Source organism: Crotalus tigris, unplaced genomic scaffold, assembly GCF_016545835.1.
Source record: "Crotalus tigris isolate CLP2741 ecotype Arizona unplaced genomic scaffold, ASM1654583v1 scf7180000019200.1136910, whole genome shotgun sequence".
NCBI classification, from domain to species: domain Eukaryota; kingdom Metazoa; phylum Chordata; class Lepidosauria; order Squamata; family Viperidae; genus Crotalus; species Crotalus tigris.
The window spans coordinates 46,390-334,747 of NW_024097429.1; the positions used below are offsets into that span (position 1 = coordinate 46,390).

Genomic DNA, 288,358 nt, shown 5'->3' on the forward strand with positions numbered 1-288,358 from the left:
ATAAACCATAAACAAATCTAAATACGTTAATTAAACAAATTATGAAATAATTAACAATATATAAAAAATACAAGAAGAAAGAAAAGAAAAAACAGAAAAAGAAAAATTAAAAAAAAATAAAAAGAAAAGAAAATATCTAAGAAATATCTTAAACTTTAATTATAAATTATTCAAAAACTAAATAATATTTTTTATATCCAACTTATATTGTATGAAATCTATCCATCTTTTCCATACCAGGAGATACTTCTCCTGCGATTGATCTTTCAAGAAAGCCGAAATCTTTGCCATTTCCACCAGATAAGAAACTTTTAAAAACCACTCTTGCAATGTAGGCAAAGATTCCTTCTTCCAACATTGCCCTACTAACAACCTGGCCGCTGTAATTAAATTTAACATCAATATAATCTCTTTACTGTCACAATCAGAAACAATACCTAACAAAAACAATTGTGGGGTAAATTTTATCCTTCTTCTAAAAATTCTTTGAATATTCCACCATATTTTAATCCAAAAAGCTTTTATATTTTTACATAACCACCAGATATGGTAATAAGTAGCATCCAAACATCCACATCTCCAACATTTAGGCTGCAAGTCAGGATACATACGAGACATTTTTTGTGGATCAAGGTGCCATCTGTAAAACATTTTATAAAAGTTTTCCCTTAAATTTTGGGCTTGTGTAAATTTAACATTCCTCACCCAAATAATCTCCCAGGTATCTAATAAAACCGGTTCCTCAAAATTTTGTGCCCATTTAACCATACATTCTTTAACTAATTCTGCTTCTGAATCCAACTCTACTACACCCCGTAAATTCTCTTAATGTGAGTTCGTCTTTGATCTTTTATTTGTTTTAACAAATTCTCATCTTCTCTAAGCAACCAAATTACGATCTATCTTCCACCTCTCTACTATTTGTCTATACTGAAACCATGAATAAATAATAATTTCTTGTATTAAATCTTCCAGAGATTTTAATTGCCAATTTTTACCATCCCATCTAAGTAATTATGCATAAGAAACACTATCCATCTTGACTCTTCTCCTTATCCCTTCTATTGCATGCCATGGTATAGCCCATAATGGAAACCAAACCCAAAGTAAAGAAGTCCTTATAATATGAGATTTAAAAACCCTGTCAAACTTTTTATTAAAAATTAAATAGGCATGCCATCCGAAAAGCAAATCCCAACCCTCTAAGAGGAGTACTTCTACATTTGTTAAATTAACCCAATCACTAATTAATGTTAAAGCCACAGCATCATAATACAATTTCAGATTCGGTACCTTGAGTCCACCCCTCTCATGAATATCTTGTATAATTTTAAGTTTTACTCTTGGTTTTTTCCCTGCCCAGATAAATTTATTGATACCTTTCTGCCATTCATTTAAATTAACCTCATTCTTTAAAATGGGTATCATTTGAAATAAAAAAAGAAACTTTGGCAAAACATTCATTTTAATCACCGCAATTCTCCCCAAAAAAGATAATTGCAACTTCTCCCAATTTTCCAAATCTCTTTGTATTTTGACCCACAGCCTTTCATAATTATTTTTATACAATTTGGCGTTAGAAACAGATAAAGTAACCCCCAGATATTTTACCTTGTTAACAACCTCAAAATCTGTCAACCTAACCAAGGTCTCCTTATCCGAATTAGTCATATTTTTAGGCAATATTTTAGTCTTATTATTATTAATTTTAAAACCCGAAACCTGTCCATACTGATGTATCAATTGTAATAACTCTATTACAGAATAAGTAGGTTGAGATAAAGTAACAACCAAGTCATCTGCAAAAGCCCTTAATTTATATTCTTTTTTGTTAACTTCTATTCCTTTAATTTGCTGTGATTCTCGAATTTTAATCAACAAAATTTCCAAAGTTAGAATAAACAGCAATGGTGACAATGGACAACCCTGTCTAGTCCCCTTCTCTATTGAAAACACCTCTGACAAACCCCCATTAACTATAAATTGTGCCGTTTGCTCCAATCTGATTCTCAAGGGAGATATGTTATGATTGAAGTGGGTTTGTATGGTAAGAAAGTACTTATAGTGGGATTGTATGCACCAAATCAACAACAGGAACAATTTTATAGATTTTTACATCAAAAATTAACTTTGTTGGATTATAGATCTGTTATATTAATGGGAGACTGGAATGGTGTTTTAGATACACAAAGAGACAAAAAAGGACCTTCTATTTCTTTTAAACAGGCTAAATTACCTAAAGCTTTTTTTGACTTGAAAGAGGATTGGGAGCTGCGAGATTATTGGCATGAACATAACTTGGAGGAGAGAGACTTTACCTTCTTTTCGGACAGACATCAGTCTTTTTCAAGAATTGACTTTTTCTTGATTACAACCAATTTATATTTTAGGGTAAAGAATGTTAAGATTTTCCCTAGGACATTGATGGATCATAGTCCAGTTTGGATGGAACTGGTTGATGAAAAAGAGGAGAGGAGATCTTGGAGGATGAATGATAATTTATTTAGACAAGAAAAGAATGTTCAAAAATTAAAGGAGCAATTAAAGGATTATTTTGCTTTAAATATGTATAAGGGAACTTCAATGTCAATGGTCTGGGATGCAGGTAAAGCTTATATGCGGGGGATTTTGATACAAATGAATAAGGTTCATAGACAGAAGCAGGTGCAGAAACGTAAAGAGTTGGAAGATGAGATTAAATTAAAAGAAAAAGCTCTGATTTTAAATCCCACAGATGAGAAGATTAAGGAATCTATAAAATTGCTTAAATCACAATTTAATATATTGATGGCTGATCAAACTGCAACTAATTTATTGTATATGAAACAAAATACATTTTGTAATGCCAATAAACCAGGGAGATGGTTGGCTTATCAATTGAGAAAGAAGCAGAGACAGAGAACTATAGATAAAATAAATTATAGTGGTAAATTGGTATATCAGAAGGAGTTGATTAAGAAATCTTTTTTAGATTATTACCAAAAATTATATATGAGTACTAAAGTACAGGTTTTAGATATAGATAATTATTTAAAAGATGCTAATTTTTCTAAACTAACAGAAGATCAGAAACAAGAAATTAACGGTCAGATTACTAGTGAGGAAATTGAGACAGTAATTAAAGAATTAAAATTAGGTAAAGCACGGGCACGGATGGATTGACATCTATTTATTATAAAACTTTGGTACAAGAGATGATTCAACCTTTAAGGGAGCTTTTTAATAATATATTACAGGGTTCAGAGATTCCCCCGTCATGGGGTAGAGCTTTTATATCCTTGATTCCAAAAGAAGATCAAGATCTCACTTTACCAAAGAATTATAGACCTATATCTCTTTTAAATGTAGATTATAAGATTTTTTTCAAAAATTTTAGCTAATAGACTCATGAGGGTCCTGCATCATGTAATACATATGGATCAAATGGGTTTTATAACTGGAAGGTATATGAAGAATAATGTTAGACAAATTATTAATTTATTAGAATATTTAGATAAAAACAATCAAATTTCTGCAGGACTGATATTTTTAGATGCTGAAAAAGCTTTTGACCAGCTGAACTGGCAATTTATGTTAAGATTAATTGAGAAAATGAATTTTGGAGAAAAAATTTTACAAGCTCTTTGTGTTATTTATCAAAAGCTTTTTAGTTTTAACAAGCATAGGACTGAATCAAGAATTATGTGATCAGTAATGAAGCTCACACAATGCAGTGCTTTTTTCCCCAGGTACCAAGATCATGCAAAAAGACTTTGGCTATTTTTGTGATTGTAACTTTATTTATTTATTTATTTATTTATTTATTTATTTATTTATGAGACTTATATACTGCTTTATGTGCAAGCACTCTCTAAGCGGTGTACACCAGTAAGCAATGTATATATATATTTACATTGCCGCCAACAATCTGGGTCCTCATTTTACCTACCTTGGAAGGATGGAAGGCTGAGTCAACCTTGAGCCGGTGAGATATGAACCGCTGACCTGCTGAACACAGTCAGCTAAAGTGGCCTGCAGTACTGCACTCTAACTGCTGCGCCACCCTGGCTCTTATTTCACCCATCACATTTATCTATAACAGTGCATATGGAGAGAAGATCAAAACTGCTTATGTGAAGGGGAAAAAATTAGAGAAAGCAGCTGCAGTCAATACCATAGATAACCTTCTTCATGGAAAGGATTACAAATAGGTAGCCATCTTCATAGGGAGGATTACAAATACCAGAACAATTATTAGACTTTCCTTTTGAAATTCAGGAGCCTGAATGTTTTTAAAGCATTCTGGTTGCAAGAGTTTATCTTGTTATTTATATTTGATTATAACCTTTGGAGCTCAGCAAACCTTTCTGATTTATGGTCTTGGGCAGAAAAAAAGGCAATACTTTGTACTCTTGTAACATTTTCATCCTAATTTATTAATAGCATGTATTAGAAACATTAAATTAATCCAATCTTTATGGCATCCCAGTAAAGAGAAGATGTGATTTATCTTGTGAAACAATAATCTGTGGCAAAATCATAACTGAGAAAGATTGTCAAATCTATATAGCTAACTGGACCTTCTTGCATTCTTTTTCGGTGTGGAACTGTCTTATAGCTTTGATTTCTGAATTTTGATTTTTGAGTCATATGGCTCAAGAAAATCACATGGGCTGTTGACATGGTGATAGGGCTCTTCTCAAATCTAAGAGAAGATGATCCGGACGGTACTTCCTTCTTAATCACCTTCTAGAGGTAATTAAGCTGAGTGGTGAACTTTCTGTCAACTGCCGCCAAGAAATATTGAATGAATCAGTCTATGATTATAGACCAGCACAGTCATTGATCTATCTATCCTTCTTTGAGGCAAGATAATAAACCAATCTGCACACGAGGCTTAACCTGGAGTCAAGGTTAGCAGGGACAAGTGAGCAGTCATCAACCACACAAGCAAATGGGTAGATTAGATAGACTAAATCCATGTTTTGGTACAAGAAGGACCAATTCCAAAGAAAGGCAGTAGTCAGATAGTGTGAAATTTTGACTAATCATGTTATGCAAAACTAATAATTTGGCATATTTAATATATAAACATTAAGTAATCATAGTTCAATATGATATGCCACCCTAGTCATAGAAACATGTACCTGTATATAAAATAGATTTCAAAGAACAGTCTGGCTGTGATGTAGCTTTGCCTTCTTTGATGAATTGGTAATAGCACTTTGTTCTCTCATAACCAAGCAAGTAAACTATGTTGAAAAAGAAAACAAGATAGAAGACACTTATATTTTTAATATTTTTAATTCATTGTTATATTTGTAACACCATTCCCACATAGTAGGCATGTCAAACTGCCACAGCATGGGCCAGATGCGTCACGCCGAAACCACGCCCACTCCATTGCCAGCAATGGGGGAAAAGTCCCAATACATTCCGCAACATCATGTGACGTTGCGAGTTTGACATGCCTACCACATAGGTTCCCATTGAATCTACTACCTCTCCTGCTCCTTTCTATGTATGTATATCTATAACTATCTCTATATCTATGGAAGAAAATTTGCAAAATCATCACATCTCAGATTATATTCCTGCTCAAGAATTCAGGTGAAACATTTTTTATGAGATTTCAGGCAAGTGTTCCAAAATCTCATAAGCTGAAATCTCATGAAGTGAGATTTTTTTTGGTTCGGGGAATATCATGCAAAATCATATACTCAGTAAACGAAAACTTTGCCAACCACTGACATACATGAAAGATCTCAGACCATTATTTTAACATGATATCATATTAAGGTAATATGAGTTCCAGATCTGAATTTAAACTTCCCGCTTACAAAAAAAAGCTTATCGTTGTGCTATCCCAGCCAACTTACTTAGAATAGAATAGAGCTGGAAGGGACCTTGGAGGTCTTCTAGTCCAGCCCCCCTGTTCAAGCAGGAGAACCTATACCATCTCAGACAAGTGGCTGTCTTCATGATTTCAGAAGGCAAGCTGTTCCACTAGTTAATTGTCTTCATTGTCAGGAAGTTTCTCCTTAATTCCAGGTTGCTTCTCTCTTTGATCAGTTTCCAACCATTATTTCTTGTTCTGCTCTCTGATGCTTTGGAGAATAATATGACCCCCTCTTCTTTGTGGAAGCCCCTCAAATACTGGAATACTGCTATCATGTCTCCCCTATTTCTTCTTTTCTTTAGACTAGCCAGACATGTCAAACTCGCGACATCACATGACGTCGCACAACGTATCAGGCCGGTTTTGCCACTGCCGGCAATGGGGTGGGCATGACTTCCACATGACATCTCCAGCCCACGGACTGGCAGTTTGACACCCCTGGACTCTTCATATGTTTTAGTCTCCAGGCCTTTGATCAACTTAGTTGCTCTTCTCTGAATTTTTTCCAAACTCTCAACATCTTGTTTGTAATATGGTGACCAAAATTGGTTGCACTATTCCAGCTGTGGTCTTACTAGGGTTTTATAAAGTGGTACTAATACTTTGCGTAATCTTGATTCTATGCCTCTGTTTATACAACCCAGAATTGTATTAGCTTTTTTGGCTGCTGTTGCATACTGCTGGCTTATAATGAAGTGATCGTCCACTAGGACTCCAAGGTCCCTCTCACAGTTACTGTTTTTGAGCCAGTTCTCGCCTAATCTGTACTTTTACCTTTGATTTTTCCTGGTTAAATGTAAAACTTTGCTTTTCTCCACATTAAAACTCATTTTGTTGGATAGGGTCCATTGTTCAAGTTTGTCAAGACCTTTTTGGATCCTGAGTTTGCTTTCTGGGGTGTTAGCTATTCCTGCCAGTTTAGTGTCATCTGCATTTGATAGACTTTTGTAAAAATAAATGAACATTATCGATAGTTCTACAAAAATGATATAATTTCAGAGCTTTTGTTGCCTACTCTCACAAAATTACAGCGAGAAGTCAATAGATTCAGAAGTCCTCCAAATACGTGGCATTCCTTAGATCTTTTAAGTATTGGCAATTATTTCACAGCAAAATGGAACCCAGGAAACTCAGAGTTAAATTAGTCATCCCATTCAGTAAAGAAAAGGAAAGAGAAAAATCACAAATTGTTCCTGAATATTCCACTTCCCACAGCAGAAAAGGCTTAAACACTTCTAATAAATTACTAACTTCAGTTTATTCTATTTGCTCTAATTGAGATAACTAAGCATGTTCTCCGTCTTTGCAGCAGATCAATAAACAAGCAAGTACAGCTATTTGGGACCCAACTAGATGTGATGTAGAAGACCTGTGATTATATCTCAATGTATTTTTCCCCTTTGCTTAAAAGCAGCAATGAGAAGGGAGGTTTAGATCAATGCAAGGGAATATTACCTTTTCGCCTTGTATTGTTTACCTCTTTTAAATTGTCTTCTCTGTACAACCCTTCCACATCCCCCCACCTTTATTAGCAGCAGAAGGATATCAAGACATATGCAGTCTGCTTATCTTGCAATACAAACAGCTGTGGGGAAAATTAGAGTAATGTAGTGGTGAACCCTTATTTTGATCTCCTTCAGGAGCTGTAAAAATGAAGGAACAACTAGGCTAGTTTTCAACAGGAGAAAAACAGATGAAAAGTGAATGCAAATCTTACCAGCATCTACATTGCTCTGCTCTGCTAATGTTTCAAAACTCAAAATTCCATTTGGACTAATATATGCAGTTTTAAGCTAGAGAAGATCCTTGTGAAAGCCAATGGCATATCTCTTGTGCTTGATCCTAGCAAGGCTTGCTTAGTTTTACCAAATGCAGTCCATAAACCAAACCTCTGGGTTATGCACACCACATTTTAGAACTTAATGCATTTGTGAATCTAGATAATGACCTTTAGTAAAACACATCATGTGTTTAGCACAAACTGCACTCAAAGAATTGGTTAGCTTCCCAGTTGTGTCTCCCTGTTTCCCATAAGGGGGGACATTTAAAACAGCTTTTTCTGTCTGGCTTCTTCTCCAAATATAGCCAAGGTAATCTACACTTAACAATTAGCTACATTCTCCCCATTAATATCCTCCCTTTTGGCCTTAGTTTTCAGTAGTTTTGCCCAGGTTTTTCTCACCTCGGTGACCCACTGGAGTACATGTCTTTGACAAAAGAGTCAGTTGCTGCGGTTTCTATTTTTAGCAGCTGGCAATTAATTTTAGTTCTTTGAGTTTTGCTTTAAGTGCATCACATCAGACATAATGTAATCATTACCCTCCCTAAATGGTGAATGATGAACCAGCATATTGGTTTGTTAAATTAGGGGATTGTTGAAAGTGTATGTGTGGGTGTGTGTTTAAAATAACTAAAATAGACTTCTTTTTATGATTGCATAGGGAGTTTATCATGTGCTGGCCAGCTGTATTAGTCTAAATAATAACGTTAATTGTCTCTAAAGTCATTAGATTTTTGCCTAGGAAGCTATTATGTTTAAAGTATAACATTTTGAAATATTTCCAACTATCAATGTAGTTTGCTCCAGCATTCCTGAAATGCCATTTCTTGAACATTTCCTGAAATTTCAGCTGGGTGCTGCCAACAACCCAAATCATCTGTCTGGATATGAATGAGTTACTGTATATTAAGCCAGTCTTGGAGAATGCAATAAGGCTGTCCTTCTTCTATCTATAAGCTATACTAGATAAGACTCCTGTGTCCAAAATAAATTATGTACCTATGTTACTATCAGAAATAAAGAAAATTCAGCATCAGAACCAGGGATTATATTAGTAGCAGGCATAAAGGTTACAGGGAAATCAAATGGAAACAATATTCATGTGATATCGATAGATGTATGAAATATGATATGATATATGGTTAGACAGACAGACAGATTGATAGATATTGATGATTTATGTAGATTAGTGTTTCTCAAATTCAGCAACTTTAAGATGCGTGGACTTCAACTCCCAGAATTCCCCAGCAGCAAGTTTTAGAAACACCGCAAAAGATCAACAAGGATATCTGATATAGTTATAGCAAGAATGAAATTATTTCTTCTCTCAGATATACACACACGAAATTTCAGTGTGTGCATTATCTGGGGTTACATATTTGATACAGACAAAGAAGAGCAGAAGCCATCATGCATTACTCCTAACATTAACTATCTAGCCTTTTAACTATCCTCATTAAATGTTTTCAAAAACAATGAGATTGCATAGCCATTGATGGGTATAGACTTAGAATTACAGCTCTTTACTCTCTTTACAAAGATTAGGAGGGTGTTCTAGCTGAGAGAAGTATGTGTAGTCAACTGTAGTGAGGTCCAACCCATTGGCCTTTAGGCAGAATGGCAACATTAGGTTAGGTAGTTGCTTCATTATGGCACCAATTCACCAAAATCTTTTGAAGGTGCCTTTAAGCCACTACTCTGTTGGTCCACCAATATTAATTGATTGTATTTCTTCATCATAATGAGACAGTCACAAAGCATAAACAGGCAGGAGATCTTTTATCTCCCATTGCTAAATCACCATGCAAATGTTTACCTGCTGATAACTTATTTCTATATGATTATTAAAAGCTCAGGAATCCTACTGTGCTAAGGAAAAAAAATAGCAATTCTGAAAATACAATAAAGGGTTTCATTGTTCTCTGTGTATGTGAAATGTCAACTTTTTTTTCCAATAATTTCCTGCAGACAGTGGGTGGCCATGTAAGAGATGACAGAGAAGGCCTGATTTTATACTTTTGTATGATATGCTATGATGTCAGAATTCTAACATTATGCTCCCAAAAGCTGGGAAATATAGTGAAGAAGAATTTGACAAAAGATTAAGGGAAATGTCTTAATCATAAGAACTGTTTAATAATATATATAAGTAATCCTTGGTTAACTAATGTCCTTTTTAAGTTACAATGTCATTGAAAAAATTAATCTTATGACCACTTCTTGAACTTACAACCACTGCAGCATCCTGCAGTCATCATGTCTCACTTAATGACCACGGCTGATTTTCTTAATATCACAGTGGAACTGATGTCATTAATCTGTTGCATGTAATGTGATATCTCCCTTAACAACTGCATTGCATAGTGATTATAATGCATGCACCACCAGCCTCCTCTCCAGATGCTAGTTTGGAGGATGAGGAGGAGGAAGAGGAAGAAGAGGTGGTCCCTGGCCCCTCTGGGGAAGATAGGGCAGTAAGTCCAGGGATTCTTGAAGATACAGACTAGGGAGCAGAGGGCCCCAGCTCAACGGAGCAACTGCAGAACAACTGGACAGGCAACCTGGAGGCCACAGGTGCAGAACGAGAGTAGCTGCCAGTAGTCAGCAAGAATAAGGAGGCAGAGTCAGCCCTTCTCCTGACTAAGGGTGCACAGAGCTGAGAGGCAATAGGAACAACGTTGGTCAGCCAGGTTGCTCATGAGGTGGCAACCTCACCCATCATGAGGGGCTGTGCTTGCATTAACTCTTTAAGCCTCCCAAAAAGAAGGAGGTCACTGGAACAAAATGTCTGGTTGCCTTGCTTCATGTTCCTGTTTCCTGTGTTTCTTGCCTTTGGACTCGTATTTAGACCTGGGATTGATACATGGACCTTGTGCCTTGCCTCATGGATTACTTCTAGCCTTGGATCTTGCTTTGCTGTATGTGGTCATTCTAGCTGCTACCTAAATTTGGTAATTTAACCTGCTCTTCTTGTCAGGTTAGAATCTCTGGTGGAACTAAAAAAGGGTATGAGTTTCTGCCTATTCTAAAACTGCTGGGGACTGAATAATTGGGCATGGGTAGCTCAATAAAGTCCTTTAACCCACTGCAGTGTGTGCATGTGTGAGCGGGACAGCATAGTCTAAGTCACTAGTCCCAATTGTGGTTGTTAAGTGAGGACTATCTGTAATAGAGTATCAAAAAATGTTGGATTTGTTGGAAATATTTAAGCAATGGCTATTCATCAAAACCTAAGAGCCAACTATCCAGTCATTCATTTAGAATAGATGACTTCTGAGATATAGTCGTAAAAGTTACCATTAGGTGGAACTTCTATCTTGCTTCTCAGTTCTGCAGATTTGTCTCTTCTGTCCTAATGACAAGTGCAGTAGCGCATTTCCTCCATTCCCTTATTATTTCAGTAATTCCAAATGGCAGCTCCATGCATAGTGGCTGCTTTCCATTTTATTTTCCTCACCATAAAATGCATATGTTGCTATAGAAAGATATAGATGCCACCCAGTTCCCATCTCTACCATTTTCCTATGGATCATGAATGATAGGGTGGTCAAATCAAAGGGAGTGTGGACCAAAGAAAGAATAGAAGCCATGGGGAACTCTGAGCATTTGGAATTTGGAAACAAAGAGATGCTGCTACACCATTTTCATTTTAAAACCTCAGAAAATATAAATGAAAAGTTTGTAATTAAAACCTATCTTCATACAGTCCTGATTTTTTAAAATCATTTCTATATTTGAAAAATGAACCCAAAATATTATGCCCTTCTCCTCCAACATTTATCCATTTATATTTAGATGCTGCCTAACTCCAGATCATTCTGAGTGGCTTTTATTTTTTATTTTTTTAAAAAAGAAAAATTTAAAATGAAACAGATCACAAGGATCTTGAATATATGGCAAACTCTGCATAACCATAAAATAAAGATTTCAGAAAACAGCCAAGGTTTCTATGATTTTCTGAATGTCATCAGATGAGAATCATACATCTGGTGAATGCTATTCCTGTCAAGTCCTCTACTGGACAAAACAACCCCATCCATTTAAACCCCTGACTACAAAAAACTTGACAGAAGTCCCCTTCTGTTAAACTTAGAAAAACAAGACCATTTAGCCAGAATTAGTTGAGCATTAGTCTAAGTTTAGGAGCATTTTTGAAAAGTCACAATGTCATTTACTGTTAGAAGGCAGAGAACTAACATAACACAGAAAAATGCTGGTTCTTAAAGAGGAAGGCAAAAATAGACAAGGTACCTTAGAGGGGAAAAGGCTGTGAGGAGAAAAAATTGATAGCATCCCAGAAGAAGATTAACAATCTGTAGACTTTAAAGAAGCTATAGAGCAAGTCTATGGAGTACTATTACAGAAAATATAAAACTTTGAGGACAGGGAGTTTCATCATTTTGGAGTCATAGGGGCTTTGTGTTCTTTTTTTGAACTACCAGCCCAGCTTAATTAACAGGACAGCCTAGTTACTGCGTGTCTCTCTCTCTCTCTCTCTCTCTCTCTCTCTCTCTCTCTGTGTGTGTGTGTGTGTATGTGTGTGTGTGTGTACAAATAAGTATTCCCAGATTTGACTACATGACTAGAAGAATAAAGTCTTTAAGAGTGCTGAAACAAGAAAGTAAAATAAGGTTTATTGCTAGGCACTCAGGCATCGTGATGAGGCTGAACCAGTATGTGTGTATATATATATATACACGATCCAGGCTGAATGAAAGAAACGAACTAGAACGAGAGTTGCAATGTGATGACTGGAGTAACACGAATGAAATAAACATCAAAAAAGGGGAAGATGAGAGAGTAGGGACCATAGAAAGCAACAAAGACATAGAGTATGATCATGGAAACATGAGAAGGACGACAGAAAGAAAGGGGGAGGGGAAAACAGCAAGCCCGAAGCTCAGTAGGGTGAGAGTGAACAACTGGATACATAAGTAGGAAACGAATGGACAAAAAGGGGGGGGGAATGAACACGCTGGTTTTGAGAGCCTGTGGCAGGCTAATAGATAACAGCGTACACACAAAGGGAGAGGGTGGAGGAAGGGAAGTGAACAACGGAGTAGCAGCCTCGAAAAACACCAAGAAAACAGCCAATGTGCACCTCTCAGAAATCAAACAATTAGGATCATTGAATGGACCGACGACGAGGTCCAGAAGTCATGCACAAAAACTGGCCAGTGCTATAAAAGAGACTCCCATCAACCTGTTTTAAACCCTGATGATGTCGGTAGTGCTGACCGATGCAAGCTTGGCATTTGATTAAACATTTTTAGTTTAAATTTTATCCTGGTGTTCGTTTTTATTTGTTTTTATTATATATATATATCCAAATTTCTTTTTCTGACAAAGAATTAAAGAATTAAATTGGGAGACTAAGATGGCCATTTCAAGCTCATTCTGCTCTCTTCAGTTAGCCACACCCTTTATGGGATTCGAACCTGGGCAGTTTACATACTAGGCAGTGATTTAACCACCAAGCCACAGGCTCTCCTCCCTCTTTGCCAGCTGAGTCAAGGGAGTATATGCAGGAAGTTTTTCAGACAGATGTCTAATTGATTACACCTTGACATTTTTAACTGCTATACTGCAGTTTTTTACAATCTCTTTTGCCTTGCAGCCCCCCAACTAGGGGCGTTAAGCAGGCTCAAGTCGCAACTGCGAAACATTACAAACTTGGGGGTGTGGCTGTGATCCCAGAGAGGGTTGTAATACCAACAGAGGAGAATTGGATGGGGTGGACAATAAAAAGGGGAATGGGATGAGAGTTAATATTATGGGAGGAAAGAAGGATAAAGGGGTCTTGGAGGAGATGAGTATCAGCAATAGGGTGGTGGAAAGAGTGATCCGGAAGAATGACAGAAGGAAATGCAAGGAGAGTAACGAAGAAACACCTGGAACACAAACTGAACCGTTGACGCGGTCCAGGAGCCGGGTGCAGATGTCAGCCAAACCCATTTAAGTCATCATTGTTTACTGGCTTCTTAGCCCTGATGATGTTTGGAGTTCCCAAACGAAAGCTCGGCAGCTTTTAGTAAAGTATATTTTTATATACTTTTATATACTATCTATATTCTCCTGGTGGTCGCATTTTTATTTGTACTGTGTGTGTGTGTGTGTGTGTGTGTGTGTAGGTCTTTGGTTATTCGGGTTTTCTCCCACGTCAAATTGGAAGTGTCTTGGCAATGTTTTGACAAAGTTTTCGTGGCTAGGACTCATCGAAACGTCGCCAAGACACTTCCAATTTGATGCGGGAGAAAACCCGAATAACCAAAGACCTACATACAAACACCCGCAAAAACCTCCGAAAACAAATATATATATGCAGGTCTTGGTGTATTCGGGTTTTTTCCCATGTAAGATTAAGAGTATCTTAGTGGCATTTCGACGAGTCCTAGCCACGAAAACTGACACCAGACCCAGAACAACACAGTACGCCACCACCATTCACCCTCACCAGACCCAAACCCAAGCCCAAACCCATCCCTCAGACAAAATGCAACCACTATCCAGAAGCCAAACCACGATGACATCACCAGCTGCTGCACTTCCATCTGACCCCCACACAATGCAAATGGACACATGCCATGAACACAGAGCTAGACCGCAAACTCAGAGCTCAACCAAAGCCCGGTATGTTACTTCATAGCCTTCAGCCCTGGACATCACATCACAGACTCAGGAGGCTACAACGCTAAAGCTCAGGATGTTACAACACAGCCAACCACCCAGGATGGTGCAACACAGAACTCAGGATATCACTACATTAGATCTCGGGATGTCATCACACAACCCATTACCCAGGTCGTTACAACACAAAAGACTAATGGGCACATAGCCAGCACCTCAACTACTCAGGATGTTACGAAACAGCCATACAATCCACAAACAATAACTCCAACACAGCCAACCAATCCACCTACAGCAACTAAACCAGCACTCCACACACACCCACCAATATATATAGAGAGACAGCAGCTCTGATCACACTTTGCTCACACAAGCACGAAGCCGAAGACCCCAGCCTGAAGATGACGAGTGGGACCTCATCAAAACGTCACCAAGATACTCTCAATCTTACACGGGAAAAGACCCGAATACACCAAGACCTGCATACCTATACCTTTGAAAATCTACGAAAACAAATATATATTTATATATATACTGTGTGTGTGTGTGTGTGTGTTTGTGTGTGTATGCCTGAGAAGGGGAGGTACAATCAGAATATCGGAAGGATTTTATACAGTCAAGGACATGGAGTAAGAGGAATAGGCTTGGGCAGGTGAAGGAAGAAGATCTGTGAGCTGCTTACAGAGATGCTTTGCTTTGAAAAGCTATGTGGCAGGTTTAGCAACACCTGTTTGGCACTTAACAGTGGCATAGGGTATACAACAAACCATACTGATATGTACATAGAGCAATTCTGTATTTGTACCCCAAGATCTCCACAAGTCATGGCATGTATCAGTTTATGTCACTATGCACACTTTGTCATTGCCCTCACCCATGGATATTATGGCATTCACAACAGTGTTACATCAGGACAGGGAAGAAGGGACAAAAAAGACTTATCTCTGGAAAGCAAAGCAATGAAGTTTCTAAAACTGAGAATTGGGACTTTGGGTTTTTTAAAAAATCTGAAATAACAGTGTCATAAGAAGTCATGCATTGCATTTATAAAATCCCAGAATTGAGACAACAGGTTTCAGAATGGAAGAATCACTTAATCTATGGACGATTAATTACAATTTCAAACGAGTAAGTGTACACAATGTTGAAGACTGTTGCTTCTAGAATATTTAATTGTGTGAGAGTGTGTTGATTTCTTTTCTTTAGCAATTAAGGCTTCTTGAAGAGAGTCTGCAGCAATGCTTGCAATTATTCAACCAAGTTTCTCAAATAAGGATTCTGAAACCAGTGTAAAGCCAGAGGTTGATTTTTACGTATAATTTGACTTCTCTACAGTATTTGTAAGGAGATTTTTAGAACAACATAAGGAAAGGTGAACAAACATAAAACCACACTTCTGAACAAGTAACATTGAGAATAAATATAGCACCACTAAGGTTTCTGCTTATGCTTCCCTTGCCAATTTTACTTTATTGGATCATTCTCCCAGATTTTTGGGCAGGAGGCCTGAGTCTCAGGCTGTTAGGAAGCTGGTCCTAACAGTCCTTGCTTGATTTCAGGACCTAAAACAAACATAGAAATGTTAGCTAATTCTCTCAGTCTGAATCTCTCTCCTTGGAAAAAATGTACCTTCGAGTTGTAAAATAGCTACCAACCAGTCTGCAAGTCATTAAATCCTCGACAGTTAACATTTCTTAGAACTTTTTTATTTATTCACATAATTTTTAGTTGATTGAATGATTCAGTCTATAATCCCAAATCCAATTACAGTACATCTAATATATCCACAATATAGGATTGTACCATGCATCTGCATTAATAAAATGAAATTTCAAAGGAAAAAAATTAAAAATACACATTAAATTGGTAAATGCATCCTACGATTATTAAAGAATAATTCTGAACAAAATAGATACAGTATGTAAATGCCTTTTTTAAAGTGGCTTCTCTACATTTTCTTTACAAAATTAATCAGAACACATTTTCTTAAAGTTTTAATTCAGTCTAATAGATATGGTTCTTACTAATATTGAATGAAATTGCTGTATATTTATTTTATATTATATATTTTAATATAAAATAAATATACAGCAATTTCATTCAATATTAGTAAGAACCATATCTATTAGACTAATTAAAACTTTAAATATATACTGTAATTAGAAATCATGTTGCAGATCCTTTAATACTTAGTGCTCACTGTTTTCAAATTAGTTTCCCAGTAGTTATTCCTGTTTATTTCTAATTAATAATCTCCTATCATGAAAACCAATGTCAGAGAACTCTTGTGAAAGATTGGCTCTTAAATTAGCCTTGTGGGCCACATTCTGCCTGAACAAAAATTTCCCCAACTGTTACTTCCATTTGCTTTTTGTGCTTCATTTATTTTATGTCCTAAATAAACATGTTTGGAACTTCTGATGTTTCTTAAATGTGACAGAAACTTAAAAAAACCTTTCTTGTAAACTTTTTCTAATGACGCTATAGCATACTGGGGATTATATAGGATTTAAAAAAAAAAACCCTGATGTTACAAAAGTGCAAAAAAAAAACCCCTGCAATAAGTCTACCTCAAGGACAGAAGCCTAATATACAGTAATTGATAATAAAAGATGCTGTAATTGTACACTGTTATTTTATTCAAAAGTACTCCCTGCTGATGAAATGTTATTTAGCAATTCAAAAAAAAAAAAACATGGCCAACATCTCAGTCTAGTGATAAGCTGAGCAGCAGGGATTGGATGAGGCATTAGCCTCCTGTAGGTAAGCTGTTAGATTTTGTTTTAAATTAATAAGTGCCATCCATAAATAAACAACTTATAGCCCGTTAGAGACATGTCAAGCTTTAGAATGCAGATGTGGTTGCCATGGTGATTATTTCTATTCTCTAGGAAATATAGGTTAAAAAGATTCTCGTGTGGGTGGTTTCAAGGAATTCCTTAGACAAGGTAATTTTGTTTTATGATGACTGGCTAGGCCAAATGTCAGAACGTAAATCCAAAATCTTACTGTATTGCTTTCACTGTATAAATCCAATCTCTAATATTTTTATCAAATGAAGAAAACTCCCTTCCATTTTATGTCAAAACAAAAACTGACTCTAAAACTGACTCAGTCATGTCATTCTCATTAATATTGATTACTGGTTGCTAAAAAAAAGTAAAAATATTTCAAGAAACTTTTAAAGCAGTTTGGCATACAATTTGGTATAAAATTAAATTAGTTCTGGCTACCATACTTTTGTTTCTATTGTGGCTCCAAATCTCAATGTAGAAGAGTTCATGGGTTTAAGATATGAAAAAGAAGAGGGTATGGGAAAAGACAACCCAATATCTATACATGCCTGGCTATTCTGCAGGTCATCATGAGGTGAGCAGGAGGATCTACAGGAAGGCTGTAAGCTCATTCTGACAAGGATGGGCTTTGATCATATTGAGACTTATAAATACAGTATATGCAATAAGTTACAATCTTAGGCAGAGCTTAATACTTGATATTCAAAGGTCTTCCAAAATATCATAGAGATATTGGGAAAGGAGATCTCCAGATACCTTACTATGTCTCAAATTGTGATGGAATGTTTCTATGAAGTGGCAGTGATATGACAGACTAAAGTAATGCATCACGTTCCCAGAAAGGAGGAAACTCATTCTAAGGAGGGAGTGAGACAAGACACAGCACAGTCTGGAATTGGATTGCGTGAAGAGGAAGAAAATTAGGATAGATTGGGAGATTCTCCTAAAATCTCCCAGTTATATCCATTAGGTTAGAGTAGGATAGCTTTAGTCTGGCAAGATTCTGTCTATATGGTGTGAGCAACCAAAGAACTGAACTTGCTGGGTGTTTTATGTCATTCTTGGGATAGACCAGATATAAACACTCATCTGTGACTTGAGACAAGTATGATAAAAGTTGAGTCAAGAGTGTGTCTAGCTTCTATAAAACTTTAGTTAAAGCTTAATTTCTATCCTTAAAACCTAGCACCATTAATTCTTCAGAATAATTTTCAATCTATAAGGATCAAGGCTATTGTCAATGAAGATTAAAACATCAAGGCCAAAGGCGTCTAAAAGTTGTATCATGGCAACTAGACCAATCTTTGTTAATCTGACACATTTCAATGCTCATCCAAGCACCTTCATCAATCAGAGCAAAATTAGTTAGGCAAGGAGTCAAAGAATTGTAATTTTGCTCTGACTGATGACGCTGCTTGGATGAGCAACAAAATGTCTCAGATTAACAAAGATTGGTCCAATTGCCTTGATTCAACCTTTAGATCAAGGCTGTTGAATCTAATCTTTTAAATCTAGGCTACTTTCCCTCTTCAGTTCTTAAGATGGAATATGATCAGACAAAGCAAGCTCTGAAGCAAAGAATAAAGAATGCAGAGTGGACAGCATATCAAGGGAAGGCTCTAGCCTTCCTGTCACCTGTGCACAACATATATATTATCACTGCTACCAGCTACCATACATAACTAGAAACACCCAGGCATCTGAAAGTTTTCTCTTTTTTCTGATTCCATGCTCTCCCTGCAGTATTCAATGGTAAATATAGAAGGTAACTTTTTGCCCATATAATTTTGGAGGTGGAAACTATAGAACACGTTCTTCACCATTGCTTCTTTGGAGGAAACATCTGCACCAGATCCATACCTCTGATTAGTACAGTAGTGGCCAAAATTGTGGAAACCTTTTGGGAAAAGTGTATTTTTGAGGTTTGATGGTTAATAACACCACTTTTTTTGGAGTAGTACCATAAAATTATACATCAATGGAAAGATAATTTAATCAAGAATGTAATGTAACAAAGTTTGTTCAATTATCTGTACTGTATTCTATGAAAAGTTATAGCCAAATAACCAGAAAAAGGAAGCATAACTTGCTTAGGTTGATATCAGGTAACTTTCCTTCATCTGATTGTAGCCAATGAACACGAGTGTTTAGAGAGCCAATCAGGTGTCATCTTATTTTGATAATGAGCCAATCAAATCACAGTAGGATTCAGTTATTGATGTCATGTATTGAAGCTGAGAGGAGGACATTTGTCAGTGTGTTATGTGATTACTATCGAGTTGGTTGGGATTTTTTGTGCTCTTTCATTTAGTGAGCTTGTAAAACGTAATAAAATTAAAGTAATGGTGCAAAGTGTTGACTGGTTGCCCAGAACGCAATGTAAAATAGTATTATTAAGTGAACAAGTTATAAAGAAATTAGAAGAAAAATTGGTGGAAACTTAACCAAAGGTGGCATTTCTACTGTACACTTTTCCCAAAAGGTTTCCACAATTTTGGCCACTACTATAGATACCTGGTTGCCCAGATTCAGCCTATTCCCACATACTATTCATAGATGAATTACTTTTCATTATAGTACATGTTAGCTAGATTTTGTGCAGCAGCACAGAAGATCTGTCAGACATTGATAGGCCAATATTTCATAATGCATTCTATGTAACTATAATTTATTTACATTTTAGATATTATCATTGCATATTTAATACAATTTATTCTTTACAGAATACATCCTGGACCTTACTTGTAGATGTTAGCAAGGTTGTTTTATAATTGTATTTTAACTTTGCCTTAAACTTTATTTTGTTATTTTATTGTCATCTACTCTTAGATTACAGTTTTCATGTTTCTTAGCTAAAATGGCAAGGGATTATCTGTCATTTTTTTTCAGTCATGGTGAGAGAATTCCAAAAACCACAGAAAAGGGAACTTGAGCCGTGGTGGCACAGTGGTTAACATGCAGTACTGCAGGCTAATTCTGCTGACTGCTGGCTGACTGCAATTCAGCAGTTTGATCTTCACCAGCTCAAGGCTGACTCAGCCTTCCATCCTTCTGAGGTCAGTAAAATGAGGACCCAGATTATTGGGGGCAATAGGATGACTCTATAAACCACTTAGAGAGGGCTGTAAAGCACTGTGAAGTGGTATAGAAGTCTAAGTGCTATTGCTATTGAGGTTGTTTGCAGTCCTTGGGCTGCAAGTTGTCCAACATCTGCATTAAAAATTCTGCACACTTGGAAACATGTGTTCCACTTATTTCCATGCTCCCACAATATTTTTCCAGGTTAAATGTCTACAGAGTAGTTTTAAAGGACCCTAAGAAACATGTATCCTATAGTATATTTCACCTCAAATAATACCATATTTTCACCTCAAATAATAATACCATGTACCAATAATAAGAAACATGTATCCTATAGTATATTTCACCTCAAATAATAATACCATAAAGTATATGCATTTAATTGCCACTGGCTTTTTTTTTCTTTCAATCTTGTTTTCTATCTTGCATACAGAATCTTTTCTCTTAAAACTTTGGAATGAATGTACACATCATGGTGATGTGTACATTCACTGGTGATATTTTGGATTTCTTGTTATCTACCTGTATTCCAGGCTATCATGCAGAATGAGAGATTGTATACAAATCCACACATAAAAGAGGTTTTTCAATAGCTACTGGTTAGCTGAGCAAGTATATTTTTGCTAATGTTTTTCTAGATTTTCAGGAATATTTGGCTTTTTTTGTAGAACATCTCTCCTAGTAGCAATATCCTACCACAGGTAGACTGTATAAATATACTATGGAAGGTGGGGATAAACCATATTACATCTGCATTTCATGTATTTCAAGAACGAGCAAACTTATGTAAAGTTATATATGCATTTTTGCTATCATTGTCCTTTTGGATGGAAGAAAATAGCTAATGTAATTGATTGTGTGTATTATATTAATACTAATACAGAAAGTAAAATCCTCTGAAGCTTCATGTTATGTTTCTTTGAAATATTATGGATTGGTCCCTTTTGTTGTTGATAGGTGGAGATTTTGTGAGATCATTTTGTTGGGGTTTTTTTTAGTTTGTTTTAAGATTTAGCATTTTTTTCTTAAAATAAAGTTTATTATTCTGACATCCCAGTCCTAGGAATGTTTACTCAAAAATAAATCTTTCTTTTCCTGGTGATGATTATTGCTACATAAGGATGCATAAGTGGCCTACATTTCTCATATACCACAATATGAAACATACATATACTTGAGTATAAACCCATTTATGCAATTTAAAAATGCACATACATTCCACTGCCTTTGAACCCATGCCACAGATTTTTAATTTTTATAAAAGCTGTAATGCAAAAGTTATGCCACATCAAATAGTTTGAAGCATAGAGTATAGAAATAGTGAGAGGAAGAAATCATGAATAATTCAAAAGAAACTCAGGGTTTGTCTTGCAAGGCTAATGAATGAGAAAGAGAAGGCTTTAGGACAGATCGGCTTATATTCTTTTAACGCTGTGGAAAGATCACCATCCATCTGGAGGGTTAAGGCAAGTTCAGGCAATGTAATGAACCAGCTCATCATTCCAAGAAAAGATTGCATTGAAATCTATTGGCACAAGGTTGGGTTCAGTGGGAGTCTGACAGCTGCCTAGTCTGCAGGTTTGATGCCAAGTGAATGGGAGTCTATTTTTGAACTCAACTTCCGTATCCTAAAGGAATGGTTATCAAAAGGAATGAGACGATGAACAATACTCTAAGCAGCCCTACGGAGAACAGGACTCTATTTATTCTACTGAAATGACTGGAATTCTTTACAAAATGGCTTGAAAGAGAAGGACTTTTTTATATAGAAGATGAATGTGAGTATTGCTAAGTGTGGGAGAGGGAAAGGGGAGAGAGGAGAGAGAATGGTGTTTTCACATCATTCTGGGCTATAATAATGGTTTTCTTTAAATTTCCCCTGAAACTGACAATAGCCATAGAAGTAAATTGTTTAAACTGTGCATGGACTACTTGAGCCCTTTAGAAAGGAATTTTGCTTGGCTTTGGTTTTTTTTTTAATGTATCTTGTGTATACATTAGCTCTGGGTTAGAAGGAAATTTAAGAAATTGCAACAAATAATGCCCCATTTTGATGAACTGTTGCAGTCCCTAATTGTATCAGTAGCAGTATCTAATCTACAAGAAAGCAACTTTATTTTGAGAATTTTACACCTCTAAAGTGGTCATTAAAAGAAACATACCCTAGTTAGCTTTTTCAGCTGCTTTAAAGATAGGATAATAAATAGCAAATCTTTGATTTGGTATAATTCATAATCAGTTTCGCAGGCTTTGCAATTTCAACTGGTAGGAAAGCAGAATCCTCTGGGTCTGCTTGCTTACAAGAGCAGTTAATAATTACACAGTAAAATTGTGTTAGAATGGGAAATTTAAAAATTAAGCACAGTTTAAGCAAACAGAATATCTGCAAGATGCATCTGGGGGTAAATCCTAAATGACTCTTTAAATGAGATACTCTCTGCCAGATTGATCTCTTCTATTACTCATACTGTTTTTAAGTACTGGGTATGCACAATATCTTAAAGTCTAAATTTTCCATTCTAGATGGACTCATTTGTGATACTGCATTTTTGGCTAGAAAATAAAACTGTGTAATGTAACTCAGCTAAATTTATATTAAAATGCAAAATCAAAACCTTAATGTTCACTTCCTGCTACTTCTGCACCCTACTGTAGCTGCTAGTTAGATATATAATTGATTTATACTTAACTTGCTTTTAAAAATTAGGTTCACAGTTCATGATAGGAAATGCTCTTTTAGATCTAGTATGTGTTCACATAAATCATTGCCTATTTGGATTATTTGTCCTTTGAAATCCATTAGAGACAGCATTAGCTTTTAGTTCATTCTGTCATTAAATTCAATTTCCATAGGATCTGATGATTAAAGGATAAATCTTGATTTCTTCCCTGTCTCACAAAAGATCTCTTATTTTGTAATCTGTGAATATAAAAATAAATGCCACTAAAAATATCCTCTGCGTTTGTTGTCTGACTACTATTTATAACACACTGGGGTATGGTTGCATATGACAAAGTGAATTCATGGTCTGCAGCCCTCTAAAATTCACAGTAACACAATCTTACTATTCGATATTTTTTCTCAGTACTACAAATAGGAGAGTGATAGGAGAATGAAAGTTTACTTACAACCAGTTAATTTATGGTAAAGTTGAGCCAAGAAGAGTTTCTAATGTCTTAATTTACACTGTTAATTATTGTGCTATTTATTATTCCATTTATGAGTAGTAAAACCAGTACTTATTCAAACAAAGCAAGGTCTATGTGAATGAGCAATAGTATTTTCTATTTTTCCATGAAAAATGATAGCAAGCTTATGTGTATATCTATGTAAGTCATAGGGTTTTATCTATGTTATATATTAAGCAGAGTTATGGCTGAATTAGAATAATAAAATTGGAAAAAAACATTTAGGTCAGGTCCAATACTTTGTTCATTGAAAACCTTCATATTAAAGCATTCCTAAGAGACAGTTAATTAGCTTTGAACATATCCAATGAAAGGAGGACAGTCCACTGAATTGTTCTTACTCTGTAGAGATTTTGTCATAACATTTAATTGAAATTTGCTTTCCTGTAACTTAACCTATTATTCTATGTTCCCCACTTAAAACAATAGATATAGGTCTTGACATCCCTTCTGAATATTTGAATAGCACCATCATATCCCCCATTTTCTTTTCCTATGGTTAAAAATGTCTGGTTTCTTATTCTATATAACACTTAATTCTCATTGTCTTTTGAACTTGTTTCAATTTCTCTGAATCAATTTCTTAAAGTTAATACCCAGAACAATACTGAGGAGGCTAATCGTACTATATAAAATATACTTTCTATTATATGGAAATTCTACTTCTGCTGATGAAGATAAAAATCATATTTGCCTTTGTTGCATCCTCACATCGATGATCCACAATACTTTTGGAAACAATTGCCATTCTAAGACCTTTTCACAAGTACCATTATCATGCGAGCTATATCCCAACCAATCTCTATGGTTTTTGTTTTTATTTCCTGAATGTGCATATACACTATAACTTTATATTAAATCTTTTCCATCCAATGCAATTTTTATTTATTCATTGGGTGGATAGAGAGAGGATACATATTGTTTTAGAGCTATAGATTCTGGCTGAAAAAATTAATAATTGTTCTCTATCTGGAAGCACAATTCTGTGGATTAGAATAACTGCAAGCATATGATTGGTTTAATATATTATATGAAGCTATTATGTGGCATGCCTGATTTTGGTCTAAGATGTTTATGAAGCCAATGTGTTTTTTATGGAGGAGAATAATGTGCACACCAAAAATAAACTGGATCCACAAAACAATTTCAGATGCAAAACACATACTCTCAACTCTGCAACAAACCTGAATGAAGCCATTTTGGCTTGTTTTCGGTTTTGCCACTAGACTGGAAGGAAGGTGGTGGCATTTTTGTGCTAGCCTAAAAAATTCTCTGTCCTGTGGAAACCAAGGTCATTTCTGTTCATTAGATTGAGGGGCTGAGCCTAATGTTAGAAAGCCCACCAAATTATTCTATTGGGGAACGTAGTTGATTGCATAGTACTGGGGTGGGAAGTTTAACTTTGTAATACTATAACTTTTTGGAGGGAACTTTAGTCTTGGTTTCACTTTTGACTGTGCTGATACTTTGTAGCCAATAAATGTGTTCTTAAAGAAAAACTCAAGCCTCAGAGTTCTGCTTTAGTCTATCAGAACCATGACACATACACTATTTAAATTGACTTCTTATTCAATCTGTGGTAGGGAAAGAGCACATGCATTGAATCAATGTAATTTACAGACACTTGATATTGATTGAATTACAATGTTCCCAGTTTTGTCTGCACATTATAGATTTTAAGCAACTAAAATTTAAACACAAATCTGTATCAAAGCCTTGACATTTAATTCAAAAAACACACTGATAATGCTGCATTATCTTGATGCATACCATACTTAGGTGCCATACTTAGGGCAGCTGTGTGGACAAATGCCAACCATTTTGACCTGCCTCTGGTGATAATCCACAAATTTTCCAACATTCCAGTCTACTAAGGGATCCTATTAGCCATCCACTGTATATGTTTTATGTTTCTCAATCTTGCCAATCATTGTTGTTTTTTCTATCTGGCGTATGCTAAGTTTTTGCTTGCTCATCATCTTTTCAGGCAAGCAATCACCACCAGGCCTCTTGATTGTTTTTACTTGCAGTATTTTGGTACTCTCAGTCCTCTATCTTTGCTCCCACTCTTTCTCATTCTGTCAGCTTTCACAGCAATAGCACCAGAGGATACTACCTAACTAGAAACAATTGTTTTTGCAGTAGTTGATATGATATATGGATTGTAGTTGCTTTATTTTATTGTATGTTTTATAATGTTTATGAGATGTAAGCTGCCAAGAATCTTTGGATAAGACAACATTCAAACAGGTATATAAATGAATGATTTTTATTCTTCCTTGATTATTCTTGTTTAGCCCTGAGAACTTCACTTCTTAAAGACATCTCTTTTTTATTTTCCTGTTACTTTCCTCTATTCGTTGACATTCTTGACCAAGATACTGTATATTGCCTTGTCTTTTCTTGTCGGATATTGAACATCCTTCTTGTTGCTCAAGGCTTTTATTCTCTATCCCACATAAGTTGTGACAGTTTGTTCTGAAAGTGAGTTACATTTTTCCTTTTAGAAATGCTGATATTTTTTTTTTTTTTGCTTCAGTTTTCAGCTTTCAGTTATGTGACTTTTTTCTTCCTTTAGGATTCTTTTTTGAGTAAGTTAAAACATACTGATTTTATTGTGAACATATGTCCTTCAAGTCAAATCTTGTTGGCACACCCACTCTCTTTAATATTCTAAGTTATGTATTTGACAACAGAAATTCATAGTCTTTTCCACAATCTATAACTGGAAATGTCTAGGTTAATTGGATTGTATTTCGTCATCTTCTGTTTTTTATTTTTTTAGAATAGTTGAACTTAATTTCCATTCAGTAATGTACAAGTATAAAATTATATTTAGGGTACTTGAAGCAGATGTTTTAAAATATTACCAAAGTAATTATTTTCACAAACTCTGTAAAGCTATTTCTTGCCTTATTGCATTTAAACAATTGAAATCTTTCTATAATTCCATGATTCTCAGTTTTTCCATTCCAGTTTTTTGTAATCCAATCAAACATTAGCTTTATTATTTTCTTCTTCTCTGGCATGGCATTTAGCACTACTTGCAGTTTTCCAGAAAGTTCTTCAATGTCTTCCACCACTGAATCTGTACTAAGGGTATTCATAACTCCACTGTTTACTGGATAGTCATTGATCTGAATAGACCTTACCTGCTTGAGTATCACTACCAGCCTATTCCCTTATATGATCTCAAGTCTTGAACTGTAAATTTTGTAATCAAGAAGAATATCTGTAGCTTAGAATTGAAATGAGGGTCCTTGATGTTCTCTGAGCTTCATTGCTTTCTTGCAGATGTTTCATTACCCAAACTAGATAACCTCATCAGTGCTAGTCTAATGTGATTTAAATGAACCCATTCTAGTCCACTACTGTTATTTCTATCCTAAGTCTTCATAAACTTTTGATGATTTCAAGTTTTGTTTGTTCTATATTTGTTCATATTCCACCACCCAATTATATGTGTCCATATAAAATGTGAAATAATGTTTTCAGTACTGGTATTATTAGTGAGGGCTCTGAATTCCTTACAGTTTTGGTCTAAACAAAATATCACTTCCAGGTATATTAATGTCATTTTGACATTCTTCTTCAGTAACAAAAATAGTATCTTCCAATCTCAGGACTTATCATTTGATGTGCAAAAAGAGTTAAATGTTTGAGTCATGTCACTTTTTTTTACAAGAGTACAGAAATAATGTCCTAATGCTTTCTTGTAGATTTGATTGTGGAGTTCTTTCTCTTTAGTAGGTTGGCCCACTTGTGCCTGCAAAGCCCCACTTGCCACTACCTCTTTGCTTTACTCTTTCCTTTTGCCCTTATCAAGATGGCACTATGAGTTGCTCTCACTCCCAGGGGTATTGTTCTCAGGATCAGTGAAATTACTAAACCTCCCCACCAAGTGAGTGGCAACCCCCTGGGAAGCTATAGAACAGGGCATCTCCATAAGCTTGGGAACTGTCTTTTTAATTGTGATAATAAAGAGGCAGCATAATAGAGTTGCCAAAGGACAACAGAAGGGAAGATGAAATCACCCATTCATCTTCTTGCCCAATTGTAGTCTCATTGGCCCATACATAATGCCAAAAGAACATTTTGTGCCATGATAAAACCTAGTGGGAAAGTGAGGGATGAAAATCTGATATTACAATGGGAAGTAACTTATGCAGAATCTGTACTCTAGGAGAACATAATCAAAAGGAGGCAAGAGACAAGCATACACTGAAATTTGCATAGCAGTTTCAGAAAAGATGCGTATTGCAATAATTGCTTAGTCCTACTAACAGCAGATTATTAAGTATGATAATTTAATATAGCTTTTATCTTCAGAACACTACAGACTTGGGTAAGAGATTTTGTAGCAAGCAACAAGGGAGGGCTTTTTCTTTAACACTACTATGGAGCTTCCCAAAAGCATCTGTTTGGTCACTGTTAGGAACAGAGCATTAAGGTTGTTAAAGTCTGTGATTCACAATTTGTATTAAGCTATTGTTTGTTGATCATTATTTATGGAATAAAGCATAACTGGCTGGATTTATACAATATGCTTAGCCATAAACCATAGTTGGTAAGTCACAACAACTACATTTGCCCAGTACATTAAGCCAACACATTTTTTATGTCTTAGAAGGTTGTGTAAGCTAGAGCCATAAGTCATAAATGCAATCTCTTACCCTAAAATTATTAGAGTGACAGGACTTTCTCACTGTTTTTTCTCTAGTGTGATTGTACCAGAATCTATTCCTTTCCATGAACTGGAAGGGAAGATCTAAGCAAAAAGCCTACTGGGATCCTGCAAGAAGTTGATGTGAGGCTATTAGAGTCCCTATTTTGCCTCCAGCATGTTGAGAGTGGCAGATCCAAGTAAAAGGAGGAGGGTTAATTAGCTGATAGCTCCTTCATGCAAGTCTAATCATTGGAATGTCAGCTGAAGTCTAAAGCCGACTAATAGCTTGAAAGAGAGAAACCTCCCTCGCCTTCAGGGATAAAGGAGACTTCTCCACCCAGTTAATTACATAATTTCAATTGAATGAACTACAATTGGCTGAGTTTACAAAAGACGCTCTACTGTAAACCACAGTTTACAATCAGTAACAGTTGGGGTTACACATAATGCCAAGACAAAATCAAACAAACAATGTTCCTTAGTATGTTAAAGGAAGCAGGTTTCAATTTGATTAAGTATTTTTGTTTTACAGCAAAAAAAAAAGGTGAGAATAACTTACCGCATCTGTTCAGCCTGTTTATGAGTGTTAAAAAGTGAACACAAGGGCTCAGATTCAAGCTTTACTCCTAGTATCTCCACTCATTCAGTCCTTAATTTTCTAGATTCTGATCAAGCTCATTGGAAGAGTATGGGAGGTTGAATCAGGTTTTCTGATCATATCAAGATCTTTCTTTGAGTTCAAATTTGGGTTTTGTAAAGGCTCCCCATAATAATGTACAATGGCTGTGATGTGTGTTTTTATGTCTGAAATGGTATAGATTGTCCTGCTTGAGCAGAGGGCTGGACTACTATTCTATTCTATTCTATTCTATTCTATTCTATTCTATTCTATTTTAGATTTTCTTCAAACTATTAAAGAAATCTCCAATTGCTTCTTATAAAAAAAAAATCTACAAATTTTCTATATCCTTTTGCAACCATTCTCCAGATAAGTTGGACTATAAATCCTAGAATTCCTAACCAGTATTGGCATTACTGATTTATGCTTTTTTAAAAAAAATAAAGCTAGGACTCCTGCTTTTCTTTTCACTGTGCATTCAGGGTCAGTGATACAATAAGGACATTATTAAATGAGCAAGGAATGAAAAGGAAACAGATATTTAAAGTAGCCTATCATTTTCAATTGGTATCTGTCCCTGACAATATAATTCTAGGGAAATCAAAGTAGCCAAGCCCTGTGTGGAATATCAAGTGCACTTGATTAGTTACATGGATGTGAAATATATACATACAGTTTGCAGTTTGAGACCTCCTTCTCTCCAATCTTGAACAAAATTCCCTTAGTCTGAAATGCCTGTAATCTGATTTGAAAGATAATCTATATTTCATCATTTGCACAGTTCATATTTGCCTGGATTCTTTTGTAAAGAGAGATCTGCCAATTACTGAAGGGACAATACCAGAAAATTAATGCATCCCATGCAAGCTAATTGGTAGAATTAATTCTCCAGAATTAATTCTCAAGCTTGTAGCACTAGCTGATTAGATGGCTTAAACTACCCTTCCTGGTCAAAGATGCTCTCTTTGCAGCAAAGTGATCATGCAGCTTACTAGGATAAGGCTGGTCCTTTCTGTGTCACTTCAGAAATTCAAATAAGGAAAGTTTACTTTGGACAATATATATTGATATATAGGAAAGCTGGATTCATCTCACCAAACTAAAATATGGTTTAACTGAGCACATATATGTTGAACCATTTGTTATAGTTTATAAATGATGTTGATTGGAGTTGTTGATTATGCAAAACCAAACAAATTACTTGATCCATGTAGCTTAGTACTCTTTATCTGAAATAATTGTAGTGGGAAAGTAATTGCAATGGGAAAGAACTTAGACAGGATCTTTCCCATTAACTGTAGGCCAGTGGCACTCCAGGAAAATGTCTAAGATGGCAATTATAGTCACACAATTGAAGCCCCATCTTTTGTACATACATGCAACATCAACACACATACAAAAGAGTCAGTGCTTTAATTGTGCTGCCCAACCACTGTGACTTTTTTTAATTTGTAAAAGTTTTATTAATTTTTTAAAAATACGGTCTTTAATGCTTAGTAAACAACATGTTATCTGGGTTCAGATATTTAACATTAACTTCTTCAATATAAATCTGTTCAATGCTATACAATCCAGTATTTTTTCCTTGATCTTCCTTTCTTCTCCATATTTTTTGCATTTTCCCTTTATTACACCATTACAGTTTTAGGTACTGTTAATATATTTAGTGCTAAATATAAGCATCTTCATTATATTTTATTATATCATACAAATAATAATATTAATTCATAAATCAATAATATCAATTCATTAATCAATATCATGGTTTTTGTGTTCTTGTTAAAGTTTGATTTCCCATCAGTATTTGAAATGTCTTTATCAGTTACGATTTTCTCAAGCTAGCTGAAAAGTTTTATTCAGATCAATCCTCTTATCTTCATATTTCCCATATCACAAAGAAGAAAAAAATGCTACCTTAATTCTAACTAATATCTTGCATTATAAAGGTCTAATTATATCTAAGGGTCTTCGGTTCTTTTAATCTTATTCAAAGAAATATTTAAACATATAATGTCCCCTCTAAAAGGTCAAATCTTCTGTTTTTTAAATCTGACTCTCGCTTTCTTTCTTTGCCAAGTCTCTTTCCAAACCAGGGCAATTAGATCACCCAAGAATTTTCTTTTTATTTTTGTAAAAATTGCTTGGCATGAGGAAGACAATGTAGGTGGGGGGGATTCCACCCATTTATATTCCTTAAACAATTTCCAGTTCCTTTCTCCCTCCATTGTTCTTTTCAATCCCTGTCTCCTACGTTGTGACATTTTCCTTAACAGCTCTATATTCCCTTTTTTTAAATGTTTTTCCTTGGCATCAGATATATTTTGCAGACCTGAGGAGTAAAGGGTCTTTTGCCTTTTCATTGTTATAGCTAAGTCTTGCAGTATTTTGTTTGTATATAGTCATTTGTGTTTCCCTTCTTTTGTCTCTTCCATCTCTAGATCCATTTCCTCTATTTTGACTTCTGATTTCTGAATTGTTTGTTCATATTTTGTAGTTGTTATCTGGGAGCTTTCTAGTTGTAGATTTAATTTGGGGATTTGCTTGTTTATATTATCTAAATTGTTTTTAGTTTCATTATGATTTCTTTTTATGTCCTCTTTGCATTCAACAATTGTTTGGTAAATTAGTTGTAGCATAAATATATTTCTTTCTGAAAGGTGTTTGTTTTTTCTTGAGGCACCATTCCTGGAGATTAGTTTTCTGATCTTTAAATGTATTCTTTATAATCTAATAGATTCCAAAATATAGGTTCAGTTCTGAAAGCAATATTTTATAGTAATATATTGTCTCAAGTATCCCAAAAATTGTCAATCAGGCAAGATTGTAATTCACAATGTTTGAAATGTTCAAAATGTTCAACCTCTCTGAAAACAGTTCAAAAGTCTTTCCCAGCCTGGCATAATCCAAGGTCAAATTTTTCTTTCTCTCCCACTAGCTCTTAAAGTTGAAAATCCAAGCTCAGTAGGTATTTATAATCCAAGAAGTTCAGGATGATAAGTATGCCAAAATATTTTCTTTATTGCCAGTTGTTTTCCCAAGGTAGGAATCACCAAGCAAAGCAAATTATGGTGCTATACACAAATCCACCACTAGATGTCATAAAACTTAAAACACTCTTAAAACAAAGGATTGATTTCTTATATTTCATCTCCATGTAGTTTTTCAAAGAGAAAATCTTAACAGTTATCTCAGTTTTCAAATTTATCGAAACTGTAGCTTTATGTTACTTCGACTTCAATATTGTATGTTTCTGTCCCCCATAAAATTAAAACACCACTTCCATTTACATTTGAAGGTTTTTAGCTTCTTGGGAGCCTTTCCCAGGAAATTCAGTTGTAAAATAGTAAAGAAAGGATCAATAGTAAAGAAAGGATTAAAGGGAATCAAGCTATTTTCCAAAGCACCTGAAGGCAGGACAAGAAGCAACAGGTGGAAACTAATCAAGGAGAGAAGCAACCTAGAACTAAGGAGAAACTTCCTGACAGTGAAAACAATTAATCAGTGGAACAGCCTGCCTCCAGAAGCAGTAAATGCTCCAACACTGGAAGTTTTTAAGAAGAGACTGGACAGCCATTTGTCCGAAATGGTGTAGGGTTTCCTGCCTGAGCAGGGGGTTGAACTAGATGATCTCCAAGGTCCCTTCCAAGTTTACTACTACTATTACTACTACTACTACTACTACTACTATTATTATTATTATATTCTCACCCAGTTCCAAACATGCTGTTTATGATGTCTTTAGTAGTGCTTTTTTCCCCCCTTCAGTTGTCAGCAGCTAATTGCTGGCAAAAGGAATTTAGCCAGTCTTTCCCCAGCCAGTTTGGAGGGCTTTCCTTGAATTAAATGGAAAGACTGCCATCTCTCCATGATCAACAGGCACCCCTCCACTTCATCACCTCTTGGGGGTGATTTTAGGCCCTTTTCAGGGCCCCAGCAGGGCGAAATCGAGCGTCCCGTTCTGCCACAATGGTCCTGTTCCGCCACAATGCAAACCGGAAGTCCCTCACCACTGTGACTTTTTTGATGCCTCTTAGACATTGCTCTGTAAATTGCTCTTTTTAAACTGTTAACTGTAAGAAATTGAGCCCATAGGCCCTTTGGGGCTCTGCCATATACAGTAAATATAAATGCCATATTCTAACCATCTGTTTGCTGTATTCCTTTAGCTTTTACAGAGAGCAGGTCCCAGAGATGTTCAGGTCATATGTATGCTAGAGAAAAAGACTACATAACTTGTAGATCTAGACCTCTAATATTCAGATCTAGTCAAGGGCAAAATGGATCTCAAATAAGCAAATCAGGATTCTCACTACAATCAAAGTTACTTTATTTTGACCATATTAACATCTGAACTAACGTTGAGAATTTGGGAAACTTATACAAGAGAAGAAGCAGCTTTAATGTAGTTTGTATTCCACAATAATCTCAGATAATGATAAAGCAACATTATGAGGTGTCCTTCATACTCTTGCAGAAACAACCTCTTGATGTGCTTGAACTAACATGCAAACATTTTCTGTGCCTTTGAGGCTGCTGGCAATTATTTTCATTCACACTGTGTGCATGCTACTAATTATTTGTGTGGAACACAGGGCTGGTACATGTTTCAGGAATAATAATAGCCTTATATAGTTATAACTGTCGTTCAGTCATCTGGACTTTCAGTGTGGGTGTACGTGCATGTTTTAACTCTTATAGAGTTCACACATCATACAAAGGTACAATTTAACTATGGTTTTTTAAAGTATGGTTAATTAACTGAATCACATGCGGCTCAGCTGACATAACACAATAGGCCTTCAGTAAACGATCTAGTTGAAACAAGCACCCAAATAAACACAATCAGAGGAGAAGCTATGTTAACTTGAAGTCCGTTCCAATACACCTAAATATACTATGTTTATACGAATTGTTAATCTAGCACTAGGTTAGCACATTGGTGTTGTCTTCTTTGTTTCTAAGCACTAACATCATTACTGCATTCTCTATCACTCTATTGAAAAATACTCAAGGAGGGGGTAGGCAGGTTTTCCAACTTGCTGGACACTAGCAATCTGTAAATCTAAAAAATCTTATATCCTGTGTCAAGTCAATAGCCTGCTGACATGCTGATAGTTCTTCAGGTCCAGCTGTCAGTTATGTTTTAAGATACCCTGCAGAACTTAAACTTCATTCTGCTTTCAAGATATAAATACAGCCAGCTTGTCTCAGCAAAGTGGTTTTCTTTGCCGTCCAGCAAAACAGAAACAGAGAAAATGAAATTTTATCACCCAACTCTGCTGTTTGTATTATTTAGGTCAGTGTATATTATGAAAAAAGGTATGAAGCTGATATAATTATCAGCTTTTATCACTCTTTTTTATATTAACATCTTCACCCTAACTTGTGACCAGACATTTTAATTATCTAATTAAATGTTGATTTATTGTGCATTTTTGTAGAAATTTATCCAAACTCGATCCCTGATTGCGGAGTTCTTCTAATGCAGACAAAACAGTTGCTCTTAACAGATTGTTAGCCCATTAAGTCCAATCAGGCAGTCTAGAGGACAATGTAAACACCAGATAATAAATTAGTTGGTAATAAATATCCCAAATGATCAATTTATGTGCAGGTTGCATTTGCTTGTCAGTTAAGTGTTATTTCTTCTATTGAATATTATTAGTACAGTTTTCTTGGAGCAATAGAAACAAGTTTTTGTGTTGTCTTAACCAGTGCTACTCAACTTCAGCAACTCAGTCACCCAAGAGATTTGACTTTAGTGCTTCTCTGGTAACTGTGTTCTGAGTACATTGTTGTATTCTCAGACATTTTTTCAGTGTCTTGCTTTTGATTCTATTTTTCTAAAAGATGAGGACTTACATCTGTTTCATAAGCCAAAGTCATGGATATTTAAATTTAATTTCCCTTCTATGGAAACAAACCTTTGTCTGTGCATTCTTGCAAAATCATTTGGTGCTTTATGGCTTATATCTATTTTAGACTCTATTTCTTTTCATGTTCAAAAAATCGCATACATTTGCAAAAGAGAATCCAAAGGTAGAGTGTGCTGTAGTGGTTAAAATCAGAAAAATCCACAAGATCCAGTTCTTTTGCCAAAACGATGAAAACAGTTTTGCCTCATGACTCCAACATTTTTGTACACGTGTGCAAAGTCACAATGCATATTTGAAAGAGATAACACTTGTTATGTGACAATGCAATACAATTTTTGCTGTGCTCCATTGTGACTCCTCTCCCTGTGCAGAATCCTCATTAACCCAGATTGGAGGAACCTTCAGCCAGTCTACCTTCAACCATGAAAACTCCCTGGGTGACTTTTGACCAGTTATTCTATCTCAGTCCAACTTATTCAACAGAGCTTTTCATTGTTGCAATAAAAGGAACAGTAAACCTTACATGAGCTGCCTTCAGCTGCTCAAGGCAAAATGAGATATATGTATATCTAACAAACAAATACTATTTAATGTCAGCTAGTTATGATCAGATACTCACCATCTTCCACTATGCACCTTCTTCCAACTGTTAGGCCACTATGCTTCCTTTAAAAAAAGATCATATATAAATTGTAACTAAAATAAACAGAATATTAAAATAATTTGGAATTGTAAGCATACTCTATGAAACTTAGCTTGGTTAACTTTAGAAAAAGTGCTGATATGAATATATGCTATTTCCTGTCTTTCAGAGGCCTAACAATTCTGTTGACTTTGGTGGCCAGCCAGTAAGCAATAGATTCTGCATTGCCCAAAAAATTTTATTGGGCATAAATAATAGCATTACAGAGGAAATTAGGAAACTACATCTATTCAGTTTATGAGGAACTCTTGCACTTTTTTTTCAAAGGATAAGGAAGGGCTGCAAACACATTTTATCAGGAACTTGGTCACAACTCAGATAGCTGATTGTCTGCCCAAAATATGCCAACATTGTTATTAGTATGCCATTGTTTAACTTTTCTTTTCTGCAGGTGTTGGACTAAGGAGTACATGTTCCTCTTTTTATCTTAATTGTTCTAAAAGGTAATGCAGAAAGAAGGCTCATAGCTGAATATAATTATACAATAGTAATATGCAGTTGATAAAGCTGGTATCATGGTTCTGATAGATGAGACCAATTAAAGCAGAACTCTGAGGCTTGTGTTTTCTTCTAAGAACATGTTTATTGGTTACAAAATATCAGCACAGTCAAAAGTGAAACCAAGACTAAAGTTCCCTCCAAAAGCAACAGTATTACAAAGTCAAAATTTCCACCCCATAACCTAGGCAATCAACTGCGCTTCCCAATAGAATAGTTTGATGGGCTTTCTGACATTAGGGTCACCCACCTTCCAGTCAAGGGAACAGAAATGAACTTGGTTCCCATGGGACAGAGAATTGTTGAGGCTAGTATAAAATGTCTCATTCCTCCCCCCCCCCACCCCAATCTTGTGTGGCAACCAAAAATGATCAAGATTTTGCAGGTTCATTGCAGGTTTGACAGCTGGCTTAGTAGCTCTTTCCAAGCAGACGCATGAAAGAATTTATTACACCTCCTTATCATCCCTTCTGCAAGGATGCTACATAGGAAAGACACATGTAAAACAAAACTTTCCATCCCCTGAACTTCACTTTTTCCTTTCTGCCCCTTTAATGCCAGTTTGGTTTAATGCTTAAGGTTGCTGAACTAGAAACCAGAAAAGTGTGAGTTCTACTCCTTCGTTAGGTATGAAAGCCAGCTGGGAGACTTTGTGTCAGTCACTCTTAGTGCACAATGTAATGAGTTACATCATCCTTAGCCAATATAATCAATAGCCATCCTAGTTGGAGATAAAGTGAATTATAATCAAACATTTCTAGGGGGGACTCAATTACAGAACATTGAACAAAATTAGGTTAAAATACATGACAAAATTCATCCACTTTGTGTTCAAAAGTGGAATTGGATCCTATTTAGTAAATATTATATTATATTAAGTCATAATTATAGCAGTTCTATGTGTGGATGTTTGCTTTATACACCAATCCTGTTTCAAATGCAGTTGCATAGAAATCTCACACTATTTTTTGCATAGATGCAGTGTACACAATAGTGCATTTCCATCTACCAAATGAAAGAAGAGAAGCAACACTTCCACATAAGTGGAGGTGGTTGATAGATTAACAACAGATCCCACCTCTCCCCCCATCCTGCTCCCGTTCTCCCCATCTTTTAACTAGTTTGCAATATTTGGCTTTTTGTAGTATTTTATTTATTTCTTTTAGCTCTATACAGTCTTTATCTTTTATAATTGTAATCTGCTCAGACTTACCCTGAAGTAAGATGGGTGGCCAATAAATCATACAAATAAATATTTTTTCTAGATGGGAATTTGCAGTTATATTTATTGTATATATTAAATTTAGGGGTTGGCAAACTTGTTTGGTAAACAGTCGTATCCTGCCTTTCCTCCATGTCTGCACCTGGCAAACCTGCAGGCCAAAGTATGCTTCAATTATTGAATGGTGCTGACCTTCTAGCAAGGCCAGTGATTGTCCATGTCCGTTGTCCAATCTGGTCTCCCCCAACACTTGGTCCCACCTCTTATCCAAAGAATTCAATTAAGGCTCAAGGCTGGTGATCTGCCACCCTTCCACTTACTCATTCTTAACTCATTGTCCATACAAAGAGAGGTGATGGGTCAGGTTTGACTCACAAACCATAATTTACTGACCCTTGGCTATTAATGTAAAGTTAAAGTAATATTTGTTTGTTTGTTTTGCCACTCATCTAGCTGTCCAAAAGAACTCTGGATATATTTAATCATTGAGTGTTTATTTTTGAAGATATACTCCAGCTGATTAATAAGAAAGTGTTTTCTTACTAAAGATGCAAATGTGCCAATCACCCAGGCTGACTGCATTTTCTAAAATATGTAATTGGTCTACATTTGCAATTCAGGAATTCTGGGGGGAAAATTGAGCTTCAGCCTTGAAACATCTGTGCAAAGTAAACAGATACCCCAATCAAAATGTGGATTAAATTTTTACTGATCCTAATATAATTGAAGTGCTACACATTGAGTGCAGATTATGAAGGCATTTGAATGTACAGAATTGTTTTATTTAATATGCTTCAAGCCATAAATGTCTGCAAGAAATATATTCTGTACTTTCTGTTGAGAACTTCAGTAATATATCTAAGATATTTCACATGCCTTTTCTGTTTTCTAATTAAAATTTATTTTCTTTGTCTTTGTGATTTCTGTAGGACAAATTCCAAAAGAAATGCACAATGGTTTTAGTTGGGCTTCCATTTTTTTGAGCAGAGATAAACAAATAGTCTACTTGTGGACTTAGCAGATGTTTTGTTAGAAATTAGACATTATACTTTGTAGATCTTCTTAGAGACTGGAAGCAGTGCTCGTTCCCAATTTGCGTCCCAAACCAAACAGTTTCTACTGGTTAGTTTGGGGGCTTAGCTTATCACCTGAAGACAATATGCATGTTTATGTCTGCTGTTGATAACTAAAGAATGTCGATACAAATATACTTTTTGCAAATACTTGTTACATTCTCTGTTTGGGCAAATGCAAAAATAGAATGAGCTCTATATTCAGATAGCACATTAAATTCTAGTTTAACAATAACTCTTTGCCAGCTGCATTGTATGTGGGAGGGGAGGGGACGAAGCAGAAGTAGTTGCCTTCTTAATGATATACAAATACAGTCAAGTAATCAACGTTTCTGATTATGTCAGGTTTCATTTAAACATGGTTTAATGAATAAACCATAATCAGCTGTGTGCACATTCTTGTTCATTTAGTTGATCAGTATATTTTAACATTTATTTGCTCAAAAGTGAGATTTGTAAACAATATATTTTCTTTGAAATTTCAAGACCTGTCTTAGCTTTAAGTTCACATGCTCTTGGGAATCTTTATTGAAAGATAAAGTTTCCCAACAAAATATTTTAAAAGGATGAATCAAATACATATAATTTTCAATGGAATAACATTTTGTCATACAATATAGCATATATATAGGCCACATAGCATTCAAGAAAAGTTTGTCACTAGAGAATCACAATGAATTGGACAGAAACCATCCTAAATTTCTTTGCCTGACATCTGATAAAGCTGGCTAACTGAAACCAGCACTAGGAAGAGTCATAAAATCTAGGCTGTCAAAGGCGTTGATCGTCTGCGTTTTTATTTTAACTGGCCTCTAGTTAGTAAAAGAAAAGTGTGAAAAGAATTACTGAAAACAATGCTGAGTGATACTGTTGTAAACCAACATGAGTTGCAACATACCGTAGTATATAAATTTAAATTCTGATGATACCTAATGTATATTAAAATGTACTTACATGTTATCTCAAAAATGTAGATACCAGTTTAAAAAAATGAAATAATAATATAATGTTAACTGTCAAAGGTAACATGATTTGTTAAGGAATAATTCAGTTAGTAAAATGTACAAAGGAAAATTTAAGCAAAAGTCATTCCAGGACAATTCATTCCTCTTTGCTAGTGCAAGCAAAATAAATATAGAAATATGTTAATCTTCTAATTAGAAGAATGTTATGCAATACCAGTCTACTTTTGAATGTTTTTGTACAATTAGCGTACTTTAATCCACAACTGGTTTGTGCTTCAGTAAAAATGATTTGTATCCAAAAATGATTTAAATATAAATCTTATAAATCTAAGACAGGTTTTACATATTATGCTTGTTAATAGTTTGGATGTTTTGTTTTGTTTCTGAAGACATTCCCTTGCAGCCTCTTGGCTGCAGAAATCTTGCATGTGGTGTCTATGATGCAGACAAACATTTGGCAAATAAGAAATATCAGAAAGAAAGTCTGCTAAAGAACAACTTATAACATTTTAAAGCAAAAAATAAAGATTCCATAAGGATAACATATGTCAGAATCTTTATAGTGTTAACATCCATTTCCCTATTTGCACTTTTATTCTAGCTGATTTATAGTGTAATTATTTATGTGTAAACCAATAACTTTTAAATATCTTTCTTTATTTTTGTATCTTTGTAAGCAATTTCTTTGCTTTTGTGCATTTACCACTTTACAGTTGACTATGCAAAGGCAGACAGTGATTTACAGAAGTGTAATTACTGGAAACCACTTTGAAATGTTTTGAATAAGAAATTATATGTGCATGTTCTTTAAACAAAATAATGCTTTGAATTATGCACTTATTTATCTACAAAAATATTAATCCTTCAAAACAGTCATTTAAAAATGTGAAAATGCCAATAACATTGATGCATCCTTAGTAGCTACCTTGGTAACCTGCCAAAGCCCTGAAACAGAGGGAAAGAGAAGATAAAATTTATGATGGAGTGGATCACAGCACATTAGGGGAAACAAGAAATAAAAGGCAAAATATAGCAAGTCGTATCTCTATATAGTTGGTTGATACTCATAAGTTTCAAACATATAGGCCACAAGCTTCATGGCCGGAGTTTACTGAATGTTGATATATTGTTAACTTCAGTCTGAAGGGGAGCAGCCAAAAAAGCCAATGCAATCCTAGGTTGCATTAACAGAGGGATAGAATCAATATTGTATGAAGTACTAATACTACTTTACAAAGCCTTGGTAGGACTACACTTAGAATACTGCATCCAATTTTGGTTACCTCAATACAAAAAAGATATTGAGACTTTGGAAACAGTTCAGACACGAGCAATAAAAATGATAAGGTAAGATAAAATAAGATAAGGTAAGACAAGGCAAGACAAGATAGATAAGGCAAGGCAAGATAAACTTTATTGTCATTTTTTTACTGTGGGCACAACGACAAACATCAAAAATGAAATTTAGTTGCCCGCTCTCAAAGTGAACACACACATAACACACACCTAAACATACTATATACAACAAATGTATAGACCCACACCCATACATATACATAACAAATAAATATTAACATTGTCCATCTTGAATATATAACGGAAGGAGGAAGCTTGAGAGTTCACAAGTTTAATGCTGTATGGAATGAAACTATGCCTGAATCTGGATGTTCTACTTTGGATACCACGAAGCCTCCTCCCACAAGGTAACAAGGAAAACAGGTCGTGAAGAGGATGTGTAGTGTCCCAGATAATCTTACGGACCCTGCTCAAGCAACGGACCCTGTGCTATATCCTGGATGGAAGGGAGAGAACTGCCAATAATCTTTTTGGCCATCCTCACCACTCTCTGCACAGCCTTCCTGTCTGAAGCAGTGATGCTTCCGAACTAGACTGTGATGCTATATGACAGGTTGCTCTCGATCGTTCCCCCTGTAGAAAGTGGTAAGGTTAGAACAAGGAAGATTTGCTTTTCTCATGCGACGCAGAAAATGCAAACGCTGTTGTGCCTGCTTCACCAGTGTCTCACTGTTGAGCGACCAAGCTAGCCTACTTGCTAAAACACATGAACAACAATTGCAGGAACTGGATATGTCTAGTCTAGTGAAAAGAAGGACCAAGGGTGACATGATAGCAGTCTTCCAATACTTGAAGGTTTGCCACAAAAAAGAGTGGGCTAACTTATTTACCAAAGCACCTGTAAGCAGGACAAGAAATAAGGATGAAAGCTAACCAAGGAGAGAAGCAACCTAGAACTAAGGAGAAAATTCCTAACAGTGAGAACAATTAACCAATGGAACAAATTGCCTTCAGAAGCTGTGGGTGTCCCATCACTTTTAAGGAGAGACTAGACAGCCATTTATCAAAATAGTATAGATCTCCTGCGAGAGCAGGGAATTGGACTAGATGATCTTCCAACTCTATTACTGTTACAGTATAATGTTTGAAGGAACTGCACCAGGACAAGACATGTGGCCAAATCAGGTACAATCATACACTGTATGAATTAATTAAAATGTCAGAGTATTGACTGCATGCTTTCACAATGAAATGTTGTTCTAATAGGCTAATGGGTGGAGGGATTATTTGGGAATGCCCATTGAACTGAAGAGGAGGTCATCTTAGGAATTTACATAATTTGTGGGATGACATCAAACAAATGATGCAATATTCATTATCCAAAAGGTAGAAGAGGGAAGTAAGAAAACAGGTATACCGGAGGGAAGAAATAGGTGAGAAAGTGGAAATTGTAAGCATATTGAAAGAGAATTATCATGTGTTCCTAAAATTTACCACATTATAGGTAGAAAGAACCAAATGTTGTGCTTAGTGTTCTAGTTTTCAAAGGAGCTGACTTCTAAAAGCTAAAAGAAAAATAGGAAGAATTCCATGAATGGAAATCCTGAAAAGAGAAACAGTTCAGGGTGGTTGGGAAATTCTAAAAAATTGAGATAATTAAGCTCCAAACATACCAAAGAAAAATTAAAATGGGATATAGTTGATGAAACTATCATGGTTGCATAAAGAGCTGTCTGATAAACTGATAAAAAGGATAAGCTTAAAAAAATGGAAAGAGGAACATATAACAAGAGCAAATAAAAATGTATTGAGAAATACTGTAGTCTGAATTTGTAAGAAAGATCAAGAAGGCTAAATCTTAGAATAAGCTGAAACTTGCAATGAACACCAAAAATAACAAAATGTGCTGCCGCTACTTCAAGATAATCCCAGGAAATAGGATTATTTTATAGGATTATTTTATAGCCTTTTTTATACTTTTCTCATTTTCTGAGCTTAAAACAGATTTTTGTTTCAGTAACTGCTACTATATACTGTAAATTTTCCAAGTTCACCTCTGTGGCTCTCTAAACCACCTCTCCTGTTAGATCAGCAGTTCTCAACCTGTGGGTCGCGACCCCGTTTGGGGTCGAACTACCATTTCATGGGGATCGCCAAACAACGCAGTCCGCCATTTTTTTCCCCTTTTCCTAGCTGTGCTACTCCCTTTTATTCTATTAGCTTGAATAGAGTCTAATTCTATTGGCTTTCAAAAGCCAATAGGAATTGTCCAGGCTGTCTCTGCCCTGCTGAGCCCGCCAAAAGCCCCAGTCTGCAAACGGTGCTGCAAGTTGTCTGCAGCGAAGGCAAGCTGTCTGGAAGCTTCCACCCCTCCCTGCTAAGCAACTAATAAAAATGTAAGTAAAAGAGGGCCAGGGGTGGGAGGTGGGAGGCCGGCGGATGCAGGGAGGGTTGATGGCACGCGTGGGGCCCGGCGGGTGCCTTACCTCCCTTGGGCTGGGCCAGCTGGTGGCCCAGCCGGTGGTCGCCAGCTGGTGGCCCCCGGCTGGCGCAGGGGGTGGCACCACCCATGCGCGGTGCTCCTGGGCAGGGAAAGTCCTTGACTTACGACCGGTTGGGTAGTCCTCGACTTATGACCAGTTGGGGTCGCGGCATTAAAAAGGTTGAGAACCACTGTGTTAGATTATATCTGTCCTTCTGGACACAAAGAAAACATCCAGAGGCATAAGAACAAATTACAGATTTCATCTATTAGGAAGCCCACTTTGCATTTCTCCAAGATCACTACAGATATAGAAGAAGTAAGCACTTCCTCCCTCTCTTTCCATTGTTGTCTGGGATAACTCCCCCTACGCTCATCAGGCAGGTTTCCCAATCTATGCAACCAGAGGTGAATGGAACTAGGGAGTCCCACCTCTTATCTGGCTGCACATTCTGGAGACTTTGTCATGCTGAGCTTCGTGGAGTCCTCTTTTTTCCTGGGATTCCCAGTCACCTTGTAGTGGCAGTATTCACATGGATAGGCTTTTCGGGGCACTTTAGATTAAACTGGCATACAAAGAGTAGATGTCTATTGTGGTTTCCCATAATCCCTCTGATTCCAAATAGCTCTTTCAGTATATCAAATATTCTTACCATTTCTGTTTGCATTTAGAGTTCAGAATAGCTTAAATATAACACTCTGTAATGGAATGTATGGATGACCTTGGGAAAAGAGAGTAAGACATGCTTGCTGCCTAGGAAACAGACAAGAGAGGGAGGAGCCCCCAGTGGCTTAACAGTCAGAGAAAGAAACTTAGGAAGGATCCACTCCAATGAATCAAGCAGTTTCAAGCAGGAAATTTGTACTTGCAAGACTCTGTTAATGTTGCTTTGCAATAAAGTAGAATTAGTTCATGTAATCCTGTTTCCTACCAGGCTTACTTGTGAGAGCTGATATACTCTTCTTCCCTATTTAAGAGAATGGGAAGAGGTGTAACCAGTGCTTTTTTTGTAAAAAAAAAAAAAAAAAGGTGCCGGAACTCACACATGTCATACAACCCTTGCCTTGCCTACCCTACAAGGTTCCATCCAAAAAAGGTACTGGAACTCCATTCTGGGCGTTCTATGATAATAATAAAAAAAAGCCCTGGGTGTAACTATTTTAAAAAGTAAGCTGTGAGGGGTGAAAACTTCTGCAAAAGTAGTAATTGATGGAAAATGTGTCATGGGGTAACACTTCTTCCTTTAAAAAAAAGAACATATAAATGGTTATTGTGAATAAGCTGCCCATCATCTGAAGTGAAAGATGAAGAATCAGTTCGTGGATTACCCTGGAGATCATCCTTTCCCCTTCTTCCCTACCTAGAGAATGAATCTGATTGTAACATCTAAGGCAGGGGTGTTAAACTTGCAACATCACATGACACGTAGTGACATATCGCGATTTTTTTCCATTGCCAGCAATGGGATGGGCACAGTTTCGGCATGACGCATCTGGCCTGTGGGCCGGCCGTTTGACACCCCTGATCTAAGGCATCACTTTGCACTACAAATTGGAAGCTGGGATCTGGGTGTCTGAGTAGTGTCTGTGAGGAGAAAAAAGGCTTTGCTTAAATAAGACATATAAATTTAGATCATTACTTTAGGAGTTGAGATGACAGTCTTCTACAATCTGCAAAAATAGGGATGGATTTTCTTATATAAATTAGCAAAACCTAAAAAATGTTGTATATCCTTCATATTTTAGAGGACTATATAAAAGTATAGCCAGCCATCAACACCCCAATCAACATCTAAAAAGCCACAACAGGCACCATATTTACACTGCACACAGAGTAGCACACACTCTGCTAGAGAGAAGTTCCCTGAAGATGTGCTCCAGCACAAGTCCGAAAGCTCAGAAGACAAAACCTCTGGTTCTGGTGACCAACTCAAATTGGATCCTGCAATATAAAAGTATGGATTATATTTTTCCAGAATCCATGTTTACAACTTCACTAGAGATCAAAGCAGACACAAATTACATGGGAACAAGAGCAAAATCATAAAAATGGCTCTTTAGTTGGTTAGAGAAGAGGACAAGATGGTGAAGGACAATAGGGAAGGGACTGAACTGCTTAAATCCTAGTTTGCATCTGTCCTTCAGTAAAAATAAATCTGATCCAACCTGCCAGAAACTGCACCAAGAGAAATTCAGGTCAAAATGTGGAAGGAAGTGAATTAAATGAATTCAGGTTGCTTGGTATTCCAGATGCTATTGGTGCTACTATTGGATCTGATGGCTATAATCTCATCACTGAGCCTTGTAGTACCCTACAAAGCAGAGACCAAGAGCTGGATCTCTTCCGCCATCAAAAGAGACTGGAATTGATGTCAGAGGAAAGAGAAAAATCAGCAGAAAACAGTGCTACCAATCCCTAAATCCACAACCCAGTCCAGGACACCATGATCAATGGTACTGAAACCCTTTGAGACAGTGGGATTCAGCTGATTCGCACCACTTCAGTAGTACTGGTAGCTAATTTTTTGTTGCCTGGGCCCAGAACGGACTTCCAGAAGCAGCATCCACACAGAGAACCGGTTGTTCACATATTTGAATCCCACCACTTTTGAGAGTAAAAGAAGAATAAGGATAGATTCTTGGAATACTAGAGTTCATCTAGAAGTGTAAAGATTTTTCACTAAAGTTTGGATGACCTAGGGATTCCTGCTCTGTGTCAGGGGTTGGACTAGGAGACTTTCCAAGTTTCTTCAATCTCTTGATTCTATGATTCCATGACTGAATAAAAAAAACACCATTTTATGTCATTTGCAGAACAAACCATTACAAAATTGGAAGAAATGACATTGTTTTCAAAATGTTTTAATTACGTGAATGACATAAACTGATACACATATTCTTATGGAAATGAGGCAGTCATTATTCAAATGATGCAAACTGCAGCCAAAATGTGATCCACTGCATGCAAAATTGATTGCATGCAGTTCCCATAGAATCAGACTTTCTCTTATAAAACATCTTATTTTTAGAACATGTGCTTCCATACAGCCTCCTCCCCAGTGCATTAAAGTGGCTAATTAGATACATTTTCACTGTTTTAGTTTTCACTGACTCTAAAGGTATTTTAAGCTGAACTTAAGTAAGCATGCATTAATGTTTAACACTGTTTCCATGTCCAACAAAAAGCGATGTGGAGGAGGAATACTACCACAATGTGACAATGTATGCTTTCCTTAATAATAAGAATGCTGTGATTTCTTACTGGGTAAGTCACTTCAGTTATTGACACGTGCACATTAACAAACTCTTTCAAGCAGAAAAGGGCATTCAAAAGTGTATTCTGAGAGATAGTTCAGAAAATCTTAATGCATCTGATATTTTTCATAAAAGCAATTAAAAATAACTTAGTATGACATCAGAAACGCTAAATGAGATTATGAAAAACTGAAAGAAATTTCTTGGTTTAATAACATAATTACATTTGATACCTATTACATCCTCTTTTCAATGCATCACATTGCAAAATATTTTTCTAGACACTGTCTAAACAAGCTGCACTTTGCTCCTGCCCTCATTTTCTTTCTTCTTGATAGCCTAGATCATTGACACCAGATCTCTGTCAAAAACATAGTCAACAAGATAGTGTTAAATCAGGAAAGGAACATTATCATTTAATCATGCTGCTTATTAAGGCACCTTGAATCAATCACTGCATCTCAGATTAACATATCTAATTTTGATATGAGGACAAAATAAAAAAGAACCATATACACTATCTTTGGCTTCTTAGAGAAAAATATATAGGAATATAGCCAACATCGTTGTCATGACAATCCTTTATATCGCATAAGATAGTTCTTACAACAGAACTCCCAAAACACTTGAAACTTGGCTCTGCTAAGAGTTTAATTAAGGAAAATGTTGTCCTGAATGGAGCAAAATCCTTTTTTTCAGCTTCAGGGTTTTAAAAAAAGACCTACATATAGGATTATTTCAACATAAACAAATAGAAGTAGAAAGTTTAAGCTCCCTTAAGTACTCCAGATCAGTCCTTGTGCTCCTATATTATCATAAAAAAATAATACTGGAATCATTTGCACCCTACAGCTGCAGGTATAATGTGCCTTGTGATTTTATCCTGTGGCCAAAGTGAGAGGAAGCTTTTTATACTTTTCTTGAAAAATAATTGCAAGTCAGAAACCTTTCCAGAACTGCTGAAAATCACACAAAGATCTCCCAGTACATCTTAATTAACTTTCTGCTTGTCTTTGGTAAAAGATACAGTATGTTCATGAAAATATCAAGAACTTTCATGCATTTGGAAAAGTTATTAACTTGTTTCCACATTGGCTTAATGAGATGAAAGCAGGATATGAAAGCAATTTACTTCTTCTACTGTTTCATTGAGATGGCAATCATCAAGAAATATCTTTAAGAATCATGCAAATGACTTGTCAAAATAAAATTTATTACCACACAAACATCATTTCAAACACCATCTATTCTGAACTGTTTAGCTCATCAAAATTATGTGCACAAAGGTAAACATCTCAATGAAATATAAGGGGTTTATTGAAGGACAAATTGGATGGAAGTGCTATCAACAGGTAGTTTCTAGACTCAGATAAAGAGAGATCCAGCTGCTCTGGACAGAATTCCATTCCCCCTAAAATAACATATGTGTAGTCTATAATAATACCTGGATTCTCTTATTAAGGGAAGCAAAGTGGCTCTTTTAGGAATATCTAAAATGACTCTTTTTTGGATCATAATAGGTTGTCCACAGATATCATATTTATGTCTAGAACATTGGATTTGAAGAGAATTTTGCATTTCAGCTTGTGCAGAATGCTATTGCCCAGATACTGACATAGATGCAAAGCTAAAGTCATATTCATTTCTATCTGCTTTGACTGTCTATTCAATTCTATTATTTATGTCAACTTGCACAGTCTAAATGTCTTGAGCCTAGGCTCTTCATTTTATGTTTCCCCTTCAGTGTCATCCAGCCCATCCTTTAAGAATTTTGAAGGGTTTATTCATGGCATTCCAACAGACAAGGGGCAGAACATGTGGTTTGTTCATGATTGACTTGAAATTGTAGGGTTTAAATAGTACGGCCTTTAGTGTTTGTATTTTGCATTTTATTTTTTCAACAAAAATATTACTATTTTGTGAATAGTCAAAATATACATACCTTCAAAAATTGCACTAATATAAAACACTGAATATTTGGAAAATTTGCATCTAACAGAAACATTAGAATGCGTACTTATAAAAGGACTGATAGTAGGAAAAGAGGTACAGGTATATAAGTATATGTTAGGGAATGTTAAGTACGACAACAAATGCAGATTGTGTTGTTGATTTCAAAAAGTCACTGAATTAACAGGGGAAATCAATACTGAACGCATGACATATTGATATAATCCATGTTCAGCATGATTTGCATATTCGTAAGTAGAATATTGCCTCTCAATATAGCTGTTAGCTACTATTATTCATAAGAGTTGCCAATAGATACTTATTGATGTGATACATATATATATATATATATATATATATATATATATATATATATATAATCGTAGATTTTCACGGGTATAGGTATGCAGGTCTTGGTATATTCGGGTCTTTTCCCGTGTAAGATTGAGAGTATCTTGGTGATGTTTCGATGAGGTCCCACTCATCATCTTCAAGCTGGGGTCTTCGGTTTCGTGCTTGTGCGAGCAAAGTGTGATCAGAGCTGCCATCTCTCCTTATATATTGGTGAGGGGGTGTGGAGTGTTGGCTTAATTGCCGTAGGTGGATTGGTTGGCTGTGTAGGAGCTATTGTTACAAAACAGCCAAACAATCCACAAACAATAGCTCCTACACAGCCAACCTATTCACCTACAGCAACTAAGCCAGCATTCCACTCCCCCCCACCAATATATAGAGACGGCAGCTCCGATCACACTTTGCTCGCACAAGCATGAAATCAAAGACCCCAGCCTGAAGATGATGAGTGGGACCTCGTCGAAACATCGCCAAGATACTCTCAATCTTACACAGGAAAAGACTCGAATACACCAAGACCTATATATAGTGTAATAAATAATACACCAAGATATATATATATATATAGTGTGTGTATGTGTATGTATGTATGTATGTATGTATGTATGTATGTGTATATATATATATATATATATATATATATATATACACATACAATATTTTGATGTAGTAAAAATATGCATAACAAAAGCAAAGATAGAAAATAAGAAAAATACAGATAGTCTTCAACTTATGATCATAATTGCACTTTATTTTATGATCTTCTTTGCAAAGGTCATTAAGCAAATGCCATGGGTGTTAAACAAATGCCATGGGCGTTCTGCGTATGCCACAGATGATAAGCCTACGCTATGAGTGTTAAAATAAATCCTTTATACTCAGTGGGAATTATTTTCCAGAAACAGAAAGTAAATGACAAATTGGCAAAAAAGAAAAAAAAAAACCACTAAAAATTGCAGTAACAGGACATCAGATGGGCAGCTCGGTCTGCCCAGGAATAACACTGATCCTTGTAATTAAATGCTCTTCTCTGCCTACCCACAAAGTTATGGGACTGGATGAAGAGAATATGAAAGAGATAAAATTGCTTTGTTATTTCTCATCTCCATCCTTAGGGGAAAAAATTGTAGTTATCTTACCTACCTTTTTAATTTTATTTTATTTTATGGGAAAAACGAATGGCAATCTTTAATATTTCACCACAATTTCAGTTCCACTGAAAGGAGCACCTTTTCAACTTCCTTTTGCATAGAAAAAAACAAGGACTCTTTTTGTATTCCTGACAATAATGCCTTTTTTTGTTGTTGTTGCAAAACTCATTACTAATATTTTGAAATACGCTAGCAAACAAAAGAGCTGAAGAACTCCCAAAATTTCTATCAAATCTCAGATCCTTTCTCCAGAAAGATAATCCATTCTGAATAAAAAGGCAACAACAAAAAATACACCTGTTTATTTAGGTTAGATAAAGGAAGGAAAATGCTCTGGGCTCTCATTTCCAGAGCAAAATTCAGATGAGTCAGACCAAACTATCACCGCACAGTAGCAAGACGCCAACTGAACTATTTTCTAAGTTGCAGATCCAGCTTGGAGACAAGACAGGCAGGCAAAGCACAGCCTTAGAATAAATACATACTAGGCTGCCAACTCATTATTTAAATGTACACCAAACGGAAAAAAAATGCAAGCAAAATACCCACCAAAAATAGAATGGGAACTGTTATAGCTTTCAGGCAAATATGATAACATGAGATGAGACTAGCATCAAATGGGCTTTCTATACAGTATTTAAAAATACATTTTTCCATCAGAAATAGCATGCATTTTAATCCAACCTATTATAAATATATACTTTGTAATTATGCATTTCAGTCTCTGACATATTGTGATTATTTTTAAATGTTATCACTTCTGTAGTTTTTGTTTTGCGTTTTTCTTAAACAGTTTGGAAGCAGACCAGAGTCATCTCTGCTTTGACACTAAATAAATGCTTGGAAGAAATCTCACTTTCCCTATTTCAGGAGTTCCTTTAGCTTTCAATTGCTTGTCCACCTGCTTCTGTTCAGCAACACAAAAAAAGTGAATTGTGGAGACCTTTTAAACTGGAGATTTGTTTTAAGCAAAGCAAACTTGTATCTCAATATTTTTCTTTTCTTTTTTCCCTAAAAGTTGCTGTTAGATGAGGAAATGTTGTTTGTGCAGAGATTCAAGAAACTTGGGTTCAAGGCTACAATATCTGAACCTCTTTTCCATCTACAACATCTCAGGACAATAGGACAATTTCCACAGATTTTAATTAAGTAGGTTTCTTGCAAAGAAGAAAGGCGGATTAGAATTAGAATCATGGAAAGTGTTGATCTGTGCCTCGGCCCTCATTTATCTATAGCAGTGGTTCTCAACCTTTTTAATGCCGTGACACCCCCCCAACCGGTTGTAAGTTGAGGACTACTCAACCGGTCGTAAGTCGAGGACTACTCAACTGGTGCAGCACCGTTTGCAGAATGGGACTTTGGGCGGGCTCAGCAGGGCAGAGACAGCCTGGACAATTCCTATTGGCTTTTGAAAGTCAATAGAATTAGTCTCTATTCAAGAGAGTCTATTCTATTGGCTTTCAAAAGCCAATAGAATAAAAGGGAGTAGCACACTAAGGAAAAGGGGGAAAAAATGGCGGACTGCGTTGTTTGGCGACCCCCGTGAAATGGCCGTTCGACCCCAAATGGGGTCCCGACCCACAGGTTGAGAACCAGTGATCTATAGGTATGTTAAGAAATGGGCTAGTTTTTTGCAATGGTTAAGGCACCAGGCTAGAAACTAGTCCTGCTTCAGGCACAAAGCCAGATAGGTGACCTTAGGCTAGTCACTTTCTACCAGCCCTAGGGAAGGACACAGTGGCAAACCATTTCTGAAAAATCTTGCCGAGAAAACTGTAGAGACTTGTCCAAGCAGTTTCTGAGAATCTAATACAATTGAATAGAAAAAAAAAACCTTTAATGAAGACCTCCCTTTTGCCTTTGATCTTTTTTCTTAAGGAGTCTTGATAACAGGAAGGATGCTAATTGCTTTTTTGATTGCCTTAAAAGTATCTATTTCTTCTTCTGCAATATTTTGTAAATATCAATTTTTAATTCCCAGTGTCACAGAATTCCATAAAGCCACAGATTTTCTATTCCTGATACCTACCTATACTAAATCTCTTTACTCAGATAAAAGAATAATTGTTATGGCCTCCAAAAATTTGGGAACCTATTAGCTTATCTGGATGGCAAGCTTTCTAAATCGTGATTGAAGTTGCCTTTGTCCCTACTAGCATCCTTTTATTATAATCAGCAAAAGCAAAAAAATGTCATTTGTTAGTCATATACCATCATCAAGTCAACTGGTTCTTTACCCTTAGCACTTCAGTGAATCTGCAAGAGGCATGAGCTACCACTCAGTGTTAAAAGGAAAGGTTAATTCTAATTGGTTCTTGTTCCATATTTCAACCTTTCCCAGCAAACTTCAGAAGTATTTTACTTCAACTCCTTTACTGTGCAGCCAATGCATAGTCTTTGAGTAGGCTGCCCTATGCTAATTTTTACCACAATAATAATAGGTTCACAAAAAAACCCAAAAAGTAGCCTTTTAGATTTCAACCACGTCCTTTAAAATTTGAACACATTGATCAGAGCTGTTCACCTTGCCAATTGATTAACTTGAGGGTTAACAATGCTTTGGAAGTAAGTCTTAAATTTAAATCAGGTTTCATTTGTAGCAGCTAACAGTGCAATCTTATTCTCTTGTTGGCATGATCCAGCAATGAAGTACTCCTAAACACATTCTTCAGGTTAGAAAAGAGCACAAAAGAGAATAGAAAAACCTGTTTCTGAGTCTTTCTTGAAAAAAATATAATCTAAATTTCCTATCAGTTCAGTGTAGGAAATCTTAAATTTTTCATCTCTTAATTCACACTTGTGACACTTCTGCAGGCTTTCCAAAAATGCTTCCAAGGAGGCATGAAGTTGGATCTAATGTGTTCTTCTTCAGAACTCAGAGCCCTGTTTCCAGCTTTGGAGAAAGAAGGTGAACAGCATTATGAATTCTGAGATCTTGTCTCAAGAACTACAGGATTGTGAACTAAAGTTTGCAATTGCATGTACAGTATTCAGCCATAAATATATTAACCAACCATTATCATATCCATTGTCTTAGTCTCCATTCAGTATTGAACCATTTGTTAAGTAATTTGTTCCACAGTAATTTTTATCACATTATTATTATTATATTGGTCTTATAGCATTGCACAACAATCAACTGCAAATTCACAGAGAATGTTCCTTAATTCTTGTCTATTCAATTCATCTTATGCTTTCTTAAATCAACAAATGTACAAATAAAAGTATGGAAAAATTTTAAAAACTTTTTTGTTTGGTAAAAATAAGTTTCCTATTGTATTTAAATAATTTTCAAATTATCCTCAAGAACACTCTTGTCACTTTCTGTCCTCCAATATTCAGAAAACTCAAAAAAAACCACCTTACTTCAGTAATGTAACAGTGAATTAAGCTGCCTTAGAGGTAGTCCTCAACTTAACAGCAGAAATTGAGACTAGAATTTCTGTCACTAAATGATGTTTATTGTTTTGGAACTTTTGATAAGTAAAGAATAAACTGTGTGACATAAAGAAAGAGTCAGGATATTTACAGATTACAAAGCACAATGGATGGTAAGGAGATATAATATACTAAAAGTGGTTTTGTAAAATGATTTTATTGCTTAAAAATGTGTAATATTAAAATACAAGTTGTTAATGAAAGTAGAAATGTACAGTATATATTAAGTATAACAAATAATTAATTTAATTAATTAATTAAAGAATTTTGCTGGAGCCAAGGCACAAGGCAACACTCACAAAATAGAAGAGCCTGTTACAAACACTGATTACATTCAGGACATCTGAAAGTGATACAAACATCTACTGGAGGACAAAGAACATTTATCTGAGACAATTTGATGGGCTAATAGGAATGACATTCATCAACATAGTAGGCAGATGCAATTGTCTCTCCTTCACAAAAGAGGCAAGCTTCCAGAAATAAATGTAGAAAAACTGGAGAAAATAAACAACAATCTTTATGCTCTAATTTGCCTATATACAGTACAAGGTATATCATTTAAAAGTAGGCTACTTGCTGGTATTCTTTGGTTGCAGCTGTAACACTACTTATACTATTGATCTACTGTTAATATTAACCTACTGTTAACTTTAATAATAATATTAATCAGAGCTTTCAGTGCTGCCCTGAGCCATGAGATGGGCAGCATATAAATTTAATAAATGATTAATCATAGCTCTTATACTCTTGTTCTTCAAACTGCTTGTTCAAACTAGACTGTGAGGAGAGAGGTCTGACAAGCAAATGCATAGTACATAAGAAGGAAGAGCCTCTGATAAGTATCTATAAGAAGGAGCATGAATTTAAATCATCACTGAAAAAGAGGTCAGCTCTTAATTGCTAGACATACTCTATGCTTCAGGAAATATTGATTTCCTACATAACCCTATCCAGAAGTCTCACTGGGTTCAAAATGTACCAGCCCTTCAAGTTAGATTGGACTAGGAATACAATGACATTTAGGTCAATACTACTTTTATTGTAAAGCTATAGTAACAGAATCTTGCAAGTCTGAATGCATTTCCCCACTTCTTCTTTCTATCACAAGAACAGCAAAGGGTCTTCTCTGTGATATTTTCTCAGGTCCCTTCCCCAACTCAGACCTATTTTATTCAACCATTATCTTGGTAACAGCTCTTTCCTCTTCCTATCAGGAAAAAATGTCTTTAATTGATGCAGAACAATCATAGATTAAAAAGAAAATATGTAATCTTCATATTTTTCATCTTAAATATTTTTAAATGCCTACAAAATGGAAGCAATAATAAACAATTTACATTTATTCCCTTTGTTAGATAAGCCACCATACAGAAGCATATCAAGAAATTTTTGCAGTTATCTTTGCACCAACCTATATTTGAATGTGAATGAAGCAACCTTGAGAGAATTAAGAGGCACGAGTCTCTCATACATTACTGCTGATGTTTTTCTGACAATCAAGCAATACTGAGCTATGGAAAAATTCATACCCCGCTACCAATAGTGAAGAAGAAATTATTCCTTTTTAGTCAAAGATCTTCTGTGATTCTGTTCAAGCTACTACTTAGAAAGACACCTAGGCTTTCCGGAAAAAAGAAACATGATTATTTTACCTTCCAGATATCCTTGCTTTACATTTTTCTACTATAATATCCCACAGGGTATTAACTGCATGAGCATGCAAGGAGAACATACACTGACAGAATGACAGTCAGATGCATATGCATTCATATAACAATCAGAAGCTGGAGATGTAGAAGATTTCTGCATCCATAGAAGTCAAAACAGTTGTCAGGCTCTGAACATTCAGGATAAATAAAGCAGACCCTGCAGAAAAGAAAACAAAATAAAGAAGCCCTAAATTATAGAGAGGCAACAATTGTGCGCTATAGGAGGTCAAAGGATATAGTGGCCAGTAAGTCTCTGTTACAACATGCTGAAACAAATCTATACAGGTAGTTCTCCCTTATCAATGGTAATTGGAACCAGGAACTCTATTGCTAAGTGACATGGTCATAAGGCATGATGTAACATGACTGCTGACTTACAATAGCAGTTCACAGCATCCCCTACTAACATGATCACTATGTGCAACCCTCTGCAGGCTTCCCCACTGACTTTGTTGTCAGAAGTTAGCAGTAAAGATTGCAAATGATGATCACATGACTGTAGGATGCTCCAACATTATAATTGCAAGCTGGTTGCCAAGCAACTGAATCATGATCCCATGACTTCAGGAATGCCGCAATGGCTGCCAACTACAAGGATCCATCATAGGAACTTCTTGTTCAAGGTCCTGAAGTGGACGAATGTACAGCTTGGATTTACTGGCTCATTAAGAATACGATTTGCAGCAGCATGGAACAACTTCCAAGATTTCTAAATTCCACTGACATTCTATTGCTATTAAAACACATGGGAGCAAAAGAACAGCTTCAACAATATCATCATAGAATTTGAAAATCTCAGAATATCTTGGGGGGGCATCTATACATTATATTCATCCATCCTTCCAGCCCTTGAGGTAGGAATAGAAAAGGAAATAATGCTGACAATGCAAATTGTGTTGTTGGGACAGCTTCTGAGATTATGTTTAAGATTATACAGATAATAGAGTGCTGACACAAGAGGGCCAAATTTTACAAGAACTAGTAAAAATGTTTTATTCTATTTTTAGACTTACATGGTTACTCCTCTCACATATGTATCTCTGGGTAGCTAAGAAATTTAAAAATAATAAAAGCATACCAAAAATATGCTTCTACCAGCATACCAACTAGAAAAAAAATACAAATTACTTGCTTGATTTTCAAAGCTTTAAATTAAATTTTGGTTGAGGCAGAAACAAAAAAAAAACCCCACTGAATTAAAAGTAAGAGACTTCTGCAGTGTTGGAAGTGTTGCTAAAATAAAATTTCTTAAAGCAATCTTTGGAAAATCAGAAAGTACACTGATTCATATAATTGACTGTCTACATATTAATGTTTTGATATTGGAAAGAAGCTAAGTTTGACATCTTAGTACTGAAATGCAAATATGACTTAATAGGTGTAATAGAAGCCTGATGGAATGACTATTATAATTGCAATGTAAGTCACCATGGATTTGCCAAGAACAAATCTTGCCAGATGATTCTTATCTCATTTTTATAGGATAATTTCCGTAATAGAGTATGAAAATGCTATAGACATTATATATCTTAATTAAAGCAATGTTTTTGATGAAATACTCGATTACATGCTGATTAGCTACTTAATTGAGGGCTGAATAGCATGACATTTAAATAGGTACATTTCTGGCTTGAAATGTTTGCTCAAAAAGTGTTCATAAATGATTCCTTATAACACTAGAGAAGGATAACAAGTGAGTTACCACAGGAATCAATCCTGAGTTCTCTGTGCTTTAACATTTTTATTAATTACTTGGATGAAAAGATAAGAGAAATGTTTATCAGATTTTTAGTTGATACAAAAAAGGATAAGGCAGCTAATATTCTAGAAGACATAAATAAAAGTCAAACTAAACTTGATAGACTAGAAAATGGGCTGAAGGTAACAGAATGAAATTTAATAGAGACAATAACAAGGATCTTCACTCAGGAAACAAAAAACGCATTGGAAAAAATAGTTGACAACTGCAAAGGAAGTGAAATGCTATTTTAGGTTGAATCAACAGAAGGATAATTTCCAAATCTTAGACATAATCATTTTACTTTATTCTGAATTGATTAGACTCCTCTTGAATACCACCATACTTTAAGAAGGATTCACTGCAGCTGAATAGATTTTTTAAAAATGGCAATGAAGAAGGAATTGGGAGACTAAAAACTATGGCGATAAGAGTTTGAGGAGCTGCATATATTTAACATAGATGGGGAATACGATAACACATTTCAAATGCTACAGTAGAGGAAACAGAAGAATAGATTCAAAGTACAAGAAGACAGATTTTGATTGCTAGAAAAACCTCTTAATAATAAGTGCAATTCAATGGCGGGACTAATTACCCCCAAAAGTGATACTCTCTTTTTCTATGGATGAGTTCAAGCAAAGACAAGGCAGCCATTTGTCTTGGATTTCTACACTGAGCAGGAAAATATATTTTTGTTTCCTTTTGAGTCAAGTGCTGATTTCCAGAACTGTCTGGACAAGTTCCCACAGTTTTCCTGACAAGGCTTTTTGGAAGTGGCTTGCCATTGCTTATATCCTAGGGCCAAGAGAGAATGACTGGCCCAAGGTCATCCATCTAGCCCGAGAACTCAGAGTCTCCTGATTTTTGCCTGATGCCTTAACCACTACACTTCTGGGGGGAATGGATACAATGATCAGATGGCCCCTTCCAATTTAATTACTTTACAATTCTTTAATATATCATTCCACTGATATTTCATGCAAATCTACAAAAATTGCTGTCAACCCCTTTATTTCATTCCATTAAATATTGTTCTTTTTTAGATTGATCTATAATTATTTCATAATTACATTCATTTGATGTTATTTTCCAAAGTATGTTTTTTCATTATTATGAAATTATTATGAAAAATTATTCTGTGAAGGAGATGGTTAATGTTTAATAAATAAATAAATATGTCCTAGCCTTTCCTCTGCAAAATTCAAGGCTGTACAAATCCGGGTCTCTGCTTTATTCATATGATTATTTTGTCTGGTAAAGTGATGTGAGATAATGTGACCATAAGTCAGTCAAATGAGATCTTCAGCTGAGATTGAACCTACATCACCATGGCCTGAGTCCAACACATTTTGATAACTATGCCATATTGACTGTCAAGGCAATTGGCAAAGAAATGTAAACTTTTCTACCCAGGCATTCGTTTTACTCATTTATCTTCAGCAAAGTTGTCTTAAGTGTTTCAGATCGCTTCACTTATGATCGTCTCTAGCAAAATTAGCAGAGACCTATTCACCCTTTCCTTTCACTGTACCAACCAATAATCTGAATATTTTTTCTAAAGACTTCATTTTTTGTTATTATAGCATAAATACATGTCATAAACTGAAAGAATACTGCTGTCAACATTATATATTGCTTCATTGAGTCTAAGATCTTAACTGTTCAAAAAAAATGAAAGTTCTCTGGACAAATGTCAAAAGCTTGGGTTCTTCAGAATATTGATCTTGATAGAAGAAACATATGTGGTAGATGAAGAAAATGTCATTAAATATGAAGAGATCTAATCATTTTCACCTTAACAGAAGTAAACAGTTTTGATTAGAGCCAATTTATTTTTAAAACTTATAAGAATTTATATTTATATTTTAATGATATAACAACAGTGATCTAAGGCACAAAAAATCCCCAACTCTCCACTATAGTTTGATGCAGTAGCTGTTGTTCTAATGCTCTGGCCGCTTCTTTATTGTGGAAAATCTGGTTTGCTGAAAACTCTAAATTCAAAACATGTGGAAAACCACAAGCAAGTCAAATGCTCAAAATAATAGCAGCAATATATTTATTACTTTAATTCAGTTTAATACTAGGCATGGTACAAGGGATTTCAAAGTGAGATTTTGCCCATCTTTAGTAACACTTAAAAAGTGCATTTTTTGAATTGACATTTTTAAGTGTTACTAAAGATGGGCAAAATCTCACTTTGAAATCCATATTATGCAATTTTAATGTCATACATTACTCAAAAATTAAGAAAATGAATAGATTTCCTGTAGCTATTATTAGGAAAGTGAAAATAATATTGAAATGTCTCATATAGTTCCATTATTTCTTAAACTAGTTATATGTTGAAAATAACAAGGGATGTTTATTTGAAAAGCCAACTATTCCCTAGTTACCTATGGGAGATAAAAGTGTGATGCTTTCAAATGTACTTTCAGGTAGTTCTCAGCTTAGGGCCATCCATTTAACGACCATTTGAAATGATGCAGCGTTGAAGAAAGTGACTTACCATAGGTCCTCGCATTTATAACCGTTGCAACATCCCCACAGCCATGTGATCAAAAGCTTGGCACTTGGCAACAGGCATGTATTTAGAACAGTTGCAGAATCCCATGGTCATGTGATCGCCATGGTTGGATGCCCCCTGGAAAGTTTCAATGGGCAAGCTGGATTCATTTAATGGCTGTGTATTTCACTTAATGACCATGCTAAAAAAAAGTTACAAAATTGGTCATGGCTCACTTAATTACAGCAATGCTTATCGATAGAAGTTTGGTCCCAACTGTGGTCGTAAGGCAAGCAAATAATAAAGCAAAGAAATCTTTAAACTACAGAGTAAAAATTGCAGTCAAATTGCTTCGCACAGCACGTGCATATCTGCTGAAGACTATCAATTGCTTTATGTTATAAAGATTCAGAAGATTGTGCAATTAATGTTATAGTGTTCCAGAAATGATTTTTAGTATAGTATCATGAAACCATTTGGTTTTATAGTGCCATAAAAGAACCATTACAAACTCAGAACCCCTTTATTCCTTTTTAAAATCATCATCCTTGGATATTAAAACTGAGGCAAAGAGAAACAGGAATGCTTAAAAAGTGCCTCACAAGTTTCTTTCCTGTCTCTCAGTAATCAAGGCCATGTTTGGCTAAGTCAGACACTGGGATGTGAGTGCTACTGCATTTAAACCCTTGATCAATCAGAATAGAGCTGGAAGGACCTTACAGGTCTTTTAGTTCAACTTTCTACTCAAGCAGGAGACCCCATACCATTTCAGACAGATGGCTGTCCAAACTTTTCTTTAAAACCTCCAGTGATGAAGCACCTACAACTGCTGAAGGCAAGCCATTCCACTGGTTAATTGTTCTCACTATTAGGACGTTTCTCCTTAATTCCAGGTTGCATCTGTCTTTGATTATTTTTCATCCATTGTTTCTTGTCTTGCCTTCTGGTGCTTTGGAAAATAAGTTGACCCCTCTTCATAAATAAGTACAGGAGATCTCTGAATCAGAGGCACCAAACTGAGAAAGCAGTGGATCCATTCAAATATTATAAGATAAGAAGCAAACCACCATCAGATGATGGTTATGATTTATAAAGAACTTCATGGCACAGGACTAGGTTATTTGAGAGATGCTCAGCTCTTTCCACCACTGTTGGGGCACCTATCCTGTAGAACAGCATACCCCTGAGATTAGAATGGCAATGTTCTTGACAGCCTTTCATGCAGACTAAAAACTTGATTTTTCTTTTAGTGAACTGTCTCTAGGGGTTATTGGATTGTGATTGGCATCAGACATGCTATGTTTTTATTTCCATGGCTTTGAAAGATTTTTAAATTGTCTGAAAACAATGTTAGCTGCTCGGAGGTGCATCTGCAAGTGGGGTGACCAAATAATTGAATAAATAAAGACTGATGAATAAAATTTGTTTTTAAATCTAGCCCAATTTTCAAAAGCCAACTAATGTTTAAAATAGCTACAACGATATCAGTGAATTTCATCAGCTCATTCTTAATGTCAATGAATTTCATCAGCTCCTCTAGCCCAATTAATTAAATCTAATTAATTTGCTTACTGTAATTAAAGTAACCACTCTGCTTGGCACTGAGTTCAGAAAAACAGAGTGGCTATCCAATGTCTTTTTACAGTCCATCTTTTTATTTATTCATAATAAACTTTATATTTCCAAGATAAATACAGACAACACATTTAAACCTGATAAATACTGTCTGTTAGAGCACATGGCTTTATTTTTGCAAATGTGACACTGAAAGTGTTTTTGCTGAAACTGAAAGTTGATTAAATATACATTATGGAAAGCCTTTCTTTGTAAAAATGTTTTTCCAAGACTGCAAATTTGTACTATAGAGCAAGCTTCAGTGAACCAAGAAAAAGAAAGTAGATTGGCTTTTTAACTGAGATATTTATAGGCTACTAGTAATTAGTTGCAATTTTAAAAATTGGATAAATCACAAAGTTAGTATAAACTTATAATTATGTGGAAGTACCTATATTTACACCCTCTAGTGCAGCTGTATGCATTATCCACAGAGTTAAAAATTCCTCCCAAGTCTACACATTAAAAGAATAGGAAGCCTAATGATATTTCACAGGAAGCCCATATAAAAACATTAAAATTAATGTGCTTTGGACTATATTTTAAAGCAGGTGAAATCAGGGTGAGAATATCAGAATTAACTTCCTTTTGTTTTTTCATGAAGGTTTTTCAAGAATCATTACCAGCTAATATACGCCCATTACACAGTACACTTAAAGTATTTAAATCACTTATGTCAATTTGGTTTTCTAAATGAGTCACCTGTTGCCACCCTCCTTTTTTCATCCTCCAGAGTGATTGTAAGGAAAATGGCAAGCTTTGCTTCCTCCCCCTCACCCCCAGTAACTGCAGTTAATGATTAAACATGACCCAAATGTCTATTGACCATCGCTCGCCAAATATGTTTTTTCTTGTTGCATGTGGTCCAACTGAAGATGCTTCCAATGTCATGCAGTGGTTCTTTGAGCAAGGATCTTTTTCCTATGGAATGTTCTGGCTTTGAAGATCCATCAAACATTCTCATATGAATGGTGGTAGAGGTGGTGTTTATACCATTATAACTTTTCACTGTGAGAAATAATAATGATTTCTACTATCTCCTTCGGATTATTTAAACAGCTACAAGAGTTCATAAGAGGAGTTCTCTTGTCATCTCAAAGTTGTCAAGAATCTTTGGAGAGGGACTTTGCCAGGAAAAATAAATATATATACTGAGTCATTCCTATGGTCAAAGAGCTCCAAATGACCAATAAGATAAGGCTAGAGGAAACAGATTTCCTGTACATCATGTTCCATTCTACATGCTTAATCATGTTATTAATCATGCATCCTTATTTTACAGCCAACATGAAGCCTGTTTTGAGTCAGTGTAGGCATAATGACCCATAAGCTGAAATGTGAGCAAAAGCTTCCATTCAGGAGCATATCAGAGTAGGGAGAAACATACTTATGGACTTGTGGCTTCTTCCTACAACAATAAACTAGTTTAGCATACTATCTAAATTCCTGCAGGCAAGATGAGCTAATAATATTAATTCCATATTGAATATTTACAAAAACAAATTAAAAAAAAACCGGTGTGAAAGACAGTGTTTCAGATCTTTCAAAGGAAAAGGTAGCTGAGATGTCTTTTCACCTTCTCCTCATAGAAATCGCCGAGATCATTCATTGCATATGACTAAATGAAACATGGTGAATTTCACAGATTCAAGGGGATCAGCAAACTGCTTTTGAGAAATTTGCAAGTAGAAGGAGTGATAGAGCAGATGTGCCCAAGGAATATGGTACCAGCTCCTGATCTTGAGTAGTAAAATTTTGAAGTTATTTCATTCAAGAGCTCAAGGGGGCATGCAGAGCAATCCTTCCCATTGTTCCCCAACAACAGTGCTATGAGGTAAGTTGGGCCAAGGGTGACTGTCCCAAAATCCTTCAGTGAAGTTCTATGGCTGCAGGTGGACAATGCCTGGGTTTCCCTAGTTCCAACCCACAACCTAACTACTACATAACATTGGCTTTCAATATATTACTCAGAGGTCACCTATCATCTTTGTTATCACTGGAACTTACCTTTAGAAAGATCTAGGTTTGTAGCCATAAACATATCTAACCATGATTACCTCTTCTTGTAGTCACAGTAATTTCTCTTGTCCTTCAATGTTCACACAGAGATCAATGTATTCGGGTTCAGTTGTATAGTTTCAGAATGTTAGAAGTGTTTCTGCTTGGTGGGAACAGCTGAGTTATGCAGCTATTTTGCAATCAACAAAGATGTCATTGGTGCAACTTCACCTAATTTATAAGAAGCCTGAATCTGTTGACCTTCTTGCAGAGGTCATTCTTTCCTCAGGTGTTTTTTTGGGGGGAGGGGGCAAATTAGAGTTTCCTAATGAAAAGTTTCAGATGTATAGCTTTTTTTTTTTTTGCTATTATTATTTCAGAGGAAGTTGGATTGTTTTTCAACTGTGACTTGTTTGCAGAATTCATTTTACTTCTATGAGTGTTGATTTATCTATAGATTTTTGCATAGTGCATAGTTTGACATTTTTAAAAACAGTGGCAGGATGCCTAAAGCTCTGGATATACTAAAAATTTATATAAATCAAAATAATCTTTATTAGCTTTTGTTAATTATCTTAACAATGAAAAATGAATACCTCCAAAAGAGGGCTTGTGTATCCTACTAAGATTTTTTTAATATTAAAGGTTACTGATTATTTGAACCAGTATAGATTATAGCCTTGTAATCACATAGTTCTCACCTTGCAACCCTTTGTTCAGTGACTAGTCAAAATTACAATGGCACTAAAAAAGTGGCCTAAAACTGGTTCTCACACTTACAGCCATCCAAGTATCCCCATCGTCCCATGATCAACAGCTGCCACATCCCAGGGACATGTGATCTCCATTTGCGACCTTCCCAGCCAGTTTACAACAAACAAAGTCAATGGTGGGAAGCCCAATTTGCTTAACAACCCCATGAATCACTTAACCACTGCAATGATTCCCTTAGTAATCATTACAATAAAAATAATAAAATGGGATGTAATTCATCTAACAATCACCTTGCTTAGTAATGGAAATTCTGGTCGCAGTTGTGGTTGTAAGTTGAGGACTACCAGTCCTTAAAGTATAGACTACCATACTTTAGAAGCAAGTATGGAACACATTGCCACTTACTTCTGAGTAAACAGGCACAAGATTGTGCTATACATTTATCTGAGAAGCTATGCATCTTTTGAGCCGTTGAACTCAGCATGTAACACAAAGATGAGAAAATTCTGATTACAAGAAAATGTAAACAGTCTCTCCAACTCCAACATGAGTTTAAGATTGGAGAAAGCAGTAGGTAGTTTCTAACCTCATCGTCCTATAATCAGGTAATTAGCTAATTTATGGTTCAGTGTGGCACACAAACATAATCATAGTGCTTAGGAGTCCTTGTTCAACCATGACAAGGTTCTTCATATTTTGAAATTGATGGAAAGGTCAGCTATCCACTTTGTATTTAGCATTCAGTCTATCTTCCCTATCCTAATGGATTGAATTAGATGCGTCAACCAGTATTGGCCATGCTGCTGGGAAATTCTGGGTGGTGCAGACCAACAAATTGGAAGGCAGGTGGACTGAATTAGGTATAACCAAATTCAAGGTGTCAAAATATGACTCACATATGGACTTAAGCAGAATTAGTTAAGCAGAATTAGTGGAGTAAAGCAGATATAATGGTAGAAATCAGAAGGAATTCTGCAACACTATAGAATAACAAAGTAACAGAGCTGGAAGAGAATAAGTTACAATGAAGTCAAATGATCTGACTTAGGCTATTAGTAATGTCTCAGATGATATCCGGTCTCCTGCTTGGAGTAGGAGGATGGAGATCTTCTAGTCCAATCCCCTACTCAAGCAGGAAACCTTATAGTATTTCAGATAGTACCACTAGCCTAATCATTTGACTTCATTGTAACTTATTCTTTTCATAAGTAGGGAAGTTGTTGTTAAAATTTGGTAGCCACCCAACTCCAAGGACTTTGGGCAGCTCACAGATAAATACATTACATACACACAAGTTTGACATTAAAAAAATAAAAGATAGCAAAGACCCTTCCCCCCCCCCAAAAAAAGCTAGACAGGGCTGAAGAAGAAACAAATCCACATCACCCAAAGGTTTTCACTCACCTTTGCCAAAAGCCTGACCAAGGAGCCAGGTCTTCTAATCTTACACTGAGTGCCAAGAAGTTAGTTTAAATTTACAGTATCATGGATTTCCATACACAGCTAGCCTCTCCTGTATACAGCTGAAATGCTTTAAATACTAATTTTGACCATACTTGTGACAATCAGGGACAAATTGCTCTTCTGAGTTCAAAACAAAGACCATCTGTCACTTTATGGAAGGGACTCAAAGATTGTCACTTATTTTCTTCTGAATATGGAACAAGGAAAAGAGAAACATCACTGCTTTAATTAAAGCCCCTTTTTGGAGTTGCTCTCCAAAAGCTGAAAAGTTCCCATTGCTCTTTCAGTCTTCCTGTGTTTGAAAGGAAGGTGCAAATAAATGCACAACAGGATTTCCTTGTTATCACGCTCTACACCTAGCTCTTCTTTAACCATGACAATCCCAAAGTAATAAAAACTACCCTGCCTCAGATTGACAGCTGCTCAATGGCCAGGAGAAGAAAGCACTCTGCATACGTTCAGAGGTCGCCTTTCTTTAACTCCAAAGTTTTCAAGGACTTTATAAAAAAAGACATTCGGCCAGGGGAAAGGAGCTAATCAAAGCAGGGATTTTTCTGCTGGAATACTCAGGTAGATATTTAACTTTTCATTTTTCAATTTTCAATCCAGGTGTTCAAACAAAGCAGTTGAAATATAACCCAAAGATTTGCTCAGGGATTTTCGCCACAGACACTGCTCTTTCCTGGACTATTGATTTTCATAGCAGTAAAAACCACAGGGAAAAGGACATTGACCTATGATACAAAGAGAAGAAGGGGGGCTTAAATCATTATTTCATCCGGCAGACTATGAAAAGAGTGTGAGGAAGAAATTGTCTGCCCCCCCCCCCCGACACAAAATCCAACTGGTTGCTGTGTCTACACTTGCCAGCGCGGAGACAAGGGTGGGGCCCAGCGGGCGACAATGCGCGGCCTTCTGGAATTTGCAGGGAGGGAGGAGAGCAATTAAACCGACCCGCCATCCCGACGCCCCTCCCTCGCTTCCCTGCCTCTGGGTTAAGCGTGCAGTTTCTCTGGCAGGCCTCTCTCCGGCGATACCGCAGGGGGCGATGTTTTCTCGTTGACTCCCCCCCCCTTTTTACGCCGTTTACGTGGGGACGGCTTTTCCACTCTCCCCCCCCCCCCACCTCCGCCCGCTGCCTTTTCAGTGCTACCGGCGTAGCTTTTTCTTCGCAACTGGGCGCGAAGAAGCCGGGAAGTTTCCGGTGCCGTTGCGGGGCACGGTTGCTGGCGGTGGGGTAGAAACTCTTCGGTGGCGTTTGCCTCGCCGCTGCCGCCGTTTCCTGCCCCGACCACCCCAGATGATATTATCAGAAGCATCTGGGCGGCTGTGCCCGATGAGCGTCTAGGTGGGGCGAGCAAAGCCAACCATCCCTTCTCCTATGGGAGATTTCCCGCCTCCTTCCTGGAAAAGTGACCCCGTGCCTGGGTGGGGGCTTTGCAGGAAACTTTGGGAAGTGACGGGGGCACCCCCCTTTCCTGCCCTTCCCCCCTTCCATTAAGACTCCGGCAGCATCTGGAGCGCCTGGTGCTGACTGTTCCTGGTGGGGCTGGTACTTCTGAGCGGGGGAAGCAGCTGCCGCCGAGCACAAAAAGAAGTCTGTCTTTGCTGTCTCTCCATCCCGCTCCCCCCTCCCTGCCTGTAATGCTCTTGGTCTCGCTCTCGTTTTCCTTCTCCAGGATGGCATGGATCTAGGGAGCGACCCCTGCAGCAGCCGCTCCAGCTCCGAGTCCAGTTCCAGCAAAGTGACTCCTTGCTCGGAATGCAAATCTTCCCCGTCGCCTACCAGCCTGGACTTGGCTGCTTTGGAGGACTCAGAGGAGGAGGAGGAGGAGGAGGAAGAAGAAGAAGGAAGAGAGGGGGAGGAGGTCGACGACGAGGACGACTTCCAGAAGTCCTCCGAGAGGAAAGTGATTGATGTGTGGAAGGAGGATGGGGACTATGCCCGCTGCCATGCCAAAACCACCCCTACCAGGAGGAGTTTAGCCCAAGAGCTGGTGGAGGTGAGGAGTACCTGCCTCACCCTCCCCACTGCCACCATGCCTCCCCCAGCTCCCAGCACTAATCCCCCTCCCCATCCCCTCCAGCCTCACCGTCACCTGCTGGACCTCAGGCACAATGCCAACATGGTGCGGTCCAGCCACCGGACTGGACACAAAGGGGGTGGGGGCTCCAGCAAAGCCCCCTGCCTCCAGAGAGCTCAGCAGGGAGATCCTTTGGAGAACTCCTTGGGAGGGAAAGCCTTGAAAGAGCAGGAGCCTCAGCTGCCCACTATGGACTGGGAAGCCCTGGAGAAACACCTGGCAGGATTGCAGTTCCAAGAACAGGAGCTCCGGAGCCAGAAGAGCAACTACACCTCTGTAAGTTGGTCTCTTTCCTTTTTCCCTTGCTCTTTTTTTTTTTTTTTTTTTTTTTTTGCTCCTTTTTACACATTCAGAGTAACAGAGATGACAAATAAAGTGTTAATGTTCGTGGAATTGTGCTGCTACTTAAGGAAAGCTGAGGGTGAGTCATTTCCCATGCAAGGGAAGGCATTGGATGATTATGTTTTTCCCATAGAAGGTAATTTCCAAAGGGCAGCTGCGATTACTTAGATTAGGATGGCTGGTTGCTTCCTTTTCTCTCTCCAAATATGTCCTGGTATTTGGGCTTGCAAGAAAACCAGACCTTGTGTGCATTAGTATGTTGTGTAGAGTAGAGAATGACTCCCCTGGATTCAGATTTAGAAAGGAAAGAGACCAGTGTTATTCCTTGTCCCTTTTGTTCTGCAAGAGAGAAGGAGTTGGTTGATCGGCCTGCCTTGGCCTTGAGGGGCTTTGATGGGTGACCTTTTCTGTGGGAAGGGAGGACAGGGCTGGGACAGTGGTCCTAAACTACTTCCTGTTTCTTATCAGAAGAACACCTGGCTGCATTCCGAAAAGCCAGACATGTGGGTGGCCTTAAGAGAGGGAGGAGAAGGAGGGGGGAAATGTAAGCAGGAATCTTAGCCAGCTGGTGCATGTCTCATTGTGAATTTGCCCTAGTGGAAGGGTTTGTGCTATCTAATGCATGTTTCCTGTCTTTCCTTTCTAAGGTACAGCAGAACTTGCAGACTTAGGTAGTTTAGAATGTTTATTTTTTTAACATGTGCTTTGTTCTACAAAAATTGCCTTGCTTAATCTGCTAACAGCTCTGCTAACATTGCATCACTTTTGCCTTGGGATGTGAAAATCTAGGGCCTTCAGCTCTTAGAGACTGGGTGTAACACTGGTTGACTTTAGGACATGATAAAGTAACTTCATTTTTCAGCATAATTGGCATTGCTGAGAAGGGCAAAGGAAAGGGGACTTGTCTGGTGTCTTCCCTGATGGATAGAGCCAGTGAAGATCTGTTCCATATCGCTGTCTGTTTAAATTTCCCTTTTTCCCTTTGCATCCAGGACACATTATCTATAAATACAGAATAGAAATGGAAGACATGATCTTCAGTAGATTTAAAGAGAGAAAGCTTTCTTTCAAGGAATGTTCTATTATCTAAAAATTTCTCTGTAAAAACAGATCAGATGCAAAGTCCAATAATAAAGTGCTATTATCCCAGCATTGGTAACTTCAATAATGTTAGATTCAACAGAGATGCTGATGACACTGCATTTTAAATATGCTGTACTTTTGGAGACAATATGTAATTTCAGGAGTATTTTGCCTGTAGATAAGAAATCAAGAGAGATAATCTGTAATGTCCAGCTTTGTATCTTGCTGGGACAGAAAAGTCTGATATTGTTCTCTAAAGCAAACAAAGTCTATTTTAGGCTTCAAAGTCTCTTTGGCGCCTGCTCTATGGACATTTTTTTGTGTGTTTTTTTTCACTTTTGCAAATCTTTCAGACTAGCAGACTAGCAGGTGTCAGGTAATGACTTGTGAGAAGATGTCCAATTCATGTTTCCTAACCCTCTAGTTAAATTAGATCTGCTTTGCCTGTCAACAAGCATTAATGTATTATCATTTGTTGTAAACAATCTGTAAATATATTTTCCAAAATGTGGCACTCTGAAGCTTACACAATGGATTACTAACACTCTTAATAAAATACAATTAAATGTGGTAATTTGACTTGAAGACTATAGTTTTACTTCCAAGTTTAAATGCTTCCCCAAGATTTTCTTTAAAACTTTAGAACTTGCTGATAGTCTTCTCATGTGACTTTAATTGATTGACATAGTACTAATATACTCCTATCTACTTGTCTATACCTTAAATTAGGTGAAACAGTACATCATAGGAGAACACTTTTTGAATCAAGATGTTTCAAATGGGCTAACTTAAAGAATACTACCCAAAATCAGGACCTGTGGGATTGAAATTTCAAAAATCTTCAGACCAGTGATATTGGCAAAGTTGTGGCCTCTGCAGTGTCACTACATTGCCACAATCAACTGCAGACACATGGTTGTCACTTCCAATGGTCTCTGTCAGCTTCCATAAGCAAAGTAAATATGGTAGCCAGCAGGAAGTTGGAATTATCTACAACTCTCATTGCTTTTTTTTTTTTAGTCATAGTCATAGTCATTCCAATTATAAGTTTAAGTAAGAGAAAGTCTCTGAAACAATGACTCAACAAATCATGAATTGTCTAGTTTTCTATTAATGTTTCTTCTTTGAAAACCATTTTTCTTTCTGGGCACTAAGGACCACATGAAAAGTAGAGAATTGGTTCACTTAATGACTGTGGCATTCACTTAAAGACTGTGGTGTTCTATTAATAACTGCAGCATTTGCTGAACGATCACTGCAAAAAAAAATATTATAAAATTGGGTTGGTCATATGATGACCCCTTAACAAACTGCACTACTTTTTTGTCTTTTTACGATCCTATAATCCATTTTTATCAGGATGGAGTCTTGGCAACTGAATCCAGTTGAGCGTTTACTGGCCGGATGCCCTTCCTGAGACCTACACAGAGTTCACAGCAGATATTTTGTCTTTACTCCCTGATAAAAAAATATCTTCACTGTCTAGGATTGAATTTTCAACCTTCCAAGTAGGAGCCGAGTGTCTTCACCTCTAGGCCAGTGCGCCACTCTTAACAATCTGCACCACTTACAACTGTAATTTCAGGCTCAATTAGGCTCATAAATTGGGGACTACCTTTATTTAATCAAATTGAATTTTTGTGTTAATATATTTCCAAATAATGAATGCCAGACATTGAGTCAAGACGAAAAATAGGTAATAGGCTCCCAGATTTTGCTGAATGCCAATTCCCATCACAGCAGACAGTGTTGTCTACTGAGTTTATACAATTAATTGCTAGCCTAACTTCACATGGCCATTGTTCTAAGACAGGAATGGGCAACCTGAGAATATTGCTAAACAATTGGGCCTAATATCCTCATCTTCATTCATTTTTACTTTTCTATCTTGCTGTGAAACTAAGGCTATAATCTGGCAGAGTGTGTAGTGTATACACAACCACTCTGATTTTTAAACTACAATATTTCACTTATGGCCAAAATACATCACTTGAGTTCTTGAATGAAATGTGGTATATAAATCTGATAACATAAGTATCTTAGTGTACTCCTTTCAAGGAGCAGCAGGAAGTTTTCAGTTTATCTAGACTCTATTTCAACTATGATTTTTTTTCTGGAAACTTTGGAGGGTTCATTAGTGATGCCAGTATAAAATAAGCTTTCATAAATATGCTAGAAATAACTCAGTTTAAAACAGATTCTGATGAAACCATTACCAATGCTGCTGACATGTATCTTACAACTATTCTTCAGCTAAATCCTTTATTTATTTATTTATTTATTTATTTATTTATTTATTTATGAGACTTATATACCGCTTTAAGTGCAAGCACTCTCTAAGCTGTGTATACCAGTAAGCAATGTATATATATTTTACATTGCCCCCAACAATCTGGGTCCTCATTTTACCTACCTCGGAAGGATGGAAGGCTGAGTCAACCTTGAGCCGGTGAGATTTGAACCGCTGACCTGCTGAAAACAGTCAGCTAAAGTGGCCTGCAGTACTGCACTCTAACTGCTGCACCACCTCGGCTCTTTATGACAATCCAAATAAGATTTGCTTCTTCCTGTTTATTATCCCAATTTTTTGGTTGCTTGTTAAGCTCCATTATGTTGACTTATTGCTTGATTTTTATATTTCTTATTGGTATACCACCCAATAGCATCAATAAAAGACTAATAAATTACTCAACTGTACTTAAATGATTAGCCTCTATTTCACACTTCATCTGAAATAACTTCATTTATTTAGGTTCTTTAACAATCTTGTCAAAACTAAAGAAACTCAGAACTGACTTGACACATTGTGCTAAGCCACGGGTGTCAAACTTACCACGTCTTGTGACATGTCGTGACATATCACGACTCTTTTTGCATTGCCAGCAATGGGGAAGGCGTGGCTTCGGTATGATGAAACCAGCCTGTGGGATGACAAGTTGACACCCCTGTGCTAAGCAGTGGTATTCAAACTACATTGTTAGATCCCAGAACATAACTAAGCCAAAACTATATAAAACTACCGTACTTACGGCTTAATGTGATGTATAAAGCCAGATAGTGGCTTGTGTGTCATCACAATATGTTTTTATTAGCATTTGTGCCATCATGCATGGGAGCTGAAAGTCGGAAGGTTAGAATGATAGGAAAACTGTTTTCAGACCACTGTGCAGATCAGCATCCAAGGCTGTGAAATGTGATGGAAAAAAGACAATTACTACTTAAAAGTGAGAGATAAAGATGCAAATAACCAAGTGATGCTGTCAAGGCCTTCCCCCAGTATCTGGAACTGGGAATAGAAAAGGCTGAGACCTCTTAAGCCAATCCGGTATGGAGATATTTCATCTTTAATACTAAATGCAGTTGCACTTCACTCTTCAGGATGGTGTATAATTTGGGGGGGGGGTTACAACTCCTACTCAAAGAGCAGTTGGCAGCTGTGGCAGGTCTATGATAACTCGCCACAGCCAACTCACCACAGGACAATTCGCCATGGCCACAAGACAACTCGCCATTGGACAAGAGTTACACTAATATCAAAGAAATATTGGAATAGAATCATTGAAGAAAGGATATCAAAGGAGGGGCAAAATGCTATATGAATGACAAAAATTAAAGTAATGTTTTAACTATTTTAAATAAATCGAATTGTTGAATTTTCCTGCAGTGAGTTGGCCGTGGCAAGTTGGCTATGGCAAGTTGGTTGTGGCAAATTGTCCCATTCCAGCTGTGGCCAGGGAGTCTTTCACACAAATTCAGAGGTGTTCATCGTGTGCCATTTGCCCTCATACTTGGCAAGGAGAACCTTAAAATGGTGATTTATCTTTGGTCATTTGGACTATTGCAATGCACTGTACCGGAGCGCGAACCATAGGTTGGGGACCCCTGATTTACAGTAGTGGCCAAAATTGTGGAAACCTTCTGGGAAAAGTGTATTTTTGAGGTTTGGTGGCTAATAACACCACTTTGTTTTTGGAGTAGTACCATAAAATTATATATATAAATGGAAAGATAATTTAATCTAGAATGTAATGCAACAAAGTTTGTTCAATTATATGTACTGTATTCTATGAAAAGTTATAGCCAAATAACCAGAAAAAGGAAGCACAACTTGCTTAGGTTGATATCAGGTAGCTTTCCTTCATCTGATTGTAGCTAATGAGCATGAGTATTTAGAGAGCCAAGCAGGTGTCATCTTGTTTTGGCAATGAGCCAATCAGATCACAGTAGGATTCAGTTATTGATGTCATGTATTGAAGCTGAGAGGACATTTGTCACTGTGTTATGAGATCACTATCAAGTTGGTTGGGGTTTTTTGTGTTCTTTCATTTAGTGAGCTTGTAAAACATAACAAAATTAAAGTAATGGTGCAAAGAGTTGACTGGTTGCCCAGAAAGCGATGTAAAATAGCATTAATAAGTGAACAAGGCTACAGTTATAAAGAAATTAGAAGAAAAATTGGTGGAAACTTAACCAAAGGTGGAAGTTCTACTGTATACTTTTCCCAAAAGGTTTCCAGAATTTTGGCCACTAGTGTATAAAGCATTTCATGATATAGGATAATCTATATTTATAATTTCTGTCCACACCATATGATCCAGCAGAGAGAGCCATCAATTAAACAGTGAGGGGATGAAGCAGAATCTTATAGTTCTGGCCCCTATCCTGACCTTATTTAAACAAACCTTCAAAACCTGAGTCTGCAGGCCTTAGGCAGACCCCTTGTTTTGCCAGATTTTGTTAATTTGTGTTTTCACATGTTCATTTTTCATTATTTGTATTTTATTCTTTTAAATTGCTTCATATTGTATTCTACCCACAGTCATGAACAAGTCAGGCAGCTTATAAATGTAATAAATAAATAATGAGAGTTTTAAACCCAGGAGCTGACATACACTGTACATATGGTTAGATTCCTAGATTCTAAAATAGCAGATATTCCTTTTTATTATATTTGCAGTTACAACAGCTGACCTATCTCTGCCTTGCCCTTGAATCTTCCACTGGTAAGCTCAAAAGTGTGTGTTTGCATTTATAGAGGGATCCATTGTCATGCTCAAGGGGAGACTCTGACATCACAATAATTTGAATTTTAAGAAATTCATGGTTCAAATCTAAAATGAACCCTCTCTTTCATTGTAATAAAGGTTTTCAGAGTATTGGCCAAGAGGAATTAGAAATAAATGGATATGAATCCATTGAAAGACTTAAAATATCATTCAAAATAATACTTCGATCATTTTAATAGGTGCTGGATTGTAATAGAGTTCTGGGCACTTATATAAGATTCTATATAAGACTTGACCTTTTGCATATCTAGTAATGTTAAATCATAAAAGGAAATACCAACCACAGGCTCAAACAGAAAATCACATCTTCTTCAGTTATGTTTATTATTTTCTTTGGTCTGAAACGTGTGAATTTGATACTTTTTCCAGCTGTGTTGTTTCTGCAGGACGATTCCTGTTACCAGTTAATCTGTTTCTTCTACAACAAATGTAGCATCCAGACTCTAGTCTGGAGGACAAGCTTTTTTTGTTGTTGTTCAGCTGCAGCACATAAATCACCTGGAGGAGGAATTTATGAATGGTAGATCTGTCACTATGGAACACTTGTATTTCTCTCCTGTTTTCATTAGTTGGTCTAGCACGGTAGAGAGTTTTTTGAATGTACTGAATCTGCTAGACCTATAGACACTCAAATTTGTTCCAACTTATTTCCACAAACCTGAATTAACAAATGTTATACTGACATTTGAAAAATTGCTTCATTTAAATTTTACACCTTTAATTTTGATTTTGTTATTTGTATTTGGTTGCTTTATATTTTGGTACCATAATCAGTCACAATAACTGTAATTACTGAGCAGAGGCCTTGTAAACAACTTTTTATAAAAATATTTTTGTAAACAAAATCTATAAATGCTTCAGTTGCATTTCATCTCTAATTAGCATGCAATGTTTGTAGCAATCTGGCTAACTCTCTTTTTAAGCTGAGCTATGGATGCAGTGCACCAAAGTGCCAGTCACTGGATGCATGGATCTTTTTTCTTTGAGGAAAAATTATATTGCCTAGCACATCAGTCTATAATAAATTTTGTTTCATTTGCATATGTGAACTTAATATAAAAGGAGTAATTTAAAAACCTTGGAGGATGGGAAGAGAAAGTGCTTGAATGAGGAGCAGACATAATTATTCATATATTTATGAGTATGGGCCAACCCGTTTGTTCAGGCAGTCCTCAACTTATGATGGCAATAGAGTCTGTTCCTCATGGTTGTAAGTCACGACAGTTATAAAACCATCACCAACATAGTTTTCCAACTCTTTGTTATGATTGTTAAGTGACCCCTGCAGTCATGAAGTGGCCACTATGGTCATTAAGCAAACCAATGGTTCACAGACTGAACCATTTTTCATTTGACTGAAAACTGGAAGTAAATCCCAGGTTTTGGCAAAATGTCATAAAATGCAGTCACATGATCACAGGATGCTACAAAGAGTTGTCAGTGTGGCCCCGTTGCCAAGCATTCAGTCATGTGTCGGAGGGGGACGATCATCAGAAGTTCAAATTTAGGTCATGAATAGCCCCAAGTAGGTCTGTTGTAATTTTGAACAGTTGCTAATTAACTGATTGTAAATCAGGTTCTACCTGTATTTCTAAAGGAAGGAAGAAACAGTGGAACTTGTTAGGGGCAGGGAAATAAGGTAAGCCAGTGGCTCCCTAATTTATATAAAGAGGAAAGATTGGTTCTCAAATCAATCCCAACCCAATCCAACATTATCCATTTTATCCTTTGGATAATATTTATTTCAATGTACTTTATTGGATACATTTGTACTCATTATTTACTTAAAATTTTGCTCAAATTACAAAATGTTACCTTGCTGAAGAATCACATCTGCACCCTCAAGTTAAATATTTCTTAAGTAAAAACATGGCAAGACATGCTTAGATGAACAGAAACAGAAGTGGCTTTCCTGTCAGACTTCCTTAGGAAACAAGTTCTATGTGCAAAGTTTTTTTTTCCTTGAGAAATATCCAGCTTGCTTTTTTTCCTTTATAATAAATGCATTTTTAAATCTGCAAGAGGTTTTTTTTTCAGCCTCTGATACATAGAATTAGTTTGGGAATGACATGATTCACCTCTAATCCAGTGAGGTGCACTAAGGCCTTGTGGCTCTGGTGGCAGTATTTGTCAGGCTCCAAAAATCAACAAGGACATGTTGAGGCAGGGTTTTTTCATTGTTCATCAGCTACAGACAGAAATTTTGACAAACTAAAGCACACTACTTATACCATAAAACATACTCTGGGAACTATTAGGGAGGAACTGTCTTCACCCTCTTTCTCTCACTTAAACTATCAAAACTGATCTGTCTTGCTTCTTTGGAATGCATACCTTCCTTCCTGGAATGCATTCCATTTATAGCTGAATTTCAACTATGCAAGGAAACTGGGCAGAGCTTTGCACTAGAATTGCTGAAAATGTATCTTTTTTGAAGACTTACTTAGTGTCCACCAAATGCTTTCTATTACAGCTCCCATTATCTCAACTCCATATTGACCAAAAGAGGTTATAGTACTGCACCAGGATTGAGTAGACCCAGGTTCCACTTCTCAATCATTCATGTTAAGGCTACACTGAGATCTTCTTTGATTAAGACAACATGCACTTCACAGTCTTTTTACTCAAGTGCAATAGAGATTTTATTTCCTTTTCACTGAAACATTTTATTATATTGTGTTATTCCTGTTTAAAGAGAGATTTGATTTTCTTTTGAATGAGATGCTAGTCAATGAAAGGGCCCCACGGGCTTCCTGCTAATAAGTTTGAATTTTTACAACATTTTTTTCTGGTGATAAATTTATTTCTTCCCTTCGTGTTTTACAGTTATGGCAATAAAAATTATTGTAAGTAGTATTACTGCAATGTTTTAGGTACTTAAATGTGTCATAATCAAAAGCTATAATAACAGAATTGATGCATAGGTATAAATATCTATTTTGTCAAAATAAATTGTGCTGTGTTTTTCTCATGGTAGGAGCAGGTTCTCTGAAGGTGCAGTTAGCAGGACTTAAAAAATAAAAAGCTGAAAAGGATTGATCTGCATCAATTTCTAAAGATTCCAATATGCTGTTTTGTTTTGTTTTTAATTTTAACCAATGCAAATTCATAAAGTTTGGTCCAAAATATTATGCAATGTAACTCATACAGTACTTGATAGAACAGGAATGGCTTTAAATCAACAATGTAAGGATTGGAATGTCTTGCCTTGTGATAACAGACCCAACTTCAGAAACATCTTGGATATTCAGAAATTGTCAGAAAACAGGCATTCATGAAGGCTGAAATGGGTATTTTAAATCCCTGAAGTGTTTCAGAGCAATATGTCTAGACTCAAACAGGGCTGAGGTGAGAAGAAATCCTGGAAACCTTCCAAAAATGTTTGCCAGAAGGCTTGATGCAGAGAGGGAGTGGGAGGAAATTCAGGAAAAGAAAACCTTAAGAGAGCAAAGATTGCGGCATGTCTCTTCATCTGACTTGGAAAATAAAGAAAAGGTGTGATCTGTTGAGAATCTAAGGGGCTCAAGGAGCAAACAGAGTAAAGCTCAGAGGAAAAAGTTGCTGTTATTCTGCTGCCATTTCACTGTGTTACAGACAAAGATCGCATCTAATTTTTTTTTTAGTTGCGGAAATGAAATACCATTCTACAGTGCTTTTGTGCAAGCAGTGACAAGTTTAAATTTAGAGGTGAAAAGGACAAAACTATAGCTGACCACAGCAAAACACCACCCCTCCCCATGATCACATGACTGCATCTTGGGCACTTGGCAACTAGCTTGCCTCTACAGCTGGTTGCAGCATTCCGTAGTCATGTGACACGATTTACAATGTTTTCTGTCAGAAATCGGCCTTTTCTGCTCTTCTCAGCAAAAACACCCATAGTAGTGCATTGACTCACTTAACAATCACAGCATTCACTTTATGACTGCGATTTTGCTTAACAGCAAAAAAGGTTATAAAATTGGGTTGATCCCATGGATGCCTGATGTTATCATCCATCATGACCAACGATGAAAATTCCAGGATCCGTTAGAGTTGTAAGTCGAGAGCTACCTATATTGTGCTTGCTAATGACACTGAGGAAAATATAAATGTCAATCCTAAATCAAAAATCTAATACTGATTGCAGTGTCAGGTTGCAGTGCTAGATTACAATATAGGTAGTCCTCAACTTATGACCTCAACTGAGCCCAACATTTCTGTTGTTCAGCGAGACATTTGTTAAGTGGACTTTGCCCCATTTTACGATCTTCCTTGCCACAGTTGTTAAGTGAATCACTGCAGCTGTTAAGTTAGTAACACAGTTCTTAAGTGAATCTGGCTTCCTCATTGACTTGTGAGAAGCTTGCAAAAGGTAATCACGTGACCTCAGGACACTGCAACCGTCATAAATATGGGTAAGTTGCCAGGTATCTGAATTTTGATCATGTGAACATGGGGATGCTGCAAGGGTTGCAAGTGTGAAAAATAGTCATAAGTCACTTTTTTTAGTGCTTTTTGTAACTTTGAATGCTCACTAAATGGACTGTTGTAAGTTGAGGGCCATCTGTACTACATTTCTATTTTATTCATTTATTAATGAATTAAATACAAAAAGAAAAAGGACATTACAAAAAATTATAAAGGAATAAACAAAAGAAACATACAGGACATTTAAAAAAGAAAAATAAGGCACTATGCTGAGGGCATCCTCAAAACTAGAACCAAACATTGTGCTAAACCATGTCATTTACAGACTAAAATGGATGAATTCCGACAATGTACAAAGGAATTATATTATAAATTAACTTGATTTTTGAACCCGAGTATTTGTCTCTGATAGATGAGTATATTGGAACAAGCTAACTTACCTATTGGCAAGCTTTCATTATGTCCAATTAGCAGAAATTTCACAGTGAGATTTAAAAGCTGTGCTGACTAGAAAATGTTGCATCTGTCACAGGTCAAATTTAATAATAGGCCTATGACTGCCTTTTATGAAATCTTTTAAATAATATGATCCTTGCATCTAGAGGTCCGCTGGCTGATCAAAACTAAATCTGAATGAAACAAACCTCTGTACTGACATCTTAATGAACATTAATGCCATATAAATTTAACTTGAGTCTTTATGAAGGAAAGCTGGCCACTGCTAGAAAAAATCCTAAATGGACGAGAGTTCTGCATTTGGATAAATTCAATCTGATAATTTTAAAAATATGTCCTAGCCCTGGTACTTGGATCTGTACTTGGTTGCTATGATTTTGGCATGGTCAGGAATGTTTTATTAGGAGATAAATTCGTCTGGATGCAGTAATTGTGCCTGCCAAGAAATTCTGCATAACATTGCAAGGTAAAGGCCAAATAAGAGATACTGGGCAACAGTGTAAAAGCAACTTATCCCTTGGCTGAATATCAATGATTTATACATTTTCTCCTCAGCTTAGACATGTGGTATTTAATAAGCAGATATTATAGGAGCTGCTTTGTTTTGCCTGATAACAATGCTGCATAAAACTTATTTGAAATAACAGAGCTGAAGCAAAAGTATAAATGATAAGCAAAAAAGGAAAGCTACAATTGAGCCTGCATTATTCTTAGTTTTGCTCAAAGTGATAACAATTCTCTGAACCTGTTTATTGCTACTGCAAAGATGGGCTATTTATTTTTATTTAAGTGAAGAAGAATTATGTGTTGACTTTTGTTGGGCAAATATACCAAGGGCAGATTTGCTCACTTTACAAAAGTGAAACTTGGCACTGAATTTTAAGGAAGTTGCTCATCTGCTGGTTAGCACTGTAAAGCCTTGTCCTTACTTTTCCTGATGTAACTAAACCATAATATTACAGTTAAATGCAGGGATATAGGGGGGAGGGTGGAAACCTTGGGACACACGAATGGTCATAAGTATGAATCAATTGCCAAGCATCTCAGTTTTGATCATATGATCATGAGGCTGCTACAAAGGTTGTAAGTATGAAAAATGGTTATATGTCACTTTTTTCAGTGCCATTGTAACTTTGAATGGTCCCTAAATGAACTGTTGTAAGTTGAAGACTACAGTGTGTATTACAGTTATATGTTTCATAATCCCATGATATGAGTTGCCATGAAACTGAAGCAATATAGGTATTCTTTGACTTACAACCATAATGGACCTTGCCCATTACAGTTATAGATTGTGATGGTTGTAAAACAAGTCACCCATGTGCTGATCTGATTTTAAGACCTTTTCTGTGACTGTTAAGTTAAGTAAACACCATGGTTGTAAAGTGAATGCCGCAGATGTTAACTGAATCAATTCTTCCCTAAGGGCCAGTCTTCTGAAAATCAGGAGCACATGCCAAATCTTATTAGACTGAACTAATTTTTAATTGGGTAATTAAATTCCCTTGGTAAACTGTGGGAATGCTGTAAACATCAAATATTTTTCGTTCAGTATTATGTAATAAGCTAGCTAAGTGTGGGCTGGATGGCTTGACAATTAAATGGATACATAGCTAGTTCAGAGAGTGTACTTAACAAGTGTTCCTCAGTAATTCTTTATCTAATTGGAGGAAAGTATTTAGTCAGAGTCAACTATTTTAAAATATTTTTTACTAATGACTTGAACAAAGACATGGAAGATTCACAGATAACAAAGATTCACAGATAACAAAGCATTGAGTGGGATCACTAATAAAAACACATTCAAATCAGTCTGGAAAGAAAAAATGATCTGAAAATAATGGAACATAATATTTGTGGAAAAAATGTGCTAAAGTAGCTGATTGTGAATTCACACTGCTGATTCATGTATTTGTCAAAGACAGCAAATGTAATTTTAGAATGCATCGGCAGAAATATAGCTGCTAAACCACAGGAAACAATGGTTAAAACTTTTATTACTGTGTCTCATCTCTAATATTGTCTCCAGTTCTGGGTATATCTGGGTTTTAGATATACCAGAACAAGGTTCAGTGAAGTATAATGAGGTTGAATGTTGTTAATTGCGAAGTCGTGTCCGACCCATCGCGACCCCATGGAGGTTGACTCTGACTAAATACTTTCCTCCAATTAGATAAAGAACATTGAGGTTGAATAGGGCACTAGAAATAAAGACTTGTGAACTGGAGCAAAGTGGGGAATATGATAACAGTCTTCAAATATCTGAAGGGATTTCATACGGAAGTAGGTCAGGAGTTGTTTCTCATCAGCCAGAGTGCAAACAATGATTTAAGGCAGAATCCAGCTGATTGCTCAGTAAAACAATTCAACAGGTAGACTGTCCTTCACTGGATGTGTTTAAATTGAATTGGTAGGGCAGTTTCTTTCATATTTATAGCTCTTACCTCAACCCTAACCTTTTAAAAGAAACTTTATTTCTAACATTTCCTGGGAACAAAATGTAAACTAATAGCATTCAGTGGCAGAAAACTGCTATCATTATTTCTTTTTTACAGCCAAGTTCAGGTTTTAGCTTATATGACACAGAATAGCAAATGTGTCACTGCATGATTTATTATGCTTAGCAGTAGATATAATAAGATCCTTTTTTATGAATAGAAAATACACCCCTTTTATTCTCAACATCGATAATATTTCTTACAAAATCAACATTAACTTTAATAGGTTTCGTTTCAATCTTCTCATCATTTTTCCCTGAAGCACAGTTATCATTTTCACAGAATATCAAGTCTATTGATTATATGTTGAGTGAGTTACAGAGACTTTTCCAGGAGGTAGTGAATATAATTACAGGTAGTCCTCAACTTATAACAGTTCATTTAGTGACAGTTCAAAGCACTGAAAAATATTGACCTACGACCGTTTTTCACACTTACGACCATTGCAGCATCTCCATGGTCACATGATCAACATTCAGACGCTTGGCAACTGACTCATATTTATAACGGTTGCAGTGTCCCAGGGTCATGTGATCACCTTTTATACCTTTCTGACAAACAAAATCAATGGGGAAGCCAGATTCATTTAACAACTGTGCTATTAACAACTGCAGTGATTCACTTAACAACTGTGGCAAGAAAGGTTGTAAAATGGACGAAAACTCATTTAACAAATGTCTCACTTAACAACAGAGATTTTGAGCTCAATTGTGGTCATAAGTCAAGGACATTCTTTCTGGTTACCATATGTTTGTCTATAAAGTGGTAATTGTCCAGATCTAGAGGATAGGCAAGGCTTTATAATATTTAATAAAGTATTTAGAGATGTAAGCCATACGTGGTTCAGTGAGATCTCACAATTTTTCACTTTATGTGGAAAAATATTAGAATAGTCGTGATGGACTGCACCAAAAATCTTTCTAGTTCATCATTCTGCTTATCCACAGTGATCAATCAGCAGTATGGTTTTACTTCATCTTTTAGTCCAAGCTCTTAGCAATTTTTTTGCAGCACCACAATTTAAAGCTTTACTTCTCTGCTTTGTTCAGCTTTCCTGATGACCTAACAGCAGCCATAAGTTACAACTGGAAAAACCATGATCTTGTTACTTTTGTAGTCAATAATACCTAAGAGGAGCTCACCATGGATAAGATGAAGTTTCCAAAACATTTTTATCATGAAGAAAAAATGTGCAGTGATGTACATTTTCCTTGGTCCTTCCTTGTGAAAACAACCCAAGAAAGGGGAGATTTTCTTCAATATCTGATTTCTAATATCTCCATCTTTTCCCTTAAGATATGTTCTTATTTTATTATAATTGAAATTATTAAAAGTATTTCTAAAGAAAAATCCTTTCTGATTTATTTGTAAAAATTCCATTTAAACTTAAGAGCTTTGCAAGGGGACTAATTGAGAGACAGCGCACTGGATTTCCTACAAAAACGGAAAGTTGGAGGAAAATAAAAATGCTTGTTTTGTCAATTGCAATAGCAATAGTACTTAGACTTACATGCCTCCCAATAGTGTGTTACAGCTCTCTATGGGTGGTTTACAATGTCAACATATTGCCCCCAAGAATCTGGGTCATTTTAGTGACTTTGGAAGGATGGAAGGCTGAGTCAATCTTGAGCTGGTCGCAGGATCAAACGGCGGGCAGTTGGCAGAATTAGACTGCAATACTACATTCTAACCACTGCATCACCACATCTCACACTCTATTACCACAGTTGCAATAGAGGAAATTGAAATAAAACTAAAATTATCCTTTATCTGAGCTGATCTTTTCTTTCTTCTAAATAAAACGCCATGAAAATAATTGTTTCTAAGACAAATTCTGGCTCCAGATACGTGCTATTTATTTTTCTTACTTTACTAGATCTTTCTGTCCTCTTGTATTCCTCAGGTATTTCCGAGTGGTAAGATTCAGAAGAAGGGAAGTTGAATACTTTGCCAACTTCCCAACAGTAATACTTATTCCTGAATTATATGTTCCACTTGAGAGCTACTGCTAAATATTTTGACAGTCCCAACATATTGTCTGTAAATTTCATTATTTATTTAACTGAACTTTTAATTCACTTTTTTAACAAACTGAAATGAGCCCTAAAAGTCAAATGACTCCTATTTCCACTCCTACTGCAAATAAAGTTAAGATTTTTGTCCTGAATGACAGCACAAATGAATGTTGCTATTAGTCTAAGAGTACACATATAATTTGATGGTACTTGTTTATAATAAATGCTGGTGTACTTTGACCAGTTTTCACCCAGTTCAAAGGTTGAATGAGGCTGGCAAGGTTTTGGTGTTCTTAAGGTGTGTATTTCTGAAAACTATAGGTTGCATGCCATTTAGATTTTCATGGAATAATTTAGGTAATTTAGGCATTCATCACAGAATTTTGACTCATTTGTAGTATGGCAGCAAGTCAATTGTTTGCATTTCATCTTCGTTGGGTAAGTGACAATTTAATATAGTATATAATGAAACATTATGTATAGACAAATGATAAGATTTGAATTGTATCTACACTAAAAGTCTTAAATATGCTTTGATATAGAGAAATTGTTATGTTTGTTTATGTGATGGAAAGCTGGCTCTGTATTACATTAAACTAAATATAAGTAAGTGAATTTATTCAAGCATGAATTTAAGTGTGATGTAAACTATTTATTCAAATTGTATTCTATTTTTGTACTCTGTATAAGGAATCAAAATTTGTGATACAGCAGAATCAGTATATTTTACAATGTAAGATAATAGAAACACCATCTATTTCTTCAATTTGGATAAATAAGCATTAACTGTATTGCTGAAAGAATTTGCCAACATATTTAGAGCGTAGAGTTTTGAGATGTACCACTCGGCCAGTTATGATTATTAACCTCTACCTGGTACTACTTAAGTACAGCCTAAACATCTGTTGGAATCATAGGCTGCTTTCTAAGCAAACAAATTATTAAAGTCCTCCTATATCTAGATTAATTAAAAATTATAATGAATAGCACTATCACTCCAAAAATTCTTAGATGAAATTGGTTTTCTAAAGCTGTATTTTTATACTGTTTATTATATTATGAATTGCCTAAAGTTGTTCATCAGTTAGTGATACTAGATTAAATATATATCTAAATAATGACAGATTGTCTTAGTCTATGATCTTCATCCATAGAAAGCTGATTAAAGTATAGTTCTACCTAGTCTCCTGAACCTTTCAACATTATTGAATAGGATTAACCAGTAATTTCTTTTCAACTAGCTGAATGGGACTACCAGGATATATCTTCATATGGGTTTACCTATCTAATAGTTTAAAGCTAGAAAACAGCACCTAAGGAACTAGAATTTATTTTACTGGTGGCTTTACAGGTTCCATTTTGTATTTATTCTTTAATAAATTTTGGTATATGTGCATATATTGTTCATCAATATATACAGATCTGAAAGAAAACTTTTTCCATAAGAGGCTTCCTTGCTATGAAACAGCTTAGAGATACATTAAGCGCCTTCCCCATTTGCTTTCTGCAGAATAAGGAGATGATTTTGTTTCAGTAATTACTTGTTTTTAGAATTCCAGTTGTATTTTTATGGAAGTTAGGCTGCCATTTTTATAAGGTTAGTGTCAATTTTATATTTATTTCATTTTTAATTTAATTTAATTTAATCTGCTGAAGATATGGAGCTGGGTGGGTTTAGAGAGCCCTCTGAATAAATATTAAGATCCTCACTTTTCTCTAAGAGCTCAAGATGGCAGCGGATTTCAAGATAATCTTACATGGCAGCGGATTTCAAGATAATCCTTCAAAAATAACCATATAATGTAAGTTGGATACTGGGAAATGATAAGTCCAAGGCCATCCAGCAAGTTTCCAAGAGTAGACTGCTAAGAGTAGACTGGACTTGGATTTCCTCAGCCTGGTTCAACATCTTGATGATCACAATATCTATATATATTTCATATTACTTTGGGAAATAAGTCCAATCCCAGGCCACAGTTTGATAGAAGGAAAATAGAGAAAAGGATGGAAGAAAACAAACTTAAATGGCATGATGAATAAATATATCTATTACTGGAAGTAAACATCACAAGACCGATCATGGAGAATATGGTTTTTCGAGACAGATTTGGGGAGACAAGAAGTAGAACAATATACAGTGCATTACATGAGGCAGTTCTAGATATATTTCTTCCTGCTGTTGATCAGTAACTTCTATATATTTGCAGAAATAAACTGTTTTTCCAAAATGTTACTTCTTAGACATTGATACATTTCATTGCTGATTCATACTGCAATGGTTAAAAGATCTTCTGTATCTTAATACATTTTTAAAGCAAATTAATTCTTGTCTTCCTAATTTTGTCATATTTAGCTTAGTGTCTTGTCCTGTGGTGAGTTGGCCGTGTCAAGTTGGCAAATTGTCTCGGGGCAAATTGTTCCACGTCAAGTTGGCTGCGGCCAGTTGGCTGCAGTGAGTTGTCTCATTCTGTGTTCAGTTGTGGGAGAAATTGAATTAATTATTGAAGGAGAAGTCACCTCTCTATCCACAGTATTAAAACACAAGTTGCTTCTGTTTTGTCTTTTTACTCAAAAGGATTGTCCCCAGTCATTTACAAAAATAAATGAAAAGGAGGTAAAATATTGGCCATTAATGAAACAAAAGTTGTCATCTGATGGCTCTGTAAACTTCACACAATTAACCATCTGCTTTGCACATTAAAAGTCCAAGTGGACAAAGCCTAACATGATTAGGATTTATAGTGTTTTCCACCAGCATCTGCAGTATAAAACTATGGTTTTTATGGTGATACGAAACATTTGGTACAAAGCAAAGTAGTAACTTTTAGTCTTGCGGCAATGTTATAATGTGCACAACACCTGCCATCATACACCCCCCCCCAGCCCTTTAAACAATCATTTGTAAACTAGGGGAAGTTTAATGAAAATGTAGGCTCAGCAAAGCATGAAGCTTTTTCTGTATGTAGCAATCAACACTGAAATGCCAGGCTGCTCTTGTACTGGGAGTAATTGCATATCCAGAGCATATAGGTTAACTGCTACTGACAAAGCTCATAAATAATAAATACAATTTACCAAGCCCCATGTCCAAAGGTGCCTAACACAAGAGTGATAAAATAAATATTACAGGTTGAAAAGTAGCATGGCCCACCTACAGCTACAGAAGGTTTTTTTCCCTTCTAAGGAGTTTCACTATATATCAAGAGTGAATACATAGTTTACATTTTAAATGTATGAATGAACCATTCATACAGCATCACAGTCGGTTTGGATGCATCACTGCTTCAGACAGGAAGGCTGTGCAGAGAGTGGTGAGGATGGCCAAAAAGATTATTGGCAGTTCCCTCCCTTCCATCCAGGACATAGCACAGGGTCCGTTGCTTGAGCAGGGTCCATAAGATTATCTGGGACACTACACATCCTCTTTACGACCTGTTTTCCTTGTTACCTTGTGGGAGGAGGCTTCGTGGTATCCAGAGCAGAACATCCAGATTCAGCCATAGTTTCATTCCATATAGCATTAATCTTGTGAACTCTCAAACTTCTTCTTTCCATTATATATTCAAGATGAACAGTTTTTAATATTTATTTGTTACGTATATTAGGAGTACGGTTCTATACATATGTTGTATATAGTATGTTTAGGTGTGTGTCATGTATGTGTTTCACTTTGAGAGCGGGCAACTACATTTCATTTTTTTATACGTGCCATTGTGGCCACAATAAAAAAATGACAATAAAGGTTATCTTATCCTATCTTATCTTAAACCCTGGCAATATGCTTCTGTTTTCTTTTGCTAGGGTGAGTCTTGGGGGGAAAAATCATTCTATAGGGCAGGGGTCCCCAACACCTGGGTTGTGGCCCACTACTGAACCGTGGCCCATTCAGAACTGGATCGCACAAGCAGTTGGCTGGCACCCATATCTGCAGTTCAATTTGCGTGAGCGGCTGGCTGGTTCCCCTCTCCCTCCTCCTGCCGAGCCAGCAAGCCATAAAGGTTGGGGACCACCGCTGTAGAGTTTTTGGGGGGAGGGGTCAGTTCAGATGGAGGAGAGGTGAATACAATTTTTTTTGTAAACTATTAGCTGGAACATATGTTCAGACCCAAATATCTGAGTGGTTTTGAATTTATTTTTAATATATAGTATTTATTTCTTCATATTGACAGGAGTATAAACTTTTGTTGTCCAGGAACAAAACATTGTAAGACCAACTGCCTACTCTGTGCACAATTATTTCACAAAGTAAAGATTTAAAAATAAAGTGGGCAGACAGTACATTGTCCCGTCCAGTGAATATGTCATTATCTTAATGTCTAATTACAGCAAGGAGGAAGAAAAGGAAGAGACACGCTTTATTAGTGCAGTAAGGCTAACATACTTTAAGCCAAGTCAGTTGCTTAAATCAATGGATTTTTTTTTATTTTCTGGATTGGAGTTATAGTCACAACTGTAGTAAATTGTTCTGATGTTGCATCCCAATGCCTTAATTATCATTGCCAAACTGTCAACAACAATTGCTGTTTTACAAATGTAGGAAAGGCTTATTGTCAAAGAATAGGATAATTAGATGTATCCTGAAAAAATAAAACTATAAAAATACTACATTGGATTTATAAAAATGATTGGGTTGGGTTGACTGTTACAGTTCTCTTCTGAAGCCAACGCAAATTGTTCACCTGAGGGCAAAAAAGATTATCCCACACACTGATCCTACTGTCCCTAAAGACTTTCTAAAGCACGGGTGTCAAACTCGCCACGTCACGTGATGTGTCATGACCTATCGTCACTTTTTTTGCATTGCCGGAGCTGGGGTGGGCACGGCCTCTATATGATGCAACCAGCCCGTGGGCTGGCAGTTTGACACCCCTTTTCTAAAGTATTGACAAAGGCCTTAAAAGTATATGCTTTTTAATAGCAATTGGTCAGCCTAAATATTATCTCCTAACAACAGCATTCCTCATTATACTAGTATTGCATTTCTAGAGAGTTTTTCATGCTGGTTACATGAAAGGGGATGGCCCAGGAAGTTGGAATATTCAACTTGTTGTTCTATTTAAGACTATCTCTTGCTTACTGCTGAACTTATATCTGGGTTGCAAGAAGATTCTTCTAACTTAAAACCAAAAATATTCTTCCATATAGGAAAACAATGTATTGATCTAGCTTTGTTTCTCACCTGCTTGAATTTATCTGTTGGTCAATTCCATTTTGTGAAACAGCATTGATTCTTATCAATCTCCATTTGCTGTCTGAATTGGTAAGACCCATGCACAGCCATATTTATATCTCAGTGAAAGTCACATATCTTGGAATGTTTCTTTGTGCTTTTTTCTGCTAATTTAAGAAATCTATAGAATTGGATGTAGAGAAGAAATGATCAAAATAGATGGTGTGCCATTAATATTAAGCCTGCCATATGGTCATATTTCTCACTTGTTTCATTTCTTCTGATAGCACTTCCTTCACCCATATGTTAACACTACTTGGTTTATGAACCTAAGAATCAAATAATCTTTTTGTATGCTTGCAAAATATATTGACAAATTCGCATCCTTTTGTGCAAATATTAAACAATATATAAGGGTATATTTAGGATTGTTAAAATAGTTAGGAGCCTCTAGTTAAAGGTATTTGAAGACTGCGACTCATTATCAAGAAGTTTTTTCCTCCTACTTCTTTCTTTCATCATCTTTCTGTAACTATACCAGATAAAAAGATCCCTTCCTGAAAACAGTCATATGTATGTATGTATGTATGTATGTATGTATGTATGTATGTTTTCTGAGGTTTTCACAGGTGTTTGTATGTAGGTCTTTGGTTATTCGGGTTTTCTCCCACGTAAAATTGGAAGTGTCTTGGCGACGTTTCGGCGAAGTCCCATTCGTCATCTTCAGGCTGGTGTTTTTGGCTTCGTGCTCCTAGATATATATATTTGGATAATGTGGGAAGTGAATTATGACAATCTTTTAAGCACTATTTTTAAGTGATTATAATGAGAGCATTGCAAGCTTTTATTTTTAAAAAAAATTGTACAAATGTAATATGTATTAATAGACTGCTTTTCTTGTATAATTAGGACATGTACATTCTCAGTTTTAAATATTAAATTATAAACAAAACATTTCCAAGTAGCAATATTTGAAGCAGAGAAGAGGGCAGTTAAATAACTTTCATGGATCATATCACTTTAATATTGTTCTCTGACCATGTAGTTAAATATAGTATATTTTAAGTATATATTATATTCCATAACATTTGGCATTGTAGACATGAAGCTGCTATAGTTAAATGAGCCTATTACAAACTGTTCTTCCTAGAAATTAGAATAGTGTAGAAATTAGCAACATTGTATGTCATTAACCTTATATGTAAACTGTTCTAATAATAGCATTGATTTCTAACTTGTACTGTGGCAAACATTTTACTTCACTGCTATTTTATTCCAATATCAATTTCACAAATATATAAAAATTTCCAATCTCTGGAGATTGTGAATGTAGCACTGGACAAAATCCATAATAAACATGGCCTAGCAAGGATTCAACTCTAACTGCCAAGCCGTTATAAGCCTAGAAAGCCAGCATGTAACTGAAATAACATGTTCTCTTATCTATTTATTTATTGCAAAGGAACAAATATATAAATTGCTTATAATCATTAGTTTACTTTTCCTACTAGAATACACCAGCAAATTCCTGTTCTTGTTTTTTTTTCTGAGGTTACTGTTGCCATATAACGTTTTGGCTCTTCTGCCTATTCATAAATTACAGTCATATTTGCTACATGCATTAAGGCCCTGGTTCTCAAATATTATGGTCTCGCGACCCCTTCATGTTCTTAAAAATGATTGAGGATCTCAAGAACTCTTTGATTTACATGGATTATAGCTATCAATACTTGCTGTATTAGAAATTAAAATGGAGACATTTAATAATAGGATCTCATGGACCCCCAGCAGTCCTCAGACCACAGTTTGGGAACCACTACAATAGGGAGTTAATTGTCAATTATTTCTAAAGGCCAGTAAGAGAATTTGAGTTATTACAAAGAGGAGGGGGAGAAACATAAACCAGTTGCCTAAACATCTTTGTAGAAAGAGAGCTATACTAGTCTATGGTGGCAAAAAAAAAAAACAATCAGAAGGAGTCTGTTGCATCTTTTTAAACTAACAAAATTTATTAAAAGGCATGCCTCTGAGGAAGTGAACTGCAGCTTCCACATACTGGTTTGTATAAAAAAATGTGGTCAGAAAATCAGTATCCTTATTTACACAGTGTATTGTATGAGCCGAGATATTGTATGGTATGACTCTAACCTTTATCTGCCCATTGAGATAAATTGCATCTGCTCTGTAAGCAGCATTCCTTTTAGAGTGTTTGGGGAGTATTTGGAATTGGCAGTTTTTCTTGTATCTTGAACAAGTATCTCTAAGCATTCCCTTAAGGGTAGTTGTATACATCATAAATGCATCTCCTTCAGGACTCACTTCTGACTTCCCTGATAAATACCAATTAGTAATCAGTTTAGAGTTATTTCATTTGTATGTGAATTGCTTGTAGTGCGAATATGTCTCCTCCAAGACTACCTTCTTATTCACAGTCTCTTCCAGTGATGAATGCCTAATTTAAATCAGTAGATAGACACATGCTCATCTCATCTCTCCACAGAAGAAAGAGCAAGACTGAATTTCTGTTGTAAATTTAAAATAATCCAAACATCTAGTCAGTTTGCATGTGATTTTTGCATGTAACTGATACCCATATTGCTGTCAGTAAGATGATGGGTGCTGAAAATCAAACCTTAAATTATTCTGCAACATTCTTATCTGGATAGCTTGTGTACTTATTTTAAAGATCCTTGACTCAGCTGTCAGTGAAAGATATGATTAGCCTTAGCCAAGGGTGTCAAACTGCCAGCCCAAGGGCCGGTTGCATCATGCAGAGGCCACGTCCACCCCAGCTCTGCAATGTGAAAAAATCACGATACGTCACAACACATCAGTTTGACACCCCTGGCCTTAGCTCTTGGGGGAAAAAAACATAATATGTAATTACAAACTTTAAAAAGTGGAGTTTTTCTTGAGACATTTTCAGCTCTTAATATAATAATAGTAGTGGTAATAATAAACTCTGATTGCTTAGTTAAATTGTAATGTCTGAGAGCTACCTAACATTTGTGTGTGCGACTCAAAGAAGACTTCTGCTGGATAATACTAAGAGTCTCTTTAGCATATGGTCCCCAAGCTTGGAAGCCCAACTGATGTTGGATTAAAATGCCCATCAGCCTATTGGTGGTACTGATTGGCAATATGATCAAGAAATAATAAAGCACCTGGGGTCTTCTAAGCAACAATACCCAGCCAGAAACTTGAGGGATCACAGCCAAAGGAGTCCCCAACATCACTTACAAAAACATATTATTCAAAAGAGAGTATAATTCCCCAGACTGAAGTCCCCCAAATCATGTTAGGATTTGTCAATAATCGTAACTCTCCAGACTTTTAACTTTTTACATGTCTTGTCTTGTCCTGGCAGAAAGCTTTCAGACACAGGTTGGCTAGAGTGAAAACATTATTTCAGGCCAGAATAAAACCTGTAATACAACAATCAATTGCCCACAGTACAACAAGGTATTCAGAATCTTATATAGTGATGCTACAATGTTTAAAATCTCTTTCATCTTGCATGTTCTCATGTTTGACTTGTCTTTTGATGAGAGACAGCTGGAATATGTGTCCAGTTCTCTCCAGACTATTAATCAATTTTAGCACCTACAACAACAAGAATACTTACTCCCTCTGGCCTAGCTGATCTGCCATGATTAATGTTTTCTTCACCTTATATCTAGACCAGAAGAGTGTCTGAAAGGATCCAAATAACCCACCACATCTGGGAACATTGCCTCTGGCATCTTACTCAAGAAAATAATTCTGGTTATTTTTACAAAATGGGTTTTGGTACTTAACTTTGTAAGCATTCTTGGCTTGTAGAAGTTGGTGATATCCAGATGTCTGCAATTACAGATCTCACAACCTCTTGTTATGCTAACATTATCTGTGGGAGGTCAGATGTAAGCAATTTTGCCATCTTTTCTACATGTATTGCAATCAGGAAAGGGCAGAGCTAATGGCACAACATTGATGCTTGTTGGGGCTAGCCAAAATTGAAGTTCAATGGATGGTCAACAAACCACCAATGCAGGTACAGTCTGTTCCATTGCACAACCTCAAAAGTGGTTGGGAGAAAAAAAGAATTCTTGTGGGAAGAAAAGTAATCTGTGTAAAATGGGATAAGTGCTGCTTAACTTAGTGAATAACCTTAGTAGCCACAATAGCTTTTATAGATGGAAATCTTTACACAATGTACAAAAGCAGCAACAGAATGCTTGCAGCTCAGAGCAATGCCAGAGCTGAGAGATGAAAAAAGTGTAACTAATCTGGCCATAAAGGAGACTCCATCCAAAGCCTTCACCATTGCTGCATACAAAATGTCTTGTTTCGGCTGTGCTCCTGTCAACCGAGAGTAAAAGTGCTTTTAGTGCGTTATTAAAAATTCAGTTGAAATATGTTTTTATTTAATGAGAATTCTATGTTGAATTTATTAAATTGAGACTTGGAGAGTAACTGGTATGAACACTGTGTAAATGTGAAATCTAAAATAAGACCATTTAGGACTATTGATTTGTTTTGATTATACCATGACTTTTTAGAGTCAAATCATTACATTTCCTGTCATACTGGAGTTTTATTTTGTTAATTTTATATATTCAAAATATAGAGACATCTCTACCCTAAACTTGGTAGAGGCAAACACAAACACACACACACACACACACACACACAGAGAGAGAGAGAGAGAGAGAGAGAGAGAGAGAGAGAGAGAGAGAGAGAGAGATCTATCCTAAGCTTTATAGAGGGAAAATTTAGTACATAAAAAATATTGAATAGGTTCTTTTTCTTGCTCTACTTCCCAAATTCTTGACATTTCCATATCTGTTCTCCCTGGAGTTTGTAATGTGGTAAAAGCAATATCTACTGTTCCCTTTCTCAAATCCTAGGATGTGGAGAACTTTTTCATAAAATGAAGTTGATCAGGCCTTTAATTTCTTAATTGCTTAACATTTTATACACAAACCTAAACATTTTATTTAATGTTATTTCTCCAACATGGGGATGTGATTAGATCACTTCTCTTAGTCAAATAAATTAAAGGTTGGCAATATGATTAAATAGAGGAGATTAGAAAAACAGATGACTGCTGAACTTTAACTACAATTTAGTATAGCTTTTGACTTTAATAGGGCTGTTGGCAGCTACCAAAACGTTAAGATGAAGCTTTTCAGCTGGAAGACAAAGATTTATTTTTGAAGTATACACAACCCTTCTAGGCTTGTAACCTTGCACATACAATCTTTCAGGCTATAATCCTACACATGTGTTTGTCAGAGTAAATTTTACTTATCAACATAGCCATTTAAAAATAGTATGTTATTTAATATTTAGAAGAGCAGTGAACACCTGGTTCTTCACCAGGCCTTTGGTGTGAGAAAGTGAGATCCCTTGCTTCAGCGAACTTGCCATCTTTTATCTTTCTCTTTTGTGTTTTACTGACTTTATTATAATTTCTTAGATTATTGTGAACTCCCCAGAATTTTGAGTCAGGAGGCATACAAGTTTATTAAATTATTATAGTTGGATGCACTCTGGGCCAGATACAGGATTTTACACTGGGTTTGGCATTTTTAGTTTCCTACTGAGTCCTTCCCAAGGACCTGTCATAGATAGATGCTGTTTCGTGGTGCTAAAGGATCTCGAGATGTAAACTGTTCTAACTAAAGTTGCTTTTGCAATTGACTGCTCGTGATTTTGTCAATGTCAATGGTGTTCAAGTGGCATTGTGTGTATTTGTTTTTAAGGCTTGGCCTTATGCAGCCAGAATTAATCCCTCTGTTTCTTTCTTCAACTTTTCTACTCTTAACCATAGCTGATCTTATTATTATCTGTTTTGCCGTGTGTGTGTGTGTGTGTGTGTGTGTGTGTGTGTGTGTGTGTGTGTTGGCCATGTCATACTTTAACCTTACCATGTCTCTTTTCTGTTCTTCATTTGGTCTTTCTTGTAGGCCAGTTGGGTCTCTTTCAGTATTCAGTAAGCCTCCATGATATACTAGGCTCAGTGTAACTTCTTCGCTGTCCTTTACAGTGATATTCTTCCAATACCTTTTTTTCTTCTTCAATGTACTTGCAACATTCCACACCCACCTATATTCCTTGATAAATAGAGTCTGTCAACATTGCTGCGTGGATGAAGTTCATTGCCATTATTTTTCTGGTCTTCCTATCCAGGGCTTTTAGGTCTACTTGAATCCAGTCCACTATTCCAGCTGTATATCTAATTATTGGAATTGCCTAGGTATTAATTGCCTTGATGGTACTTCTACCACCAAGTTTGGACTTTAAATTTAAAATCTTCTTCAATCTCATGATGTATTCATTTCTAACCCTCTTCTTGACATCAGTGTGCTTAATGTTGTCAGCTTGAAGGATGTCCAGGCATTTGTAGTGATCTTTTTTATCCAGACTCTTGATGTTATTTCCATAGAACATCTAGATTCCTTCAGTTTTCACTCTCTTTCCCCTGTTGATGGTGAGAATGGCATATTTGTCAGTCTAACAACTTTGATAACTCCATCTTGGCTGCATGTATGGACAGCGTTGAGCAGTGATTCTGTTTCAGATGGTGGTTTTCCATACAATTTTTAGTCATCCAGATAAAGGAGATGTGGTAGCCTGGCAAGTGTTTTTTATATTTGATAGCCAGGACCTAACTTGTTCAGTATTGTTGACAGAGAAATCAGTGCAATGACTAGCTGTAATAGTAATATTGAATCTCATTGAAAAATTCCTCTTTTGATATTATAGCCTTGTCCAGTGTATCACTATTGGTCAGCAGCTGTGTCTTCCACTCTACCACTGATCTTTACACAAATCTTCTGATGTTTCTGCTGACTTCTGTTATTTCTAGGCATTTAATTATTCAATCATGTGGCAAGGAGTCGAATGCCTTCTTGTAATACTATTATTCTTATGTAAGGATGCATCAGTATCTGGTTTATGTAAGAGATTTTCTTTGGGGAATCTAGTAGTTTAAAATCTGCTTTTTTCTTTCCTGCTGTTTAAGCACTGTTTTCTAACACTGTGTCACAGGGACCTCTAGTGATTAAAACTGCATTACATCCTTTGATCTTATAGGTCAGTGTTTCCCAAACTTGACAATTTTAAGGCATGTGGACTTCAACTCCCAGAATTCCACAGCCAGCGTTGCTGGCTGTGGAATTCTGGGAGTTGAAGTCCACATGCCTTAAAATTGTCAAGTTTGGGAAACACTGTTATAGGTGATACTGATGTGTTTGGCTTCACTCTGGCAGACTCCAGAGTGAGCCTGTCTTATGAATATGATCGCAAAAGCGATTTCACGCTACATAATTATGCCATATTGTGAAGATGTTCTTTTAGATTTCATAATTTGCATACATTCTCTAATCTAATTTATTTTCATTATTTTTCCATTCAGTGACTGAAAAACTGTCTTTATTGGACAATATCAGTGTTTCTCTATAGCTAAAGTTTTGGGAAAATATAGAATAGTTAAACTGGGAAAAGGAATTGTGTTGCAAGTTAGTTGGTGCATAAATATTTAACCTGCTTATGCTGCACCCAAAAAAAGAAAAAAAAGTTATTCTCTAGGAGTTTATCGCTTTTCTTTCCTTCTGTACTTTGTACATTTAATACGTATAAGGAAAATTGAATAGGGAATGGGTGGGATTCCATCTTAATTTATTTCTGAATCATGACTAAGTGAACTTTTTGCAGCTGGGAATATGTGATCACAAGCCAGTAGACAGTATGATGGGAATACAGAGATAATCCTTAATTGAACTGGTTGCTTAGCAACCAAAGTTGTAACAGATCCCAAAAAGATTCCTGCAATCTGGATTTAAAATTTCAATGGTCACCACTCCCCGATGACCACATGATCATATTTTGAGTGCTTAGCAACCAATCCACATTTATTATCACTTACAGTATTCCATGGTCACATGACCATGAATTATGGTGGGTTTTGCCAGAAACAGGCATTTACTCCCAGGTTTCTGGCAAAAAACGAATAATGGTTTTGCTTAACAACTGCAGCTTTCACATAATAACTGTGGAATTACCTTTATGACCTCTGTATTCACTGCTGCAACAAAAAAGGTTGGAAAATCAGTCACAGTCACATGATGATCCCCTTAGTGATCTTAGTGACCCATTATGGGAGAAGAGACTTTTCTATAAAGACATTTTTTTCCCCCAAGATCTGAATGCCCCATCCCCCAGCTCTTTACCCAGGCCTCCTTTATGACATGGTATGTATCCTTTGTCGAAGATATACAAACACAAATAATATTTATGCTTAAGAGTTTTTCTGCATCAGTGTTAACATTTTTGTAAAGGATCTTAGCATACTGTTACGCAACAATGTTGACAAGTGGGCAAACTTAAAAATTTAAAGTACAGTGTAAAAAGATTATTTAAAAAAATAAATTAACCAGTATTTCAGTATTTTGTTGCTTTTGGGAATTCTTATATAAATTGCCAGCTGAGGAAAGTAAAAGTAAAATCATTTCAAAGTATACAAATGGGACATTATTTTATGTCAGGAATTTAATGTACAGGTAGTACATCAAATTATAACCACAATTGGGACTAGAATTTGTGTTGCTAAGAAGATAGTTGGTTGTTAAGTGAGGCTCACACAACTTTCACAACTTATTTTGCAACAGTTAAGGGAATCACTGCAGTTGTTAATATGAATCATGAGGTCGTTGAAAAAAAATCCAGTTCCCTCCATTCACTTGCTTGTCAGAAGCTGGCTTGGAAGGTTGCAAATGACCCTGGGACAGCACAGTTGTTGTAAATAAATGCCTTCTGCCAAGCACCCAAATTTTGATCACATGACTGTGGGGATGCTGCAACAGTCATAAGTGCCAGGCCAGTTATAAGTACTTTTTTCAGTGCTCCTATATCTTTCCTAATGGTGAGAGCAATCAATCAATGGAATAGCTTGTCTTCAGAAATTGTGGATGCTCCATCACTGGAGGCTTTCAAAAAGAGATTGGACAAACATTTATCTGAAATGGTATAGGGTCTTTTGCTTGAGCAGGGGGTTCATCTAGAAGACCTCCAAGGTCCCTTCCAACTTTATTATTATTCTGTGTTCTCTGAAACTCAAATACTTTGGCCACCTAATGAGAAGGAAGGACTCACTGGAGAAGGGCCTAATGCTGGGAAAGATTGAGGTCAAGAGAAGAAGGGGACAACAGAGAATGAGGTGGCTGGATGGAGTCACTGAAGCAGTAGGCGTGAGCTTAAATGGACTCCAGAAGATGGTAGAGGACAGGAAGGCCTGGAGGAACGTTGTCCATGGGGTCGCGATGGGTTGGACACGACTTCGCAATTAACAACAACAACAAATGTTCTATTCTTTGAATAGTCATTAAATGAATGGTTGTAAGTCAAGGACTACCTGTACTGTATTTGATAGCATTTGCATTGACATTCTTTAAATGTATGTATTTTGCTTTATTATCTGTTTAAAAAAAGGGAAAGGGGTATAAAAAAACACTAAAAAAACTATAAATTGTGACCACAGAAAGTAATATTGCTCTTCCCATTATATTGATAAAGCAGAGAGTGAACACATATTGATATTCAATATTATAAATTCTTTGAAATTCATAATAGGTAGCATTTTATATCTTAAAAGAACAATTTTAGTTTTACTGTAGCCTGTGTAGATTAACCTATTATATAAAACTTTTCAAATTTTTGATAGTTGATTCAAAACTAAGCTTCATTAACAAACTTCTGGATATTGAGAAAAAAATGGCATGATTTGTAGATTAGCAATTACCATCTTGGAAAAAAGGCCAGGTTTTTTTTATAATAGTAACAAGATTGTATGCTGAGTAGGATTTACATTATATATGGTTATCCAATCAGCTATGGAACAAGACAATAAATGAGTTGGAAGCAAGACTAAATGGGGTGTAATAAATAAATACTACCTTTGAAGGATCAAAAAAAAGTGCTGTCTGTTTACCAAAAGGATTTAAAATAATGGTCTCTATTCACCAAAAGATTTTAGCATCTAACATTGTCTTGTGGACATAAGCAAACTGAAATGGGTCAAATGCTGGAGGGAGACTGGATACAATAAAGTCCTTTTTCAGCCTTTCAAGACATTTCATAATGATGGACGTAGGTGCAAGCAGACGATAATCATTAAGACCCCTGATTGAAGACTTTTTTGGCACTGGCAAAATAATGGCAGTCTTAAAACACATGGAACCACTGCCTGCTAAAATGAAAGATTGAAGTTATCTGTAAGAACACAAGCCAACTCGTCTGCACATTCACTAAAAATACGTCCAGGGATATTATTTGGGCTTGCTGTTTTCCAAATGTTAACTTTCTGTAATGTCCTCCAGACAGAGGTAACATCAAAGCTAAGCACTTCCTTATCAGGATGGGTCATAGCTTCCCAAAAATGTGTTCAGCTAATTTAAAAAGACCACGTCATCCTTACAGCATGATAGAGCCACCTTATAGTGTGTAATGGCCTTGTGTTTGTAGGGTGCTGAAAGAAGTTCTGAACTATATACATCTAAAAAAAAAAACAATATTTTTTGTCAGTCATTCCAAAGATTCCACTTGTTTATTTGCTAAAATAAAGGCAGGATTTGAACTTAAATTGAAGAAGTTCAAAATCTCACCATGACAGAATTAGTTTTCTATATACTGTATGAAAACAAAGCCTCACAGAATATGTGGTTCCAGTATGTCTCCTGAGTTTGCAAATAATCTCAACTATACAATAAAGTTTGCCATAGATTGATCCTGCTCACTTTATGGCAGATTTAAAAATTTTAAATTATTTCTATGAAATAGAGCCTATAGACCAGACATGTCAAACTTGCGATGTCACATGATATCAAACGACGTATCGGAGCTTTTTCTCCATTGCCAGCAATGGGGTGGGCGCGTTTTCCTGGTGACGCGTCCGGCCCATGAGCCGACAGTTTGACACCCTTGCTATAAACAGATGACTTTATCTTTATTTACTGTCAACATTGTTTCAGTTTCTGCAGCACTTTGTTTATAAGAATATTTTTCATGTGAATAAATCACTAAGGTTTTTCACTCCACCATTTTTTTGAATCAGAAATTCCAGTGCCATTCATCTTCAAAAAGTTCTGTCTTTCCTTAGTGAATGCAATTTGCATCTGCATGAATTCAGTCATTCTAAAGACTATAAATCTTATGAAAGACCTTTAAAGTGTTAAGCAATTTCACACACCTTTATTTCTCTACTTTTCTCTGCTACTTGCTTATATGGGTCATGCATAAAATCAGATTTTAGTTCTTCAACACAAGGCACTGCTCTCCCTCAGATTGGGAGGGGGGAATCCTTGCTTGCTCTGTATTCTCAATTTAAGACTCATAATTTATTAATACGAAGCAGTAATGTAATCAAAATGGAATAATATTTTAATTTTAACAATGAAGCAATAAAATAGTCAAAAAATTAACATGTTGGAGATTATTATAAGTTCAGGACATCAGAGTTACTCTTTGTGCGATGGACAGCAATCTCAAGGATGGATGAATGGATGGATGGATGGATGGATGGATGGATAGATGGATAAATATCACAATTCCTATCAAATATTTTATTTGGTCCTACATTTATAAATAAGGAAAACAAAGCACTATTGAAAACCTCTTCATGCATCATTATGAGAAGGCTTTGTGGAAAAATGGGCACCATGCCCAAAGTTACTTGTCAGTGCCCAGTATATGCAAACAAAATTCTGATTTTTTTTCTCAGCTCATCAAAACTATTGCTTAATTGGTGAAACAGTTTAACTGAAATTAATTAGAACTTTTAAATATAGTGGAAAAGGATCCATTCTGTGCATTTGTAATGCTTCTGTGATCAGTTATGAATTACCAATGTATTCTATAAATGTAGTGACTGGATACATAATAACATTTGCTCTGAATAAATTCAAATGCATACATACTTTCACTGTGCAACTTCCCCTCATATTGGGCTCCTGTGATAAACTGTTTACCTGGAGAAGCAAGGAAGGGGGAGTCTTGGCAGCACATTTCAGAGCGAAGCATAAATTAAGAAACTGTGCAGTCCTGAGCTGGATGGGAGAGGAGGAAAGAGAGCCACACCCTAGAATCTCTCAGGTATACCTATCAGCAGTGCTTTTTTTCTTAAAAAAAAAAAAAAAAGGTGCCGGAACTCACAACTCATACAACCCGCTTTGCCTACCCTACAAGGTTCCATCCAAAAAAGATGCCAGAACTCCGATCTGGGTGTTCTATGAGAAAAAAAAGCCCTGCCTATCAGGGTAGAGGGTTATAGCTTAGTTTGCCAAGATTTTGTGCACTAGGTGTAAGCAAATAGAGGATTTGACTTGACTGGATTTGTGTCACTGGTGGGATTCAAATATGTGAACAACTGATTCTCTGTAGTGGATGCCACTTCTGGAAGTCCATTCTGGGCCTGGGCAACAAAAAATTAGTTACCAGTTCTGTCAAAGTGGTGCAAACCGGCTGAACCCCACCACTGATTTGTGTGCTCTTTAGGCTTGGCCTGACATCTTTTTATAACCACTCATAGTAAACTGGTCTGCAGTTTCCTGCTTGCTTGCTTGATCATGATCTTTAGCCTTCAGCCTGAAAATCTGCCCCCAATTAGTGGTTTGGATTCCCTGTCCTTAAGATCAAAACAGATGGCATATATAATGTTAAATAGGAAAGTTTTCAGCAATACAGCCTTCCTTAGACAGCAGCAAAAATGTAATAAAAAAATAAATTATGGAACAATTTGTGCCAATCCATACATAGGTCCGTCCATGGATTTATATATGATTAGGGCTTATCTTTACTATAAATGTAAAGGTTTCCCCTGTCCAGTTGTGCCCAAGTCTGCAGGGCGGTACTCATCTGCTTTCTTAGCTGAGGGAGCCAGCATTGTCCGAAGATACTTCCATGGTCATGTGGCTAGCATGATTATAAGCCAAGGTGCACAAAACACTGTTACTTATTTATCTACTTGCATTCTCATGTTTTCTAACTGCTAGGTTGGCAGGAGCTGGGGCGAATAATGGGAGCTCACCCCATCGCCCGGCTCTTTCTTGGACCCAGGCGGTCAGCTTTTCAGCTGATAAGCTCAACATCTTTGGTATTTGCATTACATCTAGTCCTTGATTTACAACCATTCATTTAGTGACCGTTTGAAGTTACAGTGGCTCTGAAGAAAAGTGGTTAATGACTGTTTTCACACTTACAATCCTTGGAGCATCCCCACGGCCAGGTGATCAAAATTTGGATGCTTGGCAACTGGCATGTCTCTGGATCACGTGAACACTTTTTGCGACTTTCTGACAAGTAAAGTCAATGGGGAAGCCAGATTGCTTGACAATCAAGTTACTAATTTTAACAACTGTAATGATTTACTTAACAACATTGGCAAGAGAGTTTGTAAAATGGAGGAAAACTCACTTAACAACTGTCAACAGAAATTTTGGACTCAATTGTAGTCGTAAATCAAGGACTACCTGTACTGCTATTTTCATAGTTTAAAATACAGCTTTATATATCACAGAATAACTTTCTAAAATTCAGGAGAAAAAAGATAATCACAACTCCAATGGCACTCTCAGTTGTTGTCTTTTGAGTTTCTACTCTGGAGAGAAAAAGAAACTGAGAGACAGTGATTTGTTTAAGCATCTAATTTCCCACTTTAGCTGATACAACTAAGACGGAGACTTATGCCTGGAATTGCAAAACGCCACTCAACCTTGGTAGCCTGACTCAATGGTTTTTTTTCATTTTTCTACTCAATTATAACAAAAAGAATAAGAAACACCTCAACTCTTGGGGGCTGTTTTTCTCAACACAAGATGGAAGGCCCCAGTCTCTAAGTGCCATTTTGCCAAGAAATCTAGTTCACCATCAAATCGTTTCTGAATGTTGGTAAAGAAAGTATTAAGACAGTGTGGGAGAAATTGCTTTGTTCTTGTTGTTAACTGCGAAGTCGTGTCCGACCCATCGCAACCCCATGGACAACGTTCCTCCAGGTCTTCCTGTCCTCTACCATCTTCTGGAGTCCATTTAAATTCACACCTACTGCTTCAGTGACTCCATCCAGCCATCTCATTCTCTGTCGTCCCCTTCTTCTATTGCCCTCAATCTTTCTCAGCATTAGGCTCTTCTCCAGTGAATCCTTCCTTCTCATTAGGTGGCCAAAGTACTTGAGTTTCAACTTCAGGATCTGGCCTTCTAAAGAGCAGTCGGGGTTGATCTCTTCTAGGACTGACCAGTTTGAACGCCTTGCAGTCCAAGGGACTCGCAGGAGTCTTCTCCAGCACCATAGTTCAAAGGCCTCAATTCTTTTGCGCTCAGCCTTTCTTATGATCCAACTTTCACAGCCATACATTGCAACTGGGAAAACCATGGCCTGGACTATACGCTACACTGTGACAAAAGATCCATGAAGCAGTCTTTATCTGAGGGCTTTGAATAATCTATACCAGACCTACCCCTTTACAGGTAATCCTCGACTTACAACCACAATAGAGCCCGACATTTCTATTGTTAAGTCAGACATTTGTTAAGTGAGTTTTGCCCATTTTATGACCTTTCTTGCCACAGTTGTTAAGTGAATCACTGCAGTTGATAAGGTAGTAACCCGATTGTTAAGTGAATCTGGTGTCCCCCATTGACTTTACCTGTCAGAAAGTCGCAAAAGATGATCACATGACCTTGCGACACAACAACGGTCATAAATTTAAACCAGTTGCCAAGCATCTTAATTTTGATCACGTGACCATGGGAATGCTACAAAGGTCGTAACTGAAATACAGGCATAAGTCACTTTTTCAATGCCGTTGTAACTTTGAACAGTCACTAAATGAACTGTTGTAAGTCGAGGACTACTTGTATTGCATTTTTTTCCCCTTTATCCAGCAAATGGAAGCTAAGCACCTGAAGTAAATGCAATAGAAGAATAAAGAGACCAGCTTACTTTAAAAAGAGCACAGAGTATTGAGCCAAAGAGAGCTCATCAGGGGAATTCTTTATTTTTAGAGGCATGCAATTTTGGTAGCAGGGGAATAAAGCAAATAAGAAAACATGTTGTCTTCCACACTGGAATATCACTTGTTGCAAGTTCATGATTTGGTGCAGTCTTGAAACAATCCTTTTTTCCTCTATAAAGCAATATGGTGACTAAACAATGCACTCAAAACAACTTTTTATTGATTAGAATAAACTATGATAAGTATGGATTGCTTAGTGGTTCATATAAATTTATTTGGGAGACATATGAAAACTATATGGATAGAGATGGCTTGTTAATTTTTCAATTTCTATGTCTATGTATCTCACATTTATATTTCCATTCCAGAGACTATCTGCATTTATATATATAAATGGTTGGTTGTTCGGGGAAGTGTCTTGGCGACGTTTCGACGAAGTCCCATTCGTCATCTTCAGGCTGGTGCTTTCAGCTTCGTGCTTCGAGGAGCAATGTGTGGTCTTAGCTGTTTCTTCCTTTTAACTGCCAGTGGGGGTATGAACTGACTGGGTGGGAGCTTGGCTGTGTTCTGATTGGGTGGAGGTGTGTTCTGATTGGTTAGGGGCGTGGCTGTGCTCTGATTGGCTGGGGGGTTGGCTGTGCTCTGATTGGCTGGGGGAGTGTTTTGTTTGGTTGTGCTCAAGTTAGTCTGAGTTGCAGGGGGGTTTAAGATTTTGGGCTGCCTTGCTATTTTTTGGCTTCGCGTTTGTGGTCGTGCCTCCTCTTCATGGAGGGTGTCAGTTTGCTTCATGTATGGATTGGAGGGGTTTAAAGTGGCTAATGATGCAGCTGTGGTCTGGCTTCTGGTTTGTGGTCATGCCTCGTCATCGGTGTGGCTTTGGGTTTGTTTTTTGCGTGGATGTGTGGTGGTGACATCCTGTGTGGTTTTTGTGAGTGTGGGTCTGGTATCATTTTTTGTGTTAGGGAGTCGTTTGTCAATAAGGGCGGGTTTCCAAATGGCTGGTAGGCGGGAGGTATCATCTCGCTTGTTCATGCTGTGTGGGCGTTTTTCTATCTCGATGGCTTCTCTGATTATTCTGTTATTAAAATGTTCACTTTTGGCAATGGTTCTGGTATTTTTAAAGTCAATTTCATGTCCTGTGGCTTTAAGGTGTTGGACCAGGGAAGATGTTGGTTCCTCTTTTTTGACTGAGTTCTTATGTTCTTCAATGCGTGCACTTATTCTTCTGTTGGTTTGTCCGATGTATGTGGTGGGACAAGTGGTGCATGGGATTTCGTATACTCCTTGATTTTCTAATTCAATTTTATCTTTGGGGTTTCTAAGGATGGTGGATATTTTTCTGTTTGTGCAGAATGCTGTTTTGATGTTGTGTTTATGGAGGATCTTACTGATTCTGTCTGTGGTGCCTTTTATGTATGGGAGGAGGGCTTTGCCGTTTTCTTGTTCTTTGTCTTGGATTTTAGTGGGGGTTTCTTTTTGGATTAGGTTTGTAATCTTATTTCTATGGAATCCATTGGATGTTAGTACATTGGTGAGAGTGTGTAGTTCGGGTTTTAGGTGTTGTTCGTCAGCTAAGCGTTTTGTTCTGGAGATGAGTGTCTTGGCTACAGAGTTGATCTGTGCTGGGTGGTGGTGTGAGAGAGCGTGCAGATAGCGGTTTGTGTGTGTTTTCTTCTGGTAGATGGTGTGTCCTAGGGAGCCATTGGATTTCTTGTAGACTAAGACATCCAGGAAGGGAAGTTGGTTGTTAGCTTCTGTTTCCATGGTGAACTGTATTTTGGGGTGTAGGCTGTTGAGGTGTGTGAGGAAGTTGTCCAGTTTTTCTTTCCCATGTGGCCAGATTATGAAGGTGTCGTCTACGTATCTGAGCCAGAGTTTGGGTTTGTGATCCGATTTTTCTAGAGCTTGGGTTTCAAAGTGTTCCATGTAGAGGTTGGCAATGACAGGTGAGAGGGGTGATCCCATGGGTGCTCCTTCTGTTTGTTTGTATTTTTGTCCATTATAGATGAAGTATGTGTTGGATAGGCAGTGGTTGGTCAGATCTAAGATGTGTTTGGGGGGGTTATATTTGTTTTGAATAGCTGTCAAGGCTTCTTTGATAGGCACTTGGGTGAAGAGGGATATGACATCGAAGCTCACTAGTAGGTCGCTGGGCTGTAAGTTTTGTTTCTTTATGATCTCTATAAACTGGAATGAGTTTTTTACGTGTGAGATGATGGATTCTGCATAGGGCTGTAATTGGGCGAGAAATTTGGCTAGGTTTTGTAGAGGTGAGCCTATGGAGCTGACTATAGGTCTGAGTGGGGTTCCTTCTTTGTGTATCTTGGGGAGACCATAGAGTTTGGGGCATCTGGATGATTTCTCTCTGGGAATGATTCTTTGCTGGATCTCTTCGCTAATGGGGGAGGCTTTTATTTTGGATCTGGTGGTTTTTTCCAGGTAGGTGGTGGGATCTGTATTTAGGGGTTTGTATGTGGAGTCTTGGAGTAGGTTGGTTAATTTGGTTTGGTAGTCAGATGTGTTCATAACCACCGTGGCGTTGCCCTTGTCTGCTGGTAGGATTTTTTATTTTTTAATTTTTTTTTTTATTAAAAATTTTTATAGGTTTTTACAAAAAAAAAACAGAAAAAAATACAACAGTTCAAAAACAGAAAACAACATATACAAAAAACTAAACATAACATCCCCTTCCCCATCCCTCCCCCAAAACACCCCCCTTCCCCCCCCTGAGCTTCCCAGAGAAGAATATAGGCTTAATTAAAAAAAAAATAAAAAAATTCTTCTTGTGAAGAACGCCAGAAACAAACCCCTCCTCCCTCACAGCCACACATGAAACAAACAGTGCATAACATCTCAGATAGGATCCTCACCAAAGCCGAAACCAATGTCCTTTCCAAAGGATTCAACTTTGCAGTCGCTCCCAAACACATCCCCACTGAAACCATTATATGTGGAGTTGAAACCAGCCTGACCAAAATCAACCCCGACGACGCTAACAGAATCAGACTCGAAATCACCAACATCCTCTGCACCAGCAAGCCACCCAAAAGCAACTTACCCAAAGAGGAACAGACAGCACTACGTAACCTGAAAGAAGACACCAGCATAATAATCCTACCAGCAGACAAGGGCAACGCCACGGTGGTTATGAACACATCTGACTACCAAACCAAATTAACCAACCTACTCCAAGACTCCACATACAAACCCCTAAATACAGATCCCACCACCTACCTGGAAAAAACCACCAGATCCAAAATAAAAGCCTCCCCCATTAGCGAAGAGATCCAGCAAAGAATCATTCCCAGAGAGAAATCATCCAGATGCCCCAAACTCTATGGTCTCCCCAAGATACACAAGGAAGGAACCCCACTCAGACCTATAGTCAGCTCCATAGGCTCACCTCTACAAAACCTAGCCAAATTTCTCGCCAAACAACTACAGCCCTATGCAGAATCCATCACCTCACACGTAAAAAACTCATTCCAGTTTATAGAGATCATAAAGAAACAAAACTTACAGCCCAGCGACCTACTAGTGAGCTTCGATGTCATATCCCTCTTCACCCAAGTGCCTATCAAAGAAGCCTTGACAGCTATTCAAAACAAATATAACCCCCCCAAACACATCTTAGATCTGACCAACCACTGCCTATCCAACACATACTTCATCTATAATGGACAAAAATACAAACAAACAGAAGGAGCACCCATGGGATCACCCCTCTCACCTGTCATTGCCAACCTCTACATGGAACACTTTGAAACCCAAGCTCTAGAAAAATCAGATCACAAACCCAAACTCTGGCTCAGATACGTAGACGACACCTTCATAATCTGGCCACATGGGAAAGAAAAATTGGACAACTTCCTCACACACCTCAACAGCCTACACCCCAAAATATAGTTCACCATGGAAACAGAAGCTAACAACCAACTTCCCTTCCTGGATGTCTTAGTCTACAAGAAATCCAATGGCTCCCTAGGACACACCATCTACCAGAAGAAAACACACACAAACCGCTATCTGCACGCTCTCTCACACCACCACCCAGCACAGATCAACTCTGTAGCCAAGACACTCATCTCCAGAACAAAACGCTTAGCTGACGAACAACACCTAAAACCCGAACTACACACTCTCACCAATGTACTAACATCCAATGGATTCCATAGAAATAAGATTACAAACCTAATCCAAAAAGAAACCCCCACTAAAATCCAAGACAAAGAACAAGAAAACGGCAAAGCCCTCCTCCCATACATAAAAGGCACCACAGACAGAATCAGTAAGATCCTCCATAAACACAACATCAAAACAGCATTCTGCACAAACAGAAAAATATCCACCATCCTTAGAAACCCCAAAGATAAAATTGAATTAGAAAATCAAGGAGTATACGAAATCCCATGCACCACTTGTCCCACCACATACATCGGACAAACCAACAGAAGAATAAGTGCACGCATTGAAGAACATAAGAACTCAGTCAAAAAAGAGGAACCAACATCTTCCCTGGTCCAACACCTTAAAGCCACAGGACATGAAATTGACTTTAAAAATACCAGAACCATTGCCAAAAGTGAACATTTTAATAACAGAATAATCAGAGAAGCCATCGAGATAGAAAAACGCCCACACAGCATGAACAAGCGAGATGATACCTCCCGCCTACCAGCCATTTGGAAACCCGCCCTTATTGACAAACGACTCCCTAACACAAAAAATGATACCAGACCCACACTCACAAAAACCACACAGGATGTCACCACCACACATCCACGCAAAAAGCAAACCCAAAGCCACACCGATGATGAGGCACGACCACAAACCAGAAGCCAGACCACAGCTGCATCATTAGCCACTTTAAACCCCTCCAATCCATACATGAAGCAAACTGACACCCTCCATGAAGAGGAGGCACGACCACAAACGCGAAGCCAAAAAATAGCAAGGCAGCCCAAAATCTTCAACCCCCCTGCAACTCAGACTAACTTGAGCACAACCAAACAAAACACTCCCCCAGCCAATCAGAGCACAGCCAACCCCCCAGCCAATCAGAGCACAGCCACGCCCCTAACCAATCAGAACACACCTCTACCCAATCAGAACACAGCCAAGCTCCCACCCAGTCAGTTCATACCCCCACTGGCAGTTAAAGGAAGAAACAGCTAAGACCACACATTGCTCCTCGAAGCACGAAGCTGAAAGCACCAGCCTGAAGATGACGAATGGGACTTCGTCGAAACGTCGCCAAGACACTTCCAATTTTACGCGGGAGAAAACCCGAACAACCAAAGACCTACATACAAATACCCGCGAAAACCTCAGAAAACATATATATATATATGAATGCATAACAAAATGTGTCATAAGAAAAGTCCATCAAGTAGATATTTTTATAATAAGATCTACCGGGGAGCTCTTAGAAAAATACCATTATGGTCAGATCTTTATGAGCTCAAATATTAGGAGTTATATGCCTGAAAAATATCTGTAAACAGTAAGACTTACTCTTAGATTAAAAAGTACCTGGAGCCTCTGATTAATAATGTTCTTGTGGTACCTTATCAGTTTGAAACCTGGGTTACATTTATATACATACTGCATATTTATTTACATTGTGCGCCATCCATGCCCTTCAGCCATTTGTAATCGCATATCCCAGAATTTCTACCCTGATTAGAAATATTTTGAATTGAACATCAGGTACATTTGGGGAGACTGCACATGTTGTAATGTACATTTCAATCTAAACCCTTAAGGCAGTTAATAATGGCAAAAAATGAGATTTAAACAGAAAGGAATAGAAAAGAAAAAAATTAGCACATTTAACTTGCAGATGCATTCATTACGTTATATAATTGCATAGCTAGAGGCCATTTGGAGTGTGAAATACCCCATGATGGCTGTTCTTTGTCAAGGCAATAGAAAAACATTCTCTTATTTCTGCTCTGGTGTTTCAGAGATCATCCCAGCTGGGAAAAGCTAACCGTAACTTCCACTATCTCCAAAATGGCCAAATTAGCTTCCTCCAGTTGAAGACAGGAATGTTCCACAGTTCCTTAGAATGTTTTGTCTACAAAAATAGAATATTTTGCATATGCCTCACATGGCAGATTTGGGCTTAGATTGGAAACTGAACATGATCCAACTTGATGAGCTTCCAGAGGATCGGAAAACACCTAGAATACTAAGGCTGTAGTAGACTGAAGACAATGGCAAACGTCTGTCATTGCTGCCAAACAAACTGCATGGATGTCTCCATGAAGTCATCAGAAATCAAACTCAGTCAAAGAAGACTTTGTGTTGATTGGTTGGTTGCTTTGCTTATTATTTGTTATTTGAAACTACAATAATTGAACTGATACCAATTTTTTTTATCCATTCAGGTTACTAGACATTTTTTTCAGTTATAACATATGCTGATATTTTTAAAAGCCATAAACTCAGCCTTTTTAGAAATAAATTTAGTATAATAAATTACTGTTTATGTCGGACTTTAGCATCTATCTCATCTTGTCTTTATTCCATAGTTATGGAAAATAATTTCTGATATGTGGCACATGCTATTTCTACCTGAAAAATATTAAAGGGAACTAATTTCACTTAAGATTGACTTTGTGTAAAAATGTTTCTACAGGCATTTAATAGTACTGTAAATGAATGTAAGTCACATTCATTCAAGCTGTAGCCTTCTTTTTTCCTTTCAGTAGCTTAAAGGATTAGAGTTAAAAGTCATAGTAATTCCTGAAATACCAGAATAGGGTGTAACAGTGAGACTGCAGACAGTGGAATAAGCTTGTTGAATTCAAAACATGTAGGAATTTAAGGTGTTATTTGTACTCATCACAAAAGGAGCAAGAGATAAGAATATTTTGACCTCTTTTTAAGGAAGGCTGACTTCCTAAGCACTTTATCATGCAGTTATGTTTGATAGTTTCCTATTTTACACACACACACACACACACACAGAGAGAGAGAGAGAGAGAGAGAGAGAGAGAGAGAGAGAGAGAGAGAGAGAGAGAGAGAGAGACGTATTTATGTAGAGATCCTTCTATATGTACATATGCTCATCTGTATGCTCCTTAATACAATTCAGGTAATCTCTATGGTATGACATTTCCTAAATCTTAAGAGGTGTATCAACTGCAACCATTTCTGGAGTACCCTGGAATGTATCAGGGGATCCACAAGCCTTGCCACCTATTATCATATTATAATGCTGTCTATAAAAACTACTGTTGGAGATCCTTTGAGAGCTATAATTAGTCCAAAAGTGGCACTGGGAGTTTCTGAAAGATCAAAATTGTAGTTCAAGGTGCTGGTGGTGGACTTGAAAGTCTTAAATGACTTTCAAGTCATTCAAGTATATAAAGCAGTAATAGCACTTAGACTTATATACCGCTTCATAGTGCTTTACAGGCCTCTCTAAATAGTTTTCAGAGTCAGCATATTGCCCCCAAACAATCTGGGTCCCCATTTTACCCACCTTGGAAGGATAGAAGGCTGAGTCAACCTTGAGCCGGTCAGGATCGAACTCCTGGCAGTTGGTAGAATTAGCCTGCAATACCACATTCTAACTGCTGTGCCACCATGGCTCTTAAAAGTACATAAAAGACTACAGGAATCCAGCTATAGCTTACAATCTGAAGCCAGTCTAGCATCAATATACAAGACTTTTTCATTAATCATCTTCATTTTGTAAAATCATCTGAAATTCATTTGGCCCATAAAAAGAAGGTTTGATTTTTTTGCATGATTGTTACTGGCTTTATTTAATAAGTTTTATATAATATGTGGCTCTCAACTGTCTGGATAGTAATACTAAACATACGGATAGTCTTTAATTTGCAATCATAATAGAGACTGAAATTTTCACTTTATGTCATGATGGTTGTAAATTGAGGCCCCCTTGTGACTGGCCTTATTTTATCACATTTGTGGCAGTTCACTAATTCATATTAACTGAGCATGACCATTGTAAAGTGAATATTGCAGTCATTAAGCAAACTCATGGTCTGCAATGGGCATTTTTTGCCACAAACTGGAAGTAAACATTGACCCCAAAAATTATAAATCATGGTCAAATGACTGTGGGACATTATAAACAGCTGTAAATGTAGCCTAGTTGCCAGGTGCCCAAAATATGATTATGTGACTGGGGGGGGGTGTCCGTCAGAACTTCAAACATTTGCTTAACTACTGGTCATAAATAAGGACTACCTTAAATAAATAATTTCTCTTAAATAAATAAATTTAATATTGTACATTATTAAATCTCTTGGGTTTTTTTTCCTTCTTTTTTGGTTCATTGGCTATTTTTTTAGTAGGAAGAAAAATGATCATGATGGGTGTTTATCGGGATTCATTAAAATCTAATTGCACTGATAAAAGATTCAAATGTAGGAAATGACATGAAGCTGTTTTAAAACTGAGCCTTCCCAGGCATGTGTGGTTGAGTAGGACAAAAAGAGAGAGAGAGATTGGCTGCAATATTTGGGATTTGGGGATATCCAGATGAGGGGAAGAAAGAGGTATGGGCATGATTTATGACTGACAGTTCTGATAACTGGAGAACACTTCCAAATTGGACAGAATGATAAAATAATAGAATACAGAAGCATCCGTTATTTATTATTTATTTATTATCATCTCAAAGGAAAGAAAATTGCTATAAATAATTTGTACGTTCAGGTTGACCACTAGATGGTAGTCTGCAGCACTTAGACAAATGAAGATTTTTTTGAAATCTTATTTTAACCATGATTTTATTCTTTATCTTTCTATAAACTATTAAGTATGGAGAGACAATTATATCGATGCATCAGATCGTCATTGTCAAAACAATGTGTCAGCACTTCAAGTAGTTGAGATTAGGAATCCAATGTCATGTAGGCCTTTTATTGTAAAGCTATAGTAACAAAACCTTACAAGTCTGAATGCAGTGAAAACTGAATGTCCTTTCTTTTATCTTCATAGAACTAGGAAGGATCTTGTCTGAGATGTTTGTTCAGGTTATATTTCTACCCAAAATTCAGCCCTCTTTTATCTGACCATTTTCTTGGCTCTTCAACCTGTCCCTTAAGGCAATTCCCTCTGCCCACTACAGTAAGAGAAGCACTTTGTAGCAACAATATGATGTTACAGGAGGTGGAAGCATCTAGTTGCCTTTGGCTAATCTGAAAATTAAGCAGAGGTGGAGAAAGATCATCCAGAAAGATACTTGGATAAGAGATCATCAGAAAATCCCTGAGACTAGATTGGAAAATTGAAAAAAAAAAAAGCCTTCCAGAAGAAGGCTTCTTGCATATTATTAACAATAATGTGGAAGTGTGCCCTTGTTGCAACCAAGAGTGAAGTTTCAAGCCAGGGAGACTTTCCTTAGCCGAAGGATTATTTTCCCAGTTATTGTCTGAACCCTTTCTTGTAAGCACCAACCCTATGATCTGCTTTATGTACAAGAAATAGTTCTGTTACACCAGGAAGTTGGAAACAGCTTGTGTTTCCCAATGTGGTTTTTAAAAAGCTTTATTTTTTATTTATTTAAATGGAAGGCAGAGGAGATTATAGCTTCTCAGGGCTCACTTAGGAGTTACTGAACAAACGCTTATATTTTTTTCTAGTCAGTTTGCACAATAAATAATTGCAGTACTTTTAAAACTGTTTAAAGTCCAGGACAGTTTTTAATCCCTGTGAGCTATATTATCCAATTAGGAAAAAGTTTTAAACCAAAATAACATCTGCCTGAAACTTTCTTTATAGCTTTCTTTTCAATATTTTATTGAATTTTTCCAAGGTAGGAATTTGTCTCCCTTGAGACCATTAGTACTAAAATTGGATCTTCCATCTGGAATATTTATTCAGTCATTATATATTTCTCTTTGCAGAGGCCAAAGAAGAGACACTCTCAAAATGTATCCTTGAATCTTGGAAAATATAATATGAAAGAATGAGAATGATAGGCACAGAGATACACGTACTGTAGAAAGAACAGAAATAAGAACAAATGTTTTTGGTGTTGCATGAAAGTTGCTAATTTTAATGAAATAGTTTATTTGCTAGGTCAACAATTTTTGAACAGCCATCACACAGTTGGCCACTTAATGTGTTTTTTTAATTTTTGTAAGGGTAGGAGAGTTTTTCCTAACAAGGGAGCTACATTTCATTGAGAATTATAGGTTTTACATGCAAATAGGTTATGGCACCACAATTTTATGATCCTTGCAAACACAGCTGCAGAAAGAAAACCAATTAGCCCATCTTTAAAAGAATCAGCTGTTATATGGGCTGTTTTTTTGCTGTTTTACACCAAAGGTATACCTGACAAAACTCAGGCCACAGCCCTGAGAATTTGTGCAGTGTGAAATAGCTCTGAGTCATTTGGGCTATTAATATAACAGTAATTTGTGAAGAAAGGAGTTATTTTATTAGAATTATTAATGAGATATGTGTCATGAAGAGATGAATTAATATGAGAGATTATATATAAAAAAAGCATTTGTGTGTGAGAGAAACACAGACAAACTCAGGACTTTTTCATAATCTTAATAAAATCATAATCAGTGCTGGAATCCAAGATTGTATCATTTAGAATAAATTTAATTTTTTATTTGGAAAATACATAAGTTGCAACCCTGGTTGGGTTACAAAAATAATAGAAATCATAAAATATAGTTAAAGCAATATAAACGGTAAAAAATGTAAAATAATGGGTTGAGAAGAAGGGAAAATGAGAAAGATGTGTTTGAATGCAGCTGATGCGAACCTGAAAAAAAGAAAAGAGCTGAAAAGACATGTTTAAAGAACAAAAGTCAATACTTGAACTAGTCTGTGGGCCTAGTGGAAGCAAGCTTGATTTGCAGTGGTAAAAAGAGATAATTTATGGTATTAGTACAAATTATTTTTCATAGTATTCCCTTTTTTAAAACCAGTCTTTTCCTTCTTGGCTTTACCATTACTTATTCCTTCTTCACTCTGTAAAATGATGCTTACTCTGAAGGGGAATAGGGTGAGAGATATGTACATATCAAACATTTTTAGCAATTCCGAAGATAAAATTCCAACCTGGATTACCTGTGCAGTATTTTAACAACTTTTCTATCCCTTTGTGGAGGTTTGCCTACCTATCTAAGAATCATGACACTGAACCCATTCATGTGACAGTGCTTCCAGGCTCTTGAGTCCAAATGATAAGGTGTACAACACTAGCCATATACCAGTATGAGAGTTAGGGCAGAGAATACGGATTGATTTTTATCACTTGAACTAGTTTTTTTCTCCCAGAATTTGATGTTTGTTTATTTAATTGTTTAAATATTCCATTGTTGTTGTTAATTGCGAAGTCGTGTCCGACCCATCGCGACCCCATGGACAACGTTCCTCCAGGTCTTCCTGTCCTCTACCATCTTCTGGAGTCCATTTAAGTTCACACCTACTGCTTCAGTGACTCCATCCAGCCATCTCATTCTCTGTCGTCCTGTTCTTCTATTGCCCTCAATCTTTCCCAGCATTAGGCCCTTCTCCAGTGAGTCCTTCCTTCTCATTAGGTGGCCAAAGTATTTGAGTTTCAACTTCAGGATCTGGCCTTCTAAAGAGCAGTCGGGTTGATCTCTTCTAGGACTGACAGGTTTGAACGCCTTGCAGTCCAAGGGACTCGCAGGAGTCTTCTCCAGCACCATAGTTCAAAGGCCTCAATTCTTTTGCGCTCAGCCTTTCTTATGGTCCAACTTTCACAGCCATACATTGCAACTGAGAAAACCATGGCCTGGACTATATGCACTTTTGTTGGCAGGGTGATGTCTCTGCTTTTTAGTATGCTGTCTAGATGTGCCATAGCTTTCCTCCCCAGGAGAAAGCGTCTTTTAATTTCTTGGCTGCAGTCCCCATCTGAGGTGATCTTGGAGCCCAGAAAAATAAACTCTGTCACTACCTCCATTTCTTCCGCATCTATTTGCCAGGAATTGAGAGGACCGGATGCCATGATTTTGGTTTTCTTAATGTTGAGTTTCAAGCCAACTTTTGCACTCTCCTTCTTCACCCGCATCAAGAGGCTCTTTAGTTCCTCTTCACTTTCTGCCATTAGAGTGGTATCATCTGCATATCTGAGGTTGTTGATATTTCTCCCAGCAATCTTAATTCCAACTTTTGATTCATCTAGCCCTGCCTTTCTCATGATGTTCCATAGCCAAGTGCTTTTCCTTGCAGATTTTTTTATAATTTATTCACAAATATTATTATCCAAATCTTTAAGATGTACAGGTGGTCCTTCCCTTATCATATGCTCATGCAGCCCCAAACTATACTTGTCTTTTTAGCAGTCATGTCATACTTTCGAATCGTATCCAGCTCGTGATTAACTGTTGCTCCAAAATCTTTCTCAGATATTATTATCATATAATATGTTCCTTATCCCGTAATTTATTCTTTCACTGTAGTTTTCCTAAATACATCTTAGCATTTTTCTGTTCCTCCCTTTATTTTCCGCTTGCTTCTTAATCTTTTAGTGTAATTTTGAATGTTTTGTCTTATATAACATTAGCTAATACAGTTTGTGTTATCTGCAGATTTAATTAATGTTCCTTCCACCTCTTTACCCAGTCATTGTAACTGGGTGACTGTTGGAGAGTTCCAAGACCACTTCAGCTAACATTTCAGCCACTTTAATGATAAATCATTGATGAGCATTTTTGGTGTTTGTTTATTATCTGTTCAAATGCAACTGTCAAATGTTTGCTTAAATCATCTGTGACTTCAATATTCCCACAATCTATTAATTCATTTTTTTAAAAAACAGAATGACTTAATGCTAGTTTGAAAAAACTTATTTTTAATAAACTCATGCTTACATTACAAGATGCTGAATTGTTTTCAGATCAGTCCTTTTGCCATAAAATCTTCCCATGTGTCTGTTATTCACTGTATGCTTTCTTTTTTTTAACTCATTTTAACAATTTAAACTCATTTAACTTTAGCCTTAGAAATTTGTGTCTTTTAGAGGAACTTTTTCCATTTGACTGATCCCGCCTTCTGCCTCCAATAATCTTTCTGTGTTTCAGATTTCTGTTACATTTTTGGAGCAGCCATATTGGCTTATACCATTCTTTGCTGGAATTCCATGTTTCCTTTGCTGGAATTGTTTGCAATTGTATTTTTAGGATATCAGGTTTTATTTTTAGAAATTCATACTCATTCTACCCTTACTTGCTGCAACTACACACAAACCAGCTTAATCTTTTTGTATTTCATTTTGGAAAAAATACAGTAAAATGATATAATGATTTTAAAATGAAAAGAAACAAGTATATATCTATGACACTAAAACATGTTAGAAGTTGTATTTTGTAAGCTCATTTTACCAGCACCACAAAATTCCTAATTCTAAAGCTTCCAGAAATTATGCTGCAAATGTCAGAATCAGAATTTCCATTGAGTTTTGGCAGGAGGAAAAGAAAAAAAAGAAACATACACAATCAACTGGACAATTCTTATTTCCCATGCCATGCCATTATTTCTTGGCTCTTTACAGTCCTTGATTGCTGACAAAATAACATTGAAAAAGTTCCAAACATGATCAAAGTCAATTTTCATTCTTTCCCCTCCCAGCCAGAATGTATATAGGAAATTGTGCAAAACTGTTTTAAGACATAAGATTATTTTATATTAAAACAATAATGCTTCACACTAAAATAGTTCACAAAGTGTATTAGCATAGGTCAAAGCATTATAACAACCTTTGGAAAGCTGCCACAAAGCTGTTGCAGCTATGTGTAAATACACAGGCAATACTTGAACTAGGTGACATTGTTGTGCATGCATATAACTTTCATATCAGCTGTTCATCAAATCATCTACCCATTCCTCATTCAACTATCAGCCTGAACTTGTCTTTGGCTGTTTTAAAGCAGTGGTTTCCCCTTAAGCAGAATTGGATACACTTAACCATTCATTGTGTTGAAGTTACTGTCAGCTGACTGCTAGGAAATGGCTTCATAGTAGCACTGTTGCACTTTTAGACTGGTAATGGCCTGCTTCTTCCCTTTTGGTCATCCAAGGCAGTATTGAGATTTCCTTGGGGCAGAGATGGGCAAGTTCTTTCAAACCTGCATATCGGCATGTATCCAACCAATCTTCAGCTTGGTTCAGGCCTAGTAAAGCTGATTGTCTTTCTGTCTGTTACTCCATGAAGTACTACTCCTCCCCATTGACAGGATTTGTTGGGCTGCTTTTTAACTATTGTTGGGCTGCTTTGGAAGCTTAACACTATTCTTAACTAAAGAACATATAGTGCCCTGCCCTATCTAATCCAGCAATCTCATAGTGGCCAACAAATAGCATAAGAAGATCCACTGGTCTATGAGCAGATGGCCTTCAGAGACAATCATGCAGAGATCAAGGTTAATAGTCATTGATTACCATGACTTCCATGAATTGATCTTATTGATTTTTGAAAACAGCAGCTGGTAACCAGCACCATATCTTATGATAACAAATTCCCAACTTTGATTATATGTTAAGTAAAAGAATATTTCCTGATTCTTCAATCTCATCTTTCTGGTATTTTAAGAAAATGGCTTCTTCTTATCCACTTTATCTACACCATGCATACTTTTGTGCAACTCAGTTATGTCCCTTTTTTATTTTGCCTCTTTTTCAGACTAAAAAGTCCCCAATGTCACAACCTTTCTTCATAGGGAATGTGCTCCAGCTTCTTGATCATCTTGGTTGCCCTCCTCAGAATCTTCTCTAGCTCCACAATATCCCTTTTCAAATGTGGTAACTAAACTGCACACAATATTCTTGATTCAATTTGTGATCAAAACCAGCCAAACCACAGCACATGGGGAAGAACTGCCCAGTGGACCAGCAGAGTGAAATAATGGCTTATGCAACTCCTTTTCAGGTGCTTATCAGCTGCTATTTGGGCTGTCACTTATATGAATTAGTCCAGATCTCTGAGCCAAGGACTGTTCTCTTGTCCTCCTCAACTGCTACGTTTCCCAGGCCAAGCCAGCTGATCTCACAACACTGCCAGAGTTGGGGTTGTTTTGCCAGCTGATGACACAAAGAAGGTGGACTTCTATGCTCATGAAATGAATACACTGTCTCTGGTGAAAAGAAGCCATTGGGATTAGTATTTCAATAACAAAATCCCTGGCAGTTTAGCTTTCTGCTAGTTAACTGGTGGAAGAAGAGCTGTGAGGAAGAGTCCCACGTAGTTAAAAAATGGAAACTAGAGCTTTCAGTCTCCTCTTGATTATATTAGAGTGTGCCAACCAGAGGATTGTTGTGTTAATGTCTGTAATACTTAAATTTAACTTTATGAAACTTACCAGCATCGTGACTTTGTAAAAGACAACCCCTACTTCACTTTCTAGTCCATTCTACCAGACCAGAGAGTGCTGTTGCTGTTTTGTCTTAAAAATAAGAAATGCAGAAAATGAATTGTAGCTTAGTAAATTGAAATATTTCTAAATATCTTTAACTATTTTTCCCAGTTAATACTGTACATTTTATAAAATTCATAATTTTAAAAAAAATCCTTAGAAATAATAACTAAAAGACAAACCTAAAGGATGTTTGTTTCCAAAATGTTTTGAGTTACAGTAGATAAGCTCTCACAAGTTCCAAGGTAGACCTGAAAAACCCTGGATTCAGTCAGAATAGGCTAGGATAGGGAATAGAACAGAATCTTGAAGGTCTTCTAGTCAAACCCTTGCTTGAGCAGGAGACCCTGTACCATAAAATTTAGATAAATTTTAGATCCACAGCTTCTGAACGCAAGCTATTCCATTGGTTGATTGCTTTCACCATTAGGAAATTTCTCCTTAATTGTAGGCTACTCATCTCTTTGGTTAGTTTCATCCATTGTTTCTTTTCTTGCCTTTTGGTACTTTGGAAAATAGTTTGACCCCCATCTTATTTAGGGATCTTGTTATTTAGGGAAATGATCTTATTTCTTTTTCTCTGAGAGCAGGAGTGTCAAACTGATGGCCCAGGGGCCGGATGCGTCACATGCAGGCCACGCCCATCCCAGCTTCGCAAAGGCAAAAATGTCAAGATATATCACAATATGTCATGTGATGCAATCAAGTTTGACACCCATGTCTTAGAGTAATTGGATGGACACGGATCTGTACATTACCGTATATGCCGGCATATAAGACGACTTCCGGAAGCGCTAAACTTGGCGCCAAAGACAGGGGTCGTCTTATACGCCAAGTCGTCTTATACGCCAGAAATACTGGTAGTTTCTGGCATATAAGACGGCATTCTAGGAAGGCAACTCGGCGATAAAGACAGGGGTCGTCTTATACGCCGGGTCGCCTAATACGCCGGCATATATTGTACTCTTGCAAAGAAACAATTTAACATTTTTTTCCAACAAAGATGCATTCAGAGATAAAGAAAAAATGCCAGTGAATCTTCTAGTAAAAAGTAGGTAGGTCCATGTTTACCACCATGGGCCTACCTCATCCATAAAGACTCATTGGGTGACTTTGGGCCAATCACTCACTCTCCGTTCACTCTACTGGACAGGGTGTTGGTGTAGGAAAAATAGGAGGATGGTACATTATGTATGGGGCCTTGAGCTCCTTTATAAAAGGAGGGATATAAAACACATTAATAAATAAGGGCTGATTTAGGGATGTTAAATGTTATTGACTCCATGAAGCATCAATTAGAACAAATTCTAATTTGTTTTACTGAGATAACCTATTTTTCATTTTAGGTTTCTTTTAGAGGAGTTGTCTTCAAATTCAGTGATGTAAGGAGATGAGTTTTTCCTATCTAATCTTTACATGACATTCCCAGGCATCTCTCTTTTGGATAAACACAGCTCAAAGTATACAGAAGCAGATCAATAACAACGCATCCTGTGGTGGCCTCAAGCCATTTTTGAAAAGGGTTTACCAAGTCTAATGGTTAATTAGAAAATGTTAGTTGCATTGTTTTAGAAATCAGTAATTAAAAATCACCCCACTGAATCTGTTTTTAGTGATTGTTTTGCTGAAGGAAAAAGATCTCATCTCTTTTTTCCCCTGATTTTAATATTTCATTTTCAGTATATTAAAAAAAAAAAAAAAGAAGTCATCAAAGCAACATTTTGGTATTTTCTTAAGATGGCTGACTTTGAAAAAGTTCTTAGAATGTACAAGTTGCACCTTCAAGTTTGATTTAAAGTCTACTTATCAAGAAAAATGACTGCAGAAATGATAAGAATAGACCTTTGTGGCAGTGCTTAAGTTCCCCTTTTTCCTTTCCTTTTCCTTTTTAATGAGGACTAGAATATTTCCACTGTGAACTGCCCACATAGAGCACCAAAAGATCACACTTGCGTCATGCCAATCTTTTTCTTTGTGCCTATAATTGGCTGATTGTGCTAGCAACGCATGAGCCTGCTCTCCCCCTCCTTTCCCCTCAGAACAGCCTTGGCTACCTATTATTAAGCCTTGTTGCTGGTTCCCTGAGAGGAACTGCTCTGCTCTACTGCTTCTTGCTAGCAAAGGCAGTGCCATTGCGCAGGTTGAAACAGCAGAAGCAGCATCCATTTTAATCTGCAGGAAGCCTCTCTCAGTAGAAAGCTGTCCTCTTCTTTAGACCCTGCAGGTTTTTCAGTTTGCAGCTTCGGTAAACAGTCTCGGCTCCTCAGTCTGCTTTTCTGGATGATGCTCTGAGATGGTACACCAGGAAAACTGTTCTTATCAGGTAAGAAAGAAATCTCTTTTACCTTAATCTTCCATCGGAAGAGATAGAAAGAAGGCCTGCCCCTTTTTTTTCAATGCAGCAAGTTGCTTCTTTTCAGCTTCTGCAAAACTGGGTAGCTTTTCTTTTTTTTAAGCTTATCTTCTTTTCTTTTCAGTGCAGCTGCTAGGGGATGTGATGAGCAGGAAGGAAAATAATCCATATTTTTCTTTAAGGTAGTCGGTTGTTAAGTATCTGTTGCTAAATCAGTATCTATGTGCCTGCTTAGACTGAATGAAAACAACTCTGGACAAAATAATAATTAGGTCTGCTTCCTAATTGCATTTCATTAGGGTTGAAAATCTGATAGATTTCAAATTATTCCGTATAAGAGAGGATGTTACTGGCTGTGTTGAGGATATTTAGAGAAAATGGTTAACTGATGAAAAATAAATAACGTTAAAGTATATATCTATTATAGGAGTTATGCATTCCAGTTCTCCTTAGGTTGTCATCAGCATCAATATATGTGGGTTTTAAACTGGCAAGAAATATGCCAATAAGCTGCATCAAACATTATTGTTATTTATCTTTAAAATCCAAATACTGTGTTTTAATTATAGTGCTTACATTTACTTCTTAGTTACTACTGACCTCGGGAGAAAGAAGTCACTTGCTTCTTTTCTAAAGAATGTTACTACTGGTTTTCCTATGAACATTGTAACACTTTGAAAACAAAACATATAAAATGTAGATAGCATACAGTTTTGACAAATAATATTCTACCATTTTATATCTTTTTGTACAGGGACCTTTCAAGACTCCAGTAGGAAGTATTGAGCTGTATTGTGTTTAGGCTGTGTGTAATTGGAAGGTGGTATCAAGAATCAATGTTGTGAAAAAATCTTATCATCAAAGCAATATAAAACACTAAACCAAACTCAGATTTTTTTTTTTATTTCTAATCAGAATTTCCCTATGGTTTCTTTATAGTGGAATATTTCAGTGGGTTTTTAGTAGACATGTTAGTTTATATAGTGTTCCTCGCTCTTTTTTAAAATGTATTTTATGTTTTCAGTTTGTTTAAACAAATGGGCAACTATAGAGAAAAGTTGATATAGGACAAATCTGACATTATACTTTATTTTAAAAGATATGTCCCTGTATATAATAATTTAGATGGAAATGCAAGAAGATAATGTTATTTAAGGACAGTGTAGGGATAAACAACAACTGGTTCTATAATTTTTAATAAATACCCAGCTGTGTCACAAAGAATCTTCTAGAGCCATATTTTGAATTCTGGTTGGTGTTAAAGGTCATCTTTTGTCTCTTTTGAAAAAAAAACTCAGTTCTTTAGCAAGTTTGATTAGCTGAAAGTACACTGAGTACCATCAGAGATATTAGAGTGAGCAGATTTTTACATAGTTCGGTATTTAAAGTTTGGTTGCCTGGCATAATGAATTTGGTATGGATTATAAATTGTATGTTAACAGATAAAATCTTTGTAATAAACAAAGTTACTTTAAAAACAAAAAGAGTTTATCACACCATTATTAAGCTAAGAAAAAAACAGAAATTATATATTAATTCATATTTTTAATCCAACCGTGATACAGAATCTAAATTTTAGAGTCCAGTTGAAAGATAATATGATTAGATTCCCACAATGCAAGCAGTAAAAGCTGCTTCTTTCATGGAGAGAAGAAAAATCTTAAAAGCTGCTATCACTGCCATCTGTGGGTAGCTAATAAATGCCTTGTTTGCATCATCTTTCTAGATGCATTGAGTCAACAGCTATGTGCTATTAAAATATAGTGCTTCATCCTTTTTAAAACAAACTATTCAAACATTAGACTCTTCATTTATTTTTGATGTAGAACCAAAAATCACTAAGGACATTTCCATACTTTGGTTTCCCTTCTTATATTATCATAATCCATGAATTGTGACTTAATAGCCATAAGTGAACAAACTAATATATCACCTATTTTCTTTGGTTTTCCTCTTTTCTATGTGCCAAATGGACAACAATAGAAATGAGAGAATGCTGTATGAGGTTCAAAGCTGAGATGATATTTTATGCTGTTTAAACAAGCCAGGATTAGTAAACCAGCTTTGAATCTGAATCTTGCTATGGGTTTGTAAACTATTAGCCTAGGTTATTTTTTCATACAAAAATCTCCCTCTTCAGACAGAGAGGGAAAAAAGACTACATGGATCAATGAATTGCTTATGTAAATTCTGGTTTATCAGTAAGGATTCATTGCTTTCTTTGGGATTACTTTAATTTTTTAAAAAAGAATGGGAAATTAAATACAGAAAACAAAGCCATCTCCACCTTGTTTACAAGATTGTTCTGGTTGCACAGAAGCCCCCTCAATATTTTGGATGGATGGATAATAAATAAATAAATAATGCTGGATGGCTGCAACCCAGTGTTTTTCTTTGATGTCTGCTTTTCCAGGGAAAAAAAAGGGAATCGCAGGGGTATAATGGATGGAGAGCAGAACTCAGCCATTTTACTTCTGATACATGACTTACAACAGTCTGATCACCATGGCACTCATTTTGCAAACAACCACTTCCACCCCAGGGCGGCCATTTTGTATCAGCACCTATGAAATACTTGCAATGTTCAAAATGCCTTCACAGACCCCATACAATTGCCTGTTTCTCTAACCAGAGATTTACTCAACCGTGAAGAGAGGAAATACTAGTACTAGCTAAACCAACAGAAAGCAGTGCTTCAGATATACATAGTACATGAAGGAGAAGGGATTTGAGTTATTCTTTTGAACATTAGAACTAGTTGTGTAGGTACAATAGCTCCAAGATGTATTTGCTGGAAATGAACAATTTAAAGTCAACTGTTGAATTTTTATTTCAGTTTGTCTGCTTTTGGCAAGCAGAGAGGAGATCAATATCAGTGCATAAATAAATAAATAGGAGGAGAAATGACCATTAGATATGTTTGCTACTTTGAGTTATTTATAAAAACTAATAAATGCAGGATAAAAATATTTAAAATGTAATCTTTTCTTTGTTTAGAAGCATTGCTTCTGCATTGCTTGAGTTTTGAATGTGTGTTTTAGCAGAACTAGATTTTAGAGGTTCTGTGTATAGATATATCACTTCAAGTACAAATTTCTGTACCAGTAAAGAATATAGATTTCTGGACCAAAGTCACTATTCCATTGGTGGTTTTATTATGGTCTATGAATGATGGCTAATGAATTATGACAATTACATTCAAACAAATCTGGAAAGAACCAAACTGAATAAGCCTGAACACATATTAGTAATTAGGTGAGTTCATTCTTTATACTAAGCCAGAGATAGGCAACAGGTACATTGGAAGTCATCTCTGATCCCAATTCAATTTCAACAGGAAACAGCCAAACACTGCAATATAAGACCTACATAACCTATACATTGTTTATAAACAAAGAATCCCTTCCTAAAATCAAACTCTACAAGGGAAGGGATGGCTGAAAGTTGTGGTTCTCATACTTATTACAATTCTGTTCCCAGCCATGAAAATACTCCAAAATATTTCTAATGCCCACTTCACTACTTAACAATAGCTTACTTTAATCCTGATCTCCTGTAAACCAGAAAGCCTAGGTTGAAATCTATGCATATCCACACCAAATTGCATGACAGCTTGTCCAATGTGTAAACCCATTTGTGGCCAAAGTTTCAAAATTATCTTTGTAGGCTGGAAAAAATGGTTTTTATATGAGCCAGCAATGTTCAATTTTAGATTGCATATAAATAGTTTCAGTCTATTTATTTTGGTCAAGTCCTATCTTAGCTGGGAGCCCAGTCTAGATTCACACATTAAGAAGGACTCAGAGCAATTGGATTAGATTCAAAGAAGTGCAGTGATGATGATCAGGGCACCAAAAATTAAACCTTATAGGAAGTTGTTATTGTACTGGACATTTTCTTAGAACAGTGCTTTCTAACAATTCCTAAGATAATTTTTTACCATTCTTATCTCCTTTGACATTTTCATGGCTGTTCTCCAGTCTTTGTCACAACACATTCAGAATCCATTAGTGTATAAACGATGGTATATAGGAATGCCCCAGCGTTACACTAAATATAATTTTGAAATTTATTAGTCTACTTGGATTTTCACATATACAGAAATTGCACAGAATTGTTCTGCAAATATAGATATCTTCATATTTTTACCTGACTCCAGATCGTTTATGGCCTTGTTCCCAATGTGGTATTTTATTTTCATTTATTTAAAACTCTGGGTGTTTAATGCTCTTCATATCATGTCACCGAGGGAGGGAGGGAGGGAGGAAGGAAGGAAGGAAGGAAGGAAGGAAGGAAGGAAGGAAGGAAGGAAGGAAGGAAGGAAGGAAGGAAGGAATTTTTTAAAATTCATTTCATTGTAAAGTAGGCTATATATTCCTAGTCTTCATTCTCTTATAAATTAACCAGATTTATTAAGAAAACTTTGATGAGAGACTCTGTTCAAAGATGTTTAGAAGAAATAAGCATTGAGTACCAATGAGGCTTTGAAGCAAAACGTATTATCTACATACTTGATACTGTAGCAGAAAATGCCTCATTTAGAATTGATGCATGGTTTGTTCATATATATATATGGGATAGAGGTGGCTCACAAGCCAAATCAAACTCTACGGTCTAAAGTCATGCGCCCAAAGGACCCCCTACCTCCTATGGAGAAATCATCTGTTGTCTATAAGATCAACTGTAAGAATTGCCAAGGCAACTATGTAGGGGAAACAGCCAAACGCCTGAAGACTCGTCTCCATGAACACCAGTTGGCTATAAAACGGGGAGAGCAGCGTTCACAACTTTGGATGCATATGGCGCAGGAGGGCCATCAATTTGACTTTGCTAACACCTGTATCGTAGCTAGTAATGCCACGAAGGGAGGCCGGCTACTGAAAGAGGCCTGGTTCTCGAATGACAGCTCAATTAATCGTCGCATTGACTTGCATCCAGTGCAACAAGCGCTGCGGAAATGGGACACAAATAATCACTCATTACATCGCAAGCAATCATACCAAGACCTGCGGTGTTATGGACAGGAACCCGCATCCCCCCGCCATCGGAAACACCTGCATATGGACGTTAATAACTATACTATCAACACCCCCTTGCCAGTGTTCTTTTTGGTTGTGCTCAGGTTAGTCTGAGTTGCAGGGGGGTTTAAGATTTTGGGCTGCCTTGCTATTTTTTTTTTTTTTTTTTGAAGCATGAAGCAAACTGACACCCTCCATGAAGACGAGGTACGACCACGACCACGAACGCGAAGCCAAAAAATAGCAAGGCAGCCCAAAATCTTAGCTGACTAACCTGAGCACAACCAAACAGAACACTCCCCCAGCCAATCAGAGCACAGCCAACCCCCTAGCCAATCAGAGCACAGCCAACCCCCCAGCCAATCAGAGCACAGCCAAGCCCCTAACCAATCAGAACACACCTCCACCCAATCAGAACACAGCCAAGCTCCCACCCAATCAGTTCATACGCCCACTGGCAGTTAAAAGGAAGAAACAGCTAAGACCACACATTGCTCCTCGAAGCACGAAGCTGAAGACACCAGCCTGAAGATGACGAATGGGACTTCGTCGAAACGTCGCCAAGACACTTCCAATTTTACGTGTATATATATGAACAAACCATGCATCAATTCTAACTATTGAAATAGGTGTATATTATAAGGGATAAAAAATAAATAGGTGTATATTATAAGGGATAAAAAATAAGTAGACTAATAAATTTCAAAATTATCTTCAGTGTAACACTAGGGCATTAGCTCAAGGTCATTAACACAAGGCAATAACTCTGATATGTTTTAATACCTGTTCTTTGGGTTTTACTAGTAGGAACTAGTAAAACTAGTAGGAACCTAAGAAAATATGTTATTTATTTATTTATAACATTTATTGGCCGTCCATCTTACCACAAGGTAGCTCTGGAAGGCATACAATCATAAGTCTGAAACATGCCATAATTGATCGATTTTGTTTTAACTGTGATAGAAGTCACTTCAATTGCAATTCATTGACAAATGCAAGTTGTTTATGGAGATGAGTGTGTTGATATGAATACTCTGCATCACTGGGCAAAAATGTAAAATATGATAAACAGGAAATTCTGATTAGCGTGATCAAGAATGATTTGGACAATCTGTGACAATAAGAAACATGTTATTCAATTACCGCACATCGTTCTCACAGAAAAATACACATTTTTCTGCTATTGTTACACTGATTAAATGCAAAAAAGTATATGATCATTTTTAAAAGTTGTCATCAGTACCTTAGGAAGATTTTGTCATACAGTATTTTAACATTCTTAGCTAATAAAACTTTTAAGTCTGCACCTTGGTAAATGAATAGAGTTTTCACAAAATGAGTAGATTTATCTTTTGTTTGCCTAGTAATTGAACAGGAAAAAGGAAGAATTAATTTTAGTAACACTAGGAAATGACTGCATCAGCTGTGAAGATGGGAGCCATAAAAAAAGTAAAGCATATTAGCATAATTCCTATGTGCAAGAAAGTAATTACACAGAAGCCTATAAGAAAAATAATTGAATTTAGTCTGTTCGGCATACTAATGCATGTCTACTTCTGTTAAACTTTTGAATGGTACATCCTAGAGATTTTAAGTCTTTTACAATTGATGTAAATGTACTGTAGGATTAAATATTTTCTGTGTATTTAATAGATTTGAAAGGGAAATGTTAATAGCAGTTTTACTGATACTTTGGTACATTGATAGCATTCATATCACAATTAATTTTATTTTACTAAGTGGGTCATTCACATTTTTTTTATTAATAGTTTTACCCATTGCAGTGGAAGCCATATGTTTAGATCTGAAACAGTTAAAAATAGATATAAGTAGATATATAAAGCAATATTTGTATACAGTAATTGAAATCTCAATTGCACTAGAAACTTAGAAAATCCTAATACAGTTTCCTCTTTTTTGCTCCATGTTCATTATTCTTCTCTATATTTTCTTTTGTGGCTGATTAGGTCTAGCAGATTAAATGCCAGGAACATTACATTTATATTTTCTGAAAATCATGACTAACCATTACAGGCATAAGCCTTGGTAATTATTAGACTTGGTCATTTCATCTTTTCCGTTAAGTGTATGTAACAGGATAAGCTTGGAAGGTTCTGAATAAATGGATCATAGCATTTTGTTGATCCTAATTTTCTGTCACTAATCTTAACTATGTTTCTTTAGAAAAGGTAGATTTTAAACCATGGGGAATAGAAATAGCTTCTTTTTTAAAAAAAAAAGTTTGGATTGATTTCAGGCAAAACATTGGCCTACAGTTAATCCAAAATGGATGGAAACTTTTCTGAATTTCAGTTCAGTCATGCCAGAAACTAAGTTGTCCTTGAGCAAAATCCAGTAATATATAAAATGCAGTTTATTGTATATTCAATTGCAATCATAATTATTCAATGATAGTAAAAATCTTAATGGAACAAGGAGGATGTCTGAACATCCTTTACTGAAACTACATTTGCCAACTGGTACCATATTCTAGATGTGTTTGGACTAGAATTTCCAGCTAGAAGTTCTGCCAACACATCTGAACAATAGTAATTTGGAAAAGGCTGAGTTAAAGAACTAATGTCCTTTTGTCTAAACTGTCTGAGGAAACATCTTACAGCTTATTTTGAAGAATAATGTTCTTCAGAAGTAGCTGAATTTTCGCTGCTGGTTGCTAGTTATGGGTTCTAAATATGGTGGCTTTGCAGTATCTGGAATCCCCTGTTCCCAACCCCTGTCTGAAGCAAAATACTCACATAATATCTGGTGATAAGTCTTCCTACCCTTCCAATAAAAGATAATAGCATGAAAGGGACTTCTTCAATTAAACAGGTGTCAAGGTTTTTGAGATGTTTCTCAAACATCAAGTCACAAAAAGTGTAATTTGAATCATAAATGGCACTTGTTTATTGTTAGGTGTTAGGTGTAGGTGTACATAACTTTTTGAGTATATCTTACTGCTTATTTTAACACAAAAGCATTGAAAATTGTTGTTATATTTTTTGACAGTTGTCTCAATCAAAAAAGTAATTCTTTTGGAGAAATTGATTCTGATTGATTTATTGAGATGAAAGAGATGGGGTTACAAGAATTTGGGCAGGACCTTTTTTTTAACTTTTCTAATAAGTTCCTATGATCCATTAACATTAGCAGATATTTTCACTGATAATGGAAAAGCTTACAGCTGGCTGTTAATATGACCATCTCCTGAATTTTTATCAGCATGAGAACTCACAATTATAATTGTGCCTCTCAATTTTCAGTGAATTTGACATTGCAGTGTTGTTAGCAATTGTTTTAAAAAGGGTGCTAACAGGTGCTGTGTGGCCTCTAGGCCAAAGGGCTGCCCAACTCTGTATAAAATGATAAAAATTAAACAACTAATAACTAAATTTGTCTCACTTTACCCAGATTCTTCATGCTGGTGTAAGGTAATTCATTAACATTTTGAGAACAATACTTAATTTGAAACAAGAATTTCTCTCACAGGCAGTTCTGCTTTGGTTATCTTCTGTTTTGGAATCTTAAGGGTAATTTAAAGTTAGTTTGCACAAGATCAAAAGGGAAATAAAGAGCTACTATTATGAAATTAAATAACAGCAACACATCAAATTGGGATGCTTCGAAGTTTTGTGGGAAAGCAAACCAACTCCAGATGTCCAGGTGGAGAAGCTGTGAAGAATGTCAAAACATCTCTAAAATGTTTGCTCAAGCAGACTAATGAAAATCCCAAGCACTGCAGGAACTGGCACCTCTTCATTCCAGAGGACTTTTGTTTCTGTGAATTGATTATTCTTTGCTATCAAACAGTAATATTTCCAGGGGAAAAAATTATTTTGAGCAACTCCCTGAACCAAGGACTTAGACTCTAGATCTAGAGGGAAGATTGTCTATGAAGTATAGATAGTCCTTGACTTACAACAGTTCATTTAGTGACCATTCAAAATTACAGCAGCATTGAGAAAAGTGACATATGATCTGTCAACTTTGAAAATGAGCATGGCTTTAGCCATTTTCCCTATTCATTTTCGGTTGACACATTGAAGGGAGAGGAGGGCTTGCCAGATGCTTCGCTAGTCAAAATAATCTTTTGTCCCATGGGAACCAAGGTCATCAGCTGCTCCTGAGACTGCTGGCCGGGCGTTTCATGCAAAGTCCACCAAGAAGATGGATTGGGGAACATAGTTGCTTGCATAGCTTTAGAAGTGGGATTTCTTAACTTTGTATTGGGGAATTGTTACATGTGTCTTCAGACTTGTTTTCACTTTTGATGTGCTGATACTTTGTAACTAATAAACATGTTCTTTGAGGAATTTCCAAGCTTCAGAGTTCTGCTTTATTTGTCATAAGTTGAAGACTAATTGTACTGTGAAAAACCTGTACTGTGAATTGGAGTGGCAAATTTCTAATTTAATAGTTCTTTTATGTTATTACTTATCTAAGATTATCAGTCATAGCTACCCATCAAAAGTGGTCTTTCAAAAAAAAGGGCAAAGGAAAAAAAAGCAAAGGAAAAAAAGAGAGGAAAAAGAAGCTGTTTCATTATTGCAGAAAACTTGCCTTAGGCATGGAAGCTGGCTGAGTGACTTCGGACCAATTTCTCTCCATCTGCCCACCCCATTTCACAAAGTTGTCGTGGAGAAATTGGAGAATATTACATACACCACCTTGAAATCTAAAAAATAATGGTAGGATCTAATAATTGACCACAGTCTGAGAAGATCATTCAAAGAAGATAAGGGCAACTCTCAGGCAACTGAAATTTTGTTTTTTAAAAAACTGGGAAATAAGCCTCAGCATTCCTACTCTGCTTCTGAATTACTGTTCTATGCTTCTGAACATGAATAACAGCAAGCTGATTTTCCACAGTAGTGGGGACAGTTCCTTAAGCTATTACTGATACGTAGATGTATTTTTAGGACAGGGATGGGCAGTGTTTTTACACACTTAAAATGGGTGAGTCACTAGTAGGACTGTGCCAAACCCCTGGGTAGGACCACAGTTTTGTGTACTTCTGAAGTTAAACTGGTCTAAAATTATTTTTGCACTTATTAAACGCTATTTATTTCCTCTCTCAAAAATGGCAGGAAACTGTACCACTAATTTTAAGAAATGATGGTTGGGGCAGGGAGAGATTTAAGAATCCTAACTCTGTTTTATGATTTTTTTGTAATTCTATTACAAATACGTGCATCCTTTGGTTTCCTGGTTATGACTAAGCTCCCTGTATCTTTGATCTGTATACCTTGTAAAATAGGAGGTTATGATTTAGGCTTTTGTTTCTCCCTCCCCTTCCTCCCTCTGCTCTGGTGTAGTCTGCTAGGCAGGCCTCCATCTATTTTTATCCTGAACTAGCAGGGACTGGAGGAAGACTGTTGCTTTCCGTGTTCCAAGAGCAGAGAAGCCGGTTGCAGTTTAATGGAAGCAGCCTTGCCTTTATTAGGCAAAAAGAAGGCTGCTTTGGAGTGGATTCTAACAGCATAGTTCAGAGGTGTGTGTGATAGCAACAACTAAGACTGTTTCAAGCATCATTAACAATGAGACCTTCTTTTGGAAATGGAAGCTGTCCTTCCATCGAGGTGAAAAGAAATAAATCAGGAAGTTCTTCTAATGAAGAAGACATCTGAAATTCCTGGCCTTTTTTTTTTTTCTTAATGCCACTTACTTAGGACAGTGTGGAGCGCAAGCTGTGAAAAGGGAGTCTTGGATCCAGATATGCAGGAGGTGCAAGAGAATGTTATTTTCTTTTTAACTGTTTTGGTCTTCAAGCACTAAGAAATGCATTTTGACAGTAATGGAATGGATGAGATTGTCACTGAAATATCCAGTTTGGATATGGAGGAGAATTATAAAAAGGTAAGAGAGGGAAAGAGTTCTTTTGTCTTGGCACAATGGTTCCATTTTTGCAGAACAGAAACAAATGAAAGCCATGTGCCAAAAGGCTGGGGCAAGCGAGCCATTTGTATATCATCCTTGAAGGCTGGAAAACACATATTTTTCTTCACAGTGTCTCTTTATTTTGCCATAGAATGCCTTTTATTGTTGGGATCAGCGTTCAGAATCTTGGTTGAGCTACATAATACCTAGCTGTATCCAGCCTGGATTAAGATTAGCTGTTAAGAGTACGTTCCTGTAGATTTCAACCTGCTAAAGAAAATTCCACAGTGCATTTGAAGATTGCTTTGATGTGTGTTTAAGACTTGCAAAAAGATATTATCTTCTTTTCTTTACCCTCACTACTTTTAAGGTAATATAATTTTTTGAAACTGAATAGGAGTGGGTTTGCTGGAGTATAAGAGATTTCTATAAACTGTTATACTGGCATGTCTTGAAAAAAAAACATGTCAGCTGTGATATGGAACTTTAAATATAGTAATTTTCTATGCCTGGTAATAACAGGCACACTTAAAAATAACTTTTCTTACATGGCGGCAGTCTTCACATCAAACTATGTATTTGAAGTTTATCCTCCTTATGATTAGGGGGCAAAAAGTTAGTTTTTCTTGTCAGCAATTGTTTCCTGCATATCTGCTCTAAGTTTTTTAACATATTTGCTATCTGTATATACTATCTTTGTAGATTTGAAAAGTTGATTTTCAGGGAATTCATTTTGTTATTATTGAAGTAACTATGGTTTTTTTTGATATTTTAAAGAGTTTGCTTGGTTTGATGATGTTGTGCCATCAAGTTATTTTTTTTACTCTTAAGACACCACATAAATTTGATTGGTTTAATAGAAAACTAAATCAAAAGAAACAAACATAAAAAATAACTTGATGAGTGGCCCTTTGAGAAAGTTGACTCAACCTCCATGTATTACATCTTTATTAAGTCATATAAAATGGCACAAAAGTAGATACAAACCTTTGTATATTCCAGAATTGTTCATCAAGTAAATTAATAACAAAAGATAAAACTGTGCAAAAGTAGCAAGAAAGTCCAAATACAATCCAAATGTTTCAGGCAATAAAACTGCAATTTAAAATCAGATTGAGCATACTGTCTGTCCTTAGGGTATAGCTTCAGTTGGTATACATAATTAGAATTCAGAAGTCTGGAAGTCCTAACATATCCTATTACAGCACTGGGAATACCCTACAATCCAAGAAGACTGATGATGGGAATGATATGAAATACTTGACCAGGTGAATTGCTGACTTCATGAACTATACAACAATTTCATGCCTCTGGACAGAAAATCTAAATCTGCTATTGTTCATTTATAATATTATTGTTCATAATATAATATTTCCATATAAAGCATGACAAAAATCAGCCAGTGGTGTACTCTAATTGTAATATTGGAAAGGGTTGCTTTCTTTAAAAAAAAACCTGGTTGGAGTCTAGACTTTTGAAAGATTTCTCAGTTTGTTAAGTGGATTCCATATTCCCAAAGGCCTAAAAAGGCACTCTAATTGTTTGCTTTGTTCATTTGTTTTTGAATAAAGAACATGTAAATGCTATTGAATTACAGATTATGTACAACATATTCTGTGTAATTTGTCTTGATCTAAATTCTGTGGACTGATAATATTACAGCCATATGCTGTAAATGATAGGCTGATGTAGAGCATTTGGAGATGTGACTATGCAAACATTCACAAAATGCTTCTAGCCAAAACCACTGGGGGGGAGGAGGGAAGAGATCCTAACAAGAAACTTGCCAGGTTCGTGTAAATGTCGACATATTTCCATGGTCTGTATAGAAACTGTATATAGCTCACTAGGAATATTTGCTAGTAATACATAAAATTTATTGGTAATATATAGAATAAAGCATACTTTAAAAGCCTTGATAAAATTATCTTCCCATCTATTATTGCTGCTGAGTGAACTATCAGTAAATGACCCTGCTAGCTTTTGTGAAGATCAAGCTTTCCTTAACAGCTCAGACAAAATGATAGGAATGAGTCAGCAGCATTTCTGGAACATGGCAAAAAGCTATGTAAATTTTGTTTGAAGCGTATCAAGAAACATTATTGGAAATAATAGCCATACATTTTAGGAGTTTTCCTCAACTGTTAGTCATGTTATTTTGACTTCGCATTCTGTCAAATCTGTAAAAATTAGATTACCAAAACTACTGAGAGTTCAAAAAGTCAGAATAGATTGATAGGAAATGATATAATTAGAGGACAGACTAGAAACACTGCTGGATATGGGAAATTTATGTTAACTTCCTGATCTGAGGCAAAGTCCACTCTTTGCCTAAAATTGTATTTTTTTAGAAATATGAAGCAGCTACCTATTTCTTGAAAAGTGATAAAATGGTTAGTGTTGAGTCCTTGGCGAAAAGCAGACGCGAGAAGCAGTTGTAGTTCTCAGGTTTCCTTTTATTCTGTGTTCAGCTTACAAGTGAAGGCTTCAGCAACGCCCAAAAGCTCCTAGCCTCTTATATAGGCAGTTCCCGGGTCAATGTGTTACTTTTCCCGCGCCAGCACCCGCACATGCGCACGGGCGCTGGCGACAGCCTGTCTGGTCCCGGGCAGCTTGCACCTGCCCGGGACTGCCTGCAAACGCCCCGAGCCCGTTTGCAAGGCTCGGGACATAACAGTTAGTATTCCTGGAAGTTTCCAAGAAAACTGGGAAACTATATTTCTTGGATGCGATGGCAGGAGCCATCTCTGATGAATCATCTCTGATTCAGAAGGAAAGAACTAACACAAAGATATATTTTTGATTCTGATCATATTTTTGTAAAATACCCTATGGATATTAAGGACATTATAAAATTTATTCTAATATTACTGCAACAAGAAATATGAGTCATGAATAGCAACAATTAAAAAATCTGAGTATTTAATAAAATCAGCAAAACGTCTTATACATAGAAACTTTCTGGAAACTAGAAGCTACATATAGCTTCTAAATTAAAATGCCTTAGTAGTTGTTTCTGAGAGACATGTCTACAGGATCTTGCTTCCATGTGGCTTAAACCTTACTTTAAACCTTATAAGAGTCATGGTGGTGCAATAGTTAGAATGCAGTATTGCAGGCTAATTCTGCTGGGTCAGCAGTTTAGTTCTCTGCAGCTCAAGGTTGGAAGCTCAGCCTTCCATCCTTCCAAGGTTGGTAAAATGAGGACCCAAATTGTTGAGGGCAATAAGCTGACTGTATGCTGCTTAGAGAGGACTGTAAAGCACTGGTATTGCTAAGTGCTACCGTACTTTCCGGCGTATAAGACGACTTTCACAAGCATTAAAATTAGCGCCAAGTCTTATACGCCAGAATATGCGGTAATCTGTCGTAATCCATGGAATTCTTTATAACCTTTTCTTTAAGCTATTATATTACATTTTTACTTATTTATCAAAATATGGGTATTAACTAAAGAAGGAAATTAAAGCTGCACAAAAATTAGGAAGAGAGTTACAGGTCTAGTGGAAATCTCTATAGTTCCCATCAGTGTGCTTTCAGATCTGTCACTTTCAATTCCATATCAATATTCCTGATAATAAATACAACCAGTCTATACAAATGGGGTGAATTCGGTCCCATAAATGAAATGGCTATATTTATATTATAGAAAAACATGCAAGGATGTTAGGAATGTGTAGCCTTTGAAGATGGATGTCTTAAGGCTACATGAATCTTCCACAGAGGCTTCCCTCACCCATTTAGTTGATTTGATGTGACTGGGCAGTTATTGTTTTTACAGATCTCATACTGGAAGCTGTCCAAAGTGAATGACCATGCAGGCATTAAATAATGAATGATTTTATAGACAGATTCAGACCTGACTCATAAACAACTGGGTTGCTATGAGCAAGGCCTTGGTCCAATTAAAATGTAATTCCATGCTCAGTTGACATTTTCCCTCCTTCCTTCCTCATCTTCTTGCCTCTCACAGCAAAGCATATTTTGTACTTCCAGTCAAATTGGTAATGTGTGGTTTGTGTTTGATATGCAGTTTTGATTATCTGGTTGGTTCCGGAACTTGAAATGTAATAACAATCTATATTTTGTAAATGAAAGAAAAGAAATGGACCTGTAACAGATTATGATAAGACAGATAACAATACAATTGTATTAGGAGAAAGATCCCAGCTGATTAGGCTCTCTTCATCCTGAGTTCTATTATATTGACCATGGACCATGTTAAAAACCCTTTTAATTCCATTATGATCCTCTATGTTTATAGGAAAACAGCCTTCATACGTAACAATTGTCTTTTCTTGGCTTCCATGTGGACCAAGGTCTAATATTATCATGGAAAAGGTCTTAAGGATCCCATGTATCCAAATACTGAATTTGTAAATAGAGTACATTGGCCATAAATAGCATACATTGGTGACAGTGCTTCCTTGTTAGCTATTATATTGGCTGTGAGTCTAAAAACTTAACTATAATTATTTGGCACCTGATTAGTCCATTATAACAAAGAAGCCATTAAGCCTTTTGGAGGTTAAAATCTGATCTCAAACGTCTAGGAATTAAAATATCTACACTTTAAAAGTAGATAAATGACCCATGAAACAACTTTACAATGTATAAATAATTACCAGCAGACTTGTAATTGTGATATAATAGGTAACATTTAGATCGTTGGAATGATTTGACCTGGGTTATTGAACTGTGATCTTACTGCCAAAATTCCTGGTATAATTACCAAACATCTGATATGCGCATATAACATTTGCTTTATACTGTACAGTATTGGAAAAACAGAGCAGATTTCAGTACTAAAACTAACAATTGTTGAGCCATGCATTTACATTTCTTTTTAAAATTATATATAAAATTATTTGCTAATATCTCTTTCATCTTCTGCTTGTGGGTGTTTGTTACAGCCAAAGATCTTTTAACCGACTAGTCCTCACACTTAACTGTTTCCCATTTTATAAAGATATTAATGATCCTAATTTCTTCTGTCTTGTTAGATACCATTTTGAATGCATGGTTGTTGCTCTGTTTACATGTACTCTACATTGCTTTAATATTTAATTTGTCCCTTTATATTTTAAAAGCATTCAATGCCACTTTTCATCATCAACAAATCCAAAATAGATTACAGTAAGATAAAAAATACATTAAGCAGCTCTTAAACCAACCAATAATCATTTTAAAGGAACCAGGTTAAGAAAAAGAAATTATATTAATGATTTTCTGAAATGTCAAGGAAATTTAGATGTTCTTGTCTGGAATTTTTTAGAAGGCAGACAAATATTTTGAAGAATTTAATATAAATATTAAATTTATTTTAATAATAAATTTATATTATAATATTTAAATTGATGTTACATTTAAATTTTTTTTTGCTAATGTAGATTCTTCCAGCATGAAAATCTTCCCGTCTTCATAAATTCAGTTTACCATAACAACAGATGGCAGAATATTGGATAAAAAAAACTCAAATGAAAGAGACCTCTGAGGTTTCTTTTACTTTGTAGCAGCACTTATGGTGAAGTGAAAATGAATACACCAGCTTATTAAGTTCAGCAAATGTGCTTTTAAAACCATTGATTTTTCCCTCATGTTGCAGTTTGTTTGGCTCTACACCTTTTGAGACAGAAAAGCTCTGTGCCAGATGTATGATGTTCTCTGCAGATATTTCTTAGAAGTGATGGGGAATAGATTTCAGTTAGTGGTGTACTGTACTATAGCAACATGACTAATGAGGGTTGCTAATGGATTTGCTGCTCAGAATCACCAAGCAAAATAGATCTTTCTGTAATTGCTTGAGATGATTGTGCTTCCAACTGTAATAAACAAGATAAGAATCTCAATGTTGATAAAAGAAGGGATTCAAACTCAGCTTCCTGCCAGAGATCTTGCATATCTGTAATACCTATCATTTTTTCATTTGAGATGATAAACCACACATACATGAAAACCATTTTGGTCCTTGTTCATATTTTGGTTCCGATCAGCAATGGGAGAGATAGGGTTTCCAGTTCATTGATCAGCAGTTTGACAGGATGAAGAGGAGGCTACTTACAATAGACTTTTTTTAAAAAAATAATTTTATTTAGCTTCTTAATTTCTTTATACTTTTTGGCTTGCAGTGTTATAGAATAGAATCCTGAATTTAGATACCACACTTTGACCATTGCTAAACTATCATCAGAGGTTTGAAAGTGACACCATTCTGATCACTTAACGAAAAAGCCAGAAGTTATACACAATGGTCTAAAAACCTGCCATTTTATGATTGATGTATAATTGCAGTCATTCTATTCTGTCTATGAGCTGCATCTCTTGAGTATAAACCAAAGTTTCTGCACTTTTTGAGCTGATTAGAATGCTATACGTTGACGATTAGCTCCTACTTGCTTTATGTTCAAAGGTAATTTTTGTCCCTTTCTGTTCAAATAATGCTGCTTTGGCAGGGGTTTAAACTAGAAAACCTCCAAGGTCCCTTCCAACTCTGTTATTCTATATTCTCCTTCTTTGGAGTAGGACCCCAAATTGACTTTTTGGGCTGAAAATTCCTCGTATGTACGTACAGTGGTCCTCTAAAAGTGCATTTAAAACACTTGCAGAAAAACCAGCAGCAAAGAAGAAGCAGTTTTAAGAAAAAAAAGAGGGCTTTCTTATTTTGTAATGGCCAAATTAAACTTAGTTTCAATAAGGTAGAATATATGAATCTCGGGATTGAACTGTTGGGTGCTTGGTGCTCTCTGAGCTTGGCTGTTTGGCTTACAAGATGTTCCTTCCCCAACTAAGGAACGTCATCAGTGCTTTAAACTGATTGTTTAGGAAGGTTTTTGTTAACTATAATTATAATGGTATATATAGTCAAACATGACAGGAGTAAATTAATGTATATTATATTGTAGCTTTTCTTAAGATTATGCATAATTGTTCCCCATATTAAGCTGCATTTTTATGTCATGAAGAAATCATAGATGCTATGACATCAATGTAAATTGGGAAAGCTCTTAGTCCAGATTATTATCTCATTAAGAGTTATTTTCTGGAGGTCTATAATAAAACCTTTTTAACTGTGCCTTTTCAGTGAAACATATAGTAATTTTCAAAACTGATAAAGTTATTGCTGAGGACGCAATCTTATCTTGATGATGATGCTAGCATGTAGATTACAGACAGTAATATCCATCCTCACCATCCATCCTTATTTTACAAAGGAATGACTAGTATCTTTTTATATTAGATTGTTAATTAATATTCTGGTTATATTTTTTAAAAAATTAAAATCGGTGGTAGTTTTGTTAAATGCAGAAAAGGCTTTTGATACAGTGCAAGGGAAATTTTTGAAATAAGTCCTGCCTTATATATAACAATCAGTGGAACTGGACATGAATTGTTAATATATGCCAATGGTATACAAGTGGTTCTTGACTTATGACCAATTGCTTAATAATATGATAGAGCCAGACACAAAATAATGTCCAGTGAGTTACCTAGAACAGATAAATACCATTACTATTACAAGTGCTATAATGATAAACATTTTGGGACAATAAAAGAGAGTGAAATCCTAACATCTTATTTTACTACCTTCATTATTCTAAAATAAAATATTTACTTCAAGGATTTTTTTTTATTCTTTTTTTATTCTAACTTTTTTTCCATTTTGAAAAAATTGGGGACGCTGAAGAACCAAAAGGGAAATGGGATCTATTTTTTTCCCTTTTTTCTTTGCATCTCTAGCTGTAGAGCATTTAGACATACTTTTACATTTATTCAGTATTTGCTAGATACAGTGAGAGTAAGCTCTGTGTCTGCAACTGCTCTGGTATCTCTCATTTTAAATTACAAGTTATGATTTCTGATGTTTATACAACTCAAAAAATGTTTAAGAGGAATGTGGTTTGTCATCAGTAGCTCGATTACATTTTTTTCTCCCCTTAGGCGCAAAAAAATGAAAGAGAATCTATCAGGCAAAAACTGGCACTTGGAAGTTTCTTTGATGATGGCCCAGGAATTTATACAAGTTGTAGTAAAAGTGGCAAGCCAAGCCTTTCTTCTCGGTGAGTAACAACTAACCCAGTACTTGGCATATTTCCCATTTTAATACATTTCAGCAGGTAAGAGTTTAAAGCATGGTAGAGGCAGACATAAAGCTTCAGTTTATGCTTTGAGAAAATCATAATGTTGGCTTTGCAAAGAGATATATCTCAGGTATCTGAACTCCATTTTGTGAGGATTTCAACTTATTTAATTTCTAGTGGTATTTGTTTTACTGTGCAAATGTCATATACATTTTCACTTTAATAAATGTGAAGGTTTTCCAGAATTGGGTCTGAGCTTTCTTTAATATGTGTTGGGAAATATATACCTTTATATTCTTTTCCAGAAGTCATTTTGAGGTTGAAAGACAAGATACAAATATTTTTAAAAATGCCAATAGCATATTTTATTAATCATGCAATATTTAAAGCTCTAAAAATATTCAGAACATTATGTCCTGATATAAATTGAACTCCCAATGTAGGTCACAAGACTTTCGACATCCTCATTGTATTATATATTTGCTTTGTTGTGTAGTCAGTGATATTTGGGTTGTGACATAATAATGCAAGACGTGAAGAATTTAGAGGTGTTTTCTACTGTGGTGGACTTAATTGAACCTGATCCCCAAAATAGCAATTTGGAGTCCTGATATCATTTTTGGCTTTTTTCCCACAAAATGTTGCAAAGAATCTTCCATTCTTATCATCTGAAACTACAGTAAGTAGGTTGCACCTCCTTGAGAAGGATTCAAGGGATCACTCAAGACAAGATGGTAACTTGCCTTTGACCTTCATAACAGCATTGCATGAGCAACATATTCTCTCCTACAGTAACATCTGAATGCAATAAACATACCATTGGCCTACCTATGTGTAGCCATACACCCACACAAACATTTCTTTAGATTGAATAACTTATAGGCTCTTACTATTCCAGGAAAACTGGAATATTTTTAGGGTTGAAACTAGATTTTTCCCCAAGTTTCAGGGATTCCTCTAGAGCAAGAAACCAATAAGCAATTAAATGCTTATGTTTTGTTTGAGAATTTTCTGTTACTAAATGTTTACTTTTTATATTTGGCCAGTTAATATAATTAGCCAAAGTGGAAAGCATTTTTAGATGGCAATTTTATTCATGCAGTTGTACCACAAAGTGCTTGTGTTATCTATTTCTTTTCCCTTTTAAAATATATAATTAAAATTAGCTTGGAAGACTTTTTTAAATGACTTTTTTTTGCTGCTGTCTTTCTTGGCCAGCTCTATCTTTTAGAATATTGTTGATTTGTGTTTTAGTGGTTTTTTTCATGACATAGAGGTTTTAAACAAACTGAAAAACAAATATTTTAATATTTAAATTATAAACCAAACAATGTTAAATACTCAGGCACAATTATTTGGAAGGGACATGGCTCCTTGCCTCTGAAACAAGTTCAGACAGCAAGATTGTTGGACAATATACAACAGAATCCCAGTTCTGCTTTATGCTATTACAAAAAACGCTTGTCATGAAATTCCCAGACAAGATACTCTGTAATATCCTGATTTCATGTCTTCCTCAATCATTTCTCCCCTTCTGTGCTTGAATTCCTGGCCATCATTGTTTAATCAAATTGACACATTTTTGGCCAGACAGATTTTGATGACATACATTAGGTCAGTTTCTTCATTCAGGATCACATTCTGGATCTTTCAAGTCACTCTAAAGATCAATATTTTCTGATCCAGTATTCAGTAATCTGTTAGCTAAATGGTGAACCAGAAGAACAGCAGCCACAACCATAAATCACATTGATAGTATAATGGAATAATTACTTTAAGTATGAAAGTTACATTTGATTATGTCACCAGATACATTTTAAATGGGGACTAGAAAAATATGTGGAGAATAGATCTGCAATTGCTATTCCTCTTGCTAGTACGTCCAGAAACACAGCTTCAGGAAAAAGTATGGAAGAGGACCATGCCCTCATTTCATGATTGTGAGTTTCCTGATGGTGACTGTGATACCAGAATGTGAAATTAAATGGGCTTTTGGGCTGACCCAAGAGATGGACTTATTCAGAAGTAACTTCTATTAAACTTTATGAATTTATTCCCAGGTAAATGGTACTAGGACTAAAATAAGTCCTAAAATTGCCTTCATACCTGAAATTAAGACTGTGCTTCCACATTTGACAGGGATATTATAACTCATGCAAAAAAGCTAGAAATTAACCTACAGTATTTTTCTTTTCAAACAATGCTAGAACAAAGAAGAAAACAGTCCCTGGGTATCTGTAATTTATGCCCTAAGGCTTAAAATTTAGATCTAATATCCACCGGAAACCTTGGGCATAGCATAAAATATACATATAATTATTCATTATATATTGCATATTAATAATGCATCCAAAGAAGCATTAAAGTAAATGGAAAGTAATATTTTACTGTCCTTTTCCATGAAGAGTAATACAAAATTAAATCGTGGGGTGATGGGGAGCTATCAAGGAATAATATAAATCAAAGCATATGGTTATTATGTCTTTGTTTGGTGATTACTTGTCCATCGTATTTCATGTTCTTAATGAACTAACAGATTTGGAATAATTTTCCTATAAATTATGATTCCTACATGAATATTACATATATGCCTGGAAAAAACATGTCTTTCTATGCAACCTACTATGTATCTGTGGTTATAAATTATACTTAATTGTTTTATGGCTTGACATCATTCCTGACAATTCAGGAATTTATTAATTGAGAATGATGAATAGAAGTCCAGATATCCAGAATGATAAGAGCATCAGACTCATAATAAATACTTATGTGGAGCAATTGTTTTGTAGTAGGCCAGCACCATGTATTATTAAAATATGCTTTTAAAAGTATTGCTTTATTTCAGCCTCACATGCAAGTTATTAATGCTTTGGCAGATGCCTCTCTGTAAACACAAATAGATGTCTGATCCTTAAATTTTAAATGTAAGTCCTTTAATATATATGTAGATTCCACTGCAAAATGAATCAATGCTGCAAATTGCAGAAGGTACTCTAAGCCACCTTGTGGCCGATCTCAGGATTGGTTAGATAGCAGGAATGTGTAGTTAAAGCATTTCTTTGTGTGTCTTAATAGGAAGTGATTATATTTTTTATTATTTTTATTATTGCTGCAGGTAAGTTGTTTTCAACATTGTAATTTCTCTCTTTCTTCTGTCAAAATTTGAACAATACTTTAACAGTCCAGATTTAGTTTATCAATGACCTGGTAATGTATTTCATATTCTCATCTAGTAAATTATTTCATTTTTCTAAGAGGGGCTTAAGGTATCTTTATAACAGGCATGAGTTTGGCATTCCACTTCCCTTCCTTCCCTGCCTTTTTTTAAAGGTTCAATAATTGTAAGTTAAAGCACAAGCAATTTGTCTTGCAGAGACCCCTTCTACTTAAAGTGTACAATAGGACTAGATAAAAAGAGTAGGAAATATAGTTACTCAAATTCACTGTATTAAGGTGACATAACCTTAATTTAGTTTTAACTAACTTTTTCTGTGATGAACTGCAATTTCAGTGCTGGATATAATGCTGCAAGTTGAAATCCAAAACCTTTAAAAAAGAATGTGTTTCACAGTCAAAGGGAAATTAAAATCAGTTTTAAAATTAACCTATAAGCAGGCTTAAAAGGTTTAACTCTTAATATAAGAATTACACCACTCACACCACTAAGATTTATACATGGTATATCAGTTTTCCCCAGTTTATAAAATAGATATTATTATAGCTTATTGATGAATAAACATTTAAAATAAAGCCAAACAGATTTCTATCAGCTGTCTCCAAGTCCAACAATTGTATTTTGGAACTTAGATGTATCCTTTTCTATACCTTTGTTCATGTTATATGCAGGTTTAGGATTCAGTAGAGGGAACGTCTAGCTCTGCTTGTTTGGGATCAGAATCTAAGAAGGGCCAGGCTTGGTTTGGACTGGAATTGGGAGACCTTGAGGAAATAGGCATGGTTGACAAACATCTAAAAAAAAAATAGCAAACCATCTACTTGTGTCTGTGCGGTCACTGACAACTGAGATCAACTTGAGGGTGTCTTTTTTTAACTTTTTATGGCCCGTAGAGAAGCTACTACTAAATCCTTACTTCTTCTTTCCTTCTTATTTTAAGGTGCCTTACCTTTGCTACTCAGTAGGGCTTATCAGCAGAAGATCCATCCCTGGGATGGCTCTTTGCACCATTAACTCTTCAAATAAGCCTATGAGTTGCTGTAATGATGGAGACATTTGTTGCTTGGACAGAGGTCTGCAACCAAAGTTGAATAAGCTGCAGTTTCTGGTGTATTTTTTATTTTACTTTAACTGCAGTATATATTTATATATAGAATTCCCATTATCTCCAACTACAGTTACCTATCTTAATTTGGTTATATTACAGCATTTGATTATATTTTTATTGGCACAATACATATTTTAATTTCAAAATCACATACACTAATCTTTGTTTAAAATGAACATATAAACTAATTTCCAAACTTTTTCTGAAGAAAAAGACAAATATTTCATTGGAAATATAATATTTCTAGATCTCCCTTGAAACCAAACAGGATTAGTCTTCTCATTGTTTGAAATCCCACATTATTTTATATTGTGGCTACTTCTCTGGTATAAACATTTGGACAATATATTTTCCTCTTATTTTTATGTCTAAGTATTTAAGTGAGCATTCTTCCCTTTTGATAAACAGATGTACTTAATCCTGTACAGCATTAGTGAACCCTGAAGGCCAGGTGTGAACTTTGGAGGCATGGATATAGCCTCTGCAGAAAAATTCATTGCTATAGAATTTTATTTTCTAATATGATATGAAAAAAAATTATTAATATATGGGAAGCTACTCATATTTATTTTAATCACTGTCTTGCTCACTTCTTTTTCTTACTTATTGGAGTATGGATTATTTTGCCTACCTTTTGGCGTGTGGGCCTGAGGATAAAATTTCAAGGCCAAATGTCGGATGTCATACTCACGTCTACCCAAGATGATAATTGTAAAGACCATATTGACATTTATTCTAACTTGTTTACCTGCATTTCAATTTCTGAATTCACTGTATTATAACTACAGGTAGTCCTATATAGATATGTATACATATCTGTATTAATTTTTTAACTTTTATAATTAGTAACTGTTTGTATTTTTCCTTCCTATGCTTGTCTATGACTATAATAAAGATTTGATTTAATTTGATTTGATTTGATTTAATAACCACTGATAATAGTTAGATCTTAGGAAAAGGTGTAATATCTGGAACTAAAAGTCTTCTGTTAAATATTTGTTTCTTAATAATTGTTCCAATCTAATCTTTTTAGCAATTTCATGCAAGTTAATCTAACTAAATTTTATTTAAATGTATGAGCAGTAAAGTATGTAGCTTTTGAGTATAAACATTTAAGATTAGAAATAATCCTGTTTAGTTCCACTTTTAATCCACTTTATAGTGATTAAATGCATCTAGCATCCCTGCAGAAAATGATAGCTGTCACTCTTCTTTTTTCTTTTCAAGGTTACAGAGTGGGATGAATTTGCAAATTTGTTTTGTCAATGATAGTGGAAGTGACAAAGATAGTGATGCTGATGACAGCAAGACTGAAACTAGTCTAGATACACCTTTATCTCCTATGGTGAGTTTTGCTGTTGATCTGATAAGCACACGTTGATCCTTCACAAATGTTGGGAAGGATAAACCACCTTCTTCCACCACAGTTTCAACATACTTTTAATACAGTACGTTCATTAACAATCTAAAGACTGACTTTTTCAAGGCACTTTAAGATCAACTCCCCCATCTGCTTGCTGGAGGCTTCTGGGTATTAAAGTCTACATATTTTAAAAGTTGCTGAGATTGAGAAATACCAGTATAAAAGATAATAAATACCTTTTCTGGTGGCATCATTTGCCACTAGGAATTACATGCAGGGCAAGGACTGCTGCTCTTGATGGCTTGGTTTGTCGAGAATCCAGTCCTAACAATGGGCAACCGAGAGGCCTTATACAGCTATCTAAGCCAGTGGTTCTCAACCTGTGGGTCGGGCCCCATTTGGGGTCGAACGACCATTTCACAGGCGTCGCCAAACAACGCAGTCCGCCATTTTTTCCCCCTTTTCCTTAGCTGTGCTATTCCCTTTTATTTCTATTGGCTTTGAAAGCCAATAGAATAGACTCTCTTGAATAGAGTCTAATTCTATTGGCTTTGAAAAGCCAATAGGAATTGTCCAGGCTGTCTCTGCCCTGCTGAGCCCGCCAAAAGTCCCATTCTGCAAATGGTGCTGCACCAGTTGAGTAGTCCTCGACTTACGACCGGTTGAGTAGTCCTTGACTTACGACCAATTGGGGGTCGCGGCATTAAAAAGGTTGAGAACCACTGATCTAAGCTCTCTACATCTAGAACAGAGATGCACAATATGCTGGCTAAATTTGACAGTGACATTTAAATATGTTTTAAATAATATTCAATGCTTTTCCTCTATGATTAAATTTCTCATTAAAACATGAGACTTTCAGCTGGGGGGGGTTAATTGTTAAAACTAATTTTGGATGTGACTCCCATGTACTTGCTGGCCCTGTTGATTTCTCTGATGTGGCCCTACCCACTGCAATCCATCACGAGTTAAAGGATGATGCAAATGTTATGGAAGAATAGCGTTCTATTTATTTATGTACTGCCTGATTCCCAGTAACTGTAGGCAGCTTACGGATTGTTAAACTTTAAAATATTTTAATACAAGAAAAAAAATTAAAACAAGAAAAACATTCCTAAACAAAAATAGAACAAAGATGGCAGAGATGACAAACTCAAAGAAGAAGGCTTCAGATATGCTTGCCAAAGATGACTTTGTTTATGTACATGAACATACATGTTCATATATAATAGTGTTGCCCACTTATATTATCTACATCAGTGTATAACTTTTTTTATTTGTACATATATCAAGTAATTACAAAGTTTTTTTACATCAGTATGTGGAATCTTAAAATAAGTCCATGCTTATTTTACATTTGCACTTTTTTTTTTTTTTTTTTAGAGCAAGCAGAGCTCTTCCTATTCTGACAGAGATACTACTGAGGAAGAATCTGAATCCTTGGATGATATGGATTTTCTCACAAGACAAAAGAAACTTCAAGCTGAAGCCAAAATGGCTCTGGCGATGGCAAAGCCAATGGCCAAAATGCAAGTAGAAGTGGAAAAACAGAATAGAAAAAAATCTCCAGTAGCTGATCTTGTATGTATCACATAAAAATTCATGCCTTTAATTTCCTTACATTTTTGGACTTTGTGGAGGGAAGTATTTATAAATTAAAGTGCTTGGGGTTTTTTTGTACGTTTTTTTAAAAAACGTATGGTTACTCCTCAAGTTACAGCCGTTTGTTCAGCAGCCATCCATAGTTACAAAAGTGCTGAATAGGAGGGACTTACAAGCAGTCAACAATGTTGCCGCTGTACTCATGTGATCATAATCTGGGCTCCTGGCAACCAGATTTCATGTATGGTGGTTGCCATGCACTGTTGTCACATGATCACAATTTGCTGCCTTCCCTGCAGCTTCCCACAAGCAAAGTCAATGGGAAGGAAGAAAGATTGCAAGTCACTCTTGTTAAGTCTTTCCTGCTCTCTCAGTAGCCCTCACTTAATGATCTGTGATCCTCACTAAAAAATGGCAATGGGGATTGCCATTGCTAAGCAGCCTGGTCACATGACATTGCATTTTATGATCATATAATTTAGTAATGGAAGTACTGGTTCCAATTGCTATTATAATCCTAGGACCACTTGAATTTGAATTGTATTTTATATACAGTGCATTCACAAAGTATTCAGACCCCCTTCACTATTGGCAATTTTGTTATGCTGCAGCCTGATACTACAGTTTTTGAAAATCTTTTTTTTTTTCTCATTAATCTACACTCAGTACCCCATAATGACAAACCGTTGTTCACTATTGAGTGGTTTTTGTGAAAAGCCAGATGTAAACACCAAGTTCTGGCAAAAACATCATAAATTTTCAGGTGATCATGGACATTGCACATATCCACAAATGAGTGCCCAAAATGCATTCATGTGACAGGGGACAGACATTCGAATCCAGGTCATAAGTCCCTTTTGAAGGGTACATGATAACTTTAAACAGTTGCTAAGCAACACTTTGTAAGTCAAGGACTACTTGTAGTAATGCTGGCAAAAGTGGTGAGATAAAGGGGGTAATGAAGGTAACATTTTCTCAGCCTTCAAATTTTTCTTGCACATGCCAGTTTTACATTTTCCTGTTTCATAGAAGAGATTACTCCTCCATCTCCAATCTAAAATTCAATGGCCCATTAAGTATAGTACCATCAGATTCTGCTGAAAGTGTGAATGGCATCACTAGCTTTAGTGGATAGGGAGTTTCCTTAACACATATTTCTAAATGTGCCCCCTATACAATCTTTAATCATTATGATCAATGATTGTAGCTATGATCTGTGACCTATCGTTTTCTTGTTGTGTGTACATTGAAAGCTTATGCACTGGAGACAAATTCTTTGTGTATCCAATCACACTTGGCCAATAAAGAATTCTATGAGACTATATAGTCTGTGCACTGATATGGAACCAAGAAATTATACAGGTAGTCCTCAACTTATTATCACAACTGAGCCCAAAATTTATGTTGCTAAACAAAACAATTGTTGTGAGTTTTTGCCCCATTTTACCAACTTTTTTTGCCACAGTTAAGTAAATCACTGCAGTTGTTAAGTTAGTAACATGGTTGTTAAATGAATCTGGCTTCCCCTACTGACTTTACTTGTCAGAAGGTCTCAAAAGAGGATCACATGACCTTTCAGTTGCAAAACTCCTGAATTTTGATCACGTGGCCATGGTGATGAAACGGTTTATAAGTGTGAAAAATGGTCAAAAGTCATTTTCTTCAGTGTCATTGTAACTTTGAATGATCACTTAATGAATGTTGTAAGTCAAGGATACCTGTATGTGCACTGTTCAGAACACTTTAATATAATATAATCAGCCTGACCTCAATACCTGGGAATATTCTGGAAAAGATAATCAAACAACAAATCAGCGAACATCTAGAGGCAAACAAAGCCATTACTAAAAGCCAACATGGGTTTGTCAAAAACAGATCATGCCAGACAAATCTTATTGCATTCTTTGACCAAGTGATAAAATTAGTAGACCAGAGGAATGCTGTGGATATAATTTACTTGGATTTCAGTAAGGCATTTGATAAAGTACTGTAGATCACAACCTACTACTTGATAAGATAGAAAAATGTGGGTTAGACAGCATCATCACCAGATGGATTCGTAGCTGGCTGACCGGCCAAACTCAGTGTGTGGTCCTCAAAGGAACTACAGCTACATGGAGGGAAGTGTGTAATGGGGTGCCCCAGGCTCTGTTCTGGGCCCAGTGGTCTTCAACATCTTCATCCACAATTTGGGCGAGGGGATAGATGAGGATCTCATCAAATTTGCAAACGACTCCAAACTGGCAGGAATAGCTAACATTCCTGAAGATAGGCTTAAGATACAGGATATCTATACATTTGGTTTTTCTTGCCTAAATGTAGAACCTTACTTTTTTCACCATTGAATTTCATTTTGTAGGTATATAGGTATAGTATACGTGGTACCTTGCTCAATAGTAGTAAATATGAGAGGGATCTTGGAGTCCTGGTAGACCAGTGGTTCTCAACCTTTCTAATGCCGCGACCCCATAATACAGTTCCCCATGTTGTGGTGACCCCCAACCACTTATACATCACCAGTTGCCAGGGGCGTGGCCAAAGAAAAGGGGGGGGAAATGGCGGACAGCCTTGTTGGCGACCCCCGTGAAATGGTCGTTCGACCCCAAATGGGGTCCCGACCCACAGGTTGAGAACCACTGTGGTAGACAATCATTTAAATATGAGCCAGCAGTGTGCTGCAGCTGCCAAAAAAGCCAACACAGTGCTAGGCTGCATTAACAGAGGGATAGAATCAAGATCATGCGAAATATTAATACCACTTTACAATGCCTTGGTAATGCCACACTTGGAATACTGCATCCAGTTTTGATCACCACAATGTAAAAAAGATGTTGAGACTCTACAAAGAGTACAGAGAAGAGCAACAAAGATAATTAGGGAACTGGAGGATAAAACATATAAGGAATGATTGCTGGAATTGGATATGTCTAATTTAATGAAGAGAAGGATGAGGGGGGACATGATAGCAGTGTTCCAATATGTCAGGGCCTGCTACAAACAAGAGGGAATCAAGCTATTCTCCAAAGCGCCTGAAGGCAGGACAAGAAGCAATGGATGGAAACTAATCAAAGAGAGAAGCAATCTAGAACTAAGGAGAAATTTCCTGACAGTTAGAACAATTAACCAGTGGAACAACCTGCCTCCAGAAGCAATGAATGCTCCAACACTGGAAGTTTTAAGAAGAGTCTGGACAGCCATTTGTCTGAAATGGTATAGGGTTTCCTGTCTGAGCAGGGGGTTGGACTAGATGACCTCCAAAGTCCCTTCCAATGTTTATTATTGTTGCTGTTGTTGTTATTATCAATGTTACTACTACTGTTTTGACATAAAAAGTTGATTGTTGCAAACAAAGAGTGTGCTGATAAAACTAATGCATACCTTAAATGCTTTAATGTTATTTTTAGCTGCCACATATGCCTCATATAAGTGAATGCTTGATGAAGAGAAGTTTAAAACCCACAGACTTGAGAGATATGACAATTGGGCAACTACAAGTGATAGTCAATGATCTACATTCACAGATAGAAAGTAAGTGGAAATACTTCTGCATTTTTTCTTTGTCTCACTATTATTCACAGTTTTTAAGGTCAAATTCCTGCATATTAGGTTCCATTGTTCCATTGTAAGATTATAATGAAATACTAGATAAGAATAAATCTTATCATTGGACACCATGCCTCTACCTGTAGCTTGGGAACCAATTGTTATTTTGTAATTTGCACACAGGCTTCCTCAGGGTTCTTCAGTTGAATAAAGTGACATTAATAAATTGGTAGTATTATTCTCATCTAAGATGGAAGAATAGATTATACAAGTTAATGGGATGATGGGAGAGAGTGCAGACATCCTCAAACAAAAAATTGAATTCTAGGCTAGAAATACATCTGTTTTTTTCCAGTATTGTATGAAAGAGCTTGGGGTTTTTTCTGGGAGTAAAAGACAATTTAGAGTCAAATTCAGCTTTTGGGTTCAGTTAATGATTTGCCATTGCCTTCTCTCTGTCACTTTTATTACCCACTCTGACCCCAAAGAATGGGTCAATTTGTCATGGAGAATTTGTGATTTTTTTATATAAATACATCATGTTTATTTATTGTGTATGTTTTAATGCTGTGTGATTTTTTTCCCTTTTATTGTTTGTTTTTATGTGGTATGCCATCCAGAGACACATTGTTTGGGTTGGGCAGACTTATAAATCTAGTAAATAAATAAATGTTCACCTCCTGGTGAAGCTGCAACTTGCCAACATTAGTTATGGTCCTGACACATATGGAGGAGACAGGTTGAGAAATACTGTGAGTCCTTTATCTAATTAGGGAGTGGGGAATTCATTTTAGTTGTTTTCTTCTGACATGAAATCAGTAGCTGTTACGGTAAGAACAATAGCTGCTTTCATGTATCTGTAGAGCCAGGGCAGCATCTTACATCAGTTTTCCCTATCATGTGGTTCTCCAGATGGGTTGGCATTAAAACATAGAGGTTTAGTCCCAACACAATTAGAGGGCACGACCTTCTGGCCTTGGCAATCTGCTGATGGCAAAAGCAGCTTTAGTCCCTTAGAAATTCAGTAGTGAGGATTTTCCATCAATTCCTTCAGTTGAAGAAAAGCCAGATGTTCTGTGGACTGCCTGTCAATTTAAGATTCTGTGTTACCTTGAGAATTTGTCCTTGATTATCGCATGAGACCTACAACAGTATTATTTCAGTATTTTGCTACTCACTATTCTTAAAACATGACTTCATATCCTTCCTAATTTATATGTAAGCCAAAAAAGTAATGAAAACCATTATATTGTTCGGAATGAGTTATCAAACGTATGCTTCACAATGGCTAAAAGTATCTAAAACGTTAGGGACAGAAGAGAAATAAGTCTAATTAAACTTCTTTTTTTCCCCCTTTTTCAAAATCAGGTTTAAATGAAGAATTGGTGCAACTGCTGCTTATTCGAGATGAACTGCACACAGAGCAGGATGCAATGCTGGTAGACATCGAAGACTTGACCAGGTTAATATCAGTGTCTATTAAATTCTGTTGGTAAGGCCTGTATGAAAATCATTTGATGGGGCAAATGACCTGTCACTTCTTTCTTTGGGTGGGAGGCAATGTTCTGAATTCCTCAAACTATTTTCTCATCAATGTAAGCTTAAATCCTATCCCGAAAGCTATAGAAAATCTCTATGAGATCACAGGTTGAAATGGCTTATATTTTTTTAGGGCTACACAACAGTGGCATTCACAGCAAGCCAAGATTTCATCAAAGTGATGAAACAAGCACAATGATGCTACCACATGTCCAACTTATTTGGCTGTTTACTTCTATTTTATTTTACAAACCAATATCATAAAGTAATATGCAGAAGCTTTATTTCTCCAGAGCTCTTTCTTATTCAGGGCAGAACTTGAGTAAATACTGTAAGAAGAAATAATTATTTTTTTTAAAAAGCTGTCCTTTTAACTTACAACATTCTTTAATGCAAGAGATTTTTTTTGTATTAATTATTTACCTTCAGTTGCTACCAAGCAAATTTGCTGAAACACCCAATCAAAACAACTGGTACCATTCCTCCTTTGATAGATAATGGTGTTTGGGTAAATACCTGACCTTCTTTTCTCTTGGAATCAAATTTTGGAACATTGAAAACAAATCTGGTTTGGTAAAGAGTATCCGTCATTATTGCTGGTAGGGTTTTTGATTCTGGGTTTGTTTGTTTTGCTATTTTATTTTTAACTAGACTAGTACCTGATTTTATGCGGGTGGCTTTGTCCTTTAAAATCAAAAGATGAATTGCAGATTTTGCCAATCAAACAATTGTCTGTGATTTATACTTTCCTATCTGGTTATTAATGGAGTTTCTTGAATCATTGAATCAATCTGTAATTTCAAATTCAACACTTTGTATTTTCTCTAATTGCCTCTAGTGTGATAATTCTGTCAGTTTCTCTCTCCTTTGCTTTGGAAAGATCTTGTTGCCAGAGAAATAGTAAAAGTTCTAACACAGGTATAGCCACTTCTTCATTCTAGAGTCTGTTTTAAAATGTTCATCTAGATTAGAATTCCAAGTGCGTTGGATTCTATTTCTGTCAGATCTCTTTCTCAATAATCTAGCTTTTTTCCTCCCTAATTTTGCTATATCTTGCTAAGGGCTCTTTCTCATGGTTGCATTAACATGCATTCTCGAGTTGTTGTTAGAAAAGTATGTCAGTATAACTTCTGCTGCTCTGAGTGTTAAGCACTAATCTGCACAATATTGGAAATTATAAGTTACCAGGTTCTTCCATTTTTATCACATGATAATTTAAGAGCAGCAATTAGATGGCTCTTTTAACATTGTGTCTCCTCCCAACCAGCTTGTCAGGCTTCCCTGCACTCTCCTGGAGGTATGGAAGACAGGCTTGGGCAAGTGTGGTGGGTGCCTAGGATGAAGGCTTTAGCTGCTTCTCAGTTAGCTGAAGTGATGAGTCAGAGCTGTTCTGCAATAAGGTCATCCGATGACTCAGATTTGCAGAAGCAAGTCTTCCCCTTAATGCTCCCTGTGCCTAGGAACTGGACCTGGCTTCTGAAAAAGTGCTTTAAAAAGCCAGAACTTGAAACCCAAGTTGTTTCTAACTATAGTTTATGAGTGTTCTGGCTGCCAGCTCAATAGAGCAGAGGAGGAATACAGTGTGAAGCAGGTTACACGAGCTATAGTTGCACACAGGTCCATCTATTTTATCCTAGGCCCATCTATCTTTTCAACTAAGTCAGCTGAGCTATTTTTGGACACCAGTTTACTGAGATTCCCTTTGCTTGGTCCAAAGAGGAAGCTGAGAACTCTATGTGAATTTCACCACAGTATATCCCAAATATACCAAATGGCATTGGAGTAGGTAAAATGGCACCCTTCTCTTTTCACCTACCCATAATAAAAGCAACAGCAAACATAACCCAACAAAATCTTTCTGACAACAGAAAACCTATAATGTACTCTTTGGGGACAAAATCCATGAAAAATCAACTGGCAGGGATTAGTTACAGTCTTTTGATAGATTGATATATTGCTGAACACAAATTTAATAATAGGAGTAGCAGTTTGTCACAAGAATACTATACTAGTATCTATAAGGAGCTCACAAAACACAGGTCTGCATTAGGTGGGCAGATGCCCCATCAGAAATCCAATGTCCAGCTTCTCCTTCAGCCCAAGCTAAATTGGCTGTGAAGGGCAGTGGTCACTGAAAGATAGTTAGTGTGCCTACTGCAGCCTTGACAAGCCAATAGGAGTCAACAAATGCCTATCCTTAACCACATCATCACTATTGTAGTGAATGAAGTATCATAGATCATACAAGTTCTAGGATGGAGCAGATGAAAAACACCACTAAGAACTGGAACTGTAAGGATTAATTTAGATCCTTCTACATTAAATTGGGAATAACATGTAGGCTACCTTATGAGGGTATAACTCTCTAAAAACAGTGGGGCATAGACTTGAGGATGACCCCAAAAATGCCTTTTTTAAAAAAAATATGTAGTTCCTTTGTTTCCTGCTTCTTGCTTCATGGGATAGTTGACATATATACTGATGGATTTTCCATCCAACCAGAAGGCTGCTGTTAATTATTTAAAGAATGGAACTGTGGTTGGCCATAGAAAATGACTTTGTACTTTTTTTACTTAAGGGAGCAAGATCAATCAAAATAACCCCAGAGATGGCTAGAAGATCAATGAAGTTAAGTTTCTGATTGTAGCCTCACCTTTTCTCCTCCCCCCCCCCAATTCTGAGTGATTAAAGAGGAGAGCCAAGTAATAGTGCCAACATGTATTTATCAAAGAATTAAATAAATAGATAGAATTTGCTGGAAAAAAAAATGCTTGTAGATATGATGGGGAAATTCACAAATTACCTGATTCAAAATACATATTGTGTTTCTGTGATTAATTCATAGATTTTGCCAATAGATACATACAATGACTTGAAATTGATTAATTTTGCTCTGATTGGATTTTTCACCTGGGATTTTCTCAACCTTTGAAAGATTTTAATCCTAAAAGAGAAGAATTCATCATCTGTAAACCAAGACTTAACTGAACCAAAGCAAACCCAACTATGTTTTTTTCTGTAATATTTCTCTTACAGTGTGGCCCCCTATCAATTCCATGATAATTTAGCACCATTGCTACAGACAAGGTAAAATACAATAAAAAACCTGTTTATCCAGATCTCTCTAATCCGTCCCCTCCTCATGCAATATTCACTCTTTCTCCTTTTGTAAACCCTGTGTTGTCCTTTGCTCCAAATTACTTTCCTATTTCCCAGATTGTCTCATTAAGAAAGTCTCTGTGGTAATTTCACAGCAATATATGGAACGTAAATTCATACAATATCTTCAGTGCTTATTTTTGATGCCACACCATTGATTATTCAACCACATAGTCTTTTTGATGGAACAAAGGTTTGGATGGGGTGATTTAGAGTTGACATTATTTGATAAATGCATGTAGATTGCCCTTTCTTCTCCCACCCCCTCCCCTTCCCAGTACTTTTGTAGATAGTAGTTTGAGAACTTAGGAAGTTTTGAACTCTTAAGTTTCATAAAGATCTGAAGGATTTGGAGTGAAAAATCACTTCAAATTGTGAAAAAAGTGAGTTGTACATAGGACACATCCTATTTTAATAAAATGCTTTTCAAATATATACAGTAATTTGTCTGCTTTAAAAATTTGGGCTGCTATGTTTTAATTGTGAATGTTGAAAAAAAGGAAACATAGCTTTATCTCAATTCATCAAGACATTCATTATGAAGTAGAATCCATGTTAATGTGAGCTCAGTCAGTACTTGCAAGGGCACATTTTGTAGGCAATCAAATATTTAAGCTAGCTTTTCCCAATTTTTGAAGTGTCCTTCAAAGATGTTGAAACTGCAACTCTCCTCATATGCATAGCCAGGATATCTGAGAATTCATAATAGAAGTATAACCAGAAGAATACCAGGTTATAGATGAACGAATGAAGCAGATTAATGTTTTATGTCTTTTGTAGTAAAATATGGTGAGCACACATCATATCCTCTCAGCAATTTTTGCAGCACTTGATGATCAAATGGTCCTTATCTATAGATATCTGGAAAATTAGACTACTCTATTTCAAAATTGGGAATTTTCATTAATATGTTTATCATTTTTATTATAATGAATTCTCCATTATGGATTTTCATGAACTTGAGGAAAGAGTCATATACATAGTAAAAAAAAGGGATGGATAATATCTATAGAAATAATTCCATGCCCTCTAGAGACAAAAATTAGGAAATGCATTTTTGCTCAGCTATGAAAACATGTGGCTACAAAGGACTAAACTGAAGAGACATTAAGCATATCACTAGTAATTTCTTTTTTTTTTCAAATTTTATTTACAATAGAGTTAAAAACAAACAAATATTGGATTTAACGTGACATTCCAGTATATATATTCTTATCAGATTATTCCACTTTTTACAATTAATCACTAGAAATTTCTTAATGGTTTGTAGCAAACACCAAGCTCTAAGATTTTACTTTTTAAAAGAATAGCCGCATAGAAAGAGTTGGTTAAACTATTCTCTTGTTGCAATCTCAATAGAAGTACCATCTTATTGCTAATAGCTTCTGAAAAAAAGCAACTTCCCATTAGAGAGTTAAAATTAAGATGGCAATTGCTACTATCTAAATTGTTTTTTTAAAAAAAACTAGACAGCTTTTCCTCTTGTCTTGTTTGGACCTGAAATAATGAAGCCTTTTCCCTTCATCTTGTTTGGACCTAAAGCGTAACCTGTTCAAAAGTTATACTTAAAAATGATAAAGGAGCATTCATAAGAGCACTAGGGTCTATACTTTAGTTGCATTTATTGCCCACTCTTGAATCTGGAAGTCTGCAAGGGAAGCATTTATTCACAGTTGCTTGAATTGGTGTAAGTCTCTTTGAAACTCTACTCTTGTGGAAACTCAGTAGGGAGAAACTGGAAGCTTAGAAGCACAGTCTGTGCAGATTCTTAATTCTCAATCATCTGGGTCATGGTTTTTCCAAAATCACCCTTTTCCGGACTTTCTTGGTGTTTTCTTTGCAAATGTTTTGTTTCTCATCCAAGAAGCTTCTTCAGTTCAACGAAAACACCAAGAAAGTCCAGTTGCCTTTTGAAAAAAAACACCTTTGGGCCTTAGAAGCACAGGTATCAAGCAAGGTATTGGTTGACTAATCAGGATGGGAGAGCTAACATTAAGCCACAAGTTATTAAATCATCATACTCATGAGATGGAACTATATTCCATTGTAAAATAGCATGATTTATAAGCTTAAGTATCTAGCCACTTAAAACGATTAGATAATAGGGAGTGGAAGAAACCTTTTCCTGAAGTTTTTGGGAGCTGCGTTATTTTAATAAATAAATAAATATGAAAATAATAGTCCAATTTGATATAACCTTGCAAATTGTTTCCTAAAAATTAGCTGTAAAGAGATGTGAAAACATTTGAACTCAATAATATATCAAAATCTTGGATACAGCCATGATACAGATAGTGCTCAACTTATGACTGGTCGCTTAATGGGATACTTCTGACTTGCTTTTGAAGTTCTAATGGTCAGGGGGATCATGGTCACCTGACTGCATTTTGGGTATTTGGCCACTGGGCTGCATTTTTGGCCATTGCAGTGTCCTGTAGTCACATGGTCACATTTTATGGTGATTTTGGCAAAAATCAGCATTTACTTTTGGTTTTTTAGCAAAACTGTGCCCATGGCAAATCATCCATTTCCTTAAAGGCTGCAGTGATTCACTTAACCACCACCACAAAAAGGATCATAAAGTCAGGTTGGTTACATTACTGTTGTAACTCGAGCAGATGTATTGGTGTGTTTCTTATCTCTTCTCCCTCCAAAATAATCAAATGAGCAGGATGTGACTGATAATGAGTACATCTGCACAAATATGTCTAGTAACATGCCTCTTGACCCTATTCCTGTTTAATTACTATTATGGCTATGGCCTTAACATAGGAGTATGAATCCCTGATTCATGCCATTTTAGAGGTTAAATAGGGATACATTATTGCCAGTACTAGCATCCAAAATAGTCATATATTTTTAAGTAATACATATGCAATACAGTTTTACCGTTGGTTTCTGTTCATGTACTTCCAGGCAGATGCCGAAACATTTTGTATTTCCAAAGCACAGAGGTGGATGGATGTAGACAAATGATACATTTTTGTAAACAGAAAATACATTTTTCTTATCATCTACTGTACCTCTCCAAAATAATCAAATGAAAAAGATGTGGCTGTGATAAGGAGTATATCTGCTCAAATATGCTGGTAGTATGCCTCCTGACACTACTCCTAAATGTTTGGCCAGGGCCAATATTGATTATTGCACAGCTACTCCTAAAAAAAAAAAAAAAAAATGCAAAATGCAGCCTTTAAGTTACAGTTCTATGTTTTCCAGCATGTTTTAAGAGTTCATGTGCTTTCCAGACAGTTTTAAACCATTCATTTTAAATGTTAAAATGTGGACTTCAACTCCAAGAATTCCCCAGCCAGCATCAGACAATAATTATTTTTATAAAAAAAAATTCTCTTTTTGTGTCTCTTTGTTTCAATGAATGTATTCTAACATTTGTTCATAGCTTCAACCATGAAGGAGAAAGATGGACTAGAAAAAAAGAAATTTACAGTTAGCACAATAATTCTCATCAATTAAATAATTTTTTCTTTCATATTCAAAATGACAATATGGTCCAAACCTGAACTTATCTGATGATAGATGCAGCCCTGGAGCCACAGGGGTCCTTATCCATTGTATAAAAGTGCTCATGTTTATATGCTCTTGTACAAAATGTTTGTGAAGCCACAATTTCTGTGTATTGCTTGATATTCGCTTCTTCGGCAGCAAAAAGTAACTGAGGCCTGAGAATATTTCTGCCATATTTGTTGGAGGGAAAAAAAGAACAGCCATTATTCCAACCTTGTGGTAATTTTGACAGATACCATAGTAGACTATTGTTAATGAGAAGTAAATGGCCTCAGTATTTACTCTTGATTTTATCACTGAGTGACAGGATAAAAGATGAAGGGGTTGCTTCATAGATGAAATAAGGTATGAAATAGCCCGACATGCTTATACAGCACCAAAGCAGCTCTTAAATTGATTTAGGAAAAAGAGACTGAAAGTAAAAAATGCTTTCTATCTTTGTTTCTTTTTGAAGACAAAATGTATGCAAGTCTATGTTCTCATTTTCTTTGAAGAGGAAGCAGTTGGGATGAGTTTCAATTTGGCAGCAGACATAATTCAGAGGCCATCAAGGCCAAGAGAAATCCAAGTCAACACCTTAGTGTAAAATGTGTCTATCTCCCATCTAACTCTGTGAACTCTGAGACAAGTCAGAAAGATTGATAAGGAAAGAATTTTAATTTGGATTTCCCTGTTTCCTTCAGGTGCATTATTACTATGCTACTCTAACATTTGTTTCCTTCTCATGTTCTTCTACACATTGTTGGTGGTTTTATTGTATTTTGTCTGGGAGCAGTATTTTGATATTCTTCTAGATCACGGGTGGAAAATCATGGCCCTTTATGGCTTGGCTCAGCATGGCTGGCTCAGGAATTCTGGGAGTTGAAGTTCACAAATCATAAAAGAGCCATGGTTCCCCACTCCTTTTCTAGATGATGAAGGGGCACAGCTTAACAAGATTAATCTTTGGAAGAAGAAAGTAAAACCTGTTTTTTCTCTTGAACCTTTTAAAATAAAATGTGTGTAAATATTAATGCACAAACACACACATTTTAAAGTAATCAGTAATCTTGGGATGAGGCCATTATATGTATTTATACTATTAATTTTATGTGTATAATATAAATTTGTATTATAAATGTATTAAATTTATATATATAAGACTAAACTAACTTTTGTCTTTCCTATCCCAAGATGTTTCTTCTGTGCGGTCGTTTTACATTAAAATGGAAAAAATTGGTTCATGTTGTGTTTCTGTGCAATAATGTAGTTTTTTCCATTTCTCTTCAGACATGCTGAAAGTCAGCAGAAGCACATGACTGAAAAAATGCCAACAAAATAAAATGGGAAGCATCCAACTAAAAAACAGACTAGAACTTTTTTTGCTTCTGTGGTTATACAAACACTGATGTCCCACACCTGGCACATGAGAAAATCAGTGTTAGCCATTGATTCTGGGCACAATCTGCCAAGCACCAGGAACCCTGCACGAACCCCTCCTTAAAACAATGGTGGATGCACAAAGTGCTTGGTGAATTGCTCCCTACTATCTGAAGCTTTATGTCCAGTGACTGGCCTAATTGCTTTTTTTAATTTATTTGCTGTTGGTTTGGGTTATTTTTTTTTACTTGTGCCACTAAATATTGGACATTTCAATAATCTTATTGTAGAACAAAATGTACAATACTTATAAACATTGCAAACAAGAAAAGAAGGAGGATAGTTTAACTTTTATTTTTGTTTATTTAGAGACTTTTAAGTTAAACAGTATTTTACCATTGGCTACTTTTTATCATTTCACTGTAGTTTTAAACAAATGAGACTGTAATTTGAAGGTGCTATACAAGTAAAAGAAAAAAAAATACATGCCTGCCTCGTAGTGAACTTGTAGCTTTCAGTAATATACATATATTTTACTCAGTTTTCAACATTTTGTGAATGTTGACTACCGAAAGTTCATTTTTAGATGTGCTATTTAACATGCGGTTGGGTTGAAAGAGTTACCTTGAAAGTTTTATGTATAAATATGTAAAATAAAAACTAAAAATTTCTTTCATATGATGCCTTGTTGTTGATTAGTGGAACAATGTGATGACTTAAATGGTATATATTTCACCATATATGAATAGTGAAATAATATTTTTCTATTTCCATCACCAAAAAATGTGTGCACTTGTCTACCATTTTAAATATTTGCATTATGTTACTGTGCATTCACTGAGCATACACAATGGCAGGCAAATTGATAGGTTTAAACTTAGCAAAAATACCTTGTAAGCTGATAATTAAGGTAATATTGTTGCTTAACTATGTATAAATTTTGAATTTAAGGCTAAATAGCACACCTGATATAGCAGTTTTTATGAATTATTTATGGAACTTTATAAGACATTACAATTGATAACATTTATAACAAATAACAAACATGCATGAACCATAGCAGTATTGGAGGAAATATTGTATGCATAAAGGGGGGAAAAAAACCTAAGCAAAACTAAGTGGAAAAAAAAAACAAGAAAAAAGAAACAAGAAAAAAAACAGAAAAAAACCCAAAATTAAATGCAAAGAAAAGAAGAATTCAAAATGTTGAGCTGTTTAAAGGTGTTCATTAGTTTCCTTAAATATAAAAGTCTTAATTATGTATTCAAACAAACATTACAATTTATTTATCACGTTTATACTTCCTTAATTACAGAACTGCTCCACAATTTATCTCATTTATCTTTTTGCTCTTCAGTGTTACACTTTTGCTGCTTACCATATTTGCTGCTTGTTCACCGACTTTGTGGGGGGGCTTATGTTGTGCAGTTTTTCTGCTACAGATATCTCTCCCATTGCAGACTCAGATAGCTTTCTCCTTGCTGGACATCTCTTCTCTTGTGGATTTTTATGGAGGCAAGAATATTTTTTCTGGATTCCATTTACCGACTACTGCCTATGATTGTTGGACTATGAGTTTCACTATAGCCTGTTCCCTCTGCTCTGGTTAAGAGCTAGAACAGAAGATTGGTTGCCTGCATGTGAATGGAAGAGAGCCCTTAACCAACTGGTGAGATCAATAGGGGATGGGTCCTTATGTATGAGTGTTGTGAATGTGCTTGCAAGTGGAATAAGAAGATGGTTGCTGGTGGTGCTGAGAATTAATAAAGATGCTAATCCTTCAGGGAGTCTGGCTTCCTTTCCCAGGGATGAATCTATTATTAAAGGACAGTGAGACTTCTCCAACCTCTGGAACTGGGGGGCCTGGAATGGAGGATGGTGCTATCTTTGGTGCAGTAGGGGCGGGCCAAAATACAGTAGTGACAGGCATGGGGTGATATTGTAGGAGACAAGGAGTGGACCACTCTCAAGGAATGCAGAATCATTGTCTTACACCAGTTTCGCATTCCAGCTGGTCTCAGCTCCTGTATCTAGTCAGTAAACTTTCAGAGGCCTAATTTCTGCTTTTAAATGCCAGACTGTTCTGTAATAAACCTCCCACATCTCCAATCTAATTGTCAATGAGAAGGCTGACTTGGCATGAGACCTAGCTGGGTCTGAAAAGAGAGGTGGCCCTTTCAGAGATTGTTCAGATGGCTTTAAGTGGGGCATCAGTAAAAACCCAAGAGCAGAAGTGAAGGTGTGGCAATAGTCATTCAGGATCTCTTACAGCTTTAAGGGACACTGCGCTACAGGTCACTAGATGTAAGACTCTGTTCATTAAGTTAGGCCCTAGGTATCAGTTGAGAGATTGTTGCTGTTGTACCAGCCTGTGGTGGAATGTAGTCTGGATTTGCAAGAGGGAGGGGCTGCTTTCCAGATGGCAAAGAGGCAGTGTGCCTTGGAAAGCCTGGTCTGCAGGAAGAGAGTTAAAAAAGTTAAAATGGCTTAAACCTAGCTATTCCCAGGGTAAATCTATAGTTATGCAAGTAGTTGCTTTAGTCTGGCAAAAGTGATGTCAGGGCCCAAGAACCAAAAATGGCAAATGGAGTTCCTTATGAGTAGTCTCCTTTATTGTCTTCACTTATACACAGAAACCTGCTAAACTAAGGCAACAAAATTACAGAGGTATTCTGGAACTAGCTAGGGCAGAGCAATTTTAGCCATTTTCCTTTGGTTTAGCCTACCAAACTTTGCAAGTTCCACTGCCTCTATCCTGGAAAGCAGCCCATCCCTCTTGGGAATCCAGACTACATTCCATTACATCACCTCTCTGTTTAAGGTCCTTGAGTTCATATTTAGTTGGGCAGTAATATATCTCTGTTCCTGGCAAGTTAAGTTGTGAGTGTCTTCTCCTAGTGTCTGGAAGCTGTTTAGGGTCTGGATGGGGAACAACAGGTTTCAGCTGAACACTGTCAAAACTGGCATTGAGTTTTGGGGCCTGCCAGTTCAAGGCCTTTGGTGCTGGATGGGTTTGCAGTGTCTCAGACAGACCTGGTGTGCAATCTGGGGGTCCTCTTTGTCTCATGGTAGTAATTATGGCTAGGAAGGACTTTACACCACGTCATGTTGCACACATTCCTAGTCAGAGAGGTCTGCTCAAGTCACTACTTAGTGTGCTTTGAATGGGGTGTCCTTAAAAAGAATCCAGAAACTTCAGTCTGTGCAAAATGCAGTAGCGTGCTTCTAGAAGAGTACATGTTACACTTCTGTTCCATGAACTGAACTGGTTGCCAGTTTGCTTCCAGGTGCAATTCAGAGTGCTGATTTTGATTTTTAAAATCTTTCATGGCATGGGTTCAGATCATATGAGAGAACATCTCTCCCCAATTATATCTGCCATCTCATCAAATCTGGCTGAAGACGCATGCTGCAGGTCCCATTTGTAAGGAAGCTACACTTGGTAAGTCTCAGGAGGCAGGCCTGCTTGAATAATCCCATAGAGCATGACGTATCATGACTTTTTTTTCTATTGCCGGCAATGAGGTGGGTACGATTTTGGCATTACATATCCGGCCCATGGGCCGGCAGTTTGATACCTCTGCCATTAGAGTATCTCACATAAAAGTCTGATTGAATTAGATCTATAAGATTTTTGGTAGAAAAGTGAAGTGAAAAAAAAAGAACTATTCTTTCAAGAACTTCAGATACAGGAAAGAGAGACCCTGGAGAAGGGTTAGAATAAACAGAAGGCTCAAGTGAGGAGTTTCTAAACAAGGAGCACACACAACATAAGCATGTTGGTAAGACTCGAAACCAATGGAAAGAACAGTTTACCAACCTCGTAACAAGATAGATGAAGGGAGAAGAGATGAATAAAGGAAAGAGGAGAAAGCATTGAAATGACTGGTGTATAAGGAAGCTCAGGCTCACTTTGGCTACTTCACATTCTGAAATTGGGAGAAAGAAAAATAATTAGAATTATTAAATTGAGGAATGCTGAATTTGAGCTTTGGGATTCAAGCTTGAACCAACTGAATTCGCAATACACAATGTCCAATAGATCCATGCAGCTATTAAATCTGCATGCCCTTCCCAACAATTCTGCAGAAAGAAAATAATTAATTATTATTAATCAGGCTTAAGTTAAGAGGAGCACTCCTTAACAGCAGTTGGTAAAGCTGGAGGTACACATGATTGAAAAGTAAAAATACTTACTAAATGTTGATAATAATACAACTTTGCAAAAAATTAGAACAGGCCTAGAGGGTGTGATAGAAAGATTTGCACTTATTGTTGGAATGACATGATAGAACAACTTTTCCAGTGAGTCAGCATCCACTGTGCAATCTGTAAGACAATTTGAGTAGCTTAAAAAATGCAGTTGTGTTTAAGAGTATTCACTTTGGTGGAATGCAATAGCAAAGCCTCTCCCTGTATTTAACCACCCTCTTACCTATCTTGATTTCTTTTGCTCCACTAGTTTGTTTTCCATAATCATGGCCTGTTGACTCTTAGTGCTAATGTTTTGAGCTTATGTGAGAGCTGCTAACTAATTACTCTGCACAAAAAAATCAAAAACTGTTTTACAAAGTTCACACTTTGTTTTATATATGTTAAATATTCAAGAGACAGAAATTATCACTTTTACATTCAATAAAGATTGCCATAAAGTCTGTTGTAAATTCTTTTCAGGATTGCATAACTTGCTCATCCCTGTTTGAAAATAAATTTGTTGAAGAGCAACCAGTCTCTTCAGAAGGAGAAGATACTAAAGGCAGTTTAGGAGGAGTCTTCTGTTTGGGTGGGGGCTTTGTTGTGCTCAGGTTAGTCTGAGTTGCAGGGGGATTTAAGATGGTAGGGTGCCTTGCTATTTTTTGGCTTCACGTTCGTGGTCGTGTCTCATCTTCATGGTGGGTGTCAGTTTGCTTCATGTATGGATTGGAGGGGTTTAAAGGAGTTAATGATGCAGCTGTGGTCTGGTTTCTGGTTTGTGGTCGGGCCTCATCATCGGTGTGGCTTTGGGTTTGCTTTTTGCGTGGATGTGTGGTGGTGACATCTTGTGTGGTTTTAGTGAGTGTGGGTCTGGTGTCATTCTTTGTGTTAGGGAGTCGTTTGTCAATAAGGGCGGGTTTCCAAATGGCTGGTAGGCAGGAGATATCATCTCGTTTGTTCATGCTGTGTGGGTGTTTTTCTATCTCGATGGCTTCTCTGATTATTCTGTTATTAAAATGTTCAGTTTTGGCGATAGTTCTGGTATTTTTAAAGTCAATTTCATGTCCTTTGGCTTTAAGGTGTTGGACCAGGAAGATGTTGGTTCCTCTTTTTTGACTGAGTTCTTATGTTCTTCAATGCATGCACTTATTCTTCTGTTGGTTTGTCCGATGTATGTGTTGGGACGAGCGGTGCATGGGATTGCATATACTCCTTGCTTTTCTAACTCAAGAAACTTCTTGTGTTCTGCGATGCGTGCATTTATTCTCCTATTAGTTGTTCCGCATCAAGCAAACTGTCCTTGGCTCCACTGGTTGTTTTACTGGCTCTCTAATGAAAATTCCATCAACCGGCATATAGATCTTTTGCCGGCTTACCAGACTCTTAGGAAATGGGAAAAACAGCACCACGGCCTGCTGAGAAGACATTTAACTCTTCCTTGGCAGGATTGGGGCGGTAGAATGATGGATGAGATGGGCACAATCTCTAAGGAAGACAATAACAGCATTTTGCATAATTGGGATGATGGCTCTATAGGTGAGATGACCACGACTCCCATGGACTGAGATGATGGACCAAACAACCCTAAGCCAGGGACAGACGCGCTGAGGCGATCTGGAAGGAGGGGGAGGGAGGGAGAGAGAAGACAGAGAGCAGGAATGCCGGAACAGCTCCTTGTTGCAGGACTAGAGCGGAGGAATTACGACAACGGTCTTGGGGGTGGGGAGGATAAGGGCCCTGGGAGGGAGGGAGACTGGGCACAGGGATGGATTGACAGCTGCCCTCCAAGTGCTTGCACATGCTCTAAAAGAGCACTTGAGGGTTGTAAAACAACCAATGGAGCCAAGGACAGTTTGCCTGATGCGGAACAACTCTGCACAATACGGATTAATACAATCAATGGGCCGATGACGCGCTCAAGGAGCCAAGCACAAAGGCAGGAGTCTATATGAGCTGCCTTCCCAATCTCCTTCTATTCTAACTCTGATGACGCTGGCAGTTTTTGGCCGGACGAAAGCTTAGTGACTCTTCTTAACCACAGGCTTGTTTATACTAAACAGTCTGGTTTATTATATCCTGCTGTTCGCTTTTTCTTTTATTTGGTTAACATAATGCCCAGGATTCGCATTTTTAGTATTTTAAAACACAAACACACACACACACACACACACACACACACACCACACACACATGTGTGTATGTATATATATCAGCTAAAAGCATGTCCAAAGCTTCCCTATACTGGAGCCCAACTGAATAAATTTGTCCCTGTTCCTCATTAAGATTCTTTAGTTCTGTGATGGTTTTGTTGAGCATGCTTTTAGTCCACTTTCCTAATGCTAAAATATTTCTGTAATTTAAGATGATACCCACAGATAATATTAGTCCTCAGCCAATGATTTCTCTATTCAGGTGTTATGAGATGAGCTTATTGGGGTGTTTTTGCCGTGATCTATCTTTGATCCCTAAACTTGCTGAAGGTTATTAATAGCAATAGCACTTACACTTATATAGCACTTACACTTATATATCACTCCATAATGTTTTACAGAACTTTCAGAGTTCATCAGCATATTGTCCCCAACAATCTGGATCCTCATTTTATGGATCTTGAAGGATGGAAGGCTGAGTCAAGCTTCAGCCTATCAAGATTGAACTCCAGACTGTGGGCAGAGTTAGTCTTCAATATTGCATTCTGACTACTGAATCACCACAGGAATCAAGAATATCATGAATCATTCTGATACTTGGCACCACAAAACCCAAAGTGCATGTGCCATACCAATTAGACTTGTTGCCCACACAAGAACTATAGGCATGGATAACCAACCTAAATGGGTTTTTTGGTTGCCAGATCATTTTTTGATTTAGAAAAACACAGTCTTGCTTTAGCTATCCAACAAATACCCAGAGTTGATACAGTTCAGTTCTATTATTTGCCTCAGGGATTTTTTTTTAAGCAAGTGGCATTTGGGGTGAAGCTCTTTGGTAATCCTGTGTAGAGTAACTATGAGCAATTACTAATTGTTAAGTAAATGTTTTCCCATTCCTGATCAAGGGAAATACCTTCTAATGCCACTCCATTTCCTGATTCTGGTGGAAGATGCATACATATCCAACAATAGAATAGAATAGAATAGAATAGAATAGAATAGAATAGAATAGAATAGAATAGAATAGAATAGAATAGAATCTGGAAGGGACCTTGGAGGTCTTCTAGTCCAGCCCCCTGCTCAAGCAGGAGAACGTATACCATCTCAGAAGGTGATTGTCTAGTATCTTCTTAAAAACCTCCAGTGATGGAGTGCCCACGATTTCTGAAGGCAAGCTGTTCCACTAGTTAATTGTCCTCACTTTCAGGAAGTTTCTCCTTAATTCCAGGTTGCTTCTCTCTTTGATCAGTTTCCAACCATTGTTTCTTATCCTGCCCTCTGGTGCTTTGGAGAATAATTTGACCCTTCTTCTTTGTGGCAGCCCCTCAGATACTGGAATACTGCTATCATGTCACCCCTATTTCTTATTTTTTTTAGACTAGCCAAACCTAAGTCTTGCAGCCATTCTTGATATGTTTTAGTCTCCAGGCCTTTGATCATCTTAGTTGCTCTTCTCTGAACTTTTTCCAAAGTCTCAACATCTTTTTTGTAGTATGGTGACCAAAATTGGTTGTAGTATTTCAGGTGTGGTCTCACTAGGGTTTTATAAAGCGATACTAATACTTCGCGTGATCTTGATTCTGTTTATACAACCCAGAATTGTATTAGCTTTTTTGGCTAATTTTGGCTAATTTGTTATTAGTCACTCTTGCCACTCTCTCAACAGTTCCAAAGTAACTATTTTCCTTCCAAGGCTCCTAAATTTACAGTCCACACTGAATTGCCTATGGTTGTAAATACTACCAATTTTATCCAAAAGCTTGTCATAGAACCTTTATATCTTATCAAAAACACCAAGAACTTCACAGCTCTAGAATTTCGAAGACAGCTCCCATCCACATCAAATCTGGGTTAACCTTGTTCAGGTTCCAAGATCAGCCACAATTTGTTAGATGCTCTCATCAAGTGTGAAACTGTTACAAAGACCTATCTGAAAGAAACCCAACATAATAGTGAAACTACACTACTGAAGATTTTTTTTCCCACTTGTGCTGTCTGCAAGGAGTTTTGTTGTTGCTTTGTATTCTGTAAGTGTAGCTTTCTTTAACAGCCACTATGTAGGACAGACAGGTAGAAGGTTAGCAGCACATGTTTGCAAACATCAACTGATAGTCAGAACACATAATGAAAATTCCTTAAGCTCTCTATGCATTCAACACACTTTTCAATGGGAAATTGTTAATATTTTACATCAAGCCAGATCTAGAAGTGCCAGGGAATTCCCTGGAAATTGGCAGGAAATAGACTATTGAGAAGATATAATTAAAAACCAAAGAAGGAGAGAAAATAGCCCAGAGCTCATCTTCCGTCATAGCCAACACCCAGATTAGCAGGAGACAGACAAGATAAACAATCAAGAAAAAACAAGACCCTAATAAGTTATTAAGAAAGAAATCGTGTCCTAACCAAGAATGACAACACAAGCAACTGTATCTAAATCAGCATCAAATCTCACTTTCCCATGCATTAATGATGCTATATAGCATGAAACATCTACAAGAAAGCAAACATGCTGAAAAAACATCAAGAACCCAAAACAGTTAAAAGTCTAAATTACACATATTCTGTATTACTGTTGGGCTCTCTTCTTTTGAGATTTGAAGGAAGGGCACTACTGTGTTTAGCAATTATTCTACGATTACATATTATTTTTACTGCCATTTTGTAACTATTCCCTTTTTCTTAATGATCAGATTATTACTTCATCTTTAATCCCCAAAGAGAATTATCTGAGTGCAAAGTAATTGTTTGTATGGGAAATGCAAATTAGGCTTAGAAATGTAACACTTCCCTGCAGATCAACAACAGTGGCTAAGAATCTGCAAAATTGGAGGGATACTGTCTGGCACCATAATAGCATGTTTCACAGGTACCGTAATAACAGAATGAACATGCCATCTTTTTTTCAAAATGTTTAACATTCTGATATAAAACTAAAATATACTAACCTTAAATTTTCATTCATGTTAGGACACGTAATAATTCCAATGTATTAGCCCCCATTTTTCTATGCAGAAATGGAAATCGAGATCTTTCAATACTATACTCAAGCCATTTTGTAATTAAAATTGGATGATACATTTATTTATAAAGAATTAGTGATGCTAAAACAGATAAGTATATAAACATTCTCATACTGATGATGTTCAGTATTCAAAGTGAATGGAGAAATTATATCTGGACACACTACAAAGTGAAGTCTTCTGATAGAACATAGATTGTCACTTTACAGCAAACAAATCAGCAGTCCTTCATTCGATGCTTAATTTATGAATTTCCACAGGACACTTTGATCTCAGAAGTGTTTCTGTTTTTAAAAACCCACTATGTTGATAGAGTGCTCTTTGAAATTAAATGTGATAGATAAATTGAAACATCTATATGCACAGCCTGCAGCTGTGTTTTTAGCAAACACTAATCTAAAAAGTTTAGCTCACAAACAACAGTTCCTTGATGATTCAGACAAAGTGGGTAAATTGCATCATACTCTGTGTCAACAGACTGGTTGAAAACCCCAATGAAGTAAATGCACCAGAAACATTGTGATCTCTGATGTGAGGCTTTATTAGGCATAGCATACCGGCACAGTAGAAATATGGCAGGAAAAAGATAATTAAAAGTAAAACCTTCCCTTCCCTCTCTGACAGTTCAGGTCACATTTTCCAATTAGTCTTCAAACATTTGTTATGAGAAGAAAGTCTCTGTTCACCAAAACATCTCTTCAGTGACCTTGGTTCTCACACTGAGAGAAACCACCTGTGCAGAAACCTTTTCCCTCCCCCCCCATAACTGTAGGCAAGCCAGAAGCAGTTCTAATGAAAGGGGTCTTCATAGCTTGACACTCTGCACAGTGGCAAGTATAATTGCCAATAAATTCCTTTGCTTTTAGGCAACTGCACAATGTAGTTTGCATTTTGCTTGTATTTCCCAATAGTTCCATTGACATCAATGGGAGTACTGTCTGGCTGTTGTCTAAAATAAACATGTGTATATTATTGAGTATACAAGGATCAATTAGCACAGGTACTAAATGTCTCAAAGACATTGAGTACCTACTCAATCAGCACCTTTAATATATAGTATTTACTTTGCAAAAAGTGTTTTCAGGGAGAGAATTATATATATCAGGGCTTTTCAACTGGTGGTACGTGTACCACCTGTGGTACTTTGCCACATGGCAAGTGGTACGTGACCATCCTAGAGAAATGTAGCAGGGGAGGGGAATAAGCCGAAGTGACCCAAGCCTGAGGAAGAGGCAGCTGCAGCTGCAGGACTGTCTGGGCTCAGCAGAAGCCCCAGGAGCTGGCAGGGGCTCCAGCTGATTGACACTTCTAGAAGCAGCTCGGAGCTGGAGGTGAACTGAAGAAAAAAGGGGAGGGTGAGGAGAGGCTATAAAAGGAAGTGGTTTGGGTGGGAAAGGGGGGGGAAGACAACAGGGAAAGGTTTAATCAAATGTAATTAGTTTTACCCCCTTTAACTGAATCTGTCTATGGCTTTTAGAAATTTTTCTTTGAAAGTAAACAGGCTTAATTTAAAGCTAAAGCTTTTTGCAATTGCTGAAGCCTTTCAGTCTTAGGTTACAACATTGTGACACGTGACACACCTGAGGCAGCTTAAAGAAAAAAAACGGAGTTTATGTTTCTTTATTTTGTGAGCCTTTCTTGCTTTGCACTTGATTCCTGTGTCTTTAAGGATACAGGGAAGGGATTGTGGGGTGCATTCTCACTACACTGTGGAAAAAGCTCAGAAGGAAGAGAGGAAGAAGGGTCGACCAGCTAGCTCAGGGGTCTACAAACTTACCAACTTAAACCTGTGGACTTCAACCCCCAGAATTCCTCATCCAGCCATGATGGCTGAGGAATTCTAGGAGTTGACGTCCACAAGTCTTAAAAGTGCCAAGTTTGAAGACTCCTGAGCTTGCTGGCAGTGGTACTTATTAATAAACATGAATAAATTCATCATACATTTGTCAGTGCAAAGGGACAGTGATTCAGCAAAGGAACAGCCACCAAAGAAATTAAAACTGGTACTTTTTTCCTTTTTTTCTATAGTTTGTAACATTTTATTAGATTATAGAATAAAATACAAAAATACAAAAGCAAATAGTAGGACACAGTGGGAAGGAAAAGGGGGGGAAAGTGAGGAGGAGAAGGGAAAAAGAACATACTTCCTCTGTTGCAATAGAAGGAAGCATTAACATTGAACCTCAACTTTTTACTTTTCCATGATATTATAAACTAGCCATTTCTGTAACAACAGAAGTCATCAAGTTTTTGACACCTTGCTAAGCACTGGTGATACTCAAATACTGTCATATCTTAAAAGTGGTACAATCTGTCAAAAGGTTGAAAAGCCCTGCTCTAATGTATCCCCTTCCGAACTCTGTGCCATCTCCAAAACAGCAGATGTGTCAGATGGCCTGAAGCTGAGAAAAGCTTGAGACTTCTTATTGATAAGGATACATAACTTTCCTTTCACCTTTGTAAATTACAGTGAGCTAATGAAATGGATTTGGTTGGTTATGTCACACTCCTTATTTATAGTCAATTCTGCAGAATTAAGTTGCCAAAACACGTTTGGAAAACTCATTCACCGTCTGCCACCCAAAGTTTTAAAAAGCCAAAAAAGGTATTGGATTAAATTTGGACTGAATGTTAAAAGTTAGTATAGTCAAACTTTCTTAATTCAAGGGGTTCTGTATGGGTTTCTTGGACTATTTGATTGATAGAAGAGCTATAACATTTCTTTCCCATTTCCATGGAAATTATAAGGAACCAGGCTCCCATAACATATATTGTAGGCAAGCTGGGCAATTTCACCTGGCTTTTTTCCAAGAAAAGGGTGGGATTGAACATTCTTTCAAGACTGAGGAATAAGAATCGTATTGGCTGGATTCCTCCTTCTTCTCTAGGGCCATGTGATGTATTTGAGATCTGCAGCAAAATCTTTTTTCCATCAGACAACATGACACACAGCAGGAGGAACTGCTTTAAGAACATGACAATTTTTGAAGGAGTTTTCATATGATGGCTATTTGGGAGCTTTATCTGTCTGTTACTATTATTTTTTATGTTTTATTATTGTTCATATTTGATAAGATCTAGTATTACAATTTGTTGCACAGTAAGCCAGTTGTTTAGACTGAATTTGGCATTTATCTATCAAGTCATTCCCAAGTACCTGGGATTAGCAGATGGTGATTGATGGTGTTAATAGTACTGTTGCAGAATATGCTTAAAAAGTATTATTGTTGTTATTAAGCTTGCCAAATGTTTATACTGGATTTGGCATTTTTATGCATCTATCAATTCCTTCCCAAGGACCCTAGATATTATTATCATTATTATTATTCAATATTCATTCTCCATTATTACAAATTTCACAGAGAATGAGGATCAGCAAACAAAATGCTCCAACTACCACTTGGTTTTACCTGCTTTATTTATTTCTCAAAAAGGACATATTCATTCTCGTAAATTGTAGGTTTCTGAGCAACTGGAAACCATCTGAATTGTCTCAAGATAACAGGAGACCAACATCAGCCTTTGGCCATCAGAACCATGTATTTTTCTGTGTATTCTTTCTGTTGGGGTTTCTTTTAAGAGTCAGTTTGGTTAAGGCATCAGGCTAAAACCAGGAGACTGTGAGTTCTAGTCCCACCTTAGCCGTGAAAGATAGGTGGGTGACTCTGGGCCAGTCACTCTCCCAGTGCAACTCATTCCACAGATTTGTTGTTGTAGGGAAAAATAGGAAGAGGAAAGTGTATTGGATATGTTCACCGCCTTGAATTATTTGTAAAAATAACAAAGGTGGGATCTGAATTAATTAATTAATTTAATCAATCTGCCTGTTATTTTAGTTATTCTGTGTTTTCATCTCCTTTTTTAGAATAAAGATTTCTTCTATTTATACCTTGTGATTTGAATCTATCTCCTAAAGGAAGAGTCAGAAGTTGTTGCCTGGAATTTATTTCTCTGTTGTGTTATTTATTTGTTTATTCAGTCATACATTCATTCACTGGTTCACTTTCTTACTTGCCAATAAGATTCATAAGCTGATGGGGCCCTATCCTGGTCACATTCTGAGATCAGAGGGAGGTTATACCAGGTAAGATGATCTCCTGGAGGATAAGTGGTAGCAGCAATAACTATCAAGCATGTGTACCCAGGCAGGTAGGTAAGCTCTTGATATATGCAACAGAGGGCTTATGGAAGAGGAGGTTGGAGACCAATCTTCTTCCTTATGACCTCAACCTTGCTACTACTCAGAGGCAGTACAGAACCATCCACAATCTGAGGACATCATTTCTATTAGTTTTGCAACATTTTGCAACCTTGTTTAGCTACTTTCAATAAGAAAACATGGTTAGAACTCACAATAAACAAAAAGTAAGAGTGTACTGTCATCAAAAGTTTGGGAAACAATCACCGCTCTGACTTTGAAGGGCTTGGTGCTCTCTGAACTTGCTTGCAGACACTTCATTACCCACCTGTGTAATATCAGTGATAGTGAGTATGATGTTTGCTCCCTATTCATATATAGTAGCTTGTCATGCCTGTTGGTGGGGGTTTTCTCCTTGGTAGTTTTTTGATCTGGGTATTGTTTTCTGCTTGTTTATCTACTGTAAATTTCTATTTATCTGGGTATTGACTACCGAAGGGGATGTGTTCTGATCTTTTTGTTTCCTTCTTAGCTTTATTATTATTTGTGTGCAAATGAGGATTATCTCCATGTGTCTATTGATAGCTGAGGTGTCTTAGTACCAAGCTTCCAGGAATTCCTTAGTCTTTTTGGATTTAGCTTGGTCTAGTATGCTACCATTTCCCGGTTGAAACTACGGTCAACCCTGTCCATGTGTGGTGAGATTAAAGGGTTTTCATTGTGCCTTCAGATTGTTAGTTGATGTTCATGGATGCACTCTACAAGTCTTCTGTCTGTGTGTCTACATAGTGGCTGTTACAATTCTGATATGTTGTAGTCAGGCTGTATGTTACCTAATCAGGTAATGAAACATGTGCAAGCAAACAACCAAGTTCAGGGGGCACCAAGTTCTCCACAATCAGAGCAGTGATTGTTTCCCAAACTTTTGATGCAGTACACTCTTACTTTTGTTTATTGTGAGTTCTAGCCATGTTTTCTGATTGAAAGTTCAACCCTAAGCTACAAATATTCTCTTCATATTGCTCTGATTTCTGGTGGAATGGGTTTGGTTTTTTGTTTATTATCCCATCTTTTTCAGATGTGTTCAGGACAGCACACTTGGTGCTCCCTCCTGCTATTTGTCCCCATAAAAGCAACCCTGTGAAGTGGGCTGGACTGAGAGAGAACAGCTGCCCAAAACTACCCAGTGACATTATATGATTTAACCAGAATGCAAGTCTTCCTGCTTTTAATACAGTACCTTAACCATCACTCTGGTTTTCAAGCATTACTTTGGTTTTGTTGCTGAAAGAAGAAAAATGAAACTGCAATTCTAAGCATTTCATTTCTCTTGAAAATGAAAGGAAAGTAGAGGCACATGTTCAGCAATTTACAGGCAATGCAGAGAAAATATGAGTCAAAACCACAGCAAGTGATTCGTAGAGCCCAGTGGAACTTTCTCACTTCCTCCTAGCAGTTGAAGCAAGTGAGAGGGGAAGAGGTTCCTTTGCTCTTTACACCTACAGAAATTAACATTGGGAAAAACATGTCAGTGCTATAGACAGATATGCCTAAATGTCAGGGAATTAAAATATTACATGATTGCGCAACCTCTTTCAAATACTGACAATCTATGAATGTTATGCTCTGTAACTCATTATAAATATATTATCCCTAAATGATGGAAAAGTTCTGTTTTGGTTTCTTTTCCCTGACCCTGGTAAAGGCTAGTTCATACAACTGTCAATCTATTTTCTGGGTTCCGTTTTTTGACATGTTTCACTTGCTCAGTAAAGGAACTGCAGTTGGCAAGCGAAGATACCTGTATTTAGTTAAGTTCCCAAGCAAGAGCTGTGGGAATTGAAATATGGTAATTTTACTCTGAGTCAACTGAATCTGACCTTGCAGGCTCTGCGGGCCATACGTTTTAATATGATTTTCCAAATATTGAATGTGTACTACCTTGTGACAAATTTTGCAGGTAGCAGCAATAAGACTGGGGATCATGATGCATAACTGAATGCTGGCTCAGTGTGCCACAACCATAAGAAGGAAAAACATCTATACTAAAACTATTTTACTATTAAAAGCCCTACAGGTTGTTCTCATCTTATGTCCATTCATTTAGTGCCAATCTGAAATTATGGCAGGACTGAAAAAAAAATGGCACTCAAGCATTCCTGCAGTCACATGATTGTCATTTGCAATCTTCTTTGCCAGGTTCCCATAAGCAAAGTCAATGGAGAAGTCAGCAAGGAAGGTTACAATTATGCTGGAAAATTATTCCTGCTGCTTTTTCTTCCAGACGCTGCACTTCCCCACCCATGCACAGCCTGTATTGGCCCTCCCGAGGCCACTCCTCCACCCCATGGCACCCCTCAACCACTATGGCACCCCTTTGCTTCTTGCATGGGACTCCCAAGCAATCCTGAGACTCAAACTGGGATTACCAGGACTGTTATTGCTAAGTGATGCAATCACATGAAATTGTACTTTACAACTGCATCACTTATAGACAGCAATTCCAGTCTCAATTATCACCATAATTCTAGGATTATTAAATCTATAGATAATCCTTGCTTAATGATGGTAATTAGTACAAGAATATCCATTGTTAATCAATGTGGTCATAGATCACATAGATCACTAAGCATTGCTTAGTAATGGCAGTTCCTACAGTCCCCAGTTATCATCATTAAACAAGATCCATGTAGGTCATTAAGTGAGAACCTCATGTGATCATGACATCTGACTTCCTTCCAGACCTACCAATGACTTTGCTCATTGAAAGCCAGCAAGGAAAGTTGCAAATTGTGATGGTGACTGTGGGACACTAAAGTGGTAAGAAAAGCCAGCTGTTTGGTGTCCAGATATGATGGGGGGGGCACTACAACAGCTGGAACTTCAAGAACTAATTTTAAGGACAATTGCTTCAGTGCCATCACCAGTTCAAACAATTGCTGAAAAAGTGATTATTAAACAAGGATCACACACATACGCACACAAACATTACAGACCTACTGTTTTAATGCTAAATGCCAATCAATACGTAATATAAGCCAGCAACTGAACTCAAAGCAGAGATTTAATCAGCCATGACTTTTCTGTGCCAGCACTGCTGGCTGTCGGCCAACAAATAGCAAACTGGAAGTCTGCCACAGTCCAGAGATATGCAAATTCAAGCACAGATTTTAGAAGCAAAGAGTCCTTTTTGCCTGAAGTTAAAGACAGCCAGTGTAATGTCAGCAAGCCTCTTCACGGATCAAGACCAGGAAACAGATAAAAAAGTGATGAATCCAAGAGACAAGCTAGGAAACATGGTGAGGTGAGGTCCAGAGTTCAAAGCATGGCTCATCAGAAAGGTAAACACGACAGAGCTGTAGCTTGAGAAGTTATATTTTCTCATAGGGAAGGAGGCAAATAAATGAGCCACTACTCAGATGCACTACTGAATATGTTACTCACTAAAATTTACTGTCCTACCAACTTTCTTCTTGGCCAGTCTGTCTGGCCTGAGAAACAGCATTCCTTTGCTGCTGCCTTTTTCAAGCAGGCTTTTGCTTAGGATTGGGCGGGAGAACCTCAGAGTCTGAGAGACTTTCAGTGGGTGCAAGGTAGGGAATCTCAGAGGCTTGCTGCATTTTCCTCAGCCAGAAGGGAAATAGTGGTTTCTACACTGCTGGAATCACCCACCTCTAGAACTATTATCTCTAGATGTCTTTAGCTCTGCTTCCTCCTCTTTTTCAGAAGACAAGTCCAGCATGGACTTTAAGATGTGTAGACATCAACTCCCACAATTCCCCAGCCAGACTGGGGAATTCTGGGAGTTGTGGTCAATACATCTTTAAGTTGCTGAGGTTGAGAAACACTCCTCTAAACTGATACTGTATATCTCATGTTCCTAAACCAAAGACTAAACTCTGGTGCTGGAATTTCTCAGGATCAAACTGCTCTCTCTCATCATCTTTCAAGTATTCTTTCACAGATGTGAATCTAAATACACCAGTGGTTTCCAAAGGTTTCAGTACATAAGGTGCTTAATAAACTCAAAAGTAAGCTTGGTGAAAGCAATCCTGGTTTATAATTGCCGTGTCTTCCCCAGGTCTTTTCCACTATGACCTACTGAAGTTTCTTCTGAAGTTCCGTTCTTCCAAACTTCCATGAACCACAAGAGGAAAACACCAACTTTTGAAAAAAGCACATTTTATAAAATTACAGCCCTTGTCATAATAAAGCTAAGTTGGCTGTGTTAGCACAATAAATGTAAGTTGACATGAGATCAATTTAATTGGTTACCTCATCTGATTTTTATCTAGTTTGAAAAAGATAAATATCATTTTACGTCACTAATTTCAGTAAAGGCATGCCAGAACCAAGATGAATTTGTGTGAAACTGTAATTAGCACACCGTTGGTGTTTCTGTAGAGGCCCAAACTATTCCATAAAATAAATTCTCTCTTTTGGATGCTCTCAATAACTATTTCAGGTTCTTGGATTTCATTACATGTGGAAATTTGCTGGTTGCAACCACAACATAGTTTCTTCTCAGGAAACACATTGTGTGGTTGCTGTGGGCTTCCCTTTCAGACCTTTTAATACACATTCAGAACACATGATTTGCTGTAAGTGCTTTATGTATTGATCCTGTAGCAAGAATTTGTCAGACTTTTACATAGCTGGATTCTTGAATACAATTGCTCGATTATGTACCATCAAGTTGTTTTGAACTTCTAGCGACCACAAAGGCTCAATGCAATAGCTGTCTGTCTGTCTGTCTGTCTTTATGTATCATCTATCATCATTATCTATCTAACCAAATTTGTATGACCATCTATCTCACAAAAGTGACTCTGAATGGCATAAAACCCTTATTTTAACAAAACCCAGTCAATATATTAAAACATTCATTATTAAAAACTATAAACAAAAACAGGATCTAATATAACTAGATCTAATCTAATAAACTAGGTCCCATTTTAAAGTCCTTTCTGGATATTGTGTGAATATGCTCATGTACAGACAATTTATAATTGCCACTAAAATATACATGGTGGTTCTGCATGTTTTGTGCCAAAGTGTTATGGCTTTCAATCAAGGGTCACCTTTACTAGCCCAATAAAATATTTTATTGAATAATATTTATGTCAGCCTGTCTGACTACGCTAATATCCTTCAAGAGCTTATTTGTTTTGGTGAGATATAATCTATATTTCTTTTTAGAACTCAAATTCCCCATGCAATTTGGCATTCACCTACCTGATCTATTGTCGTCAACCCCATAAAATTATTGAAGCAGAACTGAATGTTCTAGAATCCACAAGTTCTTTTTTTCCTCAGAAGAAAGAAAAAGAGAGAGGGAGGGAGGGGGAGAGGGGGAGAGAAAGAGAAAACTAGAAAAGCTGTAAGTATATAGAACGAATTCCCAGAGAACTGTTTTCATGGAAAGCTTGGAAGCTTTCCCTATTTTTCATAAGAAGGCATACCAGAAGTAAGAGAAAAAACACAGAAAATTCTTGGGCATTCTGCATAGCCCATTGTAGATACAACTCTACAATTAGCAATATATGATTGTATGACTGCATGATTGTATGGTAGCCTAAGAGTTTTAAGAACTGGTTTGAAAACTATATTCAAAGAGTGCTCATCCAAACTTTCTTATGAGACTTAAGTAATGTTAAATGGAATGCTATAACGTCTGGTCAATGATCCAGCAATCTACAACTTTTTTCTGTTAATAAGGTAGAGAAAGAGGTGAAGGAATGCTTATCATCTGCAAATTAGCTTATTGGCTTATTTGTAGATGAGACAAAATTGGGTGAGCTCATTAATATTCTAGAAGACAGAAGCAAAATATAGAATAATTGTTTTATGATAGTTTGGAGAGGAAAGCTGAAAATAATAAAATGAATATTAATAGAAACAAAAGCAAAGTTTTTTTCACTTAGGTAATAAATGTGTTTAAAATGCCGAACAATCTGTAACATTTATTCCAATCTATCATGTAAGAGAAAACTGGTATAAAATGTTTTACAGATGGCATACAGCTGCCTCTATAATTGCCAAAATAGGTACACCATACGGTAATAAATATTGGAAATACCACAAAATAGAAGAAACATTTTATCTTATGTAAAAGACCTGCAGAAAGTCTTGGAAACACATCACCATTCATACTTTCTTAAAAATTAATTTGAAATGAAATTCAATGCTTTTTACTAGGCTTATTCATAATCATAAAAAATACTAAAATGTATTAAATGCTGTGGTGACTAACTTTGTACAACAGTGGGAAAAAGGCATAGTCCCAATGATTTGAATTAACAATGTCCATACAAAGTAGAAGTTTCATTAAATTCAAGCAGAAATGGTTTTCATATACTGTATACCATTTCCATATGTACTATTTATATTATGTTTGCAGTAAGCAAATTTAAGCAGAATATGGTTTCTAGAATCTATGTTAATAAATACTGTAAATCAATTGGAGCACAAAGATGGGAAAGTCAGAAATCTAATATTTTACTATACTATTTTAATAGGTTTCCTTCCTTCTCTTTCTATTATAAATAATAATATAGTGGAATTTGGGCACTAAGCTCAAAGGACTTTTTTTCATATCACAAAACAATTCAATGCACTTTACCGGGTATCATTTATCTTTTATTAATGTTATGCTGAAGATTAACTGTATGGCTTCAGAAATTTTCTTTATCTACTTATTGATATAATCTTTTCTGTAATTGTAGTATAAGAATGCAAATACCTGAGCTAATAATCATATGTATGGATGAAAAAAGTATGGAATTCAAGGAAAATAATAATTCCACTCCAGGGGACTCGACAGGATAGTTTGCATACAATAGGGCAGGGGTGTCAAACTCAATTACATTGAGGGCCGCATCAGCATTGCGGTTGCCCTCAGGGGGCCGGGTGGGTGTGGCCAGGGTGAGTGCAGCCTACTGGGTGGGCGTGGATGGAGTGGGTGTGGCCTACTGGGCGGGTGTGGCCAGCTCTACATCATTCACATCAAGGGTGCCTGTGGGGGCCTGGGAGTGGGATAGATCTGAGGGTTTCTGGCAGAAGGGGGTGGGACCGGGGCAAGTGCCAAGGCATGGTCCACTGGAGAAGCCTCACTGTTCCTCTCAGGCCATGCAGGGGGGGGGGTTATGGAGCTAAGACTAAATGCGTTTCAGCATAGATGTCCACCACAAAATTGTACATTGGCTCCCAGCTGGCCTGGGCCATGGCCAAGGCAGAGGGGGCCGTTCCCTCACTGTTTCCAGGATGGCTTTGCGGGCTACATGAAACCACTTCGCAGGCCGCATCCGGCCCTTGGGCGTTGTGTTTGACATGTCTGCAATAGGTGATTCTTAGAAGTGAGTGAAATAGCACTCTGAACTAAAAAACGGTAGACTTTTTTTCATCAGGTCAAGTTGCTAGCCCTTGAACTGAAATTTAAAAATAATCCTCCCTGACACATTTCCCCCCCTTTTTCAATATTTAGGACATGATAATTTAAAAAAAATGCTGCTGTTCACTGGCAAGAAAAGTAAGAGTCTGCATTTAGATAGAAAAAGCTAATTCCACAAGTACAAATTATTTGTGTGGGATAGTCTCAGGATTCCCATACTAGGTAGGGAGCTGGATTAAAAGACAACCAAGGTCTTTTCAAACCTATGATTCTATGATTTTATTCTGCTTTGATCAGGGTTAATACTACCAGTTTTTAATAGAATCTAGCCCCCTGTGTGCTATTCAATGGAGACAATATTGTCAAGGTGTTTATAAGCAGCCATGTGAAGTCAAGTTGATAGTGTTCCATATACTTTAAGGCAGGGGTGTTAAACTGCTGGCCCACAGGCCTGTTGCATCATGCAAAGGCCGCACCCACCCCAGCTCCGGCAATGAAAAAAAAGTTGCAATATGTCACAACACATCACATGATGCAGTGAGTTTGACACCCGTGCTTTAAGGAAATCCTGCAATCAAACTGAATCCAAATTTAATGGTTGCTATCCTTCCTTTGGATTCAGTTTGGAGGGCCATGTCATGGTATGTGGTAAGGACTTTGGGAGATGGGGGAGAAGAGATGCTGCCTAGGGAACAGAGAAGAAAAGGCATAGCACACAGCTGCACAATGGGCAGACAAAGAGACTTAGAAGAGCACTCCCTCAGGCTGTAAAACAACTGGTGGGAGATTAGTACTGTCAGACTTGCAAGGTTCTGTGAAGATAGATAGCCTTACAATAAAGTCTTATTAGCTCATCTGGTTGTGTTTCCTGTGTGGTCTGCCTGGGAAGGTTGACATACCAGCAGTCTTACTTTCTGACCCAGATCCTGAGAAATTGTGGCCTTCTATCTTTTTCAGATTGCTTTTGAAAAATTGCTAATTAACATAAGTATATGATTTGCCATTTATCAGTTTTGTACTTTTAAGCTGTAGAAATTAATTATTGGAGCCAAGAGATGAAGTTGCATCTATTATCACAAACATATATAAATAAAGCATAATGTAGTGGTTATCTACCATTTCACACAATTTCATAGCAGGGCAATGATGCTTAACGTAAATAATGTAAGACAGCCTACAGGCAATAAATCTAGTGCATCTAATAAGGAGCAAAGTTTTAATGAGTGCAAAGTGAATAGAGTCATTTCAAAGGTGTGGATGGAGTGAGCTTTTATATATAGGTTTGGAATTTAGAATTGTTCTTTTCAGTAAATTGTGTTAAAGCTATTCTTAGGAAGTGTACTAAAGCTTCACGTTTCCTGCCTCAAAATCAGGAAAACCGTACAATTGATTTTCATTACCAGAAACTAAGGGCCATGTAGAAGAAAACCATGCTCTTCCACATGCTACATCTGCCCTCTGGTAGGGGATGCCCCCTGAAGTCTGAACAGCTCCATCCTCATGGTGATCCAAAAGGCATTGAAAACTTGATTTGAAAACTTGGTTATTCCCCCAAGCTTTGGTGGAAGGTGGGTAGAAATCTTGTTATCTTGAGGTAAGATGAGAGGCCTATAAATTTAATAAATAAATAAATAAATCCCACCTTGTTTAGGTGTCTCAAAGGGGTTGCATATTTGTTGATATTAGAATCTGGGTCGACATTCTGTTACTTCCCTTATTGTATTTCTTTCTCGTTTTAGTGTATTTGTATTTTGTTTTTATATTGCAAGCATGTAAAATTGAATAAATAAAATATCAGTGAAGATGTACAGATGTAAAAGAAATGGCCCAAAAAATGCATGTAAGCAAATACCTTGCTTTAAAGAAATCTTTAATGAAGCCTTACGTGTAACTCTGTGGCTGGAAGAGGAAGAAGTTTGGTATGACAGGCACATTATTAAGTTCACATTTCAAAATCTCTGAATAATTTTAGAACATACAGTGCAGGAAACTTTCAAAGAGCTGTGATTAAGTGCCACAGACACTTATGATTAAGTGCCACAGACACTTATGATAATATTTCATCATATTAACTTTTTATTCTGCAATGCATGACAAAACATTAAAATAAATACCATGGCAGAAGCTCAATTATAATTTAAGCCTCTCCATAAAATATTCTGCAATTTCCTGGATCCATTCTACAGCGGAGTGGTTCCAAGTAGTAGTTCAGGCAGTCTTTGATTTACGACCAGAATTGAGCCAAAAATTTCTGTTGCTAAGCGAGACAGTTAACTGAATTTTGCCATTTTATGATGTTTCTTGCAACAGTTGTAAAGTGAATCACTTTAGTTATTAAGCTAATAACACAGTTGTTAATTGAATCTGGTTTCTCCACTGACTTTGCTTGTCAAAAGGCTGCAAAAAGTAATCACATGACCTCAGGAGAGTGCAAACGTCATAAACATCTGAATTTTGATCACATAATCTAGGGATGCTGCAATGATTGAGTGAAAAATGGTCATAAGCCACTTTTTCAGCACTACTGAAACTTTGAACAGTCACTAAAAGAATGGTTGTAAATCAAGAACTACATACGAAGTAAATTCCACAATGTTCAGTAGAGTTTAAACAAGTTAAGAGAGTACATAATTGCGGCCTTCAGTTTCTATCCTAGGCACCCTTATGTTGGAGTAATTTTGAATAACACCAAGTGCAATTTATTTGAGCAACAAATCACAGGAACTGGATCAGCTGTATTTTTCTCTGCCCAGACTCTTCTTCCTCCATAACAGTAGCTTGACAGAGACTACAAGTCCTTTTAAGAGCTGTGTCCACTAGCTATTCTGGACCTAATTAGAGTCCCATCCTGTTCTTCCCATTATGCCCCATCTTCTTACACCACTGTCTTCCAAGAACCAACCTGGTAAGACTTAGTCTGCCTTGAAGTTGGCACTTGCTTTCTGCCACATGACCTCTTTGGTGGATCACTGCTGCTGAAGTCTGAGCTGCTATGGACCTTCTTGGCAATTCCCACCAAGTCCACTATGTTACTGTGCCCTCCTCAGCCACATAGTGTAAATCCTGTCTGGTGGACCATAGATCTTTCTCTTCTTCAGCGATCTCTTTCACTGAGCCTCTTCAGGCCTTTCTGGCCAATTCCAAGAACAGGCCTTTTAATTTTGTTTTTTAAACCAATTTTATTAAGTTTCAATGAAAGATAAAATACAAAGTAACAAAAAATAGAAGGAAAGGGGTTCAAAAGGGGAGAAATTTGAAAAGTGACAAGAAGAAAGAAAAGGGATACAAAAAAGTGACTCCTGACTTTCTGACTACAAATATCTAATACTCTAAATTAAAACAAAAGTGTCATATAAATAATATAGAAGCTAAACAACTCAAAAAACACTAAACTACATAACAAGATAACCACTTACTCTAAGTTGAAGCAATAAACCTTAAATAATATGCAATATACATATCTAGTAATGATAATAAAAATTACACAATATTTTGTAAATTGTGTAATAATGATAACAATTGTAACCATCAAATCCTAAAACCAAAACTTCATTTTTATCCTTCTCAAGCAAGAAACCCAAAAGTTTCTCCAAGTAAAAACAAAGCTAAATAAACTTTTATCTTTTATCAAAGTGTCTATTTTGCTATCTCTGCCTGTCCCATTAGTTCCACCATATACCATAATGCCTAATAGAAAAACTTCAGGTTTACTTCCATTTTTAATATATTGTAAATCAAGCCACATATCTGATCCCAATATATTTTGGCATTTTAAATATCCACCATAGATGATAAAAGATCACATTGGATACATTTCCAAATCATCATCAGCAGCAGCAGCAGCAAGAAGTTGGAAGGGACCTTGGAGGTCATCTAGTCCAACCTCCTGCTTAGGCAGGAAACCCTATACCATTTCAGACAAATGTCTGTCCAGTCTCTTCTTAAAATCTTCCAGTGTTGGAGCATTCACAACTTCTGGAGGCAGGTTGTTCCACTGATTAACTGTTCTGTCAGGAAATTTCTCCTTAGCTCTTGATTGCTTCTCTCTTTGGTTAGTTTCCATCCATTGCTTCTTGTCCTGCCTTTAGGCACCTTGGAAAATAGCTTGACTCCCTCTTCTTTGTGGCAACCCCTGAGATATTGGAACATGTTCCCCTTCATCCTTCTCTTCATTAAACTAGACATACCCAATTCTAGCAGCCGTTCCTTGTATGTTTTAGCCTCCAGTCCCCTTATTTAATATTCCTTTATACATCTTTGACAATTTCTCAGGAGTTAATATACCAACAATACACATCTTTTTTTATTGAAAATTTTTATAGTTTTACAATAAAATAATCCCCCTCTCCCCCCCAACCCCCCCCATCACCTTCCCCCCTCCTTCCCAGAGCTGAATACAGGGTTAATAAAAACTAAAAAAAACCTTACAACTTAAATGAACATCAAACAATTATAAATACATTCAAAGAACAAAATTTTAAATACTTTAACTCCAATATATAATAATTGAATAATTATTGAATAATTGAATAATTTATGTTTAAGGTAATGATTAGAACTGTTGTTTTGTTTTTATATATTGTTCATATTAGTAAAGTTGGAAGGGACCTTGGAGGTCATCTAGTCCAAGCCCGAGCAGGGGGTTGGACTAGATGACCTCCAAGGTCCCTTCCAACTTTACTAATATGAACAATATATAAAAACAAAACAACAGTTCTAATCATTACCTTAAACATAAATTATTCAAAAGCTAAATAATACTTTCTAATCTCATATTTGTGCTGTATAAAATTCACCCATTTTTTCCACACCATAAAATATTTCTCTTGCGATTGATCTTTCAAATAAGCCGAAATTTTTGCCATTTCAGATAAATAAGAGACTTTAAGAAACCATTCCTCTAAAGTAGGCAAAAACTCCTTCTTCCAGTATTGCCTTATCAGCAGCCTTGCTGCTGTAATTAAATTCAGAATTAAAATAATTTCTTTATCATCACAATCAACAATAATGCCTAACAAAAACAATTGTGGTGTAAATGTTATCCTTCTATTAAAATTTTTTTGAATATTCCACCAAATCTTAATCCAAAAAGCCTTTATATTTTTACATGACCACCAAATATGATAGTATGTTGCATCCAAACAACCACATCTCCAACATTTAGGCTGCAAATTTGGATACATACGTGACATCTTTTGTGGATCAACGTGCCACCTATAAAACATTTTATAAAAATTTTCTCGTAAATTTTGAGCTTGTGTAAATTTAACATTCCTTACCCAAATTGTCTCCCATGTATCTAGTAAAATCGGCTCTTCAAAATTTTGAGCCCATTTAACCATACAGTCTTTAACTAATTCTGTTTCTGAATCCAATTCCAATACACATCTTATAAAAAATTTCTTTAAAATTATACTTCAATGATATTTCAATCATTGATCTATATATTTTCCCATTGTTCCAACGTAATATTGCATCCAAAAATGTTTGTCCATTTCATCAAACAGTCTTTAAGATATTCATCTTCCTGATCTATTTCCAACAGTAGATTATATACTTTTGCAATAAGATGTTCGTCATTAGTACATAAATGCATTTAAAAATCTGTTTTTACATCTACAAAACAGAATTCCTTTTATAGTTTAAATCTTTCTACCAACTGTGCACATCCAAACCACTGACAAATCTTCCTTTTCCAACTCTTCCCTTGTTTTCAATTTAGATTCTTTCAAGTAAAGTCAATAAATCAGCATAAGACCACCAAGTTTGTGTAGCCATCATTCCACTCCTAAAAAATAGGTTTCCTGGGTTTCCTGGTTTCCTGGCAACCGTAATGACAGGACGGTTTGAAAGCATTTGGCTGGTGGACCACTAAGCCTTGCTGCTTCACTGCTGCTGCTGGACCTTTTTGCGGCTATGATATGTTTCTTTCCTGCTGGGTGGGTTGTTTTTCTCATTCTTCAGATCTCTCTGAACTCAGCTGTTGAGTTTTCAGCTCTTCAGGCCAGATATTCCCCTTCTCTTCAGTATCTGCTGGGCTGAAATTTCTCATCATCTTATTGTTCTACAACAGGGCTTTTCAACCTTTTTACCCATTGTACCACTTTTAGGATATGGCAACATCTGAGTACCACCAGTCACCTAGCAAGGTGTCAAAAACTTGGATGACCAAAAAAAAAAAGGAAAAAAGTGATAAAGTACAGGTAGTCCTCAACTTACAATAGTTCACTTAGTGACTGTTTGGAGTTACAATGGCACTGAAAAAAGTGCCCCCCCAAGCCACAGCCAAGCAAGACACCTACCTGCTCATCCGGTGGCGCTCTTCCTCCTGTCCGAGGTTTTCATTGTTGTGAGCATTTCTGTTGAGGATTGGCAGTGGGGATGGGGTGGGGGGTGTTTGGTTTTTATTCCCCCCATCTGCTGGGTGGTTGCAGCAGGTTTTGGTCACTTCACATGACCTTTTGGTCACTTCACATGACCTTCACATGACAGCAGAAGCACCAGGATCAGTGCTGCTTTCCAACTGATTGGTGTTTCTTCAGGGCTCAGCAGAAGCACCAGGATCAGTGCTACTTTCCAGCTGATTGGTGCTTCTTCAGGGCTCAGCAAAAGCAACAGGATCAGCACCGAGCTCCAGCTGGAGCCTGGTGCTGATCCTGGCACTTCCACTGAGCCCTGAAGAAGTGCTGATCCTGGCGCTTCTGCTGAGCCCTGACAGCCCTGCAGCTCCAGCCATCTCTCGCTCAGGCTTGTGCGGTGCTGCCACCGATTCAGCTCATTCCCCTCCCCCACTATTTTTCTAGGATGGTCGCGTACCACCTGCCAGGTGCCAATGTACCACAGGTGGTACCCGTATCACTGGTTGAAAAGCCCTGTTCTACAATATTAGTTGGCAGTGGGGTCAAACAGAAACTTTGGTGTTTCCTTGTAATTGCACTGTTTTTGCCTGCAAAAATGAGGAATGGTATTGATACTGTTTTCTTAACCAGATTTTTGAGTTTGTTATGAAAACACATAATTAAATAGGTATTAAAATGAAGGTGGGAAATTTAAGGAGATACAGGTAGTCCCTGATTTACAACTATAATTGAGCCTGGAACTGCAGTCATAAGCCGTGCCGGTCCTTAACCTGGTCATCATATCACCACACCCAATCTTATAAGCTTTTAACTCAGTCACCACAATCATTAAGCAAAGATTGTGGTCATTAAGCAAATCCATTGCCCTCTATGGGTGTTTTTTGCTGGAAACCAGAAATAAACACTGGTTTCCTGCAAAAAGAAACATCATAAATCATAAGCACGACTACGGGATGCTACAAATGTAAATGCTACAAATGTAAATGCAACCTGATTGCCAAAGCATCCAAAATGTGATCACATGAGTAGCCATCAGAACTTTGAATCTGGGTCATAAGTAGTCCTGGGGAGTTCCATGGTAAATTGTACAGAAAAAGAGAAATCAATAGATATTTAGGTTTCTGAGAAGGCTACAAAGCCCTGAAACTTACACTTTCTTTACAGATTCTGCAATTCAGGAACCAGAAACGGTAATATGAATGTTTTACACACAGAGAATTTGATCCTTACTGGCACAAGGTTGAGTCAGCCTTCCATTCTTCCGTGGTGGGTAAAATGAGGACCTAGATTGTTGGGGGAAATATGCTGACTCCGTAAACCAATTAGAGAGGGCTGTAAAGCACTATGAAGTGGTATATAAGTCTAAATGCTATTGCTAAAGCCGCTTTCAAAATGGAGAAGTCGTTTGATATAAGATAGTGGATACATCTTCGGAAATTCTTTAATGATTGGATATATTTGGTGTATATGACATGATATTTGATTTCACAGGCTATATTGAAATTGTCCTACATCAACTTTTCTGAGTCAATTTACCATAGAACTGAGATCTATTAAAATAGATCTTGTGAGTCAGAACCACTAAAAAATGACAGATTGAAGGAACTTGTCTGAGCACATAGGTAACTATTGTCCCTTGTTCTATTACCTAATGTAGCATGCAAACTTTCAATAAAAATGTTCCTATAATGTCTAGTTTTGTACTGTGTGTTTGCCTTTTTTTCCCCCTCTTCATTTTGTTCTTTCAATCCTTCAAATTTCAGGTTGAAATAATCAGACAGCAGGGATTTTAGGGAGCTGTTTATTCCTTAAAAGTAATAAATTCCAGGCTGGAGAGCAAAACATTTGGTTATATTATTCTGGCTACAGGCAATTGCACTCGTGACTGCAAGCAGGGGAGAGAGAAGGGGCGTTGTCTTACCTGAACGCCTTTTCTCAGCATGAGGAATGTAGAATCCACGAATGGGTTAAAGAAGTCCTCTAGCCCAATCAGACTAAACAATCAAAGTTGCCACACCTCTGCAGGGTCCGACCATGCCCCAGTTTCGAAAAAGGGTAAAGCCAATGATTGTGTGATGTGATGGCTCCCGAACTGCTGACACTGACCTGACTGCTAAATGAATCAGGGAGGGAGTGGATTCTACATTCCTCATGCTGAGAAAAGGCGTTCAGGTAAGACAACGCCCCTTCTCCAGCATGTAGGGAATATAGAATTCACGAATGGGACATACCAAAGCCCATATGATCCCACAGGTGGGAAGCAGGCTGGTTAAGTGTCGGCACTGAAATGGACCACTTGCTGTAAAACCCGACGGCCAAAAGCGGCCTCTGCAGAAGCAAACTTGTCAAGCTTGTAATGGCGAATGAATGGTGAAGGGGATGACCACGTTGCCTCCCTACAGATGTCAGCTATGGAAGCCTGAGTTTGCCACGCCGCTGACGTGGAAGCGCTACGAGTAGTGCCGTCAGGGGACTTGGAACTGGTAAAGAGTAGGCCCAGTAGGATTCAGCGATACAGGCCTTGATCCACCTGGCAATAGTGGAAGAGGAAACCTTCTGCCCCTTAGAACCTGAGTGGAAAGAGACAAAAAGTGCCTCCGATTTGAAAAAAGGGGCGGTCCTCTTAAGGTAATGACGCAGTGCTCTGCGTACGTCCAGGGAATGCCACTGCCTCTCTGGTGCATGAGAAGGATTGGGACAAAAGTTTAGTAGCACAATTTCCTGGGCCCAGTGAAACAGTGTATTCACCTTGGGGATGAATGAGGGATCTAACCTCAGCACCACTCTGTCATGGTGGAAAGCACACAGGTCTTTCCTAACTGAAAGAGCAGCCAGCTCTGACACGCGCCTTGCTGACATGATGGCCACCAGGAAGGCCACTTTATGGGACAAAAGGTGAAGAGGGCAAGACCTGATAGGTTCAAAGGGAGATCCTGTGAGAGCCTGTAGAACTCGGGGCAGCTCCTAAGAGGGATACCGGTATACTACCGGAGCTCTAGTATTAGTGACTCCTTTCATAAAGGACCGAACCCTTGGATGATGAGACAATGGAGTGGAGTTGGCACAGGTGAACACCGTGGAAAGAGCGGCCACCTGCCTACGTATAGTGTTGGGCGCTAAACCCTTATCCACTCCATCCATGAGCTATTCAAGAATCCTCGGAATAGTGATGGAAGAGGTAGACAGATCCTTGCAGCTGCACCAGTCGCAGAAGTTTCTCCAGGTGGCCTCGTAAATCCGGTTCGTTGCCGGCCTCCTTAAAGCCTGGATCATAGATATCACTCTTGGAGAGTAAGATCCCTGCATCAGGAATTGGCGTTCAGATGCCAGACGGCTAATTGGAGCCACTGCGGATCTGGGTTCCGTATGGCCCCTTGCGTTAGAATTATCCGCTCTGGAGGAATCTTCCATGGGGGAGCTACAGCGAGGTTCACGAGATCTGCGAACCATGTCGCCTCGGCCAGTGTGGGGCCACAAAAATCAGCTCCGCTTGTTCCTGTAACAGCTTCCTGATGACAGCCGGAATCAAGGGAAGAGGTGGGAAGGCATATAGTAGGCCCACCGGCCAAGGACTGCAGAGGGCATCTGCCCCCTCCAAACCCTGAGTTGGATACCGAGAAAGAAACCGGGGAAGCTGGGCGTTCGCTGGGGATGCAAACAGGTCGACGTTGGGCCGACCGAACCAGTGAGTAATCTCCCAGAAGAGGTGGGGATGCATACGCCACCCTGAATGATCTACCGCAGATCGACTCAGAAAATCTGCCTGGCGGTTCTCCACCCGATATGTGTTCCGCCTTTAGGGACAACAGATTCCTCTCCGCCCATGACCCCAGTCGCCGGGCTTCAGACATTAGAGTCCAAGATCGAGTACCGCCCTGTCTGTTGACATGGGCCTTTGCTGCCATGTTGTCCGTCAGAACCAGCACCGTGGCAACCCGCCACCGTCTTGTGGAAATGGCGAAGTGCCAGGTGTATGGCTCTGAGTTCTAACCAATTGGGACCACCGCCCCTGGGCAAATTGAAGTTGCAAATGTGCCCCCCATCCCAACAGACTGCCGTCCGTGGTCAAGGTTACCCGAATTGGTTCTCTGAACAAGGATCCCTTGGACAATGCCGGGGATAGCCACCAGAGAAGGGACGTGAGTGACTGTGCTGGGACTCGCACTTTCTGTGGAAAACAGGCTATGCCTCGCCTCTGGTAAGGGAGTAGGAACCACTGGAGCTGTCTCGTGTGAAGCCTGGCCCAAGGTACTATGGCAATGCAGGAAATCAATTTTCCCAAAAGCTGTGAAAGCAGAAGTAGGGTCACTCGCTTTTCCCTGCGCACCTTGATGACTAGTGTGTGTATACCGACCTGATGCTCTTGGGATAGGAACACTTGGCACAGGTTGGTATCTATTATTGCGCCCAAGTGTAGCAGCCAGTTGGTTGGGGTCAAGTGGCTCTTTTGAAAGTTGATCATAAAGCCATGATCTTGGAGCGTCCTGATCGTCAGTGCGTCTGATCGAGCGTTCAGTGTCGAGGACGACTGGATTAGGATATTGTCCAAGTAATACTGAACGAGGACTGGTACCAACCTGAGCTGGGCATCGAGAACCACCAAGGTTTTGGTGAAAACCCTGGGAGCTGATGATAGGCCGAATGGTAAAGCCTTCTACTTGGAATACCTGAATCTGAGAAACCGCCTGTGACCCAGATGTATGGGGATGTGCAGGTAAGCTTCTGTCAGATCTATGGATGTGAGGAAATCCCCCAGCTAAATGCTGCCTAAGATGAAATGAAGAGTTTGCATCTTGAATTTGTGGTACACTAGGAACGAATTTAGGGCCTTGAGATCGACGATCACCCTCCATCCCAAGACTTTGGACACCATGAAGAGGATGGAGTAAAAACCCAGTCCCCATTGATCTACTGGTACCTGCTCTATTGCCTCTATGGTTAGCAGATGATGATTGGCCTCCTTCATGAGATCTTGTTTTACGGGATTTCGTGATGGGGGCAGGTGATGAAGCACCGGGGGGGAAGGGCCAGGAACTCCAGAGACAAACCGTGGTGTCCGTGGTGGTGCTTTCCCATTTGTGGAAGTAAAGTGCCAGTCTGCCGCCGATGGGAGGGTTCCGCCCCAAGTCACTTTGTCTTTTGGAAAGGGCGACCTCCCCTGCCACGAAAGGGCCGCTTAGCCTGGAATTGTGGCTTTGGCCTGTCTCTGTAGCCGGACCGGTCCAAGGAATGGTCCAGCCCCGCTTGAAAGGGCCGATACCCGCTCCAGGAAGTTCAGTCTGAACCAGACTTAAATGACGGGCGTCAGTTATATGGAGAAAAGTGTCTGCCTGTCTTTTTGGAGAGGTGAGAGAGTACTCTCATCTTTTCTTTATTCTCAATCAAGTAAGGAGTGAGGGCCTCCCCAAAGAGGCGACCCTTTTGATATGGTGCAGCAGCCACTTCCATTTGTGTCTGGTGTCGGCCCACCAATTTTTAAGCCAGAACAACCTTCGTGCAACCACATTGGAAGCTATGGCTCGAGCCAAATATGTGGCCGATTGCAGAGACACACCTGTCATGTATTCCAGTGCAGCCCTCAACTTAGTGACGTCCTGGTGCACCCTCACCTCGTCTGGAGATATCCTAGCCTGTAGTTCCCGCAGCCAGATTAGTGAGATTCTGGCAAAGAAAGAGTTAGATGATGAGGCTCTTATTGCCCATGCCGATACCTGGTGAGTCCTGCGGAAAGAAATCTCAGATTTCTTGTCCTCGGCCTTGAGGGTCTCCAACATATCCCCTGGAATCTTGGAGTCCGACAGTATGGGAGCGAGAGACTCGTCTACTGCTGGAACCTCAAGAACATAATTGAGGGAAGGGACCATATCCAAAAGTTTACGGTCTATTCCCCCAAGAGCCGAGAAGGTTCCAGGGGATCCCCATTGATCCTGGATGGATTTTAAAAACATGGTGGGGGCAAGGGATCTGTTGGTTCTTTGTGACCGATTCCAAGAACAATGGATCAGAACTCTGTCCAGAGTCCTGATTGGCCATTTGTGGTTTCACCAGTTCAATTTTTCCGGTGGCACAGGCCTTGCGCAAGAGGGAAGAAAAGGAATTGGGGTTAAACACCCCGACCAAAGGAGTGGTCTCCGTCTGAATGTCTTCCTCGTCTGACCACAGGGCTTCCTCAATGACCTGGGCAGAATATTCAGATACCTCGCTCCCCTCAGATTGAGGTGGGGAACCGTGATCTGGAATCTCATACTCCCTGGGATGTGTAGTCTCCGTGGGTGTAGGAGGGTTTGACGGCCCTGGGCCCAGAAAGGCCCTCCCCGAAGAAGCCATTGCCTGAGCCACTGCCTGTGAAATCATGGCCTGGAGCTGGGCAGTGAATGAAGGATGTTCAGGGGCCCGAAGGCCCACTGCCGTCAGAGTGAAAGATGCCAATGCGATTTGGGGAGGGGACAAAACAGAAAAACCACCCGAGGTCCCACATGCCACTAAGGATGGGCCAGGTTCGGCAACCGGAATTGGATCTTGGATCTGCATCCTCAAATCTTGATCAAAGAGGGACAGATGGTCCCGACTGTATCCAATCAAGGAACCCTGATCCAGGGTCTGCTCGGGGGACCAAGCCCATGGAAAAGAGGAAGGACGTGGGTCCTCTGATGTGGATGCAAGAGGAGGAGAAGTGGAGACGGGTTGTGTCTCCGCTGCCCATTGCTGGGCTTTGGAAATTTCCATTCCAGCACCCTGTGCCTGCTGTCTGCTTGCTTGTTGGCTGTCTTAGAGATCTGTTTGACCTTTGCCTTGACCTTTGTGGGTGCTTCCTGGTTGGGTGACTTGCGTTTTGCATTTCCACTGGAGATGGAAGCCTGTGGAACGGTGTTATCCGCCATATTGAACAACAAATGACAGGAGTTTACCAGGAGATCCCTGGATCCATCCTGGTCTGCAGGAGACAAGTCTATGGTCCACCTAGGTGGTACAGGCCTACACGGAGGTCTGTGAGGTCCGGCCCACCGTTAAGCGCGGATCACACTGCGCGAAATAAGCCACGCTGCACCCAGGGAGCTGTCCTCTCCCCTTCAGTCGTTCAGTCCCGTTTGTGATACTGAGACAACTGGCCAATATTTATCAATGCCAATTAATGTTAATTTTGGGGGGTGGGAGAACCCTCATGTCTCACTTAGTGGCGGCTAGGACAGTAACTGCCAGTCCACTAGATGCAGACAGCAGAACAGACAAGGCAAGCAGCAGCCCAATCTATTGTCACTGGATGTTTATGAAGAACAGGCAAGCAGAACGTGTGGTATTTAATACTGTAGAATCAAGAAATGAGACTCAATAATAATAACTTCACACTGTAGAAGATAATTGAGGAAATAAACTCTGGAGGAGTGACCCAAGGGATTCTCCCTGCCAGCCACGAGGTTGTCTAAAATGGCGTCTTGCCAGGAGGAGGGGGGGGAGAAGAGAAGAAGGTCCTGACTCAATGGGGGGGGAAATAGGAGCTCCTATGCCCCCCAGGCGAGATAGCCCTCGATAAAACAATTAGTGTAGAGAGAAGCCCTCCTCAGTGTCTAGATATTTCACTAGAGAAGAACTGGGAATCAGTCAGGCAGGCTATTTAGAGAGGTGCGATCGCGCGGAGATTCAAAATGGCGGCAGCGACGATCCGATCAAATAAGAAACTCGAGGAGCGAAATGAAGAAGTTCTCTTGTGCAAGATAACCAATAGAGTGAGGCCAGGAAAGCCACCTTATGGAATTTGATCAATTTGAAGGTTGAAGTAATAACTGGCAAGAATCAAAATATGTGACTTAGGGGAAAGTTCGATCGTGCAGAGAGGCTAAAAATGGAGGCCGCGACAATCTGAGTAATTAATAAATTCAGGAATGCAATTACAAAGTTCCCTTCACAGGGAAAACCAGCAATATGAGTAATTTTGATCAATGCTTGAAGAAGCAGTGCCAAATGTGGGGGGGGGACGATCACTGCGTTGCTCGGAAGGCAGCAATCACGACGATCAGCTGTCTGTCAGCTAAAGGCTTGCCTGGGAAGGAAATTAAGTTGAAATAGGAGAACTAGTGCAGCTCTGAGCCCAGAGCTGAACTATTCCCCCCAAAAAGGGTGAAGAATCCACGAATGGAAATTACTACCTTTCTTAAAGCTAAATCGGGAGCCAAATTTTCACGTCTCTTCAGGGCTGAGACCAAACGAAACTGGGGCATGGTCGGACCCTGCAGAGGCATGGCCACTTTGATTGTTTGGTCTGATTGGGCTAGAGGACTTATTTAACCCATTTGTGGATTCTACATTCCCTACATGCTAGAGAATAGTGTTTATGTGCCAGGAATTCCAGATCGAATGGGAACTGTTCCATAGCTGTATGTGAGACCCTACTTTGGAAACTAGGTTTGAAAGAGACATTGGGGTGCTGCTATTGTACCATACTCCCAGTAGCGTGTTACCTCCTGCCAAATTCCAATATCTCACTGCTGGGTTTAAGTTTGGCAGGAGATACACTTATGCTACTGGGAGAATGGTACAATAGTAGCACCCCAATGTCTCCTTCAAACCTAGTTTCAAAGTAGGGTCTCACATATAGCTATGGAAAGTTCCCATTGAATCTGGAATTCCTGGCACATAAATACTATTCCAAATTCCAGTATCTCATTGCTGGGTTGGAATTTGATGATCAATCTCTGTTTTCTGGGCTCTGAGGTGACCCAGAAATTCATTAACCTCCATGACAGCCATGGATATGTCCTAGAACATCACTGGCTTGACCCACGTTGCTGCCCATACCTTGAAGCAGATGAGGCATGATCCACTTCTGGGGCACATCTCCGTCTCTTTCCACAGAGAGATCATTTCATCATAACATTAGCTGGAGCCCTTAAATTTGGCTAGGAAGTCAGGTTAATTAAGATGGCAGACAATCTCTTAGCAATCTAAATTACTAAATGTAGTAACCCAAGGGCAGTTGTGTGGAATTTATAGGTAGTCTTTAGACAATGGAGGCAAATTGCACACTTGATGGGATTGTTCCTGGGCAGCTTCTCCCCATCTTCAGGCCCCAAAAGCCCTTTGGATCACCACAGAGCTTTAAGAAATGAAGAGATGCCCTGAAGTGGTGCTGAAATAAAATAAGAAAATATAAATACATAGGCATATGCTCAAATTAGACGTTATTTGTGCAAGAAGTGGGATTATTTTTCTGTCCCTTATTGCATCTATGGAATGCTAAAAATCTGTACCTTGAGACTTTGCTGTAAAGAATGGGCAGGAGAATCCATCAAGTGCAGTCTAGCTTTTCCCAGGGATTCTCTTGTTTTCACTCTAAGTTCAAAGATGAATTGATAATGAGTGCTGGAGGCTGCCTGGCTTGAATGAAGAAAATAGGCTCAGACTCAACCCAAGTGAGTCAGAATGGCTATTTGTTCAGAAGCCAATGGATCCCCAGGTAATACCAGAACTGATGGAATTATATGTTGCTCCTGAACCAACAACCTCACAACCAATGGTCCATCTAAATTCCTAGCCCCTGTGGAAGAAGCCGATGGAAGTTAAATCTTTGCCCAGCTTTGGCTAGTGTGTCTTTATCTAGAACAGAAAGCATTGAAGATAGTTACTCATGCCTGGATTTCTGCCATTTGTCTTAAAAAACAACTGGCTTTAAAGATCACTTGGAAGCTTCAATTGGTATTACTAGCCATAACAATATTGTTATGTAACCTTGCTATTATGGATGAAACATTATTTAATGGTCTGCTTTTGAATGTGTTTCAGAATGCTGGTTGTTGGCTATAAACCTCTATATGGTTATGGGTTTTTGTATTAATCACTCTGTATAGCTAGAAGTCATAGGGAGGTGGACAGCATGCAAATCTGATTAACAGATAAATATTTGAGGTCACTTACTCCAAGTCTCTAGATGACATGGGAAGTTAATAAATTTAGTAAAGTCAATTCCCCCTGTCCAGCCAAGCTAACTTAGTCCTTATCCAAGGACAAGTATTCTCAGTGACTTCTCCCTTCATTTGGAACAATGTATACCCATTCCTATGGCTTTTTAGAGAATACGTAAAAGCCTGGAATTTTTGGAAACCATATGGTGGTTAAGCATGTAAGTAAGGATCTCTGCCATTATTATCAATTATTTCACATTATATTCTTTTCCGGAGTTGTGCTTGTTTTTGTATATCATTTACTGCCTCAGGAGTTGGCAGTTTATACATTTTATAACTAAATATTGTCTTAATTTCTCAAATGATTTATAGAGGAAAAATATTAATGTGCTGTGAAAAATACCATAAAAGAGTCAAGTTGGTATTAAACATGAGAAGATATAATTATTTATTATTTTTGTTGTTATTGTTGTTGATTGCATAATCAGCCAGATTTCTAGGACTAGAGGCTAGATTTGGTAGTTTTATCCACCCACTGAGTCATTCCCAAGGGAATAGGCAGATGTAGATTAAAGATATTGTTGCATGATGTAAGCTGTCCCAAGTAAAGTCATCTTTTGAAATTGACTAAGAGTGGCTTTGGCAATGCTGATGATCTTCAAGGGGTATTTTGGGACCCAATGTTCCCATCACTATCTTTGCTTTCTTTTGCCACAGTCATTCTACTTCTATTTGTATATTTTTATATTTTATGATTTTCTCCCGTTGTTTGTTTTCTATCTGCTATCTCTAGATGCTGGACTATATCATCATTTCCTTTTCTGCCTAGAACTATCAGGGCCTAAGAGTTTAATGTCAGCAACATCTGCAGGACCCTGGCTTCTCCACACACTCATCTCAATCTATTTCAAGGCCTTTGCCAAAATAGTCATCTCCAGCCTCCTTCCAGTCAGCCTCTTTTGTGAGTAAACAGTTCAAATCAAAATGCCAAAAATATGAAATTTTCCTGCCTTTACAAAAAACATGCTGAGTACTTGATTTCATTCATAAGCACAAGAAATGCCTTTTGAACGTAGCTAACTTTCTTCCTCTGTGAAAAAATTTATTGTTGGTGGGTTTAACATTAGAGCAAAGCATAATTATAATTCAGTCCATAACTAGAGAGAGGACATCTCAAGTGGAGCTGATCTGAAAGATATTGCTTTAGCTGCAATGTTCTTTATAGCAGTACTTTGGAGAAGAGATCCAAGGGTCCACTAAAATAGAAAGTGGGTTGAAAATGTGGTCCAACATGTTTCAATACAAATTAATTCAAACATCTGAAATCTATTCTAAAAAGACCATTTGTATGTGTTCATATGAAATTCAGCCATCTTAGACTAGAAGCAAACAATTGGGTTTAAGAGAGAGGAAAGTCACTCCTTCTCTTGAAGTTCAGACATACACATTGTACTCGTTGATCAGGCAGATTTTAGTGCACTTTTGAAATTATGTAGAATGGAATGATGATTAGTAAATAGCAGGAACCAGAGTGCATCGTTCATAGCTCTCTCACTCCCCTATAGCAATTGCCAGTCTCTAGCATTCCACTGTGGAAAAAATTGCCAAAGGATCTCAGTCCAAGCATAAAGCAGTAGCACTTAAACTTATATATCACTTCATAGTGCTATACAGCCCTCTCTAAGCCATTTACAGAGTCAGCATATTGCCCCCAACAATCTAGGTCTTCATTTTACCCACCTTGGAAGGATGGAAGGCTGAGTCAACCTTGAACTGGCCAGGATCGAACTCCTGACAGTGAGCAGTGAGTTATCCTGCACTATGGCTTTCTAACCACTGTACCACCATGGCTCTAAGCCAGTGGTTCTCAACCTTTCTAATGCCGCGACCCCATAATACAGTTCCCCATGCTGTGGTGACCCCCAACCACTTATACATCACTGGGTGCCAGGGGTGTGGCCAAAGAAAAGGGGGAAAAAATGGCGGACAGCCTTGTTTGGCGACCCCCGTGAAATGGTCGTTCAACCCCAAATGGGGTCCCGACCCACAGGTTGAGAACCACTGCCCTAAGCCAAATCACCACAAAGTAGTCTGAAAAATTGTAAACATCAAACTTTATCAACATAAACAGTGTATTTGAATCTCCACAAATTTTGCTTGCTTGCTCAAAATTGGTTTGCGATAAGACAATCCAAAATGCCTAAGCAGATGTATAATCACCGATTTTCTATCAAATTATGGAATTCTGAAGGCTCTGGACAGCAACTATTCTCCCTCTTTCATACATCTTCTGCAATAAGGAAAAAGATGGAAGAAGCAATGGGAAAAGGTAAGAGTATTCCACCTGGAAGACAAAACAGTGCCTAAATCCCCATTAAATTGTGCAAACAGGTAGAGCAATTGCATAATGAAAGCTTAATCTGGAAGAACCAAGAAAGATTAAATAATTCACTAAATTACTGTATGTTATTTTCATTAAGATATCGTGGACAGAATTAGCTACAGTTGAGAATTTCCTCAGAGTTAGTGTGGATAAATTTAGAAGAGGCAGGGCTTGGGTTTCTTCTTATAAATCTAACAAAAAAATGCTTGTTTTGTCAACCAAAAAGAAGCACTTTAAAGAATGTGCAAATTAGTCAGAATTACATCATCTATCACTTGGTTAGTACAAGAGTTGATGAGGGAATCTAATCAATGAACAGCTATGCTGCTAAGCAACATAAAAGCTCGCATTCTGTAAAAAGATGGACATAAAGCAATTATATTCCAGAACACTTTAAGCAAAAGATAAAACAATGCTATGAAGTCAGTTAATGGTTCAATGTGTGAGTTAGAAACTAACAAAATATATTTAAGTAAATCATGGGTAATTCAGTAAATCATTAATTGTGGCAAATGATCATACAAGCACAACTAAATAAGGCAAACAAGTCATACCTAAGGCAGACCTTGGCGTTTTACTGTCCCTGGACCACATCTGGCCCTTTGGCTATCCCTGTCTGGCCCAAATGAGGACAATCAAAAATTAGAAAGCAAATGTAAATAAATGTACTCCAAGCACATAATTCAACTGCACTGCTTTTATTTTGAAGGTAATTGCTTTTTTTTCAGTTCAGATGCTTTGTGGGTGCATGCATGCCTATGCATCTTCACAACCCTATTGGTTCAACCCTCCACAACAGTCCCAGTTTCTCATATGGCCACTTCGGAAAATTAATTGCCCATCCCTGATCTAAGTCCTCTTATAGTCTGGGGTCAGGGTCAGTGGTGGGATTCAAATATGTAACAACCGGTTTTCTGTGTGGATGCTGCTTCCGGAAGTCTATTCTGGGTCTAGGCAACAAAAAACTAGCTACCGGTTCTGCCAAAGTTGTGCGAACCAGCTGAAACCCACCACAGGTTCTCTATAAAGGCTTTCTTGATCTACGTATGTTTTCTGTTCCAGAGTGCCTTGTCTAACATGATTTTTGCATTAAACTGGAACTGCTCCAAACACCCCCAACCTCTCCCACCACCACACACACAAAACATTAAGATGTTGTACAGTAACTAAAGTGGCATTCTGGTAGTGGATTACAAGCATTGGAAAGCCTCTACTTTGTGGAAGATGTTCCCCACATTTATATATCTTGAAATTTTTAGATGTGGCATTTTTTGTGTAAAGTGAAGTTTACACAACTTGTATCTTATTTTGGCTGGGCTGGGTAAGCAAAATTCAATATATATATATATATATATATATATATATATATATATATATATATATATATATATATATATATGTCTTAGTTTACAAGAAATCCAATGGCGCCCTAGGACACACCATCTACCAGAAGAAAACACACACAAACCGCTATCTGCACGCTCTCTCACACCACCACCCAGCACAGATCAACTCTGTAGCCAAGACACTCATCTCCAGAACAAAACGCTTAGCTGACGAACAACAACTAAAAACCGAACTACACACTCTCACCAATGTACTAACATCCAATGGATTCCATAGAAATAAGATTACAAACCTAATCCAAAAAGAAACCCCCACTAAAATCCAAGACAAAGAACAAGAAAACGGCAAAGCCCTCCTCCCATACATAAAAGGCACCACAGACAGAATCAGTAAGATCCTCCATAAACACAACATCAAAACAGCATTCTGCACAAACAGAAAAATATCCACCATCCTTAGAAACCCCAAAGATAAAATTGAATTAGAAAATCAAGGAGTATACAAATCCCATGCACCACTTGTCCCACCACATACATCGGACAAACCAACAGAAGAATAAGTGCATGCATTGAAGAACATAAGAACTCAGTCAAAAAAGAGGAACCAACATCTTTCCTGGTCCAACACCTTAAAGCCACAGGACATGAAATTGACTTTAAAAATACCAGAACCATTGCCAAAAGTGAACATTTGAATAACAGAATAATCAGAGAAGCCATCGAGATAGAAAAACGCCCACATAGCATGAACAAGCGAGATGATACCTCCCGCCTACCAGCCATTTGGAAACCTGCCCTTATTGACAAACGACTCCCTAACCCCAAAATCTTAAACCCCTCTGCAACTCAGACTAACCTGAGCACAACCAAACAGAACACTCCCCCAGCCAATCAGAGCACAGCCAAGCCCCTAACCATTCAGAACATCCACCCAATCAGAACACAGCCAAGCTCCCACCCAATCAGTTCATACCCCCACTGGCAGTTAAAAGGAAGAAACAGCTAAGACCACACATTGCTGCTCAAAGCAAGAAGCTAAAACACCAGCCTGAAGATGACGAATGTGACTTCGTCGAAACGTTGCCAAGACACTTCCAATTTTACGCGGGAGAAAACCCGAACAACCAAAGACCTACATATATATATATATATATATATATATATATATATATATATATATATATATATATATATGTTTATTGTTAAAAAATTTAAAACAATAAAAGCAACTATTTACAATACTAAAACAAATTTAGCTTTCGCTGATTCACTGTCAGCGTCCTCAGAGTAAAGTGTTGGGGGTGGAGAGATCTCTTATAAAGCTTGCTAACCTAGTTTCTTATTCATTGACCGTGTGATAGGGCCATTAGCTTTTATATTATTAGCTTTTATAGGATTACGAATAAGGTAGGGTCGGGATTGGGGTTGGGATTTGGGTTAGGATTGAGGTTGGGGTTGGGGTTAGGGTTTTTTCAAATAACATTTTCAATATTTAGCAAACAGGATAATGTCTGGGTTCATGTGTTTAAAAAAAACCCAATGAGTAATGGTTAATTATCATAAACAATATGTTAATTAATCGCTCAATGGTCTTCTTCTTGCTAATATATATTCAAAGTTACATATCACATTTCTTTCTAACTCAATTTTCTAGCCATTGATAAAAATTATCCCATGTTCTAAAATACACTAAGTCTTCTTTCTCTTTTATCTTTAAAGTCAATCTATCCATTTCTGCACATTGTAAAATTTTCTTAATTGATTCTTCTTCAGTTGGTAAATTTTCATTTTTCCAATATTGGGCAAATAAGTGTTTGAAATGCGAACAAAGACCAGGTACTTATTACCATATCTGGTGGACCTGCCCTAAAGCAAAAAGATTTTGGTTAAAAATACATTTATGGTTGGAGAAAATGACTAAAAAACAAATAGACTTTTAGCCAGAATTATTTTTGTTAGGAATAATAGGAGAAAATTATGAGAAAAGACTGTATATATTTAATTCTACATGTACTAACTGCAGCAACTATATGCTTTTATACTACAGCCTCAAACTTGCATGGTAGCCATAACTAATTAACTGGCCAGATGGGCTACAGGAGAGAACAAGGCTTCCGCTTACAAGTGGACCAGTTATACTTTCTTGAGGAGCCATTACTTGAAGCCTAGTAGTCCTATATGTAATGTTCAGCTTTCGGAGCTGCTGTCCCTGGGTTCCTATAAAGCAGGGGCGTCAAACTGCCAGCCCGCGGGCCGGTTTCATCATACCGGAGCCGCGCCCACCCCATTGCCAGCAATGGCAAAAAAGCTCCAATACGTGACGCGACGTCACGTGACATTGTGAGTTTGACATGTCTGCTATAAAGGAAACTCAAAAATCCTTCTCTCTAATGACATTGGAGTCTCAGGTTCCTGAAGATTTGACTTGTACCTTGTATCTTGCAAGGTTTATGAAAAATAAAATAACTGATGGTAAAAATCTGGGGGGGGGGTATTCAATTGCATGAATGTTATTATGATATTGTTTACTTTTTATTATTTTAAGCCACCTTAAAATGTATAAAAATATAGAGTTGAGGTATATATTTAATAATAAGTAATCCTTCATATTGCCCCAAAATATGGTATTCCACTCAAGCCATTTTGGTCAGGACAGCATCTAAGCCCCAGATGATCTTCATTGCTGTCTCAGATCCAGTCCTGGATATTTTTACTTCCTTCAGTCACTAAAAACTGAAAGGATAGCCTCAAAACTAAATAAGTTATATAACTCTCAGGTTCATTTTTGTGTTTGTTTAGAAAATGAGTCACATCATGGATTCATGATTCAGTAAAAAAAATCTAGTTATTTTTACATTTTATGTCATGAAAAGAACTGGGATTTCCTCTTTTCAGGAACAGCTAAAATGGAGTTTCCTGGATTCTTACCATTAAATCCACTTAGCAGAGACCAGCAAAGGGAAATGGAAAAATGTAATACACCAGTGTTAAAACTCTTTCAAAGGGACAAAAATATGTCATGCAACCCAGAGTTCAAATTCTGCATTCTGGGACTGTCCCCAGCCACTCTATGTACATATGCCTCAACTGTCCCTATTCTGGCCATGATGAGACCAAAAGATGGGCCTACTCATTCTCATGTGGAAGCCGTGTTTAGCAATCACCTCTGTTATATCCTAAGAAGGCTCAGGCAAGGAATAATGTTGAAGTCGTCCTCATCTTATGCTGGTTGCTTAGTGACCATTCAAAGTTACAACAGACCCCGAAAATGGTATTTATAACCCAGATTTTGGGCACTTGGCAACCAGCCTGCTTTTATAGCCATTTGCAATGTCCTGCCATTATATGATCACAGTTTATGTTGTTTTTGCTGAAAAATGGCATTTACTTCCAGTTTTTGGCAAAAAAAAAAATTCCGCATAATGAACAATGGGTTCATTTAAAAATTGCAGTGTTTGCTTTATAATCACTGTGTTTGCTTAACAACTACCACAAAAAAGTCATAAAATGAGTCACAATCATGAAGGTCATAAAACAGTGACCTGTTTTATGATCTTCATAAATTATATCTTCATCAATTATAGTCGTAAATCAAGGACTACCTGTATAATTTTCCTTTCTAGATAGATGTTTGCATATAATATTCCCTGATACATGCATTTGTACGCAGTAAAAGAAAATATATGCACACATCTTGTCTCCCAATAAACACACTTTTTTAAAAAAATATTACTTTACCAAATGTTTGATTGCATTTCATGAGACTTTATCACAAGCTTCTATACAACCGGAAACATTGTAAAAATGGTTGCAGTGTTTTTTTATGCTCCAAGTATTGGATATGGACAAAGCATAGAATAGTTCAAGGTAACAGCATTAACATTTGCCTATTAAGAAGGGAGAGAAATTAGGAGCAAATATAAACGTTGATATTTTCTAAAATCTATAGTTTAATATGTTGCAATTTTACATTTGAAGTCATCTGAAACATATCATATACATAGAGCAAAAGAGGGAACAGGGCTATTTTTTTCCATATTTTAATATTCTAAAGCCTGACTTTAGTCCAAAAAGTGTCTGGCAGGATAGGGATAAAAATATAAATCTCCATTGAATGTATAACTATAAAAACATCACTGCCACTAAAGGAGTAATTACGATTGTCTTAAGGTTATCTGATTTTAATCTATAGATATTTTAGAAAATGTAAAAGTTGCCTTCCTAACATGAAAAAGTTAGTTTCATTGCTTTAATCTATTTTTGCAAAATGCTTGGAGCAAATGGGCTGAGTTCTCTCATCAGGTTTTTATTAGCTATGTTATTCAACACTGTACACCGAGACAAAACTAGACATTATTACATTATTATCTTACAATAGCAACAGACACATATGTTATTAGGCAAACTCATGAGGAACATGCAAATGCTGTCTTTACACATGTAATGCCGTCTTGGCTTCTACTTATGGGAACGGTGTTCCATTCCTTTAAATTCTTTTATCTCAACTCTTTTGTGCTCCTATCCTTTCTCATTCATCCTACCCTTTTTATATTCACAGTATCATCCATTCATAGAGAAGATTTAATTCCAGCCAAATATCCTTTTCATTTCTCTGCAATTCTGCCACTTGCTAACTTTACCTACAGGTAGTCCTCGACTTACAACAATTCATTTAGTGACCGTTCAAAATTACAACGGCACTGAAAAAAGTGACTTATGATCATTTTTCATACCTACAACCATTGCAACATTCCCATGGTCAAGTGATCAGAATTCAGGGGGCTCATATGATCACCTTTTGTTACATTCTGACAAATAAAGTCAATGGGGATGACAGATTCACTTAACAACCGTGTTACTAACTTAACAACTAAAGTGATTCACTGAACAACTCTGGCAAGAAAAGCTGTAAAATGGGGTAAAATTCAGTTAACAACTGTCTTGCTTAGCAATAGAATAGAATAGAATAGAATAGAATAGAATAGAATAGAATAGAATAGAATAGAATAGAATAGAATCTGGAAGGGACCTTGAGGTCTTATAGTCCAGCCCCCGCTTAAGCAGGAGAACCTATACCATCTCAGACTGTCCAGTCTCTCCTTTAAAACCTCCAGTGACTGAGTGGCCACAATTTCTGAAGGCAAGCTGTTCCACTGGTTAATTGTCCTCACTGTTAGGAGAAGAGAAGAGGGGAGAAAAAAGCCCTTTCCAATAAATATTTACTACTGAGCAGAAAAGAGAACAGATTCATTCCTGTCCACAAATCGTGATCATAACTTGAAAGCTGGTTTCTGTCGGCAAAGTTTTCCTTCCTAGAAAGAAAAGCACTTCATTCCTGATTTTCTGTTTTACTACCTTGGAATTTTCATTTTCTCATAGGTTTCTTTGTCCCACTGCTCTCTGCCACAATCCTTCATGTTCCTAGTTATATTTCTACAGCTGTTACTAGCTGACCATTTTTCTCTCTTTCAGGCACATTCATATCTCATATACCAGACTATAACCTAGGATTCAACAATCAAGAACATGCACTATAATAGGTTTTCCCAACCTAATTATTACAAATCTACCTAATTATTACAAAATTACAAATGAGTATCCTCTTTCCATCTTTGAGCATATAACATTCTTGCTACCTTTGACATATCTAAAAATAACATCCCATTTTTTTCCACCTATTTATCCGCCATTACTAAAAGAAAAGCTTCAGGTTTCAATATTAACATCCCTTTTCAAAATGCCTCATGAAAGTCTTGAGACTGGAAAATAGCCCATATAATATCAAGGAAAGGGGAACAAGAAAGATTAATTTGCCTACTCTGAGAAGTAACAAGTGAACTGGAGCAGGAGGAAAAGACAGGGCCCCCACCCCAAAAATTAGATTTGTTCAATCAATTAGTCCTGAGTCCTGGACTAGTTACAGCTTCTGAATAATCTTCAGGGAAAGTCCCATGTAAAAACTATATTTTAGTCTAACATATTTAGACTAAAATATATTTTTTACATGGGGCTGTCCCTGAAGATTATTCAGAAGCTGTAACTAGTCCAGGACTCAGGGCCCCCCACAATTATGCAACACCTATGCTTTGCAAGCCCATGCTGATGCTCAGTGGTTTCTGAGTGCAATTCAAAGTGTGGGTTGTTACCTGTACAGGTTCTATGCAAGGCATAGGTCAGGTTATTTGTGGGACCACCTTTCTTCAATGTGTCTGTCCATCCATCAGTTCCAGAAAGATAACATGCTCTTTTCCTCTATGAAAGAAAAAAAAACATGTAATGGGATCTAGCTACATACTGTCTTTGTTTTGGTACCTGTCATATGGAACATCATCATCTGTGAGATTCAGATGGCCCCCAACTGTGTTAGTTTTTCAGAAGGCCTTGAAAGTCAGGCTTTCCCCTTAGGAACTGGAGCTAAAATGCTACCAAAACCCAATATGCCACTACGAGACAGGATGTGGTTTATTAGGAAACTCAGTTACACTGTATTATTGTTTATTTATATTGTGTTATGTTATGGTTCTATATATTGTTAGCCATCCAAAGGTCACTAGACTGATATGGATGGATGGATGGATGGATGGATGGATGGATGGATGGATGGGAGGGAGGGAGGGAGGGAGGGAGGGAGGGAAGGAGGAAGAATAAGATTTCTTTGCTTAGAAAAAGCATATTATGGGAAAATATCAATTGTATATTGTTAATGATAGATTAGGATTAGTGAACTGAGCCATAATGGATGCCTAAGAGAAGGAGCATCTATCCACTCGACTGGGGAATTAGAATCAAATAAAACCATCAACGCCTGGTACCAACAGACTCAACTAAGCCTCACTAGATGCATCAGCCTAAGATGTAGGCAGATGAGCTATAAGCAGATGTACTGAGGAGTACAGAGCCAGGCAATATAAGAAATCCTTTTTGGCCATTTCCCAGTTTCTAACACAAAAAACTAGCCTTCCTTCCTTGTATCAGCACAAACTTTGCTGTCCAAAGGCTAGAATAACATTGGACTAAAATCCAATTCTTCCACAAAATTGCCTGTCCAGATAATGAACACCTATACTGCCTTGTACTATCTGTGACTACAGGATGCCAAATTAGGCTGTAATTATTGGCCTATGTGGCAATATTTTTTGTTACACTATTATTACTTCTCTCTCAGCTGTGTCACTATCTTCATGCCACATTTCACTTGTCATTTTTCATTCAATTGTGTCCAATTTTGGGAGACTCCCTGCAGTTTTCTTAGCAAGATTTTCAAAAGTGATTTGCCATTGCCTCCTTCCTGGGGGCTAGGAGAAAGTGACTGGCCCAAGGTCACCCAACTGACTTTGTGCCTAAGGTAATCAGTACACCAAACTGACTCTAACATTTGCCACATATGAATATTAATATATGCACAACTCTGGCTTGGAGTCCCTAGATATGTTTGTATTTCCACCATCTGGTACTGTACTTTAGACTAGTCATTGCATAAAGGGGCTAATTTCAAAAATAGGGAAGTGAGGCTGTGAAGGTGAAATAAGTCTTATTTCTTTGAACTTCCTCTGTATTCTCTCTTTTTTCCATGAAACTGGAAAAATAGAGCCATGCTATTCCCCTTGTGTTTTATATGCAAATAAATGAGCACAAGCCTGGGGTATACATTCTAACAAAGGTCCTGTGCCCACTTTGCAACTATATACAGTAAAAACATGGTCTGTTAACTGTCTTTATCTGCCATATCCTGCCTTCACTTCATCTCAGTCAGGCAGCCTTAAATCATCCTTAACTGTTTCAGTGGTAATGTTTTCTCCATCACACAGTCAACCATCCAATTCGTGTTTTATGTCTTGTACATCATGTATAAGATAGTGCACTTCAGTACCACTCTATTGATGATGCTCTCAAGTTATCCCTGAGAATAGCGTGAAATAGCTTAGCCCCAAATAGCTCTGTAGTAAGCCTTTCAGCTGCCCTCTAGTCCTGGGACTTGGGAAGGACGGTGTATGGGAAAATGACCTTGGGAGACAGGACGAAGCTATAGACTGGACAACTGGCATATAAAACATGTTTCAAACCAGAGAAGAAGGGACGTGTGAGAAATGTTTCAAAAGGAACCCTCCCTAGTTTTCCAGAGAGTAAAAAGAAAGAGAGAAATATTTTCAGTCTTGCAAGTTTCCGTCAATGTAAAATCAAGATAGAATGAGTACTCTTGGTTATGCTTCTTGTCTCAATTACCTTGCAAAATTAATACCTTGTCATCCAGGCCATTGTGCTTTAGGCACTGGGAGTGCAGTCTTTGACACTAGGCTCTTCATTCACATATGTCAGGTCTCTGAACTGATTCCTGCTCTCTTTCTATTGTGAACATGGATTTACTACTCTTTCAGAAAAGCACTATACCTGAGTTCAAAGCTGACAGTTGGATGGTTGACATAGTATAGTAAAGCAGCAGAGAGCTGATCCTACAAACCATCACCACCACCACCACTTATTGTGCCTCTTCCCTGTTGTTTGGATTGCTTTCAAACAGACTTAATGCTGTTTTGAACATGCTGAACAAATGCTCAAAAATATATTGAAAACAGAGGTGAGCTGTAATGGCAGGCAGACAGCTGGCATACCCTGTCTTCCCACAGTCCAGGTCTAGTTGATCCAAGTCTCCAAGCCTGAGAACCTGGAGTAAAAGGAGGGGGCGAGTTGTGACAGATGGTCAACCCATCCCCACAATAACGCTGGCGATGTAAAGAAGATTGAAAAATGAAGTCAATATCTTTAGGCTAGGAAGATGAAAATTAAGCAATAAACAGCAAAGTATAATCTCATCGGTTTTCAGCTGACTCAGCAGAACACTTCAACTGAACAGGAAGAAAAGTCTTAAATAAGACTTTAGCATCAAATGAAAGTTCCTTATAGGGGAACTTCATCAACAACAGCTTTGTAGGTTGTACTGAGACAGAGTGGCTGGCCCAACTGATCTAGTGAACTTCTGTGACTGAGAATAAACCAGAATTTGAATCTCCCTGTTCCTAGTCTAAGAGCACCTCTGAGGTTGGCATTTGAGCAGAGAGAAATAAATTTAAGCCAATATGTTTGCTGCAGCAGCTGGCAGGACCTTATGCTGGCTTAAGGAAATATGACCATATTTCCAATCCCTATTCCATCTTGGTACTTCTGTCTGGATCAGAAGTTAGGAGAGGAAATGCAGTTGAAAGGAGGCAGTTTATATATCAGTGGATATGTTGTTCCCCAAGAAGGATGGGTCACCACTGATAAGTCCCTGCCCCAAGACCCCATAGATGGAATTCATCAGCAATCATGGTCTTTTGTTATCAAGGTTCTGATCCAAAGGAGTGATCGTTCCCTGGGATCAGTGAATTGTCAATCAAGAATCCATGTTCCTTTGCTTCTTTCATTTTTCAGGACAAAACCAGTCTTCAGGATCTTTTGGAAAAGCAATTAGTGGAGGCAATTGTGCTTATGGGGGAAGAATGTTTCTTAGGAAAGGGGCCACCACAGAGAAGGTCCTTCTTCATGATCCTACTAGATGTACATCCCCAATAGATAGGACCCACAACATACCCTGTTTTCCTGCCCTGAGTAAATGGAATGGGGAGAGAGAGAATTTTTCAAACAATCTGGCCTAAAGCCATGTAAAGATTTAAAGAAGATAACCAGCACCTTGAATTGTATCCAGAAGCAGGTTGGCAGTCAATGCAGCTCCCACAAAAGAGGTGAAACATGTACATGTATAGGCTTGCACAGAAACATGTGGGCCACTGCATTCTGAATCAACTTCCAGATATTCTTCGAGGGCAGATCTGTGTAAAGCACATTATAGCAGGGCAGATGGGAGGTAACCAGAGCATGAGTGATTGTGAGAAGGGCACATTGATCCAGGAATAAGTGTAACTGGCACAAAATTCATAGTTGTGCAAAGGCCCTCCTAGCCATGACTGCCATCTACTCCTTGAGCAGAAGTCATGAGTACAGGAGAATACCCAGATTATGCATTGTTGGATTGGGCAATGCAACCACATCCATGATCAAAGATGACAACTCTCCCAATAGCCAAAATGACCTTCTTCTAGAGCTACTCCATCTTGCCAAGGTAAGTTTTAACCTGTCGCTCCCCATCCAGACCTCGGCGGCCTCTGGGAACCAACAGAGGGTGGTTGCAACATCTCTAAACTCACCATGGGTAGAGATGTACAACTGTGTGTCATCAACACGCTGATATCTCCCCCCCATCATGACAAATGATCTCCAGCAGTTTCATTAGATGCTAAACAGGAACAGAGAAGCCACTGATCCCTGACGGGCCCTGCAACATCTCTTTTGCATATATGCAGGGCTCTGAGATGCCAGTCCACCGAGTGGCTGAAAAGCTGCTTTGTCTGCTTCCCATCCCACAAGGAAAGAGCAGGGAGCTGGACATCGTTGTCTTGTAATAAAGCTGCCTACTAAGGTGCAGCAGAATAGCTCTGTTGGTATCTTCATTTCTCTTCTGCAGGCTTCCCAGGGAAAATGCCCAGGGGTTTCTCCCAAGGCTGACAGTAGAATGGCTTTGCTTTAGTGGGAACTTCATTTTGGAGCTACTGACTTAAGCTATTATTAAGCTCAAGTTTTTTTGCTGGTAGCTCTGTGGGAAGTCCCTGGAAAGTAGCTACTGATAGGCGTGTCCAGATTATTTAGTAGATTGCTGCGCATGTGTCAGGAACACCCTGGCAGTATGAAAGACAATGCTACATATACATGGTTTAGGCACAGCAACACTTAAGCAATGGAAGAGTGGGCAATGTACCATAGGAGAAGTACCTGTGCAGACAGCACACCTGCCACGTGGAGGACTTTCTGTAGAGGAAGTGGACCTTTCTGTTGCTGGGAGAAATGGTACCCCCAAACCCATTTATCTTCCTTGTCTCCTGATTCTTCTGTCATCTATGGGTTGGCAAGAGAAACTGGAGCACTTCTAACTCCAAAAGATAATAGCCCTGGAATCCAGTTGTTCACAGCAGATTCAAATGGCAAGATGAGGAAGAAAGACCCACCTCCAACTCTAAACATACCTCAGAAGAATTTATCATACTGACTAGATTTAAATGAAGAGATCTGGGGGATTTGTTTAAAGATGAAAATGAAATATAAATGTAAAAGGAAGAAATTCAAGTGGATTTATTAGATCAAGTTTATAATAGTACCTGGTAACTCTTAATAGACCTTTGCTGATTGGAATGGATGATGAGGCTTTAAATACTTGTTTATAGAGAATAAAATGAGGTATGAGATGAAGAGATTGCTATTTTAAAAGACAGTGATAAGTTAAATAAAGTTCCTGAGAAAAGAAGAATGCTATTTTTTCTCTCTCTCTCTTTTTAATTCTTTTCTTTTTTTGCACTTTTTACCTTTTCTTTTTTACTGTTATTACTTGTATTATTTTTATCTGTATAATGTAATATTTAATATCATTATTATTAAAAAAAGGAAGAATTCATTGTAGACTGACCATTCAATATGACTTATTCCAGCAAAAGTGAGAAATCACCTCTTTTGCAGCACTGAAGAATTTACAGGTGGAGGTTGACTTCACAATGGGCCAGCAACAGATTGAAGACATCATATTTTCAACCAATAGTTTGTGGGGTGTTTTCAAAATTAGATCCACAGATGAACTTTAAAATATGCCCGTGGTCCAATGGTATCTATGGAGTGGTCAAAATAGGCAAAGACCATGATGTCACAAATGATGTCCTGCACCATTCATAGCAATGACATTGCGCACATGTACAAAAGAATTGGGCTTGGACAGCAATGCCACATCCATCAACTCGTTATTTTATTTTATTTTATTATTTTATTTTATTTTATTTTACTTTTTGCCATTAACTTCCTTCATGGGTGCTGCTGTCCTGGCCACACCAACAATAAATCACCTACCTTCACTGGCCCAAAAATAGGTAGCAAAACATAATAGTTGCATACCTCAAAAAACAACTTTTATTCCAGCACAGTAAGCAAAAATATAAGGCTGTTTCTATTATATATTAGGGACAAGATGTCAGCCTGGGAGGTTTGTTACGGCACCATATGGCAATTGTATACTACAAGTTGGGTGAGGCTCTCTATGTTTATACAATTTCTTATTCTTGTTAATGTAGTTACAGTCTTGGTTCACTAAGGATGTTAATGGTGCCCAACCAGTAAGGTGGGTCAGGTGCTCCTAGAGTCAGATGCTAGAATTCTGTGGTATGTCCTGAATCTCTACTCTACTGTTTTGCTGCTGGCCAATGTTTTAAGGCACAAAAGAGAAGATCTTAAAACATAGCTTGTGACTAACACAAGACCAAGAGATCTTTTAGAAAATATTTTTTACTAGGAATTGATAGCTGTTTATGGTGGGGGGATTGTTGTTATTTCCTTTTTAAAAGATCAAATAGAACAATAGAACAAGTGCAATAGGTTCCAGGGAAGAAAGACTGTTTCATTAAGACAGCAATCTAAGAAACATGACTCAGCCCTGCCTGAGGAATGAGTGAAAATCATACCTGTGCTCAAACTGGGTTTTAAAGGGAGGGAGAAAGAGAGAGAGAGAGAAAGAGAGAGTGAGAGTTAGTGGGAAATCCTTAGTTTCTCTACAGCTATAAAAGCTGAACCGGGGTCAGAAGAGCTATCAAAAGCAAGGAGTTCAACTACATCATTTCCAAAGCTCTGTCCTACTGCCTTGGAAGATGCCACTGTTGACCACCCTCTTCTCAAGTTCCTGCAAGACCAAGAGTGGAATTTTAAGTGAGTAGTTGCTGCTCTCCTACATCTATCTCTCCCTGGTCTTGTTCTAATCAGGCAAGAGAAAGAGACAAGGGTCCTTGGTGGTTATGTGTCTTTTTTAATCATTAGCTTTTAGAATTGCCTCCTTAGATCTGGATCAGGGAAGCTTTTAACAGGTGCTGATATTCCAGAAAAATGATGGCAGGGACTTCACTGACAAGACATTTGTAAACTTTCAAATCATTCTGCTTTGGGAAAGTCCTTTTTGTCCTTAAATCTATTTGCTTCAGAGATCAAGCCTTGAAAATGAGAATAAAGTACGCCTTGTTGTGAAATAAGCCTTGATCATTTATCAACTTTGTCAGCATAGTATAGAGACCTGATCTAGATCACAGGAAACACTATTTACGCATTGGTCAGAACTGTAATAAAGATTTACCCACCTACAAAAAATGTAGTGCCGCTTAAATGTTCTATATCTCACTTCATTATCTGCTGCAGTGTATAGATCCTAGAAAAGTGTATTTTAGATTCAGGTGAAGTGAAAGAGAAGCATTTCTAAAGATATTTAAAAACTAGCTGTTAGAAGTAACACAGAAATTCTTGCCCCGATGAACCAGTTAACACATTAAGTCTGATTAATTTTGAAAAATTATTACATCCTGCAATAAAATCCAGGAAAATCAATTTGCAATGAAATAGATCTCCATAATGTCTTTTCTCAGTGAAGATCATGGTCCCAAAATTGTACTAGGGATTTGAAATGTTCTCCCAATGATTTTTGGATATGCCATTTCTGATATCAGATTTGTATCCGTATCTTTTATTTTAAACACATTTTGATAGTTTATCTAAATGTAAAGTATAAAGTGAATTAGCATTGGAAGGTATCCTGAAGTTATGAGTGTTATGTTATCTAAATCTGCCTTAAAATCTAGTTTCTATGTTTATATCACTATGTTACTGTCTGTAGTCTATATTAATCAGTAGCTCTTTTAGATAGGCAAACTATTAGCAAGCATAAGATCAACCATTCATAGTCTATTAAAGGAAGTATTAGTGTTCAAGGTTGTGGATTTCTGATGATCACTTGATTTCAGCTAAAGGTGAGTACAAATAGCCTTTCAAAATTCTCTATCAAATGTATGGAGAATGAAACTGAATAGGCAATTTCTCTAAATTTTTCCATAGGAAAGAGAAATATTCTTAAACAGTTTTTCAGGGGCAGGGCTCCCTCTTACAGCAATACCATTATTAAAAAAAATTCCCAGTGGGAGTTGTTGCCTTGTGAATCCCTTCTCCTGGGATTTAATTGAACTGTGGGAAATAGGAAGGTTCATCAGGAAAAAAAAATGTATAAAGAAAGGCAAGACATTCTCACACTCACTGACCAACTTACAGTGGGAGGTAAGGTGACAAGAATTATCTTAATTTTTACTTCCGGTGGTTAAAGCGGTGGAGATGGCGGCTACTTTGTAGCCGTCCTCCTGAGAAGGTGTCAGATCCGCGGAGCACAGCGTTTACCAGCTGGCCCGCGGCTCGCAATCCCCTTCCCGGGCGAAGGGAAGGGGTAGAGATCGCATGAATAGAGGTAGAACCTCTTAACTCTCCCTGGATTTTTATTTTTAGGGGGGTAGAAAGAGGGTTCCCTCGGAGTTCATTGCCTTCTCCGCCTCTCAGCTGTCTTTGTTTCTTCGGAAACAAAGCGAGACGCCGCTACCATCTCCGTACTTAAAGAAACCGTGAGTAATCTTAAACCGGACAGAACTGTTTAAAGGATTTTATTTATAGTTTAGCTTTATTTTATTTTTTTTAGTTTATTTAGTTTATTTAGTATCTGCTGATTTTTTTTTTATTTTTTTGAGCTTTCTCTTTTTTTTTTTGGGCGGAAAAGTGAGAGTGAAAGTAAAATGGCGTTTTGAAAGTTTTTTTTTCCTTTAAAAGACGGATCGGCTGAATTGTTGTTTAATATTGCTTTTTTTTTTACTTTTTTTACTTTTTTATTCTTGGGGACTTTTAGATTGATCTTATCTTATTCTATTTTATCTTATTTTTAATTTTTTTTTGGATTACTTATTTTTATTGGTATTTTTAAGAAGAAAGGAAGATAAATTAAAATGGCTTCAAAACGACAACCAGCTACTGCAGCTTCTAAAGTAACTTCTTCTCCTGCTACTTCTACTGTGCAACAACAACTTAAAATAATACCCTCAGTGCAGCAACCTAAATCTACTCCACCTTCACCTCCCCCATCTGGCACATCAGCACAAGACATTAAAGAAATAATGGTAAGTGCTGTCTCACAGTTTAGGGAGGAAATGAAACAACTTTTGGACCAGAATAAATCTGAAACTAAGGAGGAAATGAAGAAAGAGATGAAGGAGCTTTTAGAACAGAATAATGCTATTTTGAGGGATGATATACTTCTAGCTCTATCTGGAATGGCCTCAGTGGTTGTGAAGCTGGACTCCAGAGTAGAGGAAATTGAAGAAACAGTTGAACTTTTGGATTATAAATTTCAAGATATGGAGAAAAAAGTGGAGACTTCACAAGATGATATTCTTATGTTCCAGTATAGACAGATGGAATATGCTTTGAGAATAAGGGGTCTGAAAGAAGATAAAACTCAAGATTTGATGGAAATGGTGATTAATGACTTGGCTGTTATTTTGAATATTGATAAAGAAGAGTTACGTGGGGATGTGGAAAGAATTTATAGAGTTAATTCTTGGATTGCAAAACAGAGGAATTTGCCTAGAGATGTGGTGATATATTTTGCTAAGAAGTCTTTGCGAAATCAGATTCTACAAACTTTTTATAATAAAAGATTTCAGATTGCTGCCCAAGATATTATTATTTTAAAGGAAATTCCACCTAAAATTTTAAGAAGCAGAAAAGATTTTGCTTTTTTAGTAAATGAACTTAAAGCAAGACAAATGCCATTTAGATGGGAGATTCCGATGGGCATTGTTTTGAGCCATGCGGGGACACGTTATAGACTTAATACAGTTGCTAAAGCTAAGGAATTTTATAAAACGGTCCTGGGAGCAGGCTCTCCTTTGCCCATGATGCATAAAGTCTTGAGTGACAAAGAGATGGAACAGAAATCTGAAGGTACAGGGATGATGACTGCTGGACAGGTGGTATGGATGTCTCAACCAGAGGTTAAAGAACAGAGAATGACCCGTGCAGCACATAAACGTAAAGAAAAAGAACAACAGAAAAAAGAAAAAGAAAAAGAAATTGAAGAATCTACTCAGCAAATTGCTTCAGTGCCGGTGGGAGGAGCAAGACCCAAAAGCTCTGCTACATATTCATCAGCAGCAGAATTTGAGCGGATCTTCTCCAGGCTGAAGGCCAAGGGAGATGGCAAAGCTCCTGTCCTGGAATGTTAATGGATTAAACATTCCTCAAAAGAGAAAAAAAATTTACCACTATTTGAATATGGACAAGGTCTCTTACGTACAGTTATTAAGATGGGATGGCCAAGACTGGCAGTTAAAATCTTTGGAAGAATTAACACATGAAAACTTAACTTATTCATGGTTCCAATATAGACAAATAGTGGATAGATGGCAGATGGATTGTAAAATGGGCTGGCTTAGTGAAGATGGAATTTTTTTAAAACAAGTAAGAGATCAAAGGCCAACCCATATTAAGAGAGTTTATGGGGTTTTAGTGGAATTAGATTCAGAACTTGAACTAGTTAAAGATTGTATGATTAAATGGGCACAGAATATTGGTGAAACGATTTCAATGGATACTTGGGAACTTATTTGGATAAGAAATGTTAAATTCACACAAGCGCAAAATTTAAGAGAGAATTTTTATAAGATGTTTTATAGATGGCACCTTGACCCAAAGAAAATGTCCATTATGTACCCTAATCTACAGCCGAAATGCTGGAGATGTGGATATTTGGATGCTACCTATTACCATATTTGGTGGACGTGTAAGCATATAAAAGCTTTTTGGATTAAGATATGGTGGAATATTCAAAGAATTTTTAAAAGGAGGGTAAAATTTACTCCGCAATTATTTTTACTAGGTATTGTTATTGACTGTGATGCTAAGGAGGTTATATTGATGTTAAATTTGATTACAGCCGCTAGGTTGTTAATAGGACAATATTGGAAGAAGGAATCTTTGCCTACTTTACAAGAATGGTTTCATAAAGTTTCGTATTTGGCAGAAATGGCAAAGATTTCGGCTTTCTTAAAGGAGCAATCTCAAGAAAAATTTTTTGCGGTATGGGAAAAATGGATAAATTTTATACAACATAATTTGGATATGGAAAAATATTATTTAGCCTTTTTATAATTTGTAATGATTGTTTTTTCTTTCTTTCTTTCTTCTTTTTCTTTTTTATATATATACATTTTTAATGTATTATTATTCATATATTTTTTTTTTTATATATATATATGCTTTATTTTTCGTCTACTTTCTTCTTTCTTCTTTCTCTCTCTCTCTTCTCTTTTTATTTTTTATTTTTTTTCTTTTTTAGTATATATTATTCATTTTAAAGTTTATGTTATGTATATTATTTCTATATATATTATTACTGTGATTTTTATTATTACTATTAATTATTTTATAAATTGCAAATGTTATTTTTAAAATATTTGTTAAATAATCCTATATTCAGTTCTGGGAAGTCGGGGGGGGGGGGTGGGGTGGTTGGGGAGGGGGGGGTGGATTTTTATTTGTAAAACTTTTGAAAAATTTCAATTAAAAAAAAAAAAAAAAAAAAAAAAGAATTATCTTAATTTTTTAGCCACTAATTCTCATTCAGTTTGATTTAAAAAATTCTTTCAAAAGAGAAGAGAATATTGAAATTCTAAATTCTTTTCTACTTTGGAATTTTTAAAAATTAAATTGAATGAAAACTAGGAGCAAAACAAAATCAGGACAATTGTTCTACCTAGAAGGTAATATTTGGAACTGTAGGAGACAACCGGTTTTGTTTTTTTTGTTGTTGTTGTTCTGCATCTGTCTTGTAGCATAGCCTATTTCTAGCAACCCAACACTTCTTTACTTCCATACCCAAACTTTATGGGCTGAATCTTTACCTCATAATCAGGATCCATGGCATTAGAGCTGGCAGCCTGAATCTAGGGCAAAACACAAACCAGCCCTTGCTCTTCTTTGAACAAAAGACTCCTAAACTCCCTTAAAACAGCACTGTTTCACCATTCTCAAGTGACTGAAGCCATTTCATGAGATGGACAACATTCACACAGACCTTATATTTAGAAATCTAAACATTATTGATCAAACTATCTGATTTTTAAAGGGATTTTGCAGAAATTTAATTATTGTTTCATATATCATATATCATGTTACTAGTTATCTAAAGGTTTCTTGATGTAACAAAACCCTGTTCTACAATATCTGTACTGAAATAACTATATTGAAAGAAAATCTGTAGGTTGGATGAAGCTCTAAAATATGCATAGTTTCTGATAAAACAGAAAATATGTCTAGGATGGTGATTGACTGAGGCACAGGAAATTTGTGATCCATTCCCTATTTATGGTTCTTGATTTGTTTCAGATTCATGGTTTTTGGTTACTTTCCTCTGGCTAACCCTTTCCAGCTCTTTGGAGGCCTCCTTCTGCACCAAAGGAACCAATACCCTAGGGTGTACAGCCAATGTAAATAACTTGTTACTTACTTCCGAACGCTTAATGGACATCTCAAATACTACACTGCAGCAATTCAAGGTATGGCATTCTTCCTTGCAAACCATAACACCTTGTTCTCAATATATCACTATCATAGAGCCTTTTAAACTGGTTTAAAAAAACATAAGCACAAAACAATCCTAATAGGTCTCCATCCACCAAAAAAAAGGACCTAGTAGTAAAAATATTAAGTAGAGTTGAGGCTATCTCATCTTGGGCTTCTAATTAGGTGATTAGTAATCATTTTCACAGCAGTTCTTACTAACCTCCCTAACCTTCTATTTCTCTAAGGAAGTGATGTAAGTTCATGAGAAGTTTTATGCTAGTTGTCATCATCCCTAATTCCATTCTCTATTACACATACACATATAATATACTTTTCAAAGTTTTAGTCTTCTAAAAATGTTTGATTGTCATCAAGCAGCTGTTGACATAGATTTTCTTCATGATAATCTGTACCAATAGAAGATAATATTTATATCTCAGGACTGAACTTGTATATAAAAATAAGATTAAATCTCATTCCCTTCTAACAACGATGACTGTTAGCTAATTTGATAATGAAACATCTGCAGGAAAACAACCAAACCCAAAGATTACCTAGGACTCCACAACATAATATATCCCTACTTCAAGGGGTTCTAAAAGTGTTACCAAATTATAACTTTGAATATGACAGAAAGAGAACAAGATGTCCATTAAATACATAACTGCAAAATACCTGTATGGTTTCACTTAAATATTCCTGAAATCAAATCACCTATTTTTACTCAGCTTCATTCCCTACTTTTACTCTTAAAAACATTATGGTCCTTAGTCTCCGAAAAAGGAAAAAGGGTGCTTTGTCCTCAACCATTCCTAACTGCACCTCTGTTCCCTCGTACTAAGTAGGGCAGAGAAAACTCCAATCCTAAACCTGAATACTTATTTATTTTGCATTAAAAGATAGGAATCAAAATCAGAACTAAGTGTGCAATTAAGTGTGCAAACATCCAAATGTGAATTGGATTCACAATTCAGACGCAACCGGCCCAACCTAGAGGGAGCAGCGAAGAAAACCTTAACGTATGGTCAAGATGCTGCCACTACAGTGCGACCAATTAATAGTAAAACAGGCGAAAGTTCGCTCGGACTTTTCTGACCACACCTTGCCGACATCCCTGGAACAGGTGGAAGGCGAAGGACGGTCCTGCCCTCTCGGCGACCGAAACGAGGGGAACCAGGGAGGGAGAAAGTTGAGAGGCGTGGCCTAGCAAGATCCTCTTCATGACCGTTAACTTGCCTTTCCAACGCCCATCCCGCGAAGCCCGGAGCCAGGGAAGCCAAACTTGGAGAAGCGACGGTCGTCTCAGTTTGGCACCACAACAGGAGCACCCGGGAGGGGGGTCTCCAGGCGCGCTCTCGCTTTCCTCGCGCGCGTGGAGCGTGCCGCCTGCCAAAAGGGGCGCGGTTTCTGCAAGGGGCTTCAGGGGAACCTGCTGAGCACCGAGACTGGCCCGGCTTTGGCTAGAAGTGAGAGCAAGGAGACGCGCGGTAAACTTTCCCCACCGGGCTTCCAGTCCCACGAAGCTCACCCGTTTCTAAGCAGGGGAAACTCGAGGTTTCTCAAGCCGGCCGAGCTTGCCCAAGTTTAAAGAGAACTGAGAAGAAGTCTTCAGCCGGTGTTTCTCAACCTCAGCAACCCATAAGATGTGTGGGCTGCTGGAGCATTCTGAGAGTTGAAGCCCACACATTTTAAAGTTCAAGAGGTTGGAAAACACTGCCTTAAGTATCTAGCTAGGCATTTATTTTGCATTCGCCTCCCTCAAACACACACACACAGACACATACACACACACACACAATTTATTTACCACCACAATTGAGCCCAAAATTTATATTGCTAAGTGAGAAATTTGTTAAGTGAATGTTCTTGCCACTTTTGTTGAGTGAATCACTGCAGCTGTTAAATCAGTAACCTGATTGTTAAGTGAATCTGGTTTCCCCATTGACTTTGCTTATTAGAAGGTTGCAGAAGGTGATCACATGACCCAGGGACACTGCAACCATCATAAATGTGAGTCAGTTATCAAGCATCCGAATGTAAATCATGTGACCATGGGGATGCTGCAACAGTCATAAGTCTGAAAAATGGACATAAGTCACTTTTTTAGTGCTTTAAACAGTCACTAAGTGAACTGTTGTAAGTCGAGGACTACCTGTATTGCCATTCAGGAAAAAAAGCCAGCCCAAAAGTCACATTTTTGTGAAGCTACCTTCTGTTACTTTCAGCAGTGAGTGTGCACAAGAGGCCAATTTTCAAAATTGTGTGGTAGAGACTACACCTCTCATAAATTAATATGGTAGGTGCACCCCATCTTACATGGGTGGCGTCCAGGCAAGGGAGATTTTTTTAAAAAAAGACTGGTTAGGTCTTAGCCATTATGAGTTTTTCAGCCAAGGATAGTAAAAAGGAAAACATTTATCTTACTTGATCCAGGCACTGCCCAATTCCAGACAGGGCTTATTTTAGGACAGTGTATGTGAACCCAGCTCCTATAGTACAGTATGTTAAACTGCAGATCTTAACGGATCTGCAGTTTAACAGCAAAAGAGATAAAGTAATCCTGAATGAAATTGGCATTAGCAGGATTACATGCAGGTAACTTAGTTTAATCTCATTAAAAGTCATTTGGATCATTAACAGATCATATGGCTTACGAAATAATGATTATTCACTTTCCACTGTTCATAAGAATCAAATATTCCTTGCGACTCTGCCAAGTTACATAGTGAAGTCAGCAGCAAATCATTTTTCTCTGTACACTTTCTTTTGCCAGTGATTCATAAAACCGGGTTGATACCTGTTGGTCCTTTTGTTTCCACCTTTAAAGTACAACTAAATTACTTAATGTATTTTGTATAGAAACCAAAATGATTTAAATTTTCTCAATCATGGCAGAGAAAGAGAGATTCCCTTTTATTTTTTCTAACATCCTTGAATAGAACGAGTGAGTTACTTTTATGCATATGAAATAAAGCAATTACTGGAATGATTAGCTATGTAAGCCAGTGTTCCTTCTTGACACTATGCAAAGAAATATAAAAAAGAAAAAAGACAAATCCCTACTCAGAGAAGTTTATAATGTAAACTTAAAGGAGGGAGGGAGGGAAGGAAGGAAGGAGGGAGGGAGAGAGGGGGGGAAGGAGAGGGAGAGGGTAGATTTCATATAATAGGAAAAAAGGTTAGGCTTCTAATGAAGTCTTAACCCCATTTCTTATTTGCTGTCACTGAGCTAAAGCAACTCACAGTGATCATTTCTAAAAACCAACACAGAATATAAGATAATAGTGTTTTAAGAAACCTTGAACTTCTAGTCCAACCCCCTGCTCAAGCAGGAGATCCTATCCAGGAGTGTCAAACTGCTGGCCCGCAGGCCAGATGCATCACATCAAAACTGTGCCCACCCCATTGCCGACAATGGGAAAAAAGTCACGATATGTCGCAACACATTACGTGACGTCGCAAGTTTGACACCTGTGCCCTATACCATTCCAAACAAAAATGTCTGTCCATCTTTTTTGAAAATGTCTAAAGCACCCACAACTTCCAGAGTAAACCCACAACTTCCAGAGTAAACCATTCCATTGATTAATGGTTCTTACAGTTAGGAAATTTCTCCTTAGTTCTAGATTAGATTGCTTTTTGATAATATTGCATTCTTTACTTCTTGTCCTGCCCTTACCCTTAGTCCTTTTCTTTGTTAGAATAGACATATTTAGTTCCGGCAATTGTTCATTGTATGGTTTAGACTCTGGACCCCTTATCATCTTTGTTGTACTTTTCTACATTCTTTCTAGAGTCTCAACATCTTTTTTGTACCATGGTGACTAGAACTAGATGATGAAAAAGTCAATGAGCCCGCATTGTCTTTCCAATTTATGCATGGTATAAAAGGAATAAACATTAAGATACCTGTATAGATATCATGCATCTGTATGTTATGCTCACAAGGGATGAGAACTAAAAATCTAAAGCACAGTTCTCATATAGAAAGATTATGTCTGAAAAAAGATTTGGAGGAGATGGTTGGAGATTTTAATTGAGCAGGAGCCATGAGAGAGTATGTGCTCCTGAGCAACTACAGAGGGCTAAAACAATACCAAGTATTTATTTATTTATTTATAAAATTTATTGGCTCCCCATTATAACCTCAAAATAGGGCAGAGTACAGTCATAAAAAATAAACACTGTGTAAACTAATAACATAAATAATACAAAAGCAAACACTGCAGCCCAATTAAAGATGGGGGTAGGAAGCAGGATGGGTGAGAAGTGGGATCTGCTGTTCATCAATCAACCACCCCCATTGTGATGGTGGCCTATTGGAGCCCCACGCTAACTGGCAGAGCCAGGTCTTTAGGCTCTTCCAGAGGTTTGAGAAGGTTGGAGCCAACCTTACTCCGGGCAAAGGGGCAAGATGTTCCAGAGGGCAGGTCCCTTTTTAAAAAGGCCATGATATTTCATAATACAGTATATCATTCAAAGAAACTGTTAGGGTGCAGAATGAAGATGTAACCCAGGCATTCATTATATATGAAGTAAAAAGTAGATTTGTTAAGAAATGTATAGATTGGATACCCAGAACATCTTGAAAATATGGTAAGATAAGATAAACAGGAAGTTCCCTGGTCTCCTAATTAAAGATTTATTTTACTACCAATAGGACAGGTAAGAGAGAGAGGCACGAATTCTAGGAGGACTTTTCTCTTAACTTTTGCTGTTTGTTCAAGAGTCCTAGTGGCCATAGGGCTTGTAGATGTAAAGAAACTGGTGTTTTCTGGGAAAGTGTTCTAGGCCAGAGGTCCCCAATCTTTTGGGCACCAGGGACCGATTCTGTTGAGAAAGGTTTTTCCACGGACTGGCAGGTACGTGGTTTTGTATGCTGCCTGCATCCCGCAGATGGGACTTTGCTTCTTTGTGTGGACCAGTTGCTGGCCACGGATCGGTACCGGGGGTTGAGGACCCCTGTTCTAGGCAAGGAAAACAAGAAAGGACTGGCAGCATATGAAAACACACAGCTTTCGTCTTTCTTTCAAAAGCCCTCTCAAGCTACCCATCCTTATCTCTAGAACATGCGATCTGTCTTAGATTATTGAAAAGGGAAGAGAAGAAAAAGGAGAAAGAATGGCTTTTAAGAAATGTTTTGCAATTCTCCAGCTGATGTCCTAGAAATTGCAGTTTAATGGTTAGTTTTAAAATCTGTAGAATTCTTTATTTGTATAGAATTAGTTCAGATCATATCTTGATGCTGATATCATGATAGGGCAATCACTAGCGGTGTTGGAAAGCAGATCAGAACTGTAATAACTATCTATTATCTATCAACCACAATATCTCCAGGATTTTGTTATTGGCATATTAAGTTCCAAACTACTTTTGATTGGGTTTTCTGATGGATCAACATCTCCTGTGAATTGCTAATGGAAGAAACCTTGCTAATTATTCCCCAGCCTGTAGATTGCCATTTGACAATTACCAGCCCCCCTTTTGTACAATTTCCTCCACTTCTGAATTTCAAAAGGCATCCACATTGGCATATGTTTATATATTATTATTACATCACTTTATAGTTCAGTTTGTTTGTTTTTTTATTTCTCAATGTGAGATTTTTAAAAAATATGGGAAGAAGTATGTAAACTGTTAAATAAATAGAGCAGTGGTGGCTAATCTATGGCACGGGTGCCAGAGGCGGCACTCAGAGCCCTCTCTGTGGGCACGCTGGCCGTCGCCCCAGTCCTAGGCCTTCAGCTGGGTTTTATAAAACCTTTTTGCTTTAGGCCTCCACCGTCGTGTGCAAAAAAAAAAAAGGTTCAATCAATCAATTTCAACTTCTTGCGGAAAAAAAAAAAGATCTTGCAAAGTTGGAATTGATTGATTGAACTTTTTAGTCTCACTCAGTCTGCCATTACCACCACAACCACGCCCACCCAATTGGCCATGCCCACCCAATTGGCCACACCCAGCCAATGGGCCACACCCACCCAGCACTTGACGATTGATAAGTGGGTTTTGAGTTGCAGTTTGGGCACTCAGTCTCTAAAAGGTTCGCAATCACTGAAATAGAGTAAGCCATTTAGGACATGGATTCCCAAAGTAGTCTCCATGGATGTAATTTAAAGATGTGTATGAAATGAGAAATACATTGAAACAAAATCTAAAAGATTTCAAGGGTTCCAGCCATAAAAAAAAATAAGCATAAGTGCTACCCTTCCTTTGCATTCACCTAGTTTTAGAAGTGTAGAAGGCATGTAAGAACAAAATATGCATAATATCTTTAAATTGCAGTCAATTTTCAAATGTGATTTAAAAAATATGAAAAGATTATGATAAATAAGTACAGTAGAGGAAACAACAAGAAAATAGTTCTGCTCTCACCTCCTGAAAAATTGTTTAGTTTAGAACTAGGTATGCAAAAAAAAAAAGTCTTCTTCCAGCATAGAAAAATGGTAGAAGTCATGTCTTAGAAGAGAGTATTGTATAAAGTTAGAAGGAAGCTCCTTGTTACATGAATCCATGGAAGATGGCTGTCTAGTCTCTGATAGAATCTGTCCAAAGTATGAAGCCTACCACTTTTCTGGTCCTAGGGTCAACTGTCAAACTGCTAGAAAGTTTTTCCTAATGTTCAATCAGAAACTGCCCTTCTGTAACTTAAATCTATTCTGTGTCCTGAATTCTGGTAGAAAAAAAAGAGTTGGCATTTTTTTTCTATATTGTATGCTTTCAGGTATTTGAATAGTGCAATCAGATTCCCCCTCACTTATCATTTCTCAAGGCTTAAGCATACTTAGCTCCTTAAATATGTCTTCATCAGACTGTTTTTAATGTCATGGTTTTCTTCATTGTCCTGCTCAAAATCTATCCCAATTTTCTCTGACTTCTTAATTGGAGACAATACTCAGGGTGTAGTCTAGTAGAGTGCAATAATTACTTCTTTGAGTTGTAAATCTTACTTCTGATGTTAGCTAAATTTTCTTTGGCCTTTTTTGAGCTATTTACAATTCCAACTTCTTTTCTTTAAGAACATTACCAAAGCAGATATCTCTGTCCTAACTGTATGCATCTCATTTCTGTTTTCCAAATGAAGAAATCTGCACTAATCTCTGCTAAATGCTAATCTATTGTTTTCAGTTCATTTTTTCAAGCTGTGAGAATCATTCTGAATGTTACTTGTTTTCCACCCAGTTTTAAATATTCAGCAAATTTGATGTGCATTTGCTCTACAACTTCTTCCAAATCATTAATGAAAATATTAAAGAATATGAGACCCAAGACAGACTTTTGGGCTGCCACCATTCAAAACTTTTCTCCAGTGTAAAAGGAGTTCTTTTTAATTCTGATTTTTCAAATCTGCTATATATCAATTTAATTCTTATGCAATCCAGTCCATGTGAAGCTTAATACTTCTGCCTAATTCTATTTAAATAACTCCCCTGAATTGCTCAACCAGTAAATATTTTTTTTTAACTGGCTGAGTAATTTCTATAACTTTCTGGTCAATTAGCAAATCACTATGGAATTTTCATGATGTTCTGGTATTTTATTTATTTATTGGCCAAAAAAATCCCCTGGGTGAATCTTGCTGTAGACACTCATACTTCACTGATACAGCAAGATCAAGCAACAAATTAAATAATTATTTTTTTATCTATACTTTTAATTGCATTTAATTAATTTACTTAAGAGGTCACTGGCTATAAAAATGGGGACTTCTTCACTGCATCTATAACATTAGTACTACGATAGCAAGACACAGAACTGTACACCAAATTATAGCTCTACCAATTAATCCAGTAATACAGAATCTTTACATTTTTAATGCATCATGATATTCAGTGTTAACCAGATACAGAAATATATATAGAATGCCCATGTACATTCTAAGTTAAACAACAACAAAGGGCCTTTGTGCATCACTGACAATACTTGACAATACATATTGTCAATGCAGAGATATACCGTATTTTCCAGCGTATAAGACAACTTTCTAAACCATGAAAATCTTCTCAAAAGTTGGGGGTCGTCTTATACACCCAGTCATCTTATATGCCGGAAAATACAGGTACCTAAAGAAGCCAAAGAGGTTGGTCATAAACGGTTCAGTTATAAGAATTGTATTTGCAATCAAGAATTTTGCAAGTGGGGCCATTAGAGGAGCAAGAAAAAGTAACATGGTATTTTGCTTAAAGGTCCAGAGGTAAAAAGCCCCACCTTAGCATATCAAAAAACAACCCCAGAAATTATTTCATTTTAAGTGCAACAGCCCTTCGTGCCGCAGAGCGGCGGTTTTCACCAGAAACGGAGAAATATTTCCCAGGGCGGAATGGGACGAGTGAACCTGGCTGCCTTTATGTGCCCACTTCTCCTCGGGCGCCTTACCGCGGCTCACCCCAGGTGGGCCTTCTAGCTCCGCCCCTTTCTCCCTGGCATTTTCCAGGGCTATTTGGCTGCAGGGGACATTTAAATGAACATCTGGGCTGCCAATTTGCACGGCAACGCGTAGGCCACCTCGGACACAGGAAGGCGAGCCAGGAGGGAAAGGGAAGAGGAAGAGGAGGAAGGCGAGGTGCTGGCCAGCAAAAGTGTAAGGAATGGAGAGCCTCGCAGACGGAGCAAGCAAACTTACAAAAAGGGGAGCCCTCCCTCCCTCCTTCCCTCCCTCTCTCTCTCTCTCTCTCTCTCACACACACACACACACATACACACATAAACACACACGTGCACGCGCTTTCTCTCCCTTCTCTCTCTCTCCAAAGGCACCAGAACGAAGTACGTGGGGGGAGGGGGTGCAGCCATGCAGCGAAGCCTGATCGGATTGTTATTAACTTTGTCATTGTGGGGGCAGGGGTGGTAGCCCCCCTCAACTGCTTACGAGTACATCAAAACAAGCTCCCCTGTATCCTGCGCCCCATACTCCTCACCCCTTGGCGCAGGGATTGGCTGTCCGGATGAGAGTTTAAGTGTCCCACACCAATATGTCAATAAAACAAGGCTTCTGTTGCCCTGGAAACGCTTCCACCCCCCACTGGGGAATCCAGGCATCCAGGCCGCCGCTGGTCTGCCTGACGGGGAATCCCATGAAGGAGCTGTGGAGGGGGGTGAGATGCCTGACTGTCCCTGTCCTCCCTGCGGCATTGTTGGCCTGCCCACTTGCACTGTTTTATGTTTACATGTTTGATGACAAACAGCCTTATGTTTATAAGTGACAGTTTTCCTGCTAAGTACCTGCATGTCATAAGCATTTGAATTAAAATTACCATATTGAAATCAAATCTGATGTTTTTTAATTTTTATTTGGTGTGTGTTGGAAGAGGGATAGTCTTATACGGCGAGTATAGCCCAAACTCTATATTTTAACTGGAAAAGTTGAGGGTCGTCTTATACGCCCAGTCGTCTTATACACCGAAAATACGGTACCTTTGCATTACTTGGCTGCAGGTTTTTTTTAAAAAAAAACCAGCCCAATTTATGCTCAAACCACTTAAGCATACCCATGAACCTTAAATTCTTGGAATCACTGTTTTGAAGTGGTAACTCAGAGTGCTTGATGCAGTGGGATTGTAAGGACCTACCTCAACTAAGCCTCCCAAGAAAGCAGAACTCTTGAAACAAACATTGTCTCAAAAGGAACTTTTATTAGGGGCTAGTGACAGCAGGGAATCAAGGTATAATCTGAGAGATTAACCCACGAAGCAATATATTAAAAGCAAGATTCAATACTCCACTGTCTCAGTGTTTGTTTGAATCCCAGCCAATCCACAGGTGGCATCGTGTTTTGGTAACTGATCGTTTTTTGGCGGGCTCCTCAAGGTCTTTCTCACTTTCGATTTCTCCTGGCTCCAAGCGCAAACCGTCTCTTAGATAAGGGAGAGACATTCCATCCTCTGGGGGAAGGGCATCCTGCAGACAGTGCAAGCAATCCCAAAAGCTCCCCCCTCCCAACAGAATGGCAAGCCACAAAAAAAGGCTTCAGGAAAGGGAAAATAGGCATAGGATTAAAATACATTTCTTTGGGGACCTGACAGAGATGCAACTTTCTTTTGTCTGACCTAAGCGTAACTGTTTCTTATCTCTTTACCAGTTTCACACTACCCACATAGTCTAATGCAATTACGGCAGAGACTTTTGTGGTCCCTGCTGATGTGCTGGGCAAGCTTGAAAGAGTTTGAAAAAAAAAAGCAACTCTCTCACAATGCAGCACATTTGGAACAGTCAAAATCCTTGAAACAGCACACAAGATAGCCAGGTTTTGTTTTCCAAACACACATTTTGTTTCCTACCTCTAAAATTGGTTAGCTGCTTTGAACAAAGTGCCAGTGTTGTAAAGATTTTCTTTGTATGAGGTTGACATGGTCAATTTATAATTTCTTTCCCACAGGTTTTGCCATTTCTCTAAATATTGTGTCCAATGTTCTTTGCCCATGTTATCATTGTTTCTTTTACTTGTTCATCTTTCATTTTCAAATTTAATAAAAAGTTATACATTTTCTTAATTAGTTTTTCATCAGAGGTTAATAATACCTGATCAAACAAAATCTGCTTTTATAAAATCCACACACTTTAACATCTTTATCATAATCTTGCTTGCATTTGTAAATGTGAACACTATGATAGATCAATACCCTGATTTTCTACAAAGTGCTAGTGTTGTATATCTCTCTGCTTCCGAGGCTCCATGCCTTTTCTCCCCCTTCAAGTCAAAATTTCTGGTAACTACAATGACTAGTCCCTGCAGTTTTCCTGGCAGCATTTTTTTTGACGGATTTACCATTGCCAGATTCCTATGGCTAAAGGGTAAGTGACTGACTCAAGTCATTCAGCTGGTTCTGTGTCTAAGATAGGGCAAGAAGTTAGAGTCTCCAGGTTTCTAGCTTGGGGGACTTTAACTAATACAGATAGTCCTCGACTTACGACCACAATTGAGCCCAATATTTATGTTGCTAAGTGAGACATTTGTTAAGTGAGCTTTGCCCCATTTTGTGAGCCTTCTTGCCACAGTTGTTAAGTGAATCACTGTTAATAACATAGCTGTTAAGTGAGCCTGGCTTCCCCCTTGACTTTGCTTGTCAGAAAGTCACAAAAGATTATCTCATCATCATCCCCAGATGCTGCAACTGTCATATATATGAACCAGTTGCCAAGAATCCAATTTTAATCACACATGACCATAGGAAAGCTGCAACAGAAGTGTGAAAAATGATCATAACTCATCTTTTTCAGGGATGTCATAACTTTGAATGGTCACTAAATGTTGTAAGTCGAGGACTATACAAACTGGCTCTCTTCCATGCCCATGCCTAATTTAAATTTTATTTTATATTTTTTAAATTATTCTGTGTTGTTTTAACAGCACATTCACATTCCTGATATCTGTTCTATGAATGCCCCGGGTCTCCACAGCTCCCAGACTCATTCATAGAAAATGTTTAAAAATGGTTGTAGCCCAGTAAGCTAATGTTACTGTTCTTTGCTCCTGTTTAAACTCAAGCATACATAAAAAGTGTGAAAATGGCATTGTATACAGTATAAGTGTCAAGAAGTTAATGTAACAATGGCAATTGTATTGCCATAGACAAAATACGCTATCACATATTGTGTAACTATACTTGAAATGACTAACCCCTGAATCCACAACTTTGTGTTGCTTGAAGCCATATTCCTTTGACTACCCAATAGCAAAGCACTTATTTTTAGCTGAACTAGTTGTATTAAAAACAAAAATGTTAGAACAGGTGCATTAATTCTCTGCTTAGCTTGATATTGCCATATTATTTTTTTTTAAACCTTCCTCCATACAGCTACCCCAGAAGGTTCCCCCACTCAAGAACAAAAGCACAATAAGAAGCCTAGAAAAAATGTCACCATTACCACAAAAAAAGTGTGTCTCTATTATAAATGGTGATAATGAGCACTATTGATGCAGTGCATTATTGATTCTGCAGAGCTGAAATACTGCATGATAGGAATACCACACATTTTGAGCTTTACATTTTCAAGTATTTGTGAAGCAGAATAGTGGCTAAGAATTAGAAAGATTAGTGGTGGAATCTTTCTTCTGCATCCATAGAAGCAACATGGGGTGTGATTCCAAACAGCTTTCTACTGAGTGTTCCAAAGACATTATGTTTATTTCTAGATAAACATGTATGGGAATGTCCTGTGAGAATGGCTAGTTAGAAACGTATTTTATCTCATTGTGAGCAGTTTCAAAGATTTGAACAAAGAGGACAGGAAACACAAACACCCACTTTCTGCATTGTTTTGTCATGTTCTAAGTTCCATATTATACATGAAAATGGATGGGGATAGAACATATATATGGGCAAGTGCAGGAAAGAGATGTGCTAAATTGCCAGGCATAAGTCAAAGAAGTAAAACTCTGCCCTTTGTTATTTAGAAAGTCAAAACTATTAAATGTATAAAAAGATACAGCTAAGCAGTGTGGAATGATCATAACAACCAGCACAATTTTAATTGAGATTAATATGGATAGTTCAGATTCAATTAATATGCTCCTCTCCTATACAGAAAATATTTAATTGTGTCCTGGACCTCAGTCTCACTGAAGATCCTGGGAATGAACCAATGATCAGAAAGGCTTGTATGAAAGAAAGCTGTTATTCTGGAAAAAAATATGATCACCAAATAAATCATGACCCTCAGACATTTGTAAGTTTATTCATGATTTTTGTTTCAAGGAATCTTTTTTGGAATGTCTTCATTTATTTTAATTGCTGCTTTTTCTTATAGGCTTCCTGCAGAGACACTATCTATGCCATTCTAAAGTCTTATCTAACAGATATCCAGAATTGTAATTTTCCAGATCTTTTGAATGCTATGAACAACATAATGCAGGTATGCTTTTATAACATTATCCCAAATATTGGAATGTTGTCATGTAGGCAAGATTGTTTTGATAAATTAGTATTTAAGTAACTGTTTTCATGCAACGGAGTGGTTAAAATTGCTTTAAATATACAAAGCTAAATTCTGATAACTAGCATTTATAAGTGGGACTAAAAAAATCCTGATAGAATTCTGTTCTAAGAAACAGTTGCTAGCCAATAATGGCAGAATTGGATAAATGAATCCATGGTCATAAAACAATTGCCTATGTTCCAGCTGGTATAGTTGCATTGAAAGGACCTGTCTTTTGGCAAAGTATAGGGTTGACTTCAGGGAAATCATGTGTTTATATAAAATAACACTGTTATTTCCCTAGCACTTACCTCATATTTCTATAGGCAAATACAGAGTCTTTTCAACCTTAGACCCCTGTGATGGGCTCTAGAACTGGGAAGTATCCAGATTCAAAGAAGGAAATATGATCCAGGGTTCACATGACTGCTTCTGCATGCTTCAAAAGACTCTTTTCCTTTCAAATTTGGACTGCTGGGCCACCCTAATCTCCTATATCATAGAGACAAGCAACTTGTGGCCGTGGATTTGCATAGAAGTCTTAATCTACTTTCAAAAGAAATCAGTTGACCTTTTTGGAAAGAGTTGTCCCTTGCTTTCCCAGGCAGGCAGGGAAAAAAGGAAGTGAAAAGAGTGCAGAATATATGTAGCTCAGTGTTGAATTATTCCATGAAGCAAGTTCAGAGAAGAACAAAAGCTAAACAAAGAGAAAAGCGATGGCTGAGAAAAAGAAAGAGCATCACTCATGTTTAAGTTCAGTATTACCTTCAGCCTCCAAGAGGGAGCTATAGAAAACTAACCTAAACAAAACATCAAATTATCTCTCTATAAAGCTTATTTACTTAAACAGAATGCATTCTACAGTAAAGATGTGAAACCATGGTAATACTATTTTAAACAGGGCTTCTGTAGGTAGTCCTCGACTTACGACTACAATTGGGCCCAAGACTTTTGTTGCTAAGAAAGACAGTTGTTGAGTGAATTTTCTCCCATTTTATGATCTTTCTTGCTACAGGTATCCCAAAGATGCTTTTTCATGAGGCAACTGGACTTTCTTGTTTTTCTTTGAAGATGTTTCGCTTCTCATCTTGAGCGAAACATCTTCAAAGAAAAACAAGAAAGTCCAATTGCCTGGTGAAAAAGCATCTTTGGAATAACTATGACATGGATGACTGAGAATCTCCATAGACATCTTGCTACAGTGGTTAAGTAAATCACCAGTTGTAAATCAGTGGTTAAGTAAATCAAAGTTCTTAACTGAATCTGTTGATTTCCCCATTGACTTTGCTTGTCAGATGATCACATGATCCCGGGACAGACACTGCAACCATCATAAATATGCACCAGTTGCTAAACATCTGAATTTTGGTCACGTGACCACAGGGATGCTGCAATGATCATAAGTATGAAAATAATCATAAGTCATTTTTTCAGTGTCATTATAACTTCAAATGGTCACTAAATAGTTGTAAGTCGAGGACGACCTGTAACAGATTAGTTTCAATAGTTGGCATTAATCTTTTCTTTTTTTGTTATGCATCTTTTTCAGGCTTTGAATGACAGTCACACCCAAGTTCAACCACTGTCCTCATCTCAGACTCCTTTAATTGAGAATTATGAGGTGCAAATGAAGCAATGCAGTACTTTGCAAATTTTGCAACAGCTCTCTCAAACCATCCACAGGAGTTTATCATACCTCATAAGCCTCAAGAAATGATAACTAAAGGAAGAGAATTTAAATTCTGCGAAAAGAATTATTGATCCTCAAATACTTTAAATGATCTATGAAAGAGAGAGAGAGAAATCAAGCACAATCTATCTCAACTTTATCCCTTGACATAAGATTAATAATATCTAAAACAGATAATTCCACACTGTAGCATGCCCTGAGCAAATCACAGGAGTAAAATTCATGAAGCCAAGTGGCCTATGAGGTGTTCTTATCTAACACCAATTTGGCAGTGCAATAATGGTTGCAAGGAAAGCTAGATCCCATCTTTTCTAATAGAAACTGGCAATACCAACCATAGAGAATTAATACAGAAGAATCCATGGGTGCCATATACAAGGTTTTTTTCTCTCTCTGTTAATTATTTTTTTTAACAAATATCACCTTTCCAGAATTGCAATGCCTAACTATAACAATAAAAGCAGGGCTTCCCAAGGAAAAAAAAAATTCTGTAACCATTTTTTTCCTTCACTCTGCATCATAAATCTGACCTTCATTTTGGTTTTGGAGGTTCAGTATAATTACAATAATCTTTCTGAGTCCCACAATTGATGCATCAAATTCTAGTTCCATTGATTACCAAAAGGAAAAGAAGACAGGCAGGACTTTCTCCCAAGTGAGGGTCTGCTGAATCTGGAACCAGCCTTATACTGAGGAAAGTGCTTATAAGATTATAGCTTATAATTGAATATCCCATTATGTCTCTTAATTTATTTTAATCCAAATGACTATTGTTTTTCTCTTTATTATGGCACTAAAATTTTCTGTTTCTTGCACTAAAATTTTAGTTATATTTCATTCTTATTTTTTATTTAGTTGAAAAAATTATATTTATTTATTATTTATTTATTTATGAGACTTATATACGGCTTTAAGTGCAAGCACTCTCTAAGCGGTGTACACCAGTAAGCAATGTATATATATTTACATTGCCCCCAACAATCTGGGTCCTCATTTTACCTACCCCAGAAGGATGGAAGGCTGAGTCAACCTTGAGCCGGTGAGATTTGAACCGCTGACCTGCTGAACACAGTCAGCTAAAATGGCCTGCAGTACTGCACTCTAACTGCTGCGCCACCTCGGCTCTTCCATATTGTGCCTTTCATAAATTTTTTTTAAATAAGGAAATTGGATCTGTAATAGATTTATGCTAATCTTAATGTCAAGTGATAAGTTATTTGATGACACTGGCTAATTATTAGCAAATAATGTATATGTAATATATAAAAACCTTCTAAATTAATTTATATTTATAATCTAAATTATAAAGTTATAGTGTGGTTTGTTCATTGCTAAAAATAAATATGATAAAAGACACATTCATTTAAGATTTAAAAGATGCTTAGAGTATTTTTTGTTTGTTTGTTTATATCCTATCTTTATTATGTTTATTTTCTGAGACTCATTGATTTTTGTACCAGATATATGCAATTTTCTAATGACCAAGAGCCATGTTTAACGTTTGGGGGAGGTAGGCAATTGCAGGGGGTGGGAACATTGGTGCAAATGTATATTACACACGTGAGAACAAATTTCTAAGATTGTTTTTCAGAAGCAAGCATGCTGAAGACCACTAGATGGCAGCAAACAGATTCATAAAAGCCACAAATGATTCTCTGCTGCTATCTATTGGTCACCTGGATTTTTGCAGCTCAGATCTGGTAGCCCAATAGTTATATGCTTTGTGATTTAAAGTAAAATAAAATTATCATCTAAAAAGGACTTCCTTAAGACACAGATTTAAAGTTCTTAACCAGCTCTACCATTACAAATGTGCAAGAGTAAAAACTGCAAACATGCAGTGGCAAGACAAGAGACAAATATTTTATACATTCTAGAAACATCCTTTCCTTTAAGGTTTATTTTATTTTGCTAACATTTGCATTCAATTAGATATCCTTCATAATTCTTATTTGACATGGTTCTTTAGGTACATTGCTTTGAAACCATAAATTAGTTGTTGGCATCTCCATCAATTTATTCAGTGATGACTGAATTTTAAAAAATTGTTCACTTTAACCCACAGTTCATTATTTTTTCTTTATTTAATTTGTCACTTCATTAGCCCATTTTTGTCCCATGCATTTCTGATTAGATTTCAAGATAATTAATTTTTATCTCTTCATCATTTTGTGCTCCATATATTTGAATGGCTAAATAACTTTTAAAAAACAGGAAAAAGAGGGTAATCTTCTCAAAACTCATATTAATACCTATAACAGAAGCTTGATTATAAAATTCATATATACCATACCTTTTTAGACTTCATAAAAGGGCAAATTGTGGACAATTGAATAAGCCACCAGTCCCCTCTAATTTTACTTGACTATTTATATCCCACCTTTATTATTTTTACAAATAACTCAAGGTAGTGAACATATACAACACACCTTCTTCCTCCCATTTTCCCACAACAACCCTGAGAGAGTTGGGCTGAGAGTGAGTGACTGGCGCAAAATCAATCAGCTGCTTTCATGGCTAAGATGGGACTTAACTCCCAGTCTTTTGCTTTCTGGCCTTATAATTTAGATTATAAGTTTCTTCCACTCCCATTTTTCTTTCTTTTTACATATCCACTGCTTTTTTATTTAACTTCTGCTTTTTGTTTCTTATTGGTGTCATTTATCATGGAGCAGGGTTGTTTCTAATTACAGTGTTTTTTAAATGAATATGGGATGCTTTTTTGTGAAGGAAGGATATAAACAGAATGAACTACACACAGAAACCATTATAGTGCACTCACTTCTGCTCAAGGAATTTGGAACTTCCAATTCAGCTATGTTGGCTATGTTGGGAATGTCCTATGTAGTCACTAAAACATCCTAAAAAAGGAACATTGTTTGCCAAGTAACTATGTATGTAGTAGACTTGGTAGTGACGTCCATGGAGAAGAGGGGTGACTGAACAGGCAAGATGGTGGTCATAACACTGCTAACTAAAGTTTTCTTTTGTACATCTATGTTTGGATTGCCCCTGTGGATGCCATTGGATATATATCTATGGAGATTCTCAATCATCCAGGTCATGGTAATTCCAAGTTTTTCTTCCCAAAAGGCAACTGTACTTTCACTTCTCATCCAAGAAGCTTCTTCAGTTCTAACTGACTGGTGGGGGATGGAATGATTTATATTCTTTGTTAAAACTGAACAGCCCTCCCTCAACAATGGGGGAGGGATACTACACCACCTGTCTCCTGTTTACAACACAGTCCTTTCAGAAGTCCCACAAAAATTCCACACCCATATATATTCCGATTCAGGTGACTTCTGAATAAATCCCAAGTAGCCTCAATGACTCTCAGAGACCTAACAACCAACCCTCAGAGTGCTAATGACCAGATGACTGCAAAGAATATAAATCCTTCCATTCCCTCGGGTCAGTTAGAACTGAAGAAGCTTTTTGGACGATAAGTGACACATTTTCAAAGAAAATATCAAGAAAGTAAAGTTGTCTTTTGAAAAAAAAACACACCTGCTGCAATTAATGCTCCTCCAATAGACATCTTGGAGGTGATTGGGGTGCTAGGGCCCTTTTTAAATTGCAAAATAGATGTTGTGAGTTTGAGTATCTTGGAATAGACTGCTTTGTGAGGTGGTGGTTTCTCCTTCATGGGAAGTATTTCAACAGAGACAAGATGATTATTTGTCAGGGAAGCTGGAGTAGCAGATTCTTGTAATGGGTAGAGGGTTAGACTAGATGAACTCCAAAATCCCTTGCAACTCTCACTTTCTGTTAAGTTATGGCTGTACAATTATATTTCCAACTCTTTGCTGTATTTCTGCAACAAAAACAGGATGTTAATTTTTTCTGATATACAGAAATGCGGACAGCTAGAAGGGCTTTAATATTAAAAGAGTAAAAGACTAGATTAGGATTAAACCTTGTCCCCAATAATAAAGTAACCCCTTTATTATCTCCAATAATAACACAATCCCTGTCCAGGAAGGAAAACATAGGAAACCCAATGTTGCCCTTGTGATATAAATATCATAGAAACCACAGCCCATGTTCTTCTATATTGCAAGTTCTACAGAGATTTACGCTACCGGCTGATTACCCTTGTTTATTTAAATTTCAGGGGCACTCTGATAGCTTTTATTTATCTGTTAAATAATCAAGATAAATTTGTATCTATAAAAGAAGCAACATTTTACTACATTATGTGTAAGCTTTGCCCACAAATTGTTGCTAATAGTTCTTGTTATTTAGGAGATAGTTTTGTGTTGTTCCTTTTATTGATTGTACTTTTATTGGTCAATAACCAAAATAAAGTTATGTTTGTCTTCAAATAAGCCCCAAAGTGCTACAATGAAAAAGTCCCCCAAAAATTCTTAAATATCCAGAAAACAAGAAAGAAAGAGAAGTTTCATTCTTAGGGAAAGAAAACTTTTGAGAAACTGCAAAGCAGAGTTGGCCTAAACAGTCACTAAACAGTGACTGTTTAGACTGCTTCAATATAAATAAGACTGCACACTGGCATGTACATGTATTTAATTTTAATGAATTATAAAAGAAATACAAAATACAATCTATTTAAATCAACATCTCATCAAAAAAATTTCTATCACAAGAAATATTTATGCACCAATATATACATTCTATCTACAGTTCTGAAATTAAATCCAATGCTACATTAAAAAAGATTTTTTTAAAAAAAAATCTGAGGTATCTTACGGAATTTGATGCCAGTTTTACATGGCAAAATATACTTTTGTGATTACAAAATTAATTTTTAGGGCCAAAGTTTCATTGAGAGGTGGATTTCCTACATTACTGGGGGGGTGATAAATTATATCATCAAATGTATCCACTAATACAGGGAAACTTTTGGAAAAATATAGCTAAATAAATAGCAAATCTGTATACATATAATTCTACAAAAGTATTTGTAAAATGCTTTTGGATTATGGAGTGAAAAATTGTGTGCTTTCAAATAGGTTTTAGTCCTCATCTTCATTCAGACATTCCTAAGGTTTCCAACATAATGCTTTAGGCCAGGGATAGGCAACCTTGGCTCTTTTATGACTTGTGGACTTCAACTCCCAGAGGAAGTCCACAAGTCATAAAAGAGCCAAGATTGCCTACCCCTGCTCTAGGCCAAGTTCTGGAATTCCTGATTTTTGTTGAAAATGTTAAAACATGACAAAAGCGTATTGGTGTGATGGAAAATCTCCCATAATGTTTTTATATCCAAAGTAGCTTATAATAGTGCTGTGCAAATATGGCCCGAGAATTAAGATCACTGTATCTAGACTGCAAAAATCCAAGCAATCACTAGATATCAGCAAAGAGTTAGTTTTGTCTTTTGTCTCTCTTTATACCATTTTAATAGTTCCTGAAATTTTGCAGTCCAGCTTTGGCTACCCTAACAACAGTTCACTTAAACATTCTTGGCCATACAGGAAAGGCAAAAAAAAAAAAAAAGGGCATCATGGACACTCCTCAGATTTTAAAAGGAGGTAAGTAGTAATAGAGTTATTCTCTATCCATTTTACCTGGGCATTTGTTTTTCTATTTGTTTGGTGTTTTATATCTTTTCTATTTCAACATGGTTCACAAAAGCAGTATCATTTAGCCCTGAAACCAGATAGCTGGTCTTCAGTTTCTTGCCTAAGTCATTTTTCTCTGAACATCATCAGAGGAGTTACTTACAAAATGAGAGCTGAAATAAAATCTGTGGATTTAAAAAGATTGATTTTGTGTTAGTTCAGATTTCACCTACACCTTGTTTTTTAGTTCCTTAGAGAAACTGATTTTCTTTTAGCCTAGGGTCAATTGCTTGTCTTCTTGAAAATGGGGTTAATTTCAATTAGGCTAGGTTTAGCATGGCAGTCACTATGTTAAGAATGCATAAGATACTCACAAAACTACAAAATGAGGAACAAGCTAACATTTTCAGGAGAAATAATGGCTAAGTATTTCCTGTATTTTGACAATTGGAGTTCATCAATGCTTCTCACCTCCCACTAAAACCAAACTGCCATTTAAAACAGGAATTATTTATGCAAATTGGTATCATTCTATATATATAAATCCTCTGAAGATCAGTGTTTTTTCACAGAAATTTTGAACTGCTTTAATATACTTTTGAACAAAAAAGCAGGGGATTTCTAAATATTTTGCCAGCCCTCTAAATAAAAACTATGGAACAAGGTCCATGAGTGATTTAAATACCACAGAAAAAGTAAAATGCATCCAACATCCCTTCAGTTGCATCCTGCAGAAGAATTTTAGGACAACCACAATATCTTCCAAGAAACAAATATTGCATTATTAGTTGTCTCACTGAGGAATCCCTAATAAACTTTTGAGGAACCCTAAGTTTTGTTTATTACATTAACTGAAACCAAACATGTTGCAAGGGACCAGAAATTTCATTTCTAAGCCTGATAGCCAGAAAATGGTCTGAAAGCTACAGTAGGGATAGAATTTAGAATGAGAACATTTGATGAATGTTCTGTAATGAATGCTTCTATTTTCGGGCATGCACAGTTAGAAAGTGCCTTTGCAACACTATGCCAGATTGATGATTTTCATATGTGTGTGGAAAAGAAAGGCAGAAAGAGAAGATCCCACCTAATCCAAACAAACAAACTGAAAACATTTTGGGAAAGCACCAGTTCTCCTGGGTGTGATGGAGTTGTTGATTGTGCAAATGTCTCTGGGAACCTGTAAGTAAAATGTAGAGGGAAATGCCTTTACAGAAGTTCACGATTCCCCTCATTTTGCTTCCTTCCCAAACCATATTGAATCCAGAGTTTCAATAATCGGTCCATCATTTTCTTTTGTTAATTTTAAAGTGTTGCTAAGTTCACAACAAAATTCCTTTTAGGCAACTGGAAAATTTGCAAAAGAATATTCCCAATATTTCTGTTTGAAGTTGTTTCCATATTAACTCACGTTTGCTGCAAAAAAACCTGAAAAAAAATAAAGCAGTAAAATTAGGCAATACTTGGAATTTAAGTAAATACACTGTGTACATGTCAAAAGATTCTCATGTGAGGTCTGCTACTTTGAAATCTCTGTTGAAATGTGTAGAGGCCTGCTACAGTTAGCTTTCATTTAGCGACTGCTTTGTTTAGCAACCATTTGCAGTTACAGCAATTTGATGAGCAATCCCTGTATTTTCTCCTTTACAGTTCAATAAAGCAAAAGAACGCTGAAGCAATCTCATTTCACTTAACAAATACTTCACTTAAGTATCAAGCTGATAATCCCAATTGTAATCGCTAAGAAAGATTACATATAAATACAGAATGAGCTGAATTTATTGATCATAACTGACCTTGTGGGACATATTACTCAACATTTTCAAAATGGGGAAATTTGTTCTACAGCAACATCCCAGTTACTCAACATTATAAAAGATGTAGCAAGTTATAAACATCAATACCAAATGGAACAGAAGAGCCTTTTATGATACTGGAGTTAAACAAGAAAGGTGGCAAATTGGTTTGTCTGATTTTAACATGGAAGAGATCCTAGTTGGGATCAATTGCGATGAGCTCTACATGGGGCTTCTTCTGAAAGACACTCAAAAGCTTCTAATAATTTTGAATATCGTATCAGGCTATATTTCTATGCCAACCACATAATAAGACCCTTTATTAGCTTCCTATTTGCTTTCAGTGAAATTCAAAGTGCTGGATTTGATCTATAAAATCCTACACAGCTTGACACTGATGACCTTCACGACTATCTCCTCCAGCTGGAATTGGGCTTTGCATCAGAAGAGAAACTGCTTTTGGCCCCCCACTATCAAATGGGAAGGGGGAATGAGGCATACCACTATTGTTTCATGGGGACTGACTCTATGTTAGAAGCTTCCTGGTTAATAGAAGACTCTACCCACAATAGTGGCTTTTTAGACGATTATTCTTTAGGTCTACAGTAACTGAAATGGTGCTGATGTATGGAGGGTTTATTTATTTTATATTGGAGCATTTGTAGAATTTATTTTTTTACTTCATTAATATTTTTGTTCTAAATATCCAAGAATAATATGTTTGCAATGGAAACAAATCGAATAAATGAATTAACAAAGTCTTAAAGGTAAATAATTCTTCATATCAACACGAAGGAGAAATTGGGCACTAATATGACAATATATCCTGTAAGATCAAATTTCTTATGCTGGGTCCTGATTCTGTATTTATAAGAAATAACAAAAAAAAAACCTCACAAATTTTTGATTACATAGGATGCAAGGGTACCTTTCAGGATTTCTAGCACCTCGTGGGATGCCTGACCATCAAGACATTTATATAAATGATGGGCTGTTCCATTATTCTGTTCGGAATCTCTCCACTTCCGCAGCATCATACATTTATACATATTGACATCTTCTTCCTTTGCCTCAATCTGTTCGATATCTTGCAAGGTCAACTTCAGGCATCCAATACCAATGACTTTCCAGTCTTTACCCATTTTCATTGCAAGAATCATCAGCTGATGATCTGTTAACACGTGATTACTGTTTGTTCCATCTAAATGCATAAAAGCAGAAATTGGTTATAGGTAGTGATTGCTTTTACTTTGTATATATTAAAGAACCCTGCAGCATGAGGTAAAAATGGCATGGAAGATTGGATGACATACAAATACCTATGGGGGTCCTTCTCATGTACCCTGAAGTAGAAGCAGCTAGTAGCTAGTTAGCTGTGTTCCATGCAGCATCAAAATTGACAGTGACATCTTCATTGGAAATCTTACTGAGCTCTGCTGTTCTCTTTCAACTAGCATATTATTTCCAATGCAGATATATTATTGTAATAGAGAAGAAATAAAAGATAAAACTGAAGGGCAAAACATGTCATGGAACAAGCCCAGGACTTTAAAGTCTTCACCAGAGCATCAGGGTACCTAACAATTGATCCACAGCAGTCCACCAAAGCTTCAGTAACTAAACCAAATAATGAGGTTGGATAAATTTGAGTTTTGAGACCGGGGGAACAAGGCATAAAATAAACACAAAGGGTCTGAATATGATGGAAATTTTATTCACTCCCCTATCACAATTTTAAAAAACCAAAATATATTTTAAAATGGATAGTTTGATGGAGCTTTTTTTAGGTTTCATTGAACTGATGACCTCCAAGCTTTTCACTCAAGGCCAAACATTGACAAACGCAGGCCAAAAAAAGGAAATACCACTTGGATCTTTACCAAATTATATATAAATGTCACTAGAGATCCTCTATGCACTAATGCCATATACAAGTGGCTGTAAGGTTTAATTCTACTTGCTTGCTTTGTTTATGTTGTTATTTTTCCTAAAGCCAATTCAAAAATGAGTTATGAAAATAACTTTTTTAAATTTGGGAGGTGCAAAGCCTTACATCAGTGCCCTAAGGTTAGGTTCATTTTTTTTTTGACAGATCAAAGTCCAACAGGAATCAATAATTTAGCTTCTACGTCCTATGTCTCTAATATAAAACCCTAAAAATGACTTGACATGAGGGATATATCTGCTAAAAACTTACAAATCATATAGAGGTGCAGGTCTTCTATTTCTTCCTCCTATTTATAAGTGTCCAGTTTAAAAGAATAAAGAAAAATTGAAAATGTGGAACCAGAAGCATGATTGGCAGGACTAAATTTATGCACCCCTCCCCCCCCAAAAAACCCAGCCTCATTTTGGAATTGATTGGGAGTGGCCTGGAAAAGAGCAAGCCAAATCATCCAAAATTATTCTAGGTTCCCTTTGCAACTGTTGTTTCTCCTGCCCAAGTTTGTATTTGACTTGGAAACTGCTAAATATTGACCACAGGTTACAGTGAAAAGATCTCTGAATTGATTAAACCAGGGGTAGGCAACCTTGGCTCTTTTATGACTCGTGGACTTCAACTTCCAGAATTGGCTCAGGAATTCTGGGAGTTGAAGTTCACGAGTCATAAAAGAGCCAAGGTTGCCTACCCCTGGATTAAACTATGTCAATTTGAAAAGTCCCTGGCAATGACCTGATTCACAGATGTTCTTAAAGCAGACATATGAATGATAGCTTCTTCTATTTACCACTTTTTACTGCCACAGATCATGCTATAGTCATACCCAACGATTGAGATTTAACTATCATTATTCCTATTAAGGGGGAGGAGATCTGATCAAGCTGTTAAAGAAATATTCATAAACAGATTCTATTAAGAATCTATTGCTGATATCTCAAGATTAAATTCAGTAATACAACACTTTAGTAGATGAGCAAGCAAGCTTCAAACAAAACACAGTCAGATTTTGATCCTACCCCACTGAGTAACAAAGGAAAGTCAATTTCCAAGACAGCCCAGTATGATGCTTCGGTAGATTTCAAGTCAGCAATTGATTTGTTGTTAAGATATGGGTGAAACTTACTGAGTGAAATTAGTATTGTCAGACAGCTCCTTTTGTTAATTTATCATTTGTGTAGTGATACCCATTCCAGTATTAGAGACAAACTGTCAGATAGGATCCATAATTAAAAAAATGCATTGAGCAAGGTTACTTGTTAGTTCCATGATTACATAACATCTATACAAATTATTTAATTATATATCTTGCCTTTTCACAGCAGCATTATCACCCTGTAAGGTTGCCTGGCAAAGGACCCTCTTTTTTGCTTTATGAAAATGTTGTTTGTTTTCACAGACATAAGTCAGATTAGGAGTCTGGCTGAATATAAACTGCACTAAAACAAAGATTGTGAAGTATGTCACATGACTGATTAAATACAGATGACATATTAATAGACAGGCAAGAGACAAGTAGAATGTTATAAACATTGGAATAACTTTTTGTGACCCAAGATTGTAGAGTGAGCAATTGCCATATGCAGTTAATAATGCCCAAGACGCTTCCTCTGCCACCCTGAGATTTCATCACAGAGCCAGCATTCACTTAGTATTATAACTTTAATGCCCAAGTTTTACTTGCTTGTGAAATTTAGAAAGAAATATTTTGTCTGTAGTTTTAGATAGACTGACCAAATCTGTACATCAGGGGACAAATTGATAGATGATGATGGTGGTGATGATGATGATGATGATGATAATACTTTACTTTTGCTGTTACCAAGTGCAAAGAATCAGCACCACCCATTAAGTTGAAGCGCAGAAAATTTATTCAAGCCTATATGCAAGACTCTAATCCACAGGTGTCAAACTGGATTGTGTCACGTGACATATCATGACGTATCGTGATGTTTTTTGCCTTTGTGAAGCCAGGATGGGTGTGGCCTGCACGTGACACATCTGGCTCGCGGGCTGCTAGTTTAACACCCTTGTTCTAATCCATTCAACTTCAACACTAAGTTGTCACCAAATAAGGATGACCATCTTGCTCAAAACACAATCAATAACTTTAGAAGGACACTACACTCATGTACTTCTTTTTCTAATCACATTCAGAAATTACTTATTAACTCATTTTCAGTATTAGAAACCACTGGATCAACAAATCTGAAAATACTAGGTGAGTTTCTTCAATTCTTAATGAAAGAATTAAAAAAAATGAAATAAATAGCAAAAAGACTTTGATTTTAGAAAGTTATAAATGGATTAAGGATCCAGATAAATTTGAATTAAGAGTTTAGAATTAATTTTAAGAATCTTATTTGTGGGAAAGTTGACACATTTTAAATATAAAAGAGATAAACCATTTTAAAAAATGGGCACTAGAGGGAACCAAAGGCTTTAATTTAAAGCAGAAGCATCTCTAAAACTGATTAAACAGTTACAAAGGATGCAAAATATTGTAACACTGAAAATGCTGAAGGATAATTTTGAAAAATGGAATCAGAAGTTATAATAAAATGTTAATAGCAGTGTTTGCTTCTGTGGATAAAGGTTGAGAGGTATGCTGGAGGTATATCACTAGAAAGTATAAAAGAAGGATCTCACAAACAGATAGATCTCAATGGAGGAGCCAGACTAAGAGTATCCAGAAACCCATTAATCATGATGAAAGAACAAAAAAAGAATCCCCATACCAGCTTGGTTATCATTTGGGGTAACAGGGACCACGGCAGTTATTGTCCCTGGGCAAAAAGTAAGTTACAGGGTTAGAAAAAGACCTGGTGACTTCTCTGCAAAACAATTGCCAAGAAAATCCTATGGAAAGGATCTGAAACGATGCCTAATGATAGGACAGAAGGAATACCAGTTGCTAAGGCAGCCAGTGGCAGAAACAAATGTTTGTGTTGTATTGAGATAGGGTAAAATAAACATTGCCAAATGTGAGATGATCAGATTGGAAATTGATTTTTTTGGTGCCAGTTAGCTACACTAATCGGACAATAGCTTCTCCCAGTCTTGAGGACTTCACTGTTTATTATTCAGGACATGATACCAGGAAAACAAATTGAGTAGTGTTTTTTTTTGTAAGCAAGTAATTTGTTAGAGCAGGGGAAAATTTCTCAACTGTCAGTGACAAAATTATGACTGTCAGAATTTGTGCCAAGACCCTCAAAATCACAATTGTCCAAGTCTATGCCCCCGTGACTGCTTCAATAGAGCTTGAAATAGAGGCATTTTATGCCATGGTCCATGAAAAACATTGTTCACATCCTGGGTGACTTTAATGCAAAAGTTGGCAAACAAGTGGAGACAGGCATCATTGGTCGTTTGAACTAGGTGAGATGAATGATGCAGGTGATTGTTTGCTACAGTTTTGCCAAGAAAACAGATTTAGGATCATGAATACATGGTCCTAACAACACACGTGTTGCTTATACAGCTCAGTCCTTGCTGTTAAGACATACTCAAGTGCTGATTGCAGCTCAGATCATGAACTGTTGGTGGCCACAATTAAAATCAAACTATGCACCATCAAAAAGGCAGTGCCTCCAAAGAAGTTTGATGTCCCCAAAATCCCTACTACATAAGCAATAGAGGTGAAAAATAGGTTTAAGCTACTGAACACTGACGAGAAGATACCTCATGAACTGTGGCAGGAAATTCAATCAGCCATTATTGGAATTGCAGAAAAATACATACCACACAAGAAACCAGAGAAAAAGTGAAAGTGGCTGTCAGATGAAACCATAAAAAATAGCTGAGGAAAGAAAAGCAGCCAAGGCAAGCAGGCATATGGAAAAAGAAAGAAGATTGAATGCAGCTTTCCAGAGGGCAGCAAAAGAAGGATAATGAAGTTTACTGGAATGAGCGATGTAAACAGCTTGATGCAGACTACGTGAAGAGACACAAGAATGAGTGCATATAATAATAATAATAATAATAATAATAATAATAATAATAATAATAATAATAATAATAATAATAATAATAATAGTAAAGTTGGAAGGGACCTTTGAGGTCATCTAGTCCAACCCCCTGCTCGGGCAGGAAACCCTACACCATTTCAGACAAATGGCTATCCAGTCTCTTCTTAAAAACTTCCAGTGTTGGAGCATTTACTGCTTCTGGAGGCAAGCTGTTCCACTGATTAATTGTTCTCACTGTCAGGAAGTTTCTCCTTAGTTCTTGGTTGCTTCTCTCCTTGATTAGTTTCCATCCTTTGCTTCTTGTCCTGCCTTCAGGTGCTTTGGAAAATAGCTTAATTCCCTCTTCTTTATGGCAGCCCCTGAGATATTGGAATACTGCTATCATGTCCCCCCTTGTCCTTCTCTTCGTTAAACTAGACATACCCAATTCTAGCAACCGTTCCTTATATGTTTTAGCCTCCAGTCCCCTAATCATCTTTGTTGCTCTTCTCTGTACTCTTTCTAGAGTCTCAACATCTTTTTTACATCGTGGTGACCAAAACTGGATGCAGTATTCCAAGTGTGGCCTTACCAAGGCATTGAAGAGTGGTATTAATACTTCACGTGATCTTGATTCTATCCCTCTGTTAATGCAGCCTAGCACTGTGTTGGCCTTTTTGGCAGCTGCAGCACACTGCTGGCTCATATTTAAGTGATTGTCTACTAGGACTCCGAGGTCCCTCTCACAGTTACTACTATTGAGCATGGTGCCACCTATGCTGTACTTGTGCATTTGGTTTTTCTTGCCTAAATGTAGAACCTTGCTTTTTTCACCATTGAATTTCATTTTGTTAGTTAGTGCCCAGTGTTCAAGTCTGTCCAGATCCTTCTGTATCTTAAGCCTGTCTTCTGGAGTGTTGGCTATTCCTGCCAGCTTGGTGTCGTCTGCAAATTTGATGAGTTCCCCATCTATCCCTTCATCCAAATCGTTGATGAAGATGTTGAAGAGTACTGGGCCCAGAACAGAGCCCTGGGGCACCCCACTACACACTTCCCTCCATATAGATGCAGTTCCATTGAGGACCACTCGCTGAGTACGGCCGGTCAGCCAGCTACGGATCCATCTGGTGGTGGTTCTGTCTACCCCACATTTTTCTATCTTGTCAAGTAGTAGGTTGTGATCTACTTTATCAAATGCCTTACTGAAGTCCAAGTAAATTATGTCCACAGCATTCCTCTGATCCACTAATTTTGTCACTTGGTCAAAGAATGCAATAAGATTTGTCTGGCATGATCTATTTTTGACAAACCCATGTTGGCTTTTAGTAATGACTTTGTTTGCCTCTAGGTGTTCGTTGATTCGTTGTTTGATTATCTTTTCCAGGATCTTCCCAGGTATTGAGGTCAGGCTGATAGGTCTGTAATTTCCTGGATCCATTTTTTTTCCTTTTTTGAGGATGGGAACTACATCAGCTCTTTTCCAGTCCTCTGGTAGTTCCCCTGTGTTCCAGGATCTTTGAAAAATATAGTTCAGTGGCTCCGATATCACATCTGCCAGTTCCTTGAGAACTCTGGGGTGTAATCCATCTGGTCCTGGAGATTTGAACTCATCTAGGCTGGACAGGTGCTCACTAACCATTTTCTTGCCTATCTTAACTTGTGTTTCTGTTTTGTTTTTTATGGCACTATTTTTGATAGTTTGGTCTGTTTTTTCCCTTTGTGTAAAGACAGATGCAAAAAATGAGTTAAATAGTTCTGCTTTCTCCCTGTTGCTTGTCACCTTCTTGCCACTTCCACCCACTAATGGACCAATCATTTCCTTCACTTTTTTCTTGTTTTTTACATGTTGAAAGAAGCTTTTTTTGTTATTTTTGACTTTGGTCGCAAGCCTTAGTTCATTTTGAGCCTTGGCTTTCTTCACTTCATCTTTGCAGGCTCGGGCTATTTGCTGATATTCTGACTTAGTTATGTTCCCCTCTTTCCACTTTCTATACTTGTCCTTTTTATCTTTCAATTTGTCAGAGAGTTCTTTATGCAGCCATGCTGGTTTCTTTTGAGAGCTGTTGTTTTTCCTCTTTGTTGGTATTGTGCTAGACTGTGCTTTTATTATCTCATTTTTCAAAATTTCCCAAGCTTCTTGAGTTGTTTTCCCCTTGAGGATTCTCATCCATGGAATCCTTCCCAAGCCCTCTCTAAGTTTATTGAAATTAGCTCTCTTGAAGTCCAAGACTCTAGTTTGACTGTGTTCTATTGCTTGTGCTTCTATAATGTTGAATTCTAATATTGCATGATCACTTCCTCCCAGGGTTCCTATGGCTTCAACACCGTCTATCATTTCATCTCTGTTAGTGAGAATTAGATCCAAAATGGCTAATCCCCTAGTTCCCTTCTCTACTTTTGGGAGACAAAGTTGTCTGCTAGGTTTGCCAGGAACCTGTTTGATCTTCCACTTGGTGCGGAGTTTGTCTCCCAGTTGATGTCAGGGTAGTTAAAGTTCCCCATTACTATTGTGATGTGCTTCCTACATACCTTAGTTAGCTGACTAGCAAAAAGTTCATCTATTTCCTCTGTTTGGTTGGGTGGTCTGTAGTATACACCTATGGCAATGTCATTCCCCCCCCCTTTTATATTGACCCAAATGCATTCAAGACAGTTTTTATCATTGTTGTACTCTATTTCTGTGGAGATGTAGTTATTTCTTATATAGAGAGCAACTCCACCTCCTCTTTTATTTGGTCTGTTTCTTTTAAATAATTTAAATCCCTCTAGCTGTGTGTTCCATGTGGGTTTCATCCCACCATGTTTCCGTAATGGCAACAATATCGTATCTGCCCTCATTAACCTGAATTTCTAGTTCACCCTGTTTGCTGTTCATACTCTGTGCATTGGTGTATAAACATTTGAGTCCTTTGTGAGTGGCCCTGTGTTTCCTTTCTACATAACCTGTGTGATGCCTGAGTTCCCCTATTGTCTTACCACCTATTTGGTTAGTGCACTTTATGTGGCACTCACTATTAGAGGCTTCATTTTGCTTGATAGCAAGGTTGGTATTCTTGTCCACACACACATCTATGCTACATGCACTGATAGCCCTATAGTTTTTAAATTGCCGGGGACAGGGTTGTTCCGTATCAATTAACTCCCTGTCCCCGTTGTTTAGTTTAAATTTCCCTCCAGAAAATCTGTGAATTTATAGCCGAGTAACTCAGTCCCTTTTTTTGATGGATGCAAACCATCTCTTTTGTACATCTTTTGATTGGACCAGCTACTGACATCGTGACTAATATATCCAAAGCCTTCCACTTTACACCACTCCTTTAGCCACATATTGAATTGTGCTATGCGCTGGCCTTTTCCGTTTTGCTCCTTATACACTGGTAAAACCTCTGAGAAAGTAAGCCTACAGCCTATTCTGCTAAGTTCCTTCCCCAAGCTCTGGAAATCCTTCTGCACAGAGAGTACATCTTTTTGGGACAGATCATTAGTGCCAAGGTGTACAATAGCCTCCACATCACAGTCCTTGCTGCCATTCTTGATTATTTTAGAAATACGCTTCTTGTCCCTACTGGCAGTAGCACCTGGAAGACACCTGACCTCTTTCAAAGCCTCTGTGTCCTTTCCTAAATTTACATCCCTTATAATTGAATCACCTACCAGAAGGTAGCTTCTCTTTTTTGGGAGCCTTTCTATTCTTGCATGACTGATGTGCAATACCTGATTCACACTTCTCCCTGTCAAAATCTAGTTCTTCATCTCGGACCACAATCCCCTGCTTATTTGAGTTATCTTCACAAATACCTTTACCTGTCTCCTTAATGTCCCTATTAAGGTCAGCAAGGGCACTGTAACTGTTGTGCAGGGACACAGCAAAAGCTTTGTGTTTATGGTTCACAGCTCTCACCCTGCCAGATCCCCCGGTTGTCCACACTGCCCTTCTCCTGCAGGATCTTTGTGGTAAAGGGGGCTGATAGCACGGAGGCTTACTAGAGTAGAGGGGCTGAACTGGACACCTAATTTCTGCCCGAAGAGCACGGATTATGCAAGTCAAAAAGATCCGAGCACCTTTTATTGCTTGTAAAGGCATCACTAAAAAGAAGCAAAGGAAAGAAAGAAGGGATGGTGAGAATATACAGAAGAGATCTATGCAGGTAGTAAAGAGACCCGGTGTACGGCTGACAAGGAAAGAGAATCAGAAATAGAACTCACCACCCTTGAAGAAGAGATATGGGTGATGAACCATCTGCCAAACAACAGGGTTCCAAGTGCTGATACTATAGTATCTCTGCAGAATTACTGAGACCTGTACCACTCAGAGTCATTAGAGACCTGTGCCAGAAAATCTGGGAAACCAACGCATGGCCAAGGATTGAAAAACAGGATTCATTCCACTGTCAAAAAAGTATGACTCTAATGATCACACAATTGCTGTCATCCTTCACAACAGCAAGGTTCTACTTAAAATTATATAACAATGCCTAGACCAACCATCAAAAGGGAATTACCAGATGTCTAAACTGGCTTCCAAAGTGATCTTGGCACCCACAACCATATTGCAAATCTGTGCTGGATCATGGAAATATCTTGTATATATCAAAAGTTCATTTATGTGTGCTTTATCGACTGCAAGAAAGCCTTTGATTGTGTTGATCATGAGAAGCTATGGAGAGCCCTACAATACCTGGGGGTACCAGCACATCTGATCAAGTTGGTGCAATCACTGTACACAAATCAGAAAGTCATTGAGCAAACACTATATGGAGACCCTGATTGGTTTAAGATAGAGAAAGGAATGGGACAAGATTAAGATTGTTAGAAATAAAAGGAAGGACTGTAAAATTGGCTTATTTGATCAAGGTTAATATAAATATTGGTATTACTCACAACCCTTAATGGACTTTTACTGACATAAGGACTGAAATGATGATGCTTTATGGATTTATTTATAGATAGAGATGAGGCATGGGATGAAGTGATTATTGGTTGTACATTAGGAGGAGAAAAATTACTAAAATTGTTTATACTTGTTATGATGAGGGTTGAAAGTCAATTCTTTATGTACTTTTTTCTTCACAATATTTTTCTGTTTTCTATTTTTTTTATTGCACTTTTTATCCTTTCTACTCATTTTTCTCTTTTTAGTTTTTATTAGTTTTTACTATTGCATAATATTTAAGAAAATTATTTTAAAAAACAAAACATCTATGTAATAGGTGCTATTATTTTTTTTCTTTTTTTATATTGGGCTTTTATCCTTGTAAGCCATCTGGAGCCACCAAGAGTGAGTAGGGCAGCCATATAAATTTTCTTAAATAAATAAATGAATTGCTTCTCTGGGGAGAAAGAATGGACACATACATACACAGGCAAACATTGCTTGTAACGTGGAAGAGAGTAAAAAGAACTTCTATAAGCATTGCTGGTAAAGGAGCATAAATAATTATCAAAGAGAAGGAAAATATAACTAAAATCATCTTAATTAGAATTTAAGTATACTAATGAAAGCTGTCTTCGCTATAATTCATTTAAAAGTATCAAAGTAACAGAAATCAAAGATCTCCCTCGTGTGGACATTTACAAATACTTTACTATTACATAAAAACGTATTAAACGTATTTCCATAGTTCAGATTGTTAATCCTATTTAAAATGTATCATTTCACAATATGGAAAAACGAAAAGCCACTTAAAAAAAAAAGTACATAAAATATTTACCTGAAATGTCTACCATTTTTTGTCGCTTACAGCAAAGTTCATCTTTAAGTTTGGTGGTAGCTTTTCGTTTCCCAACACCTAAAGCATGCAAAGCAAAAAAAAAAAACAAAAAAACACAGGGAATCTAAGTGTATAGCCTTTCATGCTTTCTAAACATATGTACCATCCCAACACCCTTAAGCAAAACTGTCCTTTTCTTTTAATCCCACACATACCCCATTACAAACTGGCTTCAAAGTAATTTTCCAAAGCAGCTTTTTCAAGTGATGAGATCTGCAACTAATGAGACTGAAAATCAGCCAATATCTAAAGAAATGTAAGTGCTGCCAATTCAGCAGGAACACTACCACAGCTAGGGATGTGAAACCAGTGGTGCCCTGAATGATGCTAGGCTTCAACCAGCATCAGTCCAGTTACCATGTCAGCATCAAAAGAAATGATCTGAAATTTAAATTTAAATTCTCTCAAATTAAAGCATTGGTCCTAGGTGCAGAAGTTAGGATGGTATTAATGCACACAACCCGATACTGTAATACTTGAATATACAGTATCTGGCTATAGACATAGAGAGGTTTAAAAGTATAGAAATATCAGGCTTCAGGGGAAGATATTTTGGGTGCAATGGTCTATTTGTAGTGGGTTATTTCCTTACAATTGATGGGTATTGTATATATAAAGCCTCTGCCTTGAACTTGGTTGGGACAATTCTATGAAAAAAGATATGCCTTTGTAAAAAATTGGTGTTGGATTATGTTTTAGCCCCAAACATGCTTTTCTGTCCAATTAACTGGTGATTATCTTTTCCCCTAAACATCATTTGTCTGCGTCCTACACCTTTAATAAATCATTAATAAAACATTAAGGACACCGTAGCTGGATTATATTTTTTCTTAGATAGAACACAAGGTTAACAAAGGCATTATTATAATGCTGAGTTGTGCTTCAGCAATAATGTTTATAGTTGCAAAGACACATGAATGCTCCCATTTGAGAAGTCATAAAAAAGTTAATGTAATGATATGGTGTACAAAACCATTTTTAAGCAGATCTGTTCCAAACACTTACAGTTAAAAGATTTTTCCTGCTCATTATCATTCTGGTTATGTAGAGTCCAATCGGCTATCCAATGCAAAAAAGAAAAAGCATGTAGTAAAGTAGTTTGCAATACTGATTAAAGAATGACATAATTAAAGAATGATATAAACAATGCAGGTCAAATAAATAAGTTTATTTTATAGCTTTTAAAAATATATGGCCCACATCTTTAAAGAATTTCATAACTTCGGTCAGCATTTTACATATAATAAATAAGAAAACTCCATTTTTTCATGGAGCTTGAATTTGCTATTAATTTATTAATTTTAAAAATGTATACAGTATGCTAGTCAAATATTTGAATAAACAGAAATATTTTAAGACAACTCCTAAACTGAAACAAAGAGAAGGCCAGCCTCAAATCTATCCACTACAATTAAGACAGAATTAAAGTTAAGATTACAGCCAGTCATTCCAAAATAGTGAAGGTCTAAGAGCATATGGTAGAGTCTGTAAAAGTTAAAAGTGCTTTGTGTTGTGTTAAGTACTTTGTGTCTTACCCAGTAAAGACAGAATTTATTTAAATGAACTTTCCATAGATTATCTATGACTGATTGTCAATCATTTAAAAATAGCTATGCCCCACAATGATAATCATATCTAAAATTAGAAAGAAAATAATACTAGAGTCAAATAAGCAGGTGTTTGTATTCGCAATTGCTGCAAAGGCTTTTCCATGAACCAAGCCACAGACATATTAAAATAATCAAAAGATCAAAAGATAGTTGGTAACCACATAAAACAGCAAACATAGCATAATACAGACAGACTGTATTGTTGCCTTAATTTTCCCTCACCTTGTGTGGTTACATAAAATCCCCAAACTAATTTTTCATATGAGAAATTTAAAAATATTTATGTTTATTCTGTAGATTTTTTTTGTAGGAGCTTTAGAATTAAAAGCTATTTTTATTTACAAAAATAAATCAAACCCAAAGTAACATAAAATGCACAAATTGTCACTGTAGGTGAATTTATTAATTACAATTCATTATTAAATGTTTAATAAAAATGTCTAGATCCAAGCAGCGTAAGCTGGATTGTGCTCAATATATGCTTACATTCTCTGAGCTTTGCCTTCCACACAACTTCTTCAGACTCCAAATCCACCAAAGATAACATAAGTTCCATTGGCTGTTCTAAATATACCTCAAAGAAAGGCTTCTCTGCCAGGGTGGAGTCATCTCCAAACTGAATTTCCTAGAAAAGGGATATTGAAATATAAAAAAGTCTGCTTACTGTGACAAAATACTTTTGTTCTTTAAAGTATTCTTCTTTATGAATGTATAAAGCATTTTGCTGTACATGTCATTATGGTAGCAAAGGCTAGATCTCATTTAAAATAACAATTGCCCTAAAATTGGAAGTACAAATGATGACATTTTCAAGTTTCACAAACTCTACATATGTTGACAAATCAATTATCAAAGAAGAAGAAACATACCTCAGGGGTTATGTCAGCTTCCGGATCACTAGTTAATCTGTATTTCTTTCCATTTTGCAGTAATTTATGACAAGGAGGCTTTTCAATTTTAATGAATTTATTAAGAGATCGTCTTACAGTTTTGGATATATCCTAAAAATAAAACCAAACCTTTTTGAAAATTGTCTATATAAAATGTAATATTAATAATAGACATATTAGATATACATTTTATCAACCTATTTCAGTCTAAAAAGGGGCTAGATCAGCAGTTCTCAGCCTGTGGGTCGCGAACCTTTTGGGGGTCGAATGACCCTTTCACAGGGGTTGCCTAAGACCATTGGAAAACACATATTTCCGATGGTCTTAGGAACCGAAACACCGCTCCGCATCCGTCTCCACACGGCCTCCTCTGCCATTTGCAGAGAGAGAGAGGGGGGGGGCACTTTCGCTTCCCTTCTCTCTCTCTCTCTCAGGCAGACTTACCTCCTGCAGGGCTCCTGATTAGCCCTGCGCCCGGGTGCCCCATCCCCTGGGAGAAGCGCGGCCAGGGCCTCATGGCCTTGGAGCCGTCCAGAGAAGCCCCAGGATCCCTGTTGGGAATGGCCCACTGGAGGCTCCACTGAGTGGGCTAGCCCTCCCGCAAGCCGCAGCCCAAGGGAGACCAGCTACTTCAATCCCTAGCCAGCCTGGCCATTGGACCCGCTGGCCAGGAAGGTGCACCAAAGTCCAGGCTGCCGGGAAGGAAGAAGATGCACCAAAGGTAGGAGAGGAGAGCTGCCTCCTGGGGCCCAGCGCTAGCGGTGGCTTCCTTGCCATCCTCTTCCTCCTCACCTTCTTCCTCCTACTGCCCCCAAGGCAGCTCGGGCAGGTGCTGGGAGGAAGAGGGGTACCGGGGAAGCAGCCGGGCTGGTGGAGGGGCTGGCGGGCCGCATAGCACCAGCTCCCACCGTGGCTCCATCGGATGGGAGGAGGGTAAGGCCGGGCAGTGCGGGGGCGGCTTGGGCAGTGGCGGCAGTTTTCTCGCCCTTCTCCTCTCCTTCCTCCTGCTGCCCCAAAGAGGCTCGGGCGGGCACTGGGAAGAAGAGGGATGCCTGGGGGGGAGCAGCTTGGCTGGCAGAGGGGCTGGCAGGCTGCGCAGCACCAGCCCCCACCACGGTTCCATCGATGGATGGAGGATGAGGCCGGGCAGCACGGGGGCAGAGGGGACCCGATGATGCAGCAGCGGCGGCTGCTGCCGCCACATCCACTGCCTCCATCCTGCTCCCCCTCCCCACCCATTCAGCTGAGGACGCGGTGAAGTCCGGGCCAGGGGCGGCGGGGACCCCCAACGATGCTGCCATAAGAGAGAGAGAGAGAAAGAGAGGAAAGAGAGAGAAACAGAGGAAAAGAGAGGAAAGAGAGAGAGAAAGAGAGGGAAAAGAGAGAGAAAGAGAAAGGAAGGAGAGAAAGAGAGAGAGAGAAAGAAAGAGAGGAAAGAGAAAGGGAGGAAAGAGAAAGAGGAAAGAGAGAGAGAAAGAGAGAAAAGGGAGAGAAAAGAAAAAGAGGAAAGAGGGAAAGAGAGAGGAAAGAGGGAGAGAGAGAAGAGAGAGGAAAGAGAAAGAGAAGAGAGAGAGAGGAAAGAGAAAGAGAGGGAAGAGAAAAGAGAAAGAGAGGAAAGAGAGAAACAGGAAAAGAGAAGAAAGAGAGAAAGAGAAAGAGGGAGGAAAGAGAGAGAGAGGAAGAGGAAAGAGAGACAGAAGAAAGAGAGGAAAGAGAAAGAGAGGAAAGAGAGAAAAAGAGAGAGGAAAGAAAGAGAGGAATGGCACTTCTCCAACCAGGCTAGGCAGAGCCGGCGGAGCGACCTTCCTGCTCCCCCTCCCCGGCCAGCTGGATGGGGGGTTGGGGGTCATCACAACATGAGGAACTGTATTAAAGGGTCGTGGCATAAGGAAGGTTGAGAACCACTGGGTTAGATTATCTGCTCAATATTTTAAATTCATTCATTATATTATATCCTCATTTAGTGTTCTGGCTCCCATTTGTTTTATTAGAAAGAAATTGTACTTTCCCAGTTTTGAGCATGTATGTAGGAATCCTAGAAATGTTATGCAGAACTGGTTATATTGAGGGTATGTATAGGAAACCTAGAAATGTTATATTCAGAGATATATAAGAGCCAATGTGTCTCATGGTTAAGGCAACAGACTAGAAACCCTGAGACTTTGAGTTCTAGTCATGCCCTAGCCATGAAAGCCAGCTGGATGACTTTGGGCCAATAACTCTCTTTCAGCCCTTTTTCACCTCACAGAGCTGTTGTGGGGAGAAGAGGAAGGTGTGTTTGATATGTTCGCTGCCTTGAGTTATTTATAAAATTAATAAAGACGGGATACAAATAAATATAAACATAGCAATTAATTTAATTATCTGTCTAGCCTTTGTTGAGCAATTTTTTTTAACTATTTTATTTTATTTTAGGTTAGAGACCAAATCTTTAAAAGTACATTCAAAACAAAATAAATTAAAAGCATATGGAGTTGAATAAAATATATATACATAAATTCAAACAGTAAAATGGTAGAATACCGTAAATGCCGGCGTATAAGACGACTTCCGTGAGCGCTGAAATTGGCGCCAAAGACGGGGGTCGTCTTATATGCTGAGTCGTCTTATACGCCGGAAATACTGGTAGTTTCCGGCGTATAAGACGACGTTCTAGGAATGCGGCCCGGCTATAAAGACGGGGGTCGTCTTATACGCCGGGTCGCCTAATATGCCAGCATATACGGTAATGATAAGCAGTAAAGCAGAAAATGTCATTGGAAATGGCATTTCTGACTCCTAAATGTCACTCAGCTGATCCAGATCGAAGTGAGTTTAAACCCATTGAATTTCAATGGCAAGGGAGCCAAACCAAGTCACTTTCTTAGAACTTTTTATTAAGTACCCACTAGAAAGAATTTTATAGTCACAGCTTTTAACAAGGATGAAGAGCTTATTTTCCAAAAAAAGTTTTTTTAAAAAAAGTTGATCTTACCTTTATAAATGAATTGTTATTTGTAGCTATATACACACGGAATTTCAAGGAAGGATGATTGTTGATAACTTTATATAAAATGACTACCCCATGATAATAAACTGGATCATATCTCTCAATTACTGGTCCAACTGGAGACAGTGAGCTCACGTGCCATTTGACATGGGTGGTTGAATGATCAATGGAGCCTTCAAATTCCGGACCATTCTTTTTGAAATGGAATACTTTGAAGGCCTTCTCAGACAAATGATCTGCACACAAATTCCAAAATGTTAGAACTTTCTCAAGAATGTGCCATAATACATAAATATATGAGATAATGTTTACAATGAATCTTACCATTCAGGCAGAGGGTGTGTGGAAACTGAATGGAAGTAAGAACGGAAGAAGTACATTTGATATCAAATATAGGGCCCACAACAATCCAAGGATCTTTAACATAAGCAGCATATTTGGTCCAAGACAAAACTGAATATTCAATGGTGACAGCTCTGGTTACTTCAAAAATTAACCCTGTTGCTGTACATTCAAAAGTTCCTTCACCATCCAACTTCAAGCTAAACAAATGACATACAAAAGATAACTGTGAGTCTATAATACCATCAAATGATAGTTAACATTTTTTATCTTTCCAAATAAATATTTAAAAACACACAGATGGAATATTGGTGCTTAGCATAATTCTTCCGCCTATGAGCAGTAAGATACTTTAAAAATGTTTTAAAGTTGTAGTCCTGCAAACCATTCCTTAACAATACAAAAAGATGAAAATCACAAATGTTATATTTGTTATATACCCTTAGCAAACAGATTGTTAGCTATTGATATAATTAGAAGTATTCATATCATTTAAATAACAATAATAATAATAAAGTTGGAAAGGACCTTGGAGGTCATCTAGTCCAACCCCCTGCTGAAGCAGGAAACTCTACACCATTTTTGACAAATGGCTGATCAGTCTACTTAAAAACTTCCAGTGTTGGAACATTCACCACTTCTGCAGGCAGGTTGTTCCACTGGTTAATTGTTCTAACTGTCAGGAAGTTTCTCCTTAGTTCTAGGTTGCTTCTCTCTTTGGTTAGTTTCCACCCTTTGCTTCTTGTCCTCCCTTCAGGCGCTTTGGAAAATAGTTTGACTCCCTCTTTTTTGTGGCAGCCCCTGAGATATTGGAACACTGCTATCATGTCCCTCCTCGTCCTTCTCTTCATTAAACTAGACATACCCAATTCCAGCAGCTGTTCCTTATATGTTTTAGCCTCCAGTCCTCTAATCATTTTTGTTGCTCTTCTCTGTACTCTTTCTAGAGTCTCAACATCTTTTTTACATCGTGGTGACCAAAACTGAATGCAGTATTCCAAGTGTGGCCTTACCAAGGCATTGTAAAGTGGTATTAATACTTCACGTGATCTTGATTCTATCCCTCTGTTAATGCAGCCTAGCACTGTGTTGGCCTTTTTGGCAGCTGCAGCACATTGCTGGCTCATATTTAAGTGATTGTCTACTAGGACTCCGAGGTCCCTCTCACAGTTACTACTATTGAGCATGGTGCCACCTATGCTGTACTTGTGCATTTGGTTTTTCTTGCCTAAATGTAGAACCTTGCTTTTTTCACCATTGAATTTCATTTTGTTAGTTAGTGCCCAGTGTTCAAGTCTGTCCAGATCCTTCTGTACCTGAAGCCTGTCTTCTGGAGTGTTGGATATTCCTGCCAGCTTGGTGTCATCTGCAAATTTGATGAGTTCCCCATCTATCCCTTCATCCAAATCGTTGATGAAGATGTTGAAGAGTACTGGGCCCAGAACAGAGCCCTGGGGCACCCCACTACACACTTCCCTCCATGTAGATGCGGTTCCATTGAGGACCACACGCTGAGTATGGCCGGTCAGCCAGCTACAAATCCATCTGGTGGTAATTAGCATGCATAATATAATTAGTAGAATTAGTGTACATAATAGTACTAGCCTCTTAGACTATGTTTTTTACACTTCACATAATGATAATGAATGTATTTTAATGTGCTTTTAATAAGTAACGGTAAGTTAGAAAGTATACCAAAAAATTCATAATTTCCATCTTTTATGAAGTGGGCTTCCTTTTCATAATTCCAGAATAACCAATACTCTGAAATATATGAAGTCATAGACAGACAGACAGACAGACACATATATAGATATGTAACTTATATATAGATATATCCTAAACTCCTAAAACAGTATGCTAGAAGAATAAGGTATATATAGCAATTTTTGTATAAATGTTCTTGATTTAATAATTATCAACCAATAACTTTCCTTCATTTTTTTTTCTATTCCATCAAAATACTTGAGCAATGAAGTGAATATGTAGAATTAGCAGCAGATCCTCCCACATCCTTTACTAATTGATAGCATGCATATATAAATTTGGACCTGCACAATTATATACATGTAAACATAAAAAAAAAAACAATTCCAGTTATGTTTCCAATAATAATAATAATAATAACAACAACAACAATAATAATAAATAACTACCAAAACTGTCCTTTCAGAAATCTTCTGGGAGTGACTTGTTCATGTTGCTTCTTTATATTTAAAAGAAAAGAAAAATAAATTATTGAAATATCAGTGGTACCTTTATGAAATAAGATTTAAGGCAACTTGAAATTTTCAAACCTACTTTTTGAATTATGCAATGTTTACAGCATTGCTGGATGTTAACTTCTAAAATGAAACAATAGAACAAAATTAAATTTTTTTAAAACATAAAACTTTTTAACATTGCAACATATACAATGTTCTAAGGGTCAATACCAGATTCGCCACCATTCGGGAACTCTTTTTCTTCTGGTTTTTCAACTGTAAAGCAAACAAAAAATAATAATCATAAACTGAACCAGATAGGAATTTTAAAATTGTTATCAAAACATGACATTTGAATGATCCCTGTCCTTTTAGATCTCCCATCTCTGTTTAATTAATTAATTAACTTTAATTCATTGCCTGTGCTCCATTTTCCAGAATTCTGGACAATATTGCAAAATATACAATGTCTGTACCTGATTCGCTACAATATAGCTGTAACTCTTTCTCTTCTGCTTCCTCAACTGTAAAAAAAATAATAAAGTGAATCATAAACTGAATCAGTTAGGATTTTTAAAATCGTTATCAAAATATAACCTGTGAATAATTCCTATAATTTGAGGTCATATCAAATTAACAACCTGCACCCTGTGCATTTTATTTTAATTAACTGCCTGTGCTTTATTTTCCAGAATTCCGGCAATCTCAATATTTTCATATTATTTTAGGGCAACAGAAGATTCTTCTCACATGATATAATCAAGCTACACAACTTGCTATGCTATCATATGAGAGCCAACACATTAAACCAGCTACAGAAACAAACATGGTGCTAGACTTCCACAGCTATTAGCGATGACAGCTTGTTAAATATTCCTTACTCATCTGCCAGTGCCTGCTATCCTGGATAAACCACTAGTGCAAAGTTACTATTAAGGAACTCATTTATAAGCTTGCTGGAAGCATAAAACTGACTGCTAAAAGAAACAGAATATTGAATTAGGAAGATAATTCACCTGTCCTAACAGAGATTTTATGTTCCTATACATTCAGTTTTCCAGTTTGTAATGAAAGTCAGAGATGATCATGATAACCATATTCTTATTACTAATTATAGCTGTTGGACATTCCAGTCTACCTATTACAGCTGATAAAAATTAGAATTTTAATCCAGATGTGACTTCTGTTATGAGAGATAAGGTTGGCATTCACCGTTGACCACTCTATTTAGTTAATTCACCTTAAATTCCTCAAAAACCTTTTTCGAAAATGATTCAGATCATATACTCAATATCATTTCATTATTACCAGATTTTCAGCATGAAATTATCAGAAAAAAATAATCAAATTAGGTTTTTAGATACCTAACATGTTCATATGAATTGTAAAGTATTACTGAAGGGAATGCAAATTAAAGAGAAATGGAAAAATGCAAAACAATGGAGCAGCAGGCATCTAAGAAGTCTACTGAACATTGGTCAATAGTGGAAAAAAATAGAAAATAATGTTTACATAAACAAGATAAATAAACAGAGCAAGATATGCAGTCCTTGACTTATGACCACAATTGACCCCAGTTTCCATTGCTAAGCAAAATAGATGTTAAGTGAGTTATGCTCCATTTTATGACCTTTTCTGCCACAGTTATTAAGCGAATCATTACAATTGTTAATTCAATCATGCAGTTGTCAAACAAATCTGGTTTCCCCATTGACTTTGGTTGTCAGAAGCCAGTTGGGAAGGTTACAAATGGGGATTACATCCCTCCGGATCACTGCAACTGTCATAAGTACATGCCAGCTGCCAAGCACCCAAATTTTGATCACATGACCATGGGGATGCTGCAACAGTTACAAGTGTGAAAACCGGTCATAAGTAATTTTTTTCCATTGTCATTGAAAATTTGAATGGTCACTAAAATGAATGGTTGTAAGTTGAGAACTACCAGTATATGTCAGAACACTGTATATGGCTCATAACTGGTGGGATGCAAGCAACAATAAAGTGACTTTCAAGGTAGACTCTATATTAGAAATCCTAGTTTGAAGGAAAATTTGAGCATATTTGCAGTAAAATTAGGTGTTGGTTGCTCCAAATAGGCAAAAAGTAACAGACAGTATCTTTACCATTTATAAGAAATGCTGCATATGAAAGTAAAACATACATAAGAATAAACAGAATGCTTTGCAAATGATTCAAAACTAATCAGACAAGGATGTGTAATGTACTCTTTATTATATTTAATATCTTTATTATATGTATTGCAATTTCAAGTTACACATGCAGTAAATGGTAAAAAAAAAGGTAATATGATTCATTTTGAAACCATGGTCAAGTGTTTACTACACATGAGGAAATGGATGGGGTGATTTTGAAGCATGCAAATACTAGCAGAATGTTAGCGGGTCTGTTGCAAGGAATTAATGTTTCTTGAAATTATTAATTATGCTTTCTGCCAAAGGAGGTGTTACAAAGTACCAGACTGAGGGATCTTTTTTTTTTTTGCATCTGCTATAGTTACTTTAAAAACTGAATCTGTAAACAACTGCATATACTATACAAGTAAGCGTGCATTCAAATTTGCCAAAATATCTCTTTTTTAATTTGTACTCTGCAGACACTGGGTCAGCCTCTGTTCTGTTAAAGATACACAAACCACAAAAGTGCCTAAACTTTTGCATGTTAAGTCATTTCCTGTAACTTTTTCACTTTAGTCTGGACTTTTTTTTAGTTGCCAAGATTACCACAGGCAAAACATATTTGATCCTAAAAATTATAAGTCAAACATCACACATTTGCAATGATACTGGTTTCTATTTGTATGATTAAAGAACAAGAGCCTATCTGATTAAAATCAAGTCCCTTGTAATTCAGAATGCCACTTCCAACATTACCTCCCTCAGCTTTTCTAACCTGATGCGTTTCTGAGTACAGGCACAAAGGACTTGACATACGAGTAGTCCTCAACTTACAACTGGTTGCTTAATGATCATTCAAAGTTACAACAGATCTCACCAGGGATACTTACAATTTGGTTCTGAAGATTTGACAGCCACCTCCTGTCCTGCGACACCGGCACTAGAAAAATAGTCCACATTTGTGGCCATTTGCTGCATCCCAGTCATTTTGTGACTTTTTTTTGCCATTTTTTTGGGCAAAACTGACATTTACTTTCAGGGTTTTGGCAAAAACACCCATAGTGAACAACTGGTTCACTTAACAATCGCTTTATGACTAATGTGTTCACTTAACAAGTGCCACAAAAAAGATTGGTCACGTGATAACCCATTTTAGGTTCATCACAACTGTAATGAATAGGCTCCATTATGGTCGTAAGTCAAGGACTACTGCCAGTATCTTCCTCACTCTTTGGCAATCTGAGTACAGTATGAGAGCTCCACCTAGCTATTATACTTATTACTATTTAATCAGTTTAACTATAATTTCCTCAATTATTATTCTGAGGAAGAATAGCACTTTTGCGATAGTAGGATACTTTTTGAAGTTTTAATTATAATGAGGAAATACCATACCTTGGTCATTGTTAACTGTTTTCAAATTATCTTATGACCTTCTTAATAACATAAACAGCCAAATAAGTTGCTTTCATTTCTAAGCATCCTCCTGCGATCTTGCAGAGCAATTCTGTTAAAGCTTTCTGACACAAAAACTATAATTAACGATAAATAAAGGATACCCACGTGATTCATTTTCATTTGTCTCTGCAAATAAAAAGGTTGACATGGTGAGACCGAAAGATTTGTTGACTTGTTAACTTTTTGGATTACTTGTTTGTTTAAAATAAAACTAGGCATAAATATTAAAACATGTGCACAAAGCTATATTTGTCACTCAGAGACAGACACCATTTCCTTCAATTCTTTTCCTGACCATCCTGTTTTGCCACTTTTCCTGCCAATCTCAAGAGACCTGCTCTCATGGCACCTCCAGCGGAGTCCCTTGTGAATATATATTATGTTTGAGATAGAAAACTGTTTGCTGAGATAAAATATCACTCACCATGGCAACAACATATACCAAGGAGAGCAGAAAAGTAATAAAAAGAACAAAAGGCAAAGAGCTGACTTACATACAGGTAGCCCTTGACTTACAATGGTTCATTTAGTGATCATGCAGAGTTACAAAGGCACGGAAAAAAGTAACCTACGACCTTACACTTACAACCATCGCAGCATCCCTGTGGTCACACAATCAAAATTCGGACACTTGGCAGCTAACATTTATTTATGGCAGTTGCAGTGTCCCTGGGTCATGTGATCCCCTTTTGTGACCTTCTGACAAGCAAAGTCAGTGAGGAAGTCTTAACGATTTAACGACCATGTTGCCAACCTAACAATTGCAGTATTCACTTAACAACTGGGTAAGCCAGGTCGTGAAATCAGGCAAAACTTATTTAATTGTCTTGCTTAGAGATGGAAATTTTGGGCTCAGTTGTGGTCATAAGGCAAAGACTACTTGTACACAGCTACTGGCTGCAGTTCAACATTTTAAATATTAAAATAGGACACGTTCTATTCACTTCCTTCTCCTTTGCCTTCTTCTGTTTTTCAACCGTCCCTCCAAATGGTCAGGAGGAAGAATTCTATGTTAATTTAACATATTCAGTTCCTTAGGAATCGTTTGAAAGAAGATTTTCCCCTTTAAGGTTCCCCCCTCCCCATAAAATTATCAATTAATTATTGATATTCATGAAATGTAACTGCATAATTACTGACCAGACTCGCTTTCGGAGCTCTCTGAGTCACTGCTGGAACTGTCGTTACCTTCATAAAATGAAAAAAAAATTTGTCTTAGTAATAGTTAAACAGTGATGTAGATTAAAATGATACCATTGAATGTAACATTTGCTCAATCTAGTTCTGACCTTAGAAGAAAATGGTACTGTATGTAGGAAAAATGATGACTTTTCTTATTTGTACAAACTCTTATGAGATCATTTTCAAGACTCCTTAGTGACCCACTATAATTTGGACAGTGCAACCTATATTTTACTTGCTCATTATGTTTAAGGTAAACTGCATCCTAGGCTAAATATGATATAGACATTGTTAAAGAAAACAGCACCTGAAGATCAACTTTTGATTGAGGTTACACCATGTGAGAGTGGAAGATTTGACCCTTCTTTCAAGAACTACAATTACATGATACAAAAATATCTATGCATCAAAATTGCACATAGGTTCTAGTACTTAAAAAATATTAATAATTTTGCATCTCTTTTAGTTAAGACCTTAGCTGGATGGTGTAATTATGCTATGGAAAAAGCTTTGTATGGGATTTTGTTCAAAATTAATCAGTCAATGTTTTTTCCTTCCTCTGTTCCAATTTGTTTGGATGAAGTCCAAATGAGGACTTATGTCATACTAAAACTAAAAAAAAATAAAAATTATCTGCCAGAAGTTTTCAACAGCCATTATTAGATAATAATTTATTTTCCTGTGCAGTTTTCTCAATTTATTTTCTTGTGCAAAATCTTCATTTTCATTGTTACAGATTTAACTATATAATTTGTGGGAAAAGAATGCAAAATTAAATATCCATTGTCTCCCTAAAAAAAGGGGTGGGCAACCCAAGGTCACAAAGGGTCACAAACTCCCTAATTTTTTTTTGTTTGTTTGTTATGGATTCTTTCCAGCTACAAATGCATTGCTGGTATGGAGCTAAGAACTGTAGCCTAAGCCTAAAATTGCATTTGCAAGTTTAAAGAACAAAGAATACCACTGCCAAAATGTAGTAAAATACATTAAAACCTATTTACTGCAGCCCTCCTTCCCCTCTCCCAAATATTAAATGTAGCCTTCACTCTCTATAACAATGTCTGGCCTTTCCTAAAATAAGGGAATATGTGAAAATTACAGCAATCTTGTGAAACAATATTTAAAAAATTATTCTAATTTGTGATCCCTTTCACAAAAATGAAACATATGTTGGTCATTTTTATGTTTCATTTGTACATTTGTTGATCAGCTTTTAATGCAGAACTGGCCAGGCCTTCATCTTAATCAACAACATCAAAAGGTGGCAGAGATAATTTGAAACCATTTCCCAAGACATTATGGGAAGGAATGAGAGCCTCAGGGAAAAATGAGTGTATATGACAAGCAGACTGAAAGGGTTACAAATGCAAAAACAAGACTCACAGAATTTGATTGTCACATCAAAAAGTTTTTAAAAAGTAACAGAGTCTTCTGAATCAAGACAAACTCAAAGAGAATGGCATTTTTTTTAAAGAAGTATTACATAAGATAACAATCATAATTCAGAGAGAAGGAATAGTACAAGATATTTTATTTTCAAAATGAAATAACTGATTTGAAGGAAACTAGGTGGCTTAAGTCAGACTGTAGCAGTTGATTTGGAGGAAGGAAGTTAACAATTTCTGCCCAATTTACTCATCCAATGAAACCATGAAAATCTGTTTTGATTGATTGGAGATACACTTTAAAGAACATAATACTTTCCCTTCAGGCGAAGAGCAATCAATAAAAATATCTTACCTCCTCTCCTAGAGGTCAGTACATTATGAACCAAGGGAAGCCCTATCATTATGCAAAAAGAAGCAGTCAGCGTAACCAGTGACTGCTAAGTACAGGTAGCATTTCTTTAGGAAGAGCTGCTGATAAAAGTTTGAGAACGCAAATCATCTACTTTGCATATCTCCAACTTGATGTGCCATTCATAGATCTAGTGAAAAACTTACTCCAATAGAAGAGAATATATGCAGTTTAAGGTTGAACTATAGAGGTTTTGGTGCTCTGTAAGCTTGGTAATTGTGTGAAGTAGACAACCAAGTTCATGGAGCACAAGAATACCATAGAGAAACTACTGCTTCTAGCTGTTTCTAGATCTTGGACAAATCAAAGGCAAATATATGTGTTCCAGGCTAATGCTGCAGGATTCAATCTGGGTCGTTCACCAGGCCCAGGGGTTTAGTCTTCCAAGCTTTTGGACACATGCTGGAGCCCATCCATAGAGAACTTCTCTCTATCAGAATGTGTGCTTTGGGCTATTATAAGCATAGTATTTATGTGGTGCTTAATAGCCGTCCACCAATACTCCAATCAACAAATAAAAAGCCACACAAATTAGGCACCACATAAATACTATGCATAGAAATGCCAAAAACACACATTCTGGTAGAAAGTAGTTCCTTGAGGATGGGCTTCAGCACGAGCCCAAAAGCTCGGAAGATGAAAGCTCTGATCTCAATGACCGACCTGGATTCTGCAGTCAAAGGGAGTTCTTAGAGGTGAAAATAAACTAAATCAAATTCAGGACTTCAATAGCAACAACACTGATGCCTTATGAAGGATGGTACAAAATGCCATCTCTCCATAGCCTCTTTAAATCATGAGGAAATTATCCAGATATTATCAAAATGGCTACACAGGAGGGCCTAGCAAGGTTCCTATTATATAGGAATAATCTGCTTCCTTCTATGACAGTGAAGGCATAGTGAATAAGCATGATGAAAGCAAGAAGCAAAGATCAGTGGAGGCTCTATTTTCTTTCTTTCTGAAACCCTAAATTTTCTTTGTTTTCAACAATCTATTTTGTTTGGATATGTCTCTTTTTCTGACACCCTCTTTCCCTTTTCTCTTCATCCTTAGCTTCTCAGGAAAGAAAGAAATAATTATATTTAATTAATTTATCTTTACTAATAAAAGATACACTGAAGAGAATTATAGATTTTTGAAAAATTACCTTTGTCATCCTCAGAAGTACCATCAGATTCACTGAAAAAAATCAAATTAATATTTAAGTAGATGAGATCATTTGTAGCATTAAATAGTATTAAATGCATCTTAATAAGAAAAATGGGTGTATTCAGTCATACATTTGAACCATTTCTTTGTTATCTATGATATAAAACCATACTATTGTAGACATTGTAGATTTGCTTTATAAACCTATGAATGAGACATTTGTTTAGTAAAAGTTCTATAGGATCTTTAATCAACAACCTAAGCTCTGTGCCAGAATTTCTAGACCAAAGATTCAATAGGAAGCTTTGTCTAAAGCTGATTGGTTAAAGCTGATTGTTCAGTTTGGGCACATCTCAAATGTTTCATAGCGCATACTTTTATATACCATCTGGAATAATTCAAGGCCGAATTATTACTGTAGCAGAGATTGTATCAAGTTATTCTATGTTAGACTCTTCCTTTTGCAAAGTGTTCCATTTGAAGACTTTTCCTATTAAAAAAAATCTTAAGAATGTGCCACAAGGACCATCACCACTTTGCATCTCAAAAAAAAAGCCAACAAAACAAAACAAAACAGGCAAAGCAAATACACAGGGCATCTGTCATAAATTTACCTTACAAAGATAGAAAACCTTGTCTGATATGATGTTGCTATTAAATTTATATAATTCTTTTAAAAATGTCCGATATGTATGCAAACTGAATGCTAATTTGCCCTCTTTTTTATTACACATTCCTCTTTTGGGGAAATGTATAAATGTATACATTTAGCCATGTATAAATGGCTAAATAAGGGCACACTGGAAAATGAATTCCATCTTCCAGTTCAGTTCATGCTTTACATTTCCAATGGCCAGTTGTATATTTCCATTAAACAAAGAAACAATATCAATATTGTTAGACTATTAGAATTAAAAAAGTTGAAATACAGCATTTACCCTTTCTACTTCAGCAAACAACTCAATAATGGTATCATACTGGGTCTCAGTATATTTTTAAAATGAAGTTAATACAGTAGACTTAAAAAACTTGACTATCAGCTATATTGACATGATGGTCAGAATCCACACAAATGTTGTGTGAGTATGACTATACAAACTAGAAAGATAAGATTTATACACTTTATTTTCCTTTGCATTCTGTTAACTGTCTGACTGTTTCTATGAGATAACAAGCTGCAGAGAATAAAATATTCAACAACAGTACTGTTATATAAATTCAGTGTTGATATTGCTCGCATTTTATTAAAGAAATTAATTTTAAGAAACATACAAAAACTTTGCAAAATATATACTCCAACTTATGACCTCATTTTCTAAAGTATTTTTATAACCATGTCATTTATTCTGTTTTGATTATTGTATATCCAGATTTAATTTAGATTGTTATTTTTACTGTGAGTTCAAGTCCTGCCTTAGCCATGAAAGCCAGCTGGGTGATTTGGGAGCTAATCACTCTCTCTCTCAGCCCAACTCAACTCACAAGATGGTTTTTGTGGGGAAAATAGGATGAGAAAGGATATTGTTGCTACTCTGAGTTATTTGTAAAAATAATAAAGGTGGAATACAAACAAATAAACAATGCAATGCTCCATACTATACCTTCTTGGTTTACAGTCTAATCTTCTCAAGTTTACTCAGAAGTTTAATTGAAGCCTACACAAATATACAGCCACACAAGAGAGAGCGGTAGGTGTAGGACCTTCTAATGAGGTCACAGGATTGCATAGGAAACTATTTAATTAACTATTTAATATCATTCTAGAGCTTTGTTGCCATCAATGAAAAAAACTGGATTAGAAAAGTAATCTGGCATGTGGCAACAAGGTCAGTATGATAAAATAAATATATAAAACACAATCTAATTCATATTTTCATGTTGCTTTACGCTTGCAGATTGTTCTGCTGGAAAATATTTCCTGAATTTGCACATTACTCTATTGTTTTCTCAAGTTACAAGGGATGTACTATTTATTTCTTTTCCAATCCTATTGATAACCAATTCATTTATGTGCCAAAAGAATAAGAAAACTACTTGTATTTTAAAGAATTTACATTTTTGCCAAAACTGGAGGTAAATAAGTGAAAACGTACATACTGTAAAAATGAATTTCTGCAGAGCAAAAAGCAAAGAATTTCATTATGTTAAATATTTCTATCAAAAAATTAGAAAACAGGCCTATCATGGGATATCAGTATTTGAGTATTAATATCAAATTATGTCCATGTCTGGATACACCAATATTTTATAATAGGCATGTTTCATAAGAATAGGAATTGCACAGACAATAACAAACAGTGCACAGAATGGGTTGACCAGGTTGCAAAATAAAGGCCTTAATTTTATATTATTAAGCTTTGGGGGAAAAAAAGATACACAGTTTTCAACCGAGAATAACAATAACAATTAAATGTTAAAAGCAGATCTTTTTAAGAAATCTGGCTACCTAATTCACACAACACAGGAATCCATGGAGAAAGACAACATCTGCAAATATGTCTATGAGGTTATGATCAAATGTTTTCCCCTTTTATATATGTTCTTAGAAAAGAGGAGCAGGTTTTACTCATAATGCTACTTCTGCCATCTTATTGATTTCGTCTACCCATTGCAGACTCTTCTGAACTAACACAAGATTTGTGCTGTGCCATACCAACGTTTAATGCAAATAATATTTTAGCACAGGTGCTGCTCAAATTACAACCATTCATTTAGCGACCATTCAAAGTTACAACAGCACTGGAAAAAGTTACTTACAACCTGTCCTCGCACTTACTACTGTCACAACATCTCCAATGTCACATGATCAAAATTTGGGTGCTTGGCAACTGTCATATAGTTACAATCGTTGCAGCCTTCCAGGGTCATGTGATTGCCATTTGTGACCTTCCTGGCAAGCATCTGACAATGCAAGGTCAATGAGCCGAGGTGGCGCAGCAGTTAGAGTGCAGTACTGCAGGCCACTTTAGCTGACTGTGTTTAGCAGGTCAGCGGTTCAAATCTCACCGGCTCAAGGTTGACTCAGCCTTCCATCCTTCCGGGGTAGGTAAAATGAGGACCCAGATTGTTGGGGGCAATGTAAATATATATATATATATATATATATATATATATATATATATATATATATATATATATATACGTTGCTTACTGGTGTACACCGCTTAGAGAGTGCTTGCACTTAAAGCGGTATATAAGTCTCATAAATAAATAAATGCAGTAAGCCAGATTCTCTTAACAACCGTGTGACTCGCTTAACAATTCATGATCCAGTAACAACCATGCAAAAAGATGGTAAAATCTGGTTAACAACTGCCTTGCTTAGCAACATAAATTCTGGTCCCAGTAGTGGTCGTAAGTTGAGGACTGCTTGTGCATTGATCTCATCTTTGCCTCCTTTCTTTGAGGAAAAAAGAGCATATATATTGGATGTCCACATGGCTATGGGCACTGGGAAACGGGCTTGCAGTGCTCCAGCATATAACTGCTCAAACCTAAAGTCTATCTGTGAACATGTGAACTGGCCTTGAGAGATGGATAAATACAAGTGGTAATGAAGCCATCACAAAGATCTATATTCACATTTGTTTTCACTAGCATAGTTCTAACTTTGACTGAAGAACTACAATCATGTTCATAGAATGTAGAATACAGCACAGTATACCTATTGTCCCAAGCTAAAAGGGGGTTTGTTTCATTTTGATATAGCATCATCAGTAAGCCTACCATTGTGGTTTGTAATCATGGCCTATTCAGGGAGCCCAACCACAATTCATTCAATCATTCTTAGCATTACTTTTTGGCTCAGTTGATTGTTCTTCATCTTTATACTACATAAAATCTACTGAAGCCTAGTCCTCTTGGTGTGTCTGAAAGAATCTTCTCTGGAAATTTTAATGAATTAAATCTAATTCCAACGGAATTTTTTATATCATTTTTTTTATTTCTATTCTACTTTTCCTTTAGGCGTACCACAGTATCCCTTTCCTCAAAATTTTATTTTCTCAACATTAACTCTGTGGGAAGTTTGGATTGAGTAAGTATATAAAGTTCTTCAGTGAGCTTCTGTGGCCATGGACAGATCTGAATCTGGGTCTCCCTTGTGCCAGTTCAACATTTAAGCATTTTACTGAGATTCTTGGCTCTTTTCATAGGTACGAATGGAGAATCTACATATACTTCATTGTGGGAGAGAAATGTGGCAAGAGAAATCATAGAGGTGGGGAAATTCAGTCAGCCTTGATTGTTAATGAGCATAGACCCGGCATCCTTTCATCTTTCTCATAAGTGTTTGGCATCTGCTAAGATATGTTATGCTTCGCTGTATTTGCCTTAACAGTACAGAATGTCAACGAAAGTTTAGAAATTAGTAATAACTTAGATGAGAAGGGAGAGAAGAGGAACCTGATTTAGCTATCAAAAACACTTTTGAGGAAAAAAGACAAAACTAGATAATGTAATGAAATTTATTTGTTGCATTTGTACATAATGTACATTTCTAGCTTTTTATATAGATTTTCCTGCTACATGTAATTTTATCAAAATACATTAGGCTTTTCATGAATTAGTATACAGTATTAGCTTGAAGGTTCTTTTCCTATTTTATAAATGCATTTTGCAAAAACTACAATTTTCTTTCATTCTCTCTCTCTCTATTTTGTGTGTGTGTGTGAGTGTGTGAGTGTGTATCCTTTAAGAGGAAGTTGACTCATGGAAAATGGGAAATGGTTACACTAAGATTTGATCTGATTTCCTTCTGATCTCTAATATTGGTTTGAATGGCTAAAGAAATAAGGATGATGTTCAAGAAAACCAATTTGACTTCAGATATTATTGTATAAGTTGAAAAGCAAACATTGTTGCTAAAATCTTGTGCATCTTAAGGGATGTATTTGATGTTTGCAAACAATTTTCCTAAAGGAAGTTACAATGATATATTAAAATTAATCTCGAAATAAGGATCCCATTTTTTAAGTTAAATGAACATAGCTGGAATATTCAAATTCTTTAAATGCTTCCCATAAACTTTGTTAGCAACCCTTATAAACGTCATCCGAGTTTTTAAAGAAGCCATAATCTGGGTGAAATGACCCATGCTAAAAATCCTATCTGGATGTCAAGTCAGGAAACTGTATCTGAGCTCAAGCTTTCACTCACGCAGGAGAAAAAAAAAACAAAAACAATACAATAACAAGGAAAGATGTCGATTAAGGGAATATCTGGCTGCTGTCCAAAACCAAGAAGAGTCGAATCTGCATGGAAAATCGCTGGGAAATCACCGGGCGAGACTGCAGATTAAAGCAAGAAAATAAAAAAAAAAAACAGGAAGAAAGCAATGGCCTAATTACAATTTTGCCGTCCAGGAAATTGCATGGATGCGCGGTTGTGAATCTTCGAAGAAGAGAAGGGGAGTTTCCTTTCGACACTTATTGTTGAAAAACAATACATTGTAGTAAGTTGTAAACCGCCCATAATCGCCTCACAGCAAGATGAGCGACAAACAAATTAAATAAACGAAGGAACAAACGATTCGACTCTTGCCCGCATAGAACAAAAATCAACCCCACGACGGGCACTTTCCTCCCCGATCCCCCAAAAAGAAGGGACTCGGGGTCTAGAACAGGAGGGAGCTTTCCCACGTGTCAGAGAAAACGGACGCCAAGCTGGAGAGAGGCGTTTCCTCCGCTCCGCCCGTCAACACACCCGCACGCACGCGCACCATTCTCTCGGATGGAGGGCTAGCGATTGTTTTGGCTTTTATTCTGCGAGCATCGCCTTCCTTTACCCGGCCTAAATGTCTCTTGCGGCCCTCTTCCTTGTGCCGCGGAGACTGGCCAGCCGCCACGAAAGTTTCCCGCCTATTTTATTTTCCTAATACCTGCCTTCTCTTCCCTCCCCCCCCCCCGCTCTCCTGCCTTATGCAATGGCGCCCTTCCTTTGTTGCAGCTCCGAGCGGAGCGGGCTGCCAGCGGCTCCCGGACGCTGGGAACGGATGCCAGGAAAGAGAGCCGCGCGCGCTCGCCCTGCACACATCTTGGCCTCTCGGGCGACCCTTTGAAAGTTGCAGGGAGCGGCGAGCCCTCCGCGCAGAGGCAACTCGGTTCACCTCGCGGCGGTTCCAAGTCTTGCCCTGCGCGTCCGTTTACCCTTGCTCGATCCACGACAGACTCACCTGCCCTGCACCTGCCCGCACTCCTCGTTACTCATCCTGGACGCAAAGAAGAAGCGCACCGAACAGAATGAAGCTTCGGCGACCCGGCGCTGATTGGCGGATGAGCGGCTTGGGGAGGGGGCGGAGAAGAAGCGGGCTCAAAACCATCCCCGAACGTGCCGCGGCAGCGCTGAGCGAGGCGTGCCAGAGAAGCAATTAAGGGGGGGAAAAGGCGCCAAAGTTCTCCGAAGGTGCTGAAAGAGAGCCGCGCAGGGCTCCGAGGCATTTAGCCCGGGCTGAACCCTGGTCCCTACCTCCGTTCTCAGGTTATCGGGAACACACTCTCCTCGTCCTCTAGTCCCTTTTACAGATTTTCTGAAGGTAACACTCTGGGAAACCGGATGCTCGAGGACGGTTGGTTGCCTTTTTAGTTCGCACGGACAGCAAAAGAACAGAAACGAAACGGCGGCTTAAACTTAACGTTTTTAAAATGATCACTCGGTCTTCTGCCCAGATGGAGTGCAGTAGTTGAGCGCGTTGCGTTTGTAACCGTACCTGAAGATTCAGGTGAATTCCTTTGGGGGGGCGGGAGGGGGGAACCACTGGAAGAGTTAGGCTTGGGGCAGCCCCTGGCCAATATTTGTCTGAACTGGGCCTCTTGGGTGGCACCCCTCCAAGGAATCCCAGGGCTGAGAAGGTGGGGGGGGGGAAACCACCCATGCCCCAAATATTTGAGCTCACTCTTTCACTGATGCAGGGGGGGAAACAATACAGCCACAGGGGAGGACTTATAATACTTGGCTGGTGACCAAAAGCCAAAGTGGTTTGTGGAGCTCTGCACCTGGGCTGCTGCAGGTAATGAGCTTGGTTTGGTTTACAGCTTGCTTCCATTTGTGGACTCTGGTCAGACTATTTTCCTTCCTTTCTTGTCCCCTTTCCCTCCCAGCTCTGCCACTCAGTTGTCTTGCAGTTCCAAGAACTGAATTTTTTTCCTGATGTCTGAAGATTACTGTTGAGCTTACTGCCTTTGGGTTGGAGGTTTCTCTTTCCTGCATCCTGAATTGTCTGGACTTGACTCACACCTGCTTGTTTTCAAATCCTTTTTTTAAATAAAACAATCTCTCCAATTAAGGTAGCACCAAAACAAAGAAAAAAACCCCTGCTTATTCCAGGTGAGGAATTGACACTTACACACTGATCCACAAAAGGAGAAGTCAGGCTTTATTGGTTTAGAACTTAACCAATGGCTCCTTGTCAAGAACATGTTAATTAATTTTTGTAAATAACAGTTTTAAACAACAGGTTTCCATCACGACATGTTATTTATTTTATAATATTTTAAAAGCTCAAAGGAAAAATGCACACAAAATAAATATATCATCCTTGCTTATCCAAATTATACTAAAGCTAAACCAAGGGGAAAAAACCTGACCAACTACTTATCATATATGTAAGAAGACATTGTGTACTTTACTAATTAATAATTGATGCTATTCCAGAAAACAGTTGAAGGTTTTGTTGACAGTAAACTCACAAAAGGCTCTGAATACATTGTCACCATAAGTTCTTGCATTGAAGATTCCATTTGATCCAAGTGAGGCAAACATTTGGTTTGGTTGGACTCAAGGAAAGTTCCATCATTTTTAGAGACTGTAAGTGGAAAAATTAAAGAGAAGGGGTTTCAGGTAGTCCTCAGCTTATGGCAGCAATTGAGACCAGAATTTCCATAGGAAAGCAACATGATCATAAAGCCCAATGTCACACGACTGCCACTTAGCAACAGCAGTTCTGACAGTCCCACTTGCCATTGTTAAGAAAAGACCTCACGTGATTACAACTTACAACTTCCTACCAGCTTCCCCGTTTACTTTGCTTGTAGGAAGTGAGTAGGGAACATCTAATCATGTGACCACTGAGGCCTGCAATGGCTGGAACTCCAAGGACCAGTCATAAGTCCCCTTGTTCGTAACCTTGAATGGTCACTGAACAAATGATCATAAGCCAACAACTGCCTGTATTCTCTATGCATAGGAATAGACCTCTATTGTTGTAGAGGGCAAGACCAGAACAAATGGATTAAAAGTACAATTGAGGATGTTCTGGCTAGAGATCAGGAGATTCTAAGTGGAATTAGTAGGGGCTCAAGTCACCCCCAAGTGCTCCACTGGATCTTGTACGAGAGAACATCAAAAAAATACACCCCATTGGCAAGAGTGGAGAATAAAAACAAAAAGTCTTGGAAAAAGGCAAAGGTAAATCATTTTGTTATTGCTGCCAATTCATATAGTCACCGAAAGGATAACTCAGCTCAACAGAATCTATTGCTTGTTTCAGACTTATGCTATTATGTTAAAGAACTTATTTTCAAGAGTAGCTCGTGTAGAAAGTATTGCTATAATCAAGACCAAGTCCCTTCTATCAAATCTTCCAAGGGGAGATCCAATCTAGAACTAAAGAGAAATTTCCTGACAGTGAGATCAATTAAACAGTGCAATGGCTTGCCCCCATAAGTTGTGAGTATGCTATCATTGGAGATATTGGACAATTATTTGTCCGGAATAGTATAGGGTTTCCTGCTTCATCAGGGCATTGGACTAGAAGACCGCCAAGCTGCCTTCCAGCTCTGTTATTCGGTATTCCGTAAGACAATGATTAAGAGTGACACTGTGGGGAATGGAGTTATAAGGACCTAAGATTATAAATGAAAATTAGTTATCTGAACTTGTATAGGAAGGAATATTTTTAATCAAGCAAAGCTACCTTTCGATACAACTGATTAATACCTACCATTCTACAAATGTTATGCCTCTGACTATTTGTCTAAGAAATATAGAATAAAGATTAGTGACTCTCCTCTCACACTGCAAGGAAAAACCTGTCAAACTCTCCTGGTCTATTGGCGCTTGATTTATACAGCAAGTTAATACTTGAAACAAGATTAAGAAATTGATAGATAATAACATTATCTTTCTTATTTGTTTATTTGATAACATGTAGGTACCAGTGTAAAAGAATAAACTTTAATAAAGTTTTATTAGTTTTCTTAAAATTTCATTTTATATATAAAATAATTGTATGGCCCTAATAAAAATGTTATTGGTATATTTATTCAGTATATTGTATAAAGTATACTTCCATTTGTTCAGTATAGGGAAAATAGCTTGTTTAGATTTTAAAACGAAATGCCTACTGCCCTGTCAATAATTGCTTGCTGTTATATGAGTCACAAAGCATACATTGAACAGTGAAAAGAATATCTGAGTAAATGACTTGCAGACAAACACACTAAAACTGCTTTGAAAACTCTACAGTCTAGGAGTAAAACTAATATTTGAGAAAATTGACCCAGAGCAAAAACAAAAGAAAGGGGGGGGGGATTGGCCTAGAGATGACCTGAATGGCTCCTCCAACTCTTAGATTCTAGTCTCAGCATAGAAACAGGCTTCTCTCACTTTATGCTAATGTTACATTCCCCAAATGAATTGCAAAAAGCAATACACTGAACTAATCAGGAAAAAAAGGGTTGCTGAGTATTGTGTCTAATGTTGCAAGCCAAATGCACTCATAAATATTTAGAGCATTAATTCTTAAGCACTAGGTTACTCAAACATGTTTTCTTCTTGTCTTTTGTTCTATGTACAGCAAATGCCTCCATATTATCTACAGCTAGATTACTAATGCATGTAGTTATCACTGCAGACAAAGAGCTATCCTACACATTTTATTAGCATTCTTCATTATGTTGCACTAAGTATATTCCCCCAGGATAAAAGTTAGTTCTATAGTTAAGGATCCTTCAACATTTTTGGCTTGATGTAAGATGTCCAGTTTTGTTTATGGTGTTATGTCCTTCTCATTTTAGGCAATGGGATTGAACAAGATACTGATGGCCATTTTGATACCATATTAACAACAATAACAACTGTTGCAGGTGCAAAAATAACTGAAAGGCAATATGCACAATTGGAACAACCACACCGTATAATGGTAAATATGTGAGTGAGGGCAGAAAGGGATTTTGGAAGGAAGAAGTCTTGGCATGTTTCCATATATTGACTATGCTAGTACAAATTGCATAATAGCATTTTCCCCCTTATAAACGAAATTCTTGGATGAAAATGATCAACCACATAAAAGCAAATTTGCATCAAGAATGAGAAACCTGTACTGCTGCTATGTATCTTTGGAGCCTTAAATCTAGAACCTGTTCTTTAGAGCCCTGGTTTTCTATCTGTGATAACATTAGAATTTACTGCCCTTTGTTGATATGCTGTCTTTGGGCTCTAAATGGGTTTTATAAGTTTTGTTTACAAAATGGGCAGATAAAGCACAGAGTTTGTTTGAGAATATAGCAAGATTCTCACAAAATGACAAAGGTAAACAAGCTCCCCAGAGTTGTGGGTTCTTGTATGAGAAGATCTCTGAGATTTGTTTGAGAGGTCCTTGAGATCCATTGTTTGAGAAGATCCCTGAGAAATATACAGGATTTTAAGTTCTGGGACTAAATAAGGTTTTGTTCAGTTTAGCAAATTAATACTGGAAACGTTTTTCAAAGTCTAAATATTTGGAAATTGTTGTTCAGAGACCCAAGGTTCTAGTTTGATTCTTTATCGATGTTCTATCTCTTGTTTGTTACAGGTATGGCTCAAATGTGATTGCAAGCTATTCTATTTCAAAACATCACTGCAGATGGATAGTTGGCTCTCTTCCCAGAAATTATTCTTCTTTTTAGTTATTTTTAAAACCCAAGACACAAACAGAGTTCAGTGAACTTGGCAAAGTCCCAGGAATTAAGTTGTGTGAAAATCTGTGAGATCCAAACAACTGCTCAGAAGGTCCACGAGCCCCAAGGGTAGGCTATTTTCCTGCCCATTGGTTGAATATTAATATCTTTGGGTATGTCAGAAGGCCTCTTGTTCTTGAATATGTTGTGAGCTTCAAACCACTTTTTTATGGAAAGCAGCAAAAATAAGAAAAACAGGCCTAGATTCTACTGGGTATATACACCTAAACTGCTATTTGGATAAAGTTTATTATAGAAATATACATCCTCAAAGACCATTTGTACTCTAGAAGACAAGAAGATGAAGTTATTTCTGTGTCCAAATGTATCCTTACTCAGGGTACATCCATTCTCATATAACACAGTACATTTTTTTACTGTAATGGAATTCAATTGATAAAATTCTATCTGCAAAGAGATTTATCTTTCATCAATAGATTTAAACATTTTGGGGGAAATCCTACCAAAAAGTCTTTTCAGTGCAATAGTAAAGAGTGCTAAAATGCTAATATTGCCATTATTAGAATGCTAATAATGAAGCCTAAAGTTCCATGCAACAGCATCAGCTGGATAATGTTAGCTGTGGTTAATATAACTATAAGCAAATATTGCATATCTGTTTGAATTTTGTGACCACTATTTTTTATGTTTTAATATTTAATATTGGCTTTTCTATTGTTCCTGTGAATATACCATTTGCTGATAGTCCAATCCAATCTTTACAATTTATTTTTGGGGTAAGGCAGGTTATTGGAAGGCAAATGTCCATATGTTCAAAAAGAGGCAAAGAGGAAGATCTGAAGAAATAAAGATTACTTAGCTTGACTGTTAACTGAGAAGATCCGGTGAACGTGCTGGCCTAGAAACCAGACTATGAGTTCTAGTCCCACTTTAGGCATGAAAGATGGCTGGGTGACTTTGGGCCAGTCACTCTCTCTCAACCCAACCCATTCAGAGAGTTATTATTGTGGAGAAAATAGAATGAAGGAGTAATTGTGTGTTTTCACTGCCTTGAGTTACTTTAAAGGCAGGATAATAATCTAATAAATAAAAGTCAGAATGGTATATCAAGAACAAATCTTGCCACATTAATCTCATTTTTTAGATTGAGTCATTTTCTTCATAAATTGTGATAATGCCGTATATCTAATACATTTCTGCAAAACTATTGAAAAAATATTCTATGCACTTTGATGAGCCAGTTAGTTAAGTGTAGACTGGATAATATTGTAATTAAATGGATAGATAGTTGCAGTGGTTCCTCATCAAATGAGTAAGGTTTCAAATGAAATGTCTTATGGTTCGATCCTAAAGATCAAACAACTCTTCAATGTTTTTATTAATTAATCAGATGAAAAAAAATCTTCACTTAAGTACTATAAAAAACTTTTTAAAAGGTCAGAGAAGGATGACAAGGATTATTTGAATGTTAGAAATAACGTTCTTATGAAGATGCTAAAAAAGGAAGTATGCACACTCAGTGATCTTTTGCAGGTGCTGACTGTGGTTTGATTAAAATGGCTATTCCCTTGTTTCCCAGAGCACTAAACCCAAACTTTTCTTTGAAAGGGGAATTTAAATTTTGGTCTTTTCATAAAATGTAGTATGACAGCATGAGCTCACAGCTCAACATTGTACTTTTAATTAAGGGCTCTTCCCATTAGGATCTTTGCATTACTTCAGAATCATGTAATAAAGGCTGGATAAAAATCAAATAAATAAATAAATATGCACAAATATACATTTCACTGTAATGTGTGTATACAGAGATAGAGAGAGATAGAGAGACATACACAAACATATGTTACAGGTACAGTATATTTTATTTACAGATTAATATCAATAAACATTAAATAATATGCTTTATGCTTAAAAAGAAAGACCCTGAAGGCAGTTACAAGTCAAAAGAATTAATTTGTTCTTAAGTTACAGTCCAGATATCTGGAATCTGTCAGTTTATGAAGAACTAGAATTTATTATACAAAGAATGCTGAACAAAGATAATTATATATTCTTGGAGTGATATTCGTGTACTGACTGTAAAAGTCAATGTAGTTTTATTTGTCAACTTCTGCCGTTGGCTTTTATCCAAGGAGAGGCAAGATCAGAAAATATTATTCCATACAGTCTATTAGTTTCAAATCACTTTTTAAAAAATTAACGGTATATTCATATAAAATTAATAACTTCAGAATGTAAAATTATACAATTTTGAGACTTGAATAGTTTGGTATTTGCAGTCATGGGGTTTTATATATTTTTTTCTTTTTCTCTGTTTTTTATTTTGTTTTGTTGCAGGTTTTTTTAGCTCCATATTTTGATTTTGTCACCTCGTGAAAGATCGTGAAATTGAAATTGATTGATTGACCTGTTTTTCCCCAAAAAAACTTCCTTTGTTTCCTTGCACGCAGCGGTAGCAGCGGATCGCGAAGGAGAAACAGCACAGGGCTGGGAGTCAGGTCAGGAAAGAAAGGAAATTTCTGGGGGGGAGCGAGGATTTCTTTCCTTACTTGCCCTTCTTGTTCTGAGGCTGCTTTCTCCTCAACCACGTTGCTCTTGCCAATGGCCTGACTGCCCACTTCAGCACCCTCCCTCCCTGAGCCTCTGGTGTTCCACCTGCTGCTTTGGTCGGCCTGCCGGCCCCCACCTCAACACCTTGCCCACTGCTGCCCAGCTCAGCCGCCCCGGGGCTGCAAGGGCTGGCCTGGCATGGGAAGAGCGCATGCCCCACTCTCCCACCACCATTCAGGGTAAGGTTGCCGCCCCCGCCCAGATGCCCTCGCCTCCCCCAAGTGTTTTTTTACTAACCTGACTTTCAGCTGCATTCCGATTCTCCATTCGTTTCTCAGTCTTTGCCGCATGTTTGTGGGATTATCGGTAAAAAATAAAAGTTCCATCAGACTTTCTAACTTCTTGAGATCTCGTGAGAAGTTAGAAAGCCTGATGGAACTTTTTTTTTTAACACTAGTCGCACAAACACGCGGTGAAGGCTGGGAAGTGAACAGTGAAACGGAATGCAGCTGAAAGGGAGGTTAGTAAAAAACACTTGGGGAAGGCGAGGGCATCTGGGTGGGGGCAGGGGCAGCCATCTTACCCTGTGTGGCTTCAGCAGGTGTCTGGCAGAGGGAGGGCAGCAACTGGTCTACTACCATGCTAGCGCCACCACATTGCTTCTCCACCCCATGCACAGGTCCTGCCCTATCCCTCGCATGGAGCACCCTGCTCCTGTCGCTCCACTCCAACCCTCCGCACGGAGCCCCCTGCCACCGCTCCCCCACCCCACACAGCACCTTCTTTCCAGCTCCGACGCATCACTTCCTCTGCCACTGTGGGACTAAAAATAAAGTTCAATCAATCAATTCCAATTTCACGAGATTTTTTTTCCCACGAGAAGTTGAAATTGATTGATTGAACTTTTTTTTTTTTTGCACATGGCGGCAGAGGCCTAAAGCGAAAAGGTTTTATAAAACCCAGCTTAAAAAGCCACTTGTCCTGGGAGATTTTGGTGCAGGTTGCTCATGGACGGGACTGAAGGCCTAGGACTGGGGCAACAGCACATGTGCTCACAGAGAGGGCTCTGCGTGCCGCCTGTGGCATGCATGCCATAGGCTCACTACAACGGGTATAGAGTTTCCTGTCTGAACAGGAAGTTGGACTAGGACCTCCAAGGTCCCTTCTAACTCTGTTATTCTATTCTATTCTATTCTATTCTATTCTATTCTATTCTATTCTATTCTATTCTGTTCTGTTCTGTTCTATTCTATTCTATTCTATTATTCTATTCAGCTGATTCTATTTGAAACACTGAAGTCCTCCAAAAAGTTTTTTGGGGGGATGTTTTCTCACTGATAGGAATTCTTATTTCACCGCCTCCAGCACTCAAGCTGATCTCTTCTTCCTTTCCACTGGGTTCCACTATTGTAGCATCAGAATGTTTACATCATAATTTCTCAGCTGTTTAATTGCACAAGGATTGTGACTTTGTTGCTTTGCAACTCTACTTCACAGCAAACATTTTGTTTCCTGAAGAAAACTGGATGGGAGATTATATCAGCTGAGAATGTCTTTTTTTGGTTAGCAGAAGTAAAATCTGAAAATCAGCAGAAGTAAAAGTGATCACTAATTGGCTTCAAAATTCTTTTTAAAGCTGAAGGAATGAAAATGAAGTGAAAGTGTTTTCCATCACACTTCCTTTTCTCATGACATAATTATTACTGAAACAGCTGACAATATCAGTCTCAAACCAGTTTTAAACTTAAAAACTAAAAGATGTAACTAAATTATGAACACCAAACAATTGTGGCAATACTGAAAGCAATTGATACTTTGTTCGCAATCATCATTAAAACTTTAGCTGTGAATATAATTCTTATTTACTTAATTCACTGGAATTACCTCTACTGAAAACAATGTGATAAATGTGCCAATTATGAATGAAACTCATTTTTGAACATGTGATATAATGGATGATGGGCTATGAAAAACGCTATACTTTGCAAGGTTGAGGAGTAGAATTGGTAGATAGATGGATTGAGGATTACTAAAATGACCTTGGAAGAGCTGCAGATGATCATTGGAGATAGATCAAGATGACAGGCATTTGGCTACATAATTACCAGAGTTGGGCTCAATTTGATCTATCAACTCTTCAAGGTAGGGCATGTCACAAGAAAGTCATTGCAAGGATGTTACAGTATTGTTGCATTATTTGTTGTTGTTAATTGTGAAGTCGTGTCCGACCCATCGCGACCCCATGGACAAAGTTCCTCCCGGTCTTCCTGTTCTCCACCATCTTCTGGAATCCATTTAAGTTCACACCTACTGCTTCAGTGACTCCATCCAGCCATCTCATTCTCTGTCGTCCCCTTCTTCTATTGCCCTCAATCTTTCCCAGCATTAGGCTCTTCTCCAGTGAATCCTTCCTTCTCATTAGGTGGCCAAAGTACTTGAGTTTCAACTTCAGGATCTGGCCTTCTAAAGAGCAGTCGGGTTGATCTCTTCTAGGACTGACCGGTTTGAACGCCTTGCAGTCCAAGGGACTCGCAGGAGTCTTCTCCAGCACCATAGTTCAAAGGCCTCAATTCTTTGGCGCTCAGCCTTTCTTATGGTCCAACTTTCACAGCCATACATTGCAACTGGGAAAACCATGGCCTGTACTATACGTACTTTTGTTGGCAGGGTGATGTCTCTGCTTTTTAGTATGCTGTCTAGATTTGCCATAGCTTTCCTCCCCAGGAGCAAGCGTCTTTTAATTTCTTGGCTGCAGTCCCATCTGAGGTGATTTTTGAGCCCAGAAAAATAAAATCTGTCACTACCTCCATTTCTTCCCCATCTATTTGCCAGGAATTGAGAGGGCCAGATGCCATGATTTTGGTTTTCTTAATGTTGAGTTTCAAGCCAACTTTTGCACTCTCCTTCACCCGCATCAAGAGGCTCTTTAGTTCCTCTTCACTTTCTGCCATTAGAGTGGTATCATCTGCATATCTTAGGTTGTTGATATTTCTCCCGGCAATCTTAATTCCAACTTTTGATTCATCTAGCCCTGCCTTTCTCATGATGTGCTCTGCATATAAGTTAAATAGGCAGGCGACAGTATACAGCCTTGCCAGACTCCTTTTCCAATTTTGAACCAATCAGTGGTTCCGTGTCCAGTTCTCACTGTTGCTTCCTGACCTGCATATAGGTTTCTCAAGAGACAAATGAGATGGTCTGGTACTCCCATCTCTTTAAGAACTTGCCACAATTTGTTGTGATCCACACAATCAAAGGCTTTTGCATAGTCAATGAAGCAGAAGTAGATATTTTTCTGGAACTCCCTAGCTTTCTCCATGATCCAGCGTATGTTGGCAATTTGATCTCTAGTTCCTCTGCCTCTTCGAAATCCTGCCTGCACTTCTGGTAGTTCTCGGTCCACATACTGCTGGAGTCTAGCTTGTAGGATTTTAAGCATAATTTTACTAGCATGTGAAATGAGTGCAATGGTGCGATACTTTGAACATTCTTTGGCATTGCCTTTCTTTGGAATTGGAATGTAAACTGACCTTTTCCAATCCTGTGGCCACTGTTGAGTTTTCCAAATTTGCTGGCAAACTGAGTGTAGCACTTTTACTGCATCGTCTTTTAAGATTTTGAATAGCTCAGCTGGAATACTGTCACCTCCACTAGCTGTGTTGTTGCTCAGATTTTCTAAGGCCCATTTCACTTCACATTCTAGGATGTCTGGTTCGAGGTCAGTGACCATCTCATTGTGGTTATCTGGGACGTTAAGCTCATTCTTGTATAGTTCTTCTGTGTAGTTTTGCCATCTCTTCTTAATCTCTTCTGCCTCTGTTAGGTCCCTGCCATTTTGGTCCTTTATCATGCCCATCTTTGCATGAAACGTTCCCTTCATATCTCCAATTTTCTTGAAGAGATCTCTGGTCCTCCCTATTCTGTTGTTTTGTTCTATTTCTTTGCACTGTTCATTTAAGAAGGCATTCTTATCTCTTCTAGCTACTCTCTGGAATTCTGCATTCAATTGGGTGTATCTTTCTCTTTCTCCTTTGCCTTTCGCTTCCCTTCTTTCCTCAGCTATTTGCAAAGCTTCCTCAGACAGCCATTTTGCTTTCTTGCATTTCTTTTTCTTTGGGATGGTTTTAGTTGCTACCTCTTGTACAATGTTGCGAACTTCCATCCATAGTTCTTCAGGCACTCTGTCTATCAGATCTAATTCCTTAAATCTATTTGTCACCTCTACTGTATATTCATCAGGAATATGATTTAGTTCATACCTGAGTGGCCTAGTGCTTTTCCCTACTTTTTTCAATTTAAGCCTAAATTTTGCAACGAGAAGCTCATGATCTGAGCCACAGTCAGCTCCTGGTCTTGTTTTTACTGACTGTATAGAGCTTCTCCATCTTTGGCTGCAGAGCACATAGTCAATCTGATTTCTATGTTGACCATCAGGTGATGTCCATGTGTAGAGCCGTCTCTTGGGTTGTTGGAAAAGAGTGTTTGTTATGACCATTGTATTCTCTTGACAAAATTCTATTAGCCTGTGCCCTGCTTCATTTTGTACTCCAAGGCCAAACTTGCCTGTTATTCCGGTTATCTTTTGGCTTCCTACCTTAGCATTCCAATCCCCCATGATGATAAGGACATCATTTTTGGGTGTTAATTCTATAAGGTGCTGTAGGGCTTCATAGAACCGGTCAATTTCATCCTCTTCAGCACCAGTGGTTGGGGCATAGATTTGGACTACTGTGATATTGAATGGTTTGCCTTGGATTCGAATTGAGATCATTCTGTCATTTTGGGGATTGTATCCCAGTATTGCTTTTCCTATTCTTTTATTGACTATGAAGGCTACTCCATTTCTTCTGAGGGATTCTTGCCCACAGTAGTATACCTGATGGTCATCTGAGTTAAATTCACCCATTCCTGTCCATTTTAGTTCGCTGATTCCTAAGATGTCGATGTTCAGTCTTGTCATCTCTTTTTTGACTACGTCTAGCTTGCCTTGATTCATGGATCTTACATTCCAGGTTCCTATGGAGAAAAAATCTTTACAGCATCGGACTTTCCTTTCACCACCAGATATATCCACAGCTGAGCGCCTTTCGGCTTTGGCCCAGTCACTTCATTCTTTCTGGCGCTACTAGTACTAGCCTTCTGCTCTTCCCCAGTAGCATATTGGACACCTTCCGACCTGAGGGGCTCATCTTCCAGCGTCATATCTTTTTGCCTTTTAGTACTGTCCATGGGGTTTTCATGGCAAAGATACTGGAGTGGTTTGCCATTTCCTTCTCCAGTGGATCACATTTTGTCAGAACTCTCTGCTATAACCTGTCCGTCTTGGGTGGCCTTGCACAGCATAGCTTATAGCTTCATTGAGTTACGCAAGCCCCTTCGCCATGACGGCAGTAATCCATAAAGGGGTTGTTGCATTATAGTAGGATATAAAATCTTGAAAACCTGTTCAAGCTTCTCTCTTTTCCCTCTTCAAGAAATAAAATCAAGTTGACTTCCGATTTGTCATCGGTGCCTCCAGATGCATGGAGGCAAACTTCAGTATCCAATTTCATCCCACTGGGGGACCCTGGAAAGGGTCGAAAGTCGCCCTGTAGGGGCGATGAGAGAGGAGGGGATCCCTGCTTGATCACAGGAAGGTGACAGCCTTTCCATTTGATCTGGGACAGCTCTCCAAACTGGTGGGGGAAAGACCAGCCATAGCAATATGGCTCATCATTAAGCTGCTGACAGCTGAAGTCAAAATTACTACCAAGCACCTTTAAAGCAACGTGGATGAAACTGGGTGAGATCTGATCTTCTCTTTAAGACTCTAAATACCTTTCCTGCAAAAGTTGCTCTAAGTATTTTTCCCCTGTGAGGAGAGAGGGAAGGGAATTCCTGTCCCACCCTCTAAGAACAGCGGCGACTGACTACCCAGGGGAAACAAAGCAATTATAAAAATAACTTTAATCTAATTGGATGCATATACTTTCAAAATTTGGGGACCAAAAAGTTTTCCTAAAAGTTTTCTTATTCCTACTGCTACTGGATACGCTGATTTTTATCTAAAAAGAAAAGAAATAAACTTTGAAAAACTATTATAAAAACGGGGACTTTAAAAGTTTTAAACAGCATTGGTGACATCTTGTGGCGAAGTTTGGTATTACAACTTGTTATTGCCTAAAAGAGACTTGGCTTGAAGCCCAGACTTCAGATAAAACTCTTTGGACCTTGATACCACCTGTGAGAAATTCAGCTGTAAAGAGAACATCTGGGCAGCATAACTGGCCTGTTTGAACTATGAATGTAAACCTTTACTGACTTTCAGAGTTATATGTGGGGAATTGCTTTCCTATCTCTTTATTTGAGGAACAT

At 37.3% G+C, this 288,358-nt stretch overlaps 2 protein-coding genes and 2 long non-coding RNA genes across 13 annotated transcripts; 3 read left to right on the plus strand and 1 right to left on the minus strand.

The window, feature by feature from the left end:
* Positions 1 to 21,782: 21,782 nt before the first annotated feature.
* SCHIP1 (schwannomin interacting protein 1) lies at positions 21,783 to 160,527 on the plus strand. Of its 6 annotated transcripts, XM_039361082.1 has the most exons (10): positions 21,783 to 21,939; positions 66,327 to 67,007; positions 139,334 to 139,452; positions 144,984 to 145,101; positions 146,503 to 146,700; positions 150,126 to 150,249; positions 151,633 to 151,726; positions 152,642 to 152,721; positions 154,840 to 154,890; positions 159,757 to 160,527. In XM_039361082.1, the coding sequence occupies exons 1-9, from the start codon at positions 21,934 to 21,936 to the stop codon at positions 154,869 to 154,871; spliced, it is 1,452 nt and encodes a 483-aa protein (XP_039217016.1). In that variant the 5' UTR covers positions 21,783 to 21,933; the 3' UTR covers positions 154,872 to 154,890; positions 159,757 to 160,527. The 6 variants fall into 6 exon arrangements, with proteins under 6 accessions (XP_039217016.1, XP_039217013.1, XP_039217019.1 ...); XM_039361079.1 differs by lacking the exons at positions 154,840 to 154,890; positions 159,757 to 160,527 and adding an exon at positions 154,382 to 154,827; XM_039361085.1 differs by lacking the exon at positions 152,642 to 152,721 and having other exon boundaries at positions 21,785 to 21,939.
* Positions 119,825 to 122,880, plus strand: LOC120315999. The gene is made up of 2 exons (XR_005558838.1): positions 119,825 to 120,470; positions 121,255 to 122,880. It is a non-coding gene; the product is annotated as an uncharacterized LOC120315999 (long non-coding RNA).
* A 77,799-nt stretch (positions 160,528 to 238,326) lies between the features above and the next one.
* LOC120315994 (NACHT, LRR and PYD domains-containing protein 1b allele 2-like) lies at positions 238,327 to 274,834 on the minus strand. Of its 4 annotated transcripts, XM_039361076.1 has the most exons (17): positions 274,732 to 274,834; positions 268,558 to 268,589; positions 265,569 to 265,616; positions 264,534 to 264,554; positions 261,309 to 261,356; positions 261,064 to 261,108; positions 260,930 to 260,973; positions 260,785 to 260,834; positions 258,611 to 258,828; positions 258,272 to 258,522; positions 255,277 to 255,408; positions 254,894 to 255,032; positions 253,803 to 253,856; positions 252,738 to 252,815; positions 244,389 to 244,515; positions 243,335 to 243,371; positions 242,218 to 242,338 (listed from the first exon to the last, which is right to left on the minus strand). In XM_039361076.1, exons 1-16 carry the CDS (start codon positions 274,764 to 274,766, stop codon positions 243,359 to 243,361), a joined length of 1,335 nt encoding a protein of 444 aa, XP_039217010.1. In that variant the 5' UTR covers positions 274,767 to 274,834; the 3' UTR covers positions 242,218 to 242,338; positions 243,335 to 243,358. The 4 variants fall into 4 exon arrangements, with proteins under 4 accessions (XP_039217006.1, XP_039217007.1, XP_039217009.1 ...); XM_039361072.1 differs by lacking the exons at positions 243,335 to 243,371; positions 244,389 to 244,515 and adding an exon at positions 238,327 to 240,769 and having other exon boundaries at positions 242,066 to 242,338; XM_039361075.1 differs by lacking the exon at positions 243,335 to 243,371 and having other exon boundaries at positions 242,183 to 242,338.
* A 312-nt stretch (positions 274,835 to 275,146) lies between these two features.
* Positions 275,147 to 282,289, plus strand: LOC120315996. Of its 2 annotated transcripts, XR_005558837.1 has the most exons (5): positions 275,147 to 275,277; positions 275,657 to 275,882; positions 278,573 to 278,697; positions 279,349 to 279,562; positions 281,792 to 282,289. It is a non-coding gene; the product is annotated as an uncharacterized LOC120315996 (long non-coding RNA). The 2 variants fall into 2 exon arrangements; XR_005558836.1 differs by lacking the exon at positions 281,792 to 282,289 and having other exon boundaries at positions 279,349 to 280,567.
* The last annotated feature ends 6,069 nt before the right edge of the window (positions 282,290 to 288,358 follow it).

Excerpts from the sequence above, each read along its gene's own strand:
- SCHIP1 (XM_039361079.1), top strand. Across the intron at positions 139,453-144,983 it reads AAGCCAAGCCTTTCTTCTCG|GTTACAGAGTGGGATGAATT; the intron begins GTGAGTAACAAC and ends TTTCTTTTCAAG. Across the intron at positions 145,102-146,502 it reads ATACACCTTTATCTCCTATG|AGCAAGCAGAGCTCTTCCTA; the intron begins GTGAGTTTTGCT and ends TTTTTTTTTTAG.
- LOC120315994 (XM_039361072.1), bottom strand. The coding sequence starts at position 274,766 with ATGAGTAACGAGGAGTGCGGGCAGGTGCAGGGCAG. Across the intron at positions 261,357-264,533 it reads GACAAATGAAAATGAATCAC|TTGAGGAAGCAGAAGAGAAA; the intron begins GTGGGTATCCTT and ends TTTTTTTTACAG. Across the intron at positions 260,974-261,063 it reads CCCGAATGGTGGCGAATCTG|AAGTTAACATCCAGCAATGC; the intron begins GTATTGACCCTT and ends GTTTCATTTTAG.